At 43.4% G+C, this 244,744-nt stretch overlaps 10 protein-coding genes across 28 annotated transcripts; 7 read left to right on the forward strand and 3 right to left on the reverse strand.

Annotated features, from left to right (window-relative positions):
* The first annotated feature begins 4,032 nt into the window (after positions 1 to 4,032).
* On the forward strand, positions 4,033 to 71,486 carry LOC135235582 (galactosylgalactosylxylosylprotein 3-beta-glucuronosyltransferase 1). Of its 2 annotated transcripts, XM_064301169.1 has the most exons (9): positions 4,033 to 4,608; positions 38,596 to 38,866; positions 56,128 to 56,269; positions 57,594 to 57,765; positions 59,653 to 59,724; positions 59,815 to 60,323; positions 64,328 to 64,624; positions 67,365 to 67,467; positions 68,099 to 71,486. In XM_064301169.1, the coding sequence occupies exons 4-8, from the start codon at positions 57,654 to 57,656 to the stop codon at positions 67,449 to 67,451; spliced, it is 1,077 nt and encodes a 358-aa protein (XP_064157239.1). In that variant the 5' UTR covers positions 4,033 to 4,608; positions 38,596 to 38,866; positions 56,128 to 56,269; positions 57,594 to 57,653; the 3' UTR covers positions 67,452 to 67,467; positions 68,099 to 71,486. The 2 variants fall into 2 exon arrangements, with proteins under 2 accessions (XP_064157239.1, XP_064157240.1); XM_064301170.1 differs by lacking the exon at positions 59,653 to 59,724.
* Positions 71,487 to 73,976: 2,490 nt separating this feature from the next.
* On the reverse strand, positions 73,977 to 92,762 carry LOC135235578 (beta-galactosidase-1-like protein 2). Of its 2 annotated transcripts, none has more exons than XM_064301161.1 (19): positions 92,625 to 92,762; positions 89,620 to 89,814; positions 89,460 to 89,528; positions 89,112 to 89,207; positions 88,441 to 88,549; positions 88,119 to 88,211; positions 87,665 to 87,746; positions 86,800 to 86,864; positions 86,160 to 86,244; positions 84,371 to 84,511; positions 82,994 to 83,074; positions 80,585 to 80,691; positions 79,955 to 80,101; positions 79,466 to 79,537; positions 78,959 to 79,037; positions 77,989 to 78,076; positions 77,291 to 77,402; positions 77,031 to 77,147; positions 73,977 to 76,054 (listed from the first exon to the last, which is right to left on the reverse strand). In XM_064301161.1, exons 2-19 carry the CDS (start codon positions 89,802 to 89,804, stop codon positions 75,971 to 75,973), a joined length of 1,812 nt encoding a protein of 603 aa, XP_064157231.1. In that variant the 5' UTR covers positions 89,805 to 89,814; positions 92,625 to 92,762; the 3' UTR covers positions 73,977 to 75,970. The 2 variants fall into 2 exon arrangements, with proteins under 2 accessions (XP_064157231.1, XP_064157230.1); XM_064301160.1 differs by lacking the exon at positions 92,625 to 92,762 and adding an exon at positions 92,438 to 92,572.
* On the forward strand, positions 92,653 to 109,188 carry LOC135235579 (beta-galactosidase-1-like protein 2). 3 transcript variants are annotated; one of them, XM_064301164.1, is made up of 19 exons: positions 92,653 to 92,791; positions 96,857 to 97,042; positions 97,134 to 97,202; positions 97,407 to 97,502; positions 98,060 to 98,168; positions 98,418 to 98,510; positions 98,973 to 99,054; positions 99,485 to 99,549; positions 99,995 to 100,079; positions 100,200 to 100,337; positions 100,677 to 100,757; positions 101,220 to 101,326; positions 105,349 to 105,495; positions 105,872 to 105,943; positions 106,337 to 106,415; positions 106,939 to 107,026; positions 107,212 to 107,323; positions 107,499 to 107,615; positions 108,459 to 109,188. In XM_064301164.1, the coding sequence occupies exons 2-19, from the start codon at positions 96,858 to 96,860 to the stop codon at positions 108,567 to 108,569; spliced, it is 1,836 nt and encodes a 611-aa protein (XP_064157234.1). In that variant the 5' UTR covers positions 92,653 to 92,791; position 96,857; the 3' UTR covers positions 108,570 to 109,188. The 3 variants fall into 3 exon arrangements, with proteins under 3 accessions (XP_064157234.1, XP_064157232.1, XP_064157233.1); XM_064301162.1 differs by lacking the exon at positions 92,653 to 92,791 and adding an exon at positions 92,813 to 94,066; XM_064301163.1 differs by lacking the exon at positions 92,653 to 92,791 and having other exon boundaries at positions 94,083 to 97,042.
* Positions 109,189 to 109,862: 674 nt separating this feature from the next.
* On the forward strand, positions 109,863 to 118,056 carry LOC135235583 (etoposide-induced protein 2.4 homolog). Of its 4 annotated transcripts, none has more exons than XM_064301172.1 (11): positions 109,863 to 110,017; positions 110,927 to 111,079; positions 111,958 to 112,103; positions 112,285 to 112,345; positions 112,568 to 112,634; positions 113,278 to 113,402; positions 113,738 to 113,857; positions 114,077 to 114,188; positions 114,485 to 114,596; positions 114,975 to 115,049; positions 115,578 to 118,056. In XM_064301172.1, exons 2-11 carry the CDS (start codon positions 111,038 to 111,040, stop codon positions 115,738 to 115,740), a joined length of 1,023 nt encoding a protein of 340 aa, XP_064157242.1. In that variant the 5' UTR covers positions 109,863 to 110,017; positions 110,927 to 111,037; the 3' UTR covers positions 115,741 to 118,056. The 4 variants fall into 4 exon arrangements, with proteins under 4 accessions (XP_064157242.1, XP_064157244.1, XP_064157243.1 ...); XM_064301174.1 differs by having other exon boundaries at positions 109,879 to 109,943; XM_064301173.1 differs by lacking the exon at positions 109,863 to 110,017 and adding an exon at positions 110,048 to 110,282.
* Positions 118,057 to 118,992: 936 nt separating this feature from the next.
* LOC135235575 (dolichyl-diphosphooligosaccharide--protein glycosyltransferase subunit STT3A-like) lies at positions 118,993 to 128,700 on the forward strand. Its single transcript, XM_064301158.1, has 18 exons — positions 118,993 to 119,144; positions 119,955 to 120,083; positions 120,357 to 120,417; positions 120,607 to 120,728; positions 121,071 to 121,216; positions 121,474 to 121,564; positions 121,675 to 121,781; positions 122,038 to 122,202; positions 122,919 to 123,099; positions 123,697 to 123,852; positions 124,313 to 124,404; positions 124,948 to 125,103; positions 125,323 to 125,511; positions 125,855 to 125,971; positions 126,321 to 126,423; positions 127,026 to 127,214; positions 127,754 to 127,869; positions 128,293 to 128,700. The coding sequence occupies exons 2-18, from the start codon at positions 119,996 to 119,998 to the stop codon at positions 128,329 to 128,331; spliced, it is 2,118 nt and encodes a 705-aa protein (XP_064157228.1). The 5' UTR covers positions 118,993 to 119,144; positions 119,955 to 119,995; the 3' UTR covers positions 128,332 to 128,700.
* A 2,702-nt stretch (positions 128,701 to 131,402) lies between these two features.
* Positions 131,403 to 141,588, forward strand: LOC135235580 (protein FAM118B-like). Of its 4 annotated transcripts, none has more exons than XM_064301166.1 (8): positions 131,403 to 131,681; positions 133,708 to 133,796; positions 133,910 to 134,162; positions 137,076 to 137,303; positions 138,959 to 139,087; positions 139,453 to 139,750; positions 140,376 to 140,444; positions 140,838 to 141,588. In XM_064301166.1, the coding sequence occupies exons 2-8, from the start codon at positions 133,714 to 133,716 to the stop codon at positions 140,987 to 140,989; spliced, it is 1,212 nt and encodes a 403-aa protein (XP_064157236.1). In that variant the 5' UTR covers positions 131,403 to 131,681; positions 133,708 to 133,713; the 3' UTR covers positions 140,990 to 141,588. The 4 variants fall into 4 exon arrangements, with proteins under 4 accessions (XP_064157236.1, XP_064157235.1, XP_064157238.1 ...); XM_064301165.1 differs by having other exon boundaries at positions 131,405 to 131,826; XM_064301168.1 differs by having other exon boundaries at positions 131,407 to 131,826; positions 140,666 to 140,957.
* A 338-nt stretch (positions 141,589 to 141,926) lies between these two features.
* Positions 141,927 to 153,007, reverse strand: srpra (SRP receptor subunit alpha). The gene is made up of 15 exons (XM_064301159.1): positions 152,853 to 153,007; positions 152,626 to 152,755; positions 151,872 to 151,955; positions 150,389 to 150,552; positions 149,827 to 149,987; positions 148,702 to 148,873; positions 148,350 to 148,497; positions 147,812 to 147,939; positions 146,827 to 146,945; positions 146,441 to 146,527; positions 145,647 to 145,819; positions 144,837 to 145,050; positions 144,112 to 144,275; positions 143,505 to 143,603; positions 141,927 to 143,115 (listed from the first exon to the last, which is right to left on the reverse strand). The coding sequence occupies exons 2-15, from the start codon at positions 152,746 to 152,748 to the stop codon at positions 142,987 to 142,989; spliced, it is 1,965 nt and encodes a 654-aa protein (XP_064157229.1). The 5' UTR covers positions 152,749 to 152,755; positions 152,853 to 153,007; the 3' UTR covers positions 141,927 to 142,986.
* tirap (toll-interleukin 1 receptor (TIR) domain containing adaptor protein) lies at positions 151,061 to 157,721 on the forward strand. 5 transcript variants are annotated; one of them, XM_064301179.1, is made up of 5 exons: positions 153,595 to 154,102; positions 154,226 to 154,277; positions 154,771 to 154,832; positions 155,277 to 155,858; positions 157,074 to 157,721. In XM_064301179.1, the coding sequence occupies exons 3-5, from the start codon at positions 154,826 to 154,828 to the stop codon at positions 157,337 to 157,339; spliced, it is 855 nt and encodes a 284-aa protein (XP_064157249.1). In that variant the 5' UTR covers positions 153,595 to 154,102; positions 154,226 to 154,277; positions 154,771 to 154,825; the 3' UTR covers positions 157,340 to 157,721. The 5 variants fall into 5 exon arrangements, with proteins under 5 accessions (XP_064157250.1, XP_064157247.1, XP_064157246.1 ...); XM_064301180.1 differs by lacking the exons at positions 153,595 to 154,102; positions 154,226 to 154,277 and adding an exon at positions 151,061 to 151,300; XM_064301177.1 differs by lacking the exons at positions 153,595 to 154,102; positions 154,226 to 154,277 and adding an exon at positions 153,033 to 153,139.
* A 7,859-nt stretch (positions 157,722 to 165,580) lies between these two features.
* st3gal4 (ST3 beta-galactoside alpha-2,3-sialyltransferase 4) lies at positions 165,581 to 198,433 on the forward strand. Of its 4 annotated transcripts, none has more exons than XR_010324501.1 (13): positions 165,581 to 165,933; positions 181,298 to 181,365; positions 183,945 to 184,011; positions 186,927 to 186,999; positions 187,942 to 188,031; positions 189,499 to 189,596; positions 190,190 to 190,253; positions 191,255 to 191,350; positions 192,924 to 193,113; positions 193,449 to 193,586; positions 196,422 to 196,574; positions 197,147 to 197,318; positions 197,353 to 198,433. XR_010324501.1 is itself a non-coding variant. In XM_064302218.1 (13 exons), exons 4-13 carry the CDS (start codon positions 183,990 to 183,992, stop codon positions 197,234 to 197,236), a joined length of 1,014 nt encoding a protein of 337 aa, XP_064158288.1. In that variant the 5' UTR covers positions 165,582 to 165,933; positions 181,298 to 181,365; positions 183,652 to 183,752; positions 183,945 to 183,989; the 3' UTR covers positions 197,237 to 198,433. The 4 variants fall into 4 exon arrangements, 2 of the variants coding, with proteins under 2 accessions (XP_064158288.1, XP_064158287.1); XR_010324500.1 differs by having other exon boundaries at positions 165,582 to 165,933; positions 197,147 to 197,340; positions 197,377 to 198,433; XM_064302218.1 differs by adding an exon at positions 183,652 to 183,752 and having other exon boundaries at positions 165,582 to 165,933; positions 197,147 to 198,433.
* Positions 198,434 to 221,179: 22,746 nt separating this feature from the next.
* On the reverse strand, positions 221,180 to 241,025 carry kcnj5 (potassium inwardly rectifying channel subfamily J member 5). 2 transcript variants are annotated; one of them, XM_064302549.1, is made up of 4 exons: positions 240,857 to 241,025; positions 231,498 to 231,584; positions 228,856 to 229,729; positions 221,180 to 222,090 (listed from the first exon to the last, which is right to left on the reverse strand). In XM_064302549.1, exons 2-4 carry the CDS (start codon positions 231,558 to 231,560, stop codon positions 221,729 to 221,731), a joined length of 1,299 nt encoding a protein of 432 aa, XP_064158619.1. In that variant the 5' UTR covers positions 231,561 to 231,584; positions 240,857 to 241,025; the 3' UTR covers positions 221,180 to 221,728. The 2 variants fall into 2 exon arrangements, with proteins under 2 accessions (XP_064158619.1, XP_064158620.1); XM_064302550.1 differs by lacking the exon at positions 240,857 to 241,025 and adding an exon at positions 239,952 to 240,189.
* Between the last annotated feature and the right edge of the window lie 3,719 nt (positions 241,026 to 244,744).

Below are 244,744 nucleotides of genomic sequence, written 5' to 3' on the forward strand. Positions count from 1 at the left end.
CTGCAATTATACCGCATGTTCCCGCTCAGCCATGTGTTCTTTCATGCCTGTGTGTGTGTGGGAGAATGTGTGTGTGTGTGTGTGCTTCTGCTTTTTCTGTGTGTGTGTGTGTGTGTGTGTGTGTGTGAGTGTGAGTGTGAGTGTATATGTATGTATGTATTTGTATGGGTTTGTGTGTGAGTGAGAGCATGAGTGTATGTATGCGTGTGTTTGTGTCCATGCCTGCATGTTTGTGTGCGTGCATGTCGGGATTCGCATAGCCTGAATCATTTTCAGTTATCTGGCATCTAAAACTGAATTTTCTGTCAGTTATAACAAAATATGCCTAAAATAGATAAATAAACAAATTAATAAATGGACATATAATGAAGCAGTAATCCAGGCAGCCAAACAACGATGTCTCAGCAGAGAATCTTCTGAACTACCCTCTCCCAACTTTTAATATCTCCCAGTAATTTTGCCGACCCGCCTGCCGGTTTTTGCTACCTCATCCCCTAACATGCAGATTTCGAGCCCATTTAACCCGGAAGGCACGCACAGGGGGGTGCGGGAGCGGGGTTAAGGGTGACTCGTGTTTAATTGAACCGCGTCCACTAATGCTCAAAATCAGATTGCTTTTAGAAAAGAATCGCCGCGACGGAATAGCTGAGCGACTAGCCGGATCATTCACGAAGAAACGGCGCGTACCACCAGCAGAAAGGGGACCTCTTTCCCCTTTTGTGAGAGTAAGAGAGACTGAGAGAGAGAGAGAGAAAAGGAGGCGGGTAAAAAGGAGAGAGCACGCACATCTCTCTGCCCCTTTATCTCCATCTCTCTTTTTCTCTCTGCCCCGCTTCTCTTTGTGCATCTCCCTCTCCTCCTCCTCCTCTCCCTCTCCTAGCTGCCCACCCTGCTCTGAGCATTAATGGTGCATGCCATTAGCAAGCCCATCTCTATAAGGGGGGGTGGTCTCTCCCTCCACTAAGAGGCTACTTTAGACCTCGTATAAACACGTTCACAGATGTCTCTCCACGCTTGGAGCTCCGCTCCCCTGTTACGACAGCCTGGTTCAGTTCAGCAGCCAAAGTAGGGTTTCAGAGGAGAGAGAGAGAGAGAGAGAGAGAGAGACAGAGAGAGAGAGAGAGAGAGAGCAGAATTAAAGACAGTGCCATTTCTCACTGACCTCCTTGTCCATGTGTGTGTGGGTTTCTGCTCGCGTGTAAGCGCGAGGAGTCGAGAGAGAGAGAGAGAGAAAGAGAGAGAGAGAGAGACATACGCCGGGGGGCGATTTTTCACTGCTCCTGATTTCTTATGCCCCCCACCCTCTTCACTCCCTCCACCTTCTTATTTTTTTCTTTTTTTTTTCTCTTTTTGTTTGGCGATTATAATCGGGGAGTCAGCGGCCGCTGTGGGATAAGCTAAAGGGATGCTCTGAGAGAAACGTCTATGTCTCAGCACCACAGAAACCAGGCGGGGGAAACAACCAGAGACAAAAGCCCTTTTTTTTGGCACTGAATGGGAGTCCGTCGCTTGGCATGCGGTGGGAATAGCAGTCCATCAGAAGTCTCCGTCTAAGGTAAATAAATATGCAGATGGCTCCCCCCCCCCCCTGTCTTCCCTCGCTGTCTCCTGCACCCCGTCCCTGTCGCGCGGTCGTGCGTGCACGCTTGCTGTGTCTCGCGTTGAAGGAGAGGTAGAGGAGGATGCACGCGAGCGTGGAGCTGCACGCGGGAGAGCCGATCTGTATTCATGGGGAGCGCGGATCACAGAGCGAGCGGCGGGGAGCGGGCTGCGTCCCCCAGCCCTGCTCTGCCTCCTCGTCTCTGAGTAGCGGCATTGTTCGCGCTCGGCGGGGCCCGGGTGCCGTGATCGCAGCCGGCGGCGAGGGGCCGGGGGGAGGGGGGGCGAGGAGAGAGCCGTCCGGCGTCTGGCTTTGCCCCCTGGAAAGGGCGCTCTCCGCAGATGGCAGCAGTGGAGGGTTCTGGAAAAGCAGAGGGAGCGAGAGCATTTTTGTTCGTTTGTTTGTGTGTGTCGGTGCACATACTTTTTGAGAGAGGGAGCGAGTGAGAGATAGTCTACGTGTGTGTGCTTGTGCATGTGCACTCACTAAGAAGCCACTTTATTCCGTCCCACTTACCGGTGTTTCTGATCTGTGCGTAGGGATAGGGGGTGTGTAGGGACAGGGGGTGTGTAGGGACAGGGGGTGTGTAGGGACAGGGAGTGTGTATGGACAGAGGGTACATATGGACAGGGGGTGTGTATGGACAGAGAGTGCGTATGAACAGGGAGTGCATAGGGGGCACGCGCACATGACCGCAGGTTAGCTGTGCGTAACCTTGGACCCTGAGTGTGTTGTTGGTGTCAGCTGAGGGTAAGAGAGGATTCATTTCCCCAGAAGTTCTCCAGAGTTTCCAGAGAAGTGCTACCGGAGAGCTAGCAGAAGGGCAGAGGCAGCCTGACCCCCGTTTTGCCCAGGTAGTGCTGGCGTTTGCCAAACAGCTCAGAGACGTTGCCGTTCAGGTGCCACATGGCATTGGGCATCCCTGCTGGAAATGTCTGGAGACTGTATACTAAAATATATCAATCAATAGAGCATTTCATAAAAATTTGCAACACAATGTGTGTGTTCCAACCCTTTAAATAATCACACACACTCACACATACATATGAAAGAAGACTTGCAGAATACACACAGACATGTTCACACACATACATACACAAACACACAGATACACATGCCCACTCTTTTTCGCCTGATCCAAGAAAATTGCCTTTATGGTTGCCATGGGAAACAATAGCCCCAGCAAAGCATGGCCAAATGAGAGTGGACAACTCCAGGGCGCAGTACGCTAATGCCTGAGGAACAAGCGGCAGGATTAACCAGCAGGTCATCACCCTCTTCTCCACACCGTGACCCTGTTAGCCCTAACCCTAACCCTTCTCATAGCCCTACCCGAACCCCCGCTCCCACACACATCACCCTAGTCCTACCCTTTCTTTTCAACACTGGTGTATTTCCAAATGCTGGCTGCCACTGATTTTGATACCGAAACATATGCATCGTTAAACTAAAGCTTTGACTCACCCTCTCGGCTCTGTTCTTAAGCTATTAGCCAAGCCACCACTCATCCTCTGGGGCAAATGCAGCTTGCGCTGGCCTGTGTGTGTGTGTGTGTGTGCTTCTGCTTTTTCTGTGTGTGTGTGTGTGTGTGAGTGTGAGTGTATATGTATGTATGTATTTGTATGGGTTTGTGTGTGAGTGAGAGCATGAGTGTATGTATGCGTGTGTTTGTGTCCATGCCTGCATGTTTGTGTGCGTGCATGTCGGGATTCGCATAGCCTGAATCATTTTCAGTTATCTGGCATCTAAAACTGAATTTTCTGTCAGTTATAACAAAATATGCCTAAAATAGATAAATAAACAAATTAATAAATGGACATATAATGAAGCAGTAATCCAGGCAGCCAAACAACGATGTCTCAGCAGAGAATCTTCTGAACTACCCTCTCCCAACTTTTAATATCTCCCAGTAATTTTGCCGACCCGCCTGCCGGTTCTTGCTACCTCATCCCCTAACATGCAGATTTCGAGCCCATTTAACCCGGAAGGCACGCACAGGGGGGTACGGGAGCAGGGTTAAGGGTGACTCGTGTTTAATTGAACCGCGTCCACTAATGCTCAAAATCAGATTGCTTTTAGAAAAGAATTGCCGCGACGGAATAGCTGAGCGACTAGCCGGATCATTCACGGAGAAACGGCGCGTACCACCAGCAGAAAGGGGACCTCTTTCCCCTTTTGTGAGAGTAAGAGAGACTGAGAGAGAGAGAGAGAAAAGGAGGCGGGTAAAAAGGAGAGAGCACGCACATCTCTCTGCCCCTTTATCTCCATCTCTCTTTTTCTCTCTGCCCCGCTTCTCTTTGTGCATCTCCCTCTCCTCCTCCTCCTCTCCCTCTCCTAGCTGCCCACCCTGCTCTGAGCATTAATGGTGCATGCCATTAGCAAGCCCATCTCTATAAGGGGGGGTGGTCTCTCCCTCCACTAAGAGGCTACTTTAGACCTCGTATAAACACGTTCACAGATGTCTCTCCACGCTTGGAGCTCCGCTCCCCTGTTACGACAGCCTGCTTCAGTTCAGCAGCCAAAGTAGGGTTTCAGAGGAGAGAGAGAGAGAGAGAGAGAGAGACAGAGAGAGAGAGAGAGAGCAGAATTAAAGACAGTGCCATTTCTCACTGACCTCCTTGTCCATGTGTGTGTGGGTTCCTGCTCGCGTGTAAGCGCGAGGAGTCGAGAGAGAGAGAGAGAGAGAGAGAAAGAGAGAGAGAGACATACGCCGGGGGGCGATTTTTCTCTGCTCCTGATTTCTTATGCCCCCCACCCTCTTCACTCCCTCCACCTTCTTATTTTTTTCTTTTTTTTTCTCTTTTTGTTTGGCGATTATAATCGGGGAGTCAGCGGCCGCTGTGGGATAAGCTAAAGGGATGCTCTGAGAGAAACGTCTATGTCTCAGCACCACAGAAACCAGGCGGGGGAAACAACCAGAGACAAAAGCCCTTTTTTTTGGCACTGAATGGGAGTCCGTCGCTTGGCATGCGGTGGGAATAGCAGTCCATCAGAAGTCTCCGTCTAAGGTAAATAAATATGCAGATGGCTCCCCCCCCCCCCTGTCTTCCCTCGCTGTCTCCTGCACCCCGTCCCTGTCGCGCGGTCGTGCGTGCACGCTTGCTGTGTCTCGCGTTGAAGGAGAGGTAGAGGAGGATGCACGCGAGCGTGGAGCTGCACGCGGGAGAGCCGATCTGTATTCATGGGGAGCGCGGATCACAGAGCGAGCGGCGGGGAGCGGGCTGCGTCCCCCAGCCCTGCTCTGCCTCCTCGTCTCTGAGTAGCGGCATTGTTCGCGCTCGGCGGGGCCCGGGTGCCGTGATCGCAGCCGGCGGCGAGGGGCCGGGGGGAGGGGGGGCGAGGAGAGAGCCGTCCGGCGTCTGGCTTTGCCCCCTGGAAAGGGCGCTCTCCGCAGATGGCAGCAGTGGAGGGTTCTGGAAAAGCAGAGGGAGCGAGAGCATTTGTGTTCGTTTGTTTGTGTGTGTCGGTGCACGTACTTTTTGAGAGAGTGAGAGATAGTATACGTGTGTGTGCTTGTGCATGTGCACTCACTAAGCAGCCACTTTATTCCGTCCCACTTACCGGTGTTTCTGATCTGTGCGTAGGGATAGGGGGTGTGTAGGGACAGGGGGTGTGTAGGGACAGGGAGTGTGTATGGACAGGAGGTGTGTAGGGACAGGGAGTGTGTATGGACAGAGGGTACATATGGACAGGGGGTGTGTATGGACAGAGAGTGCGTATGAGCAGGGAGTGCATAGGGGGCACGCGCACATGACCGCAGGTTAGCTGTGCGTAACCTTGGACCCTGAGGGTGTTGTTGGTGTCAGCTGAGGGTAAGAGAGGATTCATTTCCCCAGAAGTTCTCCAGAGTTTCCAGAGAAGTGCTACCGGAGAGCTAGCGGAAGGGCAGAGGCAGCCTTACCCCCGTTTTGCCCAGGTAGTGCTGGCGTTTGCCAAACAGCTCAGAGACGTTGCCGTTGGCATTGGGCCACATGGCATTGGGCATCCCTGCTGGAAATGTCTGGAGACTGTATACTAAAATATATCAATCAATAGAGCACATTTCATAAGAATTTGCAACACAATGTGTGTGTTCCACCCCTTTAAATAATCACACACACTCACGCATACATATGAAAGAAGACTTGCAGAATACACACAGACATGTTCACACCATACATACACAAACACACAGATACACATGCCCACTCTTTTTCGCCTGATCCAAGAAAATTGCCTTTATGGTTGCCATGGGAAACAATAGCCCCAGCAAAGCATGGCCAAATGAGAGTGGACAACTCCAGGGCGCAGTACGCTAATGCCTGAGGAACAAGCGGCAGGATTAACCAGCAGGTCATCACCCTCTTCTCCACACCGTGACCCTGTTAGCCCTAACCCTAACCCTTCTCATAGCCCTACCCGAACCCCCGCTCCCACACACATCACCCTAGTCCTACCCTTTCTTTTCAACACTGGTGTATTTCCAAATGCTGGCTGCCACTGATTTTGATACCGAAACATATGCATCGTTAAACTAAAGCTTTGACTCACCCTCTCGGCTCTGTTCTTAAGCTATTAGCCAAGCCACCACTCATCCTCTGGGGCAAATGCAGCTTGCGCTGGCTGCTGTTAGCCGGGCTGGGGATGGACGCAGGCCCGGCTTCATGTGAACACCAAAATGTGCCACTGACACAACATGCTCCCACTCCTGGAGGGTAGCATTAGCGGTAACCAGACAGTGAGCAGGGGCTAACGTCCAGCTGAAGGCAGGCAGGCTAATATTAACTTTTAATTAGAGGGAAATGTTGCAGGCAAGCTAACGCTGTTTTTCATAGGTCACATTTTCTCAGAAACCGATCTAAAAAAAAAAAAAAAAAACTAATTTGAATGAGGGTACTAATTAAATGTTAAATACAAACAGTAGTGTGGCAGTTCTTCTTATCTGACATTTACTCTCTCTAACTCTTTCTCTCCAGTACATGCTCACAGACACACAGGCACACACACACACGCGCAAAAAACATTATTTCTCATTTTTGCTCAAACTCCCACACAAGTACAAAAACTCTCATGCGCACACACAAAGAAAAAAAATGCATGCAGATAAACAGGTGCTCTCTCACATACAAGCACACAAAGACATTCTCTCCCTCTCTCTCACACGCTCTCACGCAAACACACACGTGCTCGCATGTCAGGGTCCAGCTCGTAAAATCGCCGCTCCCCGCTCTCTGGTGGAAAGCGCCTGAGATTTCAGCTTCACGGAGCGGACCAACCCCCCGTTCCGTCAGCAGCCGACAGCTGAGCTCAGCCCGTTTCCCCATTCCGACGCAACGCCAGGGTCCCGAACGCGTCCCGCGCCCCCGTTTCGGCGAGGGTGCCCCCGCGGCAATCAGCCGCACGAGCTTCTCATCCTCCCCCCGAGCGCCCGCGAGACGCGGAGCGCGGCTCTCCGACACGCGGCGCGCAGCGGCGATGACCCGCGCGCGTCCGCTGAAGGCCTGCGAGGGAACAGACGCGCGCGTTTGGGTGTAGAGTTACGGAGGCGGCGTCGCAGAAACGCAGGTCACGCAGCCGAGCGCTTTCGAGAGACGTCCTGCAGGGAGCCTGGGGGGTGTGGGAGCGAGGGGGGAACTGTTAGCTCAGCACGGACGGTGTGCCAGCCTGCCCATTTGCCTTTTGCTGCGGTGGCGTTTAGGGGCTCGGACCCAACGGCTCTCCGCTGCAGCCGGCCCTCCACTGGGGGGACGGAATGTTCCTTCTCTCGACGGCGAACCCTGGCACCAGCTCCGGCAAGTCTAGATGTGTCTACCAGGGTTTGGCAAAAATTACCAAACTAAAATGCTTTTTAAAATACAACATACCTTCCAAATAAAGAAACCAATGCGCTACAATCAAATTGGTGGTTGCTTTAAAAGGGGCTCAGAGCTATGAACCGTGCACAGTACGAATCGCGAGCAGCAAGCCGTATTACATGTGAAATAGAAAAATGCAAATGCTGATTTCACACGCGTGTGTAAATTTTGAAATGGCGCAGATCCCGGTGTATTGCACGCTCTCCCGTTGCGTGCGCCATTAGACCGCCTGGCGTGGTGGCCTGCTGGCAGCTCAGCCTCCATTCGCCATCCCCTCTTCAGCCTTCCACTGTGAACATTAACCACTCTATTGTTCCCTGAGAGATGCTGTCATTATCTTCTTGGCACTCTGCGTTACATTAACCCTTTATATGGCACAGCAAGAATAATGCTAAGTTTCTTTTTTATTATTAGGACAATAATAGCAACACATATTTATTATTATTTTCTTCACTGAAAGCACAGTTCACTTCTTTTTTTTTTTTACTGGTCGAGTTGTTAGTTAAGTAGGCTTCAAGATTTAACAACAAGGTGTATCTTTAGACAAGGCATTACAGGGATAATCCACTGATGCATCCCCACCAGCTTGCCCCACCCAGAGCACTGCAGGGCATTTCCTCTTTCCCCATTCTGAGCATCGGTAGGAAACAGAATACCACTGGGGCTGCAAATCCATATCAACTCAGTTCATTTAGGAAATGAATTGAAATTAATTTCCTGAATTGAAAAATGAAAAATGGCCAGAATGTTCTTGAAGCATTTCTTTCTTTTTTTTCAGTTCATGGAATAGAGTTTCGATTCATTTCCTGATTGACGAAATCAAAATGGAATTGTACCCGACCGCAAATACTGTTGATATCGAGGCAACTCTCTGTGATAGTTATGAACCAATGTGCATAGCGAAGGCTTCAATAATCTTATCTGAGATAATTATTTTATTTGAGATGGGGTAGGGGCAAGGGGGGGATGGGGGTGTAATAGCACTGCATACCAACTATCACGCCCAGAACTGGGAGTTTAATGCTCATTAGCAGTACTAGGCCTTGTAGCGCTATCCACCCCAGGACACTCAATGGTGTGATGTCTCGGTTATGGTGCAGATAGATTCCAGTGATCCCTTGCTTTGACTTCTCTGTGACCCCCAGAGGCTCTGAGGGGCTTCTGACCGTTGCCGCTGGGTGTAATGTTCACCAAGGTGGGAAAAATGATATCTACTCACAGTTGCGCGTGTTTGTAGCGTACGAATGGTTCTGGCACATATTCACTACCTGTAGTGTCTCATTAAACTGATTTGTAGTGGTGCTACTGAGTGCCCTGGGGTGATAACATGAGTGTGTGAGTGACGGGGGGGGGGGGGGGGGAGCGAGAGTGACAGCTGGCTGAAAAGTGTCATGTGTCCTGCTATTTAACAACTCTGGCTGCACTGTGAGAATGAGTGAGCAGTTGTATACGTGTATTGTACACATGCATACACGTACACACACACACATACACAGGGCCCTGCCATCTGTCAACTGGTCTTCCTCACTATGGCATTGTGAGTTTCTCATATTTCCTTCATTGGGGAGATGTTCACATGACGAGGGTGCTAACCAACTCCACCTCTATCCTGATTTGGGACGTCCTGATCTGGGATGCCACAACAAAGTAAGGAAATATGCTTAGGGTACTTATTCTTAGTGGCCAGTGATTCATTAATAAAAGGCCTGGGTCCATAGAATACATACAGACTCCCACGAGTCAGGCCCTAAAGGCGCTGCGACAGACCATTTCAGCGAATGCCCCCGACATGTTTGTTCAAGCACACGAAGATGAGCAGCTCAGAGCAGAAGAGCAGCTCCAAGCAGATGAGCAGCTTGGAGCAGAAGAGGAGCTCGGAGCAGAAGAGCAGCTCAAAGTAGAAGAGCAGCCCAGAGCAGAAGAGGAGCTCAGAGCAGAAGAGCAGGTCAAAGTAGAAGAGCAGCCCGGAGCAGAAGAGAAGCTCTGAGGCTGCATTTCCCCGAGCTTCATTTACATTCCATCCAAGCCCCACTCCGCAAGATCCTTAAATATCTCTCGCCAACCATTTTTAACTTCCTCAGGCGATGCAGTGTGCAGCTTGGACGCCTGCGTTCCCCTCCAGCTTCCCGCGTAAAAGCAACGGTCGCTAAGGGAGGGGCTTCCAGGACAGCTGCCTCGAGAGACTCACAGAGCTCGTGGTCCCATTGCAGATCTTGTTGCGACTGCAGGTTAAGGATACTTTAATCTGTGTCATGGGGGAGCCAGCAGAGAGCATGATGCCAGGAGGAGATGGGAAAGATGATTTGCTTCAACTGCAGACTTCTTCCAGACCCTCATCCTGAAATTTTCCACTGGTGCATCGTCAAGCAGTCGCTCCGTTTCCAGGTTCAGACAGCTGGCAGCTGGGTGAGCCAGCCGATTGATCAGAAGACTGAACGATTTTGCCGGAATAATCCTCCCTTAGCATTTGGCCACATTCACCGCCCACGTTCCTTTCCAGCAGCCGAGTTCCTTGTTATATCACGGCATCTAATTGCTCCCCTGGTGATGAAGTGCTTCCAATTATGAGACTTTGTCCGTATTCCCAAGAACAACCGCTGTCACTGTATGTTACTTTGCATAATCTTCCTGAAGACCGTAAATTAAATGGTATCATAACCACAGCAGGTGGGATGAAGGACCAGGATGTTTGTGCCTGTGATGCTTGTGATGTTTTCACACAGTAACACTTTGAGTATGACATGGACCAATAACGTCACCCTTTGTGTTCCCTTGTATATAAAGCCCTGTGTATGAAGGCCTGTTGACGCATAGACAGCTCTGACACATCTTTGCACTGCCGTTGCCTGTAAAACGGTCGTCACGGATGCTAATGTGGTACCAGTTTGATATGAAATTTTATATAAACTCTTCCCCACTCTCAAAAAACTGCTTTTTGTGTATATTTAATGCATGGTTATATCTGAAACCAATCAGGTTCACTAATCTCCTTTGCATGCATTATACCAGTTGCATTTCATTCAAGGCACACTGAGTCTATATATTTTTCCCTGTAGTAAACACAACCACGCAGCATGAAATGGGATTGGTTCAGAACGGGGTCTGATGCCTCAAACTGAATTTCACACACTGTTTGGGCATCAGGTCTCAAAAGGAAGGCATCTTATGCTCATTTTAACAACTAGCCATCAGCAAAGTTTCGCAGTCAGTGACTCCACAACTCAGCAACCTGAATATACCTTCTCTCCGTAACACCCCTCTTTAAAAAGGTCCATACCCTCAAGTAGCGTACTTCAGTACTGAGTAGCTTCAGAATATATCCATCTGTATAACTCTGCATAACACCCTGGCTCAGGGTATCTGCCAAGAAAATTAATAATGTTGTAATACAGGAGACCAATGCATTTAACCAGGAGCCCACACAGCATTAGGTTGGGAATCCTCAAAGGGCTTTTATCCCGGAGCTCCTGCCAACTGAGAAGGGAGAGTCCCCCGAGCCGTGAAGTCATCGGTTCCAAAGTTATTTTTCGTTTTCTTCTCCACCACGCCAATGCACCCCTGCGTCGATTAAATTAACTGCGAGGACTCAGCCGCTGTGAAGAGAATACAATAGCACGCTGCATTAACACTAATTAGTCAGGGAAAACACATGTATTTCTTTAATCTGAGTGGGCAGTGAGGGGGTGGGGGGGGGTGTTTCGACACTTTGGCGAATCCTTGCAGTTAATTTAATCCACGCAGTATCAGACTCGGGCATGAGTGATGGGCAGTGAAGAACATTGGTCCAGTTGCATTAGTTATTCATACATTTCTTCATCTATTTGTTTTGGAGTGTATGCATTTATTTGTCTGTCAGATTGCAGAACACTCTGATGGCTTATACGTGTGAATATTTGAGACTTGGTCCATCACACTGCAGAAAAAGAAAAAAATAATGAAATGAATTTTAAGAAGCAAATAATTTTGCGCATTGATTTTGTGTCAAAAGGAATAAAAAATGGAGGAGGCTGCTCCAGCTGTCAGTACCAGCACTGCGTTCACTCTCTCTTGCTCAAGGCTTTAATTAACCGCCAAAAAGACCAGCGGACAGCCGACCTGAACCTTGAATTAAATCACTAAGCTCCCCTTTGCTATGAAAAGGTGGATGAATTGCATTTTGAGTTGGTCAGACTTGGTTGGGAGAAACAGAACATGCTCAATTAATAAGGTTCAAATAACGTGGCAAGAGATGCTTAATGCTATACTATGCTGGTCCTTAATGTGATATTATGCTGTTCCATAACTTCCATATGATCAGATGAAATCTGTTATTTAACTTTTAAACAGGATGGTTCAAAATAAAGAAAAAAATATTTTTTGTAATGGCAGTAATAAGAATTTCAGTGAAAATTCATAGACCTAACCATGCAGTTACAGCACTCATAAAGTATATTCAGCAGCACAGAGGGTGGTGAATCCCACCCTGCACTTTTTAAACTGACCTTAAATCAGCAGAACAAAGTGTGATGAATCCCACCCTGCACTTTTTAAACTGGCCTCAGATCAGCAAATCAGAGGGTGGTAGCAGTGCAGATATTTTGTATAATTTAACCAGGAATACCCCACTGAAATCGAAATCTCTTTTACAAGAGTAACTTTGTGTTTTACTTGACATAAAACTGAAAGTTACACAACAATACAACTGCCAATCAAGTGACACACATCAAATTAGTTAAGCAAGTAAAAACCTGCAGAGCTCCTGTAAGGCTTTTCTTAGCAGAGCACAATGAAACAGAGGAAGTGATCCACATTGGCCAAAAATCTGAGCAGCACACCAAGGGCCATGCAGGGCTCTGGGCAGGGCCTGCAGGGCAGTGGGCATTGCAGAGAAGTGTTTCTGCCATTGGTTGGCATTGCAGTCTTATATGTGCATGAATGTCAGCAAGCTGCATCACTTCTTTTCCTGTCAATTTGCATTTCAGCAGCATTTTGGAATGCAGCAGCTGCAGATTAATAATCTAATTATACACCCATGGTCTTAAAGAATGATTTTCCTTCAACTGATTAAGCAATCAGTCATTGCATTAAAGTTGCATTTATCACACTTGAAAAGCTGTTTGGATATGAAATGCCCCCAAAATACATAGTCCAATCAAGAAATAGACAGGTATGCTGCATTCATTTTCATATTTCCTGTTGTCCAGCTGTCTTTTATTAAACTGTTATAGTTCCCCCAAGTTCTTATGGAAAAATCAGTGATGCAGGCAGGTGGTGAAACTTCTGATTACTTGTGATAAAACCTGAGTCAAATAATAATTAGAAATGCTTCTCTACACACCAGACTAGATCCTCCAGACTAGAGGTCTGCATTGGGCTTGAAATGAGGCCCAAGGCTACCTAAGCCTGATGTCTTTACAGCCCAAACCAAAGGCGCCCAACCAGCTCTAGCCAGATTTTAAGCCTCAACCAGACAGAGCCCGGTGGCTAAAATAACTAGCCAACAGCACCATACGGCAACAATAAAAGATAATTCATCATTTCCCACAGGAAAGCAAATTGCCGAAGTCCTTGCGATCACAGAACAAGGGGGAGCGACACTTCAGCCAGCTGTTAACAACGATTGACAATAATGGCATAAAGCAAAGCTTCTAGTTTGTCGCTTGCATCTCTGCAACAAACAGCTCAAGAGCGACATCCTCTTTCTTTCAGTATGTTTGTAAAATAGAGGAATGATTCATATTTTCATGTTCTTAATGAGCAGAATAGGCTAGCCAGCCAGCTTTAGTGCTGTTTTGCTTCTGTTAATAAGCTTATCACTCCTGTGCTGTCAAATATGGCTGTTTTAACTTTGCGAGATGAGCTTTAATGGTACTCTACAAAAACTGGAAGCTTGGTGCCATTACTGTCAATCGTTGTGTAGAAAAGACTTGTTGTTCATATGAGTTTATGTTTTTTTTCCATTGTGCATGAAGTGCGCATTCAAAGCGCATGTTGTGCATAGTTTTGAAGCGTGTACTTGTGTGCATGAAGATTGACGGTCACCAAGTTGTTTAACCAATGAGAAGCAAGTATGGATCAGAGGTTCTCATCTCTTTAAATCAATCTCACTCTCAGTCTGGGGTGATGGTAAAAACCATCAGTGCAGCCCTTTAATGTGTAAAGAAGGGCCGACAAATAGACAGATAGTGAGACACGGCTAATGCAGTACCCTGAGGGGAAAGATATTAGTTCTGCTCATATATACTACACATTTAACTAGACAGCATTCGTGGTCTCATTCTGCGGAACAGCAGCACAGAAGGCTCTCCGAGTATGACAGCCCCTCTTCCGATACAGCCGCGAGAAAAACGAGGACAGCTTTCTCATAAATCGCTCTGCGCGAAGCCTAGCCCAGGCTCGCATTCCCACCGCAGAGCTTGGTGAAGGCTGGCGGCGCAGCCCGTTATGCTAATTTGAACAACGGCAGCTCAGCCCCACTTTCACTCCTCATAACAAGCCCAGGGCAGGCTGAGCGGACCCGTTAAAGGGATTGTATCAGAAACTTGACCCAAGCCTCCTGACAATTACCAGTCCTGGGGCCGATTCATCCCACTTGGAATAGAAAAGCTTGCTTATTCGCCACAACCATCCATCCTGTACCGATGCTGTCATGGTGTTTTTGTCAGCCTGAGACTTGATTGTGTTAATTGTGCTCGTTCTACATTTTCCTGAAAATGATATCACTTTACAGGTGGCCCTAATGCCAGGAGAATTACAGAGGTATACATAGACTTTGGACGCACTCAACATGTGTCCTTAACTTTGACAGCTATTATTCGGTTCCAGTGTAAACAATGTAACAATGTGTACAGGATCATTAGTCTGCACCTCCCTCTGTGGCTACAGGGTGATTGCACAGGTATTCAGGCCACTTGGGGCTTGGGAGAAGATCACCCACCAAATCCTGCGACTGATGTCAGGGCCTCAGTCTGAGCCTGGTATTCCGTCGGGAATTGACATGCGAATCCAACAAAAGCTTTTATTAAACACGGGAGCAATTTACTCATCGCGAACATGTTGCAACTGTGATAGCATTACGGAAAACAAATTAAACTAGATTACAGGAGTCATGGCTGGTTGGAGATGAGGCTACGCTGGCAAAACGTGTTGACAAAGCGACTACAGTTATTGAATGTAGCAGGAGCGCAGCTAATTCCCGTGACTGCCTGTGGGGTCACATTTGGAACACACCGTAGGAGCGAAGTCATGCCAAGTTCAGGTCAGCGTGAGGGTTTGGTGAAGGTGGTCGTTAGGACAGATTCGAAGCCTGCTCGCTCAATCCAAAACAGTGAAGAGACACAAGCTGGGAAAGTAAACTCTTCTGTGTTGTTTGTTTGTGAGTGCAGCAGACAGAAAGATGATCAAGCTTCTTTTTCTCCCTCCCTTCTACCCCACCCCACCCCACCCCAAGTGTGCACATCGGTCAAGCCGTCTTGCCTTGTCCTCCCTCGACCTCTATCAGTCATACACCCTACCATCCCCCATCCCCCATCCCCCACCCCACCCACCACCAAGGCTTATTTGAAAAATGCATGTACTTCAGAAAATTCACCCCAGTCTCCCCATTCACTTCAGGTATCGATTTCTGTGTCGCGGTGTGACAAGACGCCTCTGCTTTTGTAATGCAACTTTCTGTTTCGATTTGCCAGTGTGACACTGCCACCAGCCGTGCCAGAGTCACCACTGAGGCACGCATTTCACGCCACTGTTTATGCGCTGAGTGCATGTTAATGCTCTCGCCTGGAATGACTCGCATGCCCGCCTTCTGAAACAGCTGGGCATTTACAGAAGCAATTTGGTTCAAGTACTCCTTTTCAAGGGTATGACTGCATTGTCCTACTCATGCACTTGAATCTGCATGACTCTAATAATAATTCATCCGGTTCTTCACAACAACACTGCCCGACGTCACCACAGCTTGTCCTTATGCAGACGTCCGGACTCACTGGCTGCCGTGTTGCACTCAGAAAAGAAAGTGTGGGATCGGCCAGGTCGCACGTTGCATTACAGAGTCAGGGTGTTTTCAGCATGTTGCATTATGGAGTTTAGGTGGCTTCAGTACACTGCATTGCAGAGTTGAGGTTATTTCAGAACACTGCATTACAGACTCAGGATGGTTTCAGTGCACTGCATTAAGGAGTTGTGGTGGTTTCAGGGGTCACCATGATAACATGCATATGTGTCAGACCCAGCAATAAATATTCATAGGCAGCATAAACATCTCATTACTTAAGGTCATTAAAGAATGATGGCTTTGGAGCAGGGCCAGGCCTGCCATGGTAGAGGTGGAAAAGAGAAAGCTGGTGAATGCGGTTGGGGCGAGGGCTCCAAAGAGGAGGCATGTAACTGATTAGAGCTGCGCGAGCTAACGAGTTAAACGCAGAGTTAAACGCAGAGTTAAACGCAGAGTTAAACAACGGGCAAAACTGAACCTGGCAGGGGCTGAAGCATGGCAGTGACATGGACATAGTTTTAATAATGCACAGTGGGGAGGGAGGAGGGGAGGGGTTTAACCTCAAAAGGCCCCTATGGTGCAACCCCCCATGAATTCTCACATATTTACAGTTCCTCACTTTACAAACACCACAAGCCGCTTTCCCTGCAGTTAATGAGCGTCGGGCTGAGTCCCTGACTAAGCCCCGGCATCACGAGCCACTGGCCCTGCAGTTAATGAGCGTCGGGCTGAGTCCCTGACTAAGCCCCGGCATCACGAGCCACTGGCCCTGCAGTTAATGAGCGTCGGGCTGAGTCCCTGACTAAGCCCCAGAATCACGAGCCACTGGCCCTGCAGTTAATGAGCGTCGGGCTGAGTCCCTGACTAAGCCCCAGAATCACGAGCCACTGGCCCTGCAGTTAATGAGCGTCGGGCTGAGTCCCTGACTAAGCCCCGGCATCACGAGCCACTGGCCCTGCAGTTAATGAGCGTCGGGCTGAGTCCCTGACTAAGCCCCAGAATCACGAGCCACTGGCCCTGCAGATAATGAGCGTCGGGCTGAGTCCCTGACTAAGCCCCGGCATCACGAGCCACTGGCCCTGCAGTTAATGAGCGCCGGGCTGGAGCGTGTGGCTGGAACGTTGGGCTGGAGCGGCAGGCTGTTCCAGAGCCGCGAGCTGACTCCCTGACTCGCTGCTTAACCAATTAAACAGTCCCCGCTGGAGAGCACCACCTTCAAGAGGATAAGCTGGCCCGCTAGCGCGCAAGATGCTAATCTGTCCTCGGCCAGAGTCACGCTGCACTGCGCAGCTCTGCAGGAAGAGGAACAAGAGCTGGGCAGGGGACTTAATGTCCAGCTCACTTTTTTACTTTTCCCTTTTTTACAATTCTTTCTCTGACACAGCAGGTACTATCACAAATCTCTGATTGGGGTTCGCGGCTCCTTTCGATTAGCAAAGCCACCTGAGGGCTAACAGAAGCCAGGGATCAGATCTCTCCCACCAATTTCTCCAGACAATTATCAAAAGCACTGACTTGACAGGCGGGTCAGTTACAATGATACAGTAGTGTTATCGCTAGCAGCGGGACTGGCTAACAGTACTAGAGAAATGGAACGCTGGGACCTTTTTGTCACCCTGCTAATTTTCTCAAATTAGCCAGCACAGGCCCACAGGATGAAATCTTGTGTAAATCATAATGCTTCTTTTTTTCACGGTCTCTTATCGCTCTGATATGAAAGGAAAACATCTAACACTGCTGGAGACAATTGATGCTTTCTCCCTGCAGTGGTACACAGTAGCCCTCATTCCATCAGTGGATGTTTTCTTTTGGAAATCCCAGGGCTCTTGTGGTCTGGCTCCGGAGTGGAACGGGGAAGGGTGAATGATGCTTTAACTGCAATCGACAGGGAACGGTAATCAACTAACTGTCCGCAGGATCCTCCCTCCCTCCCGCTCTGTCTCTCTCTGCGGGGGATATAAACAATGCAATCTTACTATAACGAGGCACTTGACAGAAAGAGCCAGGGTTGGACGAGGGGTCAGGGATCCTCCACAGTGTCTCACAGTGAGATGCTGTAATTCAAGTGATCAGTGTTCTCACACCCTGCAAGCCAAAGCCGGGAACAGCACTACTAACACTTCACTTCAGCTCTGCCGTATGACATCTTACAGCTAATCTATAAGCATCTGAACCAGTGCTTATGAAGTATTTATAAGCAGTAAGCACTCGTGAACACGTGGATGTAAACAAAATAAGAAAAACAGATGCACTTAGTGCTTCTACTCTAACACAGACACGTATTCCTATGATAATTACATTGGGTCAATTAATCTAATTTGTAATCATTCAGACACTATCCATAAACATTTATGAACATCTTCTAAACATTGATTTAAATGTTTTTTTTGTGACAAGCAGACATAATCGGCAGTCGATTAAGCAAACCACTGAAGCGGTTACAGACACTCTTCTTGTGTGAATGAGTAAACCGTTCTAACACCCAGCTTCAGCTTGATTAAGGCCCTGTGCTGTGCATCGGGCACTGGAGTGTAAATCTGCCCACACCTGCCTAAAGATATCACCGCTTTGTGCCCGCCATGGCACGCCACAGATTGAGAGGAGAAATATATTCTGATTATTTTACTGTCAGCTCATTCTTAGCGCCAGTGTGAACACACATATTGGAGTTTGATTTACGCCACAATACCCAGATGGAAAGTAATTACACATTGAAAGATAGAGATAGAGGGGGAGAGAGAAAGAACGCGAGACAGAAATAGACTTTCAGAGGTAGGCTCAAATGGGAAGCCTGGGTTTGTACTTTCTTCGCTCGGGGCTAAATGGTGCAGAGGGTGATTCACGGGGTCGCAGAGAGGATAGGGCTTGAGTTGTGGCACGTGCGCACACATCCCTATTAGCCGGGGGGCCGCAGGAAGGCCTGGCACACTGCGTGACATCTGGAAAGCCTTGGACTCGAGCTGCGGCAGTTTAGAGGGCCTAACAGCTGCGTGTGATCAACAGCCCCACAGGCGAGGGGAAGAGGGGGAGGCGAGAGAGGGAAGAGAGACAGAAGGATACGTGATAGAAAGTAGGAAGGGAGGGGAAGAGAGATTCATAAATGACACACCAATGTGCAGCACTTCCCCGTGTCATCTGGAGGGGTGACTTTTATGCCTTGAATAATCACCCCCCTCCTCCCCTTCCGCCCAGCGTTACAGTAAGTGTCAATGGTTGAGTTAGCGTCAATCCTCAACATCAATCAGAGCCTCGCCTACACAACATTATTCTACATCAGTTAAATTTACTGACAGTTGATTGGTCTGGAGGCGAACAGAATCTTAAAACACATCAATGAGACAATGTGTGAATCAGCTGAAAGCGATGTGGAGCCAACACAGGAAGCGGAAAGACTCGCAGTGCTCGATTTCTCTGCCTGTTCAGAGAAGAACACCAATATCCAGCCAATTACTGAAATCCATACCAGTCTCATTTGCTCATATCAGTGCTGTAAGCCGGTGACAAGATCTCATTGTTTTATTGTTATCAGTCAGATGAATTTTTTTGTGAGGATACAGCTGGAGGAATTACCCATTACCGCTGCAGGTTATGATATCCGGCTTATGGCAAGAGATATTGGAAACCTGGACTGCTGAAATTCCACACCGCCAGGCGGGACGGGAGGGTTGGGGGGATTTTTCACACTCTCATGAACCTGTCCATGTATTTGAGACAGACGCACTTCCATATTTTTACCCGTACAGATTAAACAGATGACTTTTCACGCGTGACTGCAATAGGCTGTCGGATCTTTCAGCACCGATGGATGGATGAAAGGCGGGAGGGAGGGAGATGGGGAGAGAGCCCCGCCCGGTCACAAAACCGCTAAAGAACTGGTGAAGGAGGACTGGAATCATGCATCAACATTTAAGGCAGTGGTGGAAAAGGTGGCAAACTGGGAAGCTGCATTCTGTCTGCATGCGTTCCCACATGCGCCATGCGCGACACACATTGACGGAACTGTCTGCATGCAGCTCCACGCGCAGTTCCACTGAACAGATGCAGGAATAACAAGTCTCATGCTGTAGATGAAATAAGGACAGGGGAACGGCAGGATCAATAGAACTGCACCAAAGCCACAACCAGAAGATACGAATAAGGGGCAACTGCACGACATAGAAATGCATATGGATTTCTGAATGCAACATTTAGTTTTTTTCCTAGGCATTAAATATGTTGTGAGACTGGATCGATCACTCCAGGAGGGGGTGGATGCAGTTTTTAGCGTATATATTTTGTTGCACATTGAGAATTCTGTTCTGACCGGGGCACTTTCTGACAATGCTGGAATTATGCATCCCTTTGATTTCCCTTTCATTTACCTGCCAGAGTAATGACATTTACATCATCTCTATAATTGGAATAGTCTTCCTGGACTCTTAATGTGTAAAAACTAAATACATTTTTTTTTTTTTTTTTAACTAAAATTAGCTTAACCATAAGGAAAGTGCTCTTCATAATTCCAGTGATTGTCAGTGTAGTCAGTGACAGTTACATGATAATGTCCCAACCTATGGCATCCCACCAATTTTCTGTATCATAGGGACATGGGTGAATCCTAGCATCATAGATTTCACATTCTGGGTGGATCTGCAGCCTGTGGTTAATTGCAGTTCTGAGCATACTTCAGCTTTCTCTATGACGTCTATCAAATAGTTTGAAATTTTGTAGCCACAGTCATTGTGTGAGAGGTGCTGTGATGGAAATAATCTATGGCGCTTCATAAAGACAGACCACTTAAAACACAACTGTACTGCATGCACTCAAGATGAGCAAGTAGTTGTAAAGAAAAAACAAATGGCAAATAGAAAATACATAGCCTGTCAGTTATTTCGTACCAGTCGTTTTTACACAATTAATATTTACATTTTAATACGCCTTCACCAGCCATATTGTAGTAAAACATGGGAAATTGTAAAAAATAATAAATAAATAAATAAAAAACAGGTATCTACAACAAATTGACAAAGCTGTCACACGCCAGCGTGACACCCCTGGGAGGGAGACGCGGCAGTGCCGGGGAACACGATTGGTGTGAGAGAGTGCGCGCCCACACAAACGGACACCTTCATCCTCCCCCCTCACGGGTTCCAGGCAAAAACAATAAAATAAAACAACAAGCTAAAATAACGAAGACAAAATAAATTGAAACAGGTTGACAATTATTTCAGTTCCCCGCACTGTAGCTGGACTGCTTCCCAGCAGACCAACTCCTCTGACTTTTCAGTGGGGGTTCACTGTTCCCCATCTTTTTTTAAAAGAAACAAAACTTAAATAAAGAAACTCGCTCCCGGTCTAGGCCCCAAACTGTGGAGAGCAGCACCCCTTTAAGCACTTGGGCTGATTAGCTAACGCAACCCAGGTGCGTGTGCTCTCTCCGCCAGCCGGCGCAGCCGAGACCAATTCGTTCTCCAGCTGACCGAATGCTACAGAAGTATACTTTCAATCTGAAGGGAACATTCAATGCACAGCCAACGTGCTAGCAGCTAGTATGTCAACAGTAGCCATTCATGCAATGACCATTTGCAACACCTAAGTTTCTTAATGTGAAGCAAAGATCGCTGAACATTTGTTTTGTTCTTAGATCACGTTCTTTTTGCAGGATTGACAATCCCTACAACGTGTGACTGGTTCAGCAGACAGGAACGTTATGGATTGTCAATTCTTAAAAAAAATAAAAAAAAAATGCTCCAGGTAAAGAAAACAAATTATCATTTGACTTTCAGAAGGAAAAACAGCATTTCCTTTCTTTGTTTTTTTCCCTACAAAATTATGCACATATGAACACTACGTGAAAAAAAAAAATCTGTGTTTTTTCCAAATCCACACTCCCAATGACAATTGTAGGGCTGTCGTTCACCATCAAGCACAGTATAATGGAACTAGCAAGCAAAATCAGTAACATTTTTTATTATATGACATAAATATTTGTATTTTCACCATATACTTCATGCCCATAATAGTAAAGCAATTCATCATTTTTGTTTTGCAGTGGTGCTCTGGGGCCTTGTCAAAAGGTGTTGATGTGGAAAGGTCCATGCACTGTGGCATCGGAAACCACAGTTTAGTCCCCAGCAGGGCACAGCCAGTACCCACACACCAAAATACATATTACAAACAAGATCTTAACAGACAGCACCACAAACATATATCTTTTGTGGATGTCAGAGGCATTGTGACATGTAGGGGACTATTGCTTAGGTAAGCATTTAATTTAATAGTCCCCTGGAAGGCTGTGGTGAAAAGTAGCTGAATGACGTCTGCAACTAGCGTGTCTTCGATTTTAGCTATCGATTTTCTTTTTGAGTCAATAGCTCACAAATTAGTTGTGTAAAAGCTTCTCACAGAGGCAGTGTTTTGTCCTAATGAGATTACTGGGCATGCCGAAGCAGCACTGCTGATCTTAGCGTAAGGGCAGGCCATGCAGTGGGTTTGGAACGAAGCATTAAGACCCTTGTTTAACGTGAGAAAAATAAGGTTTTCTCACCTTACAGAAGGGTTACATATGCAAATATGGTTTGTGTTCAAGAGCAGCAGCTGCCCATGTTTTATACATAATTTATACAAACATTTTATGTCTGTTTCATTCTTTTTCATCTTGTGGAAAAGTGAACGTATTATCCTTATGTGAGGGAGGGGAAGTGTGAAGACCAGACGCGACCAAACAGGGGATCTATAAGTTACCAAAGGGGCACTCCAGTAACCACTGAGTCTCGTGAGAGACGAAATGAGAAGGGGGTGCTATACTCCTAAGGGACGTATCCCAAAAAATGAATAAACCCCTAAACGGGTAACTGAGGAAGAAGGAGTATATAAAGAAAATAAAGGAACAGGGAAAAGAAAAGAAGAAAAAACGACTTCGACCCGAAGCAGAGAAAAAGAAAATGTCTTTTCAAAAAAAACAAACAAAAGACGATCTGAGGCCCACTAAAACCAGGGGGGAAACTAGTTAGTAAGGGGCAGAAAGGTTTGTGCCCCAACGGTGACACAATAACCCCTTAAAACCGCCAGCCTCAGAATCTGGACCTATACCGTCCTAATACCTTTTTCTCAAAAGAAAAAACTAACAAACTGAAGTCAGAACTCTTTTTAAATTTCTTTGTTCTTATATTCCTTACACCTTGCTCAGAAATACGCCAGGGAACTGGCTAGAGTAAAACACGTTACACTCAAGCACCGTTCCACTGCCTACTGACGCTTTAAATACCCAGCCACAGGTGTGGCTGGTAATCAGCGGAAGATGTGAGCAACCCACAGGTGAAACCGATCAGAGGTAACCCTGCAGGAATGCATGGAATGTTCAAGCAGGAACAATCCTCCCACAGGAACCAAAAATAACGATTAGCCGAGTGGCTAATCTGCAAGCTCGAACTAATCGTCCCCACACCCCAAAATAACGATTAGCCGAGTGGCTAATCGGAATGCTAACCACTGAGCCGGTGCAGGCACAGAAAAATGATCTACCTGCACAGAAACCGTGACACCTTACTTTGGTGGAGTTTTTCATACAGTGCAACCAGTGTCTGAGTGAGACAGGGACATTACTGATTCTTTTTTTTAATGAATCGCCTTTTTGTCCTGAAAGGCCATGAGAATGACCAACAAACCAAATGAGAAAAACAGCAGGAAAAATTGTGTTCATGACATAGTGCCAGTGATCAGCCAAAATAACAGTGTTGCAGTCTTGAATGCAAAACAGAGCCAATGCTGAGTGTGCGGTATGTGTGTGTGTGGGTGTGCGTGTGTGTGCATGTGCGTGTGTGCATCTTTACTGTGTGTGTATCCAATGGTAATTAACGTTTCTTCAAGGACTCTCGCCGCAGAGCACAAAGATGCCGTGTCCAGACGGACAGTAAACGAGGCATGGACACACGCGTTTGGTATCGGACTTCTAGGGGAGTGACAGGACGCTGGAGAACAGCCCATGGTACAAGCTGCCTTCTGCCGTGTGGCAGTGGCCGAGTTCTGTCTGCAAAGGTCACGGCAAATGGAAAAAATGCACTGCAGACAAAAAAAGAACAAAACATCCTTTCCATCAAACAACACTGTCAGCCTGACCTTTCAGAAACAAACCTTGTTTTTCCCTTCGCATAACTGTGTATTCAGGCACAGGCGGAGCGTGGAAGGACCAATATGCTTAAAAAACACCTTTTATTGCTTTCATATTGTACAACACCATGAATCATTTTCTAGCAATCGACAGGTAATCCACTTTATTTACCCCCTGGGGGCTAAAATAATTTGCGTGACCCAAAAAATAATTGCTTATAATTAGGACCACCAGTTTCCCCTTGTTTTCTCACATGGTACTTCAGTCCTTTGCCAGCTAGAGGTCATGATAGCCTCTTTATCAAGCCCCTTCTAAAACCATTATCCCATTTGCACCACCTCAATAATCTAAGCTGATAAAGTAATTCACACTAATTGTGCACTGATAATGATTTACAGCAATGTTTACAAGCGATACTCACGTTAAATTCAGTTTGAATACTTACTACCATGGATATGCTGCAGTATTTTTATGTACAGGGGCATGATAGGTTTTGTTTAAATGTTATGAAAAGACAAGTTCTATTTATGGTCACTTTCTTTCCTGACTCTCCCCATATTAGATCAACTAATTGTTTTCATAAATGCCTTAATTAGAAACTCAGTTGTATGATTAGTCACTTGACTGTGTTGTCGGGGGGGCCTATTTGTGTTGTGTCGTTCGCGAACGATTCGTTCAAAAGAACAAATTTTTTTGGTGAACGAACTGTACTGAATCACTTTGTGAAACGATTCGTTCACAAACGTGAACTGGTCGTTCACTGACTGACTATCATTCGTACTACGCCCGAATCGTTTGCGAACGACACAACACTAGCCCAAATCGTTTGCAAACAGCACAACAGTACACTTGCCGAATCGTTCGCAAACTACACAACACTAGTTCGTTCCTCTTGCTGTAGCGAATGCAAGGAGCAAGGAGTCTCTGGGGAAGAGGGTGGGTATGGTATGGAATAATGGATAATAATCAAACAAGTGTGCTGTTTATTTTCAATGAAATAACAAGACTTTTTTTAACGTCTCAAAGTAGGCTAGCCAAGGCTATTATTTTATCGATTAGCCTACATTTTATGACAAAACGTGATCTACTTAGCCAACGTATATCAGCACTTTCTATTTGAAGTAGCCGTTAAAACAAGTCACGGTAAAATAATCAGCATCTAGGGCTAAAACAACTCATTTTGGGAAATTTAGTGAAATGAAATGGCCAAAGGAAACGCGTTCTTTAAAACTAAATTGTGTAAAATAAAATCGAAACAAAAACATTTTATGAAAAATAGGGAAAGAAAGTGTTTGGTTCTTTGGCTATTAAATGTCCTGTAGGAAAATGCTCTGTCTATATATGCCGACACCAACGCAAGTGACCGCTACTGATTCGGTGAACAAATCTTTTGAACGAATCTTTTTAGTGAACTGATTCTACTGATTCAGTACACTGAAAAAAACTGTTTTGCCCATCACTAGTGCCTACGAGGACCCCTGGAGAATAACCAACAAAGTACGTTTAAATCCCTGCAGGTCACATGGTGGAGACAAACTGTTGGCCCTACTAATAACTCCTGTACTGTCATTTATGTGCATATTTGGAATATTTAAGTATACTTGACATAAGGACTTTATCAGGTGCTTAAACAAAGGGGAAAGCTCTCTACAAAGATGGGCTTACCTGTTATAAATCCCTAAAAGAAAATCTGATTAGTGATCCATTTCAAGAATACTTTTTTCATGCTGTCTCCAGAGGTCTTAGCACCGCTTGAAGACATCAATGCACAATAGTGCACAACCAAGGACCATGGAACCACTGAAGCACTGAAAAAATCAGATCGACATCTTTGCAGCATTGCCTTTCAATGACCAGGATATAATGTTTCTCTACAATTCCACATTTCAAATGCACTATCAGAGGCAAAGGGGCATCACCATCAGCAAGCAAATATGTTTTAAAAGAAAGGTGTATTTCAGGGCAACAAAACATTATGCATAAACCAGGAATCTGCACTCTTTGGGGGGAAAAGTCTATGATCAAGAAATCATAGATGCGCAGAAATGAAAGAGAGAAGAGAATTGTGGGTACATTAGCAATGAGGGCAAAGGAGGCTAGGGGAATAAGATTCACATCTATAGTGCCGGTGACTCATTTTCTTTAGCGTGTAACATCCTGTTTTATTCCCACCAAATGCTTTTCTGGTCACAGCGATGCGATAATAACCCCTAATGTGATCTGAGACAACAGACATCCATCCAAACGACACCTGACAGCACACGGCTTCGCTGTTCCCAGCAAAAATGTGATTAGAATGTGGGGGAGTTGAGACGGTGCACATGTAATTGACAGCAATAATGACGCCGATGGTGTGAGTTATTCATTCATTGGCTTGAATGTAATTTGCGTGTAAGGAAAGACGGGTGCACGCACTGCCTGTCAATGTCAAAGTGAGTGTCTTCTGGGAAGCCACTGGCTATGAAATCGTTGGGTCAATATGTTACACTTGAAGATAATTGCAGCAGTTGTTATAATAATTTAAAGACAACCACAGTCATTGGCTTTTATATGACACACGATCACACTGTCACTTAACCAGTCGGTGTACTGCTGCCTTAACTGTCTCCCTGGCAACACCTGCTGCCTTACTCTCAGCCCCCCACCTCCCATGTGCTTTGCTTTGTAGAGGCCAAGAAAACCAGGTGCAATTTGAGCCTTTGTTTGGCGGTCTTTTGTGCAGGTGCTCGACTGTTGCTTCTAAAGTGATGTCAGTGATTGGCTTTCTTCTTCTGGAGAAAAGCGGACAATGAAGCAGAGGGGACCATCAGAGACAACAAAAGAGAGACCGAAAATCAAAAATGGAAAAAGAGAATGAAGGACATGCCCCTGCTCCCTTTGAATTGAAATAAAACGATTTTTACAAAATGTGATTCCTCCAAAACTGGCAATATTTTGAGTGACAAAACTTCTTTAATAAGTTATAGATGTGTATGTTAGTCTAAGAAAGGCTAGTGTTAGGGGGGACTTGGACCATTCCAGACAAAGAAAAGCTAGATTATTGGATAGTTAGAGCAGCCTGAGATTGCAAAAATAGTGACTTTCCTTCTATGTTCATCTTGCTGCCGGTCAATGGACTAAGGAGGGTCTTTGAAATGAAGGTCATGCAGAATGAAGGTCTTTGACATTTTTTACTTGTCCTAGTTTTAATGGCCAGAATAAGGGTGGAGTTAAGTCTTTAATAGTAAACTTTGCAGTCAGAAAGATTATAATCATCGTTCAGCCTCTGGGACTGGTACAGTGAAGTGGGCCACAGAAATTTGTGACTCGGTTACCTGCAGGGGAACTGCAGCTTACAGACCGCAGCAAGGACATGGAGCATTTGTCTGACCCTGATTGGTCACCTGGAATGAGGAGAAGGGAGTGCCTGGTTCCCGGGAGCCTGCTCATTTTTAAAACATCCACTTGATTCGGTTCAGTTCCATTCAACTCAATTTTGCTTGTGAAGTGCCTTTCAAATGAAAGAATGCTCACAGCACTTTCCGGTAAAAAAACAAACAGTCCCACGGTTTGTGGTTGAAACATTAGCGTCTCAGCTTGTAAAGGTGTTTGCTACATGCAGAGACTGGGCCCTGTAGCCCTTTAGATATATTCCAGTCCGTGCTACATTGTTAGCAATAGCTGTGCTGGTACGCAGCTGGCTTTATGCTTCAATGGGTATTAGGGGCTCCTGCTATGTTACTAATGCTACAGCAGTTTGCAGGCTATCAATCCTTGTCGGTAAGATATATCTCTCTTTATCAAAGCTAAGGCTTTTATAGTACTGTGTGGCCTTTCGTTCCCTTTTCTGGCTGGTGATCACAGCTGTCCATTTATAATTGATACTAGGGTGGGTATAGTCTATGCCTTAGTTGTGTGACTGGTATTGACCAAGCAGGTGGGAAGGGAATTTTTGTCCGAAGGCTTTTCTCAATCCGACTCTTGCCAACCAAGTCCTTCTTTGTCTATGGGACAAAGTGGGGGGCTGGTGGGTTCCTGAAGTTATAAAAATATGCATCACATCCATACCACTACTCCAGTACTGATGGCTGAATGAGAAATTATGATCCCAAACAGATGGAGTTAGCACATACAACAATGAATAATCTCATTTGGTTCTTGAAGGTCCAGGTGTTTTGATTATTTGAAAGAAGCCATCTCCTGGGTTTATGAAGGCTTGTTGTCTCTTTGCCTCCCTTTTTAATAAATTGTACACGCTTACAAGTAAACTTCTAATGTGTGCATACCAATTTGCCTTCTCTGTACTGGCAGTGACACGCCGTGGAGACACACCCTTGTGTTTCCTAGCAAGGGTTGCACTGGACACATCAGACCACTGAGGGAACAGGCACTGGTTTTAATGAATGCATCAAACGTGATGCTCAGTGACCTTGGCCATCAAACCAAGAGGCACCTGCAGCCTCCACTGAGCAAGGATGCCATTATTAAGACTGTTTGCATGCAGGTGGGGCCAGTTTGCAAAAGAATGGCTTCTAAAATGTGTCAGTTGGTTGAGCGCCATTGCTTTGTTTGCAATGCAATTTCTCTGTTCAGTTTAGAGGGATTTTGGGTCCAAGCACATTTGAATGTGCTTTGAAATTAATGGTATGCAAATGTGTTGCCGTTGTCAGATGAGAATATTCTTTGTGGAAACAGGTCCTTGTAAATTTTGACCACTAGATGTGATAAGGGGATATAGTGAACTGTAGTTTATTGCAGTTTATACATTTGCCAAGATTTAGACATTTAAACAACCTAAAAAAAAAAATTTTAGAACATTGGGAAGAAGAAGTTTTCTCATTACATAAAAATGCAGACACCATTGTATTTTGCTTTAAAATTATTATAGCAAAATTTAATTTGGAAGGTTGTGCCAAAACAACAAGCAGAAGATAGACTCCCTTCACTGTTACACCAGGCATGCAAGACCTGTGGCGGTGGAGTCATTGTCCTTTGTGATTTCTTTGCTTTGGTACTGTTTGTCCTCACTATGTAAACATTGTTTTGATCTTGCCTCTGTTATTACATCCAATGTGCGTACACTTTATTCTAAATCAATGAATCACCCCTGGCCTGGCTGACTGTCGCAGCTTCTTAATTCGCTCTCACTTTCCATTCCATTTGCCTGTTATTTGCTATATCAGTTTTATTTCACTCAAGGTTAAAAGGTTGGAGTCCTGCTCAGAATCTGAGCATCCAGTCTTTAGTGGGTGATAGCTGTGGGGAAACCAGCCTCAATTTCCTCTCTCGTTTTGGTAAAGGAGAATCATGTAACCTGGCTGGTTGTACATCGAGATGTTGCACAACACAATGCCCAGTCATGCAATTAGTTCTTCATCACCATCCGCTTCATTGCCAACATCTTTTGCACGGGCAGCTCACACCACACATTTAGGTGTTGGAGCGACTTACACAACTTACATTTGTAGCGCAGGATCCATATTGAGGTCTTCACAACATTATTTGCGCTGAAGGAATGCAGCTTAGGGACCTCACTCAGGAATGCACCGGCAGTTTCTCAGCTTGTGCTGTTTTCCATCATTCCAGTGTTTGTTTTATGAGTCCCAGTTTTCAGCTCTTGCCTGGTCAGATGTTTGCATACTTCATTGATTTTCGCTCAGTGATGAACATTGAGCCATGAAAAATAAATCATGGTTGCAAATTGTCTGATCAGCTTTGTTTAGCTGTTTGCACTTCCCCTGCGTTTTCTTTTTACTCATGGTCAGCTAATCATAGTTTGCACTTGAAGCTAGGAAAACAGAGACACCCAAAGATTTAACTGCCATGCAGACACTCAGATGAAATTTATCAATGATGAAAATATTGCTCGCCTCTCCTGCTCTGTTTTACATATTCCAGTCCTCTTATTAGACATTTTTCTGTCTTCATGATGCATTTGAGTTTGTACTATAAGATCTTTTAGTGGGTTGCCATGGTCAGAAGTGGTAAATAAGTTACCAACATAAATGATATTAAAAAGAGACCCCCCACTTAGACAAACACAGACAGATGTAAAATGCTGTATTATTCAAGAGCATGTACTGTATTAACAGGATATACATTGCGAACCAGGACTCTGTACTAAGTAATCTAATGGTGTCAACAGGTCTTTTCCCTTCTCCATAGCACGGTAGAAGGCAGTGGGATGACATTTAACAGGTATAAAATCCAGAGTCTAGGTGAAGAAAAGATATTCACATAGAGCAGATTAGTGTGGATTATAGGGACACCAGGAGGAGCGTCAAAGGTTGCCAGAGTACTGTGACCCTGCGCCGGGGGGGGGGGGGTCATAATCACACTATGTCCTCCCGGTGAAAGCCACATCACCCGAGGGGCAGAGAAGTCCAAGCATCAATGACTTTCCCCCCACATGCTGTTACTTATTCTACTTATTCTGAGCCAGTTGCTATGACAACCATGCTGCTCAGTTCACCGCAAAGTAGGAAGAGCCAGTGGCCACATTGAGTTTGTTAGGAAAGATTGACCTGCCCTTGAGAAGGGACCTGCCCGAAATCCTAAGTACACCTGCAGAGACCACTCGGAGACATACACATACACACACATGCAGACAACATATGCACCGCACTCTCACACACAAAGAACCGCAATCACAGACATTACATGCATATACACATGCTAGTACAAACACATACACACTCACAGATACAATATAGACAGAGTAGTCCTTGGGATATTCCAGGGGAGTCATTGCTGAGACAGGGCTGGTGTGATGGTAGGAGAGACAGGGCTGGTGGAAGATAAAAAGCAGATGAATAGCAAGATAGGTAACAAGCCTCAGTCAGCTCAGGTGTGTTTATATTCAAACCCCCTCCATTTCCTTAATCCATCAGTGCTATCTTTTTTTCAGGTAGGGAACTCCCTGAGTTATCAGTCAGTCTTTCTGTGTCCAGCGGTTTGCTGCGTAAACTACCTTCCTAAATGTTGCATGTCATGCTGTGGGGTGAGGCAGGCAGGGGAAGTCCAGCAGTAGAGGTCAAAGGACCAAACAGATTTTGTGGAACGCAGTCACTCGAAAGGGAGCACAGACGACCTTCTGAGTGTGTCTGCGGATGACGGAGAGGGAAAACGGCCAGGCTGCTCAGCCACTCGCTACCGGGTTTGTGACCGCCAAGAGCCAGATGGTCACGCCAGCATGTCCAGGCGAGAGATTGTGGAGCAGCTGCCCGCCATATCAGTCTCTTTTAGTAAGAACGCATTCATCTAGTTTCAGTGTTCTGGCTCCCTGTCAATATAGGAGAAAAGATTAAGAACCAATTACAGGACTTTCACAGTTCCTGTGTTTTTTATCTGTGCCATGTTCCGTACACATCAAGTTTCTAAAAATCCTTATTAGTTTTTCAGTTGTATATTTTGGTCTCCACCCCCTTATCTCCTGCTACCTCAAACACATACACACACACAAACATGCTCACACACACACATGCACATGCACGCACACGCATACACGCATATGCCTTGCACTAGTGAAACACATTTATCTCACTCTCCAGAAAATTTCACATTGGCCAAGCAATTGGGCCGCTGCTGGTTTTATTAGACATTTAACATTCAGGGCTACAGTCTCATCTCAGCCTTGTTATTATCCTTATATATGCCCTTAAATTTATCCCATTTCCTATTGTTAATGGTTCCACAAGTTGATTGAATTACGATAAAAACAAAGATTCAAAGTTGTGCACAAATCGGCCGTTTCCTAACTGCACCCCCAGCAAATCTGTGCTCCTGTCTGTCCTGGTTCTTTTCTGTAGCCCTGTCCAAAAACCCTGATTGTTTTCTTTCAATACGCCTCATTTATTAATAAGTCAAATATCATTTGGTCAGATGTTGATGTGCATTGTTGATTTTTAAAAAATGATTGGTATAGGTGGAGGAGTGACAAATAAATAATGTTTGCTGATTTGCGTCTTGACATTATTTAGCCTTTCACACTTCACCAGTGTTCATTTTCATTACTCAGATCGTTGTGTTTATCTGTTGTTAATCAAACAATCATTCCGTATTTAATGTACAGAGTTCTTCTCCAGAAAGGTATTCCAGGACTCTGTATAGGTAAAAAAGAATTAGCAAAGCCCAAACACATGGCACACATCAATCATTCACAGCTTATAAAACATAAAGCATAAATAAATGACTTCAGTGTTTTTAAAACACTGCAGCCTGTTTGTATGAGCTGTTTAAATCATGCCATCAATTACACTACCAATGCAATGTAGCACAGGCATTTTCAGGACCTAGTCAGAGTCCTTTCTTCAATATTATTTTGGCACAAACAGTTTTAAAGCAGCCTTACATTTAATGCGACATTTCTTCATTTTCTCTGGTGGGTTTTTCTCAAATTAAATGTCCAAGACCTCTAGTGTAAATAACATGGATAACTGCAAGCGTTAGAGTTGGCAGCAACACAAAAACCAGCCACTACACTGGATTATATGAGATATGAAGAGTGCACACACTCTTGACCCCATGCTCACAGTGCTGATCAACATGAAGTACACACTCAACAGTCAGTATTGCAATGAATACAAAAAGCAAAGCCAAAAGCATAAGAAACATCAATAGTGCCACTACACTGTATTACATTGTGATTAATATGTACCAATATAATCATTGTACGTACAGTTGGAATTCAAGCTGACAGGAACAGTTATCAAAGTCTGATGCCACAAAAATACAAATTTTAAATTATGTAATATTACATGATTTTTTCCTAACCCAGACTACGCTTGTTCACAGCGTTTGCATCTGCCTGGGCTTTAACAAGAGTCCGTTATTCTCTGTCCATGAAGGAGAAATTTATACCCATCCTAATATGCCCTGATAGAATTAACGAATTAATAAATTATTAAATATATAAATATGTTGGCTGCAAAGGAATAAAATTGCATCTGCATAAGGTCAATGTGAAAATAAAACAGGCTGGGGACATTGAGTTCATTTCTGGAATTGCCCAGCACAGCTGCAACAGATGTGGCTGAGTGGGGCGGGGTGGTCATTCCTGCAAACATTTCTTCGGACAGGGAGTGCCCAAATGTGGGCAGAGAGCCAGAGAGAGAGAGAAAGAGACTGAGAAACAGAAAGGGTGATTGTGTGCTGTTTTTCTCCTTCACACTGATAGTTGCACAGCCCGGCCTGCTGGTTGCACTCACATGTGGCCATGAATGCAAATATGCATGCAGGGGTTTCTGCTAGAGTCTCCAGTGATGTTAACCTCACTCTAGCATTTCACATATTATGTGACTTCAACCATTCTTTTTAGAGAAAGCATAAAATGATCCATTTAATGGCAGGATTTAGATATTCATGATAGACTTTATGGCCAGAGACTGCATTATGTATAAATGGTTACATTTAACAGGCATGCTTGTACTGAGAGTCTTACAATGCTTGCTGTATGTTTTTTTTCTTACATTCCATATGTATAGCTTGATATTCAGCACTGCCCCCATTTGGGACTCAAACCTGCGAGCTCTGAGATACAAGTCAGCGCACTAGACTACTGCATAAAGATAAACGGAATGTGAGCTCAGGCACTGGCTCTGATAGGGCAGATTTATGGCTGCTTGAAGCAGCTGACAGTGTCAGATTTTGCTTTCTCACACTGAAATCCCTGGGGATTTAGCCAGGCAGAATGAAGCCTGCGAACAGACTGGAGCCCCTAGTGCTCTTCCAAAACGATCCCGCGGGAGGAGCAATTAAAAACCAATAATGAACATTCACAGTTGAATCTTGGATGTGTCCCAGTGCGCAGGTATGAGATACAGTGTAAGACACTGAGACCCGCCGGTTCCACGGGTTACAACCGGCACACACCCCCTTAAATGTTGGGCTGTGCGCTTCCCCCTGTTTGTACTTGCCTTTCTCTCGTCTCTATTTTTTATTTTCCTCTCTCACTTTGTCTCTCTCCCTTTTGATCAGCTATATTGCTTCTTTCTCACAGTCTCTCTCTCTCTCTCTCTCTCTCTCTCCCCCTCTCAAGTTCAATCAGGGCTTTTGAAAAGGAGTCACAGCCTTCAGCCACCCCCCACCAAACCTCCAGAACAGTAAATGATATGGCCCCTCAGCAGGCAAACACATCCCCCAGCAGGACACATGGTACAGGAATAACGCAGTCAGGTGCGCAGTGCTACACCTTCAGCACTTCCTGCCTAAATAGACACGGGCCAACGGGCTGTTTTCCTCACACCTCCTCTGAGCTCTGGCTACTGAAAGAGTTTATCAAGAGGGAAAGAGAGACAAAGTGAGTGAGGAAAATAAAAGATAGAGAAAGGCGAAAAAGCCTAGCCTAACATTTAAGGTGGTGTCTGTCGGTTGTAACCAGTGGACCCAGCTGGTCTCAGTGTCCGCACAGCTGGAGTGATTTAACAGCAGGCTGTTCTGATCTTGGCCCACACAAGGTATTTGGCACGGTCAGCCGCAGATTAATCGATTCAATTTGGCTATTAGTTGCTGCAGAGGGAGCAGGATCCGGGAGGATCAACCAGCTTGCACTTCAAGCAGAGCTAATGTTATGTGACAAACTGGAGGTTTGACGTACAGATGACGCAGTCAATCATTAGTGGAATCACTGCGGAGGCCTGCCCTGGCCTGCAAGTATCTCAGCTGGTTTTCTGAGCCAGTGATTCCATGGTGAAATTTTTCCTGTAATAAAAAACATGATTTTTGTTTGCACAAGTTACGTCCTTAATCCTTGCTCGTTCCAAACATCAGCCAGTGCCATTAACATCTGTCAGCAACACACCACTCAAATGAAACAACACACTCTCATAGACTGGCCGTTGTTCAATTATCCTCTTGGAGATCTACTCTATTTGGCTACAGGCGGGAGTGGCTAAACAGGTTGTGATGATAATTGCTGGTCTTGTGCATCAGGCTTGTACGTTGCCACAGCCAAACCAAAGTGGCTCACGGGGGTGGAGCTTGCCCTGGTTCCCGTGCCATGAAGCAGATTGATGTGCAAACTCTGGACAAGGCCCCAGTCTGTCACAGAGACTTTACCCACAATCCACCTGTTTAAATGCCAAGCCACAAGCTGAGAGAAACAGAGGGCAGCTGATGTCACTACTGAAAGCAAAATCAACAACATCACCATAATTTTTTAACATATCAGCGTCATATTTATAATAATAATAATAGTAATAATAATAATAATGTAAAATAAGTTTAAAATGTCAAAGGCATTTCACCCTGTTCAGCGATCTTCGCGATCATCCTGTTGTTGTGAAGCGCTTGTGTCAGTTTCCGCCAGTAAGTCCAGTGCACTCCTTCACAGCCCCGCCGCTTTCTCATCTGTCTGCATTCAGTGACATTAAGACAATTATCGCCCTAAGTACACACTGAGAACGCTTAATTGCATATTGATCATTAGGCCTTTCAATAATCTTCATTGTAATATGCATATCATTTTCAAATTGCTTAACCTAATTTTTGTTCATTATTGATGACTGTCTAGCCTATTCATGGCTTTATTCCATCTCTTCACTTACCTTCATTTATCTGTCAATGCAGGGCCTTCACAGTATTGCTATTATCTTATTAAATTTCCTTTCTGCTGGGCTCCAGCACTGATCTGGGGTTTGATTAGATTGAACCAGGCGATGGTTTGGCTTCTCAGGGCCAGAGCAGGCTGAAGTAGTTCATCTCTGGGAAGTACCAAAGCCCTCTAATCACTGGAGCCAAGTGGGAGGCGGAAGTGTTCAAGTTAAGGAGGCTCTCTCATTTTCACCAGAATACTCTGAGGCGGTGCATCTAGAACCAGATAGTGAGCCATAACTTGAGATTTGCTTTTGAACTTTCAAGTTAATTCATAATTACTTCATTGTTTCATGCATTTACTTAGCATGTGAATGTTTCAGGTAAAGCACAATTGCAATTTTAGCTGCACAGCAAATACATTTCAACAACATGCAAATCCACTCTGGAATGGTAATCGGCTGCCTTCACCCAGGGGCGACATAGCTCAGGAGGTAAGACCGATGTCATGCATCAGTTGCTTCAAACTCGACTCTGCGTGTAGAAGTGTCTTGAGCAAGACACCTAACCCCTAACTGCTCTGCTGAGAGAAAATCAATTGTAACACTTTGGATAAGCCTATTGAATGCAGTCATTACCATTTACCATTACCCATGCTGTTATCTTTAGCCTGACTGTCCTCACACTATGAGCATTCATAAAACCACTGATAACATCCATCCCACTTTCATCTACCATCCCATCTCCATCTTCCCACTGGCCTGTGGTTGATGCCAGAACCCAGGGAATTCCTGGCTGGAGAGGGGGAACAATGCAAGTGAAATAGCTGGGTGATTAATTCATTTGATTAATTAGGTTGTTTTGTAGGTTAGCATGATCAATCGATGTGAGTCCACCGAATGGTTGTAGCGGTCTCTAGGTACCCCATTTGTCTCTGTCAGCAGTCCCCATGGCTGAGCGCAGGGAGTTCTGTGCAGTGCTCTGGGGTCATGGCTGAGCGCAGGGAGTTCTATGCAGTGCTCTGGGGTCATGGCTGAGCGCAGGGTATTTTATGCAGTGCTCTGGGCTTATGGCTGAGCACAGGGTATTTTATGTAGTACCCCCCTGTTACAAAGGTCTCCAGGGCTATCACAACTATCCCCCTGTCAAATGGCAGCTTAGAATTAATTGAAACTTTTCAGATTTGAAAAAAAAATGTTAAACTGAATTATTGAAGAAAAAAAAAAGGTGTGACAAAGACTGCAGGAAGAGTTAAGCCCTCATCAGTAATGAAAGCAAGTGGTTGAAAGCACTGCAGGCACTGCAGAGCATACGAAATACAGCTCAACTACTATGTCAGTCTTTTTTCTTTGCCCTGCTTCTTTCTCTTTTAAATATATGTCTTCAAACACGTCACTTTGAGACACTGCTGTGGGCGGGGGGAGGGGTGGGCATCAGAATTTCTCCTTGAGAACTTTGTCTGCCATTTTACATGATGAACTTGTTTTTCCACTGTGCCAAGTAAATAAACGGTCACCGTCCTACTAAATAGGGTCAAATGAATAATGTAGTTATTTTGGAAGTCTGTTGGGTCTGTTACATGCCTAATTAGATTGCCATTATAAAATATTCACTTTTCACACCACTACGGGGGACACTGCAGGGGTCATCTGTGATGATAATTAATAGAAATGTCACATGCCTACTCTCTGCCATTCCACTGTGGCACTTGCCAGCAATGTTTCTTAACATCTATATTTGAGTAAAATACACTTCAGCATTCTCTGAGCTGCCTTCATTGAATTCCTAGCACTTATTAAGATTACTGAGCTCGTTATCTGGCATATATTTTAAACAATCCCAAGGAATTATAAAAATGTAAATGCCTGTTACTTGGTTGTTTTAGGGAGACATCAGCAGTTCGGACAGAGGAGGAATGAGGAGTTAGATGGGAAAGAAACGAGTCTGGATAAACGAGTGACTCGAGAGTGTAATAAAGTAGTGCCCTGAGGCAAAGATGAAGCAGAGGCATAGGCGACCTTCAGGATGTACACTGCCGCACACTGGAGATAAAAGGTGGGGGAAGACTGTAAAAGATCTTCAAGAACATCTTCAGGAAAGAGACTGAATGATCCTTTAATATAAGTATAATTTCACAAATATAGCAAATATTCTTATGCGTATTAACATGTTTAACTGAAAAATGAAAAAAGAAAACAGTCGGTTTACTGTATATGCGGTAGTTTTTTGGTTGATTTGTTTCTCAACCAGCAAGATTACTGAAATGGTGTTTCTCTTCTCTGATTAAAATGTTGTTTCTCTGTTATGCAGTATATTTCTATTACTTGTTATTTTGCAGAGAGAAGTTCCACTTCAGAGCTGGCAGGTCCATCTGTAGATGCTGAATTGTATTCTCAATGCACCAGTGAACATATGTTTCACCTTTTCACCAGGGAAGCCAAATTAGTTACTCCCGTTTTTGGAATGCGTAATATCTGAAATTGTGGGAACCCTAAAGTAGGCATGAAAATTTTAAACTGCAGACATTGCATCCTTGATGGCCCATCACAATTGTCATTAGCAGTGGAGAGTCATCATCATCATCACATAGTCAGGTAGGTCCCAAACTTAGTGAGACCAGGACTGGCTCAGTGACAAAGTATAAAATCTGTGAGGTAAGAAGGCTTCTATTCTCAGATCTGTTGGGCCACATTAGGTCCTGACTTTGTATTGCCTCGTGGAGCTCTACCAAATTGTGAATGCAGACACTGTACGTAACCGCATATGAACTGTGATGGAACAGCGATTCTGTGTTCCCTCAACTTATTTTCATCCAAAGTATTAGTAATGCAAATTAACTCAATTAATGTGTATGAGCATGGCTGAAATTAAGCTGTGCCCACAATTTTCAGAAGGGACTTTGTGAAGGAGAAGCTTTTACAGCAGAGAGGGGGAGGACTTAACTTGCTGGAAAATGTGTGTGTGTGTGTGTGTGTGTGTACGTGTGTCCGTGTGTGTATGTGTATGCGGGGGTGTGTTTGTTCAAATTTTATTGGGTTTTATTTCATTTGCAGCAATCCGGCACACTAACATTATTCAGCTGTGGTATGAACTGACCGATTAGTATGCATAGTATGTCTTGCAGGCAACTAATAGATTACTTGATTAGAATGTTCCCAGGTGAAGATAATTTTGATCCTATTTAAAATCAGCTGTGCTAGCTGGGGGGGGGGGGGGGCGTTCTGCAGTCTGGGAATGAATTTGAGGCCTTTGGGCAGGCGAATGATGTCCCTCATTCCTGGGACAAACAGCCCTCCTTCTTGGGGCAACCAGTCGTACTTCAAGAGGCAAACAGCCCTGTTCCTGTAAACAAATCTCCTCCACTGTTTGCCTCTTGAGTGAGGTTCCCAGCTGCTGTGCGAGACAGTAGCTCTCCAACCTAGGATGGCTCTTTTTAGGGTCAACCCTGATCGAACAGGGAATCAGGGTGTCTCAAAATGCAACTCCCCTTCTGCATGCCCCCACATCCCCCCTCCCCCACCCCTTATGTTTACCTCCATCCATGAATGAGAAGGGTCACTCTTGCTGACACCTCAGTCTCTCATCTCCACAGGTGCCGGAGCTGAGGACGTGACAGATTGCACGGACCTGATGCCACCGGCTTCAACTAATCGGGCTTCCTCCACACTGCTGCCCAGAATCCCCCTCTTTCCCCAAGCCCCTCCCTCCCGATAGCCTCCACCACAGCCCCCAGCAACTCCATTTCACTAACGGAGCCTGTGATTGGTGTAACGGAGGCTTGCGATTGGTGGACTTGCTCAGGGAGACTGACCGAGTGAAGAAGAGAAGAGATCTCCTTACGACTCGTGGCCCAAAAATCACCTGTGAGTACTGAGAACTGCTCAGCATTTTAAATCTCCTTTAAGATTCCCTGTGTGGGGGCCTTTTGCTGGGGCTGACTACAAAGTGACACAGGACATGCAGCCTATCGTACCTGTCTTTTATTGGTCTCATATCCTGCTCTCCAGTAACAGGGAATGAAATGTACCACTTTTCCCCGGAGGGTTCAAATTTCAAGTGATGTAATTGAGTCGATGGTGGTATTTTTCCGTCATTCAATTCAAAACTGGGGCTTTTAGGTGTATGGTTTAGATTCAAAACAAATTTGTCAGAATGTATTTCAGCGAGTTCAAATTTGAAAAAGTTGAAGGGAAAAAATAATACTAGCATTTATCATAAGCCAAAGTTAAGTAGAAATATTGACTGGCTTCTGTGCTGAAAATTAGATTTCAGTTTAAGATGGATAGCATATAGCTGCATTTAATGTACCAGTAAATATTCGGCTTTACCTGCTGCTGTCACTCTAAATGAATTGCATATAAACTCATATAGGCTATTTGTTACAGTTTATTCTGACATAAAAATGGAAAGATTTGTGACTGAAAATGCAAATGAAAAATAAACAGGAATTTCACACGCTGGTTTTTCTTCACCTCTCCTGACCCGTGCTGTTGATATTTGTGGAGAATATGTGAAATGCTTGCAGAGCAACTGTGTCAGCCTCCCAGGTGTGAGCACCGTTGATCTGTACCGCATGTGGATTGGCCATAGCTTCCTCACACAACAGCGCAAGCAGCTGCATGCGCATGTAATTTAAAAAGCCAAAATTCCCGCGGCTTCCCCTGTCCGGTTCGGGACACGTGCCGTTTTCTTTATATTCTGCAGAAGATCAGCTGGGGTGAGCTTTGTTTGCTCTGGAAGAAGTGGCACAAACAGGCACCCTTTGTGTTTGTGGTGAAGAGCTGGGGAGAGGGTGCGATGTTGTGAGGATTCGAGGGGCTAACAGCATCCTCAGTCTTAGTTCACACGAGGCCACAGCCCCCCCCCCCCACCATCCAAAGAAAGAGATGGGAAGCACAGCAGGATTTGGAATCCAACAGGGGCAAAATGATCTGGCTGATCCCCTTACTTCAAGCATCTGTGCGCCTGGGGCAGGATATTATTAGTTCCAGACCCCCCCAGGAGTGGGGGATGCTGGGATATGGGATGTGGTGAAGTGGGAGGGGAGGGGTGAGCAGATGGTGCTGATGGGAGAGCTGGATAAATGCACTTCAGAAGAACATTAAAGGGGGGCACAGCGAAGGGTCCAAGCCGCTGAAGATTGCCTGTGGGCGTCGGACAGTCTAGCGGGAAAGGGGGAAAATATTGTGTTTCTGTCGCAGGGAAAGCAGCAGGCAGAAGGGAGGCACTCGGCAGGCCTCTTTTCATCAAGGTGCAGACAGAGTGCATGTGCAGCGTGTTTGTGCTGCGACACAGTGCTCATATGCAGCGTGTTTGTAACAGTGCTCACGCAGCGAGTGCTCACAGCAGTGTTTGCTGTGCTGCGACACAGTGTCAATGCAGCGTGTTTGTGCTGCGACACAGTGTTCACATGCAGCGTGTTTGTGCTGCGACACAGTGTTCACATGCAGCGTGTTTGTGCTGCGACACAGTGCTCATACGCAGCGTGTTTGTGCTGCGACACAGTGCTCATACGCAGCGTGTTTGTGCTGCGACACAGTGCTCATATGCAGCGTGTTTGTGCTGCGACACAGTGCTCATACGCAGCGTGTTTGTGCTGCGACACAGTGCTCATATGCAGCGTGTTTGTGCTGCGACACAGTGCTCACATGCATCGTGTTTGTGCTGCGACACAGTGCTCATATGCAGCGTGTTTGTTCTGCGACACAGTGTTCACATGCAGCGTGTTTGTGCTGCTCAGGGTGGAATAACAGGTTGGCACCACTATGGCATACCACTAGCCCATCTTGCCCTGCCATTTTCAAAATGCCACCTTTCTTCAGGACAACAAGGCACAGATGCAGCAGGTGTATCGCAAACAGGCTTGAGACTGTGTGACTGTGTTTCTGCCAGTTAGAGGTGCCAGTGGTGGGGAGGGGTTTCAAGGTGAGAAACAGATTAGACCACCTGTGCAAAATTAATCTGATGACCTGATTATTTTGTCAGTTACTGTACATTGATTTAGATTAATCTGAATGAACCATAAGAATATTCCAAAATAACCATACCAGCCCATTTTTGCAGATGGCGAAGGACAGAATGGTGTCTGGTTTGGTCCATGTTTGTTATGTTTAATTTTGTATACATTATTTAGTTTTCCAGCATTTCGTAGCCATGATAGCAATGCTGGACTGTAATAGCAACAGCGAGGTGAATTCTGGGGTGAGTGGGCTTAACGTTCAAAAGGGAACAAACATATATTAAATCTTAAGAAATGTAAAATGTTTAAAAGAGAAAAAGATGCAATCTGTTTACTGAATGCACTTCTCTGTCATGTTCAGTGGCACACAGGAAAGAGCAGAGAAAGATTCCCCGCTGGCTGGTATTTTCACTCCAATTTTGGGAGCGGATTCTGTGCTTCCCTTCGCGTTTTGACTTTGAATTGATTCTTAAATTGGCACAGGAGGCTGAGAAATGCCAATAATTCCGGCTCTCGCCGCCTGTAAAACGCATTATGTTACATTCTCATTTCCAAAATTGCTCAAGGTTGCATTCCACTTTCAATTCACTCCTCCCATCAATCACAGTGTATGCACTTTCATAAGTTTTGTCCTTTTTGAGGGCTCAACGGCAAAGACCAGACAAATTAATCTGAGCAGCGAGCCATTCAAATCACAGAAATCCTCGCTAAGCAAATTCAAATGAGCTCGCTCTCTCTCACACGCTCTGCCTTTCGAGGGCTGTCTCGCGCACGCTTGCCAGTTCCAAAAGCATCAGGAAATGAGAGCGGTGCTGAATTGTACGAAAGAAAACGGCCTTTGTAATCACCACGGAAACTCAGAAACCCATCCCCTCAGTGAGATGAGGGAGGGAGCGGAGAGAGAGACAGTGAGTGAGTGAGTGAGCGAGTGAGTGAAAGGGTGAGAGGGAGAGGAACAGGTTTAGGAGGGCCCTTGACCAACAAGTAGCCCTGCTTATTAATTATCGCTCTCCACCTTAATGTGTTCCGTCAGGCAGAAACACCACAGCTGTCGGCTGTGCCCTTGACAGCTCCCCTTTCGCTCCCATGCAAATGTAAAGCAGTAAATAAGACTAACACCCCCTTCTGCATGCACAGGCCTGGATCTGAACCACAGCTCCCTCAGTCCACAAACGCACACACACACACACTCATGCACATACACTCACAAACGCACACACACACACACACCCACACACACACTCATGCACATACACTCACAAACGCACACACACACACACATACTCATGCACATATACTCACACATACACACACACACATATACACCACACTCATTCATGCATGCAGACACACACACACACACGCACACACATGCACACACACAGGGGTGCTGTTGGGGGTGGGGGGTTTAGGATGATTCCAAGGGCTCAGACTGACAGGGACCCTCAAAAATATCAGAACATAGGATTTTCTAGTTTGGTGTGGCCCAAAGTGAGATCTTTTCATGGGGTCCAAAATCTCACCCCATCTCACACGCACACACACACACACACACATACACATAAGAACATATACACATACACTATTAAAATAATTCACTGCCTCTTCTCAACAAAAAAATAAATAAAACAACAATTTGTATTGAAATTTCTGTGTAATTTTTATTTGGTACTGTTAAGTAAATTTGCTGTGAGCTTATCATTGTTAGACTAACACAGCTAGTTTAAGTGTATCCAATAGGGTTTTCCTCCATATTTCAATGCTCAATTATGTTTAACTAACTTAAATATTCATTAACTTTACATATTAATTTAGATATTAAGCATACTATTTGTTAGAATTAATCTGATTCAACTAGTAATCCTTTTTCATGTCTGATCAAATCTTTAGCAAGGTATTGCTGCAGTATTTTGTATACATTACCCTTCTCCAATAAATCAAGAAAAGACGCAATGTTTTTTACATGATTTCACATTTTTATTTTTAATTGGTCAACTTTCCTGAAAAGGACAGAAAAAACATGAGATCTCAGATCTGGTGCATCGAGCTGGTACATGCATATTTAACACTGCTGTACAGACCTGCTACATACACAAGTCAGATCAAACCTTAATGAAGGCTCAAAGAAGCAGTCTGTGATCTGCCTTTTAGATTTCATTCACTTAAAATTTGTATATGCATATAAAATTGCTTTTAAAAACACGGTGCTCCATGTTTATTTATATCTCCCAGTCAGGCCGTTATATGAAATAAAGGTCTAACTGACCAGGGGCAGTGCGGATAGGTCGCGTCTAATCAGGGCTTCTAGGTACTTTCCCTTTCATAACGCCCCTATCATGAACTACAGTTCAGATCAATTCTGGGAATTTCTCTGCTTGTTTTGATTCTGTGGCTGTGTGTCGAGGAGACATCTATTAATAGTTTGCTAGACGCTTCTTCATTTAAATGAAGGGACAGATCTTTCATCCTGTCAGACTGAGCTTCCTCGTTTGTAAGGTCCTCATGGATTCTCTGTCTCCGGGCAGAAAACACCAAAATATCTGTGTGTGCATGTGCGTGCGTGCGTGCGTGCGTGCGTGCGTGCATGCGTGTGTGCGTATGTGCGTGCGTGTGTGTGTGTGAGTGTGTATATGCACATTTGCGCTGGTACAGATTTCTGGTGTGTGGTCATAGTCAGTAATTCAAATACTTAATAGTTTTACATTTTTGTACTGCATAATGTATGATGTAACAATTTATGCGTGCACAGTAATTACACTATACCTTCATAAAAGGCTCCCCCAAAACTACCCCAGGTTTAAATGAATTTGTGAAAAAAAAGTCTCAATGTCACTGCATGAAATATCTCTCTTTTTTGTTTACTCTCTTTTTATTCATGACAGTGAGGAGCCCCAGGGAGGATTTGAATTCAAAGCAAACTGTGACTGCACACCACAGCACAGCCACTTCAATTAAAAAAGAAACAGAGTCAGGAGGTCAGGTGGTTTCAGGTTTGAATCCCAGGAAGGGTTTTGCTGCAATGCAGTGGGCCCCGTCTGTGGCAAAAATCCAACTTTGTAGGTTGTTTTAGGATTAAGGTTAGGGAAAAAATTTGGCTGTGTGGGTTGGGTTAGGGTAAAAATCCAGCTGTGTGGGTTGGGTTAGGGTACAAAATCCAGCTGTGTGGGCTGGGTTTTGATTAGGGTTGGGAAAAATTCCAGTTGTGTGGGTTGATAATGTGCAGGGATTTGAGCCAGGTAGTTTGTTTGGTAGAGAGCAGGTGAAGACAGGACACAGGTGGTTACCTGTGCAGAGGAGGAGTAGGTTGCAGAGGCAGCGAGAGCATCCTGTCAGGAGCAGGTCTGAAGCTGCTGACTACCTCAGGCAGACCACTCTGAAGCACCAAACATGTATTCAAATGTATTCTTACTCTTAGGGATATGCGTACATGTACACACACACACAAACACGCACACATACGTACACACACACACACAGCTTGATCTGAATCCTTTTTAACAGGTGAAGGACTAACAAGTGAATGCGGTAAGGCGCTATATCACCTGCTACATCATATCGAAGGCATGCTGCAGCTTCACTAGCTCAGTAAATGCTGCATGCACACGACCGCTCTGGAAAATATCCGTACAAAAAGCACGCCCCGTAAGCAAATAAAAGAATCGCATCACTATTTTAGTTGAGTTTAAATCTCATCAAATCTCCAGCATCAGCACATTATTCAGTTTTGGACAGGGAGAGCCGCACGAGGAGCCAAAGATTTGCAGAAATCAATCCGTGCAATTCAATTTAGAGAGCTGAGACAGGAGAGGGGGGAGTGGGGTTAGTTCAATATGGAAGCAGATGAGGCCCTCTATGTTCAAATAAGGGTATGGCTTCTACAAAACAGATAGGGTGAAGGATTGGTGGTACTATGACGAATAGTGGCTCAACTAGGCTGACAGCGTAGCAAAAATTGAAACAAAGAACTCATGTTTTAGAAATGCTTACTTTAAAGACATAGAAGAATTCTTGTACAGCATTGGGGTACATTGAAAATGACAACAAAAATCAAATATTTCCACAAGCTAGAAACAACAACTTTTTTGTCCAAAGACTGAATATGTGAACTGGGAACAGATGATCCGTGGAGTTTTACCACAAAGAGTTTTTTAAAAAACTGTTTATAAGAACCATACAAGCGTTTTTTTTTTGTTCTATTATCAATAGCACTTCTGAAATGAAAGGATTGTTGCTGCCTAAGAGCTCCTAGTTGGCTCCTAGTGTGACAAAAGCACAATTCCATGGCAAAGGCACACACTCACTGTCACTGAACTCTGACCGTGGCCCTGTCCACTGTGGTCTGCCTCTTCAAGCAATAGCACCACACCCCCTCCCCTCAACTGATGAGGCCCACGCAGCTCCCCTGCAGTCCTGTCTGTAAGCAGTACGATCCTTCAGCATGGTACCACACAGACCAGCCGGTTAACTGCGGAGAGGGAGGAAGTGGAGATCGGCTAGCTCTGATCACAGAGCTGACCCCCATATCAGCTTGATGAAATAATCGCACAAATGCCTGAATCCTTTAAGTCCTTTAATGTTTTCCACAGAACTGGCGAGTGTGAATATTTTACCAAGGTACAATTCTCAAACCCATTAGTACGTCAGCTAATGAAAAACATTTTACAAGCAATATACAAATTGATTTTCTGCATAGTATCCACAGATGTGCAAACATTTTCTGTTATCACAAATGTGCAGGGTAATTTTAACTTACAAAAATGAATGAATGAGGGTTTTAATATTATGGATATTGTTGATAGAATATTATGGTAAGATATAGTTTGTGTTATTCACAAAAATGGGATATGAACATGCATATGAATAGGAAGCATAAGCCTTATAGTCTCTGTAATCCATAATAAACTATGACTAGTCTCAGTAGAAGAGAAAACAAATATTGTAAAACTGTAAAAAAAAAGAAAAAAGGATTTTACGCTGTGGAAGATGCAGGCCGCCGATGTATTGCATTCAAGTTTCTCGAAGCTCAATGGGGAATAAAGCGGCTCTGCGTCGAGCAATCAGAGAGGGGAAAGGTCAGCTGATGCGTAGTTTATGAGCGCGGTATTGAAGCGGCTCGGAGCCCGGCGTTCGCGCGGTTTAGCGCTGCCGCTGATTACAGAGACGCGCCTTCCTCACGCCTGCAGCCGCCTGCAACCTCATTAAAATGAAATACGCCAGCTGCACGGCAAAATTTACAGCGCGGCGACTTAATTGGAGCCATTTTCGAGTGTAATGCCGACTCCCCAAAGGTGCTCATTAGCTCTCCACACCCCTCCACCCCCCTCACCACCCCACCCTCAGAACACCTGAAGGTTTGGTCCCTGGCCAGAGTTGGGCCTGTGTTGTCGACACAGCTCTCTGCCCTGTGCTGTGCACAGTCAGATCCCTGGGCCCACGCCGTCAGGTTGCCTGTGAAAAAAGGGCCTGATGTATCCTTGGAGCTGCTGGCTGCCGGCAAAAAAAGAACACAGAAAATAAGGTTGTAAGGTCCAAAGACCAGGGTATATTCCTGCCTCTCGTCCAATGCACGCTGGCATAGGCTCCAGCACCCTCCACGACCCTGCCCAGGATAAGCGGGCATAGATAATAGATGGATGGACCAACATATAATCGGCATAATAACAGTACTGCAATAATAAGGATGTATAAGCATAAAATGGGTGTCGTATGTAATATTATTTTGCATAAAACTGTGATTATGTGAATAGTAAAATGCCTCAGCAGTGGAGGTCATTGCAGGCTATGTCCCCTGCATGGTCCCAGCGGTGCAGGTGACGCATCGTATTATCAGCAAACGCAGAGATACTGCTGCATCAACATGCTCCTCTGCGCGTCACTCTTGTCTCTCCTCTTTTAAAAGACTCCTGTTCCCCCGCGGTTCTTTGAATGTGACCCAGTGCGCTCGAGCGAAGCCATCCGTGCCGCAGAAAGACGCACGGGCAGAATATGAGAACAGATCACAGTGGCTCCAGGAGTCAGGCTTCGGGAGGAGTTTGGGGTGGGGGCTGAGGGGGGACGATAAGTCAGTCGACGCCACCCAAGTCAGAGTTGCGCAAAACCCCTCTCCCTCCCCATCCCTTCAGAACCGGAAAACAAGCTTCCAGTCCAGCCCTCAGTCACCACATTTTAACACCTGACCTTCGCTTCAGTTAGCGCTGGATTAAGGAGGTGCACACATGCAAGAGCCTTGGAAATGTCAGGATTTTAAGTTTTCAGAGGTTTCCTCATCGCAAACACTGACACGAGCAGAGTAAAGCCCGACTGGCACAGGTTTAATGATGAGAATGACGGGTCTGCAGGGTGGATTCACATTTGCAAGGCGGATTCACGCGCTCACGGCTCACGCTCACCCTTCCCTGCTTCTGCGAGGCTGTCACAGCGGTTTCAAAGTCACATGACTGACTGTTATTCCAAAATGCCTTAAGCCCAGGAGAGAGTAGAGGCTACAGGTTAAACCCCAGAGGGATTGTTCATGTTCCCGCTAATGGAAGTCTTTCAAACCACTTTACTTTTTAACAGATAGCGGTGAAAAAATCTTAGATGGCATCTAAATCCCAGCAGTGGCTTTTTAAAGTAAGGCCTGCCAGGGATGGTAGCAGTGCTGCTGTTTCACAAACGCACCTGCCCTGATCACACCACCCTCCCTCCTCACGGGGCCCCCTGGGATCTTAATGCAGTGATGCTCCCAAGGATGTGGTGTCCTATGCTGAATGTCAGGGGCCCTGCAGGGCGATGCACAATTGGCTAAATGTCAACCAGGAAAGCTGGGTACTCAACAGTGACCCCTGGGGTGCCAATTGGGGTGCCTGCAGCCAGCTGACAGGAAGTGCAGTGTTGTGTACTACAGTGGACCGCAGCGTGACAAGTGTCTGCGCCGACTGCAATGACATCAGAGGATGCATTTGCTAGCCCATGCTCTACTGAATCAGAGGAATTTAAATGGCAAGATGGGATGAGAAACCATTAGTAAAGGAAGCCGAATTGGTGTTTGATCAGTTGTTAATTTCAGGCAAAAAAAAAAACAAAAAACAATGTAATCTTCTCTACATCTTTTGATTGCTTTTTGATTGCACTCTGTATGACATAATCAACAGTGACATCATCATCCGTGGAGACCATGTGCTGTAGTCCAGCCTGGTCTGTTGTCTGTGTGGTCCTCCTGTTGCACAGCTTGATAGCTGCTATTGTCACTGCTGCATACAGGGGCTGTAAAACCAAGCTAACAGATGGCATTATCAGTCTGTGTTATTGTTTGTCTGCTTGCTAGATGTGTTTCTGGTATGTAAGGGCAGGTAGCATGAGAGAAAGTGCAGAACATAGGCCATACTTGAAGTATGGCCTGCCCTCATTCCACCACCACCACCCCGCCCCCCTCCCCCCCATGCATTTTATAAGATGCATTTCTGTTTACTTGTTGTTCTTCTGTAATTTGCAGAGTTAGCATCATGAATATACATTTTTTAATATTAGTTCAGCTAAGGCCAAGTATGAAAAACTGAACTATACTTCCTTAGAAACACATTTCTGATGCTTATTGCAACATTAATAAATATTAGTACGCATGATATTTTTAATGAGACTAGGGTTTTTCAGACTGAAAAATTCCACTCGAGGATAGCGTGAACTCTTGCTATGTTATTGACCAAAAGAGGAGGATAGCTATTGTTTGTGAAAGTGATGAGATCAGAGACTGTGTCTCTCTGCAGCTGGGCCATTAAGGTGGTGGTGATTTTCTATACTTAGCATTTAGAAGGAAATGAATAGGCCTCTTAACTAAGCCGCAGCCATTAGCCGGGATTCAGTCACAAGCTAATCGATTCCTGAGGGCTGCCTGTCGGCTGCTGAGGCGAAGCCAATGGGAGAGCATCAAAGAAAAACAACAACAAAAAACAAGCATGTCAGCAGTCCAGCTAATTACATAATTAAAATAATCATGGAGAGGACGTTAATGCTATGTGCATCCATAAAAGCTTTTTTGCCGAGTACTAGCAGAGTCACTGGCTTCTGGGATTTAATTTTCTTTAATGGAGCCCCAGAGCAAGGAGCATTTTCGTTTAGATTCCTATTATTTGTGGTGATGAAAGCGGCAATGAGCACAGTTTTTATGTCAACTCTGTATCACGAGAGTGCGTAAACACAGGGCTATATCATACCATTACTTACATTTGCATTTGTTTATATAGTAAGTCATTATGTGGTAAGAGGTATCAGCACATGAGCGGTTGCATGAATGGCATGAGTGCATATCGCTTAATATAAAGGTGCCTTATTGACAATTATAGATTGTTACATTAGGTCTCTTTGAAGTGCTCTATGTGAGCACTGTATTTGTGGTGATTCATTAATATCGAAACGTAATGTCACACCTCTAAGTCCTAATGACTCATTAATGAGTGGGCCATGGCACAAAGTGAGTGTGCGATATATAATTATATGTAATGTCGCAAAGTGGCGGTTGGGGAGAGCCAAGCAAAGTGGTTGCAGGAAATTTCACAAGTGTTTTCAGGCCCAGGCTCTCTCAGTCCTTGCCTTTGTTCTCACTGCTTCCTACATAGAAATTATATTTAGAAATACATTTGTTTCGCCCCATGACCTCCCCAATCCCTGCAAAGACCCAAACGGGACACAAAAAACACTGCGCCATCCCCCTTCCACTGCAGCCACACACCTACCCACCCCCCACAGCAAAGCCATCTAGCTCCCCTTCTCCCACTGCAATGCTCACCCCCCCACCCCCTCTCCCCTTCCCCAGAGACCCAGAGAGTCTGAGAGGAGACACAGTGCGGCTGCTGCCACCCTCCTTGAGGATCCGCTGGGAACTTCAGATCCACCGGGCCAATGTTTCCACTGGCTTTAATTGCCGTCACATTTCACAACCCTGTGACAGGTTTTAAAGTTCAGCCGTGGCTTTGAGCTTTTTAACAACACTCAAGCCGAGGGAACTTGTCCTTTCCTCCTTCTCTCCCTACCACTTTCTCCCTTTTCTCCCATTTCCTCCTCTTTCCTCCTCTTTTTTCATCCCGCCCCTTCCTCCCGCCACGTTGTTTTCCTCCCTCCAGCACCGTTGCTCCTCCAGCTTTGCGCTGTTCACTTCCAGCGGCTGGAACAAACTAGACGAACGTACAAAGGATGACCTTGAAAAGCCCTGCTGTTGCATTCTGGGTACTTTGCTGTTCTTTGTTTACAGTCCACTCCATGATCAAACTCAAAGTCAGATGTTGTTTTATTTGAGACGTGTGCAGACGGCAGCGAGAGGAGCTGGAGATGTCCTATACTGTGCGTGAGAGTACCGTTTGCAGGTAGCAGCTCTGCAGTTTCAAGCTAAAAAAAATAAATCCAAGCTGCTGCTAATGATTTCCATTGACACAGAGCTTCACATCACAGCTCCCCCCCTCTCCCCTTCTCATATTATGACACACAGGGATTGTGTTTGCAGTTTCCCACTTTGCCGTGTCAAAAATTTTTACGCGCAGGATGCATATGGTTATAGATTTCAGTGTTTTTACCTGGTGTGCTGTATAAGTGGGCTGTAGAATTCTGAGAGTGGAAAGTGCCATTCCATTTGGTCACCTGTATTTAAACCAAATCAAAACAGGTAAATCACCCACTGATCTCACAGTGCACAGGTTCCTCCAGACCAAATTTCTTCATTTATGCTCCTTGATATGTATTCATAACGGGACCAGAGCTCCTGAGAACCCTGCTCTTGTTCAGCAGACCCTGTGTGTTCCATTGGCTCAGCCTCAGCAGGCATGCAGCACCCCTGTTCCCCTGGGACCAATAACAGCCAGACGGCCAGCTACTTCCTCAGAGACATTTTCAGATCATCAGCCTTAATTGTCATTCTGGCCACAGCAAATAGCTGCTGAGTTTTGAACAGATCTGTCGTTTGTTTTTTTGTTTGTTTTGTTTTTGAGAGCGGGGACACCATTGATAAAGCTATAGTCTGTCAGTATTTAGTTGTTTATTATTTAAATCATGTGATCTGATTTAAGGCAGTGCAATCCTCTCTTAATGTTCACTGGGCTTGGCACTCATGGTATGTATGTATGTGATTTTAACCTGTTGATCATCAGGCCTGTTGAAAATCACAAAAGAAAACAGCCATTTACTTGGCAACATGCCCCTGCGTTTTAAGAAAGCTGTGCTTCTGTACTGTTGCTGTGTTAAGGTCACAGCAGCAGCTCAGAGACAGCTGCTTCTAATCTGGCAAACGCAGTCAGTCAATGATGAGGCATAATCTGGGAGGCATCTGGTCAAGAGCGAGTTTGAGAAGAAAAAGAAAAATTATGCTGGTCAGCAATGACATTTATGGGTCAGAGTAGCACTTGGGTTAAGGACAGGACATGTAGACACATCTTCTATTTATACAAGGCTCTGCATGGATGCCAGCAGCAAGTGCTACCAGCAAAAGTGAGAGAAACACTGTTATGAAAAATAAACCTCATCCAAGCAGCCCAGTCCAGGTGCGAATTCCCTATGGTGAGGGCTGTGTTAGACAGCACAAAACTGTCATAAAGATGGTGAAAATGTAATGGTTACTTTTGGTTTTTATAACAGTTTTTGTAAGTCATTAAATAAGACACATGTGAAACACAGTATGGAGCAATATGGCATTTGTTCTAAAATAGTCAATCAGACCAATTTTTCTATACAGTGCATGTGGATAGAATTTGTCGGTGTATGATTCTTAACATACGCTGACCCTTACCTGACCGATTGCCTCTGCTGCACTTCCCTCATTCATTCATTCATTCATTCATTCATTCATTCATTCATTCACCGCAATCACTCTGCTGCACCCACATCCAGCCATTAGCTTAACCCAGGGCTGGCACGCTGTCCAGGATAATGACCTTTAATAACTTAATCTGGCCCAACCATCAGCTTTGGAGAGCACTTTTCTCCCCCGTTTCCTCTTTGATTTAGAAGGCAATGGCTTTTTTTTCAGGAGGATAGTTAAGTAAGTCGTTTTGGGAGAAGTGGTTGTGGTGATTGATGGGCACGGAAGCCTGTCTGTGCCAGGCTGGTCTCAGCCCTGATGAACGGTTTAAAGACTGGGTCGGGGGTGGGGGGCAGTAATTCTGAGAAGATGGCTGCCCATAGGCCACTTGCCCACTTTATTAACATTCCATGCCAAACTAGGTGAGCCTAAATCGCCAAATAAAGGGAGAAGGGCACACACAGTCTGCTTCAGATGGGTTAGGCCTTTAGGAAGTCTAATTCCGTCAAAGGAAATAGACTCCATGGGCTGACACCTGCTTTCACTGGAGAGTAAACTGTATAGCGATAACCATCCAACTATCACATGGCCACGACACCATCTGCCTATTATTTGCTGGCATTGTGGAGTAGCACCAGGTCCATTGACACTTTAAACAAACAATGCCCACTGTGAATTATATGTTTTTCTTGGACTCCCTGACAAATGTGCTTTGGGCTCGCGCTACACTGGGAAGACCTTCACAAATCAGACTGCCGGCAATCCTCGCCATTCTGTTTCTGTCTTCGTCTATAAATAAAGATGCTAATGCAGGAGAGGCGAATGTGTCTTGTCAGCGGCGGGAATGTAATCAGGACTACTCCTACAGCAACGGAGCTCCCATCTTTACGGTGACCCATACTCCAGATGTTTGTCTTCTCCGACAGAGCAGATAAAACGACGCGTACCCAAAAATCATTCCCACGCAGTTAATTTCACAGCCATGATTCCCGCCGCTGCTGAGATTGTAATAATTTACATGAATGCCTGCATGAATTCTCCACCGGACTTGACGGCATCCTTTTTCTTGTTTTCAATGTTTGAATGTCAATGTCTTTGGTCAATTTAGTAGTTTTTTTTCCCTTCTGGAAAACAATGCAAGGGTAATGTGCAGTCAGATGAAAATTCTCCAGGAAGTAATCACACATTCCTGAGGCATCGTCGCTTAGTTGTTTCAAAGGCAAATTAACGCATGGGGATCAATATGTTATTCACTTTTCCTGATGCCCCAGGGTAAAGTGTTTTTTTTTTTTTTGGGGAGGGGGGGTGACAGGAGATCAATAATGACCTATCACAGCTCCTTTATCTGAGATGTCCCCAGCCTTGTCACTATCTGGGCTCATTTGACCAGGACAAAAAAAAATATAAAAATAAATGATGAAGCACTAGTGCAGTCCGTATGGTGGCTGATCCTCAAGCTATATAGGTGTATATATAGCTATATATATATCTCCCTGAGCAGTCAGGGGTTCCATCCTCTGCCTTGCAACTTCTGAGCTGTGATCCATTTTCTATCAGTTATCCTATCTGCTCTCTACCTGTCTGAATAAAGCAAAAGAATACAAAAAGAGGGTGGACTGCACAGCCTTCTTTAAAAATAAGTAAACGAGGAGGATTGTTTGCCAGTCGGCAATGTGGCAACCCTGCAAATGAGTAAGGGGAATGGACATGGTTTCCATCCCTACTGCATTGCTCCCAACGTTTTAGAGTACTGAAATCTGATCGAGAGGCTGCTGGTGGCTCATCCAGTTCAGACACTGTTTCTGGGGGCGGACGGGCATCGCTGTTTGCTATTGGATTGTGACCTTGCCAGTGATGACTGTGATTGGGTGGTGGGCACCAGTGCCTCTTCTGGCCAATCAGGCATCTGCAGTCAGCAGGTGAGACCTGCTACTCTTCCTCAGGTGGTAGACTGAGACATGAAGAGGAGCGGCAGCTTGCAGAGCACAAATTGGCAGAGATTAACTCCACAGGCCTAGCAATACAATCAGACCCTCTGACTCAGAGAAATAGAGATATCAAACTAAAAAAAGAATTACATTTTTAGAATCTGATGCATTGTGGGACAAGGACGCCTGGGAGGGGTGTAGACTGGGTCTCCATGACTCCACACCTGAGTCCACATGAGGGCAGCTCCACCCTACAGCTTTCACTCACACTGGAGAGGAAATGACCATCCACCAACAGACAGGGAAGAGAAACGCACTGATATTGGAGACCTTATGTGAAGGGACAGGAAATGACTCAGAGTGACTAAGGCAGTGCTTTTTTGGTTTCCTGCCATGGCTCCATTCCACTCAGCCTCTTCCTCCTCCTTTTTTGATGTGTAATAACCTGGTACTGATAAGGATACTAAAGCTCAAGCCTTCACCAGGTGTTCATGAATAAAGGCTTATTTTCAAGAGCCTCCTCCAACCCCCCCCCCCCCCCCCCCCCCAGCCCATGCTTCTCCCTCAAATTAGATAATTAAGCCAATTTTAATTTGATGTTGAAAGGATGAGGAGATGCTGCTTGGGGTGTAGAGATGGGGGAGGGGTTGGTTGGCTAAATGAAAGCCCCAAATGTGCTATTTTGAATCTTCAAACGTCATGTGCTGAATAAATTAACAGCTTCTACAGTTGCAGGCAGCAAGCAGCCAATCACAACTTGTCAGCCAAACCAGGCATTCAAATTTGTCATTGTTTGAAGTGGTTGGTAGCCAAAGGTTGTTGCTGTCGGTTGGAAGAGAGTCACACCATTTTTTGGAGTGGTTAATTATGTCTTAGTTAGGGAGGAGGGAACATAAAGAACAAAAACAGGGTTCTGTGTTGCATAATTATGTATGTGGTACCCCCTTATGAGATTAGCCTAATCTCCATTTCCCGCCCCACCCTCAATCAACAGCAGGTGTTCTTTTCACGCTTGGTTTGACCTCTGCTATCAAACACTATCACAAGCCTTGCCAAAAATTTCAAGGGTGAAATGTCCCAGGAATATGAGGTCAGCTTTTATTTACAAGTTCCTCTCGCACCATTAAACCTGGACTTTGATCCATGGGGGAAGGGGGGTGTGATGGAGGGGTGTCAAAAAAGATAAACAGTTTGATGCATCCCACTTCCTCTAACCTTTCTGGTGTCCTTTCTACAGTTCCTTTCAATCAAAGTTATGCATGAGCATCAAAGCCTTTGAGTTAAATCTAGTTTGGAGAGGTGATTTTTAGAGCTATCTCCAGCACTACCCACATCATCCTTCTAATTACACCTAATAAATAAAAGGGGCTCCACAAAGCTGGGCCTGGTGTGATAATTAGGCTACTGGCCCTTTAATCTCAGAGATGCCCCATTTCAGGGTTTATCCTTTTAATCAACAATTCATTACAAGGTGTCAAGAACCAGGCATCCATCAGCCAGTAGCTGCTTCATAATGCCCTTTGAAAACAAAAACAAAAAAGACTGGGAATAAAATTAAAGAGTGATAGCTTGCCGCACATCGAATATAATTAATTGTTTGCTGTTTGCCTAACTTTTGTAAAAACACCAGAGGACAAAGAATATAGTATTCTGACACTGGCTGATGAAAGAGTATGCAAGAGAGGAAATATTTCCATTTTTATTTGAGTGTATGAGCTCACTGCTAGACCATTCATCCACTTGGATCCAGAGAAAATAACATTAGAGGGATTTTAGGCTATTTACAAGGCTATCATACCTGCATCAAATGCAAACTTCCCCATGTCGTGTCTGGAAATCAGAGGAGCAGAACCAATGGTGAGAAGCTGTCAGAAGCCTTGCATGAATTACTCAGAACACACTCTTCTGTGAGCTGCCAAGTCAAAAGCAATCTGCATTTATAGTTTCCGTCGACAACAAAAAAACACACCTCTGCTGCTTTTAGAGCCTCAAAAAAATAGCTTCTTTCATGGCCCATTTGATCTACTTTCACAGAGAATTCTAAAAATATGCCATATCATAACATCCGCTGTGGGCCAGAGCTTTAACGGCAGCATGTAGCAGGCTGAGCTCAGTGCTGTACCCGCCATCGCGTGCACCATGCATTCTGATGTGTTTCAGCGCCTTTGAGCGCTAACTGTTTCATAGCGGCATGAATCTCCATTTAGAACAGACAGTCTGCAAACGGAACTACTGTATGTGCATTAATCTCTCAGTGTCTGCATATTTGACAGGTGGGGGGGGGGGAGAAATAAATGAAAACTGATGCCATGAAAAGATAAAAATCCAACCAAAGTCCTGCCAAAACTACGCTCTACAAATGTACCTGTTTAGTTCTGTGCAGGGGCTCCTCGTAAACCATGCATCTGGCTCGGCACTACCAGAGAACCTTTCAGACGAAATGTAAAACCTTGGTTTCCTGTGAATATGTTGCAGGTTGACGGGAGGAGAGGCTTTTTCGAGTGTGGCAGCCTACGTAGACATCCTTCTGGATGCCCTCACCAGGCACACGGCCCCTGCTGTTCGGCCCTCTGAGGCGCTCATCCTCGGTGTTGCCATGAGCGCGTTATAACCTTGGGTGAGTTCAGTGCGTGATATTACCTTGGGTGAGTTCAGTGTGTGTTATAACCTTGGGTGAGTTCAATGTGTGTTGTAACCTTGGGTGAGTTCAGTGTGTGTCATAAACTTGGGTGAGTTCAGTGGGCATTATAACCTCAGGTGAGTTCAGTGCACATTATAATCTCAGGTGAGTTCAGAGTGCATCATAACCTTGGGTGAGTTCAATGGCAGGAACTGCAAACCTTTCACTGAAACCATTGAGCAGGAAAACAGGAATCACATTTCGAGTAACATCTCCTGGGTGGACACATGTAAACATTCCAATTCACTCATATATTCAGATTAATTTCTTCTCTTGAAACGAAATATAGATGTAGTGCTGTTTATTCTGGCAGCCGTGCAACTACTGATCAATTCATGAGGCTCTGTACCTCAAATGCATAGGCAAAGAAAAGCTTAGCTTAGTGTATTTAGTGTCAAATCTAATTTAAACCAGAGTGAAAAGCCAGACACCCAGTTAGAACATTATTCTTCAAGGAGTTCACAGATCTCAGTTTGCTCTCCAACGAGGCATAAAGAAATGTCAGAAACTGTCACTGACCTAGTTTTTGGGATAGAATGGCTCCTTAATAGGAATTCAGACAGATATATTCACACTACAAATTTCAGCTTCTTCATCTGAAAGATGACATATAAAGGAGTCAGAAACCTGGAACAAGAAAGTAAATTGATGCACACCACACCACCCTGAAAATATTCCTGGCACAAGCAAGCCAACGCCCACCCCCCCACCTTTCCATCTCTCCTCCTGAACCTTTTCACTCAAAGACATGGGAAAGAGAAATTTAAGATAAGTTCTGGGGAAGCCTAAATGTGGTTTTACCATTACCAATGGTAATGCAATAATTGGCCCTGGGGTAATGGGGTAATTATATTGGCCAAAAGGGAAGAGTGGCCTCTTTTGGCCCATGACCCTTCTCCAAAAAGCAACACTAACACCACCCAATTCAGACCAAGACCTACTCAGCTTTCGCAGTTTGACATAATAAATGACACCACAGCAAAAATAGCTGAACAAATATATTCAGGAAGTGTTGGATGCAGGGGTAACTACAGTGTAAGGGCTGAGGGGGCGACATAGCTCAGGAGGTAAGAGCGGTTGTCTGGCAGTCGGAGGGTTGCTGGTTCGATCCCCGCTCTGGGTGTGTCAAAGTGTCCCTGAGCAAGACACCTAACCCCTAACTGCTCTGGTGAATGAGAGGCATCAATTGTAAAGCGCTTTGAATAAAAGTGCTATATAAATGCAGTCCATTTACCATTTGCTTCCTCTGACTGTCTTTCAGATCATCGGGAGGCGGGGCTTCGGCGTTTCCAAGGGGCGCGGCACAAACCTAACGCCAGAGATGCCGAAGCGGAGAGACATTCTTGCCATCGTGTTGATCGTGTTGCCCTGGACGCTGCTCATCACCGTTTGGCACCAGAGCGCCATAGCTCCCTTATTGGCTATCCGAAAGGGTAAAGATCACATTCCACCTCAGCAAAGATGTGCAACACAGGGCCAGACTGCCACCGAAGTGCAGGCATTGGCCCCGTTTTTAAGTCTGACTAAAATCTCATTCTCATTCTAATCCATGTGTCTGTGCATGGCCATTCCGTTATCATCAGCAGTTAGCTCACAGCACACAAGACTACCCAGGTGGTGCTTACAGAGCACTCAGCTAAGGGCTAATGCAGTGTGCTAATCACACCTGTGACCTGATTGGTGGCTTTTTGTGGTAAACATATTGATTAGATTTTTTTTTACTACATGTCATCTAATGATTTTCCTTAAAAAAATGCAAAAAACTTACCATGAGCAAAACGTGCTCTGCGGATTTAGAGTCGTCCTGCTAATGGGTTACCAGAATCAAAATGAGACAAGGCTTATTTCTGATGCCTTTTACCCAATACTGGAAATGACCAGATCATCCAAACAACATCACTTATCTGAAACATCTGGGTTTCTCCACTTCATGCTTACCACCACTCACAGGCATAGCTGCTAGTGTGTCTCCTCAATGTAAAAAATGACCCAGTAAAAAAGAAAATGTCATCAGAACAAAAAAGATGACATCATAAGAGGCTACATTTTGTCAGCAGATGTTAAAATTATTAGCTATGTTACAGTGCTGTAATTTGAAAGAACATATTCATGCTAATTCTGCTAAGGTTTCTGTTTTTGTTTGTTGTCTTTCTTTCTTCATGTTTTTTTTCATGCCAAACATCTGCCTGTCGACAGACTTTGTTGATGTGCGCAGCAGGAGAGCATTGCTTTTTAAAGACTAGAGTGACAAAAATACTTTTAATAGTGCAGTGATGAAGTCTAGCTGTAATGGGTGAGCCAATCTGGGGAACGAGAATATTTTCAGTCCAATCAATGGTTACATTTTTGGGCCTGCATTCATTGGACTGGCTTCAGCCTCTCTGCAGGAGAGGTCAGGAACACGCGGCCAAACACTCTCTCATGGTTCATTTCACAATACGTGGGTCGTTCATTCTAACAACACGGTGCTTTATCCTCAGCCATGAGTAAGAAATTGGAGGCCATAATACCTGGCCTTTATGTTTGCTAAATTAGTTTAATTTGTTTAAATGACCATCAAAAATGTGACGCATAATCGTCATGCAGGCTACTTGATTATGAGCTCTGGTGTGTGGATGGGCCCCCACACTCTGGTGTTCAAACCTGAGCTTGACAGCGCTGCATGTGCCCAAAAAGCCATGTGCAATTGGCTGCACCGTCACCCAGGGAGGGAGAGTTCAGTGACGGACTTTCCTCATCTAATCTAAGTAGCGCTGCCTCATGTGGGCGAGTGTCTCCAGCTCAGGCCATGAAGCTGCAGGGTGAAATGAAGCAGTGGCTAGCAGCACGCGCTTGGTGGCTAGCAGCACACACTCGGTGGCTAGCAGCACAGGCTCAGTTGCTAGCATAACGTGCTTGGTGGCTAACAGCACACTTGGTTTCTAGAAGCACACACTCGATAGCTTGCAGCACACTCTTAGTGGCTAGCAGCACAGGCTCAGTGGCTAGCAGCACACACTTGGTGGCTAGCAGCACATGATTGATCACAAGCAGTACACAGTCATTTTGCTAGCAGCAAACGCTTGGTGGATATCAGCACACAATCAGTGGCTAGTGGGTACACGCTTTGGAGGATGGCGGGCTTTTCTATGCCCTCCCAAATTGAAAAGGAGACATTGTGGCATTGAAATCTGTCTACAGTACTGGGCTTTTGAATTTTTAATGAACAAAGCACCAAAAAGGCAGTTAGACTGAACCACCCGCCCATTATTTCTGCCACTTCACGCACAGGGACGGTAGAGCAAAGCACTAACAGGTACTCCTGCTTTTACCTTCCGCAGCCTGTCTCCACCTAGTAAAAGAAATCTTTATCGTACCAGAGAGGCTGGCCATCCGTCGTCACCGTCTCTCAGGTACTGGCCTCTTAGATCTCTCCGCCCGCCAGACATACAGAGCACCCCCTGGGGGCCCGCTGACGCCTCCATGTTTTTTCTCCACCCTAGACGACGGGGCCGAGGGCCGGCGAGACTCGGGGCAGGGGTCCGATTCCAAGGAGTACTGCTCCTCGGACAAGGACATCGTGGAGGTGGTGCGGACGGAGTACGTCTACACCCGGCCGCCACCGTGGTCCGATGTGCTGCCCACGATCCACGTGATCACGCCCACCTACAGCCGGCCCGTCCAGAAGGCGGAGCTTACGAGGCTGGCGAACACCTTCCTGCACGTGCCCAACCTGCACTGGATCCTGGTGGAGGACTCGCAGAGACGCACCCCACTGGTCACGCGACTCCTCCACGAGACGGGCCTCAACTACACCCACCTCAATGTGGAGACGCCGCGAAACTACAAGCTGCGGGGCGATGCCCGGGACCCCAGGATCCCCCGCGGGACCATGCAGAGGAACCTGGCCCTGCGCTGGCTGCGGGAGACTTTCAGCCTGAACGGCAGCCAGCCGGGCATCGTCTACTTTGCTGATGACGACAACACCTACAGCCTGGAGCTGTTTGAGGAGGTCAGTAACCCCCTCGTTCTCTATCACCTTGATGACCCTGCCCCCTCCCCCCTTTAGGAGTTCAGGTCTTGTGACTATGCAGCTTGATCTAGGAAGAGCACGTTCTGATCATTCTGTTGTGTGACATTACCCAGAATGCACTGAGCAGATCATTCTATGGAAAGTCAATCCATGATTGACCTCTGTCCTTTACATTACATTATGTAATTAAATTATTATTATTATTATTTTAATTCCATTGATATCTCTACAGCTGAAACAGCTCCCTTATATCCAATCAGTGATACTGTGTGCTGTACAAAACAGCTGATGGCAACGGCCTCTACACAGTACTCTACTTAGGGTTTGAATCTGCTGTCTTTTATAGTGTGGATCTATAACCCCTAGCCAGCGCTATATGCTGCAGAGGAAACTCCTTGGCTGCTTTTGATGTGCATTCATGAAGTTCTTATATGCTCACGGCTGAGAGACTTTTACACTTTCCCTGACACAGAGCATCAAGGGCTAAGAATATAGATATGGGTCAATATCTGGCACTGCGGTTACACCCACAAATCCGATACCACCCCTGATATTTCCTCCGGTGGATGAAACAAAAACAGCACAGTACAGGATGAAAGGTCAAAGGTGAAATGTCAGAGCCAGCCTTCAACGTCCCAGACCACTTAAGATTTATGAGACAAGCTGCCTGAACCTCTGCAAACTCGCGGGCAAAAGACAGCCACGAGCATTAGTTGCTACTCCCGCTAGGGCACAAGCGGCTCTTGTAGATACAGACACAGCACTATATTGATGGGGCTGTCATTGTATCTGCCCCTGCAGTCACAAGCAGAACGTACCCCCCTCCCCACCCCACCCCATCCACGATGCCCCTGTAAGTCCCACCGCTCTATATGGGTTACTGTGACAACTACGGGAGGCCTTTGTGTGTTCAGTGCTAATACCCAGAGTCACTCTGGTTTCCAGTGCCCTCCAGTTACTCCGGAACACAGAGTAGTAAATATCCCCCTTTATCAGTCTTGCTTTAGAGATTTTATAGCTCCTCATGGGACAGATGAGAGAGCTGCTGCAGGGTTAACATCCCATAAAGTGTCTACGCTGTGTGCCCAGGACTGGGTCCAGCTGCATCAGGCAGGAAGGCGAGCGCTTAACAGAAATGAATCCCAAGACTGTGGTGGCTGGGTTCACACTATGCCTCCAAGGTTCCACAAATGGAACTTGAATCCTGAACACTGAAGGGCTAAACCACTACAGGGCCGCCTGAGTCCCAACAACCATACAGTTTTTAAGGAGGCAAAATTGAAATTACCAAGATAAAATGCTAACAATGTCACGTTATCTAGAAAAAAATCTAATAAATAAAAATTGAATGCATTAATATCCCCTTTATAGCCTTTTCCCTGTGCAAACAGACCCACAATTTACTTGGCTTGTCACACTGAAAGCAGGGGCCTGTTGATTCCAAACCGCATCCCACACCATTATCATCCATCTCCGTGGCAGCCAACAATGACAATGAAAAGTGTCGCCGAGCCGCCTCCCTGTTCGAGAAAATTAAATCAGCCCATAAAATATACATCTCTCACTGTAAAAAGATAAATAAAATGCATACAGCATAAAGACAAGAGCCATTAATAATTCAGCGTGTATTTTTAACGAATGCTTTTTAAACTGAAGTGCTCATTAAATAGTGTTTATCTGCAGGGTGTAAGGTACCGAAGTAAAGCGAAAAAGGTTATTAACCCTAACAAAATGTTCATTTCTGTCCAACAAAAATTATGGTATGATTAATGTATTATTTTGTGATGGCACTGTGGCTGATTTTGGACAAGAATACTTGTTGAAAAAAATGAATGTAATAATAATAATAATAATAACAACAAAAACAACAAGTACCATGAAAAAGGAACCAGATGATTGCTAAGTAAAACAGCAATTGCCAGATTGTTAATGTTGCTGCTATGCCATTTGTTGATTTTATTTAACAACATTGTATATAAATAACATTCGTAAAGCCAGTCAGCATATGTAAGGTAAAATAATACAGGCTATATTAATAACTAGAAGCAAAGCCTCTGAAGTGTACATTTACTTTGCAAGTTCTAGAAGCCCATACAGAAGAAAAGACAGTCAACAGATGATTAAAAATGAATGACAAATCAATTTTTCTGAAGCAATTATACCACATCATTCCAGGCAGTCCTATTTGCGAATTTGACTTGCAGGAATATTCCCACCTCCAAAAAATATGGTATGAGCCTGGGATGTCAAACTAAATTCCCAGGGGGTTGCAGTGTCTGGATTTTTGTGGTTTCCTTTCAATCAGCTGCCAGTTAAGGCCTTGGGAACAAGGTGCGTGGGTTATTATGCCAACCAATGACTTAAATGAACCACTGGAGCTGAGAACACCTAAAAACCAACAGACATTGCAGCCGTCTAAGACGTCTAAGAAGTTGACACCTGTGCTATGGACAAAAACACAGACACAGCCTTTCAGTACAGCCTTGAATTTCAGAGAATATTTCAGAACTTGGATAGTACATAAACAACATCTGATCCACAGCGAGGTACTGTAACTCTGGTCCAAAGGATACATCATGGCTATGAAATTCCAGGCCCATAGGGCTGGTATGCAGCACTGTTCTCCTGATGTCTTGAAACAAATAACATTCAAAAACAAGCAGTGGATTGGACTTAGTTCAGTAAGACAATAATTAGCCGAATAAAGTGGTTCAATTCCCAGTCTAAATGAAAGCCTGCAGACATTTATATCTTAAATCCAGGTGACACCCAGTGCAATTACTTCCTAATTGACTGTGAGTCAGCACACCACGCCAGCATACCACCTCCCTGCTTAACACACACTCCTGCATATTTTCTTAATGTGCTCTTACGTTTCATTTTATCTTAAGACATTGAATTTTTTTGTTCTATTTTGACATCAGAACGCGTGACTCCGTCTCCACAGGCCTCATGTTCTCTGCTCAATAAATGATGCGAGACAGGAGTGCCTTAATAGAACCATCAGGAAGCAAAACTCAGCTTCCCAGAGCACACCTGCCGGCTCGGCTAATGAAGTCAAGGTGACAGCAATCTGTTTAAAGGCAACAATTAAGGTAGCCATATTCAAAGCAGGATATCTTGTTTTCTGGAGTACTGCATGCATGTTACCGTGATAAAGCTGAAAGAAGAACAGTCCAGAAATAGATATCAATGATTGCTGTGGGTGAAGGGAAATAAAGACAGTTTGCTAGCTCAGCAAAAGCGTCACAGACGCAAACAGGCTCTTCAGTTGTCATCTCCTCGCAAACACTGGCCACATTCTTGGTGTGGGGGTAGGGCATTTCTCTGCAAGAAACTTCATTCGCAGTGCAGTCGCAGGGACTTGCGAGTCAAAACCAGACCAGCGGTTTTGGTGGCTCCCCGGCACAGTGCTCTGGGGAAGGGGCATGGAGTTCTACTTTGCGCTGGTCCTGCACTCCGCCTCATCACTTTTAGAGTGTTAGATGTGCAGGGAGTCACTGATCCTATTTGACAGGACAGATGAGAGAGGGTTGCCCTGGAAATGACTCCGACGGTAAGATTCTCTTATGAACATATGATTGGTTCATTGAGACTGTTGTCTTTCAGGGTTGTACAATGCATTTAACATATCACCCCAACCTGTCCACCCAGAAAGACATACTGTGGATAAACGAGCCAATGACTCTTTCTCTTCCTAGCTAAAATCTGCTTTTTGTGACACCCGTGCTAGTGGATGCATGGATATGATGAACACTGGGGTAGGTCTATCTGAAAGGAGTGGACAAGCACCCATCTCCACCCTGACAATGATCAACCACTCAAGGATAAAAATGTTCCAGCTCATCTGATTGGCTAATATAAAGTTAATTGTTCAAACATGTCAGTGGCTCTCAACATCACATATATGACGCATTATCGCACACACACACGCACACGCACGCACACACCTCACTCACACTGTCATACCCTTCGCTCCCCAGATGCGGTCAACGCGAAAGGTGTCGGTGTGGCCTGTGGCCTTTGTGGGGGGGCTTCGCTATGAGTCCCCCAAGGTCAACGCCGCCGGTAAGGTCTACGGCTGGAAGACGGTGTTCGACCCCCACCGGCCCTTCGCCATCGACATGGCAGGATTCGCCGTCAACCTCCGGCTCATCCTCTTCAAGCCCCAGGCCTACTTCAAGCTGCGCGGTGTGAAGGGCGGTTACCAGGAGAGCAGTCTACTACGGGAGCTGGTCACTCTCAATGACCTGGAGCCAAAAGCCGCCAATTGCACTAAGGTGATGCATTTATCTGTCTTAATGCTCTGACATCTATATTTTAATATTCAGCTGACTGTATTTTTGTTTTATATCTACACATCAACTAAAGTTCTGCTGTCACTGAAATGAATAACAAATGGAAGAAACCCTCAAAGCAGAAGTCGAGAAAGTGAGGCTTAATTAAAAATAGGTTTATTTTCTGAATCCAGGAGTTCCAACTGTCAATGCCCAAATGTTCAGCACTCTGAATACTGGACACAAGTGGTATTGTGTGCTAGAACCCCCTACTTAATCTATATATAAAATATATTTTTACATGATTTAATTTAATAATTATTGTTAAAAACACAATTCTTTCCTGCGGCCATCCTAAATACATTACCTAGCCTGACTTGAGGATGTTTGCCGTGCTTGGGTGATTCCAAGTTAAGGTATGGAAGGGGGGAGAGTCCGCCTCATTTATGAAGCACTAAAATATTCTAAGCACTACAATATTAAAAGATTCAGGAATTTAGTATCTTTCTAATGAGACGAAACATTAATATATTTAGAGGTAATTCAGTTCAGATATGGAATACCTCTAAAAAGCATGGACGTTTACTTGTGCTTCTAGCAACAGAGGTGATATATTTGTACACAAATAATTGTTACATCCAGCTAGTTTTAATCTCTGTTTTCAGGCTAAATATTTTCCATGTTACAGAACCAAATTGCACCGTGTTGGTTTCCACTTGAAACTGGAACTGCTTCTAAAAATGTAGACTTCAACTGTAAGGGCTCAACAACCATTATCTATATAATCAAAAGATTTTCAATCAATGATTTCAATTAAATGTCAGAAATTGCATGCATCAAAAGTAAACAAATAATCTTTGTGCATTTTGTAGCCAAGGTTTTGTAGCCTCTGGCTCCATAAGTAGCTTTGTCTTCTGGTGTCTCTTCCGAGACAAACTCTGCAGAAGGTGAGACCCATTGATTGCATGCCTAGATTAGGGTATCAGCATGACTTTGAATTGCCCCAAGGACGTTTCCTTTGATGTTTGTGGAGGGGTGAGCAGGCAGCATTCTTAGAAACAATATAATATTGTTTCCAATCCACTCTTTCTCTCTCTAAGGCCATAATCTAAACACTAGCTGTCTGACAATAGGATATAGTGATAAATGTTTCATTATGCATTTACAACTGGACAGAAGGTTAAAGTCTTACTGTAAATTCTGTCATTTATAAAAAACTATAGATAGCAGGACAGGTGCTCCCGCAGGTATATCCGGCTTTAGAGGCAACGCAGCCCTCCACTCCATATTACCTCCAGTGCCTCTGAAGCAGCAACTGGAGGAGGTGGTGACCAGCATTAAAATTCAGCAGGATGAGGCCAATTAGATCAGGGGGATGGGGGAGAGGCAGACGTCGCAGGGGGCGGGTATGACAGGAGGAAGAGAGCCCGGCAGGGGGCTTGTAGCCGTGCTCTGAAGCCTCTGCTCATAATCTGGGTCTTCAGAGGCAAGTGTGTCTATTAACCTCCTCTACACCTGAGTAGGGCCGGGAGTATTATTCACTCCCAGCTCAGCTGCAGTGATGACACGCATCATCACGGTGCTGCCCACAGACAGACAAGCTGGAGAAAATGAATTGTGTGCCACTCTTTTCTTTTAAGCAAAGTTTATTAAGTGCAAAGTTTATTAAGGAACCTCCAGGTTCTGGACTCCAATATTTGCATCTGCAGGACTGTCACGAAGGAGCCGTTGCCTTGGTGATGAGAATTGATAAAAATAAGTTCTGTCAGGCTCATGTTGGCCGTCTGTAAAGAAAGCATTGCTTTTTTCTTCTTTTTTTCATAAATTTCAGAATGGTGTAGAAAAGAAAGATTCTTACTTCAAAAAGCATTTCCAACCTGCTGCCACTTGTCTAAAAACCTTATTATCTTCCTATTCTCAATGGTGAGGTCATTATTAATCCTAGCAGGATAAATCAAAGCCCAAACTAAAGGATTGGAAATACTATTAGTCTCTCCGCTCAACACTAACTCTGATGGGGCTTAAGTCCACTCTCACTCAAGCTTCTCAAGTAAGAGATATGCTTATTTACCCTGCTGTTTTCCTCATCTGTAATCTGGAAATACTGCATTTCCCACAAGACCAGTCTTGGTAGTTCCTTTGTTTCTTCCATTATTTGAACAAGCGCAGTTAATCTTTTAGCACAGTGCTGGGCTAGGTGCCTAAAAAGTCCACCAACTTAGGGAACAGGATACAGCTGTCTTGATTGGGGATTAGCCCCAGCTGCTACCCTGCCTGTAAGCGAGGCTGACACTCTCCATGGTTCTTCCGGCAATGGAAATAACTGAGGTGCTGAAACGACAGCGGCTCTAACAGAGAAGCATCCCTTCTGCTCCTCTACCACCCGTCCTAGCATCACACCCTTCATTGCAAGAGCCACTGAACTGATAATGCTGCATACGTTGGAGTTACCTTGACTCCACTCTATGCTTTATGAGATGCCCCTCTACCCTCTACTCTGTAAATCTCAGCTAATACCAGATTTCTCATAAACCTAGCTTCAGTAGTTCCTTTGTTTTTTTTTAACTGTGTGCAAAACCTTTACTGTACATTTGAACTGCCCCAGAACTGGTAATGTTGCACATGTTATGCCATGAAAATCTCTGCATTCAGAGTAAGGTTAAAAGTCAGATTGAGGTTATGTTATTTCTGGGCCAAAGACATTCAGCAGTGATATTAATTTTTGCATTTTTTTTCTCCGTAGATTCTTGTATGGCACACCAGGACAGAAAAGCCTGTTCTCGTAAATGAAGGAAAGAAAGGATTCACAGACCCCAATGTGGAGATCTGACATCGTTTCAGACCCGGTAAACTATATTCCTGACAAGATAAAAAATTACTAGACTATTTTACCATTTCTTATGTACAGTAAATGTGTCCTAAAGAAATCAATACAGCTATAACAGACAGGGAACAACATGTGGAAGTAGACCACAATATTATAAGGATATTAAACTGACATTAGACAAACTCAAACCATTGATAACAATGAATAAGCAATTACACTTAGACCATGCTATGTGGAATTGAAGCCATGAGTGAACACCATGCTATGTGGAATTGAAGCCATGAGTGAACACTCAAGATTGAGAGAACCATTCTGACTCACAAAGTGGCAAGTTAACATTAAAAAGTATAAGAGCATCATATGATATCATACCAATGATGTGGACAGACTCTCTCTCTCTTCAAAAATGATTTTTAACAATGAAAATTACCAAAAGATTCTGAAAATACACAAAAAAAACATCCACATATGCGTTAAACAAAGTTTTTATTTTAAAACCCATTTATTAGACAGACGTAAACATATGTGAGGCATTCACAGAAAAATGTAGAGTATTTCCAAACAATCAAAGACCTTGGTTTGAATTGTGGAGGACTGCTGATTGTATGTAGGTGGTATGTTACTGATATTTTTATTTCATTTTTGTACAGGCAGCTGATTTTGGTCAGACGCTGTGCTTGGGCCCGCTGTGCTTGGGAGCTGGCAGAAGAGCACAGGACTGATAGAGCCACATGTTTAAAAAACACCCCTGCAATGTCTCCACTACGACTGAAGAGGAACCCCACTCCCCCACCCCCACCCAATTCAAACACATAGACTGAACCCAGCAAAGATCAGAAATATTTTTCATTACATTGGGGGAGGGGAAAAATACATTTAAATGCATATGGTATTAAAGCACAGATAAAAACAAGATGGCAATATTCACCCATTTCTGGAGAAAACTGTCAACGCACTTCAAGGGGTGAAGTGCACCTGGAGACAGACAGGGAGATGGGACAAGCGCGGAAACCATAGCAACCCGCACAGTATCCAATCAAGCGCGGCAACCATAGCAACCTGACAATTGTCCAATCAAGAGAGGCAGCACAATGTCACCCACAGGGACAGCTAATGTAAAGGACTGTGGGGAAAGCCAATCAGACAGCATTGCTCAACTGAAAATGAATTATGGGTAAACTGGCTCTCTGTACCATGAACTTTGAGCCGTGCTGGGACCTGTATTCACACAGGAGAAAGAGACCCCCATCTCAGGCAATCTGGGCCAGGATGGGTAGAGTAAACATTATTTGTGGGTGTGGTTGGGTGTTCACCCCTCCCCCCTGCTTCAATGAATAGCACCATATCACCTGGTAGAACCTAACCTGCCTCCAATTCTAACTATAGAACATTCAAAACTTTGAGTCTCCCAGTCCCAGTTTTTTTTTTTTTTCCAGCAAATGCCAACAGAAAAAAATGGAATGAAATAAGGGAAGGACTGTCTTATTTTTACATACCCCTTTTAACAATATGGCCGCTTTGTCATTTCATCTTTAGATATTTACATGCATCACACTGCTTGTCCAGTACTACTGATTCTTTTCAGCATTTAGCCCAGGTTCTTTGCCTGATATTCTGCTTCATTCTGGAGGAATGCAATTCAGTGTGTGCTGACGCAACCCCCCCACCACCCAAGACACACACACACACACACACACAGACACATCACCATTTCCATCATTTCACAAATCATGAGCGATCCTCCATGCTTAAGAGTTGAAGCATTGCAGGGAAAGTTTCCCTAAAGAAAAGGCACTTACAAACCCAGGGGCGAAATATTGTTCTTAAACTGATTTTAAAAAATTGTAAATACTGACAGCAGAACAATCAGGTGCTTTGCTTCAAAATCTTGTTAGTATGTAAATTATGAAGTTGTAGAATTACTGTATTTATATACATGTATTTATATACATGTAAAATTACTTAAAAGGGAGAGTTTATGTTAAATTCGAATACATTTAAGTCTAAATATATGACACTGAGGACCTTGCAAATATTGCATTGATCAATGTCTTTTTTGAAGTTTTACCGTGAAGAGGGGCATTCAAACAGGCCTTTGCTCAGGTGCGAAAGGACGCTATAAAAAATCTTTAAAATGACAAATGGCAAAGCTTGTGTTAGCATAGCATGTCTGAAAGGCACAACATAGAATTGCACTGCGTAACTTGCATATCAAGTACAGTTATCTTATGCCTTGCGGCTGCACCGCAGTATCTAAAAGATGTTTTGTGGATAAAGAAAGGATGACGGACAGGGCTGTCAAATGTTTTCAACTACAATTCGCAAAAACTGCTTCCAAACGCAAGAGATAGAGAGGAAGTGCTTTCACTCATCCACCAAAGTGATTCTTCATTGTACCTGGCATCATTGTACCTGACATGCTGTTCTTCCCCACATGATAAGAACACCACAACACTGTACTTGATTCCATTGGATCAAGAAAAGGTGAGATCCTGCGGAAAATAATATCCTGAATATTATAATAAGATAATAAAATATTATATGAAATATTATAATAATAAGATAGTATGTAAAATATTATAATAATAAGATCCTGCGTGCTACATTGCGGGTTCGAGCTGTTCATTGGCACATTGAGAGCAGCTTGTCTTCTCAACATGACTGTGCAAGTCTTAGTCAGGGGTCAGTGTCAGTACACACACACGAGAGACAGAACAAGCACAAGGACATTCATTTGGAAAAATTCCAAAATAGTCACCTGTCAGGTTCAATCATAATGTGAATGTTTCATCTCATGTTGTCTTTTTTTCATTTTAGTCTTTTTGTTTTGCTTGTAGAGGTTAATCACTGTGTGTTGTGCATTTAACTGAAGTCAACCAAAAACGGATGGACCTGAATGACAAAAATAAAGAACTCTTGCACTTAATGAACCACTAATTAACCTTTAACAAACTCTTAATAAAGCATTGGACTGACTGCGAATGAGATATTAATTTAAGTAAGACTTACAGGGGGGGGGGGGCTAGTGATGTATTAATTGGGGGTAAAACAAGGTCCCACGTCAGACTTCTTTATTATTAAATTAGATAGCTAAATAAAATAATTATACATTTACTAACAGAACAGAGGCAAGAACTTTTCACCCCAGGGCTTTATACCCTCAATTGGCATGAATGTTCTAATATTCTGTTCAGAGACATACAAATGTATTTCTGTAATTTAATTGAGCATCCTTTTACATGAGGTTGCAATGAGTAACAAATCATTTGATGAAATGATAAATGAATGTTGGGATCTGACTGTGCTGTGGCCTACTCCATTTACTGCATAAACAGAAACTTTATAGTTCCATGCCTTATAGATGGTTTGTTATGGGGTAATTAAAGGTTAATTAAGTCAATTTAGGTGGTGTTACATAAATGTTGTTAATCATATTCACCACTCCACAGTGCTGATCTCAGGTCAGAAGAATGACAAACAGATGCATAGCTGTTCTTCTGTACATGCTGTTCTGTTTTTTTTTTCTTTTTCTCGCAATCGTGTCTGCTCGATTTGTTCTTAACCTGGGAGTAATGGTTAGAATATCAAGAACCCTTTGTAGTATTCATCAAACCTTTTGACCGATGCTGAAATCCCTTCATTTGAATCATACCTGCATTACAGATTCAGGCAATCGCCCGTTGGGTTAATTCTCCTGCTCTTCTACGTCGTAATCTGATTTGGTCACACGATCAATAGGCGTGCCATTTCCCTTTATGTCAGCCTCCATGCACACATCCCAGTCGCAGGTACAGACAGGTGTTTCCAGGAGTTGTCAGCGACAAGATTTGTCTCGATCGACACGCATCCGTCTTAGTACCACAGATATTGGTCCAATTTCTTGTTAAATATTGGAGAAAAAGATGAAAACAGGACGCTGTGCAACAGTGCCTCCCACTGGTAAACTCTGACAACAGACAGCACAGGGGCAAATCGGATTTGACGGAGCTTTTTGGGTGCAGAAAACGGCGCAACTAATAATAATAATAACAACACCCCTGAAGTAAGAAAAAGAATCTGTGGAGATGCAATAGGTCCTCGTCACTAGGCATGCTTTGCAGGACTGCACGACCATATTGGACTAATGAATTCAGGACAGACGAGACTGCTCTAGACCTATGTTTTATGATCTTTATGATAGCAAAACATCACAGGATCCATATAGCCTATTTGTTATTTATTTATTTATGTATTTATTGTGTAGGCTAATTTACTCCCTCCTTTTAAATTCTGCTCAAAATGTAAAAGTTCTCTTTCATGAACTTATCAGAGCGTTTCCGTTTTATGTTTAAGCATGAATTCTGATCAGAAAAGCCCTTAATTTAAGTCTGCAAAGTAGCATCAGGCTTAGTCCATCTCACTTCATCAGTGTGTGGCTCCATTTTAAGTAAGCTGCATACGCTTCTTTGTCACCATGAGCTTTTGAGTCTCTTCAGATGAACATGGGCGACAATCAGACTGCACTGTTCGCACATGTGCGTCCACATCACTCGATGCCACTGGTCGCTTTTGTGTGTGTCAGGGATGGAGATGAACAGTCATCAGATTGTATTATTATAAAATATTAAATGTTTAATATCAACTGCAGCAAATCTTCTAGAACTGGAATTAAGTATGCTGTCCGGTACCACTAAAATCTGTTAACACAAACCGGCGAACAAAGGATTGGCAATTATCATACAGTCCATAACTGGCATATTTTTGCACTCGACAGTTTTCATTCAATTCAATTTTATTTCCATAGCACATTTTTTTTTATTTCTTTTTACAGAGAACTGTCCCTGTCACTTTTTTTCAGGAAGACTACATAAAAAAGGGTTTCCAATTTTAATTAAAGCTGTAGTGTACGTAGGCATATGCCAAGGGGTTTCCCAGAAGAAAGACACTGTAGCCTTAGCCTACTCACATTTATAAAGTGGGTTTATTGGTTTGAGTAATTCTACAACCACGTAGGGTTCCAATCCCGCAGCGAAAAAGTGGTTTTTAGAGCTTCTCACTGTTGAGCCTTTACTCACACCCCACCACCACCACATCAAAGCTTGTGTTCTCCTTAAATCTACTTGTGATCCATTTTCCCCTCCCAATAATACCCACCACCCCCACATTTGTAAGAAGAAAAGCACTTTCTGCATGGAATTCTACAAAAGGGTATTAATTTTCTTTCATGTCTCCATTTTAGAGAGAAATAAATCAATATAAAAATGTGGAAAACAAATAAACAGAAAAAAAAACACAAGATTTCCTTCTTTGGTTTTGGTGGGGGTGGGACCACTCAGAATGAAAAACAAGAGTACTATAACCTCTCATTAAAATGACATATTCGATTACACTGATGGATATTTATAGAGGCATGAGGGTAACTCAAGGTTACCATGGCAGCGCTCTACTTAGGGGAATGGAACATGAAACCTTCTGGTTACAAACTCCATTTCCCTGGCCACTATGTTATCCCACAATATACAAATTCCCTTTGACTGCTTAACAAAACTTTATTATTATTATTTACACCTTATGCCTTATACGAGTTAGACATTAATAAGTGAACCCCTTCCACCTATTTTATGAAGATGTATTTCTCCATGGTGGGTTTTGTTTTACAACACTTCAATGAACAAGGTTCAATCATGATATAAATTGAATAGTTACTGATGTGTTTATCTGTTTGTGCTTTCCCCTCTTTTCCCCCCCGATGTGGAATACCCAGTCATGCTCACGATGCCTTATCGCAACCTCTGTCATTGATTTGAGAGAGCAGACAAGCATGCGCTCTTGTTTTAACTTCAGTTTATTTTTTTTTTAAGATTAGATCTGCCATAAATCCAATGTGTAAGAAATACATTAGTGGAGGCGTGTTTGTACAAGAAAGTCAACATGTTTTTATTAATATAAAGAATGGAAGAAGAAGAAGAAGAAGAAGAAGAAGAAGAAGAAGAAGAAGAAGAAGAAGAAGAAGAAGAAGAAGAAGAAGAAGAAGAAGAAGAAGAAGAAGAAGAAGAAGAAGAAGAAGAAGAAGAAGAAGAAGAAGAAGAAGAAGAAGAAGAAGAAGAAGAAGAAGAAGAAGAAGAAGAAGAAGAAGAAGAAGAAGAAGAAAAAGAAGAAGAAGAAGAAGAAGAAGAAGAAGAAGAAGAAGAAGAAGAAGAAGAAGAAGAAGAAGAAGAAGAAGAAGAAGAAGAAGAAGAAGAAGAAGAAGAAGAAGAAGAAGAAGAAGAAGAAGAAGAAGAAGAAGAAGAAGAAGAAGAAGAAGAAGAAGAAGAAGAAGAAGAAGAAGAAGAAGAAGAAGAAGAAGAAGAAGAAGAAGAAGAAGAAGAAGAAGAAGAAGAAGAAGAAGAAGAAGAAGAAGAAGAAGAAGAAGAAGAAGAAGCTGCTGCTGTAGTAGCAGTAGCAGTATGTGATGCACAAAAGGAACAGGAATAAGCTGACGATGAGAAGACTTTGCAAATACCTGTACTTTGCACACTAATCTCCAAAACAGAAAACAGCACACACCTGTCCAATTATATCAAGCCAAGATCTGTATTCCACTGACAGCTGAGTTGAGAACACTGCCAAACAGAAGCATTATCTGTGTGAAACAGATACATGTCAGGAAGTATCTGTCCTGTGCAATACAATCTGAGCATAAACATAAGAGAAACAAACATATTTATCCTTTTTTGGGAGGGAAGGGGGGTTGTTAAAATCCCATGTTTGTTTGCCTTTCAATGACAGTGTTATTTTACACAGCAATTTTATCACCAACAAATACAAACATTTTTGTTAAATTTGTTGAAAAACAGTTCAGAGTATTTTTTAATGTTAACAACAAACACCTCATTTTGGAAGAACGAAAACATCCCCATATAGCACCACATAAAGCATCAAAACCCTCATAAGCTTGCATAAATATTATTATCAGTTTAAAACAACTGATTTCCATAGAACTTGTTACAGAGTTATTACTGTCGTAAGGCTCAGCATTCTATGCCTCACATCTAAACATCTTCTCATAACAAGGATTATGTGTGCTTTTGCCCACTGAGTAAGATGCTACAAAATACATGACAGTATAGTATAGTTATTCAAACATTTGGTTGAATTTGGCAAGGAACATGTCATTTTCAAAATACAATTGTATGCATTCAATTTACATTTCAGTTTACAAAACCATACCCTTGACCATAGTACTAATAAAAAAACATATTAACAGAGAGCTTCCGATGTCCTGATAGTACAAAACACATTTAAAGTACCAGCCATTTCACTCAAATTGCTCTATAGTTGGCCTGAATGTGTGTGTGGTGCACAATATAGATTTAATGTCATTTGGTCCAAAGTCATAAGACTCAACAGTTCGGTGCTACATTTTTGTCTGCAGCTTTTGCAACACGTTTTAATTTAATCCCACACTAAATGTATTTTATTGCTAATACACAGCAGCTGGAACAAAAGCAATATCCCTGCCTCCTGTTCCAATTAGTGGTTTCTGTGGTAATTTCTGAAAATACTTTTCTTTTCTTTTTTTTGCATAAAATGTGATTATTCGCAGCATTTAAAACTGGCTACTCTTTATACACAATGAACAAAAGTAAGTGTACTGAATTTTGTAAGCCATGTCAGTACACTGGCTTTGCATATGAAACAAAGTAAACATGTTTGATCAGGACAAAGGATTCACAAATAAAGATGAACTCCTGTTCAACATTTCATTTTGGCAAGTCACTTTGGGGTTGATCGAGCCCAACCGAGATTTATTATTTATTAAAATGTAACTATCAAAACAAGACATTAATGTTCATTAAAAACATGCTTCAAGCATACGCCAAAGGCCATGTGAGTAGCACTAAAAACAAACGGACAAACAAACCAACAGGCAATGGCCAGCTACTCACTTTATAAAGAAACAATTTTTTCAAAAACACAGAAACGAGCTGGTATGATCAAACTGATCTTCAGTTCACAGTGCTTATGTAAGCGTTTAAAGCAAGGATCTCAAACTCCAGGACTGAACTTTGAGATCCCTGGTTTAATGCATATCACATCAAACACATTGAAAAGCACTTTGGAAGCTTTGACTGGACCTCTCCTGAAAATGGTCACATACTCTTATTTACAGTATGCGCTAGGGATGCATGATATGGAAGTTATGGGGCTGTTATCAATATCCAATATTTGCTTGACCTTATTGGCAAATGCCCACTGCGATATTGGCCTCCCTGCATTTCATTATAGCACAAATGCACAGTAACTGATGCGACCCCACTATTACGGTACATCTGAAGCACGTATGGGATATGACACATTACTGCTCTGTGTCTGCCTGGTGTAAACGTGGCTTTGGGAGAGAGGCCCCTCCATTGGCCCTCACGCTCCTGGGCTGGCGATAATGGAGGCCGGCGCACTGCCAGAGCTGTCATCCTTTTAGTGATGGACGGAATGACCGGTGGCCGCTGGGATAACGAAAAGAGCATCAGGAGCTTGTGCAGGGTCGCCTGGACCTGGCTTCACTAAACATCGACCGTCATTCCCAGCTCAGGGCTTCTGGAGAACTGGAGTTTAGCTGCGGCCTCCTGTTCCTCAAACACAATGACCTGCCGTAAACATGAAAACAAATAAATAACAAAAGTGGTACGGAGCACAGCGAGGACTTCATTCTGTTTCAACACGGCCCTGCATCCGGTCAACATTTGTTCTTAACTGACCTACACAAGTGTTACTTTATTCTATGCAAGTCCCATTTGGTGAGATCATTTATGGTCATTACTAAACACAGTATGCTTTTTTATTTATTTGTAAGTAAGCGCTCAGAACAAATGTTGATTGAATCCAGGTCATACATTCACATTAAAGCAAAACCAAGCAGGAGAACCACCGTCCTGCGCACGTTAACAGAGCGCACTGAAGTGGAGAGTGGTTTGGGAACTGCACCAGAAGGTAATTCAAATCCCAGGAGGGAACCGTTTTGAGAGAGGCACTTAGCCTAAACTACATCTAATGGATGATATTAGGTACTGCAATAGCTAACGGATTTAAATCTCAATACTGAGAGAAGACTGTGTCAAACCACACTTTTCATGTCAGATCTGCTGACCCATGAACCCGTCAGCACAGCAGCCAGCGCTAACTCCAGTCACTGTGTGTGTGTGTGTGTGTGCGTGTGCGCTCACGCACGCGTGTGAGCGGGTGCCTGTGTGTACATGCACGTGTACGTGCATGCATACATGCAAGAATAAATGTCTGTGTATGAAGAAAGAGTATGCAAGTTGGATGTGCAGTAAAGAGATGCCCTGATGTGTTGTTTGTTATCAAGAGAATTAAGCATCTGAAAAAGCAGCCCTACCAACAGTATTTGCTAATCATGAGCGGAAATGTTTATTTCTGCCTTCATCTTAATGATTAAATCTGTCTTGCATTTTGGTCGATCTGTGAATTAATCACACATCACAAAATGATGTAAATAGATGATAGGACTCACAAAATGATCACAAAAACCAACTGAGGCAAAGCAAATCTACCACATGCAGCCAAAGGCTTCAACAAAGCTACAAACTCCAAGGCCTGACAAACCTGATTCACCCCACTGTGAAGCCAGGGTCCTGGTAGGTAAAGGGTTTGCTGGGGTCCTATGGACCAGTAGCGTCCAAGATTCTGCCCGTTTATAAAGACCACTCCTTTACTCCAACCCTGCGGATGCAACAGAAATCACACAGTCATCATGGGAAGTGATAGTTGCCCTGACTGCCTGTCATTAGTGGTTGGATAACGCACTGCATTGCAGAAAATGTCTGTGCTTTGGAGGCGCCTCAAGACAGGCATTTCCTTCTCACCGGAAGCTTCAGGAAGGTGTCCCTGGGATAGCCGTCCACGTGCAGCTGGCCCTGGAAGAATCCCGGGAAACCAGGCTTGTCTGGAGGGGCTTTCCAGGGCTCTTTGCCCAGTCTGAAACACAAGAGTTGCCCCACAGATCCACAAGGGGGCAGCGTCCAAGCATCAGCCCTCAAACAAAGTTCTGCAATGATGAGATGCCAACATGTTTTCAGTCTCTTCCCCAGTGCTTTTTCTTCAGTAATGCTATCAATGAAACACCCTTAAAACATAATATGACAAACACGGAGGTAACTTACAGCACTGTTGTACAGATCTTTATTCATTTGGTTATGATCAGAGTCAGCCTGTGAAATGTGTAGGACCCATGGTGACATTTTTTTAAATGGGCCCCAAAATAATACATAAGAAAATGATAAATAAACCATGCCAGGACCCGTGGCGTTCGCCTACATGGCTTAATGGACTCTGGTTATGGCACACTCTTTACTCCAATGCATCCTACACAATGTTACATCTTAGCATTTATTTCTAAACCAAAGAACCGATTCCAGTCATTGGCTGATTAACGTGGGAGCATCAGTCCTTAAGTAGCAGATATAGGTTCTGTGCCACATATTAATCCACTGAACAGAGCCAGTACATCGACAGATTTACTGTGTTTAACAAGTGCGCAGGCATGGAAAGGTAATGTACAAACCTGTTGATAAAATTAGGATTCAAATCCAGGCTGTAGATGGTGAAGTCTCTAAGTACGATATCATTGAAGGCTATGTCTCCTACCAAACCTAAAACACAACAAAAATATGTTAAATTTGAAGATAAAAGATGTACAATTCAATGCCAAGCCTTTGTAGGTGACAGGGTGGCCCAGACTTAGAAAGGACCACACAAATTCACTTCAAAAGCAGGAGGTCAGAGCCCATTTTTATTCTTACAGAATAGAAATGTCACATCAAAAAATAAAAAAATAAAAAAACACATTAAAACCAGCGTAGCTCAAAGAGTTTCTATCACACCAAGCTTAGTGGCTTCACTTTCGTGTAACTCTTTCTCCATTTGTCGTTGTGTCACTTCCAGTCTGTTTCCATTTTTATCTGTTTAAGTTTGAAAAGCTTTATCACACAGAGCTCAGAGAATTGCCAAGGTGACAGTTCTGTTGTTAGGAAGCGCTATCTTAAGCGCCGTTTTATCTATTGATTGCATTTGTGCTGGGACTTAGTTCAAAAGAAATCACTTGTGAGCAGTGTCACCTACTGGGTGGAGCCACAGGGACCTGTCAGTCACTGATGTTTGAACCAACGGACAATGCTCTCTGCAGCAAAGAACAATGATTAGTTGTGTGATGGTGTGCGATATCTCCATTTTGGCCTTCTTGATGCCTCATCCAATCCAAAATCCACATCATGGTGTGAAATAATATCAAATATCAGAATTTGGCCAGTGATAATAGTTCATATCGTTTACAGCATTCCTTAAATCAATTTTTGTGCATGTCTTTCTCTGTGGCAAACCATGGCTCTTGACGTTTAAACAGATTGCATTCAAATCAGGTACCCATTGACACAGCTGGGTTATACATTATTCATATAAACAACAATCCTCAAGGCAGTGCAGCAATCCAGGCAATCTGCCCTGTACAGGACTGGGTGTTTTTTTTTTTACTTCACCTTTACGTTGCTCATCCAGAACTTTCCCATAATTCACCCTTCCACAGTTCTCCACCAGTAAACTCAGCTTTCGTTCTCCCTAGAGAACAAAGAAAGGTAAAAGGCATCAAGACAAGGTGCTTTTGACTGACTGCAGTCTCAGATCACTACAGAGGACATGTGAGAGCAGCTGTATGGGAGAGGACAGCACTGGATCAGCTGGGTGAGACTGAGCAACCCTGTGCTGGAGAGACTGTGCTAGCCTGTGCTAGAGAGATTGAGCTAGCCTGTGCTGGACTCAAGTTTGCCATCCATTAACTGCAGCTGGTAAAGTTATTAATTGGGATTCCCCTCTACACCCCACCCCTCCATTGTCTAGAACCTTGCTGGTTTTAATCCCTGCTCTTCTATGACAAAAGAATTTATCTCTGAAACCAGAAGAATGCTCGCCTATGAATATTAACCACCCAAGGGCACCCCTGGATCAGTATTTAGCATCCTGTGTTCAGAAATGCACAAACAGCACACCTTTGCATCAGGCACTGCAAGTTCCACAGTCTTATAGTCAAGAACCCCGATGTAAACTTGGTCCACAAACACCTGGAACATAACAAAGGCTTTAATCAGAGACAAACATCTTATTAAATAATGACTTATTATATTAATAATATTACTACTCATTATTATTATCATCATTGTAAGAAGCCTTTGCTGAACATGTGTTGAACAGCTTTCATTTTTATACACTATCTATTCATGCAGTTGGAAATACAGTAACATAAATCCCGATCCTTCACCAAAGGTAAAATACCAGTACCACACCCCAAACGTATACCCTTCTGTGTTTAGAGGCGCTTATTTCAATGCTAATCTACTGCTAATATGTTTGACGAATACTAGGGTGAATTAGGGGGTATGATGTCCACTGGTTTTAAACAAGTTTTCCCTTGAACGTGTTCATGGTTCCTGTTCTTCAGAACCTGGTATTGTTGGACTCTGCCGAGTGTTTGAACTGACCAGGGCGCGGTCGCGGACTTTGTTCCTGGAGTTCAGAGCCCCTCCGCTGGTGACCGTGGTCTCGTACAGGGTGTACCCATAGGACTGGCCATTGCCGTTGTTCACCGGAAGGTTCTCCATATTGACCGGCGTCGCTGATATAAAAGGCTGGAGGAGAGAGAAGAGCAGATGTTTAGACCCCGCCCTCCTCTGTGAGGTCGGTAGTCAGCTGACTGGGGATCAAAGCAGCCCAAACCTATTCCTCACTGCAGCTCACAGTGACTCAGCACGACAAAGGCCAAGGACTGTTATTAAATGGTTTTTTTTTTCATGAAAAATAAATAAATAAAAACTTGAGCCACCTGTTTAGAGGGGGAGTGACTGAACCAAGAAAAAATGTTCTTGAAATGTTGTGTGCCTGCACAGAATGTTCCAGAATTATTGCACTGGAACCAGGCCACGTCAGCAGGTGGAGCAGCACACATTACAGAGCTCCTTCCCTTTCCTCCTCTCTCCAGGCAATGTATGCCCACAGAGACTGATCGGGGATGAGCTTGCCCACCCTGATCCCTGACCCATAGCAGTCAGTGTGAAGTTCTGATTCTGATCCAGTATCAGCTGCAGGTGCCCAGAGGTTCTCAGTACACCAACCTGCTCAGCAAACCGCAGGGTCTCCCACAGGGGCAAGTGCTGATTCATGCCAACTGCACTGTACTCTTTCCGCCTCTGGAGGGCAGGCTTCTCAGGCAGCTCTTCACCTTGAACAGACAGTTACAGTCATATGGGACCACTATGATTGATGACCAAAAGGGGGTGGGGGTAGTCATTCCTCAGATTATCAGCCAATGATGACAGAAACTAAGAACCTATGAAACATGTTCTGAAAAACTGCCTGTAGTTACAGTTGTATGATTCAGCATTGTAGCCCCACCAGCAATCTCATGCTTCCTGATCCAAAATGACAATTTTAAGGCAGAAAAGGAACAGTTAGCATTGACGGAAAGTGAATGGTAAGTGGTCATTTCTGACCACTTTTCCCAGTTTACAAAGTGTGGAAACTGCCAGACGGTGAAATACAAATGCTAGGACTTCATGACCCTAGTGACCCAAGTTAAAATGGTTCCTGTTGTTTTTTCTCCCTTCCCTGACAGAAAAACTAATGCTAATAATTTATAAACCAATTTAGGATCAAAACACAGAATGTATACATACTGAAAACCAGGCCAAATTTGCATTCAATAAAAGCCTTAAAACAGCAGAGAGGATAAAACAGGCCATAGGAAATAATAAACAAAACTTATTTCACTCGATACAGCAATATCACTTAAACAGAACATGAACATTTGTGGTCGTTTGTTACCAAGCTAACTGTTCTCTGAAATTACTTATAGTGGTTCAGCTTAAAACGAATGACTAAAGTGCATTTTCAAACTGGCAGATGAAATTCAAATTAGATTTAATTTAAAGTTGATAAATATTTGAAAATTACCCTGGGGAAATCACACAATTGTCCAAACCAGTGACTTTTAAAAGCCTGAGATATAAATGCACTTAAAGTTAGGGCTTATTTTTTTATCAAAATGCCTTCCTTTTGAACCACTCCTGACAGACTACACTGGCTGGTGGCCAAACTGGCACGCAAGCAAGCAATCATTCCTAACTGCATTTTCTGCAGAAAAAAATGAATAAAATAACAGCTTGAGCATTGATTCGGAAGTTTTAAATTCTAGGCAGCCCACTGGTGCATGATCAATTCAACCATTTCAGCTGCTCACCACAAGCATCATCAATCAATATTTAACCAGGTAGTTTTAGCATCTACAAAGTAAGTAGCTACATGTAAATATTGCATTATAACATTATTGTTACATTATTTATTTGCTTGGCTAATGCCCTTAACAGGGGAATGCTGACTCTGTGGGTATGAATGTATGCATTAACCGCCTATTAATGCATTTCCTTTCTTGGCCAACAGAAGTAAAGTTGTGCACTAACTGTACCCAGGAGGGTGGATGGGTGTTGAAGATCAAAACCTTTTGTGCTCAGAGCCGGACTCAATCAATATTCATCTTAAATGGTGGCTCAGAATTAAATGCAAGCTTCAGTTCAGCCATCACAGAAAGCAGTGAGAAAGAAATCCAGATTGCACTGAAAGAAAGTCACACTTGCATTAATTTGCAAGTCAAATTTAGGGAGAAACACTGACTGCATCAAAGCCTAGTGTTGAGATCCACTTGTGTTTGGAGATTTTTGTTGGTTGTCACAACATTATGAAAGCCTCTAATAACTGGAATAAAATAGCTAAATAAACACATTACAGTGTGCTGAAGCAAAGCTGTGATGTTATTTTATTAGGGCTACAGCTTTAAAATTTCTATAGTGGAAGCCAGGATTAGATTTAGCAGAATGAGCAGAAAAGAACCATCATCTTGCTACAAAAAAGCTGGAGTTAACAGAACACTTCCTGTTCCCCGGCAGCCATATTGATTTAATGTCTTTTTCACTATAGCTTTCTGGGCAACAAAAACAGACTCAGCACCCCACAATGCATTCAGTGGAACTGAACTTAAATCACCAGGGTTGCTGGATATTGCACTGCCAAATTAATGCTATTTTAATGCATTATTTTGTTATTTATTCATTTATTTTTTTGGTTAGGCAAAATTTTTTGTTATTTTATTAATTCAATAATGCAAAACAAATTCAAATCATGTATGCTATTGACTAAAAATTGTATTCTCACAATTGTCTTGGTCAACATAATAATAATAATAATAATAATAATATAATTATTAATTATAATTAATAATTTGTTATTATTATTATTATACTGGAACAGATACAGGGCATCCTATGTGTTTCTTTTGTGTGTTCCCTTCAAATACAGAAATCCTGTAACCACCCCCATCAGCACATGACTGGCTGCCCTACCCCACTCCCATCACCTGCTTCCTGGGGGCACACTGGGAGAAGAAGCACAAACAGCACACGGTCCAGAGAAGAGAAGCACCAAAAAAGAAAGCCACCTGTTTACAACAGGCAGCTGTTTGTGACACTCACTGTGGTATTGACTGAATAATTCCCTCAGATGGTTGTATTTTGGGGTGTAACCCCCGGCTTCAGATAAGGGCGCGTCGTAATCTGAAAGAGAGAAAGATCTCAGTACAAACTTTTCCCAGTTCAGCTCCGTTTGCTTATGCCACACTGCTGCAAACACTTAGCAGCTTATAACTTCCTCCCTCATGGCTTAAGCTGTAGCCATAGGAGAGAAGCGTTTTCCCTGCAAAATGTATTTTGGATGGAGCAGCTGCTTGGCTGAGCAGAGGAGATGATTGGGGTCTGGTTTGTCTGGCTCATCACCTTCTTTGTATTCCTGAGACTAACACTGATGTTCTCCACTACTGTTTGTTGCTCTGGATAAGAACGTCTGCCAAGTGACTGTAATTCAATGTAATGCAGTTACATTAAAATACTACAGAATGGCAGTCAGATTTAACATCTTGCATCTCTTAGTGCACAGAGGTTAACATACACTATTTTCAAGTGCACTTTAACCTTCTTCCTCTCCCATCGCTACAGTTGAAGCCATAAGGACGTTATAAGCTGCTAAGTGACAGCTTGATTGATTCATACAAGTCAACAAGTGATTGACAGCAATGACGCCTCCTCCCATTATGAGGTTCACCAAGCCCAATATCTCATATTTCAAATAACTGCCAATGGGAAAGGCTGGAATATAACTGGTGGTGCAATTTAAAAAAAGGCTTAAAAACAGACCCTGCAACCAACAAGTTTTGTTTTCTAGCCAATTCCCCACAGTCACAGCCAAATACAGCTTCTACAGCAATTTTCTGCAAGATACTAACTTAGTACAGCCAAATACAGCTCTTTACGGCCACATGCTGCAAGATAAAAAAAAAACTTCTAAGGACCGCAATATCACATCTTTTACATCTATACACCTGTCAGCTAATTTCTGTATTTTTCAGCAGCCATTAAAAAAACAAAGCAGGAGAAACGCAGCCTGATGCATACTTTTAATTTACACTAACACTGATGTCCATTCATAGCAGCTAATGTGTATATAGTTTTTGTTTACCGTGTAATATAATATTGGAATAGTATAGCTAACAAAAAATATGGGGACCCTTAAAAGATATCTGTGAAGAAAGAAAAAGACTTCTGCCACCACCTGCTGACCACTTGGTGAATTACAGCCACGTTGTTCTTTCAGGCAGCCGTATAAAACATTATACACAACCAGCGTGCGTGTTCAGTCCTGCTACAGAAATCACTGCACATCGGCACTTAATGTAGCCATTGATGCAGTCCTCAATGTAGACTCACTACAGCCTGTAATATGTGTCAATGTAGACTCAATAAACGTGATATGTGCGTTGAGGGAAGTTGGGGTGACGCTTGGGGTGCAGCCGGTACCGTAGCTTGTGACCATGCCCCTGGGCGAAGGGTTCAGGGCCAGTGCTCCACTCATGAAGCCGAAGTTGGTCCCACCGTGGAACATGTAGAGGTTTATGGACATGTCCTGTTTCAGGATCTCGGTCACCACAGCCAGCATATCTACCAAGAAGGGGGATGTGGGCAATCAGTGCCTTGCGAAAAGAGCACGTACTGGCCACCTCACAATAAACAACGAGGCCACTTGTGCCCTTGTGCAGGCGCAGTATCAACAGCCAATCATATGAGAGATTTTCACTAACATTTCACATTTTCCCTAATTAAATCCTCCGGTGAACTTTCACACAAAAGACAGATTTTCCAGTCTTACCTGCCTGTCTGCTTCAACAGCTTATATCAAACTGTGTGACAGACATAAGCCACAAAGCATCTACTGCAACATATTTAGAAAAGCAGACTGAAGATTTCTGTTATCAGCAGACCGAGTTTACATACATATTATGTGAAATCCTTCAGTGAAAAACAAAAAGCACATTCAGGTAACCTGCCAAAAAAAAGAAACACCAATTATGGTATCCCTCTCTGGGAAGTTTTAGATGTATTCTTCCTGTAGTACTGGCCAGAACGTTGCTAACCAGGCTCTTAAACTAGGTACCTGTGCATCAGCAAGCTGTGAAAAACAATATTAATCAAAGACTGACATCTGACTCCTGCAAACCTTTTACCTGCCGACTCCGAAGAACACATTTTCCAAACGTCAGGCTGTGACACTTTCATTACTTTACACAGTTTTGGTTTAGCCCTTTTTTGTTAGGAAATGTCATCAACTTTGCCATGATTGACTGCTAATTACTTTTTCGCCGTAGTGAACCCATGCTGCACAGCATAAATGTCACCCGCGCAACCCAAAAATGTCCCTTGCATGTTGATTGCACCAATTAAAAAAGAATAGATACCTTATTATAGCAAAGCAATGCGGTTGACGGGTTCAGAAAAATGTGGGCCTCCAATGCCAGGGCTATTGGGCAGGGGGGAGGGAGCGGGCCTCGTTAGGTGGGACTAATCAAACCAGCGCCTACTTAAGGCTAGTGCTTTCCCTGTTGAGGTAGGCCTTAGTCATCAATACTAAAATATGTCCAGATCCCCTGTGTATGTAGGGTATTGACTCACCTCATTGCACAACACTGCAGACGCAAGCAGGAAATCCTTAAAACACAAACCAGCCGGTGCGCAATGCCAGCACTTCATTACATTACATGTAGCGTGTGAACTTTAAAAAAAAAAAAATACAAAATCACAAAATGAACCGTTGGAGAGCGGTGGACAAAGCAGCTGTGGAGCAGGGTTTACTTTCTGTCCCAGCTCACGGGTCGATCGCGTGAGGGGCGAACACCAGGGAGAAGCTTCCAGAAGCCCCGGCTCCGTTGACCCTCGTTCTACTTTGTCAAACAAAACAATGCCAGCGCTTCACAGAGCGCACTTAGTGATAAAGCTATGAATAATTAACGACCCACAGCTGATAAAATGCACACTGGCATTCCAGCTTCTGGCAAAATACATTAGGCTCTCCAGCTTCCAGCTAAATGTGTGATAAGCCTGCCTCCTCTATTACGCACCATGTGACCGCTTAGTCCTGGACTACGCGACTTTAATTCTGGAAGCATCCGGCTGTCTTTAAATCGCGAAGGCACGTGAAGCTGGAAGGACAGCGTGGCTCTCTACAGGCATGTTTGTGTAGCTCTGGCAAAAGGGATACAAACTGTATTGAAACGCTTTCGTAAAATGATCCATCACGATCAAAGTTACTTACTTTCTGTTGGAAAGACATGGTGAAGGTCACCCCACAGGTCAAACCAGCCTGACCAATACTCCATCACCAACTTAGGTTGTCGGGGCTGCAGTAACAAAAACACACGTGTGCACACACATGCACACACATTTAAAGCTTTATAATTAGTGCATAATATGAGGCCACAAGAATAACAGTGTAGACACAGGTACTACTTATAAAACATTTCAATAAATGTACTCACCGCGAACAAGTTGATGTTACTTTGTGAAATAACAATGTTACAAATTGTCATGCTCCCTGAATACTATCACTAATAACTGATTTTGCCTTCTAACTGGCCTGCGTGATCTTATGATATGGTATATTTTACCACAGATATGGACACCTGAACAAGACGATAATATTTTTAAAGACACTTGGCAGCTAGATCCAGAAAAACATGCACATAAACATTTATAAAAATTAATACTCTGAAAACAAGGAAAAAAATACACTGACAAACAGGTTGACAAACTTAGCCGCTGGTCTGTCAAAACTTAATCTAAGTAGTTTGTTTTATTCCTGGCACAATTAGACTCATTATAAAAGATGCACTGACACAAATCAAGAGCCAGTGAAAACCACAATAACACTGTGAAAGAGAGATGGTCTGGCTTACCTGTACAGCATCCAGGTACTGTATGGCCTTGGGATTGAGCTTCTGAAAGTTGATGGTCTTGAGAGCTTTTGAAGAGAGAGGTAAAACAGAATATAGAAAGCATTCTGGACAGAAAAGTAGTATTGTAGACAGGAATTCATGGGTTAAATCAAAGCTTAATGAAGATACTTAAGGTTAATTATTGCTTTAACGTACCAGTGACATATAACTGAAAAAGTATAACAGGTCTGTGATTCACACTGGATACACACATCAGCACAGTAAACACATATGATCCCTGTAATCAATGACTAAGCATGCTCATAAAAATTCTGCACACTACAGACATACTGAACTATAGCATATATAAGGATATACCCTAATTCTGTATGCTTTTCTGCAAGAGTGGTTAACGGTTCATTCAAACATGCTCCTCAGTTGAACACACTCAATAAATGAAAAAAACTGTTTTGTCAATGTGTTTGTGCATCTGTGTGTGCGTGTGTGTGTGTGGGGGGGGGCATGGCGGCAGTGACAGGTGGGTGAAGGGATTGAAATATTCAGGCAAAGAATCAGATTATTATTTTTCTATGTTTTCCCCATCAGGCCTTCATTATTCTGTTCATTATAAATCTGAGGTTATGTTAAAATCACTGCAGGGCTACAGCACTGGTTTCAAACCATTCTCTATTGAGATTCATACCAAACAAATTAAACACTGCACCTTGTATTTATGGCACTAGTTATCGTGTACACACAATTTTTGATTAGTTCTAAGTCTTCCATGAATATATTTCAGGGTACATTTTAATAAATGGCAGGTTCCAGAAAATGTGTTTCTCATTATGTGGGGGTCACCCATCAGGGGTCAGGACCACCAGGGTACCTCCGTCCACGCCCCCGACCTTTAACCCCTCGCGGTTGTCTGATGTCATCAGGAGTTCTTTGATCCCCCTGGAGAGCAGAGCCTATCGAAGGAGAGCAGCGGTTGCTCTATAAACCAGCAGGGTGAGATGGAGAGCAGCAGAAAAACTTTCAATGGCAAAAGGCCAGCTATATAAACGATGCAACACGAGGTATGAACAGCAGGCTTGAGGTGAATCCCATGCAATTCAGTCATGGAAACAGATCACAGTACAGAGAGCACCACCGTGGAGAACTGAACCCCCAGTCGCACAGTGGGGATTTTTAGATCGGTTTATAGTCTGCCACCCAACACTATGGGAGATTTTTCAATTCAATTTCACTTTCCTGAATTGACCATATTGAAACAGAATTAACCCCAAAACGCTGCTGAACAGGCCAAGCCATTATGTGTGTGAAAGGACCAGCCCACTAACCTCTTTGATGAAGCCCATGTAGCGGTCGTCCTTCGCATACGAGCCGTATTCATTCTCCACTTGAACTGCTATGATGGGGCCTCCTCTCATGTACTGGAAGGGAAATGAAGGAAAAGCTGTATTTCACTGACTGCACGACTGCTACAGGCAGGATTTTAACAGGCTGAGGACCATGCTAACAACCTAGGGAACTGTTTCCACAGCCAGTCTGGCTACTTTGTACATTAACCATGGGTCAAATATACACAGCATCTCAGGGCATACAGACTTGTACCAAGCCCAAATCTACATGTCAGGAGACCAAAGATTAATCAGAAGTCACCTGCAGAGGTGCAACTCTTGGAATGAGCTCATCAAAAAAAGAGTTAACAGCCTCAGTGAATCCTGGGTAAGTCGTCCGCAGTTTCATGTTCTTGTCACGCAGAAGCCAGCTGGAAAGAGACGAGCACAAGAACACTTTAAAGACAAGCCCAGAAGCACTTCTCCAAACCAGCTTTGACCTCTCATCTTAGCCTGTTTGTGCTGGTTATGCAAAAACTGTGAATCAACTATCAACTGAAACCTCCTGATCTAAGCACTTGTGCTTCTGTTGTAAGCCACTCTGGACACAGCTATTGACCAAAGCAGTAGTGTCATGTAATGTGATGTAATGTAAATAATTTTACATAGCTTTCTACATTCATGCACCACAAATAAAAAATAATCACTTAAAGGGCCAACGTTGTGGTTAGTGAACATGCCAATGCCCACATGAAGATTACATGTACACATTGCAGTATTCAATAGCTTTGCAGATGCTCTTACATGGCAGCTAACAGAACAGATGCTAACTAAAGTTATTCAGGTAAAGTGCCTTGTTCAAGCACAAAACAGCAGTGAAACGTGCAACCTTACTACTGTTACATGTCTGGCTCCCAAGCTGCTGTGCCACACAGCCACCATGATGAAGAGCAGCTGTGTGCATTTGGGAGTAGAGGGCGACAGGGGACCCACCTGGGCAGCCCTCCAAGGTCCCATTCTGAGCAGATGTAGGGTCCCGGACGCAGAATCACCCAAAGCCCCACCTCCTCAGCCAGACGGATGTAGGCCCTGAGGGAAGCAGGTAAGCAAATACTAAAAAAACTCGACAGCTTAACAATTTGCCACGAAGTCTGCACGTGACAGTGTGTGAGTGTGGAACAATGAGATCACACAATCTAGTCAACTTCCAAAACAAGGTGGCAGTGTACTATGTAGCACAGCTTTAGAGTCCTGGGCTTTAAACCAGATAACTGTAGGTTCAAATACCAAGTGGTACCTTAAGAAAGATTGACACAATTCAGCAGCATGGAGGTCACTCACTCTAAGTCCAACCGGTTCTGGAAATCAAACTTTCCTCTCCATGGCTCATGCAGGTTCCAAGGCACATACCTGGAAGACAAAGAAGTCCAGGACACTTTTAAGATTATCAGCTGGAGGGAGAAATGCTACAGTGGCATGGTAGGGGGCGCTCTGTACTCACGTGGTGAGAGTGTTGAGCCCGCAGGCCTTCATCTTCAGGAGGCGGTCCTTCCAGTGTGCTCTGGGGATGCGGAAGTAGTGGGTGGAGCCACCCAGGATGCGGAAAGCCGCACCATCCAGTGTGAACTGGGAGGAGTTAGCGCTCAGCCCCTCCTTCCTGCTCCAGCTACTCTCTCTCGGCTGCATGCTGGATGAACTGAAAGAATGGAGAACAGCAGCTAACCTCAATTTTCTCATCAGAGAACATCAGTTCTCAAGTACCCTTTATAATGAGGAGTGGGTTTACTTAAAGATATTTTTTATTTTCATTATAACACAATTACTTCTATTTAATTTAATGCATACATGTAATGCATGAGTTATATTTTATAATTAGGGACACCAGTTTGTCACCACCATTTGACTTGCAGGGATTTTAACTTCTGTTTCAACGGTTATCCTCCAGGGGTCCCCATAGGCACTTCAATGGCACACCCAAGTGACTAATCATACAATTGAGTTTCTGATTGAGACATTTATAAAAACAATTAGCCTAGTTGATCTAATCTGGGGAGTCAGGAAGGAAAGTGAACATGGATGTAAGTTCACATGCTGCAAAAAGCAATCACTGATCTTAAGGAAAACACAAAAAACAGAAGACTCTGTGGCTCTCCAAGACCAGGATGGAGTATCACTGCAGTAAAATAAAAACGCATCCATATACAGCAGGTTTTAGCTCAGTACTAAGACCTATGATTCTACTTGAGGTTTTGATTGAAGACCATGATTAGTTAGTTAGTTGAATCATTAATTTATTTTTATTTAACTTTTTTTAAAAGTTAAAGTTGTTGTACAACTGTTTTTAATTTTGGCATTCCCCTTTTCTTTTAACAAAACCTAACATGCCCATGCACAACATAAAATAATACTGTAGCATGTCCATGGTAGTAAGTAATTAAACTGAATTTAACATTTCAGTGTTGATTTTAAGTATCGTTGTCAATCGTTGTCTATGCTTAATTAGTGGCAATTACATTATCAATGTAAATTACTGAGGTGGTGCAAATGGAATCACTGCTTGAGCAGAGGCTTACAAAAAGGGTATTGCGACCTCTAGCTGGTGGAAGGCTGAAGTACTATGCAAGAAAACAAGGGGAGAGAAACCATATTTATAATAAAAGCCATAAAAGTGCTAAATGCAGAGCTATCTAATAAGACACAAAGCAAACAGATTGGCTTTTAGTCATGTGATTCACTCCTGATTAGGCACAGGGCAGGTGCAGGCATGCTACTACAGTCCAGTGATGAAACGATGAAAGAAGCAAAAAAGAAACTCCCTTATTCTCTTAGGCCTAGACTCCCAATTTCCTTTTATTTTTTTTCCATCTGTCCAATTAACCTTTGAAAAGTAGGCTTTCAGAATTTTTTTTAAACTCGTATGTGAGTGTTCCATAACTCTGTTGCATTGACTTACCAGTTACATTACATTACATTACAGGCATTTAGCAGACGCTCTTATCCAGAGCGACTTACACAGCTTTTTACATAGCATTTTACATTGTATCCATTTATACAGCTGGATATATACTGAAGCAATTTCGGTTAAGTACCTTTCTCAGGGGTACAGCGGAAGTGTCCTACCCGGGAATCGAACCTGGGACCTTTCGGTTACAAGCCCAGTTCCTTACCCACTGTGGTTGTTTCCACTTGGTCTCGTGCACTTGGCATTACGATCGGCAGACATGAGACTAATCAGCTTACTTCCCTACTGCTGAGTACACAAGTTGATGCAACTTGCATACTCAATAGTAGGCAAGTAAGCTGATTGGGGCACAGCTCTGGCGTCAAAAGTTTTCTAAAACTAAATGAAGATATTTACATGATACTCTCAAGACACCCACAGAAGAATGTATTATAGCAGTACCGCTGCCTGTCGTTGTCTTTCTGTTGTTTTCGATGTTACACTGTTATCAACTGAAATATCAGTATCATCCAGACTTTTTACTCTTTTGCTTCATTTATACCTGCGGTGAGACAACCATAATCTATACGAGAGTGTGCACTGAAAAACAGTCCACCAGAATACAGGCTAACTAACCATGGGGTTCTGTTCAATCATTATTTAAATTATTACTTTTCCGGAGGAATCAGAGAAAAGCTGTCCCCAGTTAAATGAAGTCTGCAATGGCAAACGTTAACTCCTCTGAAACTTGAGAATGAAAGGTCGACACATGCGCGTGTAATCGGATAGCTTGGTGGGCGTTATCCCCCTTGCTGGATTGAGTGGAATTACTCATTCTTAGCTAGTTACACGAGAAACATCGTATTTTCGGATTCATTCGAGCAAGGTTCGTTTCAGATGAGAATCCCAAAAGGCTGATGGTTTTCTATGGGAGGATCCGTGCATGCACCAGCAACTCGCCCCACCAAATGTCATAACGACAGGCCATACCTGCGTTGACGAAAATGGGACAGAATGAATTCGGATTTTTTTATTTTTAGAAACGTATCAAGGATTCATCTTCAGTTTCCAAAAACCTATCAAGCGTCACTTCCCCAACTCGGCGACGTTTTATACCTGTTTTGTGGGCACTGTCCATTTGCAAAATCTATGTTAGCGTACACTAACCTTGGCACACAATGCTGCTAATGCTTCTAATCGGTAGTGTTTTACACTATCGAAACTCGATTCATATGACAATAACTGCGTGCATGTGCACTAACAATAAGTGGAGCTAGCTAGCTGGCTATGTAAATAGTCATTGCCATTATAGCTAACTATCATAACGTATTGCCTAACCGACATAAACACGTTCCATCGGTTATCAAAAGCAGCTTACCCGATGTAGCGGTAAACGATTAAACACACGATGCCCAAGCAAATAATTGCATTTCTTCTGCTAATGTGAACATTCCCTAATCTGATAACCATAACCATCGACGTATCTCTTCCTTCACAGGCCAGCACAGAGGAAAGTATCAAAGTTAGTTAGAGGAGTAACTTGACTCACGAAAACAGCCTCTTACGTTAGCACTTATTGCATAGTGTAAAGTCAAGGGCGTTCCGTTGTCAGTCACCAGCGATGCCAACTCCGGAAGAGTGGAAAATCGGAAGTAACTGCACTCCAATCAAGAGAAGACAAGAGCACACAATTGAGATCAAAGAGATGAGAGGAAAAAGCCATTTTTTCAAGGTGATTGTAAAAGTTGTGCAAGTCTCTCTGGATAAAAGCGTCTGCTAAATGCCTGTAATGTAATAGTGATTTCTCCTGGACCACGGGTACAGCTCTTCTGGTGGATGTTGAGGCCGGGCATTGTTGTACACAGTCTATAGTCTATCACATAGGATATTAGAACTACAAGTGCACAGCTAGCGTATTCCAATTAGATTCCAATTAAAGTTTTTTTTTTTCTTCCCTCTGACCTTTGCTCTCAAAACTAAGACTCAATCGGTAAGAGATCGTATTTTAAAAGTACACATTTAAATTTGTTGTACACCTTCAACAAATTAAGTACATGAAGTGTCTGGCCTCCTTAATTGCTGCTTGCATCTATATTTAAATGTTGTCCTTCAAAAGATAAATAGTTTATTTGCATACGCTTACACAAGCTCGTCCAAATCCATAACCTGATATTGAACATCAGAATAAACCAAGACTGAAATTCACACTGAGCAATTCATACCCCGTGTAGGGAAAATCTAAAACCACTATACTTTATATTAATTGATTTTTACAATCAATTAATGACTTACTTCTGGGTTCTATATATCCAGAACTCTCTGAAAAATGTAGGTCATATGTGTATGATACTAGACTTAATCACATCCCGTTAACTCATTGGCAGCAGTGCAGTGGCAGGTTGAAATCCCTGGCAGAACAATGGCACTGTGCCCAAGACAAAAGTACTTGCCTTCAGTTAAGATCTAGATGTATGAATTACTGACATTTATTTTTTTTTTGTTAAATGAAATTTGTTGGATAAGTATCTCATAAGAAGCATGTACATGACACAATATACATTACATCAACTTACCTGCACATACCTGTGTGTCCTTGCTCTACTTTATATTTTAGTTTACCATTTTAAAACCTGTCAAACCTTTTATCCGTTTTGGTGAAATTATGTGCATCATTTAGATTTTAGTACACCATGTCAGGCCTCTATATTCCTTTACAATTCATTCATTTTGCTGTCAAATGTGATTTCATTGTGTATGCTTGTTGTAATCTCTACAGAATTGATGGGGGGAGGGAAAACAATGGGGCTCTGAAACCTCACTGTTCCTCTCGTCCCACTCTATTATGCACCCAGCCTGTTATTCTAGACTATGTAGCATTGTTCTCACTTTGTTCAAACTAACAGCTACAGTCCTGCATCAAAACATACACAGTAGTGCTTTACAGGACTGAGCCACCATGCCTGCCACAACTTTTCTGTAACGTTGGTTTGGATACCAACACAAAGGGGTAAGTAACATCCAATCAAATAGACAGGTATCATGCTAAATATTCTGATGCCAATTCAGGAAAGTAATTATTTTTGAAGTTTTAATAGCGGTGTGGCAAAAATAGAAACTACGACTTTTGCGCTTTTGTTTTGTCTGCGTTTTCCAATTTCCTGCCCTTGTTTTTTGTATTACTCATTTCCATGTTTATTGATTAAATATTGTCTACTAAGGAATATGGGTAGTTTATATCTTGTATTTATACTTTTTCAGGCTGGCTAATTTTAAAAGTAGTAAATCAGTTTCTGGCCTCTGATTGCTGCATTTTAGGTTTATTCATTATCATGTTGTTAGCTCAGAGGGAGTGAGGATGGTTTCTGATGGGCTCTGCTGGGCGGGGCTTCCCTCCTGCTTGGCTGGGCTTCCCTCCTGCTGGGCTGGGCTTCCCTCCTGCTGGGCGGGGCTTCCCTCCTCCTGGGCAGGGCTTCCCTCCTGCTGGGCTGGGCTTCCCTCCTGTTGGGCTGGGCTTCCCTCCTGCTGGGCGGGGCTTCCCTCCTGCTGGACTGGGCTTCCCTCCTGCTGGTCTGGGCTTCCCTCCTGCTGGACTGGGCTTCCCTCCTGCTGGGCGGGGCTTCCCTCCTGTGAGGCGGGGCTTCTTGTCTCCTGGGTGGGGCTTCCCTCTTGCTGGGCAGGGCTTCCCTCCTGCTGAGCGGGGGCTCCCTCCTGCTGGGCGAGGCTTTCTGCCTGTTGGGCTGGGGGTTCCTTATCCGTGGCCAGAGGCAGCTCCAGGGGACCCTCGGTGGAATTCTGAATCTGCTTGTTGCCAGTGAGGGAGACCTTCAGTGGGTGGAGCGCCATGGAGCAGCCCACAACCTTCAGGGATGTGCTATTCTCCTCAGTCTTGGCAGGCCGGGGTGGGCGGGGTCTGGAGGCCAGCATAGGGCGGTGTCTGCACCTCTGTGGGCCCTGGAATGCCAGGAACCTCTCCGCAGGGGTGAGCGGGACCACCTTGTTCTGCAGCCACTGGAAAGCCCTGATCTTCTGTGTGACTACATCCTTCATTTCCTGGTTGACCCTCTTCACCTCCACCATGGGGAATAGTAATGATTTTTTCCCTCCCTGCAAGTTGCTAGGTGCCTGATTATTCATCCTCAGTAGGTTTTTGCGCAAGGCATGTGTGTACTGATCACACTGGAATTAATAAAAATATTCCAGTATTAAAAAAGTGCCATTATGACAAAATGATGTTGCTGCTCCATTCCTGTTGCTGCACTGAGTTGTGCAGCATTTTATTTTATTATCAAGTCAGGTCGCAATGGAGCATTATATAATAATTTGGCCCATTGTGATGTTTTGTGTCAGAATAACACATTATGACATCACAACAGGTTGACGTGTTCTTTTGCTGCAAAATTCCATATTCCTGACTGTTGCTCAGCAGCCAAGCCCATCCATGTATTTTTTTTAATAAAGTATTTTATAATACAAAGAGAGGGTGAAAAACTGCTTCAAATGCATTTTAAATGTATGCATTTTGCATAAAATATTCAGTTTCCAACTGTATTTTATGATTGAAGATTGTTTTTTAAATAATACTTTTTTAATTACAGATATTGATTACTGGATTAAGGTAACACTGTCTGAAAATGGTAATGGTAATTTAATATCGTTTCACCCTTTTAAGACAGGATGCATGAAAGAGTTGGTAATGTGCATGAATGGTAACATGTTAACATTTTCTTCTCACAGTTTCCTTTTCACTGTGACCTTTTTAAATATGATTTGAATGTTCATTATGGCTATGGTATGATTCAGAGACTTAGTAACCATACAGATCTTAAAGTAAAGTTAAAGTCTAAAACATCTATAGACAACTAGAATTATAAGTAGGGTGTTTTTTTAACTGTCAAACCACTGGGCTTAAGCCTACGTCAGCTACCATTAAGCAACTTTGCAGTATTTGTGATCAACCACTGCGCTGTGAGTTTAAAACTACTGTTTGTAAACATTTACCATTGACAACCAGAATTAATGAAAAATGCATTTTATATTTTTGGAGCCTGCCCTGGTCAGATTAGGGAGTGAAACAAACAACTGAGGCAATAATAGCATTTGCATTTTGTAATATAAATTTTGATGGCTATTAACTTTCCAGCAATTTAGAAGGTCTTGGGAGGAGAGCTTTAGTAACTTCACAGAGTAACTTCCTTAGTCACTCTGTAAACATCAGCCATTCTACATTTAGAGCATCTCAAAAGGGGTGTTGCAGTTTGTGCAAATGCTTTTCTTCAGTGTGATTGGCTGTACCACAATTTAGCCACCCATATGTTATGTTGATCTGGCTAGAGTCCCTGCCTCCAGTCAAACCATGATTCGCCAGAAGGAGTAACTCATTTAAAAAGCAACCAGTTTAAGAAACCACATTCCCCAGAATTTTATCAGACCGTCTCAGAATGGCAGCCTCGTCATAAATTATTGAGCCTGACAATCTAAGCTCCTAAGCATGCTCCTTTTAACTCGTTCAGCCCTCCAACTTGTAATTTATGCTTAATGGCCAGGGCAGCTTTTAATAGTTCTTTACAGTTTCTTTACTCATTAATACATTTTTACATATGTATGCATGTATGAAACAATCAATGCAATTAAATCTTGTAAAGATGAGTGTGCCCTGTCACACCGTCGGCACTGATATTCATAATTTTTTAGCCTGGTAATATATGCATGTACATGTCTCTCTGAGACTTCTCCAGTAGCACACTCATTTACCCGGTTACACCACCTTTCTGTTTTTTTTTTCCCACTGTTCATCCAGCATGCAGCCGAGAGAGAGTAGCTGGAGCAGGAAGGAGGGGCTGAGCGCTAACTCCTCCCAGTTCACACTGGATGGTGCGGCTTTCCGCATCCTGGGTGGCTCCGCCCACTACTTCCGCATCCCCAGAGCACACTGGAAGGACCGCCTCCTGAAGATGAAGGCCTGCGGGCTCAACACTCTCACCACGTGAGTACAGAGCGCCCCCTACCATGCCACTGTAGCATTTCTCCCTCCAGCTGATAATCTTAAAAGTGTCCTGGACTTCTTTGTCGTCCAGGTATGTGCCTTGGAACCTGCATGAGCCATGGAGAGGAAAGTTTGATTTCCAGAACCAGTTGGACTTAGAGTGAGTGACCTCCATGCTGCACAACTGTGTCAACCTTTCTTAAGGTACCACTTGGGGCATTTGAACCTATAGTCATCTGGTTTGAAGCTCGGTTCTCTAAAACTGTGCTACATAGTACACTGCCAGCTTGTTTTGGAAGCAGACTTTGTGGGAAATTGTTAAGCTGTCGAGTTTTTTTAGTATTTGCTTACCTGCTTCCCTCAGAGCCTACATCCGTCTGGCTGAGGAGGTGGGACTTTGGGTGATTCTGCGTCCGGGACCCTACATCTGCTCAGAATGGGACCTTGGAGGGCTGCCCAGGTGGGTCCCCTGTCCCCCTCCTCTCCCAAATGCACACAGCTGCTCTTCATCATGGTGGCTGTGTGGCACAGCAGCTTGGGAGCCAGACATGTAACAGTAGTAAGGTTGCACGTTTCACTGCTGTTTTGTGCTTGAGCAAGGCACTTTACCTGAATAGCTTTAGTTAGCATCTATTCCATTAGCTGCCATGTAAAAGCATCTGCAAAGCTATTGAATATTGCAATGTGTGCATGTAATCTTCTTTGGCACGTTCACCAACCACAAATTTGGCCCATAAGTGATTATTTTTTATTTGTGGTGCATGAATGTAAAAAGCTACATGTTAAATTATGTCCATTACATCACATTACATGACACTACTGCTGTTTGGTCAATAGTTGTATATGGAGTGGCTTACAACAGAAGCACAAGTGCTTAGATCAGGAGGTTTCAGTTGATAGTTGATTCACAGTTTTTGCATAACCAGCACAAACAGGCTAAGATGAGAGGTCAAAGCTGGTTTGGAGAAGTGCTCCTGGGCTTGTCTTTAAAGTGTTCTTGTGCTCGTCTCTTTCCAGCTGGCTTCTGCGTGACAAAAACATGAAACTGCGGACGACTTACCCAGGATTCACTGAGGCTGTCAACTCATTTTTTGACGAGCTCATTCCAAGAGTTACGCCTTTGCAGGTGACCTTCTTGAAGCCTTTTCTCAATTTTTGAGTTCCCAACATGTAGATTTGGACTTGGTACATATTTCTAAGTCCTGACTTGCTATGTATATTTGATCCATGGTGGTTAATGAATAAATTAGCCAGACTAGCTGTGAAAACAGTTCCCTGATTGGAGGTTGTTAGCATGGTTCTCAGCCTGTTAAAATCCTGCCTGTAGCAGTCATGCAGTCAGTGAAGTCCAGCTTTTCCTCCATTTCCCTTCCAGTACATGAGAGGAGGCCCCATCATAGCAGTTCAAGTGGAGAATGAATACGGCTCGTATGCGAAGGACAACCACTACATGGGCTTCATCAAAGAGGTAGAGGGTCATTGTGGGCGTGTCTTCTTTAATGTTACACAAAGGCATTACTGTATGAGATAGGGCAGATAGGGCACAGTGGCATCATTACCCCCACGCCCCCCCCCCACCACCACCACCATCACAACCACCAAGGGACAGTGTTTTTTTATGTGACCTTCACCATCGGAATAAGTGTTAAATGTTGTTAATGATCATTTATCAAGTTTTTTTATGAAAAAGTGTTAAAATGACTGTTTATGCATTCATCTGCAGATAGAATAAGTATATGCTCTGGCTTTGTGAACATTCAGTTTGGGTTACCCCTTTCAGAGAAAAGGGCAGACTGAAGCAAGCATTCACACACATACACTCCAGCACTCAAACACATATAGAAGTAGTTTGACAGAAGAAGGGGTTTCCTACTCACTGACCTTGCTTTAACGATGGCCTCCTCTCCTCCTCTCTTCTCTACTCTGATAGGCTCTGCTGTCCAGGGGGATCAGAGAACTTCTTATGACATCAGACAATCGTGAGGGGTTAAAGTGTGGGGGCGTGGCTGGAGGTATGATGCAGAATGATGCTTTCTCACCACTGCCTATTTTTTTTAAAGAAGCGGCTGATATATATATATATATATATATATATATATATACACACGTATATATGTATCATGTGGATAAGGTTCATGGATAATGCTTAAGAAGTTGGCTTTGTAATTGGAAGGTTGCAGGTTAAACCTTTGGTTGGGGGATCTGTTGTTATTGTGCATAAAATCCATAACTTGCGTGGCTGTTCAGCTGTAGAAATGAGTAATGCAAAAATGCTATCCTACAAAGCTCATTCAACAGGGAGTCTGTTGAGATACTTAATGAGGCAATCCATCAAAATAAAATACCCTTTAACAGAAGTTTATGAATGTAGTATGTGATATTTTCTTTAGCTCACATATTCAGTAAATGCATTATATTTTTTTCTGCTCCTCTTTATTAAAGCCCTGAAGACCATCAACTTGCAAAGCCTGACACCTGGAGTAGTAAACTATCTGGGTCACATGCAGGTAGCCACGTTAGCATTTTATTGTCTCTTTACTAACTGATGCAGTTCATTTCAGATCAAGCCAGAGTTTTACATTTTCACCACTTACTCAGATCAATATTGGCATTCTGGAATTCACTTTTAGAATAAAACAATCGGGACACTGATATTTTACAATGGAAACTAGTAGTTCTGCCCATCCAGGCTCATCATTTGCATACAAATTCAGCTCTGTGTCAAGCCAGGGCTTGGACACCCCAACAGTCTCTGCCTGTACTGCCTGACCTGGCAAACTGTGCCACATACTGGCAACTTTACTTAAAAAAACTTTCTGATGGCTACACATACATAGTGTTTGAGCATTCTAATGTAGCACAGCAGTGGTTTTAATGTATTAATGCATCATTTAATATTATGTTTAATAACATTTAAAAGCCTCTTTCCTTACGTCCCTACTGTCACGGCAGGATGGGAAGCCTAAGATGGTTATGGAATACTGGTGCGGATGGTTTGATGTCTGGGGTGACCCTCACCATGTGTTTCATGCCGAGGGTAAGGCATCAACATCATATCAGGATATCACTTTGGCAAACTGTAGACTTTCCTGTAGACAAATTTCCACATCTGAGCTTGTACAGAAGGATTTTATTGCACCTGCCCTTTTTTTGACAGACATGGTCCCCGTGGTGACGGAGATTCTGAAACAGGGCATGTCCATCAACCTGTACATGTTCCACGGAGGGACGAATTTTGGGTTCATGAACGGAGCCGTGGACCTGGGCACATACAAGCCCCAGGTTAGCAGCTACGGTATGCTTTGTGTTTTAGCTCTTCTGCTGAAAACCCTCACTTTTCTTACTGGTTTCCCATAGCAAAATTTCAGTTGCCCAGATAATTCCAGCTATATACAGGAATTATTCCCAAAAAGTCCCCAGAAGTGCCTAATTAGGGTCATATCTGGTGGCTGAAATAGCCAATGACAATGACAGATGGATGAAATTGGTCTCATGCTCCTCAAACCACCGGACGGCTGCTTATCCCCTGTGGATGGGAGCATTATGATCCTGAAAGACACTCCTCTCTGCTTGGAATGAACTCTTTGACTTCTGGTGCTGAAAGAAACTGGGGTGGGTTCTTGTCCGTTTTCAGATTACGACGCGCCCTTATCTGAAGCCGGGGAATACACCCTGAAATGCCACCGTCTGAGGGAATTATTCAGTCACTACCACAGTGAGTCAGAAAGGCTTTCATTTTAATGTTTCATTTTTCATGCAGTGGAAGAGATAAGAGGATGTTTACAGAGCACAATTTTTCTTGTAAGGGGCGTTATATTAAAGACAATGTAGAATTATAAAAAATGATATTTGAGGTTTGAAGTTATAAAATGTGAATTGCTGTTTAGCTAATTTCTGACAGTCATACAAGCAGAATCACTTGCTGTTTTTCCAATGAAATGTTTATAACCAGCAGTGGACGCCTTTACTTGGGGGAGTAGCACCTCTCACAGGGGTAGGCACTTCCAGTCCTGGAGGGCTGGTGTGTATGCAGGTTTTTCTTTTCCACCAGTTTTCCTGGCTAAATGAGCTAACCGGCTATACACACCAACAGTGGTTCACTCATATATTAGGTCACAGTAAAAAAAATAAATTAAAAAAAACGGTGATCCTCTCTGCCTTTAACTGCATGCTCCAGGTGAGACACTGCCTGAGCAACCTGCTCTCCAGGGGCGGAAAGTGTACGAAGCGGTCGTCATCGACCAGTACCTGTCCTTATGGGAGGCCCTGAAGTTCACTGATGAGGTGGGTGTAGTAGGAACCTTTTGGCTCTCACAGCTGATCCTGGATCGGAATATGGACTTTACACTAACTGGTGTGAGGTTGGAATCATGGGGGCACCAGCTTAACTCAGTTCAGTCTGTCAGGGCAGAAAACCTCCAGAGAGAGGAAAGGAGGAAGGACGCTTGCTATGTGTTCTGCTCCACCTTCCAATGTGGCCACCTTCCAGTATAGCTCTTCTAGAACCTTCTATGCATGTACACAGAACACATTTCAGTTCCATTATTTCACCTCAAAAGGACGCCTGCTGTTCGTTTAAGTTTATATTTAATAAAAATTCTTTACGTTGTTCCTGCTGAGTTATTTTGATCTGCAGTGGTAGGGAGGGTGTGGTCAGAATGCATCAGTCCCCAGTCAGCTGACCTGTGTATCACAAGTGTGAATGCTAGCGGCTAACTTGCAGCACGCTGTACAGTCCTCTCCACGTGACTGACTGTTTACCTCTCCTACACACACCCCCGAACTCCCCTCTTCTTCTCAGGTTTTACCCCAGGCCTCTGTTTCTAGTACTAGCACCCCCTATCTGTTAGGAGTGCAATTTTTTCCTTCGTCCTCAGTGGCCTTTCCCTTTCCTTCTCCTCCGGTCTGTACCGCTGGCTCTCCCTACTCTCGTATCCTTAAACTTAATGTTCAACAGTATATCTCTCCTCCCATCATTCCTACCCGAATCTCTGTTAGATATCCCACTCATTATCCAATCCGTGCTGTTACTGTTTCCAATTTAATTACAATTCCCCTTCAGCTTCCTATCACCAGCTCTGTTCCCATTCTATTTAATCCAACTACCTTTAGAAACAGAAAAGGATTAGGAATTATTCACTTAAATATTAGAAGTTTACTTCAGAAATTAGATCATGTAAATATACTAGTCATGCAGACTGACCTGGATATACTGGTTTTAAGTGAAACTTGGCTTAAAAATAGCATCAGTGACTCAGATGTAGCTCTATTGGGTTACAACTTATACAGAGTGGATAGAACTGGTAGGGGAGGAGGGGTGAGTATATATGTTAAAACAGGTTTCTCTGTTTTTTCTCTGGGGAACAAAGTTACGGCAGGAGGGGATTTGCGGCTGTTGACTTAAGCCTGGCAGCACACATACCATCGCTGTCACAATTCCAAGAAATTTTGAATTCCTTGCACTGAAGGTTCAACTGGGGCCTAACTCAGTAATTGTGGTTGGGGTCTATAGACCCCCATCTGCTGAGTTAGGCTCCATTGATGCAATAGCGGATCTACTGTCCCATTATTCCAATACTGAATTGATTGTTATGGGTGATTTTAACTTGAACTGGCTGAATGTTACTTCCAATCATTTCAAGGAGGTTAATGCTGGCCTTAACTTATTCCAACTAATAACAGAACCCACTAGGCCAAATCTGAAAGACAGCTCAAAATCTACCCTAATTGACCTTATTTTTTCTAATAGGGTTGATAATATCACTGCCTGTGGTGTCTTTGAGCTTGGAATCAGTGATCATTGCCCTGTTGGCTGCATTAGAAGTACTCGGCTAATGAAAACAAAATCTCACAAGGTTATGAGGAGAAATCTAAGACATTTTAATGAGCAAGCCTTTTTATCTGACGTTTCCCATAGTAACATACAATACACATCTGAGATTACTGATGTCGACTTGGCTCTGGATTTCTTCACAAAGACTCTTCTTTCTGTCATTGACAGACATGCTCCACTGAAAAAACTTAGGATTAAAGATAGAGTCACCCCCTGGTTTTCACCTGAGCTAGCAGCTTTACTCAAAGAAAGGAATAGAGCCTGGTCTCTTGCCAGACACTCCGGTGACCCTTCACATTGGGCAGCTTTCAGGCAAATCAGGAATAGATTCACATCTTCGGTAAGAGTAGCCAAATCCAAATATTACCTAGATCTAATTACCTGCTCCTATGCTAACCCGGCTAAATTCTGGAAGGCAGTGAACTCCATCAAAAACAGACCCACTACTTCCCTACCTTCACACATTGATTCTGGTGACTGTTTGATCTCTGATCTTAATGAGGTTTGCCTAGCTTTCAACAAGCACTTTGCTGAGGCTGGGCATTTATTCGAAAAGGAATATACAGCACCCCTCTTATTAGTGATGATTGTGTATATACTATGAACCAGGCCTTTCAGTTTTCCTTTCAGCCCTTCTCTGCTAGTGTTGTTTTTGAGACCTTGCAAACCATTGATCCCAGGAGCGCTACTGGAGAGGATAAATTAGATCCCTTTTTTCTAAAAATGGCTTCTCCATTCATTGCAGAGCAGTTATCACACATATTCAATCTTTCTATTTCAACAGGAATATTCCCTAGTATCTGGAAATTGGCACATGTATTTCCACTGCACAAAGGAGGTGATAGAAATAATCTAAACAATTATAGACCAATCTCCAAATTACCATGCCTAGCTAAAATTCTGGAATCTCTGGCAAATAATCAACTCAAAGTATTTCTTTCTAGTCATTCAGTTCTAAGCCCACATCAATCCGGATTTAGAGCCAAGCATAGCACTATCTCAGCTGTTACGCTAGTTACAAACAATATTATGTCTGCTCTAGACAGTAAGAAACACTGTGCTGCCCTTTTTGTAGATCTGTCTAAAGCTTTCGACACAGTCGATCACGCTTTGCTTTTACAGAAGCTGTGCAGCATTGGTTTAGATGGTAAAGCTTGTGATTGGTTTCATAATTACTTGTATGGGAGATTTCAGTGTGTGAAGTCTGGGAGCACCCAGTCTGGGTTCCTGCCTGTGTCGAAGGGGGTTCCGCAGGGATCAGTTCTGGGCCCTATCCTTTTCACCATTTACATTAATAATATTGTTTCCCCACTAAATGATTGTCAAGTCCATCTATACGCAGACGATACTATTGTATATTGTATTGCTGATTCTGCTCAGCTTGCCATTGAGAAACTGCAGCTTGCTTTTAATGCCCTTCAGGAGGCTCTTGTTAAGCTTAAGCTGGTTCTTAATGCAAGCAAAACAAAATTCATGTTGTTTACTAGGGCCAGAAGCACTGATTATGATAGCATATTTATATCCACTGCAAATAGTTCTAAAATTGAGAGAGTTTCTGAATATAAATATCTTGGCATCTGGCTTGATGAGAAATTCTCATTTAAATTCCATATAGATAATCTTGTCAGCAAACTGAGACAAAAAATTGGCTTCCTTTATAGAAACAGATCTTGCTTCCCTATGATCAGTAGAAAAAGAATTGTTGAAGCAGTTTTCCTTTCAGTATTAGACTATGGTGACATTATTTATAGAATTGCTGCTCCTTCTTCCCTTAAGCGCTTGGACACAGTCTATCACTCTGCCCTCAGATTTATTACTGGCGATAGTTATGGTACCCACCACTGTGTCCTCTATGCCAAGGTGGGTCTGTCTTCTCTGGCAGTGAGGCGTGATAAACACTGGTTTTTGCTTTAAGGCCATTGTCGGAATGCTTCCACCTTATATTACAAGGTTGCTAAAGTGGCACTCTGGACCCTATCGAACCCGATCAAATGGCTTGCTTATGCTTAAGGTCCCTCGGGCTCGATCAGAAATTGGGAAGTCAGCATTCCATTTTAGTGCCCCATCCTCCTGGAATGAGCTCCAACAATTGCTGAAAATCAGCTCTCTACCTACTTATGGGCAGTTTAGATCGCTGGTTTTGAACATTCCTGTCTCTGAGTGCATCTGTTTTTGATCGTATCTGTGCTGATTTTATTTATTTTATTATTTTATTTTATTTTTATTTTTTATCATATTTTACTGTATTTTATTACTGTTATTTTATTATTTACTATGTTAGTTGCTGTTGCTATATTCTATGATCTTTTATTACACCTATTGTGTTTTAATTGTGTTTGTAATCTCGGCTACATTGAAAATGAGGGCCTGGCCCTCAATTGTACCTCCGAGAATTTAAATAAAGGTTCTGACTGACTGAATAGCCTCACGGAGGAGGGCGGGGTCTAAACATCTGCTCTTCTCTCTCCTCCAGCCTTTTATATCAGCGACGCCGGTCAATATGGAGAACCTTCCGGTGAACAACGGCAATGGCCAGTCCTATGGGTACACCCTGTACGAGACCACGGTCACCAGCGGAGGGGCTCTGAACTCCAGGAACAAAGTCCGCGACCGCGCCCTGGTCAGTTCAAACACTCGGCAGAGTCCAACAATACCAGGTTCTGAAGAACAGGAACCATGAACACGTTCAAGGGAAAACTTGTTTAAAACCCTGGAAATTCCCAAACATACTGTTAGCGGTATGGATTAACATTGAAATAAGTGCCTCTATAACCGGAAGGGGATAATGTTGAGTCTGTGGTGTGGCAGTGGTATTTTACCTTTGGTGAAGAATATGGATTTATGTTACTAAATTTTTAATTGCATGAATGGATTGTGTATGAAAATATAAACTGCTCTTACAACAATGATAATAATAAGAAGGAGTGATATTATTACTATATAATAACTGATTATTTAATAAAATGTCTCTGATTAAAGCCTTTGTTATGTTCCAGGTGTTTGTGGACCGAGTTTACATCGGGGTTCTCAACTATAAGACTGTGGAACTTGCAGTGCCTGATGGGAAGGTGTGCTGTTTGAGCATCGCTGGACACAGGATACTAAATACTGATCCAGGGGTGCCCTCGGGGTGGTTAATATTCATAGACACGAACGCTCCTGGTTTCACAGATAAATCCCTCTGTCATAGAAGAGCAGGGATTCAAACCAGCAAGGTTCCAGACAATGGAGGAGTGTGGTGTAGAGGGGAATCCAAATTAATATATTTACCAGCTGCAGTTAATGGATGACAAACACAGGCTAGCACAGTCTCTCCAGCACAGCTTGCTCATTCTCACCCAGCGGATCCAGTGCTGTCTTCTCCCATACAGCTGCTCTCACATGTCCTCTGTAGTGAACTAAGACTGGTGTCACTCAAAAGCACTTTGTCTGAACACCTTTTGTCTCCCCTTGTGCTCTAGGGAGAGCAAAAGCTGAGTTTACTGGTGGAGAACTGTGGAAGGGTGAACTATGGGAATGCTCTGGATGAGCAACGTAAAGGTAAAGTAAAAATGTCTCCAGCTCAGAAAGAGAACAATTTGTAGTAGGTATGATTTCAAGTTGTGGGAGAAAATACATGAGCGATGCTGCTGTGTCTCTACCTCGGGCTGTGTATTATTGTGATTGGTCACTGAAGTACACATCTAAAGCATGGCACAAGGTGGGCTCTGAGACATCATTGTACAAATTTTGGCTAGTACTCTTCATTCAATGCAAATGAAAAAAGTACTATAAATCACTATGAATACAGACACCTACTGTCGTGAAATACAATATCACTTGACACCTGACACTAGTTTTGTTTTAAATGAAAGTTTTCTGATAAAATCAGAAACATGACTTCTTAACATGGTTCCCTTGGTGTGATATCTCAGCTCAGTTTCAGGGAGTCTGAACATGCATAGCTTTGAACTCTTGTGTCCTGCTCTTGCGGTGAGCTTACTATGAAGCTTAAACAGAAATATAGATGTGTTGTTATCATAAATTTAGATGTGTTTTTCTGAAATATTATTGTTTGTTTTAGGTCTTGTGGGACAAATTGCATTGAATAATACCCCACTGAAAAACTTTACCATCTACAGTCTGGATATGAAGCCAAATTTCATAGATGGGTTTGTCCACTTTATACTGTTTTAATGTCTGCAACATTTTACTGTCTGTAATATTTGCCAGTTTCTGCTGTTTCTCACTAAACTGGTTCTATGTGCAGTAGAAATAGAAGATTTTGCTGTTAATTCAGGGATGAAATATCAGCACTGCCCCCTTGTGGTTATCTGAGATGATTTTCATGTTTCAGATTGCACAGAAAGCATTGGAATATCCTTCCAGAAAAGCTCACCTACCCTGGATTCTTCCAGGGCCAGCTGAAGGTGGATGGCAATCCCACAGACACCTTCCTGAAGCTTCCAGTAAGATGGGTATATCTGTACTTAGCAGCCTTTACACTCACACAGCCAAAGCACAGACATTTCCCATGGTGCAATGTGCTTTTAACAAACTCCAACTCTTATTGAGAGGCAGTCAGGATTCCAAGTATAACCATTTGTTGCCATGATGACCCTGTGATGTTGGTTATATCCACAGGGCTGGGGTAAAGGAGTGGTGTTTATTAATGGGCAAAATCTTGGACGCCACTGGTCAATAGGACCCCAACAAACCCTCTACTTACCAGCACCCTGGCTTCACAGCGGCATGAATCAGGTACTGTTGTGGTAGTTACTTTCTCTGGCCTGCACATACTTGTTTCACACAGGGAACATGCACTCATATTCATAATATGCACTGGTCACATGTTCTTCATTTATACCATTAATTTGTACTGGTTGCTGTATGTTATGGAAGGGACTGAAAATACTTATGAAAGAAAACTATTAATATCACACACCGATTTAGTGACAGATGACAGCATTAAGCCCCAGGCTCTTCCAGCCAAAAGGTACAAGTGGAAACGTTGAAGCAGCATTGTATAAATCCATGGATCACATATGCTTGTGCCGTTGTTCCTCTGCAACATATTCATTATGGCTAATTATTTTTATACAAGCTGGTTGTCACATCATTTACAATACCCTTTATTTTGAAGAACCTAATTATATGGGTTTACCAGAGTCCATTAAACTGCTTCCAGTGTATTATGTATTATTAGGTACAGTAGATCAGAATCAAATACAATGCTTTTACAATTTATTTAGTTGAAATGCATAGACATAAGCATCAGCTGGTTTGTAAGGCTGTGCATTTGCTCAGGTTATGAATTCAATCATTGCTGAATGGCCGCGTTCATGAATTTGCCATTTATGATCAGCACTTAGGCACAGTGCTGAAGTGAGAACTGAAAAGGCTGTGTAACAACTTGTAGCAGAAGGCAACCCTAACAGAAGGTTTGACTTCAGAATGGGACGATGGATAGTATGTTAAATGAACAAACAATTGGGTCCACTCAGCACATATATAATATGTTTATACAGTATCTGCATAGATGGAATGATTGTGCTGTGTTTTGGTGTGACCAGGTCTGCTGAAAGTCATTTTGTGTTATTGAAGGTTATTGTGTTTGAGGAACGGGAATCCGGTGACAGAATCCAGTTCTCTGACTCTCCTGAACTGGGGAAGACCATCAGTGTGTACAGACCTCATTTATGCAATGTATTGTAAGTGAAAAATGCATTATGAAATGAAGGCTGTATATTTAGGCCACAGCCACACACTCCTGCTTTATTGCTTCAGTACAACTACACTCTCAGAACTGGAGGACAAGGATAAAGTGGATTTCTTTGGATGGCGATACACTCGATCAAGTGATTGTGTGCCTGACTACACTACCTGTCTGAAGAAATCTCTGGGGCCAGGGCTGAGAAGCCATGCAGGCACGGTGACCATACAGCACCAGGCTACAGTCACTGTGGTCCTACGACACCAGGCTACAGTCACTGTGGTCCTACGTCATCAGGCTATAGTCACTGTGGTCCATGTGCTTACAAACTGTCCGAATAAGTCACTGTAAATTATTATTATGGACAACAGTGCAGTATAATGTAACACAAGGGTTGCAAATTCAGTTCTCAGGAGGGACACTCGTTGTACCCTTGAGCAAGGTACTTAACTTATAAATTTATACTTAACAGCATATATCCAGCTGTATGAATGGATACTATGTAAAAAAAATAGTGCTCTGGCTGAGAGCATCTGCTATATGCTAGTCTTGCAATGTATTTTTCAAAGTACTATATTGTTTCAGTTCTAACTACATTAGATAAATAAAATATCCATAAGATACACTGTAAATGAGTTTCAGCTTATTTTAAAATGCCAGCATCAGTTTGCGAGACGAAAAATTGACATTCTGTGCAGGTAAGTTTTACTCACAGGGTTTCCCCCTGACAGGACCATACATGAACCTGGTTGTTGGAGGCAATGCACACCCACACAGTGCACTACATGCCTGTCATGTAACTGCAACTAGTCACACTTGGAATGTAAGTTAGGGCGATGTATTGGGTAAAACTAGGAACTGCATTTCAGCTGATTTTAAAATCTCACAACATATCTCACAACACATTTTTTGTGAGCCATTGAATATGCTGTATTTTTATTATTTTTTTGTCAAGCTAAGGCATGTGTGTATGTTGTAGCTTGGAGGAAAGATGCACACTACCACAAGATCTTGAGGGGAACAGGAGATCATTCTGGGGAACAGAACTGATTGAATCCAGGGCTAACCCTTCATGGCTCAGTTACCCCTTTACTCCTACAGCTACCACTACGAATACCACTATCTGGCTCCCAAGGCCAGCAGCATTCAAACTGAAATAGCGACCACCCATCAACAGGACTTAATTAACTTAAAGTTTTGATGAAGAAATGTACAGATAACGTGACAAGTATGGATCAAAGCAAAGCAACACTTACGCTACTGTAGGGTACTTCAAATGCATTTGAACTGTTTCTGACTACAGATCCCATAATCCTTTGTGGTATTGGGAGCATGCGCCATAGATTAAGTTTACTGAAAAGGGCCGGAGAACTGGGGTAGGACTGTGTTGTTGTGCGAGAATAAAGAGGTGTAAAATAGAAGACAGGATTGGGGAAAGGAGTTACTTGTGGTGAGAAGGGACTGGGAGGGGGGACAAATATACATTTCTTCTAAATTGATATTTTCCTGCTGTTCTGCATGGAAATAAGACGAATAGTGTAGTCCCTAGCGGTTTGCTGCTAGTTATTTGCTAGTTGTTTATTTGGGTAATTAGCAGTAGCTAACTGGCTAGCTGCCTAGATAAATCAAATTTAAAATCAGAGATTGCCAACTAGATTTTTAGCTACATGAATTGCTCGCTTCGCGAATTACTGTTGGAGCATAAAATGTGCACAGTAAGTTAGCTATTCGAGAGTGACATTCTCAAAACGGGTTATCTAAGTTAAATGGCTTGCTGGTCACCCAAGTAAATAACAGGCAAGGCTGTAATCACAGCTGGCTTAATCAATTTCTCTTGACTGCTGTGACTTGAAATGTTTCGCATTTGCCGTCTTTTAGGAGCAACAATCATAATAATTATTATATATGTTTTTAAAACTTTATTAACTAATCACTAGATATGTAGGGTAACTCGCTAAGTATAATTATGTTCGCAATTTCAGATTTTTGTACGGCTACGTCGTTCTGGCTTGCTAGTTGCAGTTGTCTAACTAACTATCTACAGCCGATTTTTAGCAACTTGGTAAGACCTGGTATGGGTTGTTTCAGCATTGAGGTTCTGCCTGTTCTACCACATTTATCAAACTTAAATATAATAAGGCCATTCCATAGATAACCTGACCACACCTCTGCAAAGAATTTAACAACAAATTAACTACTGGACAGAAAGTATTCAAGGCCTGTGCTCTTGTTGATATCTAAGAGCATTTTTTTATTGAGGGAAGTTTAATTAACTAAAAAAATAAATAAATAATGCGACTAATGAAATAATGGTTTTCTTTTTCTAAACCTAAAAACCCATATGCTCTTATCACTTTAGGTTGTTGGGTCCCCTGTGGCACCATGAGATTTTGCCAGGTCCCAAACTCCAGGTCTGTGTACAGTTGCTGACCCCTCCTCCCCCTTCATCCCCGCTTCAGCTGGCCTGGAAATGGCGGACAGTGTGAGAACCTTCCTCCATGATGCGACAATGGTCAGCAACTCCTGTCGTCTTTCACATCGTTAGAAGACGCATCTAAAGTCACTACAGAGATTTTCTAAAGATAATGCAACCAGGTTTGGCTTGTGCCATATATTAGCCATACCTGGGTATTTGCTTGACTGGTCCAGCTCAGCACATGTTCAACAATACTTTGAATTCCAGGCTTCATTTAGATGAATGACCAAAATATAATTTTAAACAATGTACGGGTAATTTTCCTCAGAAAATCCATGGCCATTTTAGGTTTTGCACCTGTTTTTTTTTCCCCAAGAATGCAAGTGGAAGAGGCCAGATGATTGTAGCTACCAAAATTACGCTCACTGCCAGTGCCTTTAGTCTTGAGTGACTTTAGTCATGATCTGATGCTGCAGAACCTGCAAAACTTTATTAGTACCTGTAATGCTTTGATTAGCCTGTCTTGTTTTGTGGCCAGCCTTGCAGCAGTTAGGTTTGCACACTGCTCCCTCCTTATCTTTTTCTGTTTGTATTGAGCTTCAGTTTCTGTTTCCAGGTATCACTGTTGACTCTGCAGGGGTCTCCAATAAAACATGCTGCTGGTTGATCTTTTTAGTCTCTACATTGGTGACTAAAGCAGATGGTTACTTTGTGGGGCAGCTAATGGTTTCCTCATGAGACAGCTTTGCGCTCTGACATTAGATTTTTAAATGTATATCTTTGTTATTTTATTTATTTGAGAAACTAATTTGGATATGAAACCATGTTTTATAATGCTTTGCAGACTCCGTGCAGTGACTGTCAAGTATGCCTTTACAGTGAAGCTTAAGAATGGTATGGCTCGGGGTCCAGCTGTGATCAAATTTGACGCAGAGTTCTGGTTATGCACCCTGCCCCTTTGTGTCTGTGTGCAGGGCATTAAGGATGCCATTTTGGGGATCGGGACCATCTCCAAACTGGATGCCCGCATCCAACAGAAGCGAGAGGAGCAGAGGCGGAGGCGGGCCAGTGGTGTACTGGCACAGCGACGGGGGCAGGGAGAGGAACCCAAGCCAGAGAGGTGGGGGGGAGTAACTTCATTACTTTCACTTGCCAGTTGTGATTGTTAAATCAGCATTAGAATGTTCCGTTAAGAACATTCTAATGCTCAGCAGACATTCATGCAGCTGAGACCCTCCATCTGAGCTGGCTGTGCCTCTCGGCGTGGAAATGGTAAAATAAGGTGTTTTTGTGTGTCCCAGCGAGCCTAAGCTGCTGAGCCGGATCCTGCAGTGCTGCGCGTGGAACGGAGGAGTGTTCTGGGTGAGCCCACCCCGCCGACACAGCTGCTGCCCAGTGGCTGAGCTTTACCGCCTTGTCTCTGTCCAAAAGCACCTTCTCCTTACGCACCTGTGTGGGTGCGACTGTGGGGCGTAACATGACTTATTACAGGGGGGAGAGGGGGAGAAAATAAGATTTGGTCTTCAGTGTCATTTTAGAACTTCACTCACTTCTTGGTTATGTTTCTGCCGTTGTGTTCTACAGCTCAGTCTGTTCCTGTTTTACCGGGTGTTTATCCCGCTTCTCCAGGCCCTGACGGCTGCAATCATTGGTAGGTAATTATTGTGGGTGTGGTCTGTGGGAGTTAGGATCCAATAATTAGGCAGTGCTGCCTTATAAATCTCTTGTTTTGTAGGTGAACTACCAGCTTGTTGTCTGCAGCCAGTTTGTTTGAACCATTCCAAAACTTTCTTCACTGCCGCTGAACAGTATGATTGGGTTGAGTTAACGAGTCAGTCGGTGCATCCAAATAATCAAAAAGTGTATCCTTTCCTCCACTACCACCACTCCTTCGTGCCCCTTAAACTGATCTGTATATCCTCTCTCCCTCACTGTGGTTCAGTGGAGTCCCAGAGCCTTGGCTATGGGACTATTTGTGGGCTCAGCATTTGTTGAAGTTATGATAGGGCTACGTCATCAATATTCAGCTTTGACTTTGATGATGGAGAATTAGATAAGTTGTCCCAGTTGTTTTCACTCTAGTTTCCTTCACATGCCTCCTCCCCTGCTTTCCTCCTCTTACTTCCGGGTTAGAGATGAGTGGTAGTGGGTAATGGAGGAAAGGAGATGAGGAGTGAGAAGCATTGGTACGCACCCACTGATAGCATGAGGTATCTGAGCACGTTTGCATTTGTGGACTGCCTTAACAGTCAAGCTCTGCTGTGCCTGTCGATCAAAGTGCCGTTTCCTGTCAGGTGACCCCTCTCTCCATGGTGACGTGTGGTCGTGGCTGGAGTTCATCCTGACGTCTGTGTTCAGCGCACTCTGGGTTCTTCCTCTCTTCGTCCTCAGCAAGATTGTCAATGCCATCTGGTTTCAGGTTAGTGATCCATCCCAGGGCTTGGAAACATTGCTATATATTGGATCATCTGTAGTAAGTAATACATTTATGTATTTATGTATGTGTATTAGCATTTTAAAAATAATAAAAGATTGACAAATATGAAAACAAAAATATAAAAATGGGACCCAGATGGTCTTCCCATGCATTCCATCTGTCCTAAATACCTTCTTTCTTTTGGTGCTGTAATTGCATATGAATATGTGCACTATGAAGGTGTGGCCCAAGATACTACATCCACACCCTCTTATGAATATTAATACGATGCATCAAATTGGAGCATCACTGAAGCTCTGGCTCTCTGCTTGCTGTAGGACATTGCTGACCTGGCGTTCGAGGTGTCGGGGTGCAAAGCCCAGCCCTTCCCCAGCGTCAGCAAGATCATCGCCGACATGCTCTTCAACCTGCTCCTGCAGGCGCTCTTCCTCATCCAGGTAAACCGCCCCATTTCCCGTCAGGGACGCTCGCATTGCCTGATATTTCATTTTGGTGGGGGTTATTGCTTGTATGGAGTTTTTTCTTTGACCTTCCTCAGAGACATCTTTAGTGGGCAAATATGTCGGCAGGTGTTGAACCTGCGTGTCCTGAATGAAATATTCTTTTCTTACTTTATGGACTGTTTTTCATGTTTTTTTCTATTTCTTTCCTCCAAGGGTCTGATTGTCAGTCTCTTCCCCATCGATGCTGTTGGTCAGCTGGTCAGCCTCCTCCATATGTCCCTTCTGTACTCTCTGTACTGCTTTGAGTACCGCTGGTTCAACCATGGTGAGTGCACGCAGTCTCCCCTACCACCGCCCCCACCTCCCATGGTCCCCCATACCACTGCCCCCACCTCCCATTCTACCAGCACACCATCTGTACATGGAAATGGGTGACATTTTGCTTTGGTGGGTCGGGATCTGGGCCTTTAGCCAGAAATATGGCATTACCCAGGAGTCCATGGGCCAGCTTTTAGCCAGTCTATGGACCATGCCGTGTGTTAATTAGGGACATTCTCCTCTGTGAGCTCTTGTCATGTGGAGCCTCTTCGGTGCCTCCGGTTTACGGTTTGCCCCCCACAGGTATCGAGATGCACCAACGGCTCTCCAACATCGAGAGGAACTGGCCGTACTACTTCGGTTTCGGCCTGCCCATGGCCCTCCTGACTGCGCTGCCTTCCTCTTACATCATCAGGTTAGGACAGGTCATGTGACCAGCACAGCGCCGGTCTGCGGCTCCTGCAACATAAACAGACATACCTGCATTAAAGCTGAGTCATGACCTGACCCATACCGCAAAAGGTCAAATCTCATATGAAAGTGTCCCTGAAATACTGTAAAAGGTTTTTGTGCACATCTCACTGTAAAACGCAGTTGTGCTACTCTGTCAACGCAATACGTATCACTAAAGTCAGCTTTGTCCGGCAATGGATGTTCGTAATTGCTCAGCAATGGAACATCGATGCTCTTCTCTTAGTGAGTCGCTCTAGATAAGAACATCTACCATGTGGCAAAAATGGAAATGTTGTATAAACTGTGTAAAAAGTGTGTGTGTGTGTGTTTTGTATTGTAGTGGCTGCCTCTTCTCCATTCTGTTCCCGCTCTTCATCATCAGCGCTAACGAGGCCAAGACGCCGGTGAAGCCTTAGTGAGTGGCACTGTCTCCCCTCCCGTCTCAAACTGGATCTGCTACAGCCAGTGGATAGGGGGGAAAGATGGATAGCAGAGGAAAGATAGATAGCTGGAAGATAGATAGTGGGGGAAAGATAGATAGCTGGAAGATAGATAGTGGGGGAAGATAGATAGCTGGAAGATAGATAATGGACGAAAGATAGATGGGGAAAGGTTGATAGCGGGGAAAAGATTGACAATGGGGGAAAGATAGATAGTGGATAGATAGTGGAGGAAAGATAGATAGCAGGGGAAGATAGATAGGTGGGGAAAGATAGATAGTGGAGGAAAAATTAATAGGGAAGAGATAGATAGCAGGAATAAATAGATAATGAGAGAAAGATAGATAATGGGGGAAAGATAGATAGCAGGTGAAGATTGATAATGGAGAAAGATAGATAACGGGTGAAGATTGATAATGGAGAAAGATAGATAGATAGATTTGCCTCCTGCCTTCCTCCCTCTCTCACCCTCTCCTCCATCCCTCCATCCTTCTCTCCTGTAGCCTCTTCCAGCTGCGACTCTTCTCTCTGGTGGTCCTCATCAGCAACAAGCTGTTCCACAAGACGGTGCATCTGCAGTCCACCCTGACAGGGTCCGCCTCCTCGGAGAGACTGCCCTCCCCCCATGCCTCGCCCACCCGCCAGCGCCCCCTGTCTGCCCAGTGAGGCCCCACCAGGGGGCGGCAGAGTGCCGCACGTAAGCGTCAATGTCAGCGGACAGCCGGGGGGAGCAGGAGGCGAGACCCTGGCCTGGAGCAGGGGGGTAGGGTTTAGGAGACCCGGGAAATGTTGGGTGGGCTGGAGAACCGGAACACAGCGTTCGGTGGAGAGAGGTGCCAGTTTGTTAAAGTGAGCTTTGGATCTATCTTATTTTAATGTGAAAGATGAGTTGTTTGGGTTTGATTGTACCTCAGAAACAGATGTTTCTCCTCTTTTTTTAGCTTCTTGTCATGTTTTTGATTGAAATGTTTGTGTGGATTATGTGCCATTTTTTAATCTTATTTTTTCTTGCTTTCGGCCACCATTCTTTCTGCAAAGATATACGTGCGCATTAACAACATGGCCTTTGGCAGTATATAGTGGTGGCACAATATTAGCAGTAGACGGCAAGTACAAAAAAGAATTTTTGAAAGCAAGGAAACGGTTGAGTGTAGATGGTTCGGTTGACATAACGATGCGACCTCACCTCAGCGGTTGACGTTAAGCGGGCTGCTTCTATACCGTACCTAGCACCTCTGCCAAGGTAGCCAAACCCATTTCCATCTGGGAGAAAAGCATCAAATCCAATGGATTCTTGAGCTGAAGTATAGTAGAAGTAAAGCCTGTAACACTTGTCACACTTGGCCTCAAAATTGTATTCATGGCCTATGTCAAAAAAACAGCACAAAAGCAAATTGCAGGCATTACAAGCGTAGTTGTCTATATTTTTGCACCCTAATATTTTTCAGATAGGCCACCATCCTGTATGCTGGTTGGGCCAACCAGATCAAACTGATGAGCAGCACAGAGAGCTTCCGTTTATCTACAGTTTGTGTACAGTGTCGAGCAGGGTTTCCTCTCTCCACCCAGGTCTGCTATGGCTGCTACTCACTTTGCTCATGGAGCACGTTTTTTCTTTTGTTTATTTTATTTTATTTTATTTTTTTAAAGAAAACCTTGTGAACCTCTGTAAGAATTCAGAGAGGTATTCAATGAAGTTGACCTGTAATTCCAGAGGATAAACTTGACTCCGTCTCTAAAAACAAAAGGGGCAGTTTTTTTCGCACTGTTTTCTGGGAGAAGTTTAATTTATTTTGATTTTTTTGCTGTTCAGCCACAGGTGTTTGTCTCAATGTAATCTGCAAAAAAATGAAGGAGCTTCTATGAAAAAAACTTTCAGTAATTTGGTTACAAAGCTTGTTGCTCTTCATTTTGTGGAGATTGTGTCCTTGGCTTTGTTTGGTTCAGATGTGCCATGAGAGGGGTCTTGGCCAATCTGAGGAGGGTGCATGTTGTAACGAGAATAGCAACCTAAATTTTGTCGCAAGTATGTTCCAATTCAACCCAGGGTCAACCAAGTGTTCCTTATAAAAGTAATAAATAGCAGATGTTGCTTATGATATGGAAGTTAAAGGGGCTGTCTCCTTAGAAATGTCCTTAAAATAATTATCTTGCAAACAGAATCTGAATGATGGGATGTCAGCCTTTGTAAACTGATTAGCACTCTTTCTTATGAAGGTGAAAATCAGCTGACTGCCAGGCCTGTGTCAACTCACAGCTTTATGTATAATTGTGTCTGTGACAAACTACCTGCCTGTTCAGAGCAACAACACAGCTGGAACAGTTGCGTTCTGATCTCAACTGTCGCATCTGATCTATACCTTATGTTTGAAAAGCATTGACATTCACAAATATTTTTTAATCTGTATCCAGGAACAGTCACTAATCACGGTGAAGCACAACTGAGCGCTGGCATTTATTTGTAGGTACTGAGGGAGTGGGGGGGAGCTGAAGATGTCCAATTCCAGACAACACTGCCAAACTGCTCAACCAGATTTGTTTTGAGCTTTCTGCATGACTCAGTCATGCACTGAAATACTCAATAGCATTTTGGAAGATTATTTGTGACTGATGTAGTGGCATGATCCCAAAGTCAGAGAAGTGGCAAGTATACCTCAAACAGGTCAGAAATGGTACATACACATTAGCAAGCACAAAGGACTGCTCTTGGTCTCCAAATAACTACAGACTGAATGCAGAAAACAAACTATGGCTCAGTGTTATATGTTACACAGAACATGTGTGTGGCTCATGTACCACAAGTAGGTTGTGAATGTTAAGTACTGACTGAATCACCTGTCATAGCTAATGGAGTGGGGAATTGGGTAACAATAATCTAATGATTGTAAGAAATTCATACAGCTCTACGTAATGCAGGTTGGTTATCGTGAGGTTTTGTGAAAGTATTATACATTTTGTCCAATAAAACATATGTCAAAAATATGTCATAAAGGTGGCCTTTGTTTACTTTATGGTAACTAACAGCAGCTGAAGAACAAAAGTTGTGAATGATAATAATAATCGTTGCCAGTTGTGTATTTTAAATTACAGCCATGTGTTCCCAAGACATTGATTTCATCAGTAGTATCAGTTGCCGTTGATCAGGGACACCCAGACTGTGGCCTGGAGAATGAGACTTGGCCCAGTGCAGGTTTAGCCCAAGAAAGAGGTTGTGAGAACAAATGGCATCATGCACACTATACGTCATCTTACGAAGTCATGTGAATGGGATCAAATGAGAAGTCAGATTCCGTAAATGACTATTTGATTCAAAGCTAATTTATATTAAGAACAAATGTGTTTTACATTTTTAATAAAACAATTTACAATTGGCTAAAGTGCAGATTCTCAGCTTTTATTAAAGGGTATGTTTCTACGTTTTGGTTACATCATGCAGAAATTACAGCACTTTTTATACATAGTCCCCCCATTTTTTAAGGTTTTTTTTTTTTTTGTATTATGTAATAGATCTGATGCGCAGCAGTGGGAAACGATTGTAGCCCCACTATCCCCCCGTAAATTACGCCCTTGCACATTACATTTTTTATATTCATCAGCTTTTTGATGAATATACCTGTAGTAGATAACATATAAAAACGGGTTCCTATCCCCGAATTTCTATTATATTCTATTATATACGGTTTTTTTTTTTTTTTTTTTTGCTTTCCTGCTAAGATCAAAACTTTGAACATGCCGGCTGTATGTGATCAAATCTCTCCTCCCTCCTAGCGAGGTCGCTGTTGCGCTTCGCTCGTCTGGTCGATTTTATAGACAGACTGGGACACGTCACTACTGATACGACACGAAAAAACTTGACTTTCCCTACAAGTCACGCCTTCATTAGTTTTGACTGTCATCTTAATCGGCGAATAAGGACATACGCTTAGAGACCGGAGTAGTAGAAAGCAGCCAATAATCGTGCGTTCCGGTCTAATTTGGGTGGGATCTTATTTCTCTCATGGTTCTCCGCTGAAGGCTAGAGTGAGTGGATGTAGCCGGATCTTCGGAAGGGGTTTGAAAGCTGAACGAAGGTACAGTAGCAGAGATAAGAAATTCATTCAGTGAAAAATCAATCCCTACAACACATACAGACTAATTCCCTAACAGAATGCATGTTGCTTGGATTAACTGTTGTCCCGACAGCATGTCTTCAGTACGATTATTAAAGTTCATAAAGAAAGCTCGATATCTGGCTAATTGGTGGTCAACTCGTTTTCTGACTCTAACGTTGTCTAGCTGGATAAACATATGTTAAACAGACTTAGACTATCTTTATTTTTTTTATAAATGTTTGTATGTGTGATTGAGGGAGTTTGGGCAATTTTGTACCTGAACTCGTTCCATCAAAAGTTTATATCTTGTTAGCCCTATATAAGCAACCCGGTTGGACTAAGATAAATTCACATACTGTTTAGTATTAGTCTGCCAGCATAATCTATACAGAATGAGCAGCAGCATAATATGTTTATAATAGCTGAAACCGAGGTCTAGAGCTAGTGTGCCGCAGCACACCGTTTGAAAACCCCCCATGTCAAAATATGATCGTGGTCTTTAGTTCTGGTCCTGCAGGGCCACAGGGTCTGGCGGTTTTCGTTTCACCTTAAATCCCACAACTTTTATGAAATTGTATTAAAACTGAGCAGATTTGATCACTGTAGTTATAAGAGAATTGTGAACAGTATTGGTTTGATCTTGCATGGCCGCTCTGTTTCATGGGAATGCTTTTACCAGTAGCATTAAACTGTGGCATTGCAGTGATGATTTAAAGAGGAACCAGCCACGCTGTTGCATGTGCTGTGCTGCAGGTAGTTCATGACCATTTCACTCTCCCCGTCTTCCAGGTTCCCACAGTCTGACCTCCCTCCCTCCCCCCCTCGGCAAGATGACCAAGATGGGGCTCCTGCGGCTGTCCTATGAGAAGCAGGACACACTGCTCAAGCTACTCATCCTTTCCATGGCGGCTATACTCTGTTAGTACAGCTCATCCTGCACCACCCTTGCCATGCTACCCCATCTGCCGCATTGTACCATCCCCCTTACCTCTTAACTTACTCCTCAGCTCTTTACTCTCATCCCACTCCTAACAGAAATGACATAAACCCTTCCTGGTCAGAGGCTACTGCACAACCCAGCTGCTGTGGTCTTGCAGCTTTAGGACCAGAGGTCTCCTCCTGGGACGTCAAACATAGGATGTGTGCATAGGCTGTTTGTGCGTGAAACTTACACTCATTTCTATGTTGTAGCATTCGCCACACGGCTCTTCTCCGTGTTGAGGTTCGAGAGCGTCATCCACGAGTTTGATCCGTGAGTCGCCTATTCGCTTCTTGGCTTTTTTTGCTGAGAGTATTGTTTTTGACTGTCGTTTGCCAACTGCCAGTTTCAGTATCATTCTACCTATGTTGAAGAAGGCAGTCGTGCACAGATCAGGAAAATCTCAAATTAGAGATTTTTTTGTGTGACAGAACTGATTGGTGTTTGACTGTTTGTTTGAAGGTACTTCAACTATCGCACCACTCGTTTCCTGACTGAGGAGGGCTTCTACAAGTTTCACAACTGGTTTGACGACCGGGCCTGGTACCCACTGGGCAGGATTATTGGTGGCACGATTTACCCAGGTATGAATATAAAGCAGATGTGGTATTAGGAGGCACTTGGACTGCTGAAAGCCAGACATGATGCAGTCCTAGTTGCCCATGGAGGTCTCTGTCTATGTGTGAATGTGTTATACAGGGCTGACTATGACATGTGTATCACCATCTATGATAATGAATGGTTTGCAGTATGGAGCTGTATGAGGTGAAATACAGTACCCATGGTATAAAGTGTGGCTGAGAGGTAGACTATTACTTTAGTGTAGCAGAGTATATTATATAATATATTATATTAGTTTAACCCATCCTGCATGAGGTAACATATAGTAAGTGTGGTTGAGAGCTCACTTGTGTGTCATCCTCCAGGCCTGATGATCACCTCAGCGGCTCTCTACCACACGCTACACTTCTTCCACATCACCATTGACATCCGCAACGTCTGCGTCTTCCTGGCGCCCCTCTTCTCTTCCTTCACCGGAATTGTGACCTACCTCCTCACCAAAGAGCTCAAGGTGAGGCTGTGCCAGAGCCTTAAACAGTTTCATCTACGTGCAGCTGTCACGCTGATGCTAATGTGCTAAATGGTCACACAACAGAAATTGCATAAAATGACAGAAAAGCAGAAGGTGGATGGAAAAGTCTTGTAGTAACAGCAGGGGGTGCTGAATGCACCATTGACTCTAATGGAATGCAACTACTCAATGTAACTAGAATGGAATATGATTGTTTATGTACTTTGTCTCTCTTCCTTTCTCTCTCTTTCCCTCAGGATGCAGGAGCTGGTCTGCTTGCTGCAGCTATGATTGCGGTGGTTCCTGGATACATATCGCGATCTGTTGCCGGTTCCTATGACAACGAAGGTACTGGGGGGGGTCTGGTCTCTCCTGCCTATCTTCTGTCACTTTGTAACAGGGGTGGGGTTTGCTCATATTTGCTGAAATCAGGTCCTTACTCCTCTCATCCTCCACAGGCATCGCCATTTTCTGTATGCTGCTCACCTATTACATGTGGATCAAGGCAGTGAAGACGGGTTCCATCTGTTGGTCCTCCATGTGCGCCCTGGCCTACTTCTATATGGTGAGTCACTGGGATCAAAGTTGAAGGGTCAGGAAGAGGCTTCTCTAAAGCAGGGTAACCTTATAGAGCACTATAACACTTCAGCTTCAGCGGCGTGAAGTAATGTGTAGAATGCCTGCTTCCGTAGCCTCTGCTCCACACTGCACTTTGCTTAGTTAGATGTACAGCATCATCATCGTCGTGGATACAGTTGGGGACATGCAGTGCCGTTGCTAAGGAGGCAGCAGTCCAGAGATTTGGTGTGTGTTTTCTGCAGGTGTCCTCGTGGGGAGGGTACGTGTTCCTCATTAACCTGATCCCCCTGCACGTGCTGGTGCTCATGCTGACGGGACGCTTCTCCCACCGCATCTACGTGGCCTACTGCACCGTGTACTGCCTCGGCACCGTGCTCTCCATGCAGATCTCCTTCGTGGGCTTTCAGGTGAGGGCCTGCCAGTCCTGGACAAGTTTCATGCCTCTGCTGTTTAAATGGCTCGGTGTTTCAGTAAATGAAACTTTGCGATACTGCTTGCTTGTGCATACCGAGCTATGCATACCAGTTGGATATACCCAGTTATGATGAATAAATCATTTTAAATGATATAACTTTTAAATGAAACTAGAGTAACACTCGAATGTAACAGTCTGCATAAAGTATGTCCCATATTTTATATGGGACATATGACCGAGATGGTTTACATGTTGGCCGCCAATTGATTTCTCCTAAAACTGCTTAACACTTGAAATATTCTCGCATTACATCCTCTCCTCACATTTTTCATGTAGATATTTTAGCAGGATAAAGATCCCTAGCTTGCAATTTCACAGTCTGCCACACAGCACATAGGTTTACTGAACATCGGCTGCAGTGAGGGTGCTGTTGAGCTCAGAAGGGCAGGTAATGTGGAGTCAGTGTTAGTGGCACATTTCCAAACACTGGATTGCAGTTTTAAAGCCACAGTTGGACAAATTGCAGCCAGAGAAATTATAATTCTTTTTCTTTTTTTTCAAATGATAAAAGTCTCACAGGCCGTTCGGCCTGACGGGCCGCTTGGGCTGATGGAATCACAGTTGGATTTTTAAACGAGATGAGTACTTAGTGTGTTAACCTCCCCGTGCCTTTCTCTCCATCTCTCACTCCTACTCTCTCCCCAACAGCCCGTCCAGTCCTCCGAGCACATGGCGGCCTTTGGGGTGTTCGGCCTGTGCCAGATCCACGCCTTTGTGGATTACCTGCGTAGCAAACTCAACACACAGCAGTTTGAGGTCCTCTTCAAGAGCATCATCTCCCTGGTGGGCTTCGTCCTGCTCTCTGTGGGAGCAGTGCTCATGCTGACCGGTAGGGGGCGCTGACATCACCTTTTATAGCCTGCACTTTTCTCTGCAGCAGTGCGATTTACTTCCTGCTTTTCCTGCCAGGACTATGTGGGTGCGTCCCATTACTGTTTCCACTCCTCACCTCCTTTCATCCGCTCCCCAATTATACTTGTCTCCCACCCGGAAGTATGTGGAAGAAAGGACAGAACGAGGAGGCATGAAGACAATTGGGATAGCTTATCTGCTTCACTGTCCTCCAATATGATGAAATAGCCCCATCATATCTTTGACTGATGTCGAGCTCACAAATAGTCCCATAGCCAATCCACCCAATCCATGAAAAATCCACCCATGTTGTGTAATAGAGGCTATCCCATCAGGAAAACACTTCACACTTGATCCAATTATAAGGTTATAAGGGCTCTACTCCTGCAGTATTGCACAGGCCTGTGATATATCGATGTCTCGCACGCATATTCAGCCATCCCTTACGGGATAGAAGATAACCAGCAATGCTGAATAGGACAGAATCTTGTTATGTAACATGTAAAATACTTGAAACAAGAATAAAAATAATAATCACCACCATGTTAATAATAAACATGTTAACCCTTATCAGGTAAAATCTCCCCCTGGACGGGTCGGTTCTACTCCCTGCTGGACCCGTCCTACGCCAAGAACAACATCCCCATCATTGCCTCTGTGTCCGAGCACCAGCCCACCACCTGGTCCTCCTACTACTTCGACCTGCAGCTCCTGGTCTTCATGTTTCCTGGTAAGAAGCACCCACAAAATGTTTCCCTGTGACAAGTGCATGCACTGGGCTGGGGCTCCTCGTCCCTCACTGACAAGTTGTAGGCAGAAATGAATGTCAAAACGTGCTGTCTCTTTCAACTTGGACTGGGAATTTAAAAGCACCAATTACGAGAAATGTATTTAAATATATTTATTAAAAATGTATTTAAATAAACATCAGTGTTTCCCCATAGACAACATGGAGCCTGAAATCCAGTGTCTCCTGCAGCATGTTTCATTCACAAATTCAGGCAGGCAAAACTGAAAAAGAAGTAAAATCTTGATTGGTGCAGAATTTTCAGCATAGCGAAAGAGAGTGAACTCGTGGCAGATGGTTTCAGCATGGATACAGACTGCAGAGGCAGACAGTGTGTTCCCATTGGCCAGGAGTGAGCCATGTAGGTGTGCGTGTTACTGAAAGCCCTTTCCTGCCTCCGCAGTGGGGCTGTACTACTGCTTCAACAACCTCTCTGACGCACGGATCTTCATCATCATGTACGGAGTCACCAGCATGTATTTCTCGGCTGTCATGGTAAGCGTGTCCACAGGCTTGAGTGCGTTCTCCCTCTTCCTTCCCTGTAGGTGCCAGTGAATTGGCGGTAAAGGAGGGTGGGTCCATGATGGCGTGTATTTTTAGCAGGGGTTTGGTAGGGGAATAAGACCAAGAGAAAAGGCATGTTATGATCCCTTGGCCATCTCCACTGTCAGAACAGGTGATGTTCCATCAGTAACTGAGGTGAATTTGTGGTTCTGTGAGTGAAATGACCTCGGCCAAACGCAGCTGTATGACTGCCTTGGACAGCGGTCTGGTGAGCCGATGAGGACCAGATATGGTCAAAATGTCAGCAGAACAAAAGCAGCACTGTGTGGGTATTTTCTTTCTATGCGAGTGACCTGACTTCAGTACTGTGAATGAACCAAATGATTCTGTGATTGACCCGGCTGTGATTCTGTGAGTGACCCGACTGCGGTTCTGTAAGTGATGTGATTTTGATTGTGTGAGTGACCCCACTCCGGTTCTGTGAGTTATGTGACTTTGGCTCCGTGTGACCGGGCTGCGGTTCTGCCTCGGCAGGTGCGTCTCATGCTGGTCCTGGCCCCGGTCATGTGCATCCTGTCAGGCATCGGGGTGTCCCAGGTGCTCACCACCTACATGAAGAACCTGGACGTCAGCCGCACCGACAAGAAGACCAAGAAGCAGCAGGACTCCACCTACCCCATCAAGAACGAGGTGCGATGCTCTTGCTTAGGACTAATGAAAAAAAAATGTAATCCAAAGGTGATTGATTGAGAACATGTTGGAACCCAAATTACGAAGTATGTTATGGTTCTGAGTGACTGGTTGTGACAGAGTGACGTCTGATTAGTTGGCCATAAACAAGTAACTGCCTGGCCTGACCAGCAGGGGGCGCTGCAGATAACACTGTGCTGAGATGTTTCCTCTGTTCAGGTGGCCAGTGGTATGATTCTGGTCATGGCCTTCTTCCTCATCACCTACACCTTCCATTCCACCTGGGTAACGAGCGAGGCCTACTCCTCCCCCTCCATCGTGCTCTCCGCCCGCGGGGGTGACGGCAGCCGCATCATCTTCGATGACTTCCGAGAGGCCTACTACTGGCTGAGGCATAACACCCCGGAGGTCAGTCAGGTTCACTTCCTGTCCTAAAAGCACCTTCCTTTCACGAACAAGGACACCTGCTTTGAGTTAGTTCAGTGCCTAATGCATCAAGTATCTGCATTAGTTTTGAGATTATTTTTCAGGCATGTTTTGTAGGTGATATTTAGCTACTGCGACAAAATACCAAAAAGTTCATTTCTGTTCTTTGCACACACAGTGTAAAATATAGTGTTTTTGGAGAAAATCCCATTTATAATGCATAATTAAAATGTTTTTCACATCAGCACATATTTATAGTGAACCTGTAGGTATATGCATGCTGCTGTGATCAGCCATTGCCTGTAACCCATTTCCTGTCTCCCAGGATGCCAAAGTGATGTCTTGGTGGGATTATGGGTACCAGATAACAGCAATGGCCAACCGGACCATCCTGGTGGACAACAACACATGGAACAACACGCATATATCCAGAGTAGGCCAGGTGAGCTGTCTTTCTGAACCATCTTTCATTTTGTCGTGAGTACCATTTAACCCTGCATAGAGCCTACACAAAGTGCCCTTAAACCCTGCATAGGACTTCACTGTAGTGCCCTTAAACCCTGCATAGAACCTCTTTTTAGTGCCCTACCACTGCATGGAGCCTCCATATAGTGCTCTTTAACCCTGCATGGAGCCTCCATATAGTGCTATTTAACTCTGTATAGAGCCTCTATATAAAGGCCTGTGACCCTGCAGAGAACATGTAGTGCCAAACTCTGCACAGGGTCTTCAGGTGAAGTTCTGCTGCACTACTGTCATCTTCATGTGTGTAAGAGACTTTAATGTTCCAGGCCATGGCATCCACTGAAGAAAAGGCCTACGAGATCATGCGTGAGCTGGACGTTGGTTACGTGCTGGTAATCTTCGGGGGATTGACCGGATACTCATCTGACGGTGTGCAGTTAATTATTTGTTTTTGCTCAAACTCCTCCCACTGCCACCAAATATCCAATCACAACCACAGATAACAAAGTATAGTACGATCCAAGTACAGGCATTCTGTAGACTACAGGCCTTGTTCAAAAACCAGTCAGCCTTGGAATTGCTGTTTCTAGATGGTGGCAGCTATCAAAAACAGTATAAAAATAAATACCATATCAAGACTGATAAAATATAAAAATATAAAAAGATGATATAAAACTGGAAGTGAGTGGGTAGTGTTGAGGATGGAGGAGATTTTGATTGTAAAGCACAGGACCACCGCAAGGCAGCAAAAAATCCTGCATAATGGTGTACCTTTAAATACAGACTTTGATTATGCTAAGTTTAGTTGATCAGCCGTTATTTCAAGTGAACTTTTAATGTAAATGAGAGATTTTTATTATGAAATTTTATTTAGGATTAATGACATATATTAAAGTGAATAAATGTGACCCTTGTATTTTAAGTCTCAGACGAATCGATAATGGTCATTTAGGGACAACTTAAATGAGCATGTCCGTGTTTGAGAGGCCTCATCTGTGCGCTGTGCTAACGCGGACCTCCCCCGCCCCCAGACATTAACAAGTTCCTGTGGATGGTCCGTATCGGCGGCAGCACGGACACGGGGCGGCACATCAAGGAGCACGACTACTACACCCCTACCGGAGAGTTCCGCGTGGACCGCGACGGCTCGCCCGTCCTGCTCAACTGCCTCATGTACAAGATGTGCTACTACCGCTTCGGCCAGGTCTACACCGAGGCCAGTGAGTGACTCCACCCCCCTGCCCTTTGCCTCTGTGCTGATGGCTCCGCCCACCCTTCTGCCTGGTACTCCACGGCCGCTCTGCAGGAAATCCCCGTTTGATTAGGGTGGATAAAGTCTGCACACAATGCGCGATCCTGTAAAAGCCTGTATTGCTTGAGATGGCTGCATGTAATTGTGCGGCATGAAGAGGGGTGTTATTGATCAGCTGCATCATGTGATGCCCGAGCGGTTGCTCTGTACCTCTGTTCCTTTGCAGTGTGCTGAAGTGGGACTTGGCCGTCTTGATCATTGATGTTATTCTTGCTTGTGTCTTTGGAGATAGTAAAATGCATGTCTTCTGATTGGATGGGAGTGCTGGTGGGAGGGGGGTTTGGTGAAGTTCATGGTGGGTGCAGCTACCATGTGCTGCTGGTCACTGATCGCCAGCCCCATTCAGAAGTACTCGCTTTTGGTGGCTCCGTCATGTTGTTCTTCATTGAGCCTCACCTCCTATCACGTTCTGCCCTGCTTCGGTCTGACTGGGTCTGTCCATCACAGAGCACCCCCCTGGGTACGACAGGGTGAGAAATGCTGAAATTGGGAATAAGGACTTTGAGCTGGACGTGCTTGAGGAGGCCTATACCACAGAGCACTGGTTGGTCAGGATATACAAGGTGAGGCTTTCCCTCTGTAAGTCTGCTTACCCTCACTCTACACAATGACTCAAAGGACAATGCGACAAAATTAAAACATCAAAAATGTTATTGTGTATCGCACTGGTCCTTGTTTCCCAAAACGGTCTTGCTGCAAAGATGTTCTTGGGATCATTGATGTTTACTAGATCTAAGACATTGTTACAAGATTTCTGGGTAAAGAGGCCCTGTTTGTTGTTATTGTATATGGTGATGATGGAGATGCCTTAACCATTTAAAGTCTTTCCAGCCTCTGTGTTCACTTTTGTCTATATTTGGTGACCTGAAATGAAATTAGCTGTTTTTGTTTAACATTCTACATGGTCCCAGACAAACAAACAAAATAAATACTAATGAAAGGTATTGTTCTGTGCTAGTCTCATTCGCTCTCCTCTTTTTCCACAGGTGAAAGACCTGGACAACCGGGGTCTCTCCCGGACCTAAAGTCCCTGCCGTTCCATCCATGCCCCCTTGGGCTCACAGCATTAAAGCCCCCCCCCCCCCCCGTGGTCCTCAGATTATGCTGATGGTGATTGTTGAATCATTTTTTTATACTTTAGTTTCAGAATTTGCAGAAAGAGATTGTTTCGCTTTTTAAAAAAATAATAAAAATAAAAAAATTGGGGAGAAAAAAATGGATTTTCAAGTGATATATCACTAGTTTGTATAGGATATATTGTATGGAAGATTTTTTTCCAAATGGATTGTCAGCGAGTGATTTCTGCAGCCTGTCCAAGAGACCAAACTGTTATGACAGAGCTTTGATCTTCTACAAAGCAGTCAAATAAACCAATGGGACAAAATGGGATGAAACATGGTTTACTGTCTTGCATGCTTTGAATTTATTCTGCAAATAACGTACGTGAGGCATATGAGTTTGAAGGAATACTTCACAGTCCTTCTAGAGGTTTGATGCTTCTGAGTATGAGCCCTTAATGTAAGGTTTTAGTAGTTAAAGCTACTGTATTCTAAATGATAAATCCTGGACACTAATGTATAAATTCTCTGATTTCTCTAATGCAGATTTTTTAATTTAATAACCTTGAGAAGGGTGCTTAATTTTAGCAGGATTCTGATGCTAAGGTTGATTGTATTTCCTTTTTGGTTACTGCTGGCATATGAAATTAGCATATTTCCATATTTGTCCTTTATTCCATGATACTGGGTTCAGCAATGTTCAACCATCACGCATTCATTGTTTCCTTTTTTAAAGCCAAATCTGCTTACACAAGTACAAATCCAGTAACTCTCAAACTAATTCCATTCATCACAGCCAAATCTCAAAATCATCCCTTTCCTTTATTTTTTTTTCCCAAGGCTATTTTGACAAATGATCTGTGGAGTACCAAAGACTCCATGACACTGCCTATAAATAAGTTGCTCTTTTTAACAAATGCACATAGCCTCCGTAAAAACAAGAAATCTACCAGACTTAATGGTATGCCCAACAGATGCCACACAACAGTTGTGTTGCAGAAAAAAACTTGTGCGCTAAGTGTTTGACTACCTGTTTGACTAATGGGAAAGGAGAGGGCGGGTTATTCAGTACATGACTGCTTATGAAGTCATTCTGTTGGCATTTCAAACTGATGTGTTCATAACTTTTATCCTTTTCAGCGGTGTCATTTGCTTTGTTGTCATTTGTTTTACCTTTGAACTCTTAATTCCAAAAATGTCTTAGTTCCAGGTGTCCATTCTGCAGTTCGGACCAAACTGATTTCACCTGCTGGTCAGCACCTGAATCAATTAAAAATGAAACCACTCTCTACAAGACTCGTTTCTCATACAACTCATTGCAAAAACTGAAAGAATTAGTTGATCAAACTGATTAGACATCCTGGCAAGTGAATAGAGAATGTTTATGCGCAGTGTGCATAGCTGTTTCTGACATGGCCTTGAGGGTAAACCGTCCCTCAAAAAACATTAGAAGTGTCTAACTTAGAATGTAGAATGATTAGCAAAGGGAAATATTTTTACGTTTTGTCTAAAGCCAACTCATGTGGATAGACTTTTTTATTTTTGATGAGGGAAAATGCTTTTGATAAGGAAACTGCATTTATGTTCATACAGCAAACCATGCCCATGGTAAACACTGCTGTTTCCCTTCATCGCTTATATTGGCGAAGGATACCACTGGATTCAAGTCTTCAGTTATGTACATGGACCCAAGAACTTTTCTTAAGACCGGGTCCACTCATATCCTTGAGACATTAGTAAAGCTTTTTTTTCAAGTTATTTGGGGGTTTTTTTTTAAGTTCTTGCATTTTAAAAAATATGTCTTTGTATATATTCTCCATTGGCTCCGGCTGTTTCTGTGTACGATAAAGCTCTCTGTGGCTGCCCATCAGGCATGTGGGGGCTTGTATTCTAAAGGAACAAAGTGCACTTCAACTTCAAAGCAGCTTGTACAGCAACATTATTGCTCCAGAGGCTGAACCTATGCTGGGTTATCTGATTATCGTTCAGACAATTGTTTAGTAGTTTCAAATGTTAAATTTAAAGCTTGTGTCTGTTGCTTTGGCTAAAAATGGCTGCTAACTCTAGCTCAAAATTGTAAATTGTACTTTTGGGTGGAACTGTTTCCTAAGATGCATGCAACCTGAGCCCCCATGTGCTCAAAGAAAGATGTACCAGTGCAATCTACTTTGTGTTCATAATTGTGAATGAATGCTATAAAATGAATCTTCGTATTTACAGTGTGTTAAAACAATGTTGCTGTGCACGCTGCATTGAAGTTACTTGAAATGTATTCTTTAGACCACAAACTCACAAGTACCTGATATCGACCAGCGTAAAGCTGTCAGGTTATCTGAAACTACTGTAAATGCCATAAATATACTTTGTCACGCAAAAACTGTCTGGGCCAAGTGAAAACATAACCTAAACTGAAATTATGTTGACAATACATGCAGACAAAGCTTTGTTCACTTCATATTTGTAATTTCTTGATCTGATCCTTGCTCTCACCAGGAAGGCATAACTGTATGTGTACATACATCAGAAGGTTTTTTCTCTGCTTGGATCGAACTTCTGAAGAAATTAGTGAACATCTGTTCCAGATTACTTGCGTGTTGCATATATTGTACGCTGTAAATTATGTGAGTAAAATTATTAGTAAACTCAAATCATGCATAAATGCAATTTTCTTATAGTAACAGCATTTGTCTGTGAGCACAAGCTCAAGAAAAAAAATGTGAAGTTTCACCTCTTCTGAAGGTGTCCAAATGATATAGGAGTGTGGTAATATAATACTGTTATATATTAAAAGCTGTACTTGCAACAACAACAAAAAAAATACAAAAAGCTCAGGTGAAGTCATGCAAAGACATTTGAACAATGAATAAATATTTCCCATTTCATTCATTTAAAATCACACATAATGTTATATCAAGATATTAAGATGCCTGCCAATTTTCAGTCTGCTCTCGCTTCCTCTGTTCAGTTCGGAAGATACGGGGGAGTGTATCAGGCTGGATAACGGGGCGGAGTTTTGAATACAGAAGCCATTGTTGCTGCATTCGCACTGTTCTCTAAAGATTCTTTCTGCGTTGTACTTCGTCTACCATTTTTAGAATCGAGCTTTTCCATTGAAGGCTCCTTAACCGGATCTTATTAATTGACGTACATATTCCAAAAAAACCGGAACTTTTAAAATGTAAAAGGAAACGACTCATATTACGTAGTCTCTTCAACTTTCAAGCTTTTATCTGTTTGGTCGAACTCTCAAACATCTCCTCGCTCGGAACTCGAGGCAGACAGTTTTGATTCCAAGTTTGCTGGCGTGGCGACAGCTTGTACGTCAAAGTTACAGACTTCACCATGTCAGACAAGACAGGCGACGCACATAATTATTTATAAAACTTGCAAACCGGAGCTTGGGAGAAGGACAGAAAAGATCAAACGGGCTGTACATCTTTAGCTATTGGCGTTATTGCAGGGGTAAGTAAACGTTAGCTAGTTAGCTAACTTACTAGTTGTAGAGTGGTATGAAAACATAAATGGACTGTCCCCGAAACTGCAAGCATGCTAGCCAGCAAACATTAGCGGAATAGCAATGTGAGGAGCTTTGATGCCTAGAATTGCTTTAGCTTCAATTTACTAGTTGGCAAGCTAGTTATGACATATTGTGTCTGTTGACTGTTAGTTGCTGATGGATCAGAGTTACTACTATTTAGGTAGGTAGCTTATTTGGTTGCTTGTGAAATAGTTTACCAGCGAGCAGTCTTGTTTGAAATGGGAATATAACGTTTATTATTATTATTAGTATTATTATTATTATTATTATTATTAATAATAATAATAATAATAATAATAATAATAATAACAATAATAATCATATTATTATTACCTGAACTGTACGCTTTATTTTATTTTTGTAAGAAAAAAAAACTGAACAAAACACTCCAGTCATGTGTTTTTGGAGAACCATCTTTTCCCATTTGGACCAGTACTTTTCTTGCTATACTAAATTATCTGCTATTAGCTAACCAGGATGGTTGCTGTTAGCATATTGGTCAACTAGCTAGACTATATAAGTTATTTAACTTATGAAACTGTTAATTTAGTAGTCCCTGTCTATCTTTATAAAGTGGTTGTATAATCGGTGCGATAACTTACAGTAACGACGTGTTATGCGCCTAGTTTTGTAAACTGGCCAGGTTCTTTTTAAATTGGAGCCGAACTGCTTAGTTCGGTAGCTTGCTAGCTATACGATATGTTTCCTGACAGCACAGTGGTGCTAGGAGCGTTTTGTTGCCAACGTAGCAAAATAAAAGCCATCATAACTATCCCGTGGCCGCTTCTCTCATTTCAGGAACTAAATCCCCATAAAGGAACTAATACGTTTCAGTTATATTTTGTATAAGTGTCTTGGCATGCTCCTCATTTTTTAAATTATGTACTGGGGACCAACATCATCCAGTGTGTGCTTTAGGCTACAAAAAATCGTTTTAGATGGGGTCTCTACGATTCGGACGCTGGCCTCTGACTCTAGCTCTATCCATAGCAACTCGGATTTGCAGGGACTGAGTGGACTTGCATTTGCAGAATTGCCACCATAAACCGAGAAACTCGCAGCAGAACAAACATTTGCTTTTAGGTTTTTGTTTCCACAGTTTGCTGGGCAAACCAGTTAGCGATGACAACTTTTCCATTCAATTAATCTTGCAGGATGTAGGAGCGAACCTTTACCGTCCAAAATGGGATTGGTTGCCAAACAACACGTTTCTCCTGCGTGTTAAATTACCTTATTTTTCTGTATATAAATCACACACTTGCACCATCAACCAGTCAGCTCCTCGTTATAAATAGGGAAATACTGCGTTTCACAAAAAAAGTACATGTTCCTTAGAAACATTTACAAACTACTGGGGGAAATGACCTAAAGGTATTAACTGTAAACTGGCGTCACAGAATGCTATTAGCATTAGGCTATACGTATTGTAAATATATACTATTTTAGGTCAAACTTTGGAAACATGGATGTTTGTTACAGCATGAAAGTTCTTGTAAGTAAATATGTCAGATTGATATCTCTGTTTGCATGCATCCCATGAATTGCGGTTGTGGTGGTATGGTGGAGATCGAAAGTTTCTGTGTATTAAATTAGGATCAACAGATTGTCTGATCTAATCAAATATAGGTCATTTACCATACTGGGAATTAAGTATCATCCACCAATTTGAATATGGCTTCTGGCCAGTGTACTTTTTCTGTGAACACTGTGGAATTTGAGATTACTGGCTCAAGACTGCTTGCCTCGAGGGCAAGGTGCTTGACAGTAGTGTCGTCGTCCCCCCCGCCCCCCCCACCCACCCCCAGAGTCGAATGGCCTCTGTGGTGACTGTGAAGACGGAGAAGAGACCTGCCCCTGATACCAACGATGTCAGCTCCAACGCCAAGAAACCCAGGTAAGACCTGCATTCTTGCTTTGGTTTCTTTACACTCTCGTTGCCTGAATCCAGAAGCTCTTCAGTGGAATTCCGTGGGTGTCGCAATGACAGCCTCTCCGGTGGATTCGTAGGAAGCTGCTGCCCAGCCTGAAGACCAAACGCGCCCCGGAGCTGGTGCTGGTGATCGGGACTGGGGTGAGCTCTGCCGTGGCACCCCAGGTCCCAGCGCTGCGCTCCTGGAAGGGACTGATCCAGGCCCTGCTGGACGCCGCAAATGACTTTGACCTCCTGGAGGAAGAGGAGAGCCGGCGCTTCCAGAAGAGCCTGCAGGAGGACAAGAACCTGGTGCACGTGGCCCATGACCTCATCCAGAAACTGTCCCCGGTGAGCGACACCCGCATGCATGCACACGCACACATGCACACATATGCACACCTGTACAAATACATCCACCACTGCCCCAAACAAGGGAATGGGGCCTCCTTGCTCAGCAGCTCGTGTTTGAGCAGAACAGCAAACGCAGGAAGGTCACGTGCCACCTGTTGTGCAAAGAAACTCCCGCAATCCTCTCTTCGAGCAGCAGGATCATCGCCTCGAACCACTCTCTAAACGTAATCTTTTCAAAATTCTGTTTGAACCTTAATCTCATTAATCAATAAAATTACAGGAGTGGGGAAGGAGGGGATTTAAATTGCCATTTACAAACGGGCCATAGTCGTGAAATTCTGCCAGTGAGGGAAGCTCGACTGTGTGATCTTGTGCGTGCTATACTGTTTGGCAGAAGCAGAGAGTAGATCTAATGTATTTGTTCACGCCCTGACAGGAATCAGAGTGAAGGAGGACTCATTATGCTGTAAGGAATGTCCTGCAGCCTCTCCTCTGGGCGTGTCTGCCAGTGCATGTGAGCAACAGGTCGAATGAAAAATCACTGAAACAGATTAAAAATTTTTTTTAAAGTGCCCATTTTTGAAATGTGCACAAAATGAGAACGGCCTGTGTTTTTATACGGATATGCACGTTTTCATCTTTGGTGCAGTCCATGTGTGCTGACACGCCATGTCCAGACAAATGAGGAATGTGGAGGAAAAGGGAGGGATGAAAAAAAAATAAAAACACTCCTAGGAATGTTGTTTACATCCCCTCTCCGCGTTTCCTGTCTCAAGGCAGACGCAGCTGGGCGACTTCTGTCCCGTGCGCTAGCCCTTCCGCCACGTCTCGCCGCTAATCCGGGAAAGTCTTTGTCTCCGCAGGTCAAGCATTCCCTTCCACAAAACATTACCAACCGTTAGTCCGCCCTGCACGTTTCACCTGCTCAGCAGACCTTCGCGCTCTGACCCGTTGCCCCACCCGAGTACAGTGGAGAACTGCACTGCGAGCGCGTGTCGCGAAGCCGTCGCACAGAAAAATGGATCGGCCTTGCGTGTGTTCGCAACTTGCGAGCCAGAAATGTTTAATAATGGGACACAAAACTGGGATCAATTTGCTTGCCTTATGCTGAATTCCCTAGTGGTAACGGGCCCAAACTGGTGATGGTGTAGCGTTTGGACTTTCAAGTGTTCTCTTTGGCAAGGGAAGGAACATGACCGTTGTTTTCTTCAGACGGTCTCAAACATGCATAGCTGGGCCATACAGGCCTGACCTTGAGCTTCTCGTCATAGGAATGGAATGCGCTTTGAAACACCTGCAGATGTAATACATTTTTTGGCAGGGCGCGGGGAGTTTTCTTATTTTTCCACATTTGATTTTGTGTTTGAGTCTGTCTGTTAAACAGACTTTTGTTGACCTCACATTTGACAGGGCCTTGGTTTTTTTTTGCCTGTTCTCCGCGATTTAAGAAAAAGCGAGGCCAGCAGCGTGGTCTCGTGCCTTTGAAGCTGGCTCGGTTCAAAGCAGTTTCAGCAGAGCAGCTGCAGATTGGGAGGCCTGACATCTTGGCCCAGTCACTGCTGGGAAGTGCAGTTCTACACCTGCACCGCAATTACAGTTAAATCAAAACCCCGCTAAGGCGCATGCTGGTCCACTCATGTCAAATAATGAGGCTAATCTCAGTCAAATACTGCCCTGATCTGAAAAAATCTAAACTGGAAGACTGTGACCCAAATCTTTTGACCAAGCTGATGACAGCCTACGTAAGCGTAAATGAGCGTACAGCTCTACACTCCTACAACCACATTCAGAAGATTCCCAACAATGGCCTCCACAGTGACTTTGTTACTAGTGGCCTGGCTGGGAAATCGCAGCCGCATGTTCGCTTGGATTATGCACTGCATACTGTGACTGCACTGCATGGTGGCAGCACACAGAATTTCAGAGGGCATGGAAATAACCAAAATATGTTGCAACAGAAATCTATGAAATGCTATCTAAATATAATCTAATGCATTTTCTCTGTAAACTGTTTGCACTCTATTGAGCTGTTCTAAAAATAAAAGGCAACCAAATAACTAGCAGGAGGGACTTCCTACCAAATAGGTCGTAACTGATATCAACAGTTGACAAGTTTTCATGTCTGTATTTAGATGTGGAGAGACTATGTGCTTTGCATATTTGAGTAGCTTTTATACATTAGAAATGTTTTTGCTGAGATTACAACATTAAAGTGTACAACTGGTGCAGCATTAAAATGTAAGCATGTTTTCAGATATGCATGTTTGATCTTGGAAGATCTGGAACCTTCTTGAGTGTGCAGTCATTATCGGTCATTTGGTCTTATCCTGTGTGGCCTTTAGAGTAATGGCCTTTAGAGTCATGTTAGCCTCAAACCTTGTCATAATTACAAATAATCCTGCAACATCCTGCTGAGGCGATTTAACTAATATAATTAAGCCACTAATCAGGAAATACAACAGGACATCCAGGCCTGCTGGGTCTGCTTGTCCGTCGTAGGTATTTGGTCCCTTGTAAAACCTGTATTTCCAAAGTTTATGTCAATAACCATTTATTAACAATGCAAAAATAGTCTCACTTAGATGATGAAACATACAGGATCAGGTCAGGGACAATTTAGTGCTACTCTAGGCACTTTCCCTAGATAAAATTTTCTTGCTAATGCTGAAATCATTGATGTCTGTATTTTACCAGACCTGGGTAGTCTTACAGATTGCTGACAATATATATAGATGTGAACTTTCAACAGTATTATGCCTTTAATTTGCTTGTGCGATTTGGTCAGTATTATGTTTGGGTAAGCCTTCTCGGGGATTGGCCTTGATTACATTTTGGCCTTGCCGGCATCTATAGAGTTAAAGCGCTTCAGCCGCATACCTGACCCCGGCGTGGTGTTCTCACACCCCGCAGCGCACGGGGAACGTCCGCTCCACCTTCTTCAAGGACTGCCTGTACGAGGTGTTCGACGACCTGGAGTGCAAGATGGAGCACGCGGGGAAGCACCTGCTGCGCTCGGTCCTGCAGCTGATGGAGAGCGGGGCGCTCGTCCTCACCACCAACTTCGACAACCTGCTGGAGATCTACGCGGCTCACCAGGCCACCATGCTGGAGTCCCTGGACCTGACCGACGAGAAAAAGGTGCCAGTGCCGGACAGACTCGGACTCCACCACCCTCACAACAACCCGCCTATAGCAAAGCTATGAGGCGCGAGAGGTCGGGGTGCATCGCCAGTGTAGTCAGGGCTAAAGGGTGTTGTCAGGCACGAGATGTGTGTGTGGGTGGAGTGTTGGGGTCGTGTGAATTTATGACCGTTCGTTTGGGATCAGATCAGAAAAAAGGTTTGGGAGCCCCTGACTTAATACAATATGTGATGGTCATGACAACAAATGAAAAGAACAGTAAAATTAATAAATGTTGCATAATAGACTGCTTCCCGTCCATCCATCCCATAATAGATGCTTAATGAAACGAAATACCTGATTGATAATAACATAATAATAGTGTTATTAGTAGTAATGGTAAAATTGGCATTTTTGTAATTGTGTGCATAATAATGATCAGACAAATTATAGGGAAGAGTGGCTGCTCTGTCTATACCAAAGCTAAGTTTAGTTCTGTGGTGGTTGACTTTTATACAATACCAAAACGATACCCGTTCCTTACCATAAAAATTAGTTTGGGGAATAACTCCCATCTTGCACTCGTGTTAGGCTCTTATTTGGCTCCATTAGTTTGCAAGGGCATTATCTGGTTTAGTTACATGCTATAAAAAGACTAACTGCACATGCCAATTCCAACTGCTGATTTTAAACTCATAATTCATGACACAGTGACTGACGCATTCTCCAGCTCTTAATTTCTGTTAACACAGATGTCTCGTGCTCATGTTATTGCCATGTTGTGTTAGGCAGATAATTATTTCGCTTATTACATTACATTACATTAGAGGCCTTTAGAAGACGCTCTTATCCAAAGCGGCTTTCACAACCTTTTTACATAGCATTTACATTCCATTTATACAGCTGTATATATGCTGAAGCGATGCAGGTTAAGTACCTTGCTCAAGGGTACAACGGCAGTGTCCTACCTGGAATCGATCATGTGACCTTTAGGTAACAAGACCAGCTCCTGACTTATACTACTATCTCCCAGTTATACTACACTGCGCTTATCAGACAGGCAAACACCCTGAGATACAAGACGTATTCGCCCCTTCCTGATTTCCTCTATAATTCCATATTTGTCACGATGAATGGTTTCAGGTCTTTAGATAAAATGTAATATTAGACAAAGGATACCTGAATTTTTGAAGACTTTCTCGTTAAATAAAATTTTCAAACTCACATATCATGCTTGTGGAAAAGTAAATGCCCCTTTTGTTACTCAGTCAACAAATTAACCAAGTTTAATTTAATATTAGATTCAGCTGATTGGCCACAGCCAGGCTTGATTGCAGGCAGCCCTGTTGAATCTGAACCTGACTCACATTGAAACTTTCCATCAGAGTGAAGTAGTCACCACAGAGCTTCTACAAGCACGCTATGCCACCATCAAAGGAAATTCTAGAAGTACAGGGTATCACCAGTCTTCCACACCTGCAACTTTTTACAAGACACAAATTTAGCTTGCATTTCCCCCTAGGAAGTCCAATAGAAAAATACAATATTAACAAGTAATTTTTTAGTCCAGAGTACAAACAGGAGTTTTTATGTCAGGTCTCATTGTAGAAGAGGTTTCAGTCTCAATGGGTTTTTACCATCGTGCGTGCGTGCCCGTGCGTGTGTGTGTGTAGGTGTTGGAGTGGGCCCAGGAGAAGAGGAGACTTAGCGTATTGCACATCCACGGTGTGTACACCAACCCCAGCGGCATTGTACTTCACCCTGCCGGCTACCAGAATGTTCTGAGGAACACAGAGGTCATGGTGAGTCACCCGGGTGGCCATGTTTTTCTCTCCCTTCATGCACCACAGACCTGCAGGAGGGATTGTGCTGGTACCACACGGGCTTTGGCCGACTGTGTTGAGTGCAGGCATGCCCAACCCTGTTCCTGAAGATCTGCTGTACTGTAGATCCTGTTTTCACTCCATCTCGTTGAGCTAGTAGTTCAGGTGTGCCAAATTAGGGTTGACATAAAAAATTACCGGACAGTACATCTCCAAGAACAGGGTTGAGCAGCCCTGGTTTAGTAGTTAGGGGAATTTCTGGCTAAATGAACTTTTTGTGCTTGTGTGATTCTGTGTGTCTGTTTCTGTGCGCGTGCGTGTGTTTCCGTGTTTGCACGTGTCAGAGGGAGATCCAGAAGCTGTATGAGACCAAGTCGTTTGTGTTACTGGGCTGTGGGCGGACGGTGGACGACACCACGTTCCAGGCGCTCTTCCTGGAGGCGGTGAAGCACAAGTCGGACCTGGAGCACTTCATGCTGGTGCGCCGCGAGGACGTGGGCGAGTTCAAGAAGCTGCGCGACAACATGCTGGACAAGGGCATCAAGGTCATCTCCTACGGCAACGAGTACGCCGACCTGCCCGAGTACTTTGAGCGGCTGGCCAACGAGATCTGCACCCGCGACGTGGTCACCAACGGCTGGGGTGAGGAGGAGGGTGGAGGCACACACACGCACGCACTCACGCACACACACACAGGACTGAATTGTTATCGGCTGAGGTTTCTGACTGTTGTTGGCCATGGTCTGAATGAACTGAAATCCTGGAATGTGCCTGTCACACTGATCTCACAACCTTTGAACTTCTGCGACCCACTCGTATATAAGACTGCATCCGTGGAGTTGGCCCTTACTCTGTGTCCACTTTCAGTCCATGGTCTCCTGTAGTGACTAAGCTCAGCTCTGATGAGCCTTTAGGATGGGCTTGTGATACAAACAACAAATCTTTTAGAATCACTGAGCAAGTGTATGTGCATAGGTGTGTATGTAATATGATCGTATGTAAGAAGATTCATTTTTGTTCTGGCGCAGTTGGAATTGGAGTTGGTTTTTTTGGAACTGTGCTGAGGTAACGGCTGTGTTGTATAGTTTGAGCTGAACTGTGCTGAGGGTAACGGCTGTGTTGTGGCATATTTTGAGCTGAACTGTGCTGAAGTAACACCTGTGTTGTGGCGCAGTTTAAGCTGAACTGTGCTGAGGTAACGCCTGTGCTGTGGCACAGTTTGAGCTGAACTGCGCTGAGGTAACGCCTGTGCTTTGGTCCTCTGCAGGGTCTCCCAGTCAGGCAGCTGAAGAAGGGAAGCAAAACGGTTTTAATGCACAGAAGAGCCTCCTCCAAGGTTAGGACCCGCTGCTCCTCTCTGTGCTTCTTACCGCATGCCTGGAAGCCTGAGACTCCGCCTCCGTTCAGTGAGGTTCTAGCCCCACTCCCTTTCAGTGCATGACCTTTTTTTTAATGAAAGTAGAGCCCTTCATTTTGGCCAGAATTTGAGGATGAGTTATTTTTGAGGGGAGGTGTGGTGTGGTCCGCTGAGCCAGTTCTCTGTCCTTCTCTGTGCAGACTGCCATTCTTGACAGCCGCAGTTAGCCGGAGCGTCCGTATTTCCTCCCATCCCCCGACCCCCCCGCTCACTAACCTAGAGCTGAGCGCCCAGCTCAGGTTCTGTAACCCTGTAGGACCCGCAGCACCAGGCCCGCCCTGGCGCACCCTAACCTTGCCTGTTACTCTGTAGTCACCAGATCAGCCTGTAACGCCCCAGTCCTGCCCACAAAGGGAAGGGAAGCGCCAGAAAACAGGACTGCAGGGGAGGGGGCGGGGTTTAGCACCTCAAACCAGAGAAAAGGGATGCCCCGGGCCTTTCCAGAGTCCGACACCAGGGGGTGAACAACCAGCCTCTCCCAAACCCGCAGGGTCTGCATCACCCCCCTTCTACCTCCACCAGCGGGACCGTGGTCCACATTTTCACCCCTCAAATTTTCCGTCTGGGGGAAAAAAAAGGCCTCAGGATGAAGATGAGCGGACCGCTCGCTGGCTTGTGGGAATCTCAGAAAGTTGACACTGAACGTAATCATTGAACATTTTACATAATTACAAAAACACACAGGCCTCACTACAAACGCAGCACTACAGTACCCCCCCCCCCCCACCCCCGGTACGTGTGCTGCTCCGAAAGCACATGACCCCTTCACCCAGGCCACGAGACCCCAGGACCAGCGAAAAGAGGTTCAGCCGCCAGAGTCCGCCAGTCCCCTGGCCAGTGACGTGCTGAAAGGTCTCCTGTACGCAGGCCTTTAATTAAGCTTTCCTATTAAAAATCCTGCATGTGTTTTGTGACTTCTATTAGAAATTCTGTATATGTTGTTTTGTGACTTGTCTTTGTTTAGGTATTTATACATCCAGTAATATAAAAAAATGTACGTCCATTGCCATCTTCTGTGTGTCCTTTTCTAGTAAATTAAAAGCGGTGATTTAGTAAAAATTCATCAGTGTGATCTGACCTACATTTCACACCCATTTAAATGTATTTTTTTGGTATATTACTTTTGCACTTGCTGTTAATTTGCTAATAATTTTCAGTGACACATGTTGACAAACGGATCTGTGCAGTTCAAATAAGTTGACAATCATGTTTGATCCTACGACGTGAATGCGTAACATGCCAAGCCACCGCTTCTTTTGGGCCCAGTCCAACAGACACAGACACACCTCCAGGATTTGTTTTGACCAGTTGAATTGTTACCGATGTTCATGTATAGTTTTCAAACTAAACCAAACACTTTAGAGAGGTTCTCAACAGGCAGGTAACATACAAAATGAAAACTTCTGACCGGCTATAATAGCAGCTTTATTTAAGAAATATTACATTCTCAAATTATGACATATCTTCACTTTATATTTCTCTTGACTCTTGTATTGCACTACTGCAGAATTAAAGGAATCGGGGAATTTCAAGACCTTAAATTAGCTTTTCATTAATTAAATTATATATCTTCAGAGGGGTTGAGGTGAGAGGGTTGAACAACCAAAAAGAAAACAAAATGCCAACAGATCAAATGGTCTGCACAGAAGCCTGGAGCCTTCCAAAAGAAGGATCAAAAGAACAAAATGATTTTAAAACAAGATTCATCTTCTCTCGTGTGGCCGCATGGCTAAGGCTGGAGTTGTCTCTGGTGACAGGTCGAGGGTTAAAGGTTGCATCATTCCTGCAGGAGGTATTCCCAGCGTGCGAGAGAACACGGCAGTAGATGTTGGGAAAGAGACGAGCCTGTCAGAGTGGCAGGGGTGGTGCTGTTGGGGGAAGGTACATGGATAGGCACTATGGATGCTCAACTTCCTCCTCAGGGGGTGTGGCTTCTCCAGGCCTCAGAAGGCCAGTAAGACTTTTGGAGCAATGACAAAGGGCTGCAGAACTAACGGGGGGGGGGGGCGAGGGGTCCTGCCTACAATTCCATGTAAATGTAGTTAAACCCCCCTCCCCCCAACAAAAAAAGATGTACTGACATGGCTTGCCTGACCTGGCTGGGAAAGTGAAAAACATCTACATCCCTGATTCAAAATAAAAAATGAAATCATTTGGGAAGAACTGAGACAAGAGTCGCTCTGCACCACTTAATCACTAAAGCAGGAATGAGGTAAGTGAGGGCGGGGCCCCACAGTGTACTGAATGTGCAGGGAATAAAATGCATTTATTTTGTATTGCAGTTTCTTTTGCTTCCTAAACGTTACAGATGGAACTGCCAGAAAGATGGTGAAAGAGAGTGTGGTCGCTGTGGTGAGTCTGGGGTCAAAGCCGCTTCCAGCAGGACTGGAATTTGCATTGTTGGGTGGAGGGGTGGGTCCGTTTCGTCCTGCCCCCCGCCCCCCCCCCATCCTCCTCCTCCTCAGGCCTTCATCAGGGCGCTCACCACGGCCCGGGCGTTGAGGCTGCGCAGGTCGTTGTAGGTCTGCCCCGTGCCCACGAACACGATGGGCTGCCCAGTGATGTAGGTCATGGAGATGGCGGCGCCCACCTGAAAAGGGAAGGAGACGGTCACGGGTCACGTGAAAACACGGCCTCTGTGGGTCACGCCTCATACGAGAACAGCCTTTATGTATGCCAGGCAACATCCAATTTTCACCCTTTTCTAGATTTGCAACCCAAAATGCATACAGTAGAAAAAAAATAAAACAAAGCTTTCACAAATGTCCATTGAAAAGGTTAATAAAAATACAATGACAAAACAGAGTAAAGTAAATAAAAATTTTAAACAGGTGATTTCTCATTTTGGTCTTCAGTAGATTTGCTCAGTGTTCTTTTTATGACAATTTCCAGTGTATATATTAATGCTTTACATAGTTTTAGATTTAATATATGAGCTGCTAAGGCCTTGATTTCAGAGAGCGACAGCAGGTGGCCTACCTTGTCATCAATGGTGTCAAACTTAGTCAGAACGATGCCATCGATGAGACGTGGTTTGTCCGACATTGAGTGGTCAGCCAGGGCCTGGTTAAACTTCACCTGCAAATGAAGTATGACATCTGTGTGTTTAAGTAAACTGAAAAAATAACATGCAACATTCAACACGAAATTCTACGCAGAATGATTTCTGTGCGTGAACAAGGTGCAACCACGCCCCATGGAGGGACTCTCAGAACTACAGCTTTAGTTCACAAACATGCCTTTACGGTGTTCTCATTTGCACGAAACTACAAGGAATATTGTGATTGGTATAAAAGACAACTGGTTAGAATCTGTTACCAAACATGGAAAAATGTGGCATCAGGGCAACAGAAATACACAATCTAATGTTGGTAGACAGATGTGTACTGAGTGTCAACCACTGACAATCAAAACACTGAATAAAGAACATTTTTTGGAAATTAGTTTAAATCGGTCCATTTTGGGGATCATGAAGCTTCCCACAGCTAAAAGCTGTCCATGTTTACTGTGGGCAAATACTGACATCTGAAGCTCCCCCTTGGTCACCTGACCTTAGAGAGGGGTGGGGTCAGAGAGGAGCACTAACCAGCTGGTCGACCGCCTCGTTCCCAACTAGGGCCTCGCCCACGAACAGGACCAGGTCGGGCATGTTGATCGCGATCAGCTTGGCGAGCGCTGTCATCAGGGGGGTGTTGTCCTGCATGCGGCCGGCCGTGTCCACCAGCACAACATCAAAGCTCTGGCTGCGAGCTGGGGGGGGGGCACGAGAGAAAAGGGGGGGGATGAGGTACAGAGAGAGGACAGGGGGAGAAATTGGGTACAGAGAGGGACAGGGGGAGTAATGCCTCTAAGGCAGCAGCTAGAGGGCTTAGGAGCTGAGCTTTTATAAAAGCAATGCTGTAAGCCCATACTCCAGCATCACAGGTTGAGCAAGGCACTTCACATATTTAAAAGTAACATACATCTAAATACAATTAACATTATAAGAAGTTGTATAAAATGGATAAACATGAAAAATGAAATGAAATAATGGGGCCACCCAAGATTGTATTAAGCAAGAATATGCAAAGAGATAATGCATTGCAATAATAATGGTGATTTAATGGAATGTAATCTGTGCTCTGAAGAGAAGGTTATGTAATGTACTGCCATGTAATGTCAAAGGAGCTGAAGTGGAAGATAAACCACCTTAGCAGTAGACCAGTGGGAACCAGACATATTTTGAAAGGGTGAGCACCAAACCCCCACAGCTGCCTGGTGTCACCTTCGGGCCTTAAGGAAAAGTGCGAAAAGTGCGGCCGGCGTGGTTACCGTAGGCGATGGCCTCCATGGCGATGCCGGCGGCATCCTTGCCGTAGCCCTTCTCGTAGAGCTGGACGAAGGGGCGGTCCCCGTGCCGTGCGGGCGGGTGCAGGGAGTTGAGGCGGCGCTGGTGAGTGCGCAGCTGCTCCACCGCTCCCGCCCGGAAAGTGTCGCAGGCCGCGATCAGGACCGAGAAGCTGTTCTCCATCAGCCAATAGGAGATCTGGGCCCGATGGGGGGGGGGGGGGGTGAGTGTGTGGACTGTTGTGCACAAGGCGTCCGCATCTCATTAAAATCAATTGCCCACCCTCAACCCTTTCCCCCAAACCGTACATGATGCTTACAAAAATTTAACTGGAGTAGGCCACACTTTTTGACCCATTGGAACCTTGTTTTTATTCATACCATCACATACACTACTGAAGCTGTAGTCCTGAAAACAAATACTGCCACTTTCATTTCTTTATTTTAATTATCATAAAGCATACTAACACACAACTAATGTTGGAGAGATGAGTAAATATGAAAGCACAAATATTTTAAAAAGGCAAAAAATACAGTACTTTTAATTTCATGGCTTTTTGGGTAAGTAACGGTGGGGCATGCAGGATTAGTGGTACATTCTCTTGTAGTGGGAAGGTTGCCAGTTCAGCTCGGAAAAGTTTAATTTAAAAAAACAAACTATTTTGAGCTGTTCAAAGGAACGTGTACGATTTGTGCTATGAACGTCAGCCTGCCATGAAAAAAGGGAAGCAGTAACTTTCTCTTGATTGGTCAGCAGCAGAGAAGTGATCGTGACCGGTGGATGGGCGAGCTCACCTTGGCCAGGTTGGTGGACTTGCCCACGCCATTGACACCGCAGAAGGTGATGACAAACGGGCGGCGCTGGCTGCGAGCCTCCAGGACGTCCCGCAGAATGTCCACCCGCCTCTTGGGCTGCAGAATCTGCACCAGCGAGTCCTGCAGGGCCTGCTTCACAGTGGAGGCCACAGCTGAGGGGAGAGGAGCAGAGACAGGCTTCAGCCGAGGCCTACAGTCCCCATGGAATCAACACAGGCTTCAACTGGGGCCTACGGTCCCCACGGAATCAACACAGGCTTCAGCCGAGGCCTACAGTCCCCACGGGATCAACACAGGCTTCAACTGGGGCCTACGGTCCCCACGGAATCAACACAGGCTTCAGCCGAGGCCGACAGTCCCCACGGGATCAACACAGGCTTCAACTGTGGCCTACGGTCCCCACGGGATCAACACAGGCTTCAACTGGGGCCTACGGTCTCCACAGGGTGAGCATAGGCTACAACTGGGGCCTACGGTCTCCACAGGGTGAGCATAGGCTACAACTGGGGCCTACGGCCTCAGGTTTAAGGCGACAAGTCAGCTTCCCAACAGGATAAAACTGAGGCCTCTCACCAAAATGACTTGACTAAGGTTTTTATTCATTTAAAAAAAAAAATTTTAACAGGAAAGCACTCATCAACAAAGCAGTCTTGAACTAAACTAAAGGGCATCTCAAGCGTTGTTGAATGATTATGTATGTTGACAACTAAAGAATTTAGGTTAATTGATCAAATGCATTTTCAAATGCAATTTCAGAAATTAAAGTTACTCACTGGTGAATGTTCCCATGACTCTGCCTTCCAGTTTTTTGGCCACTGACTCACAGAGCTGGGAAGCAATTTCAGCTGCTACATTCTTAGCTGCAGAGAAACTTCAGTTAACATTGCCAGTGTATCCACCATTACTTTACAGAACCTATGTGTTATGAATGTATTACAGAACCTATGTAACCTATGGAATTAGGCATTACAGAAAAAGAAAAACACAACAATAAACTGCCGGTGTAAACATCTCTGGTTGCAGTCATTTCAGAACATGATGAAATCAAGTCTCTCCTGTCCAAGCCCAAGATGAAATTGTAAAGTGCTCTGTAATTTAGATGTCAGTGATCCCCACCACCCAGGGAAAGAGTGGTAGTGGGGGGGGGGGGTGGTCATACCGATGAGGTGGTCCTTCATCTTCTCGAGAACAGGCACCATGTCCTCCTTAGACAGGCTCTTGGAGCCAACCAGGCCTTTCAGCATCCCGAACATACCCCCCAAGCCCCCTTTCTTAGAGCTGAGGACAAACAGGACAAACAGTGATTGGATCTAAATGGATTGAAGCTGTTCCTTGTTTGAATACTTATTCAGTCCTAACTTGAGATTAGACCTTTCCTTAATCTTCCTTGCTGACCAGAAGGTAATGTGTTCAAATCCCAACTGGGGCACTTGAACCCTTCAGCTTCTAGAAGTCAACAGCAGGACATCTTCAAAAAAATGCAGTGTAATGCAATGTATAATGTGTGATGCAGTGTAATGCACTGTCATGCAAATGTGAGCTTCCCTCTGATTATCACCCAATCAGATTTCCCCACATCTTAAATCGCTGATGGTTTACCGTATATAACAGCTCAAATGGTGTAAATTTCATAGAACATTTGCATATTCATATTACACTAACTTAGCTTAAGGTGCTAATGGTCTAGTCCACAGTTCACCCCAAGTGTCAATGAAGCAACATAACTCACAAACTTATATTTTACTGCTCATCAAACCGGGCTGGAAGTGCGATTGAACTGTTGTCTTCCTTTGTCATTAGCTCATTTAAATATGTGGCCTTACTGTTATTATGTAGCATAAGGCCAAGGTACTGCCACAACAGAACCGTTGGATTTACTCTAGCAACCAAATCTTGGGACTCTATTTTCTGTCTTCACTACCATCTAATCCACTAGCCAACAGAATGAACTACAACATATTAACAGTTTGACCCCACAACATCACTTATGCTGTGTGTATTGAAATAACACCTTTGATATTTTTATGTACCGCGGTATATGGTATTAGTGGATATGAACCCAACTCTAGTGCTTGTGTCCGTGTCGTTATAATGGATGTATCGACTCAATTCTATGAGATGCCTGGCTTGTACGAGGAGCTCACCTCTCCTTGCTCTGGCTGGGGACAGCTACCATCTCCTTTTCCTCCTCCTCTTCCTCTTCAGCCTCCTCTCCGCTGGACTCACACTCCACACCGGGCAAATCACCCTTCATGGAGTCCAGCTGCACACTCTGAGGGGCAGAATGTGCGTGAGGCTGGAGTTCTGAAATTTGACCCTTCATCTTTGACCTTTCACAGTCCTAACCAAGAGCAGGTTCCATTGGGCACTCCCAACAAATAAGGACGAATATGCATTTTTATATTAACGTTTAGCTTAATGTTCAATACACCATTTTGTAAACATTTGTGGTGGAGCTAAATGAAAACTTTTAAACCAAAGCATGCAAGGATAAGTCACTTAACGTGGTGAATTTTGATGTCTTAAGGAAATGCAGTGTGATAGCTGAATTTTGTTGCGACTTTCAAAACATTATTATTACTGACAAGGTCAATAGTGTTTGCTTCACACTGAACAGAAAATACACCCTCACACCCTCAAACAGACACACATACACACGCACGCGCGCTCCCACACACCCACCATTTCAGCAGTGGCATCCTTGCCCAGCTCTACAGCGTCAGGGGTGCTGTTGCCATTGATTTTGCTGTAGTCCAGCTTGGAGTTGCCCCAGTTGTTTCCCCATTCCTGCTTCTTCTTCTCTCGTGGTTTCTGGGGCTTGGGGGATTTACTTCAGCGGGGATCAGAACAGAGGAGGGGAACGATTAGGTGACAAGCATCTGAGACTCCACTACAGTACTAAAAATGCAGTAAGAGAATACAAAGACTTATGCAAAGAACTCTGACTTCTGGACCCCTCGACAGCCAGGTCACACAAACCCAGCAGCGATCTGAGGCTGAAGGGAAGGAAGTTTCCGTGCGCTGACTTTCACACCTGGATTTCTCGGGGGCACCGCCCCCCATGCGTTTCCGGAAGAATTCCTCCCTCTTCTTCTGTATGATCTCCTCAGGCGTGAGGCCCTGGTTCCCGTTCTCTGCCGCCTTGGCTACCACGCCCGGCCCGTCCGCCTTGGCCACGTCCCCTGCCGCCGCTTCGGCCGCTGCAGCTGCGGAGAGGGAGGCGGGTCCTGCCTGTTAAACTGCGCCCTGATGCCGTGCCTACTCCTCTACTGACAGGCCAACCCAAGGCTCTGCCTTAGTCTTACTGACCAATCAAGGGGCTCCACCTTAGTCTACTGACCAGTAGCACTGCATTAACTCTCAACTGACAAACCAGAGGTCCCACCTTAGAATCTACTGACCAATCAGAGGTCTTACTTTAGTCTCTACCGAGCAGTATGGGATACAAGTGATACATGGAATACAAATAACAGGGCTAGTGGAGGTATGTGGGCAATACCATACTAAGTGGGTTCCACTGAAATTAATACACTGCAACTGGAATCAGAATACACAACAGTGCAATAATTTTTCATTCATTTCACCAAGTACTTAATTTGCCTTTGTTCCCATTCATTGGGAAAGAGACAACCACTGAGACAACTGACAGGAATGTGTGGACCTGATTAAAGCCCCGATGTTATAAAACAACACAAAAAGTTCAGTACACTACATTTGACTTTGCTATTCAGAATGAAAATGAATCAACCGCAAACCTATTTTGAAACCAATCGTACTGTTCTGAAGTATTTTCCTTCAGAAAACTAGGTAGAAGGAAACAGCACTGAGTGGGCAGATTATTACACCTGGAACCAATCATACTGTCCTGAAGTCTTTTTCATCAATAGACTAGGTAAAATGACCCATTAGGACTGTGTGGATTGATAATATGTATTATAATAATGGTAATATTTTCACCCTGAATGCCCCCCAGAAGTTCTGAGTTACGAATCCAGCTTTTAAGTAAACTACAGAGCATTAACTGTCAAGAAATTAATCACCTGCTTGCGGATCCTAAAATGGCAAACAAGCATCGATGATGCCAAGTTGGGGTCGTCATGATTGGCTTTGTTCAGCTCCTGGTGGCCACACTAAACGACCAGTATGACACGAGCCTCACCTTCTTTTTTGGCATTTTTGTTCTTCTTGCCGCTGCGCTCCTTGTCCTTGTCTCCTCCCTTGGTCTCAATCATGGATTTAACCGTTTTCTGGGACTTCCGGGACTCCTGGAAGGGCTTCATGAAGCCAGGAACCCGGCCACGGCTGCTCTCCTCCGCTTCGCTGATACAGGTGAACACATGCGTGCACACATGCATAAACATACAATACAAACACATACGCGTGCATGCACGCATAAACATACAATACAAACACACATACGCGTGCATGCACGCATAAACGTACAATACAAATACACACGTGCACACTCAATTGTGCATGCACGCATAAACGTACAATAAGGAGGCCTAGTTTTCTAACAGCGGAATGAATATGTTGCTCTAAGAAGTCATCATAATACTCCAAAATGCCTTGCTAATTTCTCCACAAGGGAGAGCTTTGCATCAGTGTAAGACTGGTGCTTCACATCAATGACACTGCGTGTGCTCGTTATATCAATGCCCGGAATCGATTCTGCCACGGCTAGCTTGGGCAGGTTGACCACATCCACAAAGGTGTCTTACCGGAGGAGCAGGTGAAACTCATCTCCAAACTCAAAACTGCTGTTGAGCAGTTTTAAGGCACCCCTCTGCTCCAGTTCATTCTTGTAACGATCCCTGAAGTGCAGCTGCACGTCGTCTATAAACTTGTCCACGTACGTCAGCGTTAGGATCTTTTGAAAGCCCACCTGCACAATGGAATTAGCATATTTGTAAGGAAAAGCAAGGTCATTTCAAAGCATTAAAAAATCCATGTGCAGTCTCTTCATACTGGATAGAAATTATTTGCTCCTGCTAAGGACATAGGACTTACTGAAGCAAATTTGACAGGTGATTTAATTACTGCTAAACAGTGTGAATGGCTTATATCTGAAATTTCTCTTAAGGTTTTCAATAATGCATACTGCTCATGCACACTGGTCTTCTGCTTATAGGTGTAGCAGGAGTGTTTAGATTGAATAAATATGATGAACTGAGTGAATCATACATCAAAGTCCTGTAATACTGACAGCGCATGGCGGTTTAACAAGAACGCAGGCCAAAATTCATAATTAATAGAATTAATTATAATAGGCTAATAGAAATAGCATTCAAAGTGTTAGGCGCCTGGTACATCGTTGGGAGGAACTAACATATCGGTAAATACTGAAAAAGGGGCCAACTTGAAACCACCCTTCCTACAGCAGGACACAGCCAAATGCTTGTGGTCAGTGCGTCTCCCAATCACAGTCGACTAACGAAATAGTTTAGGGATTAACGTAATTTAAATGCTCTAAGGACAAGTAGTGCGGGCATACAGAGGAACATGCTTGTGATGCCTACACAAGAAGGACAGCTGCTCTACACCTGGGTCAAACTCCATCCTGGAGGGCCACAGTATTTTAAGTATTTGTAGCTTCTTTTCAATCAGCAACCAATTTGGGCCTTGAGAACAAGGTGAGTGGATTATTTAGCCAAATACTGACAAATGAATCACTGGTGCTGAAATGCACTAAGAGCGAGCAGACACTGCACCCCTCCAGGACTAGATTTTGATATCCTTGGGGAAGAGAACCAACATTTAAACCCATTTTAAGGGCATAAAAGTACATAAGCCTGGGGGTTTACATAGGTCAAAAGAAAAACATAATTTCCCATTTTTTTAACTGTCACTCTCCTTAGACTGATTCATTTCAATGCGAAACTCTCCAATCGGCCTGCATATTCTGCCTTGCACAAGGATTCATGTGCACTGTCTAAAAGGACTGATATATTAACGCAAAAGTGATAATTCCCACTTAGATTGAGAGAAGTGTGCATTCAGTAAAGTGTTGCAGTTCAGTAATTTAGCATACAGCACACTAATGGTAAATGGACTGCATTTATATGGACGCCAAGCTCCATTTCATAACAAAGGGGAAAGTACAACACGTACTTGTATCGAATCTGACAGTATGATATACATTGCGGAAGTTCAGGTTTATTTCTCCGATCTAGTAAAGCCCTCAGGGACCCCAGTGCTACTTACCACAAACACTAGTTCAAATTCGTTGTCCAGTTTGTACTTCAGGCTCAGGGCGTTATGGTTGAAGGAATTTGTTCCACTGCGTTCCTAGAAATATTTAATGAGAAGATCGCATATTTGCTCCTCGTAGTAGACAAGCATACCCTTATCAAAATGGATTTTTGTAGGAAAAAAGTCTAAAACCACATATAACCAGATGGACAAAATGTAATCAAAAATAACATAACGTTGCGTGGTTAATGTTGGGTGGTTAACATCATATGGTTGGCAAATGCATAGTGGCTTGAAGCCAGCGTCAATTAGCTATATTTCTAAAATAAAGGTCGGCAAGCTAAAACGTGGTCAAGCTCAAGCTAGCAAGCCACCTAATTGGATGAGTCATTGGCTTGTATGTGGCCAACCGATCCAAGCGTGCCTGTCAGCAAACCGTTAACTGGCGAGTATGCGAATTCTCAGCTACGCAATACATGGCCCAACAAAATCCTCAAACGTTATCTACAGGGTCCAGTTAAACAGATATCTGTTTCTATGATTTAGTCATTTCAATCAAAATATTCAAGCTTATCCAGCAAGGTTAGCTAGCATTATCAGGTACCGGTTCATGTGCATCACGACTGCATTAGCTATCGATACATAATAACCAGTTGCCTCGCCGCTACCTCTCGTCCAGCGTGCCGCACAGACGACCACACGCGGTTCCGCTGGCAAGTATTCATGACAGCTGTCATTAACTTTAGCGATCCTGGTGAGTTCTTACCTGCAGGATCACGGAGCGAATAAGAGCATTGACGGGCCCTGTGAAGGACTCAGTCACTCCGGCTCCCTGAAAGCACCACAGCACGATACCCCCCTTGCTGAAGATGGCGAAGAAATCCAGCATTTTGCCACTACGAAATCGAGTGTATGTGGTTAAGATTATAGTAAACAACAAACGACGAAGTAAAACCATAAAATACACACAATACACAATTAAAGATAACGAACCTTCAAAGTTGTATCCTCCTTCCAGAGGGAATTAAATTAGGCTGAATTGGATCAAGAAATAAAAATTTCCCCCCAGTTATCCACAACTCTGTTTCCGACACGTCAGTTCCACGGCTGGGAAATGACGTTTTCTTCCGCAGAGTTTGCACCATTGACACGTGACATGGAAATCATTGTCACGTGACAACGGAGTGGGTGTGTCGCAAGCATGGAGCGTAGGCTGCATGGCGCTACATGTTTGGGAACGAGTATGTTTGTCGACCCTACTGTTCTGAGACAGCTCGACAGTAAGCTAAAGTGCAACGATTTGCAGTTTTTTTACAACACATTTAGATTTTTGTGATTCTGTTGATTGTTGGTGACTGACATGCTGATGAGTAGCCTACCTCTGACATACATTGAAATTTTCAGTTGTTCCCTGCAAACTGTGTTGGGGAAGCTACTTTGAAATAGCTTTGCAATCTGCCAACTACTTCACACTGGAAGAAGTTGAACTACAGCAAAGCTACCCTAGAAATCTAGTTTGGTTAACTAAAGCTACTCAGAAAAAGTAGTTCAAACTACTTCGTAAAAAAAAGATCAAATTGACAATGTACATGTGATACGAAATTATAACAAAATATAATACAAAAAAGTCACATGCCAGCAAAAAAATGCCACTCAATTGAGTTTCACCAGCCTGGTCATGCGTTGCTGTGGGATGGCATTCACCATGCCCCCCATACACACCCCCAGTAGCCTAATATAAGGATAAAATATAAATCAGAGCATGTATACCTAGCATTTTGGAGCATATTTCTGTGTATAAACAGGTCATCATGACGCGCGGCAAGCAGAAAAATAGAACAGAAGCGAAAAACTACGCTTCAGTTCGCTTGTGTCGCACAAGTTTCGCACCCGGTTCGCGCCGCGTTCGCAGCTGGTGTAGAGGACGTCGCCCGCTGCCGTTGTAATAACAGTACTTCAACTACGCTTCACGTACGCGCGTCGTGCGCTCGCGGCCGCTACGCGTGCGGTGGGTGTCCGGCTTTAGGGGGTTCCCCAATCACATTACGGATTGTGGGTGGTTCCTGGTGCAATATGCCGTAGCAAATCGAGTTCCGCTTACTATTTTGATCACTGATTACAGTAACCCAGTCAATCGAGTATTGGCTCTACTTTTTCAAAAATTGATGGTTGAACTCAATTTTGAACCATTTCGAAAATACTAACTGTTTTTGATCGAACTTTCTTTGCACTCGAGACAGCCGGTAAGTAGCATAGGTTATAACAGGTTTGAAGCTATCATGTTTGTTATAGAGGTCTGATAAAATATTTCGAGTTGTAGGGCTGATTTTATTTTGCGCAACCGCATTTGCCTAATTTAATTTCAGAGGGGACACATACAACGAATACATAATGGTTTGTTTCTATTGCTGATCAAAGGTACTTAAAAGTTTTATGTCAACTTTTTCAGTATGAACTTCCTTTTCACATATCCGTTAGTTCACTTTTTGTTCGTTATAGAAACGCGTTGGAATGAACAAGAAAATACGAAGCGTATCTGCTTGGCTCAGAAGTTTTGCCTTCGTTATTTTTCATTTTTGAGCGTATTTAACATTTTTTGCATTAGGCTAATTTAGCCTACCAGTGTAAGCTCACTGTACTGGCTTCTGCACTCTGATAATACCGCTTTGGCTAAGGATTTTGGAACCTGCCTGACAAACTGGGACAGAATAATAACAGTAACGACCCGTTTAACAAGCTGAATCCGTTTTTCTCTATCCAGAGTGTTTTCAAACTATGGCGAAAAATACAGACAATTTTTTATTTTTATTTTTTCTATTTGTTTTAGAAAAACAAAACACCGAGTTACGACAATAGAAACTCAAAAATTGCGGTGGGTTTTCCAATACATTTGTTATGCATTTCTTTTCAGCCTCCGTACCTCATTAAGTGGATAACGTGTGAAAACACCAGCAACCCCTGCCTGGATGATTAGTAAGCAATCCAATGATCATGCATTTTCTACAGCCCAGTTTTTTTATAATCAAATTTCTGGAACCATCACAATTAGTCATTTAAGCACAGCGTCCTATCCAAGCGGACACAAATATTATATGGCACTGATCTGATTTTAAAAATGGCTGACCTTTCATATTCATGTGGTGGTCACATAAAGGGTATAATGCATGTGACAGTTTAAAGTGTATCTCCTTTAAGCTCAGTGTTACTGTGTGGTGACACCTGTTTCTGTGTTTACATTTTTTAAAATTAAATAGAATCTCTCCATGTTGTTTGTCTGTGTACATTGACTTGTGTCACTTTGAATGTATTTGCCTGTGTTATAGGCTAGATTAGCTAGGACTGGCGTAAATATGGGAGACCTTACCTTTATTTGATAATAATTCAAAAATGAGGGTTTTTGTTCTACAATTTTTTCAGGTTGGTTCCGTCGCCTGTTGAAGAAGCCGGAATCAGACACTTTGCATCCAAGCTCAGCGTTAAGCCAAGAGGCCTCAAGTAGCACGCCAGTGTCTCATGCGTCAGTTTCGTCCGTCATCGGGGCTTCCACCACTCCCTCCTCTTCCTCTTCTCCCTCGCTCCAGAATGCGGCGGCCCGCTGGAGCCGCAGTTTTGATGTGTGCGTGTGCCACAGCTCCACGGATGTGCTGGACGCACAGCTCCTGGCCTCCCGCTTGGAAGCCGGCCCTCATGGGCTCCGCTGCTTCCTGCCTCTGCGTGACTCCACCCCTGGCGGGGCTGTCCCCACGGAGCTTTGTGAGGCGGTGCGAGGCAGCCACTGCTGGGCCCTGCTTATCACGCCGGCCTTCCTTGTGGATCCCTGGTGCCAGTACCAGATGCACCAGGCCCTCACTGAAGCACCCACGTCCAACCGGATCATCCCTCTCCTGCTACGGGCCTCTCGGTCTGATTACCCAACAGAACTGTGCTTTTACTACTACATAGACCTTAACAGAGACCCTGAGCAGGGATACGCACGGGTGTATAGGGCAGTGCTGAACTGTGAGTAAATACCAACCCGTATTTCAGAGGTGCACGTTGAGATTCAATCTGTTCACTTCTTCTCTTATCTGTTGATAACATAGATTTGACACCCATAACATCAACAATCACATAAAAATAATAATAAAAAATATTCTAAAACTAGCACAGCACATACATGTGTAGACATGTACACATGGTCTTGCTAACTTACACACATACCCCTGAGCAGGGCAAAAAATTCAGTGCAGGATTTCGCGAATTGCACATATCAGTATTTTATGAATCCCATATATACAGTATGTATGCAATAAAGCGGGAACATCCCACTGAACATTTAGGATGGAAACTGGTTTTCATTAATAGCCTAATTGTACTATTGAAAATATGTGAGCCCTGTTCTTCATATTTATACATTATTTAAACAAACATTGAAGCCAGTCACCCACACGCTTCAGGTAGGGAGAGCAAAATAGAGCTTTAGAACATATACAGTAGTGTGTGCACATGAGTGCGACGATATATTTCTCCCAGAAACAAAGCAAGTGCTAGTGTGTTAGCATTTGATCACAATTCTGTGAGGCCGTGTGATGTAGCTAGCCCAAGCCAATGGCACTAACCCATACAATTGATTTTTCAGGTACCTGAAAGGTTTTAAGTTTTTTTGGTAGTTTTAAAGCAACTCATGAAGAAAGGGAAGTTTGGTTATTATTTATTTTCCAACTTCTACATAAAATAGATTGACAATAAGAGAAAAGAAAATAACCCCCCTCACGAACCCCCCACACCCCTAGACCTTTGAAATCCCCCCTGAAAAGTTACTCATAAGGGGGGAAATCCCCCTCGAACCAAAATGAATTTTAAGCACTGCCTCAGAGGTGTCTGCAAAGCAGAGGCGGGAAATGTATCCACAACAGCGAAACGGTGCAAAAACAGCTGCACATCATAATTAAGTCCAACCATTTATTAATAAGTTATTTTATTTAGACTGCCCGTGCATCCTTGGTGAAAACATTTTTATTTGCTGAGCGATTCTGCAGTGAACCAGCTTCTGTGTTCACGGCTGTTCTTAAGCCAAAATACTTGGTTAGTGAAAAAGCCTGCACGGGCACGAGCCTCCAGCACTTGAGCTGTGCACCCCTAGCACATTTCAAAAGACTCTTCATCCCGTGGTCCCAAGACAGCGCTGCACCATGGTTCTACCAGTAACCTCCTTTCTGCTCTCCTCTTTCGTAGATCTGTCGGAGCTGTGCAGCAGTGCCACTGGAGTCGATCGCGTCCCATCCGGCGACAGCCAGGGGGACCCCAGGTCTCCTGGGAGCTCGCTGACAGACCCTGGGTTCTCAGAAACTCCACCTTCAAGCACAAGAGAGCCCCCCTCACAGCTAGCACTGACCACCACAGAGTCAGAGTTCCCAGAGCTGGAACAGGGTCACAGTGCGGTGACCAAGGAGGACACTGAGGAGAGGGACAGCACTGGAGAAATTGACTCAAGTCTGTAGCAACAGGAAGTGAATGTATCACAGTCACTCTTCTTGGCTGTGACCAAGCTGAAGACTCATTCACTGACGGAGGATATGTCAGTTTTCCTTACAGCTGGCAAAAATCACCAATAAATAGAGGCATGCTTCATTATTATTAACACAGATACAAAAGAAGATAGACTACTGGTACTGAGAAAAGTAAATTGAATGGTTTGTTATGTCATCTTAGAGAATTCTGTGCCATAATGGCATTGATCAGCTCATTTGTTATTTCATATATTATTTATGGATATTTATGTGTTATTTACATTTAAGATTTTAGTAAGATCATTTGTAAATGTTAGCAATGCAGGCTCAGCCCTGTGCATATTTTATTATTAAAATGTCAGAATGATCTGTGCCAAGGACTTGTGAACATTTTTAATTATGGGCCATTTGTCTTGTTGAGTAAGGCACTACCAGATATCATGGGTTGAATTTTAATGTTCGCATGCTCCAACTCTATTAGTGCAGATCTAAAATGCTCCAATGCAGCCCACCATGTTACTCTGTATTGATGCATGATTGTGACCAATTTGATATCTGTCCAATATCAGCACACCTCTCCTTAGTGACAGAACAACTGCCATCAAAGGATCAGTGATATGTCTATGGTGGGCTGTATTTTAACATTTGATGGTTTTATGAAATAGCATCTGCTTTGCTTGCATAAATGTATACATTGTATTCGCATTCATCCACTTTCCAAACAGATGTTAAAAACAACACATAACGTCATTTTTAATTCACCTCCATTTATAGTGAAGGACAATACATTGTTCTTTTAACACTGTTTGCATTAAAAGCCTCCCCTTCTAAACAAATTGCATATTTGTAACACAAAAGCAGTTAACTGACACGGAATGTGTTGAAAGTAACACTAAAGTCGTAACAAAAAAGTCGGATATTAACGCATCCTTTTTGAGAGTAAGCGCCACGGAAGAGGATGTACGTTTCCGTTGCATGAAGATTAATGTTTCATTAATTCATTCATTTATTACAAACTCGCCCTTAAACACAGATACATCCTGTTTTTGGTCTTGGATTTCGTGTGAGTGAGCAGCGGCAGAAGTAGGTTCGTTGTCCTCTCCTAATCGTGCCGCAAACGCCCCGCGTGATGGGGCATCCTGTTTTCTGCTTTGTTTGGATGCGGTGTTCAGTAGGCTATTTTTATAAACACCAATCACATGACAATAATGTCATGTATGCCTATAGTGTATTATATATAAATGTATAAAATTATAACTTTTATTAATTCTGGAATATCGACAAGTCACATGGCTACTGCTATCCAGAGCGACTTACACAACTTTTAACATAGCATTAACATTGCATCCATTTATACAGCTGGATATATACTGAAGAAATGCAGGTTAAGTACCTTGCTCAAGGGTCCAACGACAGTGTCCAATCTGGGAACTGAACCTGCGTCCTTTAGGTTCCAGCTCCATACCCATTATACTACACCGATTAGATGATAAAGATATGACTGTGACTTTGTGGGCTACCAGTGGCTTTTTCTGTTGTACACCGGTATTTCAAGTGATCGTTTTTTCGAATACAAGGTTATTGTGCTGTTTGAAACGTAGCCAACCAGAGCCTTACGATATTTCACAGTTTCGTTTATAAATTCAACCTCATCCCCCCCTCCCCTCCCCTCCCCTCTTTAACGTGGGTTAAAGCCCTGCTCAGAGCATAATTTTTTCAAAATAAGATAAGACAAACCTTTATTGATCCCCGGAGGTAAATTCAGGTGTCATAGCAGAAACAGCAGTGAGAATGAGACACAGGAGAGGCACAGGTAAGAGTAGGGTTAGGGTTAGGGTTAGGGTTAGTCAAGAACCAAATCGAGATAAAATAAGAATAAAAATAAAAATAAAATAAAATACTGAGCTGCTGGCCCTAGATATCTGCACTGGATCTCTGAATGAGTGAACAAAACTTTAAAAACTTGTATTACCTAGAGACATACTGTATAAATGTGACGCCCACTAAATGTATGGTCGCATTTTTGTGATATAGCGAATTAATTTACTTTTATTTCCTTGAATAATGTTGTGTTTGATTTTAATTTGCCAATACTTTCAAATGAATGCTATTCTAGTTTTCACCATAGGGGGGAGCTGTAGGTCCGAATGACTGTCCCACTTTACCTGAATACGCCGACTGAGTGAAAGAGGGTGCCATGCTATGTTTAAGGGTGTTTATTTTCTATACAAAAACACATTTCAATACAATTTCAACACATAGATATTAAGAAGACTTATAACAATTCATAGAAACATCACTGGTGCAAGTAAAACAGTTTTTTGTATAGAATTTGATTCTCCTACTGAATCCATCCTACATACTTATGGAATGCCAAAATTCGTCACACGGGATTAGCAATTGTAGTATCAATGTCAGCAGGGTTTGTAATACTTGTTTATGTGGCACTACATTTTTTTTTATGTGGTGGTAACAGCTACAGAGGCAAGTTCATGAAAGAATGGGAGACTGTAAAATAATTTCGGAATACGGAATAAGAACAATTGAAACGGAATAAGTCCACATCCAATACAAAGTGCATGAAGAATAAAATGTGTTCACCACCCATTTTAATTTTCAATTAATTAAAAAGTTCAGCAAAAAAACCGATGAAACAAAAAAAAATTATGATATGTAAAATATTGGGACCGTGAAAACAGTTTCAACGTCAAGACAAGCTAATGTAGATCAAAGCAAAAGGCTGGTTTTGATTTCATCCAAAAATTCACAGCACAGTCTTTGAAGAACGTAAGGTAGGAAAATATAATGGGTAGGAAAAAATATATTACACCTGGAACCTTTGGTTCTCAACTCCTGTGTAGGCTTCCCACAAATTGTAGCCTATACAAATATCTGGGAAATGTTTGAGAAAACAAACACACTATGTTTTCTTGTGCAGTAATTTTATAATAGCCTAATATCACCAGATTTGATAATAATAACATCATATTATCATATTTTGTCTACTTTGTCCTTTCTTTAAATGTGGGCACATCAACGTTTGATCTTAACCCAAGTACATATCTCAAAGCAATGTTTTAAGAGCAAAAAATATTGAAGCCATAAGCTTGTAATTTGAGTCCCGTATCAAGCTAAGAAATAGCCTACTCAAACATATCCTTACTCTCCTGTTTTTCCCTGGTTTGCTTGGGTCATATGTCAATGTATTATTTTATTGGTACCTTTGAGTGGCTTTATGCGTAATCAGTTTTGAAAATGTCCTGATATGATTCAAGTTCCTTGGCCATTGTACTCAAGTAGTCAACTGATGTGCCGCCAACAGGACAGCCCCCATCTACTTGCAGGACATGACTCAATTCTATGTGCCTGCTCGACCACTCCGCTCTGCGGCAGCAGGGCGTCTTGCAACCCCTCCCACCCGCCCAAAGGGATCACAGAGCTTCTCCACCCTAGCTCCCCAGTGGTGGAACGAACTCCCCGTCCCTCTCCAAACCTCCCCCTCACTATCCATCTTCCGCCGTGGCCTGAAGACTCATCTCTTCAGACTATACCTAGAATAACCACCACCACGCTGTATATATATATAAAAAAAATAAAATAAAAAAAAACCCTTTTTCCTGTCACTTGTTACATGTTGCCCCATCCCTGCACTTCTTGGTAAATTGTATTCGTCCTAATACTGTAGCTTATTCTTCTGCCTAGTTTGGCTTTGCAGATGTTAGACCAGGATAGTGTTCATTGTTCTCGGCTAGAAATAGCTGTACAAACTAAGTAATTGTACCTTACTGAACCCGTGTTCAGCAGTTGTCTACGATCATGAAAATGCACTTTTGTACGTCGCTTTGGATAAAAGCGTCTGCCAAATGAATGTAATGTAATGTAACTGTGAGCATGTAGGACCAGGACTCCCTGGCAGAAGAGATATTGTATCTCAATGGGACCTTCCTGGTTAAATAAAGGATAATAAATAAATGTAATCAACAAGAAGTGCTGAACTGGAAGTCTGTGGTAATGCTGTGCCTTGATGTCTTTGTGAAACATTTTGCTTTGAACAAATTCCATTATTTTTTATCTGAAAAACCTCCATGTGTTTTCAACTTAAACCTCAACACCTAAACCTCACCAACAAATAGTGGAAACTTCCCTCCAAAACCCATTTTTAATAATGCGATCTCTGATGTGGATTAAAGAGATTACCAGTCATTTGAAATTAAGCTCTCTCCGAAAGAACATCACAGAGGCCTCCTGTTGGGGCAGTCCAGCATTGTGACACCACAGAAAGCAAACTAATCTTGGGCTGGCACAGATGCTCTAAGAGGCTTTTGTTGCCACAATATCATTTCAGGGATGGAGCATAGCTTCTTCCCTTAGGTTGCTGTTGTACATGGATGCCTGAATGCTCATCTTGTTCTGAGGCAGTGATGACTTTAACACCAGGGAGTCTTTTATCTTTGAGTAATGAGCATTAAACAGATATCAAACTGGGCTATGACAACACACAATCTGCCGTCAAAGGGGACTCCAGAAAGAGAGAGGTTGAAGGACAATGGTACATTTATATTTTAGGGGTGGGAAAGCAGCCAACTTGCTTTCAATTCTTAATCAGCCCAATAATTTAGTAATTTACATTCTAGCTCAATAATTTTGTACGCTTGTGATCTGAAACCACTCTACTGTCCCTGTGTGAAATGTTTACTTTGGTCTAGTCTACAACCAATCCAGCATTGTGTCTTTCAGGAATAGATTTGCTCATCCCATTATGCAGTATTGGGTTGTATAATTAATACTAAGAGAGGCAATCTTAAAAGACTTGTGTGATCTGATCACCTCATGAAGTACTTGTGTATATTTTTATTCAGAGGTTACTTTATGTAACGGCTTAATTGTGACACGGTTTTAATGAGATGGGTGTGTCTGAATGGAAAAACAAAAAAAACTAGAAAAGGAAGCTGACGTAACCTGACCCAGCAAAAATATTTTCCAGATTGAACAGGAGGTGGTTTGGTAATCCTCCAGCATCCAGTATGATTGACCAGTGCTTAAGGGCTCTCACAGACTTTTATTTGCTGTACAAACTCCATGGTAACAATGGACCACAAACAACACAAGACAGCAATTTTTTTGTCAAGACAGTATATTATTTTTGGAAACACTTATTTTTGTCAGTTAAAGACTTTTGACATCTTGTGCACTGAAGTTGTTTTCTTTTTTTTTAGCTTGTTAGCTTAAGCCTATGTGTCAGCGTCAATGTGCTTGTCAATCCGCTGCTCTGTTTTGATGGTATACTTTGCGTCAGCAAAACACCACCCTGAAGAATTAGAATGTGCCAATCCCGTGCACTGGTGTTAAGATGGTCAGCTTGCCAGGGAAAAGGTGTAGACCTGAAGATCTCAAAAATTGGGTGTTGGCCTTCTGTTTTTATTTAAGTCGTAGTGGAATCATAAGTGGCTGGAGTGCTTCACAGCAGGGCTAAACTGGGAGCAAAATTAGAGTCTGCCATTTCTCGCCTTGACCGGCCCACCCCAACCAGCCCTACATAGAAAGAGGAGATTGCAGTTGCAGGCTGGGGAGTGGGGGAGACTGCGGTCGTAGACCAGCGGAGGGGTGGGATGGATGGCGTAATGTAATTACGGCCCAAAAGTGGCCCAGTGCCCCAAACGTCGACCAGCCTATTTGGCATCTGACTATGCATTGCAGAACGGTTTCCACAAGATTTTCCCAGTTACCCTGGAGACCAGACAGAAGGCAGGACCCCTGACTCTTACATCACAGGCTCCACAGAGCTGTGTATGGCGGTTTCCATAGCAACAGAAAGACTGATCCAGCATTGTTTGAATTGGCACATGGGTTTCAGGTTAGCATTAGCACCCTGCCTGGCAATTTAGTCAATGAACACCCAGCTGGAAGTGTGCTGCTCTATACTTAAACAGAGTAACTGTGAGGAGGGGCATTAACCTCTAGAATGCTTCATCTGGCATGACAGCTCCAGGCATCTGGGATAGAGAGATGTCTTGATGAATTTCAGCTCTAGGTTAATGGCCTTGGGGACAGGCATTACACTGACAGAATGATGTGGTCTCTGGTTGTGGAAACCCTGGTAGCATTCTGGCCTTCGCGCCTCAGTTTGTCTCATCTGGCATAACTCCTATCCCCTCTATGTGAAGGTTTAAGCATTTCGTCCCATGTTTAATGTCCAGGTCATGCCCTTTACTTTAACCCTAGGGATTATGACCTTAATCTGGGATTAAAATGTCCAAATCCTCAGAATTTTCTTTTAGAGTCCCTAATGTGTCCACTCTCTGGACAGATGTGACATATTTTGTGACGAGACACAGTGCAAACTGCTCTTTTTTGTTTGCTCAGCCTAACCTAGCTATAAACCTGTAATAGGCTACAGTTCCACATGAAACTAAACAGCTGCTATCAAGGTGACTGAGCTCGTAAAGATGTTGTGCTCATATTCAAACACAACAGACATATATAGGCCAACAGCCTATAAACATGCGTTATTTATTTTAACAGACACAACAACAAGGCTGAAATGGTACAATTTCAAATGAGTACAAACTACAAATTAATTTACAGCACACTTCAAAAATATGTTGAATTCTCCTTAAAAATGTCAGAACCACAGCCACTGCCAGCGGCATAAATACAATTATTGGTAAACAAATCGGAAAGAAACAGAAGAAAGCTTTCCCTGCTTACGTCTAACAACCACCGCTACATTTTATTTGTGCTTTTGTGCGTGATTTAAGTTGATAGCCTACCACAAGAAGACAATATTTTCAAAAAGTGCTCATTGTAATGGTTATCACATTGATCTGAATAATCCATTGCAGGTAAACAAACATCTTCTTTCTTCACATCACTTTAGGGAGATTAAATGATCCATCTAATTTGGAAAAGTCAGTTACGCTTAACCAAATAAGATACAACTACCATGTTGCAAAACCTGCAATATAGGCTATCTAACAAAACCTATGCTTCATGATCATCTAAATAGGCAAAACCTACAAAATCTGTGCATTGCAGATCTTTTCCATGAATATTCTTCAAGTGTGAATACGGAGAATGCAGAGTGCATATATCGACAATTTTAAATATTGTATCAATCTGTGACGCAAATAAAGATAATTTTATTACTCACCTAATATCCTACTTGAGCAGAGCTGGCTCTATCAGATGGTACTGAGCATTTTGTGAATTAATCACAGATTGATTAACAAGGCAAGCCCAATAATCAGTTTAAGGGAAAGTCTTTGGTAGTTGACCAGAGAGGGTCATCTACCACTGAAGGCACAGAGAGTTGAACATAAAGCGACAGTGCAGTGTGAACGGCAAGAAGCACTAAACAAAGGAAGGAGGCGAAGAAGATCAACTAATGTTACTTAGGCCTAATATTGGCTGAACCAGCTATAATAATTTATTTTTATGACATGCCATCATGTCATCATTTTACTGCCAAGATATCAATTTTTTACATCTCTACATTACCAAAAACAAATATAGGACCAGTAATAATTATTATGGCTTCTCCACCCTAGCTCCCCAGTGGTGGAACGAACTCCCCGTCCCTCTCCGAACCTCCCCCTCACTATCCATCTTCCACGGTGGCCTGAAGACTCATCTCTTCAGACTATACCTAGACTAACCACCACCACGCTGTATAAATATAAAAAAATAAAAATAAAATAAAAAATACCCTTTTTCCCTGTCACTTGTTACATGTTGCCCCATCCCTGCACTTCTTGGTAAATTGTATTTTTCCTAATACTGTAGCTTATTCTTCTGCCTAGTTGGCTTTGCAGATGTTAGTCCAGGATAGTGTTCATTGTTCTCGGCTAGAAATAGCTGTACAAAATAAGTAATTGTACCTTACTGAACCCGTGTTCAGCAGTTGTCTACGATCATGAAAATGCACTTTTGTACGTCGCTTTGGATAAAAGCGTCTGCCAAATGAATGTAATGTAATGTAATATGTAATGATGGAAGTCAATTTACAGGATTTAAAACTGGGGGGTTGTAGCCTGTTTACATTTCTTTTGTTCAAGTTTGGTGTTCTACAAGATCTAGTTGTGTTAGACCTATGTGATACAATTTTTAAAAGCCCACTTTGTTTCTCTGCTAGGTAAATTATAAAGTTGCTAGGGAACCTTCCCTACACCCAAACGACCGCAACATACAGGTTGCCTAGCGAACAATATTGTATCTGCGCGCAACTCGCTTCCTGATGCAGGTTCGCATCCTCGGTTCAGAGATCTACCAGCATCTGGGTTACCACTGCAGTCAGATAACTGACCATTTATTACTTTGGTTATTATTGCGATTCTTAATCGCCGCGAAATATTTCATTGTCATGGAACGCTGGAGCTGTGTGTATTAGAACTGCAAATATTTCAAAGTAGCGTTAGCTACATTCATCCAATTAATGACACCCCTCCTCTTGCAGTAGAATAAGGAGACGCGACAACTTCTTCATTCAGCGTCCACAAACTAGCAGGATACTACTACTTGTGCGATCAAGCTTCCATCGCATTTTGAACTTACTGTCCTTCTTGTGTGCTATCTGAGATTCATCACTGGTAAGTTAGCTTGCAAACTTGTTAGCAACCTTCTTAGAAAACAAAATCGAATTAAGATTTCTTCTATCTGTAATTAAGCAAATGATAATGAGAGTCAAAAATGAAACATGGATGCTTACTAACTAGTTATTCCAATATTAGCGAGCTAGCGCTGGCTCATTTAGCAGATAGATTACGTTATAATTGGTGAACAATTATTATATTAATATGCAGATTAGTAGCGTCAGTTAACTCGTTAAAATAACAGGCTAGCTTTTTTATGTGTCGCATTTTCACAGCGACACATTTTCGCGGGACAGTGTACAGTAAGTTAGCTAGCTAGCCAGCTCCACAGGGTAGCTTGCTCAATAACGGTTTTTGACTCGTTAGGTGGAGTCTAAAAAAATGTATAGTTAACACGCATAATATTATATCATTACTGAAGTGGCCGAAACAACTAAAGGAGCTTCTCAAAATTCCGCCATTCAAATACCATTAATTCAAGTGAATGCACAGGGCTATTTTCTTCTAGCTGTTAGCTTGCTTCCCTCGGTCTTTTAAGAGGAGAAGGCGTGATGTGCCAGTCATGACCATACCATAGCTGTATGAACGTGGCATCCTTTGTGAATCTAGTGTAATTTTTAAGTGGCATAACGTTAGCCACCATCACTCATGACACACATTTAACGTTACCTATGCTGTCATTGGAACAGGTATCAAAGAATGTTCCTTGATGATACGTGTTTCTACCAGGTTGTTTCCCTTTTCCAGACATTGTCTTTGTTAGTTAGTTTTCGGACGTTGTTTGATATAATCTCTTAATCCTTGATTTTGGGCTTTCATTTTAACTTTACATTTTTATACTATTATCAATTTGTTACCTTGCGTTTATTTAAAAAAAACAAAAAGCAAACGTTACTTACCCATGGGTTTTTCTAAGGTCCAAATGGCTAGCCTGTCTCATTGACAGCAGCCATCATAACCCAGGTGAAACTATAGGTTAAGCACTATTTTAAATGGCCTTATTTTTAGACTTGATTGCCAAATTATGAGTATCCGTTACCCTTAATTATTCAACCTCGCGTGCAGTTCACCACTCTGTTTTCATCGTATACTCTCTTGCCCGCAGTTACCCGCTCATGTTACAGAATTTTAAACTCGGCGATTGGATGTTTCATGTATAAATTCACCATGGGAGTCGCAGTTAACCTAGAAATCTCCATTGCAAATCGCCACACGCATTTGCAATCTCTGCCACGGCAGAAATGTAGCAAAAATAATGTGTAAAAAGACAGCCAATTGAGAGGCCCGCCTGAGTTGTAACCAAGCGGCCAAAACCAGACTTCGTTTTTGAAGCTCATTTCCTGGTCTTGTTGTTCCTGGTTGCTCACTAGCGCCACTACGGTTGGCTCCAGTATAGGTGTTTTCATATTCGGTTTCCATGTAAGTCTACGGTACAAATGCGGTCAAAATACAAAGTCAATAAATTTTTCTCATGAGAACAAATAGTCACAATATGTGTGTTTTATTCGTCTTATGACTGTCCATGGGTCGATTTCATGATTTGTTGTGTAATTTGGGCACTGTTATAATATTTGTTGTGGACCAATGAGGTACAGTTTGCGTCACTTCCTGATTACTGCAAAGGACTAAGCTACAGTAGGGGCTACAGTCTATGGCCACTGGGGTGGGCGGTGGCGCCTCTTGGCCTTGACATTGAGGCTCCGGCCACGGTCCACCTGTGTGAAGTCATCCTATTTCGTGGTGATTTAATTATGGCGTGTGCTATTTACAGCTGCACTAGACGACCATAAAATAATCCTCCTCTTAAGTTTTTCGGTAGCCGAGTCATTTTTACTATTTCCTTTAGCCTACTTAACCAAATAATTAGTTGGCAGAAAGCGTAATCAGCTTGCTATATTTGGTAGTCCAGTAGCCTATGCTAAAACAGTTCACAACTTCGGCTACCAAGCCATTTGACTAGCTAGCTAACCTTAACCGGCAAACATTCAATCTGTGTTTGACGGCTTGTCAGTCGTGTACATTCCGTAAATGTCTACCTGGGCCATGCTTCATGCATGTGACAAAGCTACTATAATCCCGATTTTGGGATAAACACTTTTTCAGTTTCACGAAGCGAATTAAGAGTCTCAAGGTTCATTTGCTGAATAACATACAACACACGATGAAATCACACACACAGAAATTAACCATCTTGGCATTTAGAAAGGAACATGTTTTTAGCATTTAAGAGACCGACAAGCTAGGCATTTAAGACAGTGGTTCTCAGAATCGGTCCTGGGGGTTCCTTGCGTATATTGGCTTTTCTCCATTGGTTTAGATCAGGGGTCCTCAATCTTATCCAGAAAGGGCCGGTGTGGGTGCAGGCTTTCATTCCAACCAAGCAGTTACACACCTGATTCCACTAATCAAGGTCCTTAGCAAAGACTCTAGTGGCTGATTAGTAGAATCAGGTGTGTAACTGCTTGGTTGGAACAAAAACCTGCACCCACACTGGCCCTTTCTGGATAAGATTGAGGACCCCTGGTTTAGATGATTTACAAGAAAAAAATAATAGCCTAATAATAATTAGAAATTCAATGTAGGCTACATTATTTTTGTCTTCATGTACCAGGTGGAAAACTTGCTGTACAAAGTGCGTTGTCATATTTACACGCCTGCAGATCAGTTATTAAAATACTTGGTAGATTTGTTAATCACCGCTGAGTGTTAATTTTTATTCGGTAGAAAGTGATTTGCGAACGATCGGTCAGCTAGCGTCACCCAGCAAGTGAACACCACAAACGGCGATGGAGTGGCTAGTAGCAGTTACTGGCTCATTAACTGACTGTGGCGAAAACCTACGACGATAACCTGCTCGGTTAACAGCAGGTCTGCCAGACAGTTATACGAAAATTAGCCTAGTCAAATCACCAGTATACACATCTCTGATTGATTGACCATCAGTGTAGTCAATGTTCTTCCCCTGTGGTTCATATTGCTAATGCGTGAGCTAACCACGGATAGCCTACCTAGCTCACTGGCAAGCTGATATGCTAACTAAGCATATTCGTTTTGCTGAGAAACATAAATTGAAGATAACTGAACATAATTGTATGTTTAACATCATACATATAACGTGATTACATGACACAGTACAGTCACGGATGGAAATTAAACTCCGTAAACATCTGATAATATATTTTAAAACATAACGGCAGACAGTCAGCTAGCCTCAAGTTCGTTCTGCAATCGTTCGTTCAGGTTGATGGGCTTTTCCGCACCGGATTGTCAATCACATTGTAAAAATCACAGAGCCGACAACATGGCCGCGCCCGCCATTGAGTTTCATAACGTGTTTTAGAGACCCACGGAGAGTCAATGGGTGGCGTCACAGTAGCTTTGTCCATATTTTTTACAGTCTCTGGTTGTAACTGATGATATGGACATTTACAGATCTATGTACGCATTTACAGATCTGTCTACGCATTTACAGATCTGCGTACGCATTTACAGATTTATTTACAGATCTGTGTATGCATTTAAGATTTTGTAGCTGCATATTACAATCTGTAGCATTTTTTTAAAATTGTTGCATTTAAATTGTACGCATTCAATATTTAAGTTGTATGCATTTAGAGATCTGTGTACGCATTTACAGATTTATGTACGCATTTGCAAATAATTATGTATGCATTTACAGATCTGTGTACGCATTTACAGATTTATGTATGCATTTACAGATCTGTGTATGCATTTACAGATTTATGTACGAATTTGCAAATAACTCTGCTACAATAATAGTCCCATAGAATGCCCGATGATTTAGAGTAGACTCAACAATCCAGTTGTTGAGAAGTAGCACATATGTCCCTAATGTAGTCAATACCTTCACACACCGTGATATACAAAACAACACAGACATAGTTGAAAGTGAAATTAAATGTTTTATCATGTACCATCATTCGCAATGATAACTCTTCAGTCTTCTCTTCTGCTCAGTAAAATGTCCAGTGCTAATTCAACTATTTAACAGATAGAATTTTATCCCACCCTGGAATGTGGGACCAAGTGTTCTCTGTTAAGAGTTGAATTAACACTGTTAGATTTGAATTAACACCGGACTGTGTGTGAACTTGTCATTTTTTTGACACTAACTACGTACAGTGTCACAAGTGGCATTTGTGAAACTGTTTTTAAAAATGTTTTTTTTTTTTTTTTTTTTTTGGCATCACTTGATTTGTAGAGGAAACAAATGTTTGAGTTTAAACACATTCATTATTGCATTAAATTCTACTTGTGCATTAGGTTTGTTTATAAGCGTCCCTTACTGATCCCATTAGAGTATTTATTGCTAGCTGCCAGCTGTCTGAACACTGGTGTTTTTGGACCAGAGGTAACTGGCTTCCCTTGCGCGCTCACACACACATGTCTGATTTTTGAGTCATGAAGTTGGGTCCTCCTTTCATTCCCTCCTCACACCACAAATATGGAAACACTTAATGATCTTGCTTAAATGCTTTCCAGGGCATTGACCTTTGTTAATGATTATTAATGATTGCAACTGCTGTGTTCTGGACAAAAAAGGCGCAGCCAAAATGAATGGGGGCACAGGTTGTCTGCACAACACATATTTTCCCTTGTTTTAATGTTCCTAAAACAGCTCACATCTTGCTACTGAGCAAACATTATTTGCTTCTAGGGGGCAGGAATAAGCAGACTTTTTGAAACAACACACTGGGGAATTTCCTGCTGGTTTTGTCTCATTTTTTTGTTTTCTGAAATGGATCTTGTGTGGTGCGGTCTTGTCTCTCTAGGTGCTAAATGCTACATGGTGCATGATATCTGATGCTGTGTTCTCATTCAGCCTTGCAGCATTTCTACAGCTACCTGCTGAGTCCAGTAAAAGCACATTCAAAATTAGTTACGGTTGTTTGTTCAAAGGGAAATTCCACCACGAAACGACATTAACCTCATTTAACAGATCAAGGTGTAACTGGTTAAGTCTCTGTCAGTGGCTGGCCTAAGCAATCTGCACAGAGGTATCGGCAGCGAAAGGTGTACATTTGGTAATAGGTGTAAGTGGTGTACATCATAATGATGTGCACCCCTACCCTTTATCATTTTGGAAGAACTACAATGGGTGGCCAGTTTTAGTTTGGAGACATCACCCCCAGATCTCCCATACTAGGTGAAGAGGGTGTTGACTGAGGTAATGGACGGTCGCTTGGTATGTTCAGTAGTGATGCCTGAATGTTCTCCTCAAAATCATCTGGGCGAAATCGCCTGCTACACGCTCGCACATCCTTTATCTGTGTCTCAGGTGTATCTGGAGGATATGTTTCATTCTCAATTAAAGTCAGACATTGTTTTTCCTCACCTTGCAGTAGCCAGTAAAAATAAATCCCTTCCTTTGCCAATGCTAAATCCTTGCAATTTGCCAGACTTAGGGATGTCCTGATCCAGCCTTTTTTCTCCGATCTGATCTGCGTACTCTATAACATTCAGTATCTGCAGATACCAAGTCTGATACCTATACATCCGACATGTAGAACATCCAGCTTGGCTTAAAATCAGTAAAACAATTCCAGGGTAGGCAAAGTAAGTGTGATGACCCCCTACTCTGCTCCCTGTGCTGCTCGTTGTGGTATTGTTCACATGTGCCTGAAGGGCAGAACAGAGGGTCATTGGTGCAATTGGGAACACCTGTGTTCAGGGCTCCCAGAAAGATTAAGATGCCTGTCTCCAGTTTGAGGGAGAGCTGTCTCTCCACTGTTTGGTTTCTGTTTTGGTGTTGGTTGTGTTTTTGGTTTTACACCATACAACATTGCTTCAGCATAACTTTCGTACATCCACTCACCTACACTACTGATAATGTTGACTTTCACACCCCATGTTTGTCTTGTTTTGGGTATAATTAGGTTATTTTAAATAAAGGTGAATTTTCTTTTTAAATGCTGTCCCTTGAGCCAGGCCGTGACATAAAGTTAAACTAATTTTACGGAAAATAATTATTTGAAGACATATTTCACTTTGGCATAACATAAGTCATTTTGTGGAGCCTACCCCATAGTGTGTGCATAGTATGAATACTAACTACATCAGCTGTCCCTGCTTCTGGTTGTCAGGCTCCCAGTTCACTCCCATTCATTTTCCCCTTTAACAGAATTATTCTGCTTTGTAGATGCTGGTTGTCCTTGTTTCTTTTAAAGGTGTATGGCCCTGTGTGTGTGCCTGTATATGCTTGTCTGCATGTGCGCACAGTGCACATGTGTTCATGCCTGTTTGCACACATGCAAATTTGGAGTTATTATGGCTGCATATGCCAGTCCTAGAGGGAAATGACGTGGCTGATGCTTGGAGCTGTACAGTCAGGCTCACTGGTTACTGGAGTGAGAGCATGCTTTCTGTGCACAAAGCTGTGGCAATCCAGACTCAGCGAGACAGATGCTCTCATAAGGACTGTGGAATGGAAATTCAGACGCATGTGCTCTAGTTGCTTTGAATTGCATGATTTGACTCTTAAATTTGGATACGATTGGGTATGGTACATCCATGGTGTGTGTCCAAGTGTGTATTTTCACCAGCCAAAATTGAAGGTGACTTGCAGGAGTCAAATTCCAGAGTGGCCGAAGGTATTTGCTTATTTCCCTAGCCTAATCGTGGGCATGCACCTGCGGGGGCTGTTCAGCCTCCTGGCTCCTGACGTAGCCATACAGTTCATAGAAGCATTAGGAGTGATACATTCCTGGATACCTTAATCTCTAATCCTCGCTGAGGCATGGAGATTAAATTTTGCTGACTGGGATTGTGTGAAGTGCTGCGTTCTGATATCAGGCTCTCACAGTCTGCTCCAGTCGATTTCCTCCTCAAGTCACTCAGACTTCATTGCAGTACAGTTGTTGTTTGTTTGATAAGGAGCTGCATACATCAAATGTATTAGGCTGTTATTAGGCTACTTGATGTTATTCCTTATCAGATATTTAGGATATTGTTGTTATTATTATCATTATTATGATTACTAGTATTACTTTATTGGTGGCTGCCAACACTTGAGATATAACCTACTATACAGTTCATATTCATTTTTTATCACTTGAACCACCAGGCTTTTCAGGGATGCCAAATACAACGCTAAACCACGCCTGCATCCTTTTGTTCCCGCTGATGGGTCATCAGTCCTCCATAGCGCACATAGCGATAGCGATACTGCACAAGAGTACAGTGAAAATGTTGAAACATTTAAACATGGCTGAACAGTGTCTGTGGAGCCCCTGGCTCCATGGGCTAAGGCCAAAAAAACGAGGAAAGATACAGGGCAGCGGAAAAAAATGTTAGCTCTCGTCTGCTCTCTGCAAGGTAAGCTTCTGGGTAATTCACAACAGACAGCTCAGGCCCCCCCCACCCCCAGCTGGACCCGCTATCTGTTCCGCGTTGGAGGGGAACAAGGTCCCGCTGTCACCAAGACCAAGCCAAACTCTGAGAGCGAGTGCTGAAGCATCCTGCTGCATAAAAAGTGCCTGCATGGGAACTCCGACTGGTCATGTGAGACCTATATAGCAGCTATAGCAACCACCCCCCCCCCCCTTCCTTTTTAGCAGCTGGGGGGAGGGGGGGGAGCTTGTGGGAAAGCTCCCAATACGTAGAGAATGCACAACCTTCAGGCTGAGTCTTGTGTTTCGCAAGCAGCCTGGGCCCCACAATCTTTCCCCCCACCCTCGCCTGTGCCAGGTCACTGCTCTGCATTCGCCCAAGCTCCGTATCCTATCCCTAAAAAATACCAGCGTGATCTTCGGGCCCAACACAGTCCCTTGAGATGGAGAAGGAACAGTTCCAGTGTGCTCTTGCCTGGCATATGTGAAACCCTGACACATTTGACTGTAAAAATAACAACTAAACATTCATTATGATAACATTAAAATGTTACATTTTAACGGAATGTGATGCCTTTTTATTAATCTCTGTTCACGTCATCTTGCACGTATTGCAAGATGCATCTTGCAAAATGCGAGTTTTGGTAAACAGTCCATGTCAGTGAAGAACGGAAGTCTTTTGCCAGAAGATTACAGTTGTGACAGAAGGAAATGGGCAGATAATTGAATTTTGTTGCATCAGATCTGGTTCCTCCCACAAAGTCACCCTGTAGGGAACTGTCAGAATTTAACCGGCTTGTTTACACTCATTAGAAAAGCACACAACTTTTAATGAGCTTGTTGTTGTTGTTGCTAGGAGAGGCTATATATTTTGTTTGCCTATGTAAACTGTGAACAAGAACGAGTTCATCTGTTCCCAAGCTGTTCATCTAGTCAAAATATTAAAAAATATGCGTAGGCTGGCAGAATGTCTACTGATGGCAGTAAATATGGAGTGGAATGTTAAAAACGCTACATTAACTTTGCCAAATAGGGAAATCAACAACACCCACCGGCTGACAGGCACACAGTTGTGTTTTTTGAGGTATGGGTGTGTGCGTTCATGTGTGTATGTGTGTGTGTGTGTGTCTGCTCCTGGGTTTGTGAGGTCATGGAAAAAATTAGTCCGCGCATAACTAAAATAACTTGGAAAATATGGACATTTGCTATTAATTTTCCTGCTTTTAGAAGAAGAACAATCAGCAGGTAGTTTGCTGTGAGTATTGTAGGGCTGCCGCGATTAGTCGACGTAATCGATTACATTGACGCTGAAAATGCATCGACATCAATATTTTAAACAGACTCATCGTTTTTTTTTAATTTTATGAATTTACCTTTTACACTCATTTTTAACCTCTTAGCGTGAAGCCCCTAGTGGTCGGCACGCCGGCGTGCCGAGATTGCTGAACTCAGAAATTCAGTGCTACTGCAACCAAAGTGCGAGTTAAAAACAGAAACGTATTGTTTTAGGTTCATTAGTAGACAATACACGACAACTGTGCCGAATATGGAGTTTCGCAGCGCCACCATTGTCGCTCTGGTCGTTCATTTAACATGCACCCCCTCCCTGCAGTCTCATCTGCAACTACACCCCCCACCCATGACATAATGGACAATATTGTCTATCTGGGCATTCATAAAAATATTCTTTCACCACTCAAAACTCAAAAAAACTCGAAATAAACGAGACAGAGTTTTAAAAAATGATGTCTACCATGTCATTCTGCAGTCAATATCTGGGAGTAAATATTGCATAAATATACAATCACCTCAAAGAGCATAGGCCTACGTTTAGTCTAGGAGAAAGTAGAAATTGCAGAAATGTTGACATCTTTCTTGTTTATTTTTAAGTTATAGGTTAATGATACATGAGCTTCAATATGTTATGACTGATGTCTCCTCATAATGAACTGTATGTTTTAATGTTACTCCACAATGAACTGAATGGTTTTAAAATGTGTTTTTACAATGATTTCAAACTACTATCCTAAATGTGATTAACAGTTATTGTTTAATTTTAAATCCTGAAATTGACTCATTTACTATCCTTAGAACATTAGTATTGAACTTGAAATTGTTTTTCATTCAGTCAGTCGGTCTTCAGAAATCTTCATAAAAACACCTGCACTTTCAACCAGCTGACTGGACCAGAAATTTGGCCAATTTCAAATGCCAACAGCACACCATAGGATAGAGATACAGACAAAATGACAACACATATTGAAAGATGAAGTATTGAAGAGTAATTTCCACTATAGTTTTGATTTTGTTTGTAAATAGTTTTTTGGCTACATTCCAAAGAAGACATGTTGTAAGTTTAACTTTTTCTGTGTTGACAACACAGCAAAAAGGCTGGTCATGCCTATTTCAAATGCCATTTACAGGCCATAGGATAGGAGTGGAGACTAAAAGAAAATAGCTATTGAGAGCTAAGAGATTACAGATTTGAATAGAACAAGTTTGTATTGTTAAGATTTTTTAAATATATATTTATTTATCAACAAATCATGAAGTGGGCTTATTTGGAACACCCATGGGCTTAAAGGGTACGTTAGGTACCCATTAAGCCCATGCCAGACTTTTGACAAATTAAACAATAAAAACATTAGAAATTGATATAAATGAATTATTGACACTTCAAATGAGAGATTAGACTTTCATTATAACTAAAATGTTCTCACTTAAATTGGGGCAGTATACATTAAAAATGTCTGAAAAGCGGATTTGGTGGGCTTAATAGGGACGTTTACCCTACTGCTCAAAATATTTCGGTTATATAGGTTATTTTTGAGTGTCTTTAAATAGGTTAGTGGTATTATATAATGTGTATATTTCACACTGTAATGTAAGTGTTAGTTAGTAGTGAAAAGTTTCCAAGGAAAGAGCTAGGCTAAGTACAGAACATGCGGACATGTTGAAATTCTTACATTACAACACACATGTCTAACAGATGTTTGATTCCAATAGTATTTGAGTTGGACTTTGAGCTGGACACCATTGTTTCTTACACTCTAAACATGTTGCACTTTGTTTAATATGCAGACCTAACTTTTTTTACTTTGATAAGGGGTTTAATAGAAACTTGGATTTATTTTGGAGTTGCACTACTGACTTAAATAATAAGCCCTCTTTTTTATTTATTATGTTGGAGTTGCCAGTTTAAACCTACAGTTTTGGACTTCAATATAGAAACCTTTGTTTACATTTTGTTTTGTGCTGCATTATACAATGGCATATACAGTTTGTTGTTGTCAAAATAAAATGAACTTAAATGAAATGGTCAATTTGACTAATTGGTAAAATAGTCGATAGATTAGTCAATAGAAAAATAGTCGTTAGTGGCAGCCCTAGAGTATTGATTCACGGGCAAGCGAGATACACTTGTCAGTTTAAATGGCTAACAGTGAGCGAGGTACACATGGCATTTCAAATGGTTAACAGCGAGTGAGGCTAGCAATGAGCTAGGTACACATGGCTGTTTAAGTGGCTAATGATGAGCAAGATGCACATGACAGTTTAAATGCTAATGGCTGGCAAGGCCATTTAAACTTTCTTGCCATACAAGTTGTTAAAAACAATTTGAAGTGTAGTTATTTATTTAAATTTTCTTTAATGCCGTTTTGTTCCGAGAAAGATATGTTTAGTTTTGTGATGTACCTGTGATGTTCTGTTTTGTCTAATAGAGCCCGCGTTTGCTACTCATTTTCACTTCTTCCTTCCTTCTTGTAAATACAGGTAGTGGATAGTTACAAAATATTTCCCCTATTTTCCTGATGGCAAGACATTCTATCTGTTCTGCAGCAACAGCAAATTTTGTTGCTATTTCCTTTTTTTATGAATGGTAATGTGCCTGGAGGAATTGGGTCAGGTGAATTTGGAGCCAAACAGCCCTATTCTCCCTTCTGCACTTGGAGCAATGCATTGTGGGATTCCCTTCTCACTGCGACTTTGCACTCTCTTGCCTTGTGGGAGGGAGGAGAAAAACAAGGGCGGAAAGGAATGTGCTGTAATTTCTCCCTCCCCTTTCATAAATTGGAACTTAACGTAATTCGGTGTGGCTGCCACATTTCATCAGGGCATTTTTGGGATTCCCTTCCTGAAGCAGGGGAAGGGAACGTCAGGAAAAAAGCATAAATTCTGGATCCAAATCCACGCTCAGCCTTGTCAATGTTGTCTGAGGGCTGCGTCACCCTGGACAGGATGTCTAGGAGAGGCTGGGTTTATTTCCTGCTCTTTATTTCTGGAACAGCGTGTCTGGAGTGATTATATCTAACTGTTCAGAACTGGTCAGTCCAGGCAGAGCACTTGAATGTCTGATAGCAAATTTGCAGCTGCTGCAAAATCGGAGTAGGATATTAGATTATCTAATGAGCAGTTGTTATAAAATGACAGTAGAACAGAGTAACTTTATTGCCCACACAGAGTGGATGTCAGCTTCACTGCAGACACAGTGTAGCCTATACCATAGTCCCAGAACCATCCTAAGAAACTATTTTAACCATCGTGAGGTGAATGTAGACCTTCCTAAATTTGAAAAGTTGAAATTTGGGGGGAGGGGGCTGGGCTGTGTGTACAAAGTGCTGTAATTTCTACATTGTGAAACCAAAATGTGTATATAAAAAAATTGATATGGGCTGTGTACTTTATAAATACTTTTATCAGTTATTTTTGAAAAGACTATAAAGAAAAAAAACAAATAATAGTAAAGATGTCAGGTGCAGTGGGGGGTTAGGACCCAAACGCAGAGTGAGGGGAAAAACTCAAAACTCCAAACGGTAATAGAAACAAAGACTTTACTTGACAAAACAGGAATTAAAGCAGGGAACAAAAAGCCTTGCAGGGCAACTCTCAAAAACCACAAAGAAAAACTTCAAAAACACAGGAAACAAAGAAAATCCAAAAATCCAAAAGCATGTGGAAAACAGAACATGGGCAGGAACACACGGGGCAGAAACATGATCAGAGGCACACACAAACAAACACAACCAAGGATCCAGCACCTGAGTCAAGGAAGAAGGGAACTTAAATAGACCAGACACTGACGAGACACAGGAGGAACCATGAACAATCAGGCCACAGAGAGGGAAGGGAAAACGAGACAACCCAAAAACAATAATAGAATAATTGAAAGCAGTAATACAATTAAACAGGGGGAGCAGGACACAAAACAGAAGTGCCGCCATCTGACGGCCCAACAAGGAAAGACAGAGACGGAAACACAGAACCATGACAAAAGAAATGGTATTGCTTTATTATTCTCCTGTATAACAAAATATTCATTCTTTAGTAATGTAAAAAAAAAAAAGTCTCTATAATATCAACAACAACAAATGTAAAATAAATGAATAAACAGTGGGCCTCATTCACCAACCGTTCTTAAGAAGAATTTTCTTCTTAAAACCCACTTACGCAGTTTTCACGAAGATTCTGGCATTCACCAATGTTTTCTTATTTGGGATTTGTTCTTAGGTAAGAACAGAATCTACGCACACTCAAGAGCACACTTACGCACATTTGAGTACTGACATGTTTGTGCAAAATAATTGGTTTTTGCGTTTTCTTCAATTCTACAGTTGTATAATATTATAGGATATAAATTACAATGATATTTTTAATCATTTATAATATTTTTTTATAATTATTTTCATTATTTACAAAGCATTAAGGTGCCAGGTTCCAGATCAGAGGGTGGTTGCCTCAGCGGGAGTTCATCTGTAAATAAATTATAAAAAACAAACCATTGTAGTGACCTTTTATTTTGGGGGGTTTCAGTTATACTGCAAAAGCAAATGTTTAAATTTTGAATACAAACTAAGGTAACACTTTTTAAACACATGGACATGTTGAACAAGAGAACACTTATTCAGAGGCGTCACTAGGGGGGTGACGCCAAAATGACTGGCAATACATTTTTTGTGCAGTGTTTTGTGCAACAACAGGTTTACTCCGATGCAGTTTATTGCCGGTTGATTTAATTACCGGTATTAATGTGACGAGAAGCGCTTTGTCGTTTGAATGCATAACACGCAATTCCTTGCGCCCACTCCCACCAGCATTTTTTTTTTTTTTTTTTGCCTCAGATTTGACATCAAACCATATTTTTTTACTTCATCACCTTCTCCGGATACAGCGTTCACTGAACGAATAATAGCATCCCATGCATCTTTTTTTGTGTTATTTTATATCCACTACTGGCGCTACTAAATATGACAGGTCGTTTGCTGTTCACTTTCCGCAGCAATACCTCCACTTCGGAACTACTGAAGTCTTTCTTACGTTTGGAGTCCGGTGCTCCACCCTCTTTAGATTTTCGTTTGGGCATTATTGACTTTGTTCACTCTCAACTTTTCTTTTCGATTTCTCTGTGTGCACACGGCCCTGCAGTCTCATGCCCTTTTATGGGGATTGGCGGGGCATTTACCTATGCTAATTAGGAACAACTGGTACGCGCTTTACATTTACGAGGACGATGGGATTCATAATTTTAAGAACACGTGCGAACAATTCTGTGGTTTAAGAACGCGTCGTGAATCTGACGTAGATTTTTCTTAGGACCTTTCTTATGAACAAATTTAAGAAAAAACTTAGGAAGATATTGGTGAATGAGGCCCAGTGTTCTTTATAGCAGAAGGCTAAAATAAGTTCAGACAAACAGAATGCACAACCTAGAAAACTTTCTATCCTCACCCTCCCACTCCCAGTAGCTGTAAGCGTGAAGGGACTTTGGACACAGCTGGGGCCTGTGGTAGAGGGAGGAGGGATGGTTTGGGTCATGTTGGCTGCAGCTTCAGCCTGACAATCTGCAATAAGTTGCCAAATCTTAGGAATCATAGCTAAACAATTTGCTTTCATTCATTAGCCTATTTTCAGTCATTTGTTATTAGCCTAGCAAACTCAGCTCTGGTACTATGTATGACATACCTGCAGGATGGGGGGGCGCGTGAGCGATTGAGGACTGTGAGCAAAGCAGTTGAAAGCCTGGCATTTCTGCATATTTGTATTATGATTCGTTGGCAGATCCTTGGATATTGCTCGTTTTTCCTCCCTCACTGGTAATTGCTTTATCACATTTGTGGCAACGAGCGTTGTCGTCATCGTAAAATGTAACCACACTTGAGACTGTTTGTGTGTCTCATGCAGTGGGGTTGTCCCATCAAAGCGGTGGACATTTGTTCATGCTGAATTAGTGTAGGAGAGAGAGATCCTGTTTACGTGATCTGTATCTGGTTATCTTATCGGCAGGCCGGCTTCTGGGGCGGACAACCGGGGAAGTTGTTCCGGGCCCAGCCCAGGGGGGGGGCCCAGAAGAGAGAGTGATGCTCACTCATAAATGTTGGCCATTGATTGGGGGCGGGGCCTGTTGAAATAATTTTGTCCCGGGCCCAGGCATCATGCACACCGGCCCTTATCGGTATTTCCGTTCTAAACAGTCAGGATCCTGTACCGGCTCTCAAGCTTCACCCCTGGATATCTGCGGCTGTTTCAATTTAGTTGCTTCACACTTGAACGGCCGTGTTTTTGAAAAATAAAATTCCACATATCCATTCATGCTGATAACAGCACAATTAAAGTGTTATGCACAGTAATAAAAACATTTTAGTGAAACAAGCATAGATAGATAAAACGCATGTCTTTTATATGTCTCTCTGCACAAACTCACTTTGACACTTTGGCAGTTTGCTTCCAATCGAAGTATTGTTACAATTTACAATTTAGTCATTTGGCTGAAACGATTTCATGTGGTAAGCATGCACCGCGCTGTGACCGTTATTGTGTTAATAGAAGTCAGCGACTGGCTAAACACTTCACTCGCCTTGCTCTCAAAACCTAAACTGGCCACTGCTCAAAAGGAAAGCCCTGAGAGCTGAGGACACTGTAGTTCTGTAGGACTGGATCAGAGATTCCTCAGCAGAGTGAAAAGCATAGGAGTATGCCTGCTTTCCATGACCCCGCTGTGTGCTTTTCTCCTGCAGGGAGGATCCCTCGGGCCCGAGGAGAGTTTTTCACGTTCAGAGCCCGGCACCAGTGTTCCAGGGCACAGGTAGGGAAGCCTTACTCTGAGCTACAACAGTGACAGGCAGCGCAAGGCCTCTGCGAGGCCAACAACCCACCACAGGAACAGATGGCGGTGTTTGATACGGGTCCAACAAGAGCATAGCATGCATTCTTTTTACCATTGGGGGACTGGAAGCCAGGGGCATTTCAGGGGAAGTTCAAGAGGGCTGTTTGTTTTGGATAGCCTACCTTTTTTTTATTTATTGTTCTTGCTCATCCTGCAAGATTCAATGAAAAGTTTTAGTTTGACTTTAAATGTAGTTTTTATTTAGTCATCCCAACCAGAAACCTTTCATTGTGCAGGAGCTGAACACGTAAGCGTGCTTAAGGAACTTGTTTTTTGCACACGTTGCATGCAGGTGTTGCATGCATTTTTAAAGCAAAATCTCAGCGCATGAATATGATGCTGCACGTGGCTTGAAGCAATCGTTTATTTGAATGCAACAAAAATGTTTCTGGAGGTGGTGTGCAATGCTCAGTTGAGGCGTGCAAAGGACTGTGTTGTGGAGATGGCTTTCATAGGAGTGTTGTAACATTGTGCTGATTATGGTATTTTGCCTCCTTCCAAAGTAAAAGCATTGCATTTTGTGTACAGAACATTCCTCATGCATAACAGCAGAAACAGAAAACATAAAACCTTTTTGAAATACTTTTTTTATGAGATCCACACTGCTCCATCTCCAGCTCTGCTCATATAAAACTAAGTGGCTTACAGCCCTGGGACCCCTCAGAGAAAATGTGGCAGGTATAGTAGGACCTCGCCTCGTGAAGTCTGAGCATGGCATGCTAAGTTAAATCAGCACTTCAAAGAAAATAATTCAGGCTCATCCAACGAAAATGATTAATTGAAAGCATGTGTTGGAGCTGGCTAGCGTCTGGACTCGTGTTCTGTTAAAGATCTGATGTTGGCCTCAAACCTAATCGAACACGTGTAAATCGGCTTTGGATTTGAAGGATGTTACGCCACAACCTTTTGTGCGTGTAGTTTTAACCTCTGTGGTACATGTCAATGAGTTCAGAATCATACGAACATAGATTAACCGTAAAACATCAGGTTTAGCGATAAAAAAGTTTAATAATGTTTATTTACACTGCTAACATCCCCATATACCAGAATACCAGTGGAGTGTGTACATGGTTCTGAAATTGTAACATTATTTCAGTCTTTAGAGCAAAAAACAGTGTAGTCAAACAATTCAATCGTTATATTTGTAAAATAAATACTTTCTAGATGAGGCTACAAACTTCACAGCACAGTCATTGCCGTTATCATGATTGTAGCATGTGTCTGTTTTCAAAATCCATTTAAACCATTCACAAATGACCTGGGACTTTGAAGTTACAAGGCGGGATGTATCAAGTCTCCAGTGAAAATATTGACCTGGCTATCTGTCAGAATTCTGAGAGAACCAACTGCCATATATGAGCCTGTAAAATCAACCAAAAAATATAGTTTACCAAGTTGCGCCGTGAGTCTGGACGGTTTCGTGCTTGTTTTTCCATTAATCACCTGGAACATCCAGATGATGATATGTCATTGCAGCAAGCAGATTAGCTGAACACATTTAACATGAAACGCTGAACTAACTTGCAAAGTCAAATACATTGATGAATAAAATGAATTTCTTTAATAAACATTAATACAATTTAAAATGCCTTAGGTCTTCCCAAAAGAACACTAGGTGTATGTTTTCATCCCCATCTAGTGTCCCTAATCTTCAGCTCTGAAGCCCTCAGTGACCTTGGGTACCATTTCTCTCTTTTTCATTTTTGATGGCTTTTTGAAAACATAACAGCAAAAGAGAATGTTTTTTTATAGCTACTAACAGCTGCCAATACATTTATGCAGATGGGGACATCATGTTTCTTTGCTCACCTAGCATCCAATTCCAGCTAGAATACACTCCGAGAACCATTCTAGCTCAAGGACAGATAACGTTGTGATGTATTATTTTATTTATTGTACATAAAAAAGACAGAGTCTGTGGTTTGGGATCAGATTGTGGTTTGTTGCTAGCTAGCTGGCTGTTGCAGTCTTCCTGATACAGCTAAGCAAAAGGACAATCCAAAAGGTCTTGTTCAATATGGAGTTAACCTTGGAATTGCTGGGCTGAAGTTGACCAAGGGAATGAAAAGCGATACAGAGGTGGCTTGTTTTCTGTTTCTTACTTTTTTCATCAGTGATATCAACAAAGAACATCTAGCCTATGTGTTCTACTATAAGCAGTTTAAAAATGTATGAATGCTTATGCTGTTTCCTGTTCGGTCCTAGGTTTGTGTCTTCTACCCCATGCCCAACACAGTCTGCTATGTCTCTCCTGAATGTTGATGCAACATAATATAGTAGCAAACAATCCAACCAGCTTTTAAATGGTAAGAATGTTTACAAAGCAGCAAGGTAGTCCACAGCATTGTGCGTTATGCGCTGTGTTTTTTGCTTGGCTTGATGTTGTTTACACGACAGTGCAAAGCAGATTTCCCTCAGGGAAGGGTGGAGTATGAAGTATGTGAGAGACTGTGTTAATGATTCATACTATTGGGCTTTTCATGTGCCCATCCTTACAGGATGACACTGCCAGTTGAGATGAGCAGGGGAAGAAGCATGTGAAGATGTCCTTTAATACAGCAAAAAGTAAGCTCTCTATCAGCACCAGAACACCACACATACACACACACACACACAGAGCAACAAGTAAGCTCTCTGTCAGCACCAGAATACCACACACACACACACACACACAGAAAAAAGTAAGCTTCCTGTCAGCACCAGAACACCACACACACACACACACACAGAGCAACAAGTAAGCTCTCAGTCAGCACCAGAACACCACACATACACACACACACAGCAAAAAGTAAGCTCCCTGTCAGCACCAGAACACCACACACACACACACACACACACACACACACACACACAGAAAAAAGTAAGCTCCCTGTCAGCACCAGAACACCACACACACACACACACACACACAGTGTAAAAATAAGTTTAGCCTGGGGAAAGATGGGGAATGTAACCCCCACAAAGTGATGCTTAGGCATATCTCATCAGCACCAATCATTTTTTAAGATGAATACATTATTAATGTATTGCTTATGGGTGTTACAGTGCAATATGGCTTGCTAGAATATAAGCAGCCAGCACGAACATACACATGCACACACGCAGCCACACACACACATACACACGGACACATACGTACAAACCTTCTAAAACTTTACTTGTTAAATTGTTTCCGCAGCGTGACATTATGGTGGCCCAGTGTCTATGAGTGGAGATTTCTAGTTTTTATATTAAATTCATTATCATGAAGACTGTGCATTTTCCTTACCAATGAGGTTCTGTTTTAAGTGTGTATTAATGTTTATCAGTATCAGGATATGTATGGCATCCTGCCACCCATATCAGCATAATCATTGTATCTCAAGACAACTGACCATACCCAGTCTGTAGTGTGACCATGTTGCCAAGTCTGCTTATAAGTCATGCTTGGTTTTTTTTTTGTGGTTTCTCTTGGGAAAATGAAGAGTCAGGTTGTGTTTTTTTTTTTTTTTTTTTTTTGCTGGTTTGTTGAAGACATTGCATGCCTGGGAAGGGACATCGCACAAAACATTACGTTTTTTAAACAGACAGTTTGTGTACCTCACATACTGGGCAATTACCCAGGACACGTAGCCGTGGAAGGCGTTGGTCTGAGCAGGGGAATCACGCTTCACGAATCAAGCTGATCACGCTTACTGAGAGAGCAGAAATTACACACAGGTGTGCCCTGTTAATATATAAACTGAGAGAGAGATAGAGTATACAACAGTTTGTGTGGAAAGCCAAACGGCATAATTTTGATTTGTTTATTATTTTCCATTTCTAGCTGAAACCTGTAAGGGCGACAGTGAAGTACATTTTTCTATCTTGGTTTACCTGAGGCGTGTGTCTACATTCTCTCTCCATATTCCCCTCCTTTAGGGGGATTAAATAAAAGGCCGGAAGCCCGACTGAAGTCTTGCGTCTTGCTGTTGTTCCCAGGGCTTTATTGTCGCAGTGTGACAGTTGCGTAATATGGTATTATGTTGTGTCCTTGAGCACGTTCTGAACCGGACCTGCTGTGGGAAATGCCCAGCTGTGTAAATGCATAAATATGTAGACTGTTTAATACACCTGATAAAAAACAGCCATGCCATTCAAATCATCGTAGAACCAGTGGGTATCTAGTTGTGTGATATCTGTAATGGATGAGCAGCGGGATATCTGTATGTAGTCCAGTGGACTGAGAATTTGGCAGAGGGTTAGGGGACTGAGTGTTTGCCTTAGGGTTAAGGGAATGAGGATTTGGCAGAAGGTTAGGGTTAGGGGATTGAGTCGCCTAACGCAGACAGCTGAGACCCATTTTTCGGTTTGGCACTCTCGCCATCGCATCAGACACCATTAGTCCAGGAGGCCATAGACGTGTGGGAAATGAAGCCACACTCTCACTGCATGGTTTATCTTGTGCTGGGAGAGAGATGTCGTGAGACAGCATATATTTTGAGCCCACAGATGATGCTTCTGATCTACTGAATTGACCTTGGAAGACCCACTGCTTTCCCCCCTTCCAGCTGTCAGCATTGGAGTGGCTGATTTCACATATATTTAATGAGCTCTTGCATTTATCCAGAGCCACTTAAAACATGTGGTAAGGTTCGATGAGTCCCAGCATAGATGCAAACGTTTCATGTGCACAGTCAAAAGAACGGGTAATTGAAATTGACAGTGCTGCGCAAAACATATCGTCATGCATACAGTAAGTACAACAGCTGCATCCTGCACATGCCCAGAAAGGCAAAGCTCCACAGAGCTCCCACACACCCACAGATACCTTGAGAGGGCTCTGTCCGCAGCGCGGTAAAGTGCTCCTGTTGTATGCTGTGGAAGCGCTGGCGTTTGGCAGGAGTGTTTGAAAGGCGTTTTATTTTCTTGGCTTTATGCTGGGGTGAAGCCCTTTCAGCAGTTGTAAATATTACAGTATAAGGAAAGTACACAGTGTTTTGCAAATTCAGTGACATCATCTGTTTTCCTCAGCACGCAATGTCCATGAATCATAGCTTGGGTCCTAGCATGAAACATTCACCCCATGCGGTTTAAGACTCACTTAATATGAAAATTAGTCATTTTGTGCTCTGAAGAATTCACTTGCATGTGTTTAACTGGCTAAAATATAATTTCAAAACAAGTCATGAATAAAGTGTTCCTCATTTTCTTTGCACTTTCCTGCTCTTTTTTTCACCAGTGGACGATAATATTGATAATGCGTACAAACGGAGAAAACGGAGTGAATACTTCCCTATAACTGCAGCACATGGTGTTCTCTGTGACTGTAGTACACACAGTTCCCTATGATTGTTGTACATGGCCTTCCACCTTTTATTTGTTGTTTCCCAGACCCATAAGGACCAGTGGCCTGTTGCGTTGTGTGTCTCTTTCTTCCTGTAGCACATTTTTGCATGCGGATTATAATGTGGACTGTGTGTGTGTGTGTATCTGTCTGTCTGTCTTTCCTTCCACAGCATGGTGCATTAGACTGATACCTGTGGTGCTGTTCTTTGTCTCTTACTACTTCTCCCAGTTCTTCCTGCAAAGGTAAGGTTCCTATTGTGTCTCCATGTTCTTGATTCCTACTTTCTCTCTTTTTTAACATTTGTATATCCCCTCTTTTTACTTTCCTCCCACTGTGGAAAGGCTAACTTGTATTTGTAGGCGTGTCTGTCCAACTTATGAAACATCCTTCTTTGTCTATGATACCAGCCTGTGAGTGCCTGGAGTTAGCTGCAATGAACACTCACAATTTAAACCACTTAATTCAGATGGACTTAAGTTCAGAATGTTGCATTTCCTGGATCAGTAATTATTCCTATTATATACTGTAGTTGCGCTATATTTCCACCCTTCTCATTAAGAGTATTCACCCTTGGAACAGAACCTTGTTCATTCACAATTTTCATTCAAAATTATGAGCTGCTAAAATGATCGTGATCATTCATTTGGGCTCATTGTAGTTGCTCATTTGGGCTCATTGGAGTTGCTCTTTCAGGATTATTGGAGTTGCTCATTTGGGCCCATTGGAGTGGCTCATTCAGGCTTATTGAAGTTGCTTATTCAGGATTATTAGAGTTGTTCATTTAGGCTCATTGGAGTTGCTCATTTGGGCTCATTGGAGTTGCTCATTTGGGCTCATTGGGGTTGCTGATTCAGGCTCATTGGGGTTGCTGATTCGGGCTCATTGGGGTTGCTCATTTGAGCTCATTGGGGTTTCTCATTCAAGCTCATTGGGGTTGCTGATTCAGGCTCATTGGGGTTGCTGATTCGGGCTCATTGGGGTTGCTCATTCGGGCTCATTGGGGTTGCTCATTCGGGCTCATTGGGGTTGCTGATTCGGGCTCATTGGGGTTGCTCATTCAGGCTCATTGGGGTTTCTCATTCGGGCTCATTGGGGTTGCTGATTTGGGCTCATTGTGGTTGCTGATTTGGACTCATTGGGGCTGCTCATTCGGGACTCAGTGGGGTTGCCCATTTCTCTTTCAGCTATGGCGGGACCACGAAGATTCCTGTTCCAAGCAAAAACCTGTGTGGCAGCTGGCTTGTGTCCAGAAGATGGGAGAGTCTTAACTTCAAGTGAGAAATCCTGCCCATCTGTGTTCCCCCAGCAGGAAGTGGGGGGTGGGGGGTGGAAACAAACTGAATAACTGGAAAAAAAAGTTGTTTGTGTTCGTGTGAAGCTGTGAGAGACCCCCGAACAGATCTGAACAGTCAAATCTGCCCTTTTGTTCTTTATTCAAACGAAATTTGGGCTTTGGAATTTCCGCTTAGGGGTGTAGGAATTGTGCAGGGATCTGTTCCCTTTTCTTGCACCAACAGGAATCCTCAGATGGCCAAAATCAGGTCAATTACAGTGTGCTTAGCTGGAGTTTACCCCTCAGGTTTAAACCCCTAGACCACAGAACTGCATTAAACCTGAAACAGCTAATCCTTTTTTCACAGATGCATGTTGCTGTTGAATAGCTGTTCCAGTTGTAGTACAGTTCTGTTGTCTTGGGGTTTAACCTGAGAACTCCAGCTAAGCACACTGCAGTTGACTCCTCAATGAGGGGTTTGGAGTGCAACCACGGTGGAAAAATTGTGAAACACCACACTGCCATCAGAATCAGAAGAATCATCACACTGGTACAGTGAGCACTGCAGCATTACATCACACTGGTACAGTGAGCAGTGCAGCAGAACATGACACTGGTACAGTGAGCAGTGCAGCAGAACATCACACTGGTACAGTGAGCACTGCAGCAGAACATCACACTGGTACAGTGAGCACTGCATCAGAACATCACACTGGTACAGTGAGCAGTGCAGCAGAACATGACACTGGTACAGTGAGCACTGCATCAGAACATCACACTGGTACAGTGAGCACTGCATCAGAACATCACACTGGTACAGTGAGCAGTGCAGCAGAACATCACACTGGTACAGTGAGCACTGCAGCAACATCACACTGGTACAGTGAGCACAGCATCAGAACATCACACTGGTACAGTGAGCACTGCAGCAGAACATGACACTGGTACAGTGAGCACTGCATCAGAACATCACACTGGTACAGTGAGCAGTGCAGCAGAACATGACACTGGTACAGTGAGCACTGCATCAGAACATCACACTGGTACAGTGAGCAGTGCAGCAGAACATCACACTGGTACAGTGAGCACTGCAGCAGAACATCACACTGGTACAGTGAGCAGTGCAGCAGAACATGACACTGGTACAGTGAGCACTGCATCAGAACATCACACGTACAGTGAGCAGTGCATCAGAACATCACACTGGTACAGTGAGCACTGCAGCAGAACATCACACTAGTACAGTGAGCACTGCAGCATTGCATCACACACAAGTTTTAATTTTACTGACACGGCTGTTTTTGTGTTGTGTTCCCCCATTTTCACTCTACTGTTACCATAGTTTAGAGAGCATCGTATATACCAATGTGAGAGGAATGTGTGTGGATGATTTATTTTAAAAGATGAATACGCTGTTCTTCAGAGTGGCCTGTATGTGAGCAACATCATTTTCATTGTTCACACGCAGCATCACCAGAAAGACCAGACTCTTCTTAACGCTGGGAGATTTCTTCTGGCAGCAACACAAGTCTGCTCTACCTTTACCCTATGGTATCAAAGGCAGTGGTACGTACCTCACTGAGTCCTCATCCCTGGAATAAGCCCTTTGATATAGCAAAGAGCGCCTTCTGTGATATGGGTGACCCGATGCTTCTATTGCAGTGTAGCAGTGTACAGTGTCTTGTTACATTTGATAATTCTTTGTTATGTCTAATGTTACCTCTACTATTCATGTGTGGTAAGGGGAGGAAGATGAATTTACAAGAAACATTCCCGCAATCAGATCACAATTTTCTTATGGCTAGTTCCTGCTCCATTCAGAATTTGTTTGCTTTGATATCCTTATCAGCCTGAAGGCCATGGTCTTAAAAGTAATTGTCAACATTACTGGGAAGACTTGGCACTTGGATGAGTAGACATTTGTATGCAAATGGAGGTTCTCCAAGGTGGATCCCATTCCCAAATATTCATTGAGGGCAGCAAACATTTAACACTAAATGTCATCTCAGATGCACTTTATATCCACACTAATAAAGTTGGGAGCATTATGATGGTGGTTCAGTCTGGGAAAGTAAATGTGCAGAATCATAAATCATCTTAAATGTGCCTTTGTTATTTCAGCTGTCTTGTTTTGTCTTCATCTTATGTCCTGGTTTCAGAGTCGTTCCTCCTGAAGGTGTTGGCAATCACCTCAAATTACGATATGCCGGCAAGCATCGAAAAGTAAGTGGGTCCAATCCTAATGACTCAGTCAGCATCAGGAATATGTTACAGTGAAAAATTGTCATTGTTTTGCTTTTCAGATTTTTTGTAAGAGAAGTGATGTAGGGAGTGTAAACCAAACATTTTAAACAAAAACAAAGGCTAAATAAACATATACACTTTGGTGTTTTTCCATTTCATACCATAATCCGGTCACAAAATTAACAGGCTATCACTGTCTATTGAGTTACCTTGAATATTGTGAAGTGGTCTCTCATAGTGAGCCCCTAGCGTTAAGGTTTTTCACACACACTCAGGGTACACACACGCACATGTCGTGGCCCACTGATGAATATTTACTCCAATGACTTATGATTTGGATGTGCCCTGTTCCCACACTGGCCATTTCCCTATAATAACAATAATAATAGTAATAATAAATTGTTACATTTATGCAGCAATTTTCCTAATCTTAGTGTTCTTAGTGCACAATCTTAGGTTGTGCCGTGGATGATTACTTCATTACTACTTCATTATGTTCATTACTTAGTTTTTAAAATAATTTTTTACTTCATTCTCACCACCGATGGGAACGTCTCCAGTTCAATCTGTCCAGAAAAAACACTTGTTTTGATTGCCATAAAATGGAGCCTACCAACTTTATTTTTCCCGTCTCCCTCACCAACACAAGCCTTTGGTACAACTTGGCCACAATTCTGGTTGTACCATTCCCACATACCTCAGTTATGAGTAGCACCACTCCACCCACAGATTGGCCTGGGCGCTCTGGTATTATTTCTTTGCAAAGATAGATTGTGCCAGTCATGATTGCCCAATCCAAATTTTTGAACGCAAGTTTTTTAATTTCTTCACAAACACATTTTGACGAGTTAGGAGGAGGAATTTGATCTGCGAAGGAGGCTTTCCTTGCCATGGCCCCAGAATCCAAATCAGGTTCCTCTGAATTTGTCAAATTTGACCAATAAACTTTCAATGGTTTTGTACCTCCCCCTGTTCCTCAGCCTGGACTGCAGAACCTGCGTTGTCATCGGCAACGGGTTCTCCATCAAGAACAGCTCCCTGGGGGCCGCTATCAACAAGTATGATGTGGTTATCAGGTGCGTAAACGACCATCTCAGTCTGTTGTCAGTTGTGGTTATCAGGTGGGTAAACAACCATTTAATCGCTGTTGTCAGTTGTAGTTATCAGGTGAGTAAAAAACCAGCTTAAACTCTTCTGTCATTGGGTCCTGTTGTTTATTTTATTCATGTTCTCTCATGCCTTTCAACATCTAAAAAATCTGAATTAATCAAGTACTATGTGTGCACCCACAATTACCCGCAATGCACCAGTGGGCTAGTTTTGACAATATGGGGATTCTTATACTTGCAACACACCAATTATTTGATTCATGTTATTAATTATTGGTGGCCGGCCAGAATTATTTCTTTAATATTAGTTTATTATTATTTGAATTGAAATTGACATTATTGACAATTTAATATTAATAACAATGTCATTGAATATTATTATCAACATTTTTATGCAGTAGTTGGCTGAGATAGACAAGAATGATCAAGGAATATTAATTACCAGTGTAAAGCTTAATATGGCTTCTTTATATGATTCTGTTCCTGACTAAAGACATTTTAAAGAAATAAATAATCAGTGAGCCCTCTTTATTTTTTTCATTTTGAGCTTTGTCATCAGTGTGAAGTAAAAGTGTAGCTCGGGCATTTCTGCAGGGTTTTCTGGAAGCTTTTTTTTGTGGTCAACAATGAAAGACACCACACCCATGACACCCTGACTTCCTGTCCCACTGCATTTCTTCTTTCTCATTGTTACCCTGGAAAAAGTGGTGCTATTTTTCCTACTTGACATAAAAATGTGATACACTATCCTGTGTGCGGTATGACCTCACAGCTTGTGAATTGCTGTGTCTTAAAAGAAGGAACTGTGAATTGTTGGCTCTTAAAAGGAGGATGTAAACTGTTTCCTTAAGCATTTCCTCAAGACATTTTAAGACGTCTCTCTAATGTAAAATCTAATTGCCACTGTAGGTTATTTGTTTATTCACCCCTTTTGTGCCTAGCTGTGTGCTAAAAGTAGGTTTTGCCCTCTTCGAGTACCAGGCCAGATAATTATATGAAATATTTTAACAAGTGCATTGTGCTTCATTGAAAATTATTCTGCTTCATTTAACCAGTGTTGAAATTCCCATGGTGGACCAGCAGTTTATCCAAGTATTCAACTGCAGCCTCCCTAATCAGTTTCCTAAATCAGTGCTTTAGCAAACAAAAAACACTTATGTCCCTTCTCTTCAGTATTCACGAAGGAGAGCCCTAGAACTCTGCAAAAAAAACAGGGGAAATGGACAGATGGACGTATGGGTGAAAACATCTTGCTGTGAGTGTTTTCTCACAGAAAGATCTGGAGCTTCATGTAGGGTGGGGGGAAGGAGGGGGGCAGCGTTTTATTATTGCAGCCTCTAGTGCTCTTAGGAGTATTTTTAAAGAGTAACACCCATAGTTTTGTGTTTTTTTTATTGGTACCATCACTGAATGTTAGGGTATCAAATTACCGGAAATGCATACCCCCCTAGTTTTTTCAATAGAGAGGGGTTGTTCATTAATCCGTGTTAACATGCCGATTGAAGTGATGTTGGTTGGTTTTCTTGGCTCCGCCCCACAGATTGAATGATGCCCCGGTGAGGGGGTACGAGGATGATGTTGGGAACAGAACTACAATGCGACTCTTCTACCCCGAGTCGGCCTCCTACAACCCCAGCATCCACAACGACCCCGACACCATCCTGGTCCTGGTGCCCTTCAAGCAGAATGACCTGCGCTGGCTCAAGGAGATCCTGTACGATGAGAAGAGGGTATGGCTCTCCTCCCTGCCCTGCCCTGCCCTGCCCTACCTTACCCTACCCAACCTTGACCACTTTGTTGTACCCTGCCCAGGTCCGTAAAAATCCCACCCCTGCCACCTCTACCTGTGTCAGCAAATGTTCTAGAGAGCTTGATTTACCAAGCTTTAATTAAACGGGTGTGCCCTGTTTAATTACCCAGTGGTATGTTCCAGAAAGTCCCATGCCCCCATTAGTGGGTTAGTTGCATAAACACAGAAGATCCTTAGAGCAATAAGGATGGACAGACAAGGAGGTTGGAGAGGTCTTACAGCTCCCCTGTCTCTCTATCTTCCCTCGCTGTCCAGGTACGGAAAGGCTTCTGGAAGCCCCCCCCTCAGATCTGGCTCGGGAGCGGCAGCCAGATCCGGATCCTGGACCCCTACTTCCTGCAGCACACGGCTGGAACTCTGCTGCACATCCCGCTGCAGCCCAAGAAGAATCAGGTGAGCAAAGGTCCCTCCCACCCCTTGTAGCCACGCCTCCCTCGCCGACACCAACTGGCCCCGACCTGTCAGTCTGAGTCCCGCGCTGTGGCTAATGGTTCATCACATTATGATGTACCAGTGTTCAGTAGGCACTCCATAACAGGCTGCAGTGCTAGCCAACAGACCAGTGGACTCAGTTAAAGCACAGGCCATCACCACGGAGACTCGACTCGACCCTCGGAGCCTTGGTTCTCCACAAAGCCAAGCCAGAAGAGCTCAGAGAACGCGAGCAGGTCTGAACACAGCAGTCAAGCAGGAGCCATTTCTTAGTTTGCTGGGGGGAGGGGCTAACAGATCGTAGTTCCTGAGAGTTTTGTTGTACGTGTGCTTTTAAAAAGCCTGGATTCTTTCGGCACTGACTCTGCTTTCCTGTGCTCAAGATCCCACATACCTGTAGCTGGAGAGCTACCAAGTTCTTTCTCAATCTCACTGTTTTTCTGTCTCCCTCCCTCTGTCTCTCTCGCTCTCTCTCTCTCTTGGCTGTGGGCAATGCACACTTAAAAACACATAGCGAGCACTCTTGAAAACATACACAGGTACACTTAAAAACTGAGGAGGTGCTCTTAAAGACATGGAGCAGGTGCACTTAAAAACATGGAGTGGGTGCACTTAAAAACATGGAGCAGGTGCTCTTAAGAACATGGAGCGGGTGCTCTTAAGAACACGAAGCGGGTGCTCTTAAAAGCACGGAGCGGGTGCTCTTAAGAACATGGAGCGGGTGCTCTTAAAAGCACGGAGCGGGTGCTCTTAAGAACATGGAGCGGGTGCTCTTAAGAACATGGAGCGGGTGCTCTTAAGAACACGAAGCGGGTGCTCTTAAAAGCACGGAGCGGGTGCTCTTAAGAACATGGAGCGGGTGCTCTTAAAAGCACGGAGCGGGTGCTCTTAAGAACATGGAGCGGGTGTTCTTAAAAGCACGGAGCAGGCGCTCTTAAGAACACGGAGCGGGTGTTTCTTAAACACAGAGGCCGCAGGTGTCTGGCTCGTCCGTTATGGCACTCAGCAGAGGTTCTCCTGCAGGAGCAGAGCAGAATGCCCGTCTGGCAGGGAGGGTATTTTTGTCCCAGCCTGAAGGGTGTGGAGCCCTCCTGAGCCCCAGAGAGGGCAACTGCATCCTTTTCCACCTCACAGGAAAGAACTGAATCACCTCTGCCGCTCACGGCCACACCAACGGCCTAAATGTACCGCCAACAAGGAGGCTGTGTGTTCCTCAGTAACGCCCTGCTTTTCTCACGTATGCATGTTCTGCTACAGGCCAGCAGTTTTAAAACTGTGTGGAGGGTTGTGCACGGGGTGGAGTATGGTCACAAGTGTTTATTTCCAGAAAAAAAAAAAATATATATATATTTATATATATATATATATATATATATATATATATATATATTGCATGTTGTACGCTCTCCATTGTCACAGGAGACAAGTGAAACAGCACTGCACTAGTTTGCAGTCTAAATTCAGTTAATCTGAGATGCATAAGCTCAGGCCCAGTTGGACCTTTACTTCGGCCCTGTGTACATACATGCACACGCACATACACACACATACACACACACACACACACGTACACACACGCGCACACACACACACACACACACACTCCTGTTTCGACAAACGGACGTGCTCACAGATAAAAGCGGCTAAGGCGCCGCCGTTTTCCGCCTGGCTAACGGAGCCGCGGGGCTGTCCAGAGAGGGGATGGAGGGAGAAACTGACACCGAGAACATTCCGGTTTAAACCCTGTGTGGAAACCTTTCAGGGCATGTGGGAAAGCGAGTGTGGTGTTTGGAAAGAGAGGGGAAATTGTACTTTTTCCTTTTGCTGTTCTTGTCGCTCACTCCAAAGTGATTGCCCTCTCACGCTCTTCTGGTAATCATTGACACGACAAATCCCTTGCCCTCCCCCACCTGCACTACACTTTCCTGTCTAAATACAAGTGCCTAGAACTAGAATGGAAAGGGAAGAATATAGAGACAAATGGAGTGAAGAGAGGAGGAGAGAATGGATAGAGGGGAAGAAAATGACTTGCCAGTTCTTGGTGAACCCGTGGACCGCATCTCTATCCATCCTCAGTTTTTTTTTCTGTAGCAGGCTAGTGCTGCCCTCTGTTGGTTAAAGAGAACATTGAGGGATGCTGGGATTGGTGTTATGTGGTGCTGTAATGTTTTTGTAATGAGTACTCCAGGCCAAAACCAGTTGTTTTTTCCTTCAGATTTGAATCACCTCATAGAGGGGAAGCATTACTAAATCCTTATTTAAATAATAAGACCTCTTTTCTCGAAGGGACAGTATTGACCTTACATGGTGAAACATCACGCCATTGTGAATTATAAAGAACTCAACTTTATCCTCCTCCAGAAGTTTTACTTGACTCTTATATGGAAACACACTAAAAGGGCACTATATGAAACTTTCTTTGTCTTCCTCCTCTGTTCTCTCTTGGCAGTAAATGTGTTTCTGCCATAAACCATATTTGTTCAGTTTGTGATCAAAGAGAAAGTGTCTTTTTTCAGCTTACTTTTCAGTTTTGTTTTTTGGGGGGGCTTTTTGCCACACTGAGGTGCTATCAAGAGGCAACCTGATCCGTAACGGATGGCATGTTAATATAAGCGGTTGCTTTTAGGTGACTAACCTTATCTGTTTTGTCTTGTTTAGATTAAGCCTTTTTTTATTATTTGTCTGGTTTATGTTTTGCCTTGTTCTTTTTGATATTCATACATTTTTAACGGTAAAATTTAATTCTCTCTCTCTCTCTCTCTCTCTCTCTCTCCCTCCCTCCCTCCCTCCCTCCAGCGAACTTTTCACCCCACCACTGGGATTCTGGCGGTTTTTGTGGCGCTGAACTACTGTGACGTGGTGCACATCGCGGGATTCGGCTACCCTGAGGTCCGGAACCAGAATCAGCCCATCCACTACTACGGACGCGACACCATGAAGTCCATGAAGGTGGGGCTTTCACACCGGCAGCGGCCATCTGGAAAGGGGTTCACATGCAGTAACAGTGATAAGGGTTCAGTCGGCCCGGGATTACAGCAGCAGGTGTGAAAGTGTAATACGAGAAGAACATAATATGCAGAACAATGTGTGTCCTTGCTAATGTAGGGCTGCACGACATCGAATCACGGTTTTTTAAGCGTTATAAAACAAATTGCCGCCATAGGGCGTGTAGGCGATGTTTTGTCTTTTTTTCTTTAATCATACCTGATGCGGTAGTAAACAGCCAAACGTCAGGGACCGTGGGAAATGCTTCTTCGGATGAAAGAAAAAAACCACGCTTTGATATATCATGCAGCGTAATGAAAACCTGCGAAAACTGAGCTGTGCTAATTCAGTGGCATCAGTCTGACACTGTTTATGATGTCACTGAGTATGTTTTATTAATGAAATATCAAAATACTGTTATCAGAAACAGGTCTTTGAAATATTTCAGGTCAATAAGAAGTCCTTGAGTTTTGCATTAGAGCTACCGTAGAACCCTTGAAAGTGTAGAACTGAAGGCTGTGATTCTCTCCCCTCAGGATTCCAACCATGACCTCATACATGAAGCCCAGGCTCTGAAGAGGCTAGAAGATTCTGGGGTTATCTTGTACCTACACCCACACTCATGACATCATCTCATACCTACACTCGCACTCGTGACATCATCTCGTACCTACACCCACACTCATGACATCATCTCATACCTACACTCGCACACGACATCATCTCATACCTACACTCCATCCGCACTCGTGACATCATCTCGTACCTACACCCACACTCATGACATCATCTCATACCTACACTCCATCCGCACTCGTGACATCATCTCGTACCTACACCCACACTCATGACATCATCTCATACCTACACTCCATCCGCACTCGTGACATCATCTCGTACCTACACCCACACTCATGACATCATCTCATACCTACACTCCATCCGCACTCGTGACATCATCTCGTACCTACACTCACACTCATGACATCATCATGTACCCTACATCCCTGCTCATGACATCATTCTGTACCTCCATCCACATTCAGCACAGTCTGCCCCCACACCTTCCTGTGATACTGTGCATACACACACACACACACACACTCACACACGCTGAGCCGTGCTGCTTCACCTTTCTCTTTTTTAGAGATGAAGATATTGTAAATTAGCAAATTATTTCAAATTTTGTCTCTGAGAACTTATTTTTTACTAATTATAATTTAATTTTTAAATAAGTATTTCTCTGAATTGTTTCCACTGGATATGTTAATTATTTTTTATGGATGGGAGTTTTATTAAAATGAAAGATTTGTTATGAATGTAAATAATTTCTGCTGATTGTCTTTGCCTTATTTGAATTTCAATTTTATACATTATTAATACACTTTATTGGATCATTTTTTTCACAGTTTTTATATACTCTGCGCAGTTCAGGGCTGTAAGGCAGTTTGGTCATTGCGTATTCTCACTGCTGTACAGGGAACTAAACCACCAGTTTCCTTTGCTCCCACCTGCAGGGAATGAAAGGTATTTTAACATAGTGTTGATCCCGTCAGGGTAGAAAAGGTTTCATCAGTGGGTTTCTTGAAATTTGACATCTAGCAGACGGGAAGAGATACAGCTAAAAAGATTTTTATTTGCTGTAACCTTCCCGGTTTTCTGATTGGTTATTGAGATCAGAATGCTGGTGTAGGGCAAATTGAATTCACCAATCCCCTATGTCACAAATTGAAATGCACTGTCTATCTCTGGAATCTAGCACTGGTTAATGTTTGTGATGCACATTGCTAATTGAATGTTAAATAAAATGCAAGTCACAAGTCTGTCATGGTTTTTTTATGATGGCTGTTTGTAAATTTACCATTTGCTGTTTCTACCATCCTCCTGAGACCTGGAAAAAAAAATACTTTTTTAGGTGTGGACAAAAATTAGGAGGATTAGGATGATATATGTCAATTTATTTAAAATTCAGTCTATGACTGCAACGTACGAAAAATGGCAACTGTGCCAGTTTCTTTAAAGTGTTCAAATGAATCAGCAGTGGCCACCAGAGGGCATCAGCAGGAAGGACTCTTCTCTGCTCATTGGATGCAGTGAGTCCCTGTCAGTGTTTGAAGGGGGGGTGGGTAGGGTCGGGGGCGTTAACAGAACAGCAGCACATATGTCTAGAAAAATAACATCTGCCAGACTGGAGGACAAATGCACAATCTATTATGTAAAGTGACAGTGTGTGCTTTTAGTGACTCCTGCTAACAATGACTTATCATTTTTTTGACAAGGTCCCCTATTATACTATTTTTTGACAGTTTTATATTATTCTACCAAGCATGTTGATAAAGTTTTATAAGGGAAAAAATATTGCAGTGCATTGAAAAAAAGATATAAATCCAGCAAGTTTCTTATTCTTATCTGAGCTGAACATTCTTTTTTTTTGCCAATTTTCTCCCATTTTCTCCCCAATTTAGTCATTATACCAATTCCCCGTGTGGACCACCCACATTCCTGGTCGATGCGCTATCCTCTGTCGGTCTGGGAAGGGTGTAGACTGCCACATGCCCCCTCTGATACATGTGGAGTCGCCAGCCGCTTCTTTTCACCTGACAGCGATGAGTTTCACTGGGAGAGCGTAATGCGCGCGGAGGTTCACGCTATCTCCCGCGGATCCCCTCCCCGCTGGACAGGGGCCCCGACCAACCAGTAGGGGTGCCCTGCTATGATTGGTCAGAGTCTGACAATAGCGCAAGCCTGACAGTAGAATGCTTCAGCATCAGTGAAGGATTGCAAGAACCTTCTATGTTAAGAATGTAGAGTCGCACATCTAGCTAGTCTATAATGATACACCGTCTGTGCTTCTTCCCAAGTGGACTTCTGCTCGCCCCAACCGCTCCGCAGAGCCGGTCAAACTGCGGTCGAACTCGCGCCCCATTCTGAGTGAAGAGCTTTACTGTGTGTGTCACGCCTGAGCGGTTGCGTTCACTCTCGTTGTGTAACGCGGTTATGTAACCCAACATAGGCGTGCAGGGGGCTGTTTACATGACAACCGGTATTCAGGTCAGGCTGTTTTCATATTCCAAGAAGAAAGGACAATGTGTACACATCCCCCCTAGAGAGAAATAATTACTCTCTACCCTCCACCAAGGGGTTCATTTTGGTGTTGTCCACAGCAACGGGACTGTACCTTTTCTGATGACTGTGCTTTAACATTTTACCTCAGCACAGCTACCGTAGTTGAAACAATGGCCAGTCACTGCTGTTCGTCCTGATCCTCTAAAACTGAACAGTGGTTAAATAAGCATGCTGCTGTTTGCTGAGTAAAACAGCTGTACGAAAACAGTTTCATTTGAGATATACACTGAAACTAAATTAGCTTTTTTTAAAGAGGAAACAAAGCATGAGCTGAATAAGGAAAAAAATCACCAGGCTACACGGTCTGTTCAGAATTGTTCAGAGTAGATACCTTAAACTCTGTTGCTGGGCTCATTATTAGTATTCAGGTTCACAGAGTGGACATGAATCTTCACTTCCTGAGTGCAGGGGAGATAGCTTTGGACAGTTTTATCATCTCTATGAGAGACTGCCCATTAGTGTGTGTGTGTGTGTGTGTACGTGTGTTACACATGTACTGTATCTGTTTCCCTTAAGTGCTGGCTGGAGTGTTTCACTGACACCACACTCTAAGCTTGAAGACATTAAGCATCTTAAGTTTTATCTCATAATTTGTCTTTCATACCGGGAACCTATTTAGTTGCTCTTCTTTGCACCTTTTCCAGATCATGTTCTCACCGTGTTCATGTGGGTTTCCTTCAAGTACTCCGGTTTCTTCCCACAGTCCAAATGACATGGCTAATTGGAGGCTAATTGGAGACTCTAACTTTCCCCTAGGTATGAGTGTGAATGGTGAGTGAATGGTGTGTGTGTGCCCAGCGATAGATTGGCGACATGTCCTGGGTGTATTCCTCCCTCTCGCCCACGGCAGCGCTGAGATAGGCTCCAGCACCCCGTGCGACCTTGACTAGGATAAGCTTGTGTTAATAATAGATGGATGGATAAGCCCTGCTAGAATCAAAACATTTGGTTGCTTCCTCAAAGAATGCCAAAAGATTTGTCTGGCATGGCCTTCCCTTGCAAAAGCCATGTTAGCTATCCCTGCTGTTAGGATGTTGTTTTTTGTAAGAAATAATTCTAACTGGTCTCTAATGATGGATTCCAGTATTTCACGTTAAACTGACAGGCCTGTAGTTTCCTGGATTCGTACGGTCCCTTTTCTTATATATTGGTATTATATTACTTCGCTTCCAGATGTACAATGTTTCTAAAGGTTGTATAAAAATACCTGCCAGTGGGTTAAGGATGATGTAACTCTTTGAGTCCCTTTGGGTTTTTGCCATCAGGGCCTGCTGCCTTATTTGTCTTTAGTTTATGTAATTTATCTTGTCTATTTTGCCTTGGATTCTAAAGCCCCAAACTGGCAGAACGCCCTAAGAAAATGAGCTCGTATTGTAGTTAATCTTTTCAGGCCTCTTGTGCAATAACATACATGAGTGAAATGCATGAGGTGCCCTACATCGTAACATTTTGTTATGATGAACATTTGGATTCCACAAAAAAAAGGCTTCTGTTTGCTATTTACAGTAAATCTGTGCCAAATGCATGGAGACGTTATAAATATTTGCGGCCTGTTGTGGCAACAATGCAAGGTATAGAGACTTGATCATCCATCAAACACCTGTGGCTCGCAATGTGAATACCTGCGCACTCGTGTTATGTACAGAAATGCCACGAACGCAGTATGTCTTGTGATGTGAGGTTGAGGATGTCAGAGGAGGGATGACATGGTGGAATTCGACTGATTGCCTCTCAGTCAGGATAGACCAATCCCAGCTCTTAGCAGCACCCCGAGCTCTACAGGCACATGTGCGGTGGCAGTGCGGTTTACATGAAAACATTAACAGCATCGGCTCGGGATATTATTTGCTTGGATGCCACCACTTTTTGCTCGGTTTTCGCCAGTTCCATTTTGGAACATTCTAGATTTATTTTAGAAAATTCAGCTCACAATACAGTAAAGTTTTACTAATGCCCGTACTCTTTAGCTCCATGTGACTCCTTGCTCTCTCCTACATTGTAATTAATTGACCACTTCAAATGCACTTTTTGAATTGGTGTTTATAAAGTTTTTGAAATAATTTAAATAATATCCTTTTGCCCCCTCCAAAAAAAAGTAAAAACATAAGCCATAAAAAACTAGATTTGAAATATGACCTGTCCTTCCTCTTGTGTGGGTAGAGTGCTTGAGAAGGGGTCCTTGTTGGCCATTTCTGTTCATTGTGTAGGTGTCCACGAGCTGGCTAATCACTGCTGGTATTTTAGTATCTCTGCAAAATAGATCTGATCCAGCTGCCGTAGTAACACTTTCATACATCTTCATCATACCAGTACCACACGGAACTGGTCCAACCTCTGTCAATGCCTTTGACCTGCAGCTCATTTACTGTTTCTTTTTGCCACTTATGTTACAAGCAAAGCCTTCTGGTGTAAGTGGCAAACATGAGTCTCTAGTATTTTGGACGGATTTTTCACTTCCATTCATTTAGGACAAACAGCTTGTCATTTAACAGTGACTAATTTAAATGAAGCAATTATTACCCCTCATGACATAGGTAGAATAATCATACTGAGCATTCATTGATATTGTCACGGTTTCTGTGCAGGTAGATCATTTTTCTGTGCCTGCACCGGCTCAGTGGTTAGCATTCCGATTAGCCACTCGGCTAATCGTTATTTTGGTGTGTGGGGACGATTAGTTCGAGCTTGCAGATTAGCCACTCGGCTAATCGTTATTTTTGGTTCCTGTGGGAGGATTGTTCCTGCTTGAACATTCCATGCATTCCTGCAGGGTTACCTCTGATCTGTTTCACCTGGGGGTTGCTCACACCTTCCGCTGATTACCAGCCACACCTGTGGCTGGGTATTTAAAGCGTCAGTAGGCAGTGGAACGGTGCTTGAGTGTAACGTGTTTTGCTCTAGCCAGTTCCCTGTCGTATTCCTGAGCAAGGTATAAGGAATGTAAGAACAAAGAGATTTAAAAAAGAATTCTGACTTCAGTTTGTTTGTTTTTTGGAAAAAGGTATTAGGACGGTATAGGTCCAGATTCTGAGGCCGGCGGTTTTAAGGGGTTATTGTGTCACCGTTGGGGCACAAACCTTTCTGCCCTTTACTAACCAGTTTTCCCCCCTGGTTTTAGTTGGCCTCAGAACTTCTTCTGTTTGTTTTTGAAAAGACATTTTCTTTTTCTCAGCTTAGGGGTTTAGGGGTTTATTATTCATTATTTGGGATACGTCCCTTAGGAGTATAGCACCCCCTTATTTCGTCTCTCACGAGACTCAGTGGTTACTGGAGTGCCCTTTGGTAACTTATAGATCCCCTGTTTGGTCGCGTCTGGTCTTCACCCTTCCCCGCCCTCACATATTTATTATGACTGACTTGTATAGCATAAAACAGTGTTTTGATAAATTGCTTGCACAGTTATTTGATGCCAGTTATAGTAAATAACTAAGATTTCTAATTAATGGCTGTGAATTACATTATGTACCTTCATCTAGGAGCAGCATTTATATGATAACTGAATTTTTATGAAAAGTATTCAGTTCTGAGCTGCAGTTTTACTGCAGACAACGCATAGAAGGGGATTCTATGTCTTATGCAGAAAGCATTACTGTACCTTGCTTATATTTTAACACGCTGTAGAGACTCTAATGGCTGGGGCTGTGGTTATGCCAGAGGGGGTGAAGAGAGCCTCGAAACATTTCATAAAAATAGTTTGACAACGAAACAGTCAGGCTAACGCGCGCACACACAGTGGAAATTAGCGGAGCGTTACATAACTGCACTTGGGCTGGCCGGTCTGACAGTTAGACGCAAGCACAACCAAAAGTGTGTGATGGTCCTTATGTAACATCACAGTGCTTTTAAATAATGTATAGCATCAGCTGGGCGTAGTTAAAATGTTAGGTTATTATTATGAGTAGTTTCATTATTGTGTTTGCAGTAGCAGTTATCATAGCTATGTTGTGTGAAAGTGCTTTATTCGTTTTAATGTGCTCATGTATGCTTTAGGAACCACAAAGAGATTTCATTGCAAGAAGCACTTGAAAGGAGTGTTTAGACAGAGTGTGAGAGAGACAGAACAAGAGAGAGAGAGAAAGAGAGAGAGCAGTTCGCTTGTGACAAGCCTTAATGGTAGTGATGGATCACACTATCAAAATGTTACCCCTCTACACCCCCGCCCCGCCTCTCCCCATGCCCTCCCACTACTTCCCCCCCGCCCCCACACGTACCCCTTTTTCATCAGAATTCACCAGTGAATGGAGGGGCCGCTGTACAAACTCAGTCAATCAATCAATCAATCAATTAATTAATTAATCGATCAATCAATCCTGCCATATGATGAGGCCATGTACTACCTCAGCCAATCAATTAATAAACCAATCAATCAGCCAGCGAAGCTGAGTCGGCAATAGCGGTCTGAACAAAGGACATGCGCGGCGTTCGGCTCGTCGTGATCTGCACCCCCTGCCGTCATCACTGAGCACGCTCAGTGCCAGAGAGCAGCCCATGATGGTGGCGGCGGAATGCGCCGCTCCGGTGCGAAGATGTAAACAAACGGGCGAAAAACACGGGCACAGGGAGAGTGGATAAAACGGGCAGAAGGACTGCAGGCAGCCGCGAACACAGCCGCAATGTAGCCGCGATGGCGTTCCGTCCGCAGAAGCCGTGAGCCGCTTCCACTCGGCCTCCTCTACCGCAGCTGGACCGTATCAGACCGTGCGCCGGGCAGCTTCTCGCTTAGTGGCTCCGTCCACTGCTGGGCCGAGTAAGCGCTCCCTTATGCCGTCAGAAAAGCCGGCTTGCTGCTGGCTAGGTCTGGAATCTGTAAGCAGCACATGTTCTGGGTTTTGTACGGTGTGCAAGGCTACACGGGGACCGGCATGAATTTTTCATGTGCTGCCAGTATCTCTCGAATATATTTCTGGAGAAAGAAATATGTTTAAGGGTTTTACTGTCACTAGAGGTGACAAGCCGGTGTGTTTTGGAAAGGTGCCGTTGGCTGAATTTTCAGATTTGTGGCTGGAGGGCAACAGTTCCCCTGGAAATCATTCAATCTCACCAAAAACAACATAAATTACCTCTTTCGGTAAACCCGTGCCGGCAAAAATGCTGATTCCAGTCTGACAGGTTAAACGCTGTGGCATTCTATGTTTCTTGGAATGCAAAATCAAATAAAAAATGACAGATGGATAATTCCCTTTGTGAGACACGGTTGTGTGGTTTGAATGATTGAACATAATGAATTATTTATGGTACTAGACAGCCAGTTGGAAGAGCGGGATGTTCCTGTTGATGCAGCCCATGGACGTGTGAATAAAGCCCCTTGTTATAGATAAATGCCTTACATTCGGGTAATGGATTCTCTGTCCTGTTCCTCCCTTGCCTCTCGTCCCATTAAATCTAAGGCCTTTGTTGTGCAGGGACTAAGTGCTGTAATGTATGAACAAGGATAAAATAAGAAGGAACAGAGGTGGACACATTTTGTTTCCACATTTCAAGCAGATGCTCTGACGCATCTCACATTGTTTTGCATGGAGCCGTATATTTTACAGGAGCAGTTTTAGTTAAGTACCTTTCTCAAGGAGACAATGGTAGCACCTCACCTCACAACCTCAGAGTTGCAAGCCCAGTTCCCTAATCGTTGTGCTGCACTGTCACCCCATCATTTAGCTTATCATTAGTCAAGTCTTTTCACCCCCAGCCAGACTGCAGGGTGTTAAATGAGCTTCCAAAAGCTCATTTAACTTAGAAATCAATTTGGGCAGCAGGGTTGCAAGGTTACACTGTGAAAGGATCTCTGCCAAATAATTTTAAAAAATAGAATGTTTTCTTGATATGGTTCACGGACCAATTTATGTGTGTTTGCAGTTTGTGATCACTAGGGGGCAACAAGTGCAGGAGTCAGCCTTCTCCGCTTGATGAAATTGGCAGCCGGGAGCTATTGTATGTGCACAAGGGAGACTGTCCCCAGGCAATACCCTAGATGGATAAAAGCAACAACAGCTCAATTATTTTATAAACAGGAAGTGTTGAACCAACAACTAGACAATTGGCAGGAGACACAGACGTGCTCATCCACAAAAACAAGCAGGGTATATTTATTTATTTATCTTTTGCTGTTGGGGACAGACTGTGAAAGTGCATTAAATAGCCAAGACCTGTGTGCAGAAGAAAATTAGAGGATCAAGTTAAAAGGCACGTATGCGACCGACAGCCTGCAGAGGAAAGGAAGGAAACAATGAGTAGATGCGAGGGGAGCTGGACTGTGACACACGAGACCCTCTTGTCTGCATTTGTCCCTTTTTCTGCTCAAAACAAGAAACGCCAATGGAGAAGGCAATCAAGGGGGCGTACACTGCAACTGTCCCAGTTTGCTCAACTGATGTTCACAGTTGGCCCCAGTGCACATGAAATGCAAGCAAAAGCCCACGCCAAAGTACTGATCCTAGACCAGTGTCTGCCTTTTGGACAAAAAGAAATAGGGCCTGCCGCCTGATCTGGGTTGAGAGTGGTCATCAATCGGGTGGGAGTCCTTCTCTATTGAATGGGATTTCTCCCTCCTGTTTTTCCCACCCCTCCTCCCTTTTTTCAGGGACCTGTATTGAGGCTCTCAGTGTGATGGTGGGTCCCTGGGGTATTTGCGAGACACGCAGGTATTGAGACAGCTGGAGGGCTCCTCTTGCTCCTGTCCCAATTTACTGTGCCCACAAAAGACAGGTGCTGATCCCACGGGACTGTGGTGAGATCTGAGATCAAGGTTAACCGGGGGGCCCTTCCTTCCTCCCCTCTGGGGTACGCCAGCACAGCGGCGTTAGCTCCTCCCCTCTGGGGTACGCCAGCACAGCGGCGTTAGCTCCTCCCCTCTGGGGTACGCCTGCACAGCGGCGTTAGCTCCTCCCCTCTGGGGTACGCTAGCACAGCGGCGTTAGCTCCTCCCCCGGGGGTACGCCAGCACAGCAGTGTTAAGGGTAAAGCCAGGCGTCTTCAGACGCGTTTGTCTGGCATTGTTCTCCCTCTCACAATCAGCTGCTTGTGTGCGTGTTTTCTATTTTTAAAACCGTGTTCGTTAAATATTTATCATATATTTTGTAAATCGCATCATGTGCCCCATCTTTCTGGTCGCTCTGCCCACTCACCTTGCATCGCCAGCCATCCCAGCATGCCTTGCGGAAGTGAAAAGTCGGCTCCCGTGGCACACACACACTTCACCTACCTCTTTCATCTGTCATCTGTACGCGCTTATTCCTGATCAGGATCGCGAGGGCTGCTGGAGTCTATCCCAGTGTGCATTGGGTGAGAGGCAGGAATACACCCTGGACAGGTCGCCATTCTATCGCTGGGCCCACCATTCACTTACACACTCATACCTAGGGGAAAGTTAGAGCCTCCAATTAGCCTAACCTGCATGTCATTTGGACTGTAGGAGGAAACCAGAGTACTCGGAGGAAACCCACACGGACACTTGGGAACATGCTAATTCTCACACGGAAATGTCCAGACTGGGATTTGAACCTGGGACCTTCTTACCTTTTTCCTGTAAGGCAACAGTGCTACCAACTGCACCACTGTGCCCACCTACCTCTTTCAGAATGCCCCCTGCTGGCTGACACTCGCTATTTTTGCTGTGCTGTGTGACCTTACTAATGGACTGGGTTCGTTCAGGCAGGCTAGTCAGTGTCCGTGTTCAGTTTTCAGAGCGCTGTGAGGCAAGCAGCATGGAGAGGAAGTATCGAGAGGAGTGGCAATTAAAGGATTAACCAAATTAAACGGGGGATTGAAGGCAGTAGAGTGCAAGCTGGAGGAAGAAACACGCCAACTGGCCCCAGGCTTCCAGACGCCCGACTCCAGAGTCCCTGCAGAGGAAACCAGCTGAGAAAATAAAAGGCTTGAATATCAGAGGAGCATTATGGAAAAGAGCCCTTAATGGTCGCAGAACGTAACAGCGACTGCAGAGCTCCAAAAACATACGCTCTCCTAATTTCATGTGGCCGTAATGATTATTGGAACATAATTTAAATACTGTGCGTCAATGGTGATGTCATTTCCATTGTGTCGTTGAATATGGTTGACGTTTCCACAACACATAAGGACAAGCAGCCAAGGTTCTGCCTGTGACCAAACCTCAAACAATAATACTGTATCACCTGAGAAACTGGCAGGTGGAAGGTTGGGTGTAAGACTCATAGTCAGGCAACCCAGTGAACCTTGCTAACCCTGCTGGGGGTTAGTCAAGGTTCACAGACTACTGCCCACACTGGACCTGATCGGAAACTTATAACCCCCAAATACCTGTACATAGCAGTCAGCACCCTCCCTACCCTTGACCTTCATTAGTAGTTTCCAAGTCTGCACCAACAAATGATTTCTTTGCAAACACATTTGTTAACAGTTTATTACGAATAACCCATTATGGATTGTGAATAATTGAATTATAAATAATAAAAAATCTCATCAAGATGCCATAATTAAACATTAAAAATGAGAACATGGATTTTGTTAACCACATGCATACTCTGATTTATTTAAAATGTTCATGCTCATTTTACTGAAACTGTACATGATTTATTGTGTGTGCTCACATTTTAACAGTATTTATTTATGTAATTTATGACTCCATTAATAAACTGTTTCCTGCTTCATTGGAAAGGCCATTTTTCTTTGGCGGGGGATCGTGCTGGCCGTACAAAGTTATGTTGTGCCAGTAAACCCTTGTTTGAGAGAGCTAGAATGCATAAAAATGGTACCTTCTCAGCGTGCATGAGAGCTTGGGATCAACTTGCAGGTGTGAAATGGGAAGTGAAATGGATTTCAGCCCCTAGTGCTAACCTCTGAGGGGCTGCTGTGATCAGCAGCTAAAGCTAACTGCCTCTGAGGGGCTGCTGTGGTCAGCTGCTGAAGATAACTGCCTCTGGGAGGCTGGCTGTAATGAGTCACTAATCCTAACTTCCTCTGAGAGGCTGGCTGAGGTCAACAGCAAATGCTAACTGCCTTTGTGAGTCTGGCAGTGACCAATATCTAATGCTAACTGCCTCTGAGAGGCTGGCTGTGGTTAGCAGCTATTGCTAACTGCCTCTGACAGGCTGGCTGTGGTTAGCAGCTAATGCTAACTGCCTCTGACAGGCTGGCAGTGATGAGTGGGCTATCGTCAGACACAGGACCTGTATTCATAAGGGAACTCAGAGTAGAAGCACAGGTATGGGATCAGGTTCCCCCTGTCCATATCATAACTTTATCCACTATGAACTAAAAGGTGAAACTGATTCTTGATCAATGCTCCAGCCCTGAGTTGCTTTATAAATACAGGCCCTGATCCATTCCTTTATCTGTCTGGCCAAACCCCTGGGAGGAAAAATGGCTACTCAGTTACCGGACTCTCGCTTTTCACAGAGCCATGAGACACCCTGATTGGATGAATCTCAGGTGAATACCACATTACAATTGGTCAGATATTGTCAGATGACAGGGAAGAGCACCCAATGCCTTTATTTACAGAAGCTCACCGCGAGGGTTCTGATTGTAAGTTACTAGTAAGTTGCCAAAGTACAGCCTTTCAACAGCTGCCCAAATTATTTATAACATAGACAGGGGGCACAACAAAAATGAATGCACTTCACATCACAGTCGCATAATTCTTCGCAAGAATAGCTAGGAATGCTTTATTACGATTATAATAATGTACCACTCTTACACTTGGTTTGGTGTTGTCACTCAACTGTGAAACAAGTCGTCAATAAACAAATACGTTCATACATTCATTCATCTACGGGCCAATTTGTTCAGTGGCCCGAGACTGATAAAGCATTAATAAAAAATGAACGATGTTTGAAAATACAGTGAAAATAAAGACTTCGAACCACGTTAAAAGAATCACACGCATCGTGCCGCAGTGCTGCTAACAGCTTTCGCAGTCTCTGACGATTTCATCTGACCTCCTTTCTCATGACGCAGCAAAACACAGCACTCTCTGTTTGCTGTCTGCGCTGCAGTGTGGCCGTGTGTACACAAATCACACAGCTACGCCACAGTGTTTATGCTGAAATATGGGCTGAGCTTTTGCTGAGCCAAACAGCATCTTGAGCCCGATTCCTAAAGCTTATTTCTGATCACATGTCAATAGTTATTTGCACCACCCTTGAAGGGCAATTAAGGAGCAGCCCAATGCTGTCCCACTCAGCCAATGCTGACTGCCCATTTCCCTGCTTTTGAGACGTAATGTAGATCTCCCTCATTCAGTCTCTTGCTTGGTTAATCCTTTGAGAAGAAGAGCTTCATCGCAGAGAATGCTGCCAGTTTGTGACGTTCAGACCTAATTAAAGGAGGTTAAATCTGACTCTTCCAGCTGAGTCCATGGTTAATCCTCCCAGGAGAGGTACCCAGCTGATTGAGACGCTCTAATAATAATCATTTCTAATAAAAATATTAAATTGTTCCAAAATATACATCTGAATATAATATACAAACTGCATGCATACATATAAAGCACATATACATCTCCGTACACATTCACATATACTGTGGTACATTTCATGCATGTGTAAGTGTGATTCACAAATTGACTGCATGAAACCATTTGCATATTAATCAAGTGAAATATGAGAAAATGTATCATAGTACACAGAAAAAATTATACATGCATTCATTAATACCACTTCTATGCAAGCAGTTTTACGCCTTTGTACAACATATTAAAATATGCAGCTGGCCCTGATATCTTTTACTAATCACTGCTTCACATATACTAAAAAAAGAAAACTGCACAATTTAAAAATGCTATATGTATTATAAGATGCATCACATATTCTTTCCACAGGAAGCCTGTCTGACTGCAGAATGTAATGACATAATACATGTCTCAATGAATCGCTGTACTGTCGTCCTGAATCTGCCACTTAATTAAGAAAATACGTGTTTTGAGTTTTATTTGCCATTTGCATCTGCATTGTGTCACTTATGTTACTCCATCACCGTACTGAGTGGCAAGGGCCGAACACATTTCAGGAATATTATTTTTGGGGAAGTTTCTCAGAAATGTGTACCCTTGTCCCAAGACATCTTCTTTGTCTTATGTTTTTCTTTTTCTGGGAAATCCACTATATGCGCATGGCAGTGGGCTTCGGGGAAGGCCAGGTGGGATTACAGACAAGAGAACGTGCCTGGAAAAGCTGTAGTTAGATTTTAAATGGCTAGTTTGCTGCTAACCAAATAACTGTAATGAATTCTGTGCATTGCCCACATTTGCAATATCTCATTTTTCTGATGTTTTTGAAATGAGATTTTACCAAACAAACCGAGCACTCTGGTACGGGTTCCTCATTTGTAAAACCCATGTATGCTACGCTGGGTGCATGATAAAAATGACATTTCTCCCCGTGCACCTACGCACTGTACACCTACCTACTGAGCACATTGCCATAAAGCATTGCCACATCGTTTGAGCAGGATTACTATTCATTAATGTATTGACGTTAGGCAAGACAGATTTATTTCAGATCTTGCATATTGTAACACATAAAATGAATGAATGAATACAAATGCTGATATTATTTATTTGTGTATATAGTCCAGTTAGCCCACTGCATGTCTTTGGACTGAGGAAGGAAACCAGAGTACTGTACAAAGACAAGGGGAACATGCAAACTCCACACAGAGAGGCTCTCGGCCCAGATTCAAACTTCCAAGTACCTGCTCAGTACCTCAGCACCACCAATTTATTGCAAATGCAATCTCCACAGATCTCCTCTGAAAACAGAGGCTAAAACCAATACTAGATATTTACTGCTCTTTTATGTGTTAACAATCCATGCAAAAGGCAACACCTGAGCAACAGTTAATGGCCGTTAGTCATTTGTTAATTTTGCACAGCTGAAAATGGGGGGACTCAGCACAAAAACAGCTGTATCTGTAAAACGGTAAAACATGTACACATGTAAATACCATGAAATAAAAGCTGTTTGTCTGTACTTTTACCTCATATCCATCACTTGACCTCAAATCCAAATACCTTAAGTATACAGCTAAAATAACACATTTCACTCAACTGATACCATACTTTGGGAGGGCACTGTATACAGTATATATAGCAAGTAGACACAATTTTGTGTCTCTTTGAGTGTTGGATGCTAGTCGTACAGTCACATGACCATTTCAGCAGATGGAATAAATCATTATTTAAGCCTAGCACATCCCTGCAGGATATTTCCCTACTGGAAGATTCTACATTGAGCGGGATGAGGTAATGCTATTCTTAACGCAAACCTATTCATGGAGCAAGTTACTCATTACCATAACTGAAGCGATCCTTTATATATATATATGTATACTCAGAATGCTGTGCTTATCGGTGGGTTTCCTGGTTATAGTACAGCAATTATGGAAGCACACATATATTTTTATTTTAGAAAAAAACACAGACCACATATTTATTAAATGTCCGTGTATGTGTGTGTGTGTGTGTGTGTGTGTGTGTGATTCTGTCCTATCTTACATATACTAGTGCTGTTTAAAAGGTAGTGGCTTCATCAGATACCACTACACCTTTCTGGACAGATACACCATCGATTCCAAGTTGAAGAATGAGAGGCAGATGTTAGAACATAGAAGTACTCCTGTATTCTGACAAAATGCAGTGGACAACACACAGTTTAATTTCAAGAGTACTCCAAAGTGTAGGCACTTCTCCATTATGAATTGATAGTTCCCAAGAGATGGTTTGGGTAAAGCTGATCCTGTGCTGTATATAATGATGTGATCAAAACTTTGCAAAAAAAGTGATTAAAAACACCTTTGAGCCATACAATTTCCACTCCAGAAAACTCCAAGGTTATTGATTTTTGATTTGATTTGATTTTGATTTTAATAAGAGAATGGATTAGCTACCCATCTGGTCTTCTCTGGTGAATCTGAGAGAGCTAGTTATTTCTAAAATTATTGTATCAAACATAATTTATTTATTTATGTCTATCTAGAATATATTGTTTGGTAACAAAACAGTTCATTAGCAACTTCAGGTTTGTGATGGCAGTTTTCAAAACCGAGTGACCTGGCTTTTGCTTCTTTCTGCTTTCTCTCTCTTGATCGATAGATGTTGTTGTACTTGACACCACCCTGCCCTGCCCAATCGCGTCTCACGCACATAGGGGGAGGCTGTTGATTGGCTCCTGCAGAATGCTGGGTTGTTGTTGATTAAATCTTACAGAACCCTGGGTTTCTCAAAAGTCTGATATTAATGGGAGTTCCAATGTTTTGCCCTCAGCATGCGCAGCACAGGCTCTACTTCCGGGACTTCACAAGCTTATGTTAGCTGAAGGTGTGCTTGCCTGCGTGGTTAATTATGCATGTCTATGGGGGCGGCGCTCCGGTACTTTCAAAACTGCCGAGTCAAATGCCAGCTCGCCCCCGTTGTTCCGGCGGCCATGCGAGACGCATACGAAAATGTGTTCAGTTATACGCTGTGCTGTTCTCTAACTGACTTCCTAGTTTAAACTCCCTCTGAAACTGCACAAATTATTATTATTTTTTTAAAAATTGTTTCACACCCACGTAAGTCAATTCATGAATCAGAAGTGTTTTTGTTTTCTCTTTAATGTCTGTGCTCATTGAACCATAATACACACCATTTTGATTATTTATCTCCTGGAACCAAGTCAGCATATGTTTGACTTGTATTGCTAACTCACTGACGTTGCTAAACAATGAAATAACAAGTCTATCCCCATGCGGCATGGTTGTTACTTAATCTGCCTCCAATGTATTTTGAACATACGCATATAGAATGGCATAGAAGAGGTAAATCCTGGTTTAAACCTCGCACATGATTAGTAACTGTCTAACAAATGACAAAACCTTCAAAAAATCAAGATAGGCTGAAAAGGTTTAATCTTCCCTCACACCATAAAAAGCGTATTTTAAACATGATTTTAAACACAACTCATCTAAGTCTGCATGCCTACCGTTTTGGGCAATAAACAAACAAACACTACCTTCCTAATTGATTGCTGGTTTAAACATCCATGGACAGTACGCTATTTTGAACCAAAAGTGTTTTGTCCTGGAAATATTGCAGATATTAACTATTTGGCCAGTGATTTTTCATTGTTACAGCTGTCCCACACATAGGCGTAAATGTAACAGTCTGATTTGCTGAGTGACAAACCATACCCATACAGTAGCTTGGGTATTGTTGTAGCCTATAGGAGCTCTGCCCTGAGGTCCTGAGGAGAATAAATGAAGCCGCCATGTCTGAGGAGTGCCTCTCCTCAGTGCAGGCTGGTCAGGATCATGACGACGCAAAGCTAGCGTGGAACTGGAAGTCAAGTTGTTTCATTCAGTAAGTCATCAACACACTTTGAGCAGAAAACTTTGAGGGGTCATCTGTGCCCCTCCCAAACTTTTCGATTTTTACTTATTTGGTACCCTCTTACTCTCGACAAAAAAACAGACTACCTGTAGTCTCTGTAATTTTATTTGTAATGATTCTTCCTTTATGTCTAACAGACTTCACTGAAACACACGACGTGAAAACATATATATGCAAATGAATCAGTCATGTTTAATAGTGTCTTTCTTGCGCTACTTTTTTTAGTTTGCTGAATAATTGCAATTCATATTTAGACTTAATCTTGAGTTCTGTAGTTGCCACCTACTGTTCAAATACATGCATCATTGTTGTGGTCAGAAATGGTGATGAACACGTGTAGTTGTGGCTGTAGATTGTTAATAGGTCAAGACTAATTATGTTCCGGTGGGTCACCAGTTTTAGACCCGTGGTGCCACCACTGCACAGAATGTGTAACACAATACAGAATATGTGGCACACGATACATCTGTGGTGTCACACATCTTGTATACTTTGTACTCAGCTCATGTTTAGAGACTGCCATATATCAGATCCTAATGAACATTTGTCATTAACGCCCTTCATTAATTCTATTGGCCATGAAAAAGTAATTGTTGTGACTCACGGTCCCACCAAGTCCTACCAGAGAGCCTGGCTATCCTTTCAAAGATGGTCTGACTCTGCAGTATCCTCTTTTGTGTAGTAATTTGAAATCCATGCTCTCCTTGAAAGGTGTTTGATCCTTGCACAAAAAGGGTTCCCTTGAACTCTGCTTGTGGAATGGTTTGGGGTGCGATGTGTAGAGAATAAGAATAACAAATCAAAGACAGAGGCCGTTGATTTTATCTGGGGAGGCGGGTAAAACTAACGGCCAGGGTCAGTTTCTTTCTGTCTCACAGCCTCATTTGCATGTTCCATCATCTGTCAGTGACATTACGCCCGAGCACGGAATGTCGGCCTGAAGATGGACAGCTCTCGTCCAGGTATGATGAGGACTCCTCTGAGAGCTGTCTGCCCTCGCTGACACATCACGGAAAACATTCAGGGTATTCTTCCGGGCTTCCAGAGATGGGAAAATCTTCAAAGATAAAATAACAGTACTTGTCATCCGTGACTGGCATCAAGACTTTCTCAGAGAAGCAGTTGTTTAACAGGGGATGGTCCACTCGAGTACAGTCTTGATGTATCTTTTTGAGCACTGGGATTGGCCATTCAAATCACTGTCATGGCAGCTGGAATATGGCTTCCCTATACAATTATTTGTTTCTTCAACTCTGATCCAGGATCAGTTGATTAACTGTTAAACACAAGTTAGATTTGCTTGCTCTTTATATCTTTAGTAGAATTACTGTAATCTCTTGTAAAATATTTCCAATTTTCTGGAAAGACCAACAGCATTTTTGCGTATTAAATAAATCAATGTCAAAAGGAATACCACATTCCAATCCATCACGCCCTCTGCAAAGCCACAGTCTGTTGTCAAAGACATACTATTATCTTTGTCTATGCTTCCTACACACTTCCAGTCAGATACGATACATGATTATGATGCAATCTCAAAAACAATATGAAACCAGAAGTACCCAAGTGTAGGAGCATTCACACTCGTCTCTCTATGATTTCTTGAAAGCAATAGATGTTGACACATTTGATTGCATTGCATATTTAAAAAGAACATCTCTAACAGAATATGCTAAATTGCCTTTGTTGATTAGGTGAAAAATTGAAAAGGTCTCACCTTTTACCCATGCAGTAAATAAAAATAAATAAAGAGTTTCACAGCTGCAAAGATCGGGTAATTATTGACCCTTGACCCCCAATGCTGGAGACAAGGAAAAGATATCCAATGTTCCACGGACCCTGATCCCTGAGCCAACTTTTCAGAATTTACTTCACTCTCTCAAAAGACCTCACTGAATAAAAGATGTGTGGAAAACAACAAAGGATGTGTGGTATACTCACCAAGTGACTAACAGGATTTACACATGTTCAGCTAATGCAAAATGAGGGAATTTTTGTCTTTTGGTTGTGCCAGTTTGATGTGTTAACCAAGCTTTCCAGTGGCCCCTTTCTGCTGAATTATTCACAGGTTCAAGAATCAGGAGCAATTTGTAGAAATGACACAGTGTATTAGTCTGCCAGGGGAAAAACTCTGTGGATTCACGCACTCGGCAATAATGTGCTAAGGAAGCGATTACCTGAGGCTTTGCCAATTCCATCAGTAAAACAAGCTTACTCATTTAATAAATGGCTTCTATCAGGGAATCTTACAGGGCTTATAAAATGGTGCAGCTTTTTAGTTTACACTGGTGGGTCTGTTATCGGATCAAAATCAGGCTAAGTACCACGCTCAAGGGCATTGTGGCAGTTTTTCAGCTGTGATTTGAACCTGTGGCCATGCTGTGGCAAGCCCTGTTCCCTGTCCAGCTCACACAGACACCCTAATGTCTCTGTATTGCGGTTCTGACCCAGAAATAAAAGGGAATCATCAAATGCCACTTTGTCCATTAGAGGCATTCCTGTTTAACTCTGCTTTTGAAAGTAGTTTGCCCTCAACGTCACTTTCTATATGATGTACCATACGATGTTGGGATTTATAGTTGTTATCAGGGAATTTAACTATGCACATAACCAAGTTGCCATACAGCTATTTGCAACGCACTGTGGCAATTGTAGTTTTTTTTAATTTCCAGGTGTACCTTAAGATACCAAAATAAACTACACATCCCAAGAGATCTCAGTTGTCATCAAGAAGAGCTGACATTGATGAAAGCACTTGCTTCCACTTGCTTTTAAAAAAATATGAATTATCCCAAAAGTGGTGCAGCAATAATACCATTGAGAAGGCATTTCTCTGTAAAGAAAGCGAGTGATCTAAATAATTCTGGAATTTAGATCACTACAGCACACAGTTTTTTTTTTTTTTTGGTGTGTGCATGTGCGTGTGAGTGAGTAAATGTGTATGTATGTGATTGTGTGTTTTCTGTGTATGTGTGTGTGGGTAAATGTGAGTGTGTGTGATTCTGTGTATGTTTGCGTGTATGATTCTGGTTTAGGAACAGTACACAGTCCTGCTTTGTTAATGAGGTAGAGGTAGTACGGGCAGAACTGTTCTACTGTAACAACCACTAAATGACTTCCTCCCCCATCAGGCTGTTCTGTTCTCTCTACAAGTTTGCTAATGACAAATACATTTCTACTCAGTCATGGGCCTGCATAAGTTACAGGAATCATGGGCCCAAGAAAAGACGGCCTACTTAGTACATGCACTTGTGTTTATTCATGTTGAAACCGAGTGAATCCACATTTTGTTGGAATTTGCCCAGTCTCATGCTAATTGTGTTTGGACTGCCTGGAGCAACCACTCGTTTATTTAAAATCCATATAATTGCTTGATGAAGATAATTTGCGGTATATGTGCTTATTAACCACAGCAACATTAATTTACGCTTCAGACTGAATAACTCAAATGTTGGTGTGAAGCTTACGTGCTAATGCCTCAGCACCCTTCATTAGCTGTGCTGTAGTACGCTTAAGTGCCCGTGTATCAGTGTATTATGTCAGAGATAATCTATATATATGTTACTGACTCACTGCTAACCTGCATGCACACTGCAAAAACTCAAACACAGAGACGCACACCTACCCACCTCCACCCTCCCACACATGCAAACACAAGAATATAAAGGTAATATCTATATGACTAAAAATATTTTTCTTCTTTTGACAAAGAGGCAATCAACTTTAATCACTGCAGGAATATGTTTGTTTTGGAACTTTTGTCAATTGTCAATTTTGTTATCCCTGTTTTCTTCTCTCACTAACTCTCTCTCCCCCGCACACCACCTCCAAAGTAAGAACACATCTTACCAAAATCCTGTGCTTGTCTTGCTGAACATTTTGCAGATAGTAGAGCACAGAAAACTTTTAAAATAAAGTTTCAAGTTTATTTAGCCTTTATTTTCTGAAACTGACTTATGACCTCATTGTCAGCCTCTGTGTAAAAACTCTGTGTAAAACCAACTGTTCTTTCATACTTTCACACACACACACGCACACGCACACGCACACGCACTCCTCCATTCAAACATACACGTTAAAATATATGTCATGTCATAATACACATACACATTAAAATATGTGGGGTGTAAAAATTCCAGTTACAACAGTAATGCCATGCTTATATCTTATGATTTTCATGCCCAATGGATTTGTGTACTTTATAATGCTATAATTACACTCTGAGCACTTGCAGTATAAATTATGAATAATACTTGCAAATGAATACCGATATTGTTGGCTTTCAAACATGGGAAAACTTATGTAATTTTTTCCATTTTGTTCCACCGAAAGATGTTTAACACCTCAAAGCAATATTATGAACATTATTCCATTTGAATATTTCAAGGTCTTTTGGTCTGTCCATGAAAAATATCAATAACAAAAACATTAGCCTGACTTTCAGCATTTAAATTAAATGATAAATTAATTTCAAAGCCATATTTATTATAAAAGTAAACCTTAGAGGTACATGTGGTGTTTTTCTTTTTGAATTCCCCTTCAGTGCCTTCCAGGAGAGCACTTGTAGTATCATGTCTCTCTAAATTTTGCAGCCTCTATACATGTCCGTGTTTCATTATACACAAGCCGATCAGGCCAAAGGGTACCTGTGATGAATTCATTGCGACCAACTTTTGCTTTCCTCAGCTTCAACTCCATCTCCCACCGTTAATTTTTGAGTTGCCCCGGGTTACAGCGATGCCTGTGTCCCACACAATCCAGCCACTTAAAATATGCTAACGCAAACAGAAGAGAACACAGCTACTCAGAAACGCTACTAAGCGTTTTCGGCTATGCACGTTTAGGCCGCACTTTAAACATAGGGAGAATTTTGGAGACCTGACAGCTCAGGAGTATGAGTTTCACTGTGGTGCAGTGGGGAAAAAAGTTCAGTCAAATAGAACCATGGGTTGATAACTTGGAAACTCAATTACTTTATGAAGACCTTCACTTGCCAGTGTCACCCATTTTACATCCTTATTATATTGGTCTTAAAACGTTCTACTGTGTACCTTTAAATGGATCTATTTTGTTTTCTTACAGAAACAAGCTTCGGTTCTACGGGCCACATCATGCCTACGGGGCACAAAGAGAGTGGTTTGACTCAGCAGAACACAGAAAGCTGTTCAGAGTTCTCTGAGTGCTAGAAGCACAGTATTTTTAGCAGTGTCTCAAATGCATTCGGCAAATCAACATGAACAGTCCCTGTAAAAGAGGGGGAAAATGCAAGGTGTTTAACCTTTCTGTCAGGAATCAATGTCATTACATGATGCAGCTATCACCTTGCATTTTTAAAGACATATAGTGAGTACTGTCAATGACACATGCAGCAGCCATTAAATCAGACACAAAACACCCACTTCATCACATTATGCCAGCCTTGTAAGAAGGCATGTACAGTATTGTGGCCTCCATGTCTAGAATGGGTTGAGTTTACCCCTGTTGTTTTATCGCAGAAAAACCCTTCAGCACTGCCTCTCTTGTGGAAAGAGTGCCTCATATTGGCCAGTTAAAAAGCACAAACATTATCTTCACACCACCTCACACTGCACACCCTTACATTCTTACACTCTCCTACCACCTCACATCCGCATACCCTCCCACCACCCCGCCCCTACACCAATGTGATGTACTGCATCCATTAGAATGAACATCACATTATGGAGGAGAGAAATTGACTATTTACTTAATTATACTAAGGAATGATTATATTGGCATTTACCTATGCAGAACACCTATCAGAACGAACACAGCTATTCAGTAAAGATGTGGTTTATCTGGCCATTTCTGATTTTATTCCCATGAGAATACACACAGAATACTTGAGCTTTCTTGTTTCACAGGAAACAATTGCATTTTTGTCATGATGGAACAGGTCCTAATTTCATAATAATGACTAAACATAATACCACAATGACAGTTAAAATAAATGGGACAAATGAGCAAATATCCATAATAACAAATATGTAGAGGGGATTTATGCTTTATTTTAAACTTTTAAAATACCTGAATCCTTGAACAGTTCCCCACATAGGTTCTCTCGTGTCAGACACCAACAATTTGGTTACCAAATATTTGTAGAAAGCATTTGAGTTTGCATGCCTACAAAATACCCTGTATTCATAGTGAACTGAAAATAACTTTATGACAGAAGCATTTAAAATTTCATGCAAGCCTGGACACACATGGTGCCCTCAGAAATGACTTTGGGGAAAGTTTAAATGTGACACACGTGGGAAACAGGATGGCACTGACAGTAAACGTGGTGGCTATGGATATACAATTGCAAGCAGAAAAAAAACAGTCGCTGCATCTGGAAATCAAAGCAGAAAAATGAATTACTGTGATAATCAAAAACCTGTGAGTCATAACAAACCGTAACTGAAAGCAATGCAGGCACACAAAACATTACCCTTTGCGCAGGGCAACAGAGGCTTTTACATATTGAATATGACATTACATAAACCAGCTCCGGTGATTAAATGCGTCCCCATTTCTCCTCACACAATAAAATCAGACAGCTTCACCTCTGCGGATCAGGAAACAGGATTTATGGATATTTTCCTGTTGCTTGAGCCTTGTCTTGTATATCAAAATAAGGTGCAGTGTGTTGGAGTTGGATTAATACCGAATAAGATGCCCAAAAGCTTGGGTGGCAAACTCAGGCCATTTTTCCAGCCACTTAGGATGGTGTCACTCAATCTTACTGCAGGCCATGTGTGGTGAATGTACTGCAAAGATATTTTAGAACAAAATTACAGGAATTCAAACACAAAGGCAGAAGATGATATTTTTTTTGCTATGGTCTGAATTACATCAGTTCCCTGTTAGACATTGCAGGTACTAACACTGTACCTATTTACCTATTTGGGGTGATTTTCAAGTAATAATAATAAAAAAACCTACAAAGCTCCAAAAACATGATCACAATTTTATTATTATAGTTATAATTATAATTATTATGAATAATAATAATTCTTGTTATTAATAATAGTAATAATAATAATAATAATATAGCCCTGACTTTAAGTTTTGTTTGTTTTAATGTACTTTTGGCTGTCCTCTCTTCTTTCGTTTTCCAGCTGATGATAGGGGTGTGGGGAAATGAGTAGGTGAGACAAAGTAGGAGGAGCGGCAGAGCTTTAATTATATCATCAGTTGCCAGGTTAGCAGGGAGGAGGGACCTCAATGACATCATTAGAGCTAGATCAGAGGAAGGCAGCCGCTGTTTTGTAAGACCAAACAAGCCAGGGTGCGAGTGTCCTTCAATGGGTCGGTGCACAGACCGTTAGTTCCCAGGGCACATCGCTGCAGCACCATACTCATCTAACCGATGATGAGAGCTGGTGGCTGATTGGCTGGGTCTTTTGTGATGCCAGCTGTGAAGAAGCTGCCCCCATCAGAGACCCTCAGGGGCCATGCTGACAGCTCGTTAAGCAGAAGACAAGAGCTAATTAAAATGCCCTGCTGGGCAGATACCTCAGTAAGCCCAAAGAATTCCCTTTGCATTCAAGACAACAAACTCAGGTTTAAAATGTCCAGTTTAAAACAATGTGAATATATATGTAATCGTCCTTCAGTCTGTAAATGCGTCTGTCTGTCTGTCTGGCGGGTGTCAGGGCTGATTTCCAAAGGTGGCAGCCGAGCCATTAGTCTCTCCTCTCTCCCCCTCCTCGTCTTCTCCCTCCTCCTTCTTGTTCTGGGGCTCAGAGAGTAGTTGGGGGGAGGAGAGCGGGTTCAGGGGGAGGTTCTTGGTGTCGGGAGTTAAGGGGGAGAGCTGGGAGAACAGCTGGCCCTCCCGCAGGCTGGCTGCTAGCTCTTTGGCACTGCAGGAAGGGGTGTTAGTCTCGTAGATGTCATGGAAGCTGTTGTAGTCCACCTCATAGAAGCCCTTCTCCAGGGAGAGCACTGGGGTGAACCGATACCCCCACAGCACCTCTGTGTCCAGGTAAGAGCTCCGAGCCTGACAGGTCATCCCTGCACACACAAATACACACATACATGAGGAGGGAGGGAGGGAGGAAGAGGGAGAAATAGAGAGAGAGACAAGTTGTTTACTTTCATGGATAGTAAACATAACTGACCAGATACAAACAGGAATAGGCCTACTATCAATTCCAAAATGTTTATGCCACTTTTGGTGTAGTCATTATACCATCCCTTTTTAACAGAGAAAATTCATTGATATAACAGACTGAAGTCCTCCTATCTGCCCTGCCACGAAACCAGGATCTCCACCATTAGAGGCATTTTTCAGACTGAGAACAACTGCGGACACTCATATGAAGTTAGGTAAATCTACAATCCATTTCCTATGTCACTCTTCAAGCAGAATAACTGCCTAAAGCAGGGGTGGCCAGAATTAAGGGCCAGTGTGGGTGCAGCGCTATGATACTTGATTCAACTAATGAACTAATTATGGTCTTCAATCAAGACCTTGTTAAATAGAAATCGACGTCATAGTGCTGAGTAAGACAACAAAGCTTCAACAACAGAGACCTATTTCAAAATTAAGACTGGAAAGCAGGGCAACTGGTTAACACAGAAAAACTGTGCAAAGGGAGAAGGATGTCTGAAACAAAATGGTTGTAAATTTAATGAACTGCCCCATAACTTGGTGGGTTTTGGTTTGAATCCCAGGTTAGGCTTTACTACTGTTCCCATGAGGAAGTGTTGAATATAAATGTTGTGCTAAATATATCATTTCGAATGATCGGCTGCACTGAAAGAGGCAGCCATGACAAGAGCAGTTAGACGGCCCTTTTCCAGAAGGCGCCTTTCCACTTGAAATGCTCTGGCTTCTTACAGCCAGGGGAAGGTGACGTCATACTGGCTGATCCTGAATGACGGCCAAATTGTAAGGCCACTGTGCTTGCAGCATTGGTGCGTGGGTGTGACTTCTGATGCCTACTCTCCCCCCGCCATTCCCCCCCTGCCGCCCCCGCCCCCGCCCCCCTTTGCATTCATTCCAAGTGACATTTCCACTGCCTGTCACTCAACCGTAGCCTTGAACCAATGAGCTAGCGGAACAGAGGATTTCAGCAGAAGGAGCACTGGTGTGTGTCCTAAGGATTGAACCCTGTAGCCATGCGCAGAACCTTCAGAGAAAGCAGGCGCAGCTACCATGAGCGTCTCTTAGCAGACAGAACAATGTTGCCCTTCGGAGAACGAGGGAAAAAGACTCACTCTGCAATCTTGCATGTATCAGATACAACAAATAAGAGCCTTGTGGAAGATGTTATTTTTTCATTGTTGGAAAAGCGCAATACAGCCTACCGGGGTAAATTATTTCAAGAGAGAATAATCCAAAGGATTTGATGCATCGGTGCTTAATACAGTGTGTTATCCTCTTTCAAGGCAAATCGTTAAGGCAGCTGGCTCCTTGCTCTCACTCGCTGTCATTATAAGCGAGGTTTTCGGCTTCAGATAAGCTTTTCATCCAATCAGGCCCTGTCATTGTGTCTGACAAAATCCTGGGCTCTGCCAGTAGCAACTGTTTAAACAGCCTCCCAGATTTGGCTCTGTTAAGATGATTAGCTGATCTGAGTACAGTGTCCATTTTTCTCTTTTTTTAACAGATGCCCGTCTGCCCCTGCTTGTCTCCTTTATCGAGTGGAGACAGCTGTGATCTGTTAAAAAAAAAAAAAAACACCTGATTAGTGATCAATGTTTTGACAGGGGAGGCATTTTAATGCAGGCAGGCCCCAATTAGCAGCATTTGGACCTACGGAATAGGATTTGCAGTAATGCCACTCTGTCTCACACATTAAGGTTTTTTTTTTTAAGTTCAGTTCACACTGTACTGTGTACAGGGGTACCACAGTCCAGGTAAAGTCCATGGTGTCTATAGGCTTTTGTGGTTTTCTTTCAAACAACAGCACAAGGAACAAGATTTGTAGACTTGCTGAAACACAGCAGAAGTAAACAGGCACTACAGTCCTCTCGGACTGACTGACTACAGGTCTGACACCACTAGTGTACACCATTGACGTTTGATTAAACAGTTGATAAAGTCTGGTGCTGTTTTGTACATCGCTGATTTTGAATAAAATTATCTGGAATTGCAGTTTGTTCAGAGAACCCAACCCGCTTTAAGTGCAAGAGGACGGCTTGTTAAATATTTATAGTGTCCTGCCATTATGAGCAGTATTAGGGAGGATTAAATGTGTATACAGGGGAAGGAGCCTATTCCGATTTGTGTGTCCTTTAAGAGAGCCCCAGGGGAGAGAGGCAGGGGTCCCTTTTTAGAATATTCCACATGGCTCAGGCGGGGGGGGGGGGTTGGGGGTTGACCCCATACCCCTACAACAGCAGGGCCCAGATCTCTACCCAGATGGCCAGAGCCTCCATAGATGAAATTTTAAGGCCGACATTTATGGTTGCCTCTTTGCCTCCCAATTTGAGTTGCCAGCTTTGACTTTTTCCAGCCAAATTGGCTGAATTTATCACAAATTTCTCACTGGCTTGTGGGATTGAAAAGCCAACTGGCAGTTTAGCTGTTTTTCTATGCCCCCCCCCCCCCACCCCTCCCCTTCTAAAATCAGGTCAGCGTTAGTAAAAACCCACAAATTGGGCTAAATAGTGAGCCGGGGAACTTCCTGATCACAAATAGCCACATTTGTGTTTCCTTAATGGCAAGTTCGGTTTGAGAAGCTGGTTGGCAGTTTCAGATTTTTGTGCTTTTTCCAAAATGAAGAATAGCAAAAGCATTTTGGCTGTGTGACATCATAGAGTTGACATTTTTGAAAGACAGATGATATCATGTTGGCTTGAGATTTTGAAATCTGCCTGGTAGCTGTGCTTATTTTACCACTGTATTGTTACAGAAATCATTCCAGTTCCATAAATGCATTTGCTGAAATTGCAAACACCCTCTAAGCCATACAGTAGATAGAGGAAGTTGTCACCTAGCTAGGGGTTTTCCACAGTCTACACAGACCTACATCCTCTCTAATATATTCTCTGCAAAGCATCATGTTAAGTGACCAAAACCATACACATGCAAACACACACACACAAACCCTTCCCCAAAACACATCAGCAGAATGTACAGCACTAATGATGTCTGTACAGTCCTTGTCCACAGAACCACCCACCCCTTCCTGTGGCAGCGTTTCTCCACTTTGCCCTACACTGCTGACTCTTTGCAAACGACAACTGTGCAGCTGCAGTATTGCAGGGCATTTTATGAGCAGCCACGCAGGGCTTTGCTTCTGGGCGCAACGGCTGGAAATCAAGAAGAGAGGGTGGGAATATATGTCACTGGGAATGCCCTGCAAGGCCTTTGGAGATGCATTACGGTGCCATTTTTCAGGTTGAAAATCTGCTTATTTCAACTTTTCAATTTTTCTCTGTTTAGCTAAAATCAAGATTGGTTTTCTTTTATTTATTTATTTTCTCACTATTCAGTCTGAATTAATGAAGGGCTTGTTACACACATCTATGCCGTGAGTGAACTGTAGGCTGACCTGGAAATTTAGTGCAGGTAATCACTTCTGCAGTAAGCTTTGGCAGGTTTATTTGCTTTCACACCATTAAAAGGGAATGAGCTATGAGCCGTTGGAAGACACCTCGTGCACTGTTCTGAATAATGGTGGGATAATTGACCGTGGAAACAAGCTTATTCATTCCTGATGATAAGTGGGTGCTTCGATTAAAAAGTGACTGGGCTGGGCCCAGCTGGGAGCAGGCAAAGCCGGGAGCCCGGACTCCCGTGTGATGGACTCGCGAGTCATTAACTCTCAATCATGGTCTCGAAGAACGCCATTGCTATCGAACGTACGCGGAGCCTAATCCATCACTCAAGCAAAGTAGGTTTCATTTTGGCTCAACCTCGACTCAATAGCCTCACTAACCTGAGACATCAGCCAGGTTTCAGTTGCACTGGGCTTATATTTAATTCACACAAATTTGGCAAAATCAATGCTTATAAATGAGAATCGTCTATGTTTTCCACCCCGAGTTCTAGCATTGATTGCACGTCTCATAAACATGGTTTCTAGTCATTCAAAGGAAGTAGAGATAAATGGCTTCCAGCTTGGAATAATTCCCCCATGCAGTCTAGAACCCATCATGATTTGCGTCAGAAAGAAATTCCCTGGTCACACAGGTTGGACACAGGGATCACCATGGTAACATAGGGATCACCGTGGTCACACAGGCATCACCGCGGTAACAGAGGGATCACTGCAGTTGCACAGGTCCGGCAGGATGCGTTCATTCCCACAGGCCAGGTGGAAAAAGATGTGATTCCACATGCTGATTGAGCACTGGCCCACTGAGGTGAGCTGTGAAAAAATCGAATAAAAATCATAAAATATCTGGAGCAGAAGAGTTCAGGAGCATGAACAACCACACTGGATCTGATTACATGCCTGCTTTTTTCTGCCTTTAAAAATAGAATGTAGAAAACAACAAAAATGATCTTATCTTCACCACTTGCATCATTACTCATAAAGTAACAGAATTACAAAAAAATAAAAATAAATAAATGTATCATTATGTGTAGAACCTTATCATATCAGACCCTCAAAGGAAAACAGACTGTTTACTGTGCTTACAGGAAGTTTGCAGGGTTTGAAAAAAAATATTGCAGTTGCTAAACATTCTACTGGATCAACATTATGTGAGCCTTAAGTTGGTGTCTTTGATGGTGTGGTCAGCTACAAAAGTTAACCCAGTGTGATAGGCTTACATTGATTGGACAAGCAGGATCAATATTGTTACTGTTTTGTTATGCCTGTATCTTTATTTGATGACTTGGGGTTTTCCTTTGATCCTTGGGTATATAAGGGAAAAAGAGAAATGGTTCAAGGATACTCATCAACATGGTGTCCTGTGCGTCAAACGCGCATAGCCATTCAACTACACCCTGAATATATATTCAACTATACGCATTTTGCACCATTGTATATTATAATTTTTTAACATACTGTAAAATAACTTGCATTCACCTTAACATGGCATTCCTCTTTGACTCTTACCGCTGCACATCGCTGTGGATTCTTACACATATATTTTCAAAAATAATTCTCCAAAGAATTTCAAATACTTCCCAACCTATATCCTGTACATACTACTTCTTGGATATTATTGCTAATTAACTAATGATATCCTGCGTCAAAGTGCCATGTATAATTAATTATATTTAGATGAGCTCCTTTACTGTCCTTGGGCAGAGAATAATAAATTATGCTTGTCTTAAATTGATGTCTGAATATGGCAAAATATTACTGTGTTGCCAGAGGGGAAAACCAAAGCAATTAGCCATTTTCCCCTCAATAAATAAATAAATAGATTTTTCAAACCAATATTCTATATAAGAACACCAAAGTCCATTTAAGATGTGGCTTCGAATCTTCTGGATGCAATCTCATCTGCAGGAAGCTTGAAAGTGTATACGAGGGATGTTGATGCTGCCTGCCTGCCTTGAGAAGCATGTGATGTCCTAAAATCTCTGTTTAGTATATTCAAAGTTGGAATACTACTCTCTGCTGCACCAACGTGGCTCGGCAGCTCCTAGTCTGATGTCAAAACAGAAGAACAGATAAGGGTGCGGAGTTCCTGAATTTATCCGATAACAAATTGTGCCCAATAAAAAGCAAACCTAGGTTTCAGGCCTTTCCTTCCCTTGCCCCTAACTGTTGTTGTGGCAACACTAGGAGCGATACAAACAGGATTTGATGCCACCAACCATCGTGTAACCCTGCTCATTTGACCCCCAATTCTGTTTACCATGCCTCGCCATGCTTGCAAAGGCTGAATTGGAGACTGTTCCAGGAGCCAATCAGATGTGTGTTTATGGGGCTGGCACAGTAAATTCTTCTGGGTATTACTCAGTCAGGGGAGGAAGCCGTGCCCCGTGCATCGTCATGGCAGCCACCACTGCCATCATACTGCCGCCACACCGTCTCCCAGGACATTCTAGAAAGTGTCAGTGCCAACACGGTCAATATGGGCTGTACTTAAAGCCTGTAGGAATAAAGCAAAATTTGGCCAAACATTTAACAATCTAATCAGTGTTGGAAAGTAAAGTTAAACTCATCCCCAGTATTTGGTTACAATCAGCTGGAACTCGTAAGTAGCGCAATTCTTCAGCCTGGAGGTGGAACTAATTAGTGAAATCAGCTGGCTGAGTTCATGGGTAGAAGAAACACATGGCAGGACTTTTATTTTCTTTCCACCCCTGAATCTAATGCATTACTCTCGTTTTTCTTGGTTTAGTTGAAACGTTGACAAGAAGTTGTTTTTAGGTGAGAAAGGTTTAAAGCCAAATGAGTTGCTCTGAACCACTTCCTGAGAGACAAGTTGACCTAACCGCATTATGTGGCATTTATGGCACACAGTTCTTTTTTTCAGTGAGGAGCGGATGGGTTCAACAGAGTTGTTTTGGGTTAAATTGACAGTTTAATGAGTTGTGAAATTGTGAAGCATGAATCCCAAAATTGCAGTGCTACTCTCTTGCACCTTTTCCTTTGAATCTGTCATGATTTAAGTTGGGTGATTTGCATGACTCAGTGATTTTCACAACATAGCTCCACCCATTATCAGGATCATGAAGCTTCACTCTTATCATTATTTTAACAAACAAAGAAATCCACTCAACTGCAACCAGTTGCCTATAATAGCTCTCTGACCTTAAAAAAAGGTTGTCCCAGGCACAAGCAATGACAGCATTCACATTTTCAGTAATGTGCTGAAATCTTTGGTTAGCATTCTGTGAGAGGTGAAAATGGCACCCACCCGTGGCTTCCACCATCCCCTCCAGGATTACCACGATCTCAAACTCCTCCTTCTCCATCTGTGCCTGTGACATCTCCCAGAAGGGACTCTTCTCATTGATCTCATGTGAGATGATGAGTGGTGACACCAGGAAGAGACGGTCGTCGCCCGTGTCAAAGCCGATGTTGATGTCAGTCTGGTTGAGCGGGATGAACTCGCCCTCCTTGGTCTGCTGGGAGCGGATGAGCTTGGCCCTGATGGACGCCTCCACAATGTGTGAGTTGCGTAGGTCCCCTACGCGAAACATCAGGCACAGCTTGTTGTCCCGCACCGAGATCACTGCCTTATGGGAGAACATGAGCGTCTCCGCCCGATTCTTGGGCTGCGAGATCTTGACGAACATGCAGCCCACCATCATGGCATTGACGATGGAGCCCAGTATGGCCTGCACCAGCAGCAGGACGATGCCCTCCGGGCACTTCTCGGTGATGACGCGGTAGCCGTAGCCGATGGTGGTCTCCGTCTCGATGGAAAAGAGGAAGGCCGAGACGAAGCTGTTGAGGTTCTCCACGCAGGGGGTCCAGCCCTCCTCGTCGGCGTGGAGCAGGTCGCCTCTGATCAGGGCGATGAGCCACCAGAGCAGGCCGAAGAAGAGCCAGTTGACCACGTAGACCAGGGTGAAGATGAGGAAGCTGAAGCGCCAGCGCAGGTCCACCAGCGTGGTGAACAGGTCGCTCAGGTAGCGGTAGGTCTCCTGGACGTTGCCGTGGTGGACGTTGCACTTGCCGTCCTTCTGCACGTAGCGCTGGCGCACCTTCTTGGCCGGCTCGGCGATGAGGTGCGTGCGCTCCGTGGAGATCTGTGCCTCCCTCAGGTGTTTGGGAAGCTTTTTAACCTGCGATCAGAAAACAAAAGAGACAGGCAACGTGTGCTTCTTCATTAGCTTGTTTGTGCAGAATCCTAACTATTCAATTACCTAGCAGACACATTATCCAAGGTGACAGTTTATATTTTATATAATATTAACAGATGCAATTGAGCCACGCTGCTCAAGGGCTCCATTAATTAACGGAATATTCAATTTTTTAAAGTATTAATGGAAATTGCTCAAGGGTACTATGCCAATGCCTTTGCCCCATCGCCATGGCTTTTTTGTCCCCCTCTGCCTTCTGTTATGGCAAATACAGGTTCCACATTTCTGGTGAAGTGATGAGGGGACACAAGCACATACATGACCCCATTATCGACACACCAGAATCATGCATCACAAAAATGTTATCTGCTCCTTGTTTCTATTTAAAGAGCCACATGTATGGAGGTGGGGGATATAGTTTGATTAGTTACTGCTAAGCACTGCAGTGTCACCATATTTTTATCACATTATCACCATGGCTTTACCTGCACCAGCAAATAACACAAATTGAGATGTTTAACCAAAGATAAACACCACAAAATACTAACTTTATTATTTTTACTGCTTTATTTTTTTCCTTTTTTACTCCATCCAGTTTTTGTGACATTAGCCCATGACTCTGAAATGCCATTCTGTGGATTGAAGCCATGCATGCTTGCCTGGCTTATGTTGAAAATGTATCCATCGTCTACTCCTGTGGATTCTGGAGGCTGATTTGCCTTTAAAACGAGGCCTCAGCTGTCCCTTACACTTGCTTTCACCTTTTACATTTCCCAGGGGAAATGTCACATTAGAGTCAGCCACATAAACACATACACACATGCGCACACACACGCACACACACACACACACACCGGTAATTCACAGCACAGTGAATCACAACTATGCGCCCACATCCACCAACGCACATCTACTTTTGTCAAGCGGCAAAGGTTCTCCTGTCAAAAACCGCACTCCAAATTTACAGCTCTAGACAAACAACTAATATTCCATGGACAGTTAACCATATTTTACCAAGAAAAATAAATGTCTGTATAAACTGAGAGAAAAAATGTTAATGTTAACTAATAAGCTAACGAGGGGAGAACATGGCAGAGAGAGATGGACAACGGAATCCAGCTTCAGAGTTTATTGTCACATCCTAGGCCACCTTGTGGCACTTGCAAATTTATTTTCTTACTTTTGAACAATATGGATGCATAAAGCAATTAGTGTCTAGCAGTGTTCTGTCAATTGGTTAATTAGCTACCTATTCAACCCCCCCCCCCCCCCCAAGTTCCCAAATGAGTGAAAAAAAATTAGCATTGATTTTATTGATTTGTTGCTCTCATTTACAGCCTCGACAAAATGCTACCATGTTTGCTTGGAATTAAATGGCCATTATATGAAAATACAACTCTGAAAAAAGGAGAGCGTGGTGAGAGCCTAATTGAATGATTGACGGACCTGTCAGAGGCAGTAAATGCCTCTCTCTAAGATCCCTTGGGGTGGCTGATTGTGAAGTGATCTATAAGTCATTGCTCATTCCTTTACAAACATTCTGGTTGGAGGCCATTGACCTGGTGCCTTCTGATGCCTGACATAATGCATCTTTTCTCCATTTTCTGTAGCACTTGTCATGGTGTGGCTCGCCTGTAATGGTACTCAGCTTTGAACTAATGAATCTTAGGACGATCTGGGATGCATCAATATGGATTGTGTGTGTGTGTGTGTGTCTGGACACCTGGGCTTGTGCTGGAATGAGTCTGACCTCTCTGGGGGTGACTCCAATCTCCATGTCCTGGTCCATCTGGACTCGAGAGTCTCCGGCCATTCTCAGCTAGCTAAAGCTGGACATCTGGAGAAAGAGAGAGATAGGGAGAGAAAGGGAGAGGGAGAGAGAGAGAGAGAGAGAGAGAGAGAGAGGGAGAGAGAGAGGGATGGGGGTGTTGTCATTTCCACATTGTTGGCTAGCTTTAATGTGTTGGATGATTTCACACTATACTGCTGTATTTAAGCCCCTGATTACTGGTCTCAACCAGAACCACACATCTGTCATCTGGAAACATCAGTCACATTAAACACCTGTGGTTCAGATGGCACGGATTCGGAATATGATCACAGCTTAAAAGTACTTCCTGGCAGAGAGCTGTTTGTGAAAACCATTTACTTAATTAGAGTCAAGCGTTAAGTGCCTGATTACATCTTGTTTGCATTTCTATTTTGTTAAATCAGTTCTTCCCATGTCTAGAAGCAGCAGGACATAGTGTTCTGGACTTGTGTACTGTGTTTACATGGTAGATTAACATTTTGTAATAAAAGTACTCTCATTTTTTAGGATGAATTCAGTCATCCTTTGAAATTGCTGTTACCCTAAATTATAACCCCAAACCTAACCGTAACCCTAACCCTTCCTCCTCTCTTTCTCTCTCTCTCCCACTCTAGAAGCTGATTCACCTAAAGAGTAAGAGGCCTCAGTTAAGCCTGGCACCTGCGCTCACCTTTTACATTTCCCCAGGGAAACGCCACAGAACAGATCACAGTTTTGCCAGAGACAACATCTGCTACTCTCACTGTTAACAGAACAGGACTAGACACAAGGTAATTCAGCCATAAATCTGCGAAAAATAAAATAGACAAATTCCACAGACAAGCCCATATTCTAATTCTGAAAGTCAAAAACCATCTTAGGCAGTGAATTTAATCAAAGTCATTAAAAATATGTTTATTTTATAATGTCACTCTGATAAGTAAGGTCTTTGAGTTTTTTGACAATGCGGGACGAGCTTCACATGAAGATCACATTTGACATAATTACAGTATTGATTTTCAAAGCATAATCTTGGCCTGTGTGTAATTTTTTGTCACTGTTTGTTTTATTTATATTTTGTGGGCCAAAATCATTATTTTGTGACATTTTAATGAGGAATGTATGTTTTTGGTGTGGAATTGTACAGCTGTGGTCCATTGCATTGTTCTGATTAAAGTCTGACTTTGTAAAAACTAAAGCGACTCAGATTACAACATGCACAATGACACTGACATATTTCTCTTGAGCAACACACACCAATGACCCCTGCTAGAAACAAAATTTATATCTGAATGCATTTCATCAGCATATCAATTGTGTGGTGAGCTGAATGCTGTCTAACTTCCTGTTTCAAAACGTCTCTTTTTGGAAGGACAAATACCTAAACAAAACTTATCAGGTCCCATTTCACTTTCTTGAATGTGCCAATACATTTTAAATTTGCTAAGATTAAATGGCTGAATGGGACAGATCACAGTATTGCTAAAAACAAAAGCACATAAAACATGTCAGCTTTCAATGACAGTTGTATGCAGCTCAGGCAATTAACTGAACAAAATAAACACAAAAATACTATGGCAAGTCTGACCTATGAGTGAGCAAGAGAATCAAGCTGTGAATAAGGAAAGTTCACAAGTGAGATTTGAACCAGAAGGCTGAACACTCCCCATTGGGTAACTTGGTAATATTATAGCGCCCTTCAGCTAGACTTAACCTGATTTGCTTCAGTAAAGGTCCAGATGTATTACTGGACCGTATTTAAGAAGTTAGGCAAGCCATCCTAGTTAATAATCTCTGCAATGCCCTCAAAGAATGATAAACCATCTGCACATTTCTTACTCAGAAATACTAAGATAAAACACTTCCTGTCATGTGTTTTACCTTTTCCTCTTCTGCTGATGGTAATAGCTGTAAGCTAATAGGAATCGGGGCTGCTTTTGTGTTTTTATTTTTTATATCTGCAGCAGGGAAATGATTTCAATGCAGATATCATAATGAGATCCTGAGGGGATGATCGAATTATGAGGCGTCGAAGACCCAAGGTGAGATCTTCGCCGTGCGTTCCCACACGTCTGTTTGATAAATGATACAGAGGCCAGAGCATTGTCAGGGAAATGCATGCAGATGAAAACCTTTCTGATGGCACTGCTTAATCACTAGTTCTGGACAGATCTCAACTAATCATGTAATGCAGTTTTTTTCCTAAATGACCTTGGCTTAGATTAAGGCTTAGACCATAAGTTTCTCTTGAATTATTTTCATGACCATTAAGGTTTATCTTCCTGTTCTAACTCTTTTTTCTTTTTTTTATGTCTGACTGTGCAGTGCAGGTGTAAACAAAACAAAAAAATTAAAACGAACAAAGCATATGGTGTTCTGTTACTTGATGTCAGGGACTGCATGCATGCAATTTGATCTTGGCTCTGGGAGCATCAGTACCCTGCTCTTATCAGAGCTCATGGGTACTTCACAATGTGAGCAATGATACTGGCAGCCAAACAACAGAAGGCTCAAATGACAGCAGAAAGCCATATATACAAGGCGTCGGGCACGTTGCTTATCTTGTAGCTATAAGAAGGTAACAGGCCCTTATCTCAGTGCTGTTAGCGACAGAAGGTTTTGCTAGTGTCGAGAGAAGTGAATGATAATGCGTCCAATGTGCTTGGCACTCGACTGTCATGTTCAGAAGGAGATTAATCCTGAATCCTCCCGCAAAAGGGGGACCGCAGCCTAATCTTTTCTGTAAAAGGCAATCTCTTGGCATGTTTCCATGGTTACTTTTTAACCGAGACCATAAAACTGCAAAAGGAATTTTGAAAACACAGAAGTGCTCTGGATTAGAAAAAGCAAGAGAATAACAACCCTTTTTTGGGGACTCCCTCCAAAATGCTTGTTTTGAACAGATGGCCGGTGCGGGGTTTAATCATCCCAAACGGTTACTAATTACTACAACGATAACACTACTGGGGATAGCTAATTACTACAACGGTAACACTACTGGGGATATCTAATTACTACAACGATAACACTACTGGCGATAGCTAATTACTACAACGATAACACTACTGGGGATAGCTAATTACTACAACGATAACACTACTGGGGATAGCTAATTACTACAACGATAACACTACTGGGAATAGCTAATTACTACAACGATAACACTACTGGGAATAGCTAATTACTACAACGATAACACTACTGGGAATAGCTAATTACTACAACGATAACACTACTGGCGATAGCTAATTACTACAACAATAACACTACAGGGGATACCTGGTCTATGGGGATATACAGGCCAGGGGCTTTTTTTAACAAATTGCCCTCGAAAATCATTAATCTGCGTGGAAAGCCTGTGTCAATGTCACAGCGGAGGCACTTAACTTGTACAACTGCATTTCATTTTCTCATTTTCAGGTGTAGAGAAAGCTCAGGTGCTGACACACTTCTGTTTCATTAATGAAACGCACAGTAACTGCAGGCAGACTGGAAGCTTCACTCAGTCTCTGTGAAGCGGTACTGTAGCCCTACTGAGGGTAATAAAGTGTGAGGAAGGAAAGGGTTAATTCCTTTATAATAACTAATAACATTATGGGTGCTTCTGCAGGTGCTTGTGACTGGAGCCTGGGAGCTTGCAGTTCTTTCCAGAACGTGCCGCTCTGGGTTGCGATGGACCCCAAACATGACAGATGCCAGCTTGAACCTGAGGAACTAAGGCTCTGTCACTCAAATCGCGATCCTCGAGGGTTGAGAACTGCTGGTTTTCCACCTTCCTTTTACATGGTAAAAGGAGGTGACAGTCTGACCAATCAGTAGCACTTAGTAGCACTAATAGTTGAGTTAATTTCCTGGGAGGAAAGAAAACCAGGGCTGGATTTGGATTTGAGGGCCAGTTTAAGTATCCATGAAGTAAGGGATGTAGATTCCCAACCACGGACCAGCCACCCCAGATTCATTGTTCGATCAGCCATCCCACAGCGGCGCCCCCCCCCCTGCCCCCACAGCCCCCCTCTCCTCCCTCCCCAGTCCTATCTGCATTCTCTCTGCATTCAGGACACTTCGAGGTCAGTCGGGGGCAAACGACTTGAAATATTGCGGGTCGAAAGCGCGGGCCTGTTTGGCACTGGGCCCAAAGAGGGTTTCTGTTTTCAATAAGCAGCCCCTGAGTCGCCTCTCCCAGATCACCTTCCCCAGCTTTTCCCCTGGGACATCCAATCGGGCCTTGAGGGACGATTAGCCTGAACCAATGACAAAGTTAGGAAGGGGGGGGTACACAGCAATACCCTGGAGGGACTAAGAATAACCCTTGTGCTCAAGATTCCCCCCCACCCCCCACACACACACACCTCCTCGCTGCCACCCTCTCTCATGTCCTGCATGGACCACCGTTACCCTCTCCCTCCCTGGCGCCAGAGGATATGCCATATTCTTCAAAGAGACAGTCTCAACGCTCCGGTCATATTGAGTAAACTTAGCAAGCTGGGGTTGATGAAGCTGGGGGAGGGGGTGTGCGGGATGACACCCACTCGACGTGGGGCACAGGGACATGCAGGAATATGGAGCTCACAGATAGGATGCTTGCCTCTTTTATTTCGGGAAGCTGCTATCAGGAGTCATGCAGGGCAGAGCCCGTATAACTCAAGTCTATGTTTGCTCTGAGATGGCGGTTGCTGGTGGGGGGGTGGGAAGTTCGGTTATACTGTCCTCAGCGAGGTGAAGGGGGACTCTGCTAGACTTCACTCCAGGGGACCCATTACGCACTGTACAATATTCAGTGGTAAATCAACTCTTACAGACTACATATGCTCTCAGTTGGACTCATATGTACTCTGTTAGAGTTGATTTAACACTGGAAATTTTACTGTGCACCTGCCAGATAGCTAATCAGAAGCTCAGGTGCCTGTCTGGTGTGTCCCTGTAGCACAAGGCATGTCCCAGCAGCCCATCGAACAGGGAGTGACTTTTCCCTGCAAAAACCCGGTCCCCTCTGGGATAATGTGATAATTGGAAAGGTGACGTATTCTGCCTAGGACATGCCTGAGTAAGCTCAATCAGGGCCAGCTCCTTCAGTGCCTAACCGGTCAGATCGATCAACGCAGACAGCTCAATGAGTGGAGTATAGCAGTTTTAGGGCTTTTTCTTCTGAGGTTGAGATTTGTTATACTCTGTATGGAAAAGCACGAGGTCTGTGCTTGATACCATGACGATGGAGGTAAACCTGCAGAGGTGAATGCACCAGGTGGAGGACACTTGTGTTTACATTATGTTCTATTCTTGTGCTTGAAATTGTAGGTCAAGCTACTCATGTTGAAATTTAGAGGTCAGTTCCCTTCATTGTAATGCCACTGAATCTATTCAGCATTGATATATGTCAATAAGTCAACCCACTGTACCTGCTTGTTTAGGGGGCTACTTGCCTTAAAATTTCTTTTCAGCATATGAAACGAATGTTCAGTTGGATTCAGTTCAGGTGAATGACTTGCCCAAACCATAGCACCCTCACCACCTAGTTTCACAGATGAGAAGGGGGTGGGGGTGCTTTGGATCTTTGACAGTTCCTCTAGGATTTCACATTTTGCTTTTACCATCAATCTTGATCTCATCTGTCGATACAACTATGTATAAATGTATAAAATGTATGTATAAAACGGGCTGTAATTTCTACACTGTGACACCAAAATGTATTAAATAATACCCTCTTATAAAAGCTATGAACCACTTAGAATTGTCTGATTATAAATCTAAAATTACTAAAATATACTAAATCTAAACCACACATTTAGTATATATTTCACATATTTCAAAATATCCAAACAATTGACTAATGTTTTTGATAACAGAGCACACATTAAAGCACCAACTGTAGACTTAGCATACATACTACAGGATGCTAATTTACATCAAAACACTCACCTTGTCAATAGCTATAGCACTGTTGTATCATTTTGTTTAATACAACTAACACAAGTTGTTGAAGTATGTGCTGCTTGCTAGAAAGTGAAGAGCTCACAAACAGTAGCATCGCCCGGTATTGTCATACATGAATTTCCAGGATAGAACGTGACCAAAAGGGGACAAGCTCTGATAAACAGCAAGTGACTCCTCCCTCTCGAAAAGGCTGATAATAATAAGAATAATAAATATTGTAATAAGGCAGCAGCAGTGTCCAAGAACAATTAGGGAACTGGGCTTGTAACTCAGAGCTTCTAGGTTTCATTGCCATATGAAACACTTCTGTTGTACTCTTGAGCAAAGTACTTAACCGGTCCTGAATTGCTTCTTTAAATTTTCATCTGCATATGTAAATTGATGGTTATGTAAAAAATGTAAAATATGTAAGCCCTCTGGATAATAACAACTGATAAATGCCTGAACATAGATGTGCTACTAATAATTAGAAAAATACTAGCAACTAATCATGCAGGTCGAAGGGAAGAAATCTGATGTGTGCAATGGCTTATGGGTATAAAATAGCAGAGAATGTTCTTTGGATGGATACAAAAGCCATAATGAGTGTGATGAGGAGAGTATCGTGTTAAGTTGACCTGTGATGACAGAGTTTGAGATCGACCCCCCCCCCCCCCCCCCCCCCCCCGCAGGCCCCCAGGCCCCCTAGGCCCCTGGACCCCCCCCGGCCCCCAGCCCTCGTCACCCAGCCTCCAGCCACCACAGCATAAGAGTCAGACCGCGTGATGAAGCTCCTCTCTGTCCGCCAACCCCTCACAGTGGGAGCAACGAGAGCCGCTCTCTCCCTAGCACCTGCCAGCGAAGACGGCTTTGCCAAATCCGCGTGGGGAGTACAGAAAAAAGAACCCAGGCAGGAAGTGGGATCTCTGTGCGGATTATTCTCTGCCGGGCTGTCCCTTTCTCTACAGCTAGTGCGCTTACTCCTCTTTCAACCAGAGGGATGGTAGCAGCTTTATAACAGACAGTTTTGTGGTCAAGTGTCTTTCCATGGGTTCACAGGCCACAGCAGATATAGCATGCAAATAAATCCCGGGCATGAACTTGAGAACGGCCTGCAATCCGTGATGGCGCCCTTCTGCTTTTAAACGCTCGAGCTTTGCATAGATAGCTGCGGTTTCATGAGTGCTGGCATCCGACCCTTTCCTCCGCAGAGGTGACAGATGTGATTCCACTTGTCATGTACGCCGTGTATCAGACTACCGGTCGTGCGAGCGGTGCATTCTTTATCAGTGAGCCTCAACCCTGGTCCTGGAGAGCCCCCGGGCTGCTGCTCTTTGTTGGTACTCAGGACTTAATTGATCAATTAATTAAAGCAGTTACACAGTCAATTCACCTCAGATTTCCCGGGTAAAAAGAAAAACAACGTACTTTGCGGCCTTCAGAGATCGCCCTCTGGTAGTTAAAACCTTGGTCCCGTATTTGGGTTATGAATGGAGGTCTAATTTAGGAGATTTGAATTTGAATTTAGAAGATGATTGCATCAAGCAGATGTCAGAATACCCTTTAGACAAGGCAGAGGGGTACAGCTCTGACATAATGAATGCTAAGTTGGGTAATTTATGTCAGTTGTAATGTAGAGTTCAATGGCACAAAGTTAAATCAATGGCAGACACACAGTAATAATATTGGATGGGAGCAAAATATCTGCATTTGCGAAGGCTGGACCAAGCCGAAATTGGGAACGGGTTGGGCACAATGACAGGGCTGATTCGCTATACCGTGAGAGAGGCAGTGGCTCCGCTTAACAGACTGCCAGTCTTTGCCTCAGTGCAGCGCAGTTCAGGGGTGAGCCAAAGGGCACCTCCATGCTGGCGAACTTCATCGCAATGGGACACCACTTACTGTCACCATGGCAATGGCCACCTGATTTTCCCCTGTGAGTGTGAACACGTGAGTACTGAAGTGCATGTGAAGGGTTCCAGAAAGGTGCAGTATGTGTGATCAGAGTCACTAATAAAGTTAGTTCCTACTTTCTACACACACACACACATACACACACACACACAGGCACACACACACCTACACATAAATGAAGCAATAGAGCTTAATAGAGCAAAATGTGCCATATATATAAAGAAATCCTGGTACTGCCTGTAATACATTCTAATCTAAGCACTCTGCTCCAGATTTTCCTGTTGAGAGTCTCCAGCTCCCAATTCCCCGGAACGCCAGCTCAGGAAATCCGGCAGCTTCCCACCGTGTCGACATCAAGATGCTTCTTCCAGCCCAAAGCGCAAAAGCACGGTGACCAACCCCCCTGCCCTGCCCCCTTCGCCCCACGGCCAACCTCAAGAACATCTTATTAATTCAGCTGTTATCGCCGTGGCATGAGAATCGATTCGGCGATTTACGCTGGGGAGCTGGGAACGCGTGCCGCTGCGCTCCTGCCCTTTGCATTTCACACGTGCTCAGGAGTGTACCATCCCAAAGAAAAGTGTTACCCACCTTTCCTTCTCTTCAGTTCACCTTCCTTAGCTCAGAGTATCCCAGCAGCAGTAGGCAGAACGAGCCTGACACTTTCTCAGTGCTGATAGCACTGATAGCTACGCTACGTAAAGCAGGGGGTGACTCCGCTGATACACATGCTCAGACAGGAGCTGATACCGCGTGCACGGACAGGAGAGTACCAGGGGTCACAACGTGTTCTGCGTGTAACCCACACTCCTCCTCCTGCACTCCTCCCGAACTCCTCATCTCACTCCTCATCCCACACTCCTCTTTCCGCATTCCTCATCCTGCACTCCCCATCCTGCACTCCTCATCCTGCACTCCTCATCCTGCACTCCTCATCCTGCACTCCTCATCCCGCACTCCTCATCCTGCACTCCCCATCCCGCACTCCTCATCCTGCACTCCTCCTCCCAAACTCCTCATCCTGCACTCCTCCTCCCGTACTCCTCATCCCGTACTCCTCATCCTGCACTCCTCATCCTGCACTCCTCATCCTGCACTCCTCATCCTGCACTCCTCATTCTGCACTCCTCATCCTGCACTCCTCATCCTGAACTCCTCATTCTGCAGTCCTCATCCTGCACTCCTCATTCTGCATGCCTCCTCCCGCACTCCTCATCCTGCACTCCTTCTCCTGCATCCTGCACTCCTCCTCCCGCACTCCTTATCCCGCATCTGGTACTCCTGCTCTCCCACTGCCAGTGATTCGAGTCTCCAGATGAGCAGTGGCGCTGGGAGCAGCAGAGCAACGGCGGGGCGATTATGGAACAGCGGAGGAACGCTTAGCGGAGCAGAGGAAAGAGGAGGAGAAGAGAGAGGAGAGAGAGAAGAGAGGGCTGACAGGAGAGGAGAGAGAGAGGGCGAAGGCTGAGGGACGTAGCGGACGCTGCAGCTCTTACCTCCGGTTCCCGGCAGAAGTGCTTTCCCAGCGTCAGCCCTGGCATCTCCACTGCTCTGCTGCTCCAATGCTCTGCTCTGCTCTGCTCCGCTCTGTTCAGCAGCCGGCCCACCCCCCACATTTTTCCTACCGCACCTCTCCACTCCTGAGTAGGGATGTGTGTGTGTGTGTGTGTGCGCGCGTGTGGCTCCCCTCCCTCCCTTCCCCCCAACCCCGCGCTATCCTCTCTTCCGCACGGAGCTGTTCCTTTGCCTCTTAGGATTTGTCCTTTGTGTGTGTGTGTGTGAGTTCGCCCGTGCGTGTGTCTCTGTGTGTCTGCCTACCATGTGGACTGACGCATTTTCCACAGAGGAGGGCAATGGAAGTGAAGCAGTCCAGCCAGAGAGAAATATAGATAGAGAGGGAACGAGTGAGTGGATGTGAGGAGGGGAGGGAGAAATGAAGGGGGGACAGAGGGAGAGCGAAAGTGACACTAAAGAGGGGGTCTGATTAAGCAATGGATCTGATACAGCTGAGGTAAGGTCCTGAGTGTGTGTGAGAATGTGTGTGTCTGTATGTGTAGGTGTGTGTGTGTGTATGTGTACGTGTAGGTGTGTGTGTGTATATATGAGTGTGTGTGTGTGTGTGTGAACTTTTGTATGTGTGCATGTGCATGTGCATGTGTGTGTGTGTGTATGAGTGTGTGGTTGTAAATGAGGGAGACTTTGCTTCAGGCTCAAGCAGCAAGGTCATTAGCGCGATCAGGCTTTACTGGTGTGACATCTCCTGCAGGCAGCGCAGATCCAGAGGTCTGTGTGCGGCGAGCGGTGCTCCTGGCTCAGGTAGACCTGCTCCGAGCAGGGATGCCTTTAACAGCCGAGCGTGTCGCACTCCCTCCCCCTTCCCCCCACTCCCCGTGCTGCTGCAAGGCCATGCTTGTTCCTGACAGGCAGGAAACCAGCCAATGGAAACGCATCATACTCAGGAAGCAGAGACAGATCGGAAGTATACAAAGAGAGGCTGGGGTACCACACTCCAGTAGATATTCTCACCCCTCTTTATTTTTGTGTTATCTACATTATGAAATTGCTGAATACTTTTACACACACTCATACACACCCTCATGCACAAAGCCATATTTTTTTTCTTGATTTGGCTCTGTACCCCACAATTTGAGATTTTAAATCAAACAATTCACTTGTGGTTAATGTACCAGGTTTTATTTAAGGGTATTTTATACACATTGGTTTCACCATGTAGAAATTACTGCACTTATACATAGCACCTCCATGTCAGGGCATCATGTTGTTTGGGACATATTATTGTAAATGCAATCACTCTGATAAAAGTGAATCTTAAAATTGTGGAGTATAGAGCCAAATCAAGGAAAAAAGAAAAGGTATTTGTCACAAACATTATGGAGCTCACTGCATATTTTTGTATATATTTATATTTGCTCTTAGTATGTGTGAGGTGGTGGCACCTCTCTCTCTGATTTCTGCGGGTTAATTGACCCTGACGAGGGGCAGGTGTATGAGTACTATGGTGAGGTGATAGCACCTCACAGGTATTTGTCTGAGCTAATTGTCCCTGATGAGGGTCAGGTGTAGGAGGCCTATATGTAGCCCCTGATTTCTGGGGTTCAGCGCAGACTCATTGTTTGTCAGACTCTTAGTGTGTAGGGGTGTGAGAATCGGCAGAAGTTACCGTGTTGATCCTATCTGCCTGATTTGATCACCGTTTAGTTTCTTCTCGAGTTGGTTATCTCTCTGCGCTGTGGAGGACATTTTGCCCTCGTCTCTTAGTTTTCTGTTTGTTTTCTACCCGCCGGGCTGCGAATATCCTTTTTTTTTTTGTAAGGGACCCCACTCTGTTTTTCTAGTGGGGGTTTTCTTTTTGGGCAGCTACGCTGCGGCGGTGTTTAATTTCTTTTAGTTTTCTGAGCCCGCTGACAGAAGTTTCAGTGAGTGGAGAGAGCGATTACTTCGCTCTTTATTATTTGGTTTTTCCCCTTCCCTTTCTATCGCTCAGCGATTTGGTGGTTATCCCTCAGGGTTAACTTTTAGATCCCCTCGGTCCGCAATTGCGTCCCACCCTCCTCAACCGTGACAGTATGATATGCTATATTCAGACTGGACTGGACCCAACTGTGCTGCCAATGCAGTATTATGACAACATTAACCAGATGTATGGAGAGTGATGGAAAAACCACTTTTCCAGTGTACCTCTGTTTGGGCAAACTATGTAATTGTATCTTTCGCCAGGGGCATACCCCACCAAACTGCTGTGCCAAAAGCATGCATCTACACCAGTTGCATGCATGTCACATGGCCACGCAATCCAGTTATTCCACTTACAAAAGTGGCACAAATGTGAACTGAAAAGATACGACTCCCTGTCATTTTTTACCATTCACACTGTTCTAAAAACATCCAAACTGTGTCACACACGAGGAAAAAAAAATCAAAACTGGGCCACTTTTAGCTGCTGTCTGAATGTAGCCATGGACTCTTAAAAGACTTCAAATATAGCCTGTAGGACACAGGAGAAGGCCAGAGGGTTAGGACCAGAAGAAATTATTATATACAGAACTGACGAAGAAGAGACAGAGGACGTATATGTGTGTGGGCATGTGTGTGCGTTTGCATCATCTGCACATTTACCACTTCAGTTCACTTTACACAAATACTGCATTTATTATTATGGGCGTTTAGCAGATGGTCTCATCCAGAGTGACTTACACTACATTTTCATAACATTTACATTGCATCCATTTATACAGCAGGCCATATACTCAAGCAATGCAGGTCAAGTACCTTGTTCAAGGGTACAACCATGGGAATCGAACACGTGACCTTCAGGTTTCCAGACCAGCTCCTTTATACTACTCTTTATTTACCCATTATACTACACTCAGCTGAGCCTGCATTACATAATCTCCATGCTGCAGAGAAACATAGACCTAAACTGGCTTGACCACAGTGAGACCGAACTCTCTCTCTCTCTCTCTCTCTCTCTCTCTCTCTCTAACAAACCTTCTTGGCTCGTCTGTCTAGTTTGAATCTCTAACCAGAGTATACGTAAACGTCAAACAACTGAGCCATTACACATACCGAGGAACAAGAGCCAAGCAGGTCATGCGAATGCTGAGGACTCAGCCAAGAATAACCTGATCACATACACTATAGACCCAAAGAAAAGGGAGGGAGAGAGAGCAGCGATGTGAGGGAAAGACAACGCAAGAGAAACATCGAGCCGGGGGGTGGGGGGGTATGAGGGGAGTGAGGGACAGAGGGATGAGAGAGAGAGAGAAGAGGAGGAAAAAAGATTTCAAGGGAGAGAGAGAGAAAGGGTGAGCATTAACTACAGAGGCTTTCAGACAAACCTCCAACTCTCCTCCAAAAAGCAAGCACATCTGTGCTGAGTTATAAGAACCGTTTCAGATTGATAATAAAATTCAGACATCAAAATTCTAATTTGATGAATGAATCCCTGCGCTTCTTTATGGATTTTTAATGCATATTCTGACCCTGAATTATTAAGGATAAAACAACAAACACATGCAATCAGGCTTGAAGTAAATTATTCTTTTTAAATTTTGGATTACACCCAGCTCATATAACTCCCTTACAAAACAAACAAAAATAATCACAAATGTAGATCAGACAGAAACGTGTGAGTGTCGTATAAAACTGCTTTCCAATGACCTTATTCAAACTGGGTTTCATGTATCTCACATCGGACTGTATACTGCAGAACTGAAGCTGTCTATGAAAGTATTTGCTCAATGAGCTGGACACTGAGTGGCTTTTCTGAAAAAAGTAGTAGTTTATTTTCACACTGTACTTAACTTATAATAATAATAATAATAATAATAATAAATACTAAAACTACTGATGAAATGGGCTTA

The sequence above is a fragment of the Anguilla rostrata genome, chromosome 12 (assembly GCF_018555375.3).
Source record: "Anguilla rostrata isolate EN2019 chromosome 12, ASM1855537v3, whole genome shotgun sequence".
Classification (NCBI taxonomy): domain Eukaryota; kingdom Metazoa; phylum Chordata; class Actinopteri; order Anguilliformes; family Anguillidae; genus Anguilla; species Anguilla rostrata.

Bases quoted from the DNA above. Each gene is read 5' to 3' on its own strand.
- LOC135235582 (XM_064301169.1), top strand. From the start codon at position 57,654: ATGCCGAAGCGGAGAGACATTCTTGCCATCGTGTTGATCGTGTTGCCC. The intron at 60,324-64,327 runs GTCAGTAACCCC...TTCGCTCCCCAG, and splicing joins GCCTGGAGCTGTTTGAGGAG to ATGCGGTCAACGCGAAAGGT. The intron at 64,625-67,364 runs GTGATGCATTTA...TTTTCTCCGTAG, and splicing joins AAGCCGCCAATTGCACTAAG to ATTCTTGTATGGCACACCAG.
- LOC135235580 (XM_064301166.1), top strand. From the start codon at position 133,714: ATGGCCTCTGTGGTGACTGTGAAGACGGAGAAGAGACCTGCCCCTGAT. The intron at 134,163-137,075 runs GTGAGCGACACC...CACACCCCGCAG, and splicing joins TCATCCAGAAACTGTCCCCG to CGCACGGGGAACGTCCGCTC. The intron at 139,751-140,375 runs GTGAGGAGGAGG...GGTCCTCTGCAG, and splicing joins CGTGGTCACCAACGGCTGGG to GGTCTCCCAGTCAGGCAGCT.
- LOC135235579 (XM_064301164.1), top strand. From the start codon at position 96,858: ATGCAGCCGAGAGAGAGTAGCTGGAGCAGGAAGGAGGGGCTGAGCGCT. The intron at 105,496-105,871 runs GTCAGTTCAAAC...GTTATGTTCCAG, and splicing joins AAGTCCGCGACCGCGCCCTG to GTGTTTGTGGACCGAGTTTA. The intron at 107,027-107,211 runs GTTTGTCCACTT...TTCATGTTTCAG, and splicing joins AAGCCAAATTTCATAGATGG to ATTGCACAGAAAGCATTGGA.
- kcnj5 (XM_064302549.1), bottom strand. From the start codon at position 231,560: ATGGCCGGAGACTCTCGAGTCCAGATGGACCAGGACATGGAGATTGGA. The intron at 229,730-231,497 runs GTCAGACTCATT...TTCTGATCGCAG, and splicing joins TTGGAGTCACCCCCAGAGAG to GTTAAAAAGCTTCCCAAACA. The intron at 222,091-228,855 runs GTGGGTGCCATT...TTGTGTGTGCAG, and splicing joins GGGGATGGTGGAAGCCACGG to GGATGACCTGTCAGGCTCGG.
- LOC135235575 (XM_064301158.1), top strand. From the start codon at position 119,996: ATGACCAAGATGGGGCTCCTGCGGCTGTCCTATGAGAAGCAGGACACA. The intron at 121,565-121,674 runs GTACTGGGGGGG...CATCCTCCACAG, and splicing joins CGGTTCCTATGACAACGAAG to GCATCGCCATTTTCTGTATG. The intron at 125,104-125,322 runs GTGCGATGCTCT...TCCTCTGTTCAG, and splicing joins CCTACCCCATCAAGAACGAG to GTGGCCAGTGGTATGATTCT.
- tirap (XM_064301176.1), top strand. From the start codon at position 153,061: ATGGAGCGTAGGCTGCATGGCGCTACATGTTTGGGAACGAGTATGTTT. The intron at 153,140-155,276 runs GTAAGCTAAAGT...CAATTTTTTCAG, and splicing joins TGTTCTGAGACAGCTCGACA to GTTGGTTCCGTCGCCTGTTG. The intron at 155,859-157,073 runs GTGAGTAAATAC...CCTCTTTCGTAG, and splicing joins GTATAGGGCAGTGCTGAACT to ATCTGTCGGAGCTGTGCAGC.
- srpra (XM_064301159.1), bottom strand. From the start codon at position 152,748: ATGCTGGATTTCTTCGCCATCTTCAGCAAGGGGGGTATCGTGCTGTGG. The intron at 148,874-149,826 runs GTGAGGCTCGTG...CCCTCTCCGCAG, and splicing joins CAAAAATGCCAAAAAAGAAG to CTGCAGCGGCCGAAGCGGCG. The intron at 148,498-148,701 runs GTGTGAAAGTCA...TCCCCGCTGAAG, and splicing joins GGTGCCCCCGAGAAATCCAG to TAAATCCCCCAAGCCCCAGA.
- LOC135235578 (XM_064301160.1), bottom strand. From the start codon at position 92,535: ATGGTTATGGTTATCAGATTAGGGAATGTTCACATTAGCAGAAGAAAT. The intron at 89,815-92,437 runs GTAAGCTGCTTT...CCATTCTTTCAG, and splicing joins ATCGTTTACCGCTACATCGG to TTCATCCAGCATGCAGCCGA. The intron at 87,747-88,118 runs GTTAGTGGGCTG...CTCCTTCGATAG, and splicing joins ACATGGGCTTCATCAAAGAG to GCTCTGCTCTCCAGGGGGAT.
- st3gal4 (XM_064302218.1), top strand. From the start codon at position 183,990: ATGTCCTTTAATACAGCAAAAA. The intron at 189,597-190,189 runs GTACGTACCTCA...TCCTGGTTTCAG, and splicing joins CTATGGTATCAAAGGCAGTG to AGTCGTTCCTCCTGAAGGTG. The intron at 193,587-196,421 runs GTGAGCAAAGGT...CCCTCCCTCCAG, and splicing joins TGCAGCCCAAGAAGAATCAG to CGAACTTTTCACCCCACCAC.
- LOC135235583 (XM_064301172.1), top strand. From the start codon at position 111,038: ATGGCGGACAGTGTGAGAACCTTCCTCCATGATGCGACAATG. The intron at 112,346-112,567 runs GTGAGCCCACCC...TGTGTTCTACAG, and splicing joins GGAACGGAGGAGTGTTCTGG to CTCAGTCTGTTCCTGTTTTA. The intron at 114,597-114,974 runs GTTAGGACAGGT...TTTGTATTGTAG, and splicing joins CCTTCCTCTTACATCATCAG to TGGCTGCCTCTTCTCCATTC.